Source organism: Lutra lutra, chromosome 14 (genome assembly GCF_902655055.1).
Source record: "Lutra lutra chromosome 14, mLutLut1.2, whole genome shotgun sequence".
NCBI classification, from domain to species: domain Eukaryota; kingdom Metazoa; phylum Chordata; class Mammalia; order Carnivora; family Mustelidae; genus Lutra; species Lutra lutra.
Genome location: NC_062291.1, coordinates 48,174,354 through 48,448,180, shown reverse-complemented (window position 1 = coordinate 48,448,180; position 273,827 = coordinate 48,174,354). Strand labels below are relative to the sequence as shown.

The following is a 273,827-nucleotide window of genomic DNA, read 5'->3' as shown; positions in this document are numbered from 1 at the left end:
CCCTGCATCGGGCTCCCTGCTCGGCGGGGAGACTGCTTCTCCCTCTTCTACTCCCCCTGCTTGTTCTTTCTCTCTCTGTCAAATAAATAAATAAAATCTTAAAAAAACAACCAAACAAAAAAGTCAGTTTTTTTTAAATTTTTTATTTTTTCAATGTAACAGTATTCATTATTTTTGCACCACACCCAGTGCTCCATGCAATCCGTGCACTCTCTAATACCCACCACCTGGATCCCCCAACCTCCCACCCCCCGCCCCTTCAAAACCCTCAGATTGTTTTTCAGAGTCCATAGTCTCTCATGGTTCACCTCCCCTTCCAATTTCCCTCAACTCCCTTCTCCTCTCCATCTCTCCATGTCCTCCATGCTATTTGTTATGCTCCACAAATAAGTGAAACCATATGATAATTGACTCTCTCTGCTTGACTTATTTCACTCAGCATAATCTCTTCCAGTCCTGTCCATGTTGCCACAAAAGTTGGGGAGTCATCCTTTCTGATGGAGGCATCATACTCCATAGTGTATATGGACCACATCTTCCTTATCCATTCGTCCGTTGAAGGGCATCTTGGCTCTTTCCACAGTTTGGCGACCGTGGCCATTGCTTCTATAAACATTGGGGTACAGATGGCCCTTCTTTTCACTACATCTGTATCTTTGGGGTAAATACCCAGTAGTGCAATGTTAGGGTCATAGGAAAGCTCTATTTTTAATTTCTTGAGGAATCTCCACAGTGTTCTCCAAAGTGGCTGCACCAACTTGCATTCCCACCAACAGTGTAAGAGGGTTCCCCTTTCTCCACATCCTCTCCAACACATGTTTTTTCCTGTCTTGCTAATTTTGGCCATTCTAACTGGTGTAAGGTGTTATCTCGATGTGGTTTTAATTTGAATCTCCCTGATGGCTAGTGATGATGAACATTTTTTCATGTGTCTGATAGCCATTTGTATGTCTTCATTGGAGAAGTGTCTGTTCATATCTTCTGCCCATTTTTTGATATGATTGTCTGTTTTGTGTGTGTTGAGTTTCAGGAATTCTTTATAGATCCTGGATATCAACCTTTTGTCTGTACTGTCATTTGCAAATATTTCTCCCATTCTGTGGGTTGCCTCTTTGTTTTTCTTGACTGTTTCCTTTGCTGTGCAGAAGCTTTTGATCTTGATGAAGTCCCAAAATTTCATCTTCGCTTTTGTTTCCTTTGCCTTTGGAAACATATCTTGAAAGAAGTTGCTGTGGCTGATATCGAAGAGGTTACTGCCTATGTTCTCCTCTAGGATTCTGATGGATTCCTGTCTCACGTTGAGATCTTTTATCCATTTTGAGTTTATCTTTGTGTACAGCTCAAGAGAATGGTCGAGTTTCATTCTTCTACATAGAGCTGTCCAGTTTTCCCAGCACCATTTATTGAAGAGACTGTCTTTTTTCCACTGTATATTTTTTCCTGTTTAGTCGGAGATTAATTGACCATAGAGTTGAGGGTCCATATCTGGGCTCTCTACTCTGTTCCACTGGTCTATGTGTCTGTTTTTATGCCAGAACCATGCTGTCTTGGTGATCACGGCTTTGTAGTAAAGCTTGAAATCAGGTAACATGATGCCCCCAGTTTTATTTTTGTTTTTCAACATTTCCTTAGCGATTCGGGGTCTCTTCTGATTCCATACAAATTTCTGGATTGTTTGCTCGAGCTCTTTGAAAAATACTGGTGGAATTTTGATCGGAATGGCATTAAAAGTATAGATTGCTCTAGGCAGTATAGACATTTTAACAATGTTTATTCTTCTGATCCAAGAGCATGGAATGGTCTTCCATCTTTTTGTGTCTTCTTCAATTTCTTTCATGAGTGTTCTGTAGTTCCTCGAGTACAGTTTCTTTACCTCTTTGGTTAGGTTTATTCCCAGGTATCTTATGGTTCTTGGTGCTATAGTAAATGGAATCGATTCTCTAATTTCCCTTTCTGTCTCCACCCCCAAACTACTAGAACTCATACAGCAATTCAGTAACGTGGCAGGATACAAAGTCAACGAACAGAAATCAGTGGCTTTCTTATACACTAACAATGAAAAAAGTCAGTTTTTAAAGGAGCAAACGTCCCTTAATGAGGTTTTATTTGAAACGAGAGTCTTCATGTGGACCATGCCATATGGTTTGTAACCGTGGCATGGGATGGGCATGCTGGGTGACCAAGGGCAAGAGCCTGGGCAGGTGTGAAGCTGCTGGGGTGTCAGCTGTGTTTCCTCTTCCCTTGAGCGCAAGGCCAGCTGCAGACATGATCACCTGCGGGGCTTTCTATGTTGTGATGCTGCGTCTCCTCTAACATGTCTGATTTAATCGGTCTGGAGCCACGTTCAGCCACACATACCCGGGAGGGCAAATCTGATGCACAGCCAGGATGGGAACTATCTCTTCAAGCGGTGCTAAGATTCCGTGGTGTGGGGATCTTTTGGAGCCAGAGATGGGACACAGGTGCCTGTATAAAAGTGACTGAGTGCGTTTCTTCGGGCAGGTGTCTCCTGGTGCTGGGGCTGGGGCTGAGGACCACACTGAAGTCCACTCAGGTCTCCTTCCATCTCTGACACTTGTTCCGAGGCTGAAGTCTGCCTTGCAGGCCTTACGAGGTATTCGCTGAGAGACTGGGGGATGCCTCTTCCTTGTGGAAAAGAGGCTGTCATTTATTACCATGCCCCCACTCAGAGGGGACATAGACTCTTTGCTTTCACAGGAAATCTTTGCCATCTGGAACGAATGGTTGAGCTATAGTATTTCCCCACCATCTTGGTGGTAAGATTGGCCAGGAGGCTCGTTCCAACACAGATTACTAGCCTCCCCCCCTCCCTTGGAGCTTTGGATTTGTTACGGCTGGGTCAGGGCCAAAGAATTGGTTTTGTTTTGGCAGAAGCACCACAGATGCGTGGGGGGTGGTGAGGGGGTGACGGTGAGGCGAGCAGCTTCCCTTTGGTGTGGATCCTGCCGTCTGTCACAATAACGCACCGTCTATGTGTGTCCCTTCACTCTCAGCCAGACGTTCGCCATGCATGGACCCAGGACCAGCAGCATCTGTGTCTTGGGGCTTATTAGAAACGCAGATTCTCAGGCTCCACTGGACAGGACTCTGTGAGTGGCCCCAGACATGTCTGTTTTTCAAACCCTCTGGAAGATTCTCCTGCAACCACTGGTCTTAACAAAGCATTTCACACATTACCTCCTTCATCCTTTATGTTTCATAAACTGAAACTGAAGCCCAGAGAGCAGCATGACTTGTCCCAGACTTGTCCCAAGTCTGACAATGGAGGGGGGCACAGAGCTGGAACTCAAAGCCGTGGTTCCTGACTCTGGATCCAAGATCTCCTGTGAACTCCTTCTCTGGAGAACATGAGGGTCTGTAATTATGGGCATGGAGCCCAGATGTTCGGGGCCCCTTAACCCCGAATTTAACTTCACTGGCAGGGACGTGCAGATCCAGGGATGGAAGAGATGAAATAGATGCTTTTACAAACATTAGAGTGTATTTCATCAGTAAACACATAAACAACCCCCATCTAAGACAACCCTTCCCCTCCACCCCAACCCCAAACAAAGCTCTACACTTAGCGTCTAGGATTCTAGATTACACTAAAGGAGCAGAACTCTTTAAAACAAAGGATTGCATAACTAGGCACATCAGACACAAATATGATGTCACCACCCGTGGCATCAGTGAGAATTGTGTCCACCAGAAAACGGGACTGCCATTGACCATAGTTCTAATTTGGAGCAAGATCAAACCACAAGACCCAGGCCACACCCTTTAGAAACTATTAAAAGAGATTGCTGTCAAAATGCCAGGTCAGCCCAGAGTGGAGAGGAAACCTCCAGGCCGGCTGGGCTTGAAAGAGGAGTAAGACTTAAAGGCAGAGCTGTGACCTCAACTCAGGGAACGTTTTCCACCTCCTCTGAGGAATGTTGGCCACCCTTCCAACACCCCTCCCAACCCTTCTGGATGAAAGGGGATTGTGAGGCAGTCAGACAAGAGAAAGGGACTGGCACCTCACTGTACAGTCCAGCTTGGCCTCTTACTAGCCATACGAGTATGAGCACATTGTTAATCCACCTTCTGCCTCAGTGGTCTTATCCATAAAGTGGGTATAATAATATTGACTTGGCCGTTTTTGTACAGATTAAATAAACAATCTGTATTCAATTTTTGGTTCCATGTTTCACCTGAGGTGGGCACTCCGTGCAAAGCAGCTCCGATTAGAAGAGTGGTGTGTTACTTGTGGTCCTTGAGAGAAGTCTCTTTGGACAGACCCTGCCTGGTTGGGGCCACCAGCTCAGGCAACAGGAAGCAGTGCCAGGATTCCTCTTTGCCCTTAGTAAGTGTTCTGGGCAAAAAGTCAGCACAGTCACCCCCCCTCCCATGCTTCCTTCCCCAGAAAGATGAAAATAGCCCAGTCTTTGATCTATTTTAAAATCCCACAGGGAGCTGGTTGCCTCCATTTCCCAGGTATCGGTCCTCGTCATTCAGACCCATGTTTTATCTTTTTCTTTTTAATTTCCGCTGGGTGGTCTTATTCTTAAACATTTCCCATGTGCACTTACAGTACAGTTATTTGGGAGGGGGTGAAGGTGGTGATGGGAAATGCATATGGGCCCGTGTGTGTGTGTGTGTTTGTGTGTGTGTGTGTGTGTGTGTGCATATATGAAGTTGGGGGGGCACAGGCACAGGCAGGCCTGGGGGTAAGACTTTGCATTATTATCTTATCAAAAAGATGACATGGAGCCAATTTCTACTGTTAGCTCACTCTTTAGCTCTAAGGGCTTTCTAAGGATCTTCTTTTCTTTTCTTTTCTTTTTTTGAAGGTTTTATTTATTTGACAGAGAGAGATCACAAGTAGGCAGAGAGGCAGGCAGAGAGAGAGAGGGGGAAGCAGGCTCCCCACTGAGCAGGGAGCCTGATGTGGGCCTTGATCCCAGGACCCTGAGATCATGACCTGGGCTGAAGGCAGATGCTTAACCCACTGAGACACACGGGCGCCCCTAAGGATCTTATTTTCTAATTAGCAAATTTTCTAGGGATCTTACCTGGAATTCTTTGTACATATTATTATGTTCCATGTAAGAAATAAAATGTCTCATATTTTGGAAGTGCTTCCATGCTGAGAATTCATTATATATTCAGGTGATCCTTAATGGGATTGTAGTATCCTGGAAAGAGGTTGTCCCACCTCCTTATCCAACATCTGGGAAAGCCAGACACTGAGAGAGAAGGAGCCTGCTCCAAGGTTATGTAGTGTGTGGGTGGTAAACTCCAGTCCTGGCTTCTCTCTTCTGTGGCACAGTTGGATGGAACTGGCCCTTAGAATGTCCTACCAGAGACCAAAGCAGGCTAGATATTTGCCATCCTTCCTTGGTCAGGATCTAATGCACAAACTCCATTATCATTGACCAGAAAATCCCAGTTCCCAATCTAACGCTGCAAAGAGGGACAAAAATGGGTCCACTGATGCATCCACTCATTCATTTAATGTTCCTGTGTCCCTGGTTCTGGGGACTGGGGACTCTGAGATAGAGAAGCAGTCCCGGCCCCCAACCCAGCCAGAGGGCTCGGCCCCCTACTGGCGGGCCGTGGACATTGCAGGTCATGATCTCCCAAGGCTATGGAACATAGGCGCGCACGTGCGTGCGTGCGTGTGTGTGTGTGTGTGTGTGTGTGTGTGTGTGTGTAGGTACAAGTCAGAGAATCTCTGTCCAGGCTGTAAAGCTACAGGGTTGCAAGGTTGCAGGTCGGAGTGGGGCCCACGGTGTAGGGAGTGGGAGAGTGAGTTAAGGAGGCTTCCCTTGGAGACCTGATGGAACTTGGAGTTTTTAGGAAGGTTGCAGTGGTCAGAAAGCATTACGAACACGGTCTCCCCTCCCTGGGAGAAAGTATGTGAACAGGGGAAATGAGGTCACCGATCAAAATGGTGAGGAATTCCAACGACTGGTGCAATAAAAAGGTGCATTGGAAAATGAAATGCGATGAACTTATCTGTGTTCTTCATTTGGGATGAGGCATTCCTTTTCTTGTTTTTTTCCCTCCTTCTCTATTTCCTTCTTAACAAAATGTATTTTCTCATGATAGACAATTTGACAATTTTGGGGGATGCAGGAAAAAGTAGGAAGAGAAACCCCACCCAAGATGTAAACAGTAGGGGAGTCTATGCTTGGATGGAGTACAGGCTGTCTGGGAACTCCCTATACTTCGGCTCAATTTTGCTGTGAACCCCAAATAATGTCTGCTAATTAAAAAAACCCTCTACCCATAAGTTCTCTAATTTCTTTTTAAAGATTTATTTATTTATTTTGAGAGAGCGAGAGGGAGAATGGGGGGAGGGGCAGAGGAAAAGAATCTTTCAAGCAGACTCCCTGCTGAGCCCAGAGTCCTACGTGGAGGCTCGATCCCATGACCCATGAGATCATGACCTGAGCCGAAACCAAGAGTCAGATGCTTAACTGACTGAGCCATCCAGGCGCTCCCCTAATTTTTTTTTTTAATTTATTTATTTGAGAGACAGAGAGAGAGCATGAGAGGGGAAGTCAGAGGGAGAAGCAGACTCCCCATGGAGCTGGGAGCCCGATGTGGGACTCGATCCCAGGACTCCGGGATCATGACCTGAGCCGAAGGCAGCGGCTTAACCCACTGAGCCACCCAGGCGCCCAACTCCCCTAATTTTTTAATACAATGGTGAATGAGTTCATCTGGACGATTTTGTAATATTCTTTTGTCATCAGACATTATAATAAAAGGATCTCCATGCTACTTTGATTTCTTCTGAAACATTATATCTCATGGCTTCATATTCTATACTCTGGGATTTCAACGTATTTGGCTCTTTAGAGAATGCCACAATAAAGATGTTCATAGGTAAGACTTCATCTTATTTAGACGTATTGTCTTAAGATGTATTCACACATATGTAATTATCGGACCAAAGATTCACGTTATTAAGACCTGTATGCCCATGTCTTGCCAGATTGTTTTCGATGGCCTCCAGCAATGGGAAAGCCTGCCTGGTTGACCACATCTCTGGCAGCTTTGAGTATTTCCTTTTTACAGGTGTTTGCTACTTTGAGCTGTAGGAAACAGAGCCTACCCTGCACAGAAATATCCCTGGGTATGACTGTCACCATGGCTGCTACAGCCCAGGTGAGGGGACCCTGTCAGAGCTCGAAAGGACACCAGTGACCCCCATGGCAAACCCTGCTTGCTGTCCACCTGAGCTGTGCCTGGCATACCCCCACAGGGGGCGTGGCCAGGGTCATTCAGCATTTTGCAGGGTAAGCATCTGGAGGCCAGCCTTCCATCATTCTTCTTCCTTGTCTTTGGGATGAGATCATGAGATGCAGGCTGGTAATTGCTCAGGAAAAGAAGGCTCCTTTTTAATCAGGTGCTAAAAGTGTTTTCAGCAGCCTCGTGCCGTGCTGCTGACGGGAGCGGTCTCCAGCCAATTTTGTGACACTTCAAAGGGCAGAGGTAAGATTGCTTCTGGGAAATTAGCACCACCACCTCTGCCCTCAACCTCGATATTCTTGGACCATTTAACACAGGTCAAACCCAGAGATGGGCAATATCGACGTGTCTGCAACACAGATATTGCTGAGATCCTGGTTGAGATCTTAGGAAATCGCTGTCTCTGAGTGTTGTGTTTTGTTTTTTCATCTGTACAATGGACCAGTAGGAGAGAGAAGGGGGGAGAGAGTCACAGCGTTGACTGTGCTGCATACTTCTTGTTCTATTTCATTTGATATTTTCAAAAACTGTATGAGGCTGAGAGCATCGCTATCTGGGGTTTGGATCCATCCTGCCTCACAGTGCAAGGCCCCCTCCCGGCACCGATGCCCTGCCCAGAGACTCTCCTCCTGGTGCCCACACCCAGGGCCACAGAAGCAAAACCCGGCTTTGTGACCCATGGCCAACACCCTTCTTAACTCCCTTGTGCTGAATTCCTCCTGTGGAGCCGATCGGTTTCAGCTTCTCCTTCCAGGCCAAAAGCACTTGGGAATCACAAAGCCTCCCTAACATTGGAAACAAATATTGTTCAGAAGTGGAAACTTACCAGAGCAGTTAATCAAGGCTGCCCAGCTGGAGCGGGGCTCTCTCTACCACCTCCCTCCTGCTCCCCCCAACCTTGAGGTTCTGCTCCCGATAACATCTTAGGTCAAGCATGTGGCTAAATATAGCCTCCCTCCCTGCTGGGCTGTCATCAGCACTGTCAGTGATGTCCCAGGTTTCAGACTTAGCGTCAGGCTGTGACTTGACAGCCAAGCTCAGTTATGGGATAGGGATTTTGTTTTCAGGAGGCCCACCCTCTTCCCCACTCCGATTTTAGGCACTGGAGTGGACCCCGGGTGTGGAGTGGGGTGGGGTTGGAGGAAGCCTGGCCCTGAAGACCCAGCGGGCTGAGTCTTCAAGATTGAGGTCTTCAAGTCCTATGCCCCATGACCGTGGGAACACTGCTACCTCACAGGAGTTGTAAGGCTCACCGGTAGGGCCAGAGTAAGTCACTGTCTTACCACCAGCAGTATGGGAATGTGTGCAGCCATTGAACCTCTGAGCCACAACGGCTTCATGTATGAGAAGGGATGATGAACTTTGTGCTTGCTGTTACAGTGAATAAGGGTGTGCTGACTCTCTTGGGAAGCCAAGCTCCTCACGCTGGTGGAATTGCTATGTATGGAGTCTGCCATGAGGCTCGGGCTTTGCCATCTCTCCACCAGCCCTGCCATACAGATACCCAGTTCAGCCCAGCTAACATGTTCTGAGCATTTCCATGCACTGGCAGCCCAGGGCTTGGAAAAACGCCGGGCTCAAGAGCACACAGACAGTGAGCCACAGAGACAGAACAGAAAGCTGGGTTCGATGGTGCCTGTGTCCACAATCCCCCTGTCCAGCGCTCCCTCCTCCCTCCTTTGTCCTCCCTCTTCCATCCTCCCCAGGTGATGATCACTTGCACTTTTCTCTGGTTTATTGCTCTGAGAATTCTTTTTTTTTTTTTAAAGATTTTATTTATTTATTTGACAGAGAGAGATCACAAGTAGACAGAGAGGCAGGCAGAGAGAGAGAGGGAAGCAGGCTTCTTGCTGAGCAGAGAGCCCGATGCGGGACTCGAGCCCAGGACCCTGAGATCATGACCTGAGCCGAAGGCAGCGGCTTAACCCACTGAGCCACCCAGGCGCCCCTGCTCTGAGAATTCTTAAGGAGGAAACCAACTGAGGGGAGAGGTGTACACAAGGGTCTGGACAGGGCTGAGGGAGAGGGCTCAGAGGGGGCTCACCCTCAATGGAGCAGGTTGTGGGGGCCAGGGCTGCTGTATGTCCCATCTGAAAACTCTAGGAGCATCGTTCTATGTCAGCTGTATCTCTGGATTTGTGTAGCCCACAGCCTGTGCAGCTGAACGTGGTGGCCCCTCTAGGGCCACTTCCCCTCCAGGCCGCCTTGGCCCCTTAGAGATCTAGTTGGCTGTGTCCACTCTTGCCTCCTCCCCTTGAGCCCCACAGGCTCCCAGGTTAGAAGGAGGGATTGAACTTAGCTTATTTGAAGTGGTTTGCTTTTATGAGTGTCTATTCCCCTGTTTAGTGGTACAATGTGGTGTAGTGAGTTTGCCTGGATTTGGAAGCTTCCTTTATTCTAGAAGCATTTGTTTTGTAACCACTGTGGGCCAGGCAATGGGGATACAGCAGTGAAGAAGATGGACAGGATCCCTGATTTCCTGAAACCTAAGTTTCGGGCTTGGGATGGGGGATTCGAGATGAGAGTGTCAGGTCAGGGTACAGGGTTTGCATTTTACTGGGTGTTACAGGAAGCCAAAGGTAGGTTTAATCAGAGGGCCAGTGGACTTCAAGGTGCATTTCCAAAAGACTTCTCTGGGTACTAAATGGAATACAGAATGTTGTAGGACGAGATGGGGGCAGGGCTCCAGTCAGAGGGATGGGTAGGGATCCTGCTGAGAGAGATGGTGGCCCAGAGACTCAAGGAGAGCAAGGAGGAGGTCATTTGGGATAGAATTTGGAAGTGGGGTTTTGGGTGTGGGGGATGAGGGCGAAGAGAGCCGAGTACTGAGCACTTCCTCTCTGTCTGCCACTTATGGTTTGTGGGTGTTTGAGGAAGCCACCATGCCACGGGCCATTATCCACAGCTAACAGGTGGTGACCACGTCTCTCTCTGAGCGATCGCCACGTATTGACTCATTTTATTAATCGCAGTGATCCTAGGAGAGATCACAAACTATTGTTATGTGAATAACTAGCTCTGGTCCCCTGGCAGTTGCCCAGGCATCCTGGCTCCTCCAGAAAACTGGCCTCAGCAGTAGCTGTCAGCGGCTCCTTGGGCCACCGGCTCTGGTAATCAGAGGGAGCTTCGTTCATAGCCATGGCAAGGGATCTGCACTTGAGAAGCTGACATTTGCCTTCTCCAAACAGAGGTTTGTAATTTCTCTTACAAGTTTGTTGAGGACTAACTGAACAGTCCCCACTCTCTGTCCCTTAAACAGCAGATGAGCCTTGCCCTGGAGAGGGTGGAGGGGGCAGGGCTGCCTTGGACCTTTCACGGGGCTGGGCCACCCTGCTGAGGGGGCCCACAGAAAGGTCTGAGCTCCCCGACCCCAGGGAGTCTGACCTCTGAGACTGTCTGGAAGTTTCTGCGCCACAGCAGGGCTCTCATTCGGGTGGCTCCAACCAGACGCACCCAGGCTACCCCAGTCGCTAGCCATCCAGGGGAGCTGGTGATGGCAGCTGCAAGTTGGCCATGGCCACGCTGGTTAGCACCACAGGCTGCGGGGGGAGGAGGGAGGTGCAGAAGGCCCAGGCCCCTGTCCTTTCTCTAACACTGAAATGTCTCCCACTCACTCTATCTTTGCATGGATCATTGGGCCAGTTCCCTGGTCATAAACGCCTGCTCTTCAAAGCACAGTGGGATGGGCCAGCTCAGAACTTGGGGTTGAACTTCACCCCATGCGCGGGCATGCTGATGCTGAGCCCCGGTACGCTTGTGGAAGGGCAGCAGCTCTCCTGTAGACCGTGAGCGAGTCAGAATAAAGAGGATGGCATTTGGGGCATTCTTGGCAGAGATGAGATGGTAGTGCAGCCTGGGATCCAGGTAAGGGGGGACAGGGGGATTCCTCAGCATCTCAGGGTCCCATCAGGCAGCTCGTACCCATGAATGAGGTAGCATCATCTTTGTTTTTTCCAGAGGGAGACGCCGAGGCTCAGGCTCGCAGCAGCACCCGGGGCCGGGCCAGCCACGCACCTGGCTTGCAAGGCGTGCCTCTTGCCCTTACCTCTTCGGCTCCCACACGGCCATCCATTGTGTTAATTGAGTGCTTCGTGGCGTTTGAAGGCCAGGTTTTGTGCTTGAATATATTGCCACATTAATAACTTCAGAACATTTCAGGCAGCGTCGAAATAGTAAATTAGGACACGACGGGCCATATATTCAGAGCAGAGAGCTGAAGTGCCATTTTATTACACGTGCCATGGAATTAAAGGCTTAATTTTCTTTTAAAAGATGGCGATGCATCAATTCCTGTAGCCAGGTGAAAACAGTTAGCAGAAATGATTTATCCTTCATCTCATCTAAAAATAAGAAACCGGAATCCTAGGATCTCGCGCTCCGTTATTTATCTCTGCCTGGAGGGTTCTTGAGACTTTGGTCTGTCATGCCGACTTGAAGGACACCGCCAAGCCCTGGGAGTGGTCAGGGGAGGGAGGGGAGGATGGAGCGGGGGCCGTCCTTAGGGGTTGCTGTGCCCCCTGAGGCTCAGAAAGCAGGCAGGAGGTTTTCTTCTCACAGAGCTGGCCACAGGCTGACTCTGGGGTTGGGCTATCACCTCTCGGTGTCTGGTCCTCTCATGTACAAAATGAGCAACAAAACAGCAGGAGCTATGCATAGGGCCGCTGTAAGGATCTCATGAGATTATAGCTGGAAACAAAGAGGGTCTTTAGCGACTCTTGGGAAGTTTCCTAAAAAAATTATTTTTGAGAGAAACAGAGAGTGAGCGAGCAGGCAGGGGGCAGGGAGAGGCAGAAGGAGAGAGAGAATCCCAAGCAGACTCCCCACTGAGCATGGAGCCCAATGCAGGGCTCGACCCCAGGACCCCAAGATCATGACCTGAGCTGAAACCAGGAGTTTCAGGCTCAACTGACTGAACCCCCCAGGGGCCCTGTGACTCTTGTGCAATTATCTGGTGTATTTGCAGGCAGAAACTTTTAGGACCCTTCTTTTGTTTTCTGTTAAGAATGGTAATACTCACTGAGAATAATTTGGAAAATAGAGGAAACAACAAAGAGGAAAACAAAGAACTGGTATCATATTGCCTGAAGATGGTCAGTGTGATTTTTTTCCCTTCTTTTTTGGGCACAGGATTATAAAACAGAATTAGTTTCACATACATTTGTAGTAGTCTGTACTCTGTTTACCTGGCTTGCTATTGTAATGGGAACGTCCGTCCCATCATTGACAGTTGTCCACGATCTTCTTACATGGCTGTGTACTATTCCCTTAGGTGAACGCATGTGACCTAGGCTGATTTCCGCCCCACCCCCAACTGTTGGATCTTTACTTTCTTTCTTTCATGAACACTCTGTTTTCAGTCCTCTATAATTTAAAACTGTGAAGGGCAGATATTAACCTCTTTTGTACACTCCTGCACCAGGGCTGCAGTAACAAATGACCCCTGAGGAGCTTAGAAGTTTATTCTCTCACTGTTCTGGAGTCCAGAACTCCAAGTTCAAGGTGCCTGCAGAGTTGAGCTGGCCCCCAAGGCTCTCCTGAAGCAACTTCCTTTCTCTGCCAGCTTCTGGTGGCTCCTGGGGTTTCTTGGCTTGTGACCGCCATCACCCCAGTCTCTGCCTCTGTCTTTGCACAGCTTTGCCTTTGTGCATGCCTCTCTCCTTTGTCCCTGGATGGAGGGCCTGCAAAGACGCTCTCTCCAAATAAAGTCACATCTGCAAAATCTAGGGGTTAGGGTGTGGACTTGTATTTTTAGGGGACATGATACAGCCCAGGGGAGCCCGGAATCTTGCCCTGGGTCACAAGGCTTTAGTAGTGGAGCTGGGATTCTAACCCAGCACTCGGCCTAAGCATATTTAATTTTTCTGAACATCTTTTTACCTATACGAAAGTCATCTTTTAGATTTCTTATTTTTTTAAAGACCTCTTTGTCAGATGACACTGGCTCTCTCCTGTCTGTCCCTGGCAGGCCCTGTCACCCTTGGGGGTAGGACCAGCAGATGTCATCCTCAGATCCGTCCCTGCTGGTGGGTTTGGCCCGCCAGGCCATCTGCCGCCCAGCTGCAGTCTCCCACTCTAGGTGCCTGGGCTTTAGTGTCAATTCTAACAGGAGCCAGTACTCCCAGTCTGGCAGGCAGGAGCTCCCCCTGAGATTTCTGTTGTCCCAACCCACCGTCCACCCTTCCAGATACCTCTGGTGTCGGTAGCACTCCCTGGATCCAGACCTGCTGTGCCCTGCCTGCTCCGGGCTTTTCTCCTTCTCCAGCGCAACCCCAGATCTGGTCTGCGGTGCCCCCTTCTTGAGGTCTGGGGGACACAACCCCCTCCCCCCAGCACCATCTCCAGACACCTGACCTCCCCACATGGCCGGAGTCGCTGAGAAGCTCAAGCAAGCTTCCTAAGATTGACAATTCCCTGACCACTGCTTTGTAAATCTGATCACTAGATGAGGAGACTTTGTGGGATTTCCTGGGTGCCTAAAAATCTGGGAGAGGCGTCTCTGAGTGGGCCTGGCCAGCTGACTCACCCCCACTTCTTCCTGTGGGCCTGAGTGTTGGCTCTGGTAACCCCCTAGTTATTCTTATCTCCCATCAATTTATGGCTGTCTATGCCTGTAACCAGGTCTAGGTTCAAATCCTGCCTCTACCTTTCCTGGCAAGGCCTGTATCATAGTTATTAAGGTAGAGGCTGGAAGGAAGACTGTTCAACGCCAGGAACTAGGATGCCTGGGTTTTTGCTTCTTGGCAGCAGCACAGTGGGGCCGTGGCACCCACAGAGGAGGAGCAGGTTTGCCCGTGACAGAGATGACACCATGAGGATGGGTGTCCCAAGGCCCCGGGAACTGGTGGGGGGTGTGGACCCCCACTGCCCACCAGGGCTGAGCTGCAGCACTGTGTCCCCATTGGGGCTGCACTCTTACAGTCAGAGTGGGGCCCCCCACAGGCTGTTCACAACTGGTGGGGCCCTGCCCGTGAGAGTCTGGGAAAAGCATTTCCCGTGGGTCCTCTGGAGGGGCTGGAGGTGATGGGTACCATGAATGGTGAATGGCCAGCTGTTCTTGAAGGTGGAGCTTCTCGTCCCCAGCTGGACATACGAGGCGGTGGGGGGGGCACGACTCCGCCCTTCCGCTTTCCTCTTTACCTGCTGTGGAGATGGGTGTATAAGAGTGTGAATGTGTGTGCATGTAAGTGTATGTGTGTGAGCGAGTGCACAAGTGAGCATGCGTGTGTTGGGGAGGGGCTGCTGTTGGCTCAGTGTTGGTTTTGGTGCTCGAGGGGCCAACTTCTGGGGCTTGGAGGGAGCAGGGCGATGACCGGCCCCTCTGTGGTGGTGCAGCTCTTCTCTGGGATGTTTGAACACGCAGGTGTGGGCTCTTTCTCCAGTCTCGAGGTTGTAAGAAAAATGCAGGCTCCACACCTGAACGTTCTTAGGGACCCCCTCCCATCCCACAAGCTGAAGGGCAGTGTGCAGACACAATTGTCCTGCTTTGAGGTGGGAACAGAAGTGCTTAGATCTGCCTGTCAGGGAGACTTCCTGAGGTGGGGTCGCCTGGGAGGGGCAGGAGAAGGCGTGGGACTCTAGGAGGCTCTGATGACAGTGGGACAGGGACAATGAGGGTCTGTCCTGAAGCAGCAGAGGCAGGAAGGTGGCAAACCAATAAGACTCTTAACTGTAGGAAACAAACTGAGAGTTGCTAGACGGGAGGTGGGTGGTGGGATGGGTAATTGAGTGATGGGCATTAAGGAGGGCACTTGATGGAATGAGCACTGGGTATTAAATGCAGCTGATGAATCACTAAACCCTGGAAACTAATAATACACTATATGTTAACTAAGTTGAATTTAAATAAAAAAATTAAAAAAAAAAAAAGAAAATGAGACTCAGAGAGGTTGAGTGACTTGTCCAGGGTCACACAGTAAGAAGGGGATGAAGCAGGGATTCAAGGTGTGCTAGAGCTCATGTCTTCTGGCCCAAAGCAGGTGAATGTGTGCCCCTGTTCTTGCTCCTGCTACAGCTACTCAGAAATTTACTCCTTTAGGAAGAACCGCTTAAAAATACCAGACTCAGAGATGTGATATGGTCACAGACGTAAATGAGGCAGGCCTGCTCGCCATGTCAGAGGCTGCTCCTGACATGGAGGAAAGCTTTCTGCTAGGAACCCTGGTGCAGGAGAGCCAGGCACAGGCCTGTGGGAGGGACTGGGTAAGGCAGCTTGGGGACTGTGACCTCCTCTGGACAGCTGGGTCCTGTAACCGCCGAGATGGGAACAGAGAGACACTGATCCAACTCAGCCACTAATCAGAGACCTTGTCTACCCACGTCCCTGGCACTGTGGTGCAGCTTCCCACCCTCCATGGGGCAGCCTGGGCTGAGACACCCCCCAGGATGTTCCTCTGACCTGCTCCTGCCAGGAGAGTGGTCTTCCCAGTGAGAGACACAGAGGAGCCCAGAGGCCCTGTCACCACGACAATGTGCCCCTTGAGGCCGTAGACATGTGTGTATGGGAGGGACACAACAGCCCACTTGCAGGACACAGGCTGCTTGCAGGGTACCTGCCCTGGGCACTTGTACTTCCTTTCTTGGAGCAGCAGTGAGGCAGTGGGGAAGAATCCCCTCCCACCCAGCCGGGCCTGCCCTTCACCAGAGACACCAGATACGACTTGGAAGCCAGCTGGACATTCCTGCGTTAGGCTGCTCAGAAATGGACCACAGCCCCACTGCTCAGAGAGGCCCCGAGTGTCCCCTGTTCCCACCCCCTTCTTCCTCTCAGAGCACTGCTCTCTGGGCAATGGCCCCCGTCCCAAGGGACGGAGCCTCTGACCTTGGTAAAGCCCTTGGCCAACGCTGCGCCCGCCCTCTGGCTGTATTTGTTTATAAATAGGCCCATTTCTCATCTTGCTGTAGCCCAGAGCTCCACACCCAAGAGGCAGATGCAACCTCGGGATTCCCTTTCCAGCCAAGGGCAGAGCAGGACCCGACGGGCTTGTGGGCCTGAGGGATGAGGTCACAAATTCTCCTGCAAATAGCAGCTCACCCTGGACAGTCCAAAACACAAGCCAGCCTGTGCGTTCCTTTCCTGTGACTGCCCTAACAGATCACCACATAGTCTCTCCGCTCGGGAGGTCAGAAGTCCAACACCAAGGGGTCGGCAGGGCACTGTCCCTCCCAAGCCTCCAGCAGGAGGACTCTTTCTGTGTCTCCTCTGGCTTCTGGTGGCACCACTCAGTCCTGGGCTGTGGACATCCCCCTCCAATCCCTGCCTCAGTGGTTATACCACCTCTTCCTCTTCTGTCTCAAATGTCCCGCTCCCTTTCTCTTCTAGAAGGACACTTGTCTGTGGACTCGGGGCCCAGCAGTAGTTGAGGATGATTTCCTCATCCCGAGACCTTTGATTCCATCGGCAGTGAAGCTTTTTCTAAATAAGGTCACATTCCTAGGTTCTGGAGATTAGGATGTGGACGTAATTTTGGGTGCCACCATTCAGCTCACTGCAGCTTGTCATGAATGAATGTACGGAGGTGGCCATCAGCAGCTGGGTCAAATGAGGGAGCCTGAGAAAAGGGATTTGTAACAGAGATGCAAGCAGGGGGATGCCTCCTGGTCCCCCACCCCCCATCACTGGCGGCAGGTAGGTCATTCTGCTCCTGAAGGAGAGTCTACCGAAGGACTAGCACTGGCTAAGCCCAGGACGCAGGAGAGGTTGTCTGTTGTCCTCAGCCTGGCAGTCTGTGGGTCAGCCGCCCAGCCTCGGCTATCGGCCGGATTAGTAAATCATCAATAGATCCGGTTGAGCTAAGACAGCTGGAGTGAGGAGACCACACATAGGCTCTTGTTATTTTGGCTTTTGTGGGGACGTGGCATGATTTGTAGCTTGGCACTTGGCCACTATGACACTCACAAAGCCCGGTCAGCTGTCACTGTGTCATGCTCTGTGCGGAGTAAAATGACCTGTGTGTAATTTCACGGTGCACGGAAAGAACATGGTTTTGGGAGTCACATAGATCCCCTGACAGTGTCCCCTCTGTCACTTGCTGCTGGTGGCAACTTCTGGAGGCTCTGACAGTTTTCTCAGAGGTCAAATGAGGAGGGATAAACCCACCTGCAGACATGGCTGCAATTACGAAGGGAGATTGTATTTCAAGGATTGGCACGTAGTAGGCACTCATTAAATGGTCGTTTTGATTTCAGGATGGGGAGGGTGCCACTGTCCACTGTCCATAGAAGCCTAAAATTTTCCACTGCCTCCTCCCCTCCCCTCTCCTTCTGTCCAGGTCCTGCCATGTCTTGACTGCTTCCCTGTTCCCCCATCACCCTCTGCCCCCAGAAGCTTCCTGGCTGCGGCCCCTGCCTCAGGCTCCCTGCTTTGGGCCTGCTGCACATCACAGCCAAGGCCAGAGATAGGTCTGGTTTTGTCACATCCCCGCCTAAACGTGTTGATGATTTCGCACCCTTGCTGGATCAAGTCCCTTGGAATCAGCTCCGCCCACGCGACAGCCTCAGGGATCACTGCTTCTCTTTTACACCATGCACCCCAAACTGCAGGAGCCCTGCTCAGAATTTTGTCTCCTCCCCGGGCCCCCTCCACACCCCGTCCTAATCTCACCCTTCCTTTTCCCCACCTCTTTCCTCTCTACCCTCCCATCAGTGCCCCCTCTCTCGCCCTTCTCCTTAGCTCTCTGCTTCCTTCTCCTTCTCCTCACCTCCCCTCTCCATCGTCCAGGCTGCAAGGAGCGTCCCTTCCCGGTGATTGTCTCTACAGGCAAGGAGCTGGCTCTCTGCAGGGAACGCAGCACTCCCAGCATGCTCTCCCGTCAAATGCGGAAGGTCATGGTCCAGGGCCTCAGCTCTGGGGCCAGAACATCCGAACCTGAACTGCCCGCCCGACCTTGGGCAAATCGCTTTACCTCCCTGGGCCTCATTTTTGTCAGCCATGAAGTGTCTGTGTCTTGGGTTGCTGTGAGTTAATATCCACAGAGGACCACAGTGCGTGTTAGTCTGTATGAGTGCTTTCTGTCATTGGGTGGGGGGTGGGGGAGTCGGAGAAGACAACTGATCATGACTCCATTTGATAAGGGAAATGTGGGTGCGATGAAGAGACAAGGGTGCCTCACCAGCAGGGACACTGAATATAGCAACAGCCTTGCTTGAGAGGCCATGAGCTAGTCTGGGACAGGAGTGGGTCGTGGTTGTCCATACCTTCCAGGGCCTGGCAGCCCCTGGTTCCATGGCTTTGGATACCTTTTGAGCGCCTTGTCAATCTGATGGTCTACATCCCTTTTTCTTGGTGGCTGCGGCCTCCATCTGTGACTAACAAGCCTTCTGGGGACTGTTCCTCCCCCTTTCTGGACCCCACACAGCACACCTCTCACTTCCTGTCTCAGGGTTTCCCTCAGGACATGTGGGGACACCTGTGGGGACCCACTGCGCACTCCTACAGGTGAGGTCCCGAAGCACAGGGGTGTGTATACTGGGTTACCTTTGCCCTGTGGGAGGAGGACAGAAAAAAGATGTGCTGCTCCTTGTTTGAACCCCAGGAGGATAATTCTGAGAGCTGTTTCAAAACGCTCTTCTGAAAGGTCTGGCCTGAGGCAGCCCCATCCCCCCAGCAGCGGGTCACCTGTAACACATCCTTGAATTGCCTCTCACCCTGTCTCTGGCTGGTCCCCAGTCCTACGCTCCGTATCCCTGGGATTCTTCCCAAATCCACTACCTGCCTCAACCTTTTGACTTGGTCTCTGCTGGGACCACCCCAGAAGATCACAAAGAAGGATTTACCAAGGGTTGACTGAATACCACAGTCGAAGCCCCTAGTGCCTCTTAGTAGGGGTGTCCCCTTGGTGCCATCGGTACCAGGGTAATGAAGTGAGTATGGAGCTGGTGAGGCAGGGAGAGACAGACTGGGCACTGGGTCCAGCCAAGGTGAGTTCAGCAGAGACCAGAATCCCGGTCAGTGACTGGAGGCATCAAGTCCAGATGGTGATTGTGAGACACCATTTCTAAGGGGCCAGTGCAAGAACAGAGCCAGCAGGAAAGAGACAGGTAAGTCATAGAACCAGGGAGCTCACAAGGAGCATGGCGAGTCTCCTCTCAAAGGCTCCTGACTGACCCAGCTGCACCAGAAAGCCACCACCAGTCTGGTAGGGCTGGTATCAGACAGAACCCTGCACCTGTCATTCAGGGACTCCCATGACCAGGGAAGAAAGGAAGTCTTGAGGATGCAGGTGATATTTTCATCTTGCTGAAGGGCCTGGCTTTGAGAGGAGGGATAGTAGCCTCTGGGAGGTGGCCCACTGGCCTCATAGATGAAGTTGGAAATGGGTCTGGTCGTTCTGAGCTTCCCCTTTGTCAGCCTAGCTGATAGCACTTATGGATTTCAAGGAGGTGTAAGCAGGAAAGGGACATGATCTGATCTGAGTTTGGGAAAAAGATCTTCTGGCCATAGTGTGTGTGTTCAGAAGCATAGGGAATGGGGCCATGCTAGAGGACACTGGTTTGGGGAGTGTTGTCACAGGACTGATCCCAGACCGGATGACTTTGTAGTGGGGGGACGGGCCTCTCCCTAGGTAACCTATGTCTGTGATCCTGACAGAATTTGCTCTCCCAGCCACTGGGCACTGAAGGCCTTCCCTCTCTAGGTGTTGGAAGGACAGGAAGAGATCGTTTCCTACTAGGGAACAGACTCTAATGGTTTGCTTTCTCTCCCCAGTGTGATTAGGATTGCCTCTTTCCCAAGCCCCCATCTATGTGGCCGGTTTGCCTCCCTGGTCCCCTATTCCTTCTCTGGGTGTCTGCTGGGACTGAGCCACACTGGCTGTATATCTGAGCGTGGACTGTCACCACGAGGTGAGCATTGTGACCCCACACAGCGTGGCCTCTCAGTGCTGATGCTGGCAGTGCTGAGACTGAGTTCATCATGTGTCCTTGAACTTTGGGGATGTTGACCTTTCTTCGAAGATGCCTAGTGGGAGACCTCACTCAATTTCTGTCAGTCATCACCCAGCAGTCCCACCCAAATCCAAGTCTCTGCCTCTGGGAACACCGTGCTGACAATTCCGTGGATTCTCATATAAATCCAGATCAATTTCTCTCGAGGCTGGGCTGGAGAATTTCTGGAAATAGGTGGGGCGTGAACCCATCACACATCAGTTTGCTGTTGCTTCTGTCTTCCTTTGGAGAGGCAGAGAAAATAGAGGGGGCACCGGAATCCACCAGCAAATGCCTAATTGTTCTGCCGTGCTGCCATACCTGTTCTCAACACCAGCCGACCCGCACTGGTAGCAATGTTTATCATTTTTCATAGTCACTAATGAAAATAGCTCTGCCCCTGACTGGGTAGTCCAAAGTGCCCAACGAATGAATTCTGAGTCCCAGGTGAGAACTCTAGATCTAGAAGGTCTTGAATCAACTAATGACATACCTTGTGCAAATTTTAAGCCTCCCCATAATGTCCGTGCCTGTGCCTTAATGGTGCCATAGAGATTTTAGGATTGGTACATATATTAGTCACTGTAATTAAAATCCTGGAGTTATATTATATGTTATTTGCATGGCAGTTTGTGATGTGTTTAATGTTCTCAGTTTCAAAATTATTAAAGCTACTGTCCCTGGGCTGGCCAAAGTGATAAGCAAAGTAAGAATGTGATCGTATTCCCTCTCGATGGGGCAGGCAGAGAGGAGGAGGCATGTGGGATTTTCTTATAAAGAGACCAAATGCCAAATAAAAGAATTCCAGCTGTGCAACAGGAAAGTTGAAATGGTTTGTTAGGATCATTAATATTGTAATGAAAACTAATTAAACCTGGAGCTAGAAGGAGTTCATTAGTGGTTTGAGCCGAGGATTCTGCTTCTGCAGAGCCGGTTGCAGCACTGTTGAACTTGGAAAGTTGTCAGCCGGTCCTCTCCTTTTTGTGGCTTCTGGAATTGGACTCTTGCTAGCGAAAGGTACCTAACGGGCATGAGCCAAGAGATCTCTTTGGAATGCCTGAAGTAGCCTCAGCTCCTGTCCCCAGAGGGGACCCAGACAATGCCCCACCTGTCTGGGTGCTTGAGCTCTTTCAGGCTGTTGAGAATGAGAATGAGAATCTTGAAGATAGGGAAGAAGTGTGTGTGTGTGTGTGTGTGTGTGTGTGGTTGGGGGGGGGGAGGGGTTGGCAGATTTTCCTTCCAAGCAATCAGAGAGGTTTTCACATGGCAACTCGACTCACTTCAAACCACTAGAAGTAAAAGTTGCCCAGAGCTTCGGCAATGCTCTCCCACACATCTTGTTTGCTCTTCTCGACAGTCCTCACAGAATTGCTTCAACATTTCTCCCCCGCAAAAGCTGGTTGCTTGGGAAGGGGAAGGTTGTTTCTGCTGCGGGTTGGGTTTCTTGGGGAAGCAGACTTGGAGATGGGGTTTAGCAGGCGGGATGTCTATTAATGAGGGCCCCTGGGACCCGGTCCTGTGGAAGGGAGGGGCTAGAAGCAGGTGTGGCTGGAGAGACAATCAAGCTTCCATCCTGGCCAACATCTTTGGGAGCTTTGGGCTGAAGTAGACCTTCTGAGCGTCCTCAGTTAGGTTGAGGTGGCGGGTTCTTTTTTTTTTTATTTTTTATTTATTTTTTTTATTTATTTGATGGAGAGAGAGAGATCACAAGCAGGCAGAGAGAGAGGGGGAGAAGCAGGCTCCCTGCTGAGCAGAGAGCCCGATGCGGGGCTCAATCCCAGGACCCTGAGATCATGACCTGAGCCGAAGGCAGAGGCTTAACCCACTGAGCCACCCAGGCGCCCCGAGGTGGCGGGTTCTTTATCCTTGGGCTTTGGTCAGTCATTGGATGGGAGCTGTCCTGAGAAAGATGGGACCTGGTGTCAGATTGTTCTGTCCTGACACGATCTGCAAAGGGGCTGACAACTGAGCCACCCCTTCCCCCCACAGCTTCCCTATAATGGGGGCAGCAAGTCCTTCTTTGAGGAGGATTCTGGATGGCACATGGCAACATCCTCTGAGCTTTGTTAATCATAATCTCCCTTGATTCTACCATAGTAAGTTGTACAAAGTAGGTTTTTAATAGATACTTGTTAATGTAGACAGAATATTCCCGTTTCACCCAGAAAATACCAAGCCACAGGAAAGTAAAGCAAATGATGGAATTAGATTTAGAAAGAATGGCCCTAACAGAATCCTCACCCTGGCCACTACCTCCTATCTCTACTCCTGAACAGTGACGTTCATGATAGAGGACATCTCGGTGATGGTCTTCAGGCCCATGGGACAAACAAGATGAAGTTCAACTTTCAATGCCCAGAGAAGGTAACCAGGTTTTCTCTCTTTCAAGGCTTTTCTCTGAATCCCCAACCTAGGCTAGCCTTCGGGTGGGAGATCATCATGGTCTCAAGAGGAAGGACAGAGGCTTGTCCAGCAAGCCGAGCAAACTTGGCCTTGAGTTTGAGAATCCTCCCCACCCCATGAAGGGTGGGCCTAATGTCCATACTCTGACTCAGCAGCTTTGGTCAGTGCAAGGGGCTGCCTGGGCCTGGGGTCCTGGCAAAGAGGACAGAGTCTGTGGACACACAGTCCTGGACTTTCAGGCAAGTCCCCCTCACGTGTCTTTGGGTAGTTTATTACAAGGTCTTAGCCCCTTTAGGGAGAACAAAAGCAAAAAGTAAATCTGATAGCAGGACAAATATGTCAGAAATGTTTACTTTTCTTGATTTTCTGGTCCTTGAATTCAGCGCCCCTCAGAGGACCATGCCTAGGTTACAGAAGTACGAACGTGTTGCTCCCCTCAGCGCTGGGGATGGTGGGAGGTGCGGGGAGGGGCAGCTGGGCATCTCCAACCACAGGCAGCCTCTTCTTTTTATTTCCACGTTATATGTGTGCCATAACCTAGAAAAGATCGGGTTGCACCATGTAAGTCATTTTGCTGCGAGATGTGGCTATTGGAAGCAAATAGTGCCAGGCCTCTCCAAAAAAGAGGCAAAATTACTTCCACATTGTGGTAAATCTCTTTTTCAGTTTTCCAAGTCAAATCCCATGTCCCAAAGGAAATGGCCTTCTTTCTGCCAGGGCCCAGAACAGCCACACGTTACCTGCCAGATTGAGGAGATCCAAAGGCTTCCGAGAACATCTCGCTCAGTCAAGCCCCTCATCTTAAAGATGAGGACACTGAGGTCTGAGAAGGTAAATGACTGGGCAATGGGCATGGAAACAAGGTAGATTTCATTTGACAACATTATTAACCCTGCTCATTATCCTGGAATGATCCCGTAAGAGCTCATGAAAAACGGTAATTATTTAATTGCATACTTTACCTACATAGTGTATTTTATGCATTGTATAATTATCACCATCATAGTTAATGGTGGTTAATTCTTCAGGAGCTGAAAGCAGTCTGCTGAAGGAAATATTTAAATATCTTTTCTTTCTGCCTTCAAAGTTAAGCCTAGGTAGCCTTCTGCTATTTGTTGAACCAAATAGCAGAGAGAGGGCATGAAGAACATGTCAGTGAGACACTATTCACAGACCCCAATTCTTGATGGTCAGCCATCGTTTCCCACTGTGGGGGAAGAGCCTTTTCCGGACACTTGAGGATGCTCTGTGGTCCCTGAAGATTCAATCTGCCTTTATTGTAAGCCATACAAATGGCATCATTTCAGGGGAGTGGAAAATTCAGCAATCAACTCTGACGTTTTCTAGTCTACCTTTCTAAATTATTGAGAGGATTTATAATATTTTGCATTAAGTTCAACTGTAATAGAATAAGGAAATAAAAAATCTGGGTGGTTTAGGGGTGCCTGTTTGGCTCAGTTGGTTAAGTGTCTGACTCTTGGTTTCAGCTGAGGTTGTGATCACTGGGTCGTGAGACTGAGCCCTTCATTGGACTCTGCGCTGAGTGTGGAGTCTGCTTGGGATTCTATCTCTCTACCTCTGCTTCTACCCCCTCTCTCTCTCTTTTTGTCTGTCAAGAAAAAAGAAAAAATCTTAGTGATTTAAGGAAGTCTGGAGCCAGACAGCCCTGAAGTAGAAAGGCAGTCCCACGGTGTCATCGTGGTGCACCTGATACGTTAGTTTTCAGCCTTAAGGGTCCCTCATGGTGCAAACTGGTTGCAAAGTTCTAGCCATCACATCAGTATTTCCGGTTGGCAATGGGAAGGAAGGTGGGGGAAGCGGGGGGAGTGAAGGCTGCTCTGCACAGTTAAATAGGTTTTCTCGCATTCCCATAGAACACTCATTTCTACCCCATGGGCCAGAATCAGTCACAGACTACATTTAACAGCAAGGGAGAGGAGGAAATAAAGATTTTTGTTGGTGTATTTTCTCCCAGCTAAAACACCAGGGCTCTATAACTAAGGAGGAAAAGAGGATGATGGTTGGGGTAAAGAGTCACTCTCTCTGTCACAGGATTCCACCATATCCCAAGCGTTAAGCACAGGGCTGGCGTAGAGCTAGGCTCTTGCTCATTTAGCAACTGTTTCTGGCGCACCTCCTCCTGTGAGGGCGGAGTCTATAGAGACAAGGCTGTCCTTGTTCCCAGGGGTTCTTGATATAGTGCTCAGCCAGCACACAGAGGCATGGACATTCTTCCAGGAGACAAAGTCACTGTGATGGGTCTTCTTCTGACAGATGGCCCCATTGTGGTTTTCTAAGCATGGGTGGCAGGGCCAATCAGTCAGAGATTTGGGGGGCACTTCTGGTCTGCCTGGGTCCTATTACCATAAGAAAGTTTCAGGGGCTGCTGAAAGGGGCCGCTCTTGCTGAGCAGCATGGGTTAGTGGGAGTGGTACAGCTTGGGAGCCAGAAAGTCTGGGGTTCAAATCCAACAATGATATTGATGCTGGCCTTGAAGGCAGCGAACCCGTTCCTAGTCTGCCAAAGGGAGATCATGACCCTTACCTTGCAGGACTGTCTTGAGAACAGTGCCCAGCATGGTTCTTGCCACAATGCTGCCATTGCTATTAATCTGGCAGACCTTCTCTGAGAAGCCGTAGTCTAGGGAAAGTACTTACCTTCAAGGTAAACCCCACCCTCCTTATCTGTAAAATGGCAACACAGTTCATATGCTTTGGGTTGTTGGGCAGGTTGAATGAGATGCTGTGTGATGAACACCCTCATGGAACAGGGGATCCCCTTATCCTAACCTTCTAGGTAATGCAAGGAGGCATTTTTTGACATCCCCAAAGCATGGGCTTAATGACCTCTGCTTGAAAACGTCAGGTCAGGATCTCCATGGGGCAGACCCTGAGATGAGTGTTTGCTAAGGAAGTGCTCCCAAGGAACAGTGCTGAGGGAGTAGGGTGAAGGCAGGGAAAGTAAGGAGGCTGGTGTGGTGTGATTTCAAGAAAAATCCCACAGCACTTAGCCTCAGCATGATTCCAGGGGATTCTGGACTATTAGTTCCATCTTACAGCTGTTCCAGCCTAGAGCCAAGGGGTGGCTTCCGGACTCTCATACTTCTGGCACCTGGCAATGCTGGCCAAGGCTGGAATGGCTCAGAGTAAGGATTCTTGACTAGGGCAGGGGATGGCTTAGGAGATCTTCGCTTGAGTGTCCATGAGGGCCTGGGGTAGGACACATAGAGAACAGTGGAAAGGGGGCAGGCATGAAGAGAGAGGGAGACAGAGACAGAGAGAGGGAGAGCACACGCACTGCACAGCTGACAGGAGGGGAGGGTGTCAAGAGGCGGTGAGGGAACCCCACAGTAGGGGGAAGGCACCCTGTTCTCCTTCTCCTGAGCCCTGGAGGATGCGGACACAGACAGAGGGGTGCAGGAGCCTAGGCAAGAAGGACTGCTCCATGCCTCATTTCCCACTGGGTGGAAGGGAGGAGATTTTCCATGGATGAGAGTTGGAGCTTTTGATTCTGATCTACCTGAAAACCAAATGATCACATCCCAGATGAATGAAGGGCAAAGGGGTATGGTCAGTGTTGTCTGGGTTGAGCAAGGGAAATCAGACCTTCCCTTCCTCAATGCAGTGGTTGAGGGGAGAAGGTCATGTTCTGTTTATACCTTTGGGTTTAGCTCATTAAATACATCTATTATATGTATTTTTAAAAAGATTTTCTTTTATTTTAGAGAAAGAGAGGGAGAGAGAGGGGGCACGCGAGTAGGGGCAGGGGCCGATAGAGAGGGAGTGGGAGAGAATCTCAAGCAGACTTTGTCCTGAACATGGAGCTGGACACAGGGCTCGATCTCGTGACCCTGAGATCATGACCTGAGCCAAAACCAAGAGTCAGATGCTCAATGCACTGAGCCACCCAGAATCCCCAATTATATGTATTTTTAAATGACATTGAAATATTCAGTGAGCCATAATTTATTTAGTTATTTCCATGCTGTTGGACTTTTGAATTCATGTTGTTTTTGTTTATATTATTTATTTATTTTTGCTTTTAAGAATAATACTGCAAAACCTGTACATAAATGTTCATTCAGAGCAGCCCTAACCAGGAGGCAACCCAAATGTCCTCCAGCAGGTGAACCATTAAACAAAACTGTGGCCCATCCATAACATGGAATCCTACTCAGCCAGGAATAAAATCATAACACAGGCCACAGCTTAGATGATCTCAAGGGAATTACTCTGAATGAAAAAAAAAAAAAAGCCAATCCCCAGAGGTTAAACACTGTCTGATTCCATTCTGATTATACATTCTTGCAATGACAAAGTGATAGTGTTGGAGGACAGAGTAGTAATTGGGGCTAGGGGCCATGGTGGGAGGAAGGGGTATGGGCATAAAAATGCAAGGTATCCGCAGACAGAATGGCTGGTGCCTTGGTTCTGTGGTGCTCACTAATCTAACGTGAGATGAAATTGCATAGAATTACACACACGTGCACACGCAACTGAGCCAGTGACGCAGGGGGCAATATGAATAATGATGTTGGGTCTATGCCAGTTTCCTGGTTGTGACATTCTACTACGATTATACAGGGTGTTGCTGTGGGGGGAACTGGGTGAAAGGCACACTGGATCCCTCTATCCTACCTTCTGATGACTGCATGGGGGATCTCAGCTATATCAAAGAGAAAGTTAAAAAAAGTTAAAGAAAGTTAAAAAAAATAAAATTGTCTAACTAAAAAAATGTAAATCAGGGTAAAGGATGTTTTACCTGATTAAAGGTGAAAGTATTTGGGGAAAAGATTATACTGTATTGGTTGTTCCTCTCCTTATATCTTGTGCTTCTTTAATGACTTTTTTCTTAGTATAGATTTGCAGAAATGGAGTTATTGAATCAAGAGACATAATTTTTTCAAGGCTCCTACTACATATTTTGAAGTTGCTTCCAGAAAAGGTGCACCTTTTAGGCACCCCTCAGAGTTTGTTTTGTGCCCATCATGGTATTAACGGTCTCTTTCAATGTTAAAAGCAAGAACAAAAATTAGTCCTGTCCTCATCACCAATTCCACAGGCACTAGACAATATGTCACTGCTTTAATTCTCACTCATTCCATTGATTACTGGTGACACGAACATGTTTCACATAGTGATGGCTTATTGGCCATTTGCCTTCATACTTAACTCATATTTCCATTGGGATCTTGATAAATTTTCCTTTCTGATTTTTTAAAGAGTTCTTTATATTATAATATTAAGCTTTTTGAAAGCATTCCTTTTCAGCTTGTCTTGGCATTTTATTTTTTTAATGCAGCACTTAAAAAATTATATATATATATTTAGATTTTATTTATTTATTTGACAGAGTGAGAGAGAGCGAGCAAGCAAAAGCAGGGAAGTGGCAGGCAGAGGGAGAGGGAGAAGCAGGCTCCCCATGGAGCAGGGAGCCTGAAGTGGGACTCGATCCCAGGACCCTGGGATCATGACCTGAGCTGAAGACAGATGCGTAACCAATTGAGCCACCCAGGTGCCCTTAAATATGGCACTTCTGATATGACCTATATATGAACGTACAAACATAGATTATGCAGTTTAATTTATCAATATTTTCCTTTGTGTTTTTTTAAAGGTTTTATTTATTTATTTGAGAGAGAGAGAGTGAGTGTATGAGTGGGGGAGGGGCACAGGGAGAGAGAGAATCTCAAGCGGACTCCTTGCTGAGCGTGGAGCCTGACACAGGGCTCCACTGCACAACCCTGAGACCACCACCTGAGCTGAAATCAAAATCAGATGCTGAACTAGCTGAGCCACCTGGTGCCCCTCCTTTGTGGTATTTGTTACTGCTGATCTTGGAAGTGCTTCCCCATTCAAATACCAGTAATTGTTGGCATGTATTCCCTTCTTTTTTTCTAAGGTTTCGTTATGAATAAAAATTCCATTTGATGACTAATCCATTTTTTTTCCCTTGGGTGTGATGTTCCCTTTCCTCAACTTCTCGATTCTTATCTAATTTCGAGATTTCTTTCTGTGCTTACTTTGCCTGTTGCATCGATCTGTTTGAAAGTCTTCCGCCAATAAAACACTTAATTGTTGGAACCTTAGAATATGCTTTAAAATTTGGCAGAACGGTTTCCTCTGCTTCTTAAAAATGCTTCCAACCTTTCTCACTTGTTTATTTTTCAGATAATGTTCAGAATTATTTTATAAATATTCATTCCATTCAAAAATTCTACTGATGTATTGATAGTAATTGTATTAACCATTGAATTGGAAAATAATATTAATGAACTAATTGATTAGCTAATTAATGCCTGGTTATGGAACCCTATGGCAACTTTGCAATATACTTGAAATTTTTCTCCATTTATGAATATAATACTTTATGTATTTCAGTAAACCTTCACGTTGACTATACATGTATTGTAACAGTTATTTATGGTTACTTAAAAAATCTATTATGAAGATGTCAGTTTCTTATTACTCCTTTTTAGTAAGTATCACTAGTATTTAGTGATGTTCTTGATTTATGTTTGTTTATTTTGCACCCAATGATCTTATTGATTTAAACAGTTTTTTGGTCAACTCTCTTGAGTCTTCTTAGTTTATAACCGTATTGTCTGTGAATAACATAATGCTGCATAATGCTGCATTTTCCTGGAGACCTTCCACTTTTCAGCCTTCATGCCTATAGTAGCAGCCAGAACTTCCCAGGGCTCCCTCCGTCCTGCTGGTCTCAAGCCTCTTTTAATGTGCTTCATTTCAAAGGCAATGAAGCTGCATATTAATGAATTAAGTATTGTTTTGGCTTAAGGTTAGCTTTTACCATTCAAGAGCATACCATTCGACTTTTAAAATAATAGTGCATTTTCTCAAATGTCAGTTCAGTATCTGTAACACCATTATCTTATGGCACGTCGTGGAGGTAGGCTAGTAGATTTCCTAAGGTTGAATCCTCCTTGGATCCTCAGATAAAAATAGCCCTGATTAAGGTAGGGATTGTTTTGTTGTACTAGCATATACAATTTGCTAACGTTTCTGCCAGGACTTGCTATATAATTTGCATACGGAGTCCCAGTATAAAGTGAAAATGTGGGGTCCATTGTTGAAAAAGTATTAAGAATCTCAAGCGGGTGACAGCATTAAATCAACCATGGGCCCTACTGAGAGCACAGTGCCCTGTGTTATGCACAGTTTGTATGACCATGAAGCTGGCCCTGGTTTTTGCTTTTCTATTTACACACCAGATTGAAATTGGTCCATGGTTGCTTTTCTGTGCTCTCTGGGTCAAGTTTTGATACCAGGTTCCTGTTCATTTTGGAAAATGAGTAGGGTAGCTCCCATATTTTTTTGTGTTCCTGTGGGGTGTATATAGCATGGGGAGCAACTGTTCTTGAAAATGTGAAGGGGACACACAGGCGTGGTCATCTGGCTGTAGAGCATTCCTGAGGAGTTATGTTGAAGTATTAAAAAAATTTCAACATGAATATTGTCTCTCTTCCCCTCCCCTCCAGATTTCCTGGTTTTCTAAAGCCAATTGTAATCATCCATTCCCCCCACCCCCACAGAAAATGGATCAAATTTATCTATATGGTTGTACTCTTTGGAATAAATTTCAGTGTGAGATTCAATAAAAATTTTTGTAATTTCCTTACCTTTGTTATATCTCATCTCATGTAACTAATTATACTTATTCGCCTACCTCTCTTTTCTTGATTAGATTTACTAGACATTTATTATTATTTTTCTGTTATAGTGATTTTTACCACCACCATACCCGCACACAAATAGCCAATTTGAGAAGGATTTATTATTTACTTCCTCTAAGGATGACAGACTTTCTACTTCTCTGTTTTATTTGCAGAATTGATTTCTGCTTTTATCCCTATAGTTTCCATCTACCTATCCTAATTAGGTCTTTCCCCCCCACCCCTGCTCTCATGCTTCTGACTATTATTCATTAAAATATATATATATTTAAAATATATAAAAATATAAAAAATATATAATGAGAACACTTAAGATTGTAAACTTATTTCTGCTTCCATTTTGGGCCACATTATATTCTTTGAAATTCAGTGATCTTGTTTTTATTGTTTTGTTCCCCCCAAGAATCTGTAATTGCAGATGTGACCTCTATGATTCAAGTTAGTGAAGAGCTCCCTTTTTTTTTTTTTCCATGGGGCTACTTTTCATTTGGTCGTTTAAACTTTGTTATCAACTCCTGGTCTTGCTGTATTTTGTTTTAGACTGTTGTCTAATGATTCTGATTAATTATCAAATTATTCTGCTTTTTAAGTGTTTGTGTCTTCTTTCATAAATGTCCCGGGAGAACCTGATTAATAAGGCACAAAGTCTAAATTCTGCCTGCTAATCCAATCTCATTAATTGTAATTCTCATTTCTATGTCCCTCGTTTTCGGCGGCTTGCTTTTTTTTTTTTTTAATTTTAAAACATTTTTAAAATTAAAATTTAACTAATTAACATATAGTTAGCTGCTTGGTTTTTTGAAGATTCAAAGATGCACATTAAAATCTACCGCAATGATTTTTCTTTCCATTATTTCTGTATTCCTTTCGGTGCTTTCTATCTGCTATGGTCTGCTCTTCTGCAGGTGAAGTTTCATGGGTGTTATGTATCTAGTCTGAATGGGGTCTTTTGTCCACTGTAATGCTCCCTTCTAGGACAGCTTTCTTGGAGGTGTGTACCCTCTGTTTTCTGCAGAACACCCCCTGACATTTGTGATGCCCTCATCTGTCCCTGGTCTTGTTTCTCATTGCCTGTCTGCCCTTTACTCCTTATGGGTCCTGAGACGCCGGTGCTGCTGACATGTGACCACCTTCTTCCTGTGCCCAGCGCGGTGTCTGCCCCAGGCGATGTACTAGAAGACACGTCGTGGAGGAATGGAAAACAAATGGCCCTCTTGGACAGGTTCAATAGTTCAATAGGGTTTTTGTTGTTGTTGTTTTTAACCTCAAACTTTATTTCATCTGGAAAGACTCTGATCCCTCCTGCTTCCTTTCCTCTTCCTGCCCTGGTCCCTGGTGGCAGAGTGGGGTTTGGCTCCTGGAACGAGCCCCACCATCCACTCCCGTTTGCTCTCCTTGGCTTGTTGGCTCTGCGCTGCTGTCACTGCATCCTGCAGGTGGGAGGACAGGGCAGAAGGAGCTCTGGGCTCAGAGTAGGTGAGCAGGTCTCGAGCCTCTGAGAGATCTTGGGGACACTTTTGAACTCTTCTAGGCCTTGGGTTCCTCATCTACTGTGAGGATGAAGAAGGTGATATGTGTAGGGCACTGTCCCCACACAAAGGTGACACTCCCTACTGCCTTCCAGTCCACGCTTTAGGGGAAAACAACCATAAACATACCGCTGCCAGAAGGTAGCTAACTGACCTGGGGTGGGCAGGTGGTCTTGGGACTGTTGGCTGATCGACGTGCCAAGTGTCGCCTCTGGGCCTGGGAAGAGGGATGGAAGTGCTGTCCTAGCAGCAGGGATTGACCTGATCCTGCGGTGCCATGACTCATGAGCCTGTTAGCTTGTCAGGGCTTCTGCCCTCACACAGCAGGGCAAAGCGACAGTGATGGTTGTGCACATTCTCTCATTGGGAATGAGGTGAAGGGTTCGTCTTGTGTCCCGCAGTGAGTTCGCGGGCGGGGAGTGAAAGTTATTAATACCTTCAATTAACTCAGAGCCTACTTCGGAAAAGCCAAGCCCCTTATCTCGTCTAGGATTTCTTACCTGGGTCTGCGGCATCACAAATGGTGAAGGGACCTTCAGCCACTTATAACACATTTTGTGGGGAAGATGGTGGACAGGCCTTTTGATCCCCCCTCTCAGGATCAAGAAAGCCAGACCTGATCCTTGGGTTCTCTGAGGTTTTGGAAGAGGAAGACAGTGCCAAAACTGGAATGAAGAGATGGGAGTCACAATTCCTGGGTCTCTCAGTCAGAACCCCGAGGGCAAGGAGTGTCCTAAGGCCCTGCCTCTCCAGGCCTTATCTGTCCAGAACACCCTGCCTCAGGCTCTGGGCCTGAGCTCCATGCAGGAACCTCTCTGAAGGGTGGGTTCCTGCCCTGACACCTGGGAAGTTAGGCCTTTCCTGTTTCCTGCCAAGGCCAGCATCTGAAGCCCGGCTTGAGAGGGCTTCCTCTGAGGCCCAGTGGACTCAACACCGCCCCTGAGGTGGGAAAGTCCTTGGACCTTATGTGGGCATGGTTGAGTTCAGTGACCTCTTCCTCCAGCCACCCTGCACTATGATCTCCCTTCCTTGGCTGCTTCCCCATCTCTGAGGCCTTTGAGGTACCCATCCTCCTCAAACCTAGTGCCTTGACGATGAGAAGACACTCTGTTTGCATTTCAAGCTATGTTTACTCATGTTCCGGTGCCTTTCACTCTCCGAAGCCACAGCCTCCAGCTCCAGAGCCTGACAGACAAATGTCCCACCACAGGCCCAGGGAGCGGAGGCTCTTTCTCAGCCCTGAGCAGCTGGGCCCCACCTGGCCCAACACAGAGGGCCATGGCGATTCAAACTTGGCTTTGCAAGGACTCCTGACTGAGCAGCCCCAGCCATTGCTGGAACTCAATTCCTCTCAAGGAAGAGGAATACTTTCTCGCTTCCCTGGGGTGCCCTGAGAATGAATTATTTACTATTTGTAAAGCACTTTGTAGGGTTCAGTCTCATTACACAGGGACCACAGGGCTCAAAAGCAACCTTGGATGCCTGACAGGATGGTTGTTACTATTAAGCATTTACATAGCACTTTACATTGGCCAAGTGCTTCCCAATCATTTATTAGTTAATTCTCCCAGCACTCGGAGCTGTCAGCGGACTTGGGTCGACATGTTCTCCCACCTGGAAATGAGGTTCACGAGGTCAGGAGAGGCCAGTGGCCTTGCCCAGGGTTACCCAAAGCAGGTGGCTGGTTGCTCTGACCACACCATGCGGGCTGGCTGCTCTGCCTTTGACCCTGAAGCTAGCTGCCGATTTCATTTCTTACACCCCCGTCATCCAGCCCAGCCCACCCCAATTCCCTAGTGAGGTCCCTTGCAAGGGATTGCTGTAATTTATCACCAGCGATGCTCATGGAGTGCTCTCAACGTATGACCTACTGTGGCATGAAGGGAAGAGCACTGGCTTTGGAGTCAAGATCTGGTTGTACGACTTAGAGAAAGTGTGACTGTGAGCAAATTTTTAATGCTCCTGAAGCTTGGGGTCCTTGATCATCAGGTAGGGACAGAAAAGCCAAGGTGGCTGTTGTGAGGATCAGAAGTATTCGATGGAGAGCACGCAGCATAAAACAGAGGCTAAAAACTTGTTAGTGCTACATCTCTGATTATTGTCTAGGTGTGGATGGACTTTAGCCTCAAGGAAGACACAGGCAAATCCATGGGAAATGTTAAAAAGAAAAGTGTTGGATCTAAGAAACCCATTTGGACTCTGTATAGTTTCTGCTTTTAGCTTGGGAGCCTAGGAGTGGACAGGTAAAGAAAAGGGGAAAGCTGGAATTACTACCATTTCCACTTCACAGTAATAAATTATGCTAGTTAGAATACACGCTGTTCTTCAGTCAGTTTTTTCATTAATAGCAAGTAACTAAGCATCTACTATGAGTCAGGCACAGTTTTAGGAGTGAAAGATTTGGCAATGTACAAGAGAGACAAAGTGTGAAGGAACACTGATCTGGCAACGAGCAGGGCAAATTGTGGAATTGAGGGAGGGAATGGAATGTGCAAAGGCCCTGGGGAAGGGACAACTTCGAATGCCTAAGGAACTGAGAAGAGTACTGCGGCTGGAGGAAGGGAGAAAATGGTAAGGAGAAGAGCTGGGTGAGGACAGCAGGAGCAGCTCACAAGGAGCCCTGACCCCCAGTGTGAGAGGTAGGATTTTATTGTCCATGGAACTCCTCCAAGCAGATCCTTCAGGTTGCTCTGTGCATCACCACGCCTGTAACAGACAAGAAGCGGAGAACCCATTTCCATCAGATTGCTTATCACTCAGCTCTAAGAAGTCCCAAGTTTTTTTTTGTTTGTTTGTTGTTTTTTAGTGGTAATCGTGACTGAATGTTTGTGCCCCACCATTCATATGTTGAAACCTCAGTTCCAATGGTATCTGGAGGTGGGGTCTTTGGGAAGTGATTAGTGCTTTTGTGAGAGACAACCAGAGAACTCCCTTGTTTCTTCTGCCATGTGTGGACATAGTGAGAACATGGTCATCTAAGGACCAGGAAGCAGGCCCTCATCAGACATCCAGTCTGCTGCTGTTTTGATCTTGGATTTCCCAACCACAACTCTGGGGATAAGTGTTTGCTGTTTATAAGACACCCAGTCTGAATAGACCAGCCACTTAAAGCATGTCTGGAACCGAAGGCCCAGTGAGGAAAGCCTTTCGGATGGGTGGCTTCTCACCTAAACCCTTGGCCACCAAACCATGATTATCACTTCAGGGATGGCCTTTGCAAAGTCCTCACGTCCATGATCACCTATTAATTCTCAGAAATGTCCAAGTGGCTCAGTGAAATCTAGAAGTCTGTGTACATTCTTCAGTTCCCAAGCGCCAGAGCCAGGGCTGACTCCATATCCCGAGAGGCTCCACCCACTGCACATGATGGTCTTGTCCTGCCTCCCTTTGTGGGACTTGCCCACAGAATGGTGGTGGAGGGTTAGCCATCTTTCTTCTCTTCCTGGTGGTCTGGAGGACCTGGGCTACCTACCAAAATACTCCCTCATCTCCGAGCTGTGGCAGACAACTGTGGGTCCCTGGCCCTGCTTCTGGGATGCTGGCATAGACCATCTGTGTGGGAATCACAGAACATTCTAAGAAGTCTATCATAGTCAGCTAGGAGCCTGCAGTCTGGTCAGAGGAAACAAGACTTCCATCTAGAAATGTATTTATGAGTTGTAAACTGCTGTGGCTGCAAATAATCTTAACGTCTTCTGGTGGCTCAAGACAACAGCTGCAATGACCAGGTCCTGATTAGTTACTGGATGTATGGTCCCTACCATGTGTGGCTAGGAATTCATGCTCAGCCTAATGGTGAGTGTTCTCGAAGCCTCAGCAGCAGGGGGAAACCATTGCTGAGAAGCTTTTGAGAAAAGTAAGGCTGAGGTCTGAGGTCATAAATGAATCCACGAAGCAACATACATACATTTTCTTAAACCTTCAATACAATAAAACAAAGGCAGCATACTAAATAAAGAAAAAAGCATTGGCCTCTTCTGGATCATAAATTTGTAATAGCAGGAAGTTTATAATTAATTACCATTTACCATCCCTTTCTCTCTAGAAACTTTTGATATCTCTTCCTCACAATTTCAGCAAGATGCTTGTAAATTTGCTTGGCTTGCATTCAGAGAACATGTTTAAAGGGGACAATATTTTTGAAGTATTTTCATACCCAGTAACTCTTCATGCCCTGGGCTCCCCACCTGTGTTGGACAGAGTTCTTACCAGCAGACAATAAAACCCATACTAGTTGGTTTAATCAGAAAGGGGATTTTAAAATCACATTAGTTTGCCTATGGGATCTCCCGGGAAACCAGGGAATGAACTTGGCTGCCACACAGCCAGGAAAATTGCCCAGGCTTACGCAGGAATGTTCTAGCAAAATACCACTGCTACCACCACGCATGCTCAACACCTTCGACACTAGGCACTGAAAACCCTTCAGCAGCTGAGAAGAGCCAGTTGCTTCCACAATCAAATATTCTGGAAGATACCATGTCCTATTGTGTGGCCAGAGCCTCTTGTTGCTCACTTCATTTTCCAAATCTTGAGGGGATACATCAGCTTCAAGATGCTAAGTTGTCTGTGGAGCTCTATCAGGAGATGTGGTGTCTCAGTTGTGGACTCTACAGAATGGGAAGTCTGTGAGGACCAAGTTGGCTGAGTGGCTATGTTGTAACAGTGGGTTTCAATACTTCCCACAGAAGGCAGATATTAGGTAGAATATCATGTCACTACTCAGCTATGGCTTTTCAGATGAAATGTTTTTTAAAAGTCTCTAACAGGACAATAGTCTTAAAATCCAGGATTTGTAAAGAAAGAAAGCTTCTTATAAGTCCCTGAAGCTCCCATTAACATGTTAGCAGCCAGGCTGGACCAACGTGAAAATGGAGGTAACAAAAATATGTGGGGTATGGAAACTCATGAAATAATACAATCACAGTTTCTGCTATACAGGAAAAGGAAGCAAAAAGCTCACCCCTTCCTCTCTGGTGGGCTGAAGAAGGCCAAGAGAGAAAGAGGTAGACATTGGTCTGATGCAGTTTTCATCTTCCTCCTACTGAGGATACAACTTGGAGCTGGTAAACAGCAGCCCCAGGTAGAGACCCGACCACCCAGGCTGCAACAGAAGTCAATGAGGACTCAGCCTGGGCCCCAGGTACCCTCTTACGCCTGCAGGCGTAAGCCCACCGCACAGCCAGGTTCCATCTTGGTAGGAGGGGATGGTCTGCTGTCTTTCACCTCTCCTCTCCCACCCTCCTTTGGTTCTGCTTCCTTTGGAATTGGGGAGAAAACAGATAGCTAAGGACAGGGGCCAAGATTTTCTATATAAGTGATGGGCAGTGTGCCCTCCGTCGGCATTGTTTTTGCTTCTCTGGCTAGTGTTGAATCACTTTTGATGCAGTTGGTGTGATCAGTGTCTGCTGCTGGTGTACATGAATTCTTTGGGATCCTCTCTCTTCCTGAGATAGGAAACCCAAGTCTGGTATAGCCTCCTTCATCCCCTCCTTTAGCTCCTGCAACTATGGTTTCCTCCATGTCCCCCAGTAGCCTCTTGCTATGGCCATCCCTCTTCATGGTGGGCCAAGTTCCTGGGTAATGCATCAGCCAGATAGCTTAAGTCTAGTTATCTTCTGAGAATTTGCTTAACCCACAGAAAACTCATACATTCTTACTACTCAGGTGACAAGAGTGTGGGTTGCTTGACTGTCATCCTTCTCTTGTCCATCTTTCCTTCCTCTCATGCCCTTTTCTCTGACTCAGGGAGGTGTAGCATAGATAAGCAATCCCAAACAGATGAGAAGAAATGGGAGGTTAATTTTCCTTCTTTGTAGGCACCTAAATCCCCAGGAGATCCGCTCATTCACTTGGAGGATTCACTTGGCTTCTAGAAGATTCCTCTTAAGGCCAGTGATATATGTGTTCCTCCTCCCTAGTCCTTGTCTTCTACTTAGATAGACTTTAATGGTGTTAAGGTAGGCTGGAGTGAGGGTATATTCTGTAAGATGTCTCTGTGTATGTGTGTGTGTGTGTGTGTGTACATATACATGTGTTTGTTTATTCTAGAGATTGGCTAATATGATCACAAAGGCTGATAAGTCCCAAATCTGTCAGGGTGAGCTGGTAGGCTAGGGACCCACTGAAGAGCTGATGCTGCATTTAAAAGCTGAAGGCTGTTAGGCTAAAGACCCAAGAAGAGCCAATGTTGCAGTTCGAGTCTAAAAGCTATCTGCTGGCAGAATTCCCTTTTGCTCAGGCGAAGTCAGTGTTTTGGTCTGTTTAGGCCTTCAACTAATTTGATGAGGCCCACCAACAGTATGGAGGTCAATCTGTGTTATTCAAAGTCCACTTGTTTAAATATAAATCTCATCCAGAAACGCCCTTACAGAAACATTCAGAATAATGTTTGGCCAAGTAGCTAGGCACCGTGGCCCAGTCAGGTTAACACATAAAATTAACTATCATAGTCAGGATAATTGGGTCTATTTCCTCCTTTTAATTACCTCTGAGGGAGCAGTCTGTTCCCGGTCACTAGCCACTTCTTAACAAGTCCTAATGACTTTTCACAATGTGAGACCCTTCACACTTCTCATCTCCTGCTTTTGTCTACAGTCACAAATTTGGGGGAAATAAAACAAGCTGGAGGAAAAATGAAGCAAACACCCTCACTATATAATTTCCTGGAGGGAACAATTACAGATGGTTTATAGCCTTTCATATTGTTAAAGGACAGATGTTCTCTTCTCTCTCTTCCCTTTCCTGATCACATCTATATCTGAAGTTATCTCTATTTTTTGTTTAAACAGCTTTATTTGGGGCACCTGGGTGGCTCAGTTGGTTAAGCATCTGCCTGGGATCAAGTCCCGCATCAGACTCCTTGCTTAGCGGGGAGCCTGCTTCTCCCTCTGCCTGCCGCTCCCCTTGCTTGTGCTGTCTTGTTCTCTCTCTCAACTAAATAAATGAGTAAAATCTTTAAAGAAGGCTTTATTGGATATAATTCACATACCATGTGATTCACTCATTTAAAGGATGTATTCACAGACGTGTGCAAGCATCACGACACTCCGTTTCAGAACATTTTCCTCACCTCAAAAAAAGGCCCATGGTTTTTAGCTATTATTCCCCTACTTCCCTGTCTCCATTCTCCATCCTAAGCAACCATTAATTTACTTTCTATCTTGCTAGAATTCTCTATTTTGGACATTCATATGAATGGATCACATAATATGTCCTCCTTTGCAACTGGCTTATTTCACTTAGGGTGATGTTTTCAAGGGTCTTCCATGTCGTGGCCCATATCAGTCCTTGTTCATTTTTATGGCTAAATAATATTCCATCATATGGATGTACCAGATTTCATTGACTCATTGATCAGTTCATGGACATTTGGGCTGTTTCCACTTTTTGACTCTTATGAATAATGTTGTTATGACCATTCATGTACAGGTGTTTGTGTGGGCATATGACTTTATTTCTCCTGGGTATACCCCTAGAAGTGGAATTGCTGAGTCCTATGGTAATTCTGTGTTTAATCACTTGAGGAACTGCCTATCTGTTTTCCAGAGGGGCTGCATCACTGGATATTCCCATCAGCAGTGTATGAGGGTTCTAAGTTCTCTACATCCTTGACAACTGTTCTTGTTTCCAGCCATCCTAGTGGGTATGAAGCGAGTATCTCACTGTGGTTTTGATTTGCATTTCTGTAATAGCTAATGATGTCAAACATATTTTCGTGTCTGTTGCTGTTAAAATCTGGGCTGGAGTATTTGGCTGCAGCTAAATTCTGTTTCTCTTTGTTAGAAAAGTCAAGAGTAGGGGCAATGCCTAGAGTTGGAGAGTGGGCTTGGCGGAGAGACACAACTTCTCCCTTCATTGTTTTTTCCATGGAGATCATTTGTCTAGAACCTCTAGTCAGCTGGCTGGGTAAAGTCAGCATCCCCTGTATCTGCAGTGGGCCCACAGCCCAGCTCTCTCCTGCGGTCCTCTCCTTCAGTGGCCATCGTGCCCCTCCACCTGCTTTGGGATTTTTCTACCGCACCCTACCCTGGCTTTCCCAGGGCTCCTTGCAGAGCTCAGGGTGGCTGGAGCCCATTGGCTGATGTCAGAAAATCCAGTTCTATCGTGCTGAGCCATAAAGTCATTCTAGTAAGGGCTTAGCGTATCTATAAACAGATTATATGCAATAATGTATGTTGCAGCAAACTGAAGTGCTCTTTTCTTATATATAGCCCCTTGGTGCCTTCTAAGAAGCATGGGTGTGTTCACTGGAAGCCCTTCTGTTTGCAGAGCGCGAACAGTTATCAGCTCTGGATAATGGCTTCCATGGGCTTGAGTACAGTATTGATTTGGGTGTGTAAGCTTCAAGGCAGAAACCAGAAAACAGTAAATTGCTCTCTTTACTAAGGAAGGAGTGGCAAATTGAGCAGTTCTAAGGACAGTCTAGGAATGGGAGGTAGTGACAGAAGAGATTTAGAGCAGAGTTGGCACACTTTTTCTTAAGGCCCCCTAGTAAGTATTTTAGGCTTTGTAGCTCATTCAGTGCATCTGGGTTCCTCAACTCTGCTATTGTAAGTCAACAGCAGTCTACACCAGGAGGCAAATGGATGGGCGTGGCTCTTTCAATAGACCAGGTAGCTGGGCCTTGGGAGTATTGGAGGGATAGGATGGAGGTGGGGGAGGGAGAGCAAGAAAGATAGAGCTGACTAGCTATTGAAATGTGACTCCGAGGAACAGAGGCATGACTGATAGAAAGCCTTCAACTGTGGCTCTGTTCGCCTAACAAGATGCTTCTGGTGTGGAAAGATTCCTTATGATGAAAGCAAGAAATTGCTGAGTAGTGCTTCAGAGTCAGTGAAGGGTGAACATGGAAGCTGTACTTGGGGCAGCCAACATAAGGCTCCTAGCAGGAAGTGGTGACTATGCAAGCCCTTGGTGCTCAGGATATTCTGAAGATAACGTTCAGCTGACCCTGAGCCAGACCAACACTGGGATCCTAATGGCAGATGTCTACTTCAGTTTCTGGAAGGCCCTGCTGTTGCTGTTTAAGTCACGAAGGCTCTTCTCACTGCCCATCACAGAAGCCCCCTGGAGACACCCTTTCAGAGGAAAGCTCTGCATTCCCCATCGGCACTAATTGTTACACATTAGTCCAGGATTGCCTAGTATGTATTGGAGAAATGAGAAATGTAGAAGAAAAGTGAGCTGGGGACAATGGTCCTTGGAGTGGGAGACCTGGGTGCCAGGGGAGGGAGGGTCACCCCACTTGATGGTGGTGAGGTCTAACCATGCATGACCTACTTGATCAACATGGATGGATTTAAAAAAAAAAAAAATTTTTATTTATTTGAGAGGGGGTTGGGGCAGAGGAAGAGGGAGAGAGAGTTTTAGGCATACTCCATGTTCAGCATGGGGCTGGATGTAGGGTTTGATCTCACAACTCTGAGATCACGACCTGAGCCAAAACCAAGAGTCAAATGCTTTACTGGACTGTACCACCCAGGTGCCTCAGCATGGACAGGTTATTGGGACAATGTGGGTGTCAGACCCTGGTGTTCTTTTCTGTTTCTCTTTGCAATTTATGTAGAAACCCATCCCCGAAGAAATCAGAGAATAGGTCTTTTTTCTTGTGGAAACAGAAGTTGTGTCACCTTTTTTTTAAAAAGTAGGTTAGACTTATGTGGTCACCAGTATGTCTTACTTTTACTAGTCATGGGACTGTTAATTTGGTTGTTAAGAAAACAGGACAACGACTACATCAGCTATTTTTAAAGCTCGTTATTTTGATCATGAAGGCATAGCCAGGATCTTTGGTCTGTTTTGTAGTATTTGGAAAATTATCTCAGGAGACAGTCTTTCGTAATATTTTATGTTCTAGATAGATATAACCATCTTGTTTTCTAAACAGACGGCTGCCTTGCCAGGATGTGGAGCTCTTCTTAGAGAGAATGTGGTAGGTGGTGTGCATCACGGCTGTCTAGTTCCTAGGACATTATCCTCCCATTTGAAGTGAGTTTTTCAGGAAAAACATTTGAGGTAAACATGATATGAAAGGTAATATCTTTATTACTCAAAGAGCTCATGCAGATTTTGAAGAACGTTAAGGCCCCAACAGAGGCTTGGAGACAGAACAACTCACAAAAGAGGAAACAGAAAGATGCAAGTAACAAACACCTAGCACTAGTTAAAAAGTCAATGCCAAGTCCCAATGCCTCGTCTCACAGACTGTAAATTGGTACCACTTTTCGGAAAGCAGTCTGGCAAAATGTTTCAAGATTCAAAAACATTATCATGTCTAAGATCCAGAAATTCCACCTCTGGAAATCTTTCCTGGGAAAGGATCCCATAGGTGGAAAGGCACCACATGTCTGAGTCCCGTGTATAAACAAGGGCAAGGTCAGCAACAGGGGAATGATTGAATAAAGCATCTGGCTGTGAACTAACATGCAGCCACTGGAGAGCCAGTTGGGAAGACAAAATGGGCAGGATTGGAATAATTTGCATGACAAACTATATGCATCACTCTGAAGATTAGATGGAAGTATTCGAAATTCCTTTCCAGTCTTTGGAGTGATGCACAATGGAATTAAAAATGATTTAAAAAATGACTTAAATATTTATATTATGAAAAATTTAAAACACACATGGAGGCAGAGAAGGTAATAAGCTCTCCTACACTCAGCTCCTCGATTTCACAGTTAGTAACATTTTGTAATATTTGCTTCATTTATGTTTAAAAAATCCCTAATAGACAATGTTTTTTTTTTAAAAAGCTTAACCCACACACCGTTGTCACAACCATCAAAGTAAAAAAATTTCTTTTGTGTGTATATCTTTTTTAAAATGTTGATGTAGACCCTTATTCCAGCATCTTTGAATGTCAACTTTATACTCATTTGTTCTAGTAGTCCTTCCCCTCCACACACGCGTGCGCGTGCGCGCACACACACGCACACACACACACACACACACACACACACACACATAGTTTTTTTCCCCCTAAATCATTCACCTAAGTCTGCTCAGGCTGCTATGACAAAAATACCATAGACTGGCAGCTTAAACAAAGTAATTTAGCACAGTTCTGTATGCTGGGAAGTCTAAGGTCAAGGTGCCAGCAGATTCAATGTCTGGTGAGGATCCATTTTCTGGTTCACAGACAGTTCTTCCTAAGTTCTTACATGGTAGAGGGGGTAAGGGGGCAATCCGGGGTCTCTTTGATAAAGGCACGAATCTCATTCACCAGGGCTCTACATTCATGACCTACTCACCTCCCAAAGGACCCACCTCCAAATGCCATCATGTTGGGGATGAGGTTTCAACATATGAATTTGGAGGGACACAAACATTCAGTCTATAGCACCGTTTGAGAATAAGTTGCAGACACGAATTCCCTTTATCCCAAACTACTACAGACAGTACTTGTTAAAAACAGAGACATCATCTTGCATAACTGAGCTCACAGTTTACAACCAGGAAATTTACAGACAATCAGAGGTATGTGATCTCTGCAATGAGTGCCCAGGGTTGACTTGTTTAATTTCAAATTTTCTCCTCCATTTATTAGTTGGCTTTCTGCTGTAAGGAAGATCTTTTTCTATTGATTGATCGATTGATTGACATCAGCATGAATTTGTAGATGCTTAATTTATTCAGTGGGTTATTATCCATTCTGTCGTTATTTTGATGTTCTTTTTTTTTTTTTTTTTTTTGAGAGAGAGAGAGAGAGAGAGAGGAGGATAGAGAGAGGCTTAAGAAGGCGCCATGCCCCGCAGATGTAGTGCTCGATCTCACGACCCCGAGATCATGACCTGAGCCAAAATCAAGAGTCAGACGTGCTTAACCCACCAAACCTCTCATGTGTCCCTTATTTTGATGTTCTAATTGTCCTATATTTGGCCACTGAAAGTCCTTCATGCTAAATCCTGTGTCCTTCTGACATCATTGTAGTCTTGTGAGCACTTTCTAACTTTCTAACATAAGAGTATATTGCACTTTGATCTTGGGCTCTTCATAGTCCAGCCTTGGAAATAGCTATTTTACCAAGGAGAGGTGGTTCCTTTTACGAGAGACGGCATTTAGAAGCTAGGATCTGGGTGCTAGGTGTGCTCATTGCTTTCGGATATCACTTCTTCTAGGCTTTCAATGGGCCAACCTAGGAAATATATGTATGTACACACACCCACATCCACACATACACCCATATACATGCATGTCTTTACATCTACATAGGTATCACACACACACACACACACACCTGTACATAAGTGTACATGGATACCTCTAATTCCAATCCAACAGCACAGTTTTCATTTATCTTTCTCACTTTCCCATATCTGTAACTCTTATCTCGGACTCTAACAGATTTAGTTCCCATTGCCTACAATATTTTGCTTATTGTTCAATCAAGTAATTTGAAGTTTCTGTCTTCCAATTATGTGGACAGTATGGGTTTTGTGTAGTTTTGTGTAGTTTTATTTTTCCCTCCTCCCTCCCTCCCTTCTTTCTTTCCTTTTGCAGGTTATGTCAGGAGATTTAGATTTATTCGTTACTATCATCTTGGCTACCAGTGACAATTTCTTCACATTGTCTAATACTCTGTTTGTATTCAATTTCCCCCAATGTTCTATAACATGTCTTTTTACAGTTGACTTATTCTAATCAGGATCCAGATAAATTTCACGGTTTTTGTTTGGTGGTAAGTCTGTTAAAGCTATTTACATAATCCTTAATAGCACCCCCTTTCCATCCCTTATTTGTGGGATAACTGATGATCTGTCCTGTGGGTCTTCCCCCTTGTGGATGTGGCTGATTTTATCCTATAGAGATCACTTAATGTGTTTGTCTAGCCCCCGGATTTCCTTTAACCAGCAATTACAACTAGATACTCGCTCATGTTCTGGTTCAGTTTTGTTTTGTTTCAGGAGGAACCCTTGCTAGATGATGTTGTGTTCTCCCTTTTGCAACACATCCTATCACTTAGGAAGCGTCATAGCTGGAATCACGGAGTACTGTTGATCAGTCCCCACTGAGGGGTGATGTCAGCTTCTGCTATTAGAAGGGTCCCTGTTGGGCACCTGGGTGGCTCATTGGGTTAAGCCTCTGCCTTCAGCTCAGGTCATGATCCCAGGGTCCTGGGATTGAGCCCCACATCAGGCTCTCTGCTTGGTGGGGAGCCTGCTTTCTCCATTATCTCTGCCTACTGGTGATCCCTCTCTCTCTGTCAAATAAATAAGTAAAATCTTTAAAAAAAAAAAAAAAAAGAAAGGTCCCTGTCCACCTTCCATGTAATGGACTTGCAATCATTGATAAGGATTACCTAGATTCATTGTCTTAAAAGGACAAAACTGCGACTTCTCATTCTACGTGAATGGCACTTTATCTCCTCCCACCCTCGATGTAATGTTATACTGGTAATTAAAAATATAAATATATAAGAATAAAAGTTGACATCAACATCAGCAGTAAGCTGAGGCCAAATGGCATTATCCATGTGGAAGTTTTTTAATCTCGTTTCCCAAATAGTCTCTTTATTGCTCCTCTTGAGAGTGGGCTGAAGTTTCCAAAGGCTGAGAGGTTTATTTTGGGAATGTATGTGGCCAGTTAAATCCCTTCATAGAAAAGAAGGGAATTAAAATGCACATCCCCTATCGCTCGACAATTCCACTTTGGTATTAACCCCAGTGAAATAATGATCTTTCTTGGGATAATGTTTTCCCTAGCCTTGAAGACAGAAGGGATTTGGTGTGTCAGTTTAAAGGTAGAATCTGGGAGAGTTATACAAGGATATCCATGGCAGCAATGTCTGCAGTAATGACAAACCTGAGGGTAGTGAGAGCAGGGGAAAGGGTAAATTAAATGTAACCCATGCAAATATGAGAACATGACACAACACACAGAAGTCATGGGTGTGAGTTATCTGAATTAATGCAGACAAATCTTTTTATTTTTTAAAATTTTTATTTATTTATTTGACAGATAGAGAGAGAGGGGATATAGGCATCGGGAGTGAGAGAGGAAAAAGCAGGCTTCCCACCAAACAGGGAGCCCAATGCAGGGCTCGATCCTGGGACCTGAGCCCAAGGCAGATGCTAAATGACTGAGCCATCCAGGCGCCCCTAATGCAGACAAATCTTAAAGACCTAATGTTGATCAAAAAAAATCCAAGTACAGAATAATCCATGTTCATGTCACTTACCAAATAGAAACATGCCACACAAAATTATTTATCTTTTATGGATATATATATATATATATATATATATGAATCTATCTATATAAAATTCTAAAAAATGAGTTGAAAGCAACATTAAATTCTACACAGAGGTGACCACTGATGAAAAAAGAAAAAGAAGAGAATTAGTATAACACTTGTGCAATCTTTTTTTGGTACTTGTGGAATTTTTAAATCAGTATTTCAGTTCAGAAAAAGATGGAGAGGAAGTATACTTGAAATAGTCGCAATGGTTAATTTTAAGTGCCTGAAACACCCTATTTCATTGCGGGTTTTTTTTTTTTTTTTTTTTTTTTTTTGGTATTTTCCTGTATGTATATTTATTTTCTTATACCAAAAATTTAAAAAAAAAAAAAAAAGGGTAAGACCTTGCTCAGTAGCAGCAAACACTTGTCCTGAAAGACAGGCACAGCAGGTCCCTTGAGGGATAAGGCTCTGCCCTGACTGGCAGCTCTTCTCGGAGGAGGCATCTCCTGGGTTGCTAATGGGCTCCTGCAGTCTGAGACCATCATGAGCCCCTCTCCTGATATAAACCTGTCTGCCCTTTTGCTGGTGGGAAAGCCCTAGTCTCTCCGATGCCTTCTTCTCCTGCCTCCTTCCCCAGAGACAGACATCTCTGTGTGCTGTGATGCTATCTCTCCTCATGGCTGTCCCCTCTTCTCCCCTCCGATCTCCCTCCAATCCACGGTATATAGGATTCCAGACAGCCTTCCTAAATGCCACTGCACATCTGCCAACCCTTGGTAGAAAGATTCTCTGTGGTCACTTATTGAGGGTGGGACAAAATCGAAATATCTTTGGTACTTTCTAGAAACCAAGCCCAACCCTCGTGCCTTCACCCCCTCTCCATCCCTCTCCTTCCCTTTCTCAATCCCCATCCATCTCCCAACAAGATCTTTTTCCTAGGACCAAGCAGTCTACACAGTGTTTCCCAAACATACGGCAGACCTCCCCTCTCTGGGTCTTTGTTGGGGGCGACCCTGGGACCCTGTCCTGGAATGCCCTCGCCCCTCTCCTGACTCCCATCAGCTCTTCTGTGAGCCTCCCCTTGTGCTCAGTGATCTGTCTTCCCTCTGAGTTCCTGTGTCATATATTATCCAGGTCCCACGCATTTCTTGCATACCTACTATAAAATAATAATAAAGTAATAGCTACTGCTTATGGAGTACCTTGATGGCAGGTGCAGACAGAGTTATCAACCAAAGCCATTAGTTTGATGGAGAGCCAGAAAGACGAGAAGCCGGAAAAGGGTTGGCAAATTCCCAGGTATCAAGTGATGGCTAACGATGGGCTTCCTCGGCCTGTGGAATTCCTTGGGCTCCAAAGAGCCACACAGAAGAGGTCTCACTACTTGAGACCACTGGGGAAGCCAAGGTGGGGAATCCGGAAGAGGTCCCTTTTAGATATCTAGAAAGGGGTAGGATTGGGAGATGGCCAGTAGCTGTAAAAAGGCTCTCGTGACACCCCATGCTGACCCACCAAGGGTCCTGGACTCCAATGACAGGGAGAAATAAACAGAGAGATGCCAGCATCATCCCACCTCTCTCTCCCTGGCTCCACTTTCCTGCCTATGGGACAGGTCCTGAAAAGCAAAGCACCCCGGAGTCTGGCTGCCTTGTTCTGACCCTCTCCTGCCTCCAGCTCGGAGTCTGCCTGTCCCTGTAGCCTCCTGGCCCGCCCGCCTGCACACTGCTTCTCAGCCTCTTGTTCCAAGTCCATGTGGGTGAGACTCCCAACCCTGCATGTTCCCACATTCTCTTTCTGTGTCATCTAGAGTCCCCCTTCTGCCTCTAGCCTCACAAAGGGCTCTGCAGTCCTTGTTCTCAAAGTGCTCACGACGTCTCTTGTCTCCGAGCCCCGGGTTCTCAACAGTGTGATAGGACAGGGGCAGGGGACAGGCCTTGGGCTAGCAGCTTGATCGCACTCTTATTTAGGGCTCTATGTTTCCCCGTGGTCCCAGTGTCCTTCCAGGCAGGACTCTGAGTTCTCACCACCAAATGTCCTCTCAGAGAAGAAAAAAAAAAAAAAAAAAGGCAACAGCATCATTCCTACATAAAGCCAGAAGATGTTTTCCCTGCAGAGGTCTGGGGAGTGGGGGCAAAAGCCTGAGACACCCTAGGAGGTGGCAGGAGCCTCTCTTGGGAGGCAGAGGTCACCCCAAGGTCAGGTGCCCGGCCCCAGTGTGCATGTATCTCCTTCCAAATGCCCCACCTCCTGTGGGCAGCCCCGGGGCACCGGACACTTAGTGAGCAGCCCGGGAAAAGCAAGTGCATTTGAGGGAGCGTCGGGAACACTGTCACCTTCCGGAATGGACGACATGGAGTTTGCACATGGGTGGTTTTATTTTTACCCCACATTTCTCGAGAAAGCCTAATGGCTTCGAGTGCTCCTTTCAGATCGTGAAATTTAAAAGGGGGAAAAAGAGAGCACGTAATTATGATCCCACAGCAGGGCAATTGGCTTGCTTCTGACTATTAGGTCCCATTAAAGATGTAATATCTGCGGCGTCTCAGGAGAAATTCCTACTTATTTATGCTTAGTATTAGGGCAAATATTAGTTAGCATCAAAACAGGATGCAGTTAAGTCTAATCTGATGTCACCAGCAGAGCCTGCCTTATCAACAAAATAAGTGGCAATTACTTTCAAGATGAACTAATAATTTTTTCAAGTGATTCCATTTTGTGTTCATCAGAAATGTCCACCAAAGGAAGGTGTGTTTCAGGGAAATGTGCAGGGTATGCTTTTTAATCACACTTTATTTAAATGTACAAATGAAGGCCGTGGGGCTGGCTGCTTCTCTCTCCTGCTTGCTAGGTTTTCCTCTGGGACAGTAATTAGGAAATATGACCCAATACAGGAAATGAGCATTGCTGCTTTTATGGGGATTTTAAACCAAATGGCTCTGCTCCTATGACTAAAGGAGCTGCTCCCTCAGAAGCTCTGCAGGCCACTCCAAGGTATCTGGTACTTCATGCCTTTTGGAAAATGACTCCTTGGCCTCCTGGAAAGGCATTTCCTGAGGGAAAGGCAGGAAGGCGCAGTAGAGGGCCTGGGGCAGGACCTCTGGCTCAGGAGCAGGTCCCAGCACTCAGCCAGGCTGCAGATGACTAGGCTGGCCCTCCAAGGCAGCAGTGTGGGGGCAAATCCTCTTCCTTTTTTTCCACATGGTGCTTTTCCCTGACAGCCAATGGCTGCACACCCTACTTCTTTACCTCAGACTTCAGCAGCTGGGTTTCTAGAACTTTCTCCTGAGAAAGAGGGTCCTTAGCTCAGGCTTGTTTGCCGAGAACTTTCTCAGGTTCCTTATGCTGCCTCCACCCAGGACTGTGGCTTGTTGAATGGGCCCTTGTGGCCTGAGCACATGCACAGGGCACCCAGGAGTGCCCACATGGTGGGCAGGAGGGGTTCCCACGGGACAGCTCCCAGTCCTGGGGTTGGAGCTCTAGTCACTCTTGACAGATGGGGCCACTAAGTCCTGCCATCCTCCCAGGAGGGTTGGGTGCTCCCTGTGATGTTGCCACCCATGGGCGTTTTCTCTGGAGTAGAGAGACGGCCCATAGCCTACGCAGGCAGGCATGGGGGCCCATGCACAGTGCATACGTGGAACTGAGCACTGTCTCCCATGGGACCCTGATTCTGCATCTGCACCTCTGCCTAGCACTGGCCAGAGCTGGCCAGGTCACTTACGAACTTCATTTCTGTTTCTTCTTCTCAGATCCCATCCTCTGTACCCCCATTCTGTTATGCCAACACGGGACATTTTCTGTTGAAGGCCTGGTGAGGCTCAGTGGCAGACTAAGAGAAGGAGTCCAGATTCTGCCTACAGAGAACGTGCAATTCTAGTTAAGAGAGTTGGTAAAAGATAATTTCCTGAGACCCCCCCCCAGACCGAATAAGGAAGTGCCCTATAGTAGGTAGAAGGGGGTCTAGGGAGGCATCATATCCATTTGGGAAGATCAGAAAGACCTTCAGGAAGGGGGCAGAATTTGAGACCTTAAAGGTTAGATACAACTCCCCCACAAGGAGTTGACTTCCAGGGATGAAGTTCCAAGTAGAGGCAGCCGTGGGGCATGGGACGGATGGGGAGGGTGGGCACTTAGACAACGTCACAGTGATGGCTGAATTAGTTAGGTTTCTTTCATTCAAGCAACAGAAACTCAGACTGGTTGTGGAAGCTAGTGATACAGATTAGCACATCCGCCAGCATGGGCAAAGGGTTAGGGACACAAGCATTCCAGACGGGACAGAAGTCCAGGTCATGGGGCTTCCCTCAGAGGTTACACCCTTCAGGGACACGGCTGGGAGTGCCTCTGAGCTGTGGGGGAAACAAACAATTACGAGCACATTAGCTTGTCAAGTCTCTCCTCTGCCCAAACCCACCAGTGGCTCTTCATTGCACCCAGGAAAAGTCCAAATAATTCTGCTTGGTATGCCCCAAATGTCTATCCCTGAGTCACCCTTTTCACCTTCTCCTGCTATTACCCATTAGAAATTATTTCCTTTGACCATAACAGACCCTTCTGGGGGGCTGAGATAGGCACAATCACCAAGCTTACTACAATTTTTTCTTCTCTAGGAACATAGAACTGATACCCCAGGGCAAGCTTGCTTCTGTGGTCCACGGGTAGGCAGCTGACCAAGTGTGCCTAATCATATTCTTTGTAGGAACTCAGAGAAGGGCAGAAGCTGGTGCTGGGCCCACAGCTGGGCTCCAGAGGGAAGGTCAGAGATGTCCTGCTGAGGGCATGGATGCTGCTACTGCCCAGATTCCTGTCTTCTGAGTCCTAGTTGTTAGCATCTTTCTTGGATTCCCCTGATTTACATATATATGTAAATATATGCAAATATATATATATGCAAATATATATATATATATATATATATATAAAATTCCCTGTGTTGAAAATAAGCATTTAAATGCACATCCGCGGGGCGCCTGGGTGGCTCAGTGGGTTAAGACGCTGCCTTCAGCTCAGGTCATGATCTTAGGGTCCTGGGATCGAGTCCCACATCGGGCTCTCTGCTCAGCAGGGAGCCTGCTTCCCTCTCTCTCTCTCTCTGCCTGCCTCTCCGTCTACTTGTGATCTCTCTCTGTCAAATAAATAAATAAAATCTTAAAAAAAAAAAAGAAAAAAAAAAGAAAAAAAAATAAATGCACATCCACAAGGTGTCTTCTAAGAATAAGAGCCTAGAATAATCTCTCATGGTGAAAAAGGACTGGGATCATTGTATAGGCCTAGACTCAGGAACTGACCTAGTGTTTTCCTGGGCCAGTTGCTGAGCCTCTGCTTACTGACCTGTGAAGTGGGCTCCATATGTCTCCCTTAACCCACAAATTGTCATGGAACACTACTAACCCTACCCTAACCTTACTATTAAGATCATACAGAGCTGTGGGCTGCCAAGTCCAAGCCCCACCAACTTTTTTCTGCAGACCAGGGGTAGGAGACAGAATGTCACCAAGAGGGTAGCCTCCTATGCTATCAGAGAAAGAGAGTGACCTTGTTAGGTTAAGGAATATGCCCAGAAAAACAATCTTGTCAGAAGTTCTGCACGCAGTCATGCATGTTTGGAAATGTTTTGCATGCCACATAGGGTTGGTGAAAAGAGAATGTCATGAAACAGCAGAAATCCATGGATTTCCACAAACCCATCACCAAGAGCAGCTCTTGGTCAGCAAGAAAACAGGAGATGCAGTGCTGATAAAGAGGAAGGGACTCTACCAATCTGACCACTCTCCCAGGCTCCACAGAGGGGGCCTGGCCACGAGTTGGCAAGAGCTTGTGTAGGAAACAGATGGGCTCTCTGGGGCCACGTATGGGCATGCCCTAAGGTAGCACCAGGCCTGCTAGCTGGAGACAGCCCCGAGCAGGTGACTGGCTGGACCTCAGCCACTGCACGGGCCCCTATCAGGCTCAGGCATGAGCGCTGCCTTTGCCGCATGGGAGGGTCCCGGTCGGGGCTGGCAGCTTTCATTTCCTAGCAGCTGCTTGGAGCTGCAACCCTTGCGGGCTGCAGGGGTGGCTGCTGCCTCTCCTCCTTGGTGGGCCTTCCCCGACAGAGCAGGACACAGAAGGAAGCCCCTGTTATCCACTTGTGTCACTCTCTTTCCCCTTGGCCTTGACATGCTTGAAGGTCACAGCATCAACTTGAGAACTATTTTAAGAGCCGTGTGGTGTTATCAGAAAGCAACAATAATATAGTGGGCTGCTTGGAATTTGTCCCCATGTTTGTCCGGGCACAGACCTAGGAAGCATTCCAATTGTAGCCAATTTGTCATAGCTCATGGGCAGTAAAGAGGACAAGGAAGCAGACGACAGCTTTTAGGTTTGGTGCTCAAAGCACTTTGGCTAGAGGAATTGGAGCATGATGTTTTCAAAGTAACATTTCATCGGTCACTTCATCTTAAGACGGGAAAGGCTTTCCCTTAGAAATCACCTAATTACCATGGGGATCAGAGAGGGACACTGGTCTGCCTGGAGCCACTCAGCAGGCAGTGAGGATTCTGATCCCACTCCCGCATCCCATGACTCCAGTCCATTGCCCACCTACAAGTTCCTGGGTCTGGTGCTCGCCACGTCTCTCCAGGAGAGAAGCAATAGGGCCTCAGGAGCGAACATTAGGTCAGGTGTGGCTGGAAGGTCTGCAGGAGCGAACTGGTCAGCTCCTGCACTTCACAAATGAGGAGGCAGGTGAAAGCAGGCACATGGCATGTCAGGGAGTCATTGCACTAATGACAAGCAGATGACACTCTTCTCATGAGAAATGAGGAACAGCACGCTGGGCACAGGGAGGCAGGCACCAGCCTGGGAAGAAGATGAAGACTTGCCCATCCACTCCAGACTGTCCTGACTGGCCTCTCTCATCTCCTCCGACCTCTCCAGGTCTGTACTCCCCTAGGGGCCCTGATGGAACCCACGTGCCTGACCGTGGCCGTGAGGGTCTGACCCTCAGGTTCTGCCCTGACTGGCTGTCTGATGCTCACTCTCAGCCCCCTGGGCCAGGACATATGTGAGAGAGCAGACAGACATTCTTATACTGGAGGAATGGCCTGGAGCATTGGATTCTGAAGGGATTTCCTGTCACTATACAGGTATCATGGAGGGAAGTCACCTGCACCAACTGACAGGAGACCACATGCCAGCTCCATCAGGGAGGCCGACTCAAGTTAGAACAGTGACTGTCTGCCTCAGGGGAGGGCTGAGAAATGATGACCTAATGCTTCGCCCAAGATACGGTGCTTTGCAGTAGCTATGGGATGGGAAAGCCTGAACCATCAAGGTTCTGGTCCTGGATTCCCACTGGATCTCCCTGTAGCTAACCTGATGAGAGAGGGTATCTGAGCAGGTGGGAGCTGCAGCCCATCCTTGGGCTAGCCAAATCCTTCCACCCCCCAGTGTTGGCCAGAGTCTGTCCATGGCACCAGTCCTGCTGCCCATCCTACACATTCTCTTCCTCCTAGGGAACCAAGCTTATTGCTTTTGACGTCCCAGAGCTGTATTTGTGTGTGTGTGTGTGTGTGTGTGTGTGCGCGCGCGCGTGCGTGCGCGAGCAGGGGGAGGTTTCTCCAGGATGGACTATGACTCTGAGTGTGGGTCATAGCATCACAATGCCCTGGGTTCAAATGTCGGCCAGACAGTGTACCACTGTTTCACTTGGGCAATCACTGAACCCGGATCTTTGGTTCCCAGTGTGCAAATGGTGTGATTAGAGAACACACCACCTGTAGTGCACTGTTGTGGGACTGAGTGGGGTGGTGGGTGTGAAGCTTGTGGCATGGCCCACTATGGAGTGCAGAGCTCTGGGACTGCACCCACTTCCATTACCGGCTTCAGCATCTCATGGGCAGTCATGTGGCAAGGAGCAAAGCAGCATTAGAGTGTAGAAGCCCTGAGGTTGTGTCCCAGTTCTGCTGACACACATTAGCTATGTGTCCTCAGACAAGTCACCTGCCCTTTCAGCCTCAACTTTCCCACATAAACTGGCATTTAATAGTTGCCTAGTAAGCACCTTACCTATTGCAGGCATTCTGCTTCTTAGGAGAAATTTGGGGGCAAGGGTTGGTGATGTTGATGATGTGAATACGTAGTTGAAAATGCCCCCTTTATCTTTAATTTTGTGAAACTTGATGCCGATGTTAATATTAGATAAGGTTTGGTTGACTAAAATCCAAATGATTTAACATATTTGCTTCTTGTGTTCAGAGATACCTGTTCAAGCTCATCAGTGAAGTTTTTTTAATAATTTTTTAAATAATTTTTTAAAATATTTTATTTATTTATTTGACAGATGGAGATCACAAATAGGCAGTAGTGAAGTTTTTAAAACTCAGATGCATCATGAGTATGTTGAGGCTTATTTATTTGTTTATTTTTGGTTCCTGACATATGATAAAACAAGAATTTAAGCTTTGACCACCATAGAAAAAGAAGTATCACAGAGAAGAGCTGGCATCATGTGTGGTCATCATTTTGCAATATACATGCAATATACACGTGCATCAAATCCCCATGCTCTACACCTTCCCCTCCTGCAATGCTATATGCCAGTTGGCTCTCAATAAAGCTGGAAAAAACATCATGTTTGAATTTTATACTAAGTGGATACTCTTAAAGGATTTAACGTGGGAAATGACATGAGATGTGTTACATTTGTGATGTGCTTATGCATCACGGGGGGTGCTGGATGGAGAAGAGCAGGAACTGGAAGACAAGTTGAGGGTATTGAGATAGTCCCAGCAAGAGGTGGTGGTGACTTGGACCAGGCTGGTCACAATGGAGGCAAATGGTGATGGCTCTGGGATCTGTTAGGATGTTTGGATGCAGTATGTTATGGAGAGGGACTCAACGTGTGTACCTCCCATGTAAGCTGGGTGAAGGGGTAGAGAAGCTGTGGACATGGATGAGTCTCAGAGGTAGTCTACAGGGAAGGGCGTGCCCAGAGTTCTATTTCTCCCTTGTTAAATTTCGGATGTCAGCTGGAAATGCAAGTGGAGAGGTCAGGAAGGCAGCTGGATGGGGGAGTCTGCTGGTTGGGGGGTGGGATTTCTTTGGAGAAAGAATATAAGAACAATCATAGAAAAAAGACCAAAAAGGTCCTCAAGTGAAAATGTCCATGGATTGGGTATGATGGAGAGAGAAGCCAATGAGCCTTAGAAGGGGAGAGCGGAGAAGCAAGGAGAGTGTGCTAAACAGAGGCTGAGAGAGGCACATGTGCCAGGGAAGAGGTGTGACCCACTGCTGTTCAGGGTAAATAAGAAGAGGAGGGAGGAGACATCTTGGAATTTGACTCCAGGCTGGTCTTTGGTAACCATGACAAGAGTAATTTCAACAAGGCGATGAATACGAATGCACACTTGGAGAGAGTTGGAGAGTCCAGGGCCGGTGAAGAGGAGTAAAGAAGCAGTGTAGATGGTCTTTTTGAGAGGTTTTGCTAATAAGGGGAGTGGAGAAACAAGACAGTAGCTGGAGATTAGGAGGAAAGTCAAGGGAATTTGGTTGGTTTTAAACTAAGCATTTGTACGCTGTTGGATGACTGATGCTGTAGGAAAGAAAAGGGATGGTGGAAGAAATAGAACTCATTAGAAGGAGAGAGGGGATGAGACTGAGAACACAAGGAGGTACTGACTCTTCGCATGAGCCAGAACACCTCTCTACTGGTGAGGGGAACTCTCATGAGAAACTCGCCATCTTTTTTCCTGCTCCACAACTATGAGGTAAGGGGTTGTCTTGAACCCCAGTAGGGCTTGTCAAATTGATACTATACATCTTTGGTCTAGCTTGGATTCTAGGTCCAAAGGCTAGCTATGCGTATAAGCTAAAAACATTTGAAAGGAGACAATATGCAGTCTTCTGTTTCTCTAGTTCCTTCCCAAGTCTATTCAAAGACCCTCTAAACTGAGTAAGGAAGAGAGTTTAAAGTGGAGGAAAGCAGGGCATGTGGGGGATGTTCTACCCTCCACATCCCCCTGAGTTTGGGGGATGGGTGGTAGAGAGAACTTGTATTCCACTGTGGTAGCATAGCCTCAGAGTGAGCTAGTGATATTGCTTGTGTTGTCCTGGGGTAATAGAGAAGTGTGGGTATATCACACCTTGATATGACAGGGTCAGGGATAGGTCCTCTTTCCCAGTACATTCGTTAGTTTCATAAAGCTCTTATATAGCATTTCAATTTCTCAGTGGGTCCCTGGTGAGACCAGGAAGTTAAACAGAGACATGGACAGATTATGATGGGTCTGTACAGACTCTTGTGGCTGAGATGAAAGAATACACACAGAATAACCTGGCTGGGACAAATCCCCGCTGTCTGGAGATATGGCGATGGACCAAGAGTCTGCCATGGGCATTGAGTCAGCATCCGCAGACCAGACAAGCTGTCACCGAAGAAAGCATCACTCACTGGCTATGCCACGGACCAAGTGGGGAGTGTCCTATTGAAAGCAAGAGGTCACCTCAGATCTAATAGAGATCGACACCAAGCACATGGTCCTTTCCACCTTTCTTCTCCTCTGCCTTGTAAACCCCAAAGTTCAGTGTCAACTCCTAAAGCAAGAGGAAACCAAAAGAAAGGGGAAAATCCTGAAAAAGGAAAAATCCTGATGTAACTATTTCAAACCATTAAGTGATAAGAAATTACATGTGTTCTGAGTTTATAGGAAAGCAAAAGGATTAAATGTCTGTAAAAGATAGAATGGGGTTAAGGAGTCAAAATTAAACTGAGCTGTAGTATGTACAAGTTTCATTCTTGCATACCTGTGCTGGATGTCTTTCTCTTGTCCCCAGCCCCAGCTATGCTGCTCGCCATTGTCCACCTGCTGTCTGCCCAGGGAGGCGGATCTGTAGGGACTATACCCATGGTCTTCAGTTGTCCTTGGTCAGTGGGGAGCATTGGGAGATCAGAGGGAAGAAGCTGGGCTGTTTACTGCCCCAGGTCCCTCCTTGCACTTGCCTTGGGTTTTGTGTCTTGACTGAGGGTCATGCCCCCTCTCTCAAAGTGATCCTCTCTACAGGACTATCTACTTCTAGATTCTTGTAACTACTCTCTTACCTCCTCCCTTGTAGCTTATGGTGGGTAACAGCCTTGAAATACCAGGGCCATATTCTATTTTAGCCAAATGAGCCATTTTTAAAATCTGTTGTTCAATCTCCTCCTCCTCCTTTTTAAGTGATTTTATTTTCTGCTTATTTTGTCAGTTACTTTGGGAGACGTAAAATCTCCCACTATGATTGTGAATTTGCCTATTTTCGCTTGAGTTCTGTCAATTCTTCTTGTGTATATTTTGAGGCTGTGTGGTTAGATGTAAAATTTTAGGATTATTATATCTTCTTTGTGAGATTTTTCTTATTATGAAATGTTCCTCTTTATTTCTAATATTGTTCCTTCCCTCAAAATCTGATGTTAATGCAGCCACCTCGGCATTCTTTTGTTGGTGCTTACATTACATATCATTTTCTATCCTTCCACTTTCAGCCATTGTGGATCATACAACGTGTGTGTTTTGTAAGCGCTGTAGACTTCTCCAGCCCGATGATCTGTGTCTTTTAGTTGAAGTATTTTTTATATTTACACTTATTGCATTTGCCAATGTATTTAGGTTTATAACTACCCTTTTGCCACTTCTTCTGACTTATTCTGCCTGTTCCACCCTCCTTTGTCCTCTCCTTTCTTGTCTTCTTTTGAGTTAAGTATTTTTAAAAATATTTTGCTCTTTCCCCTTTATTAGGTGGCTTATTACATATCATTTTACTAATTTTGATGGTTACCCTAGAGCTTGCAACATATATCACTGATTTATTAATGTCAACTATAGATTGAGACCTTTACCACTTCTCAGATAATGGAAGGATATTAATCTTTTTTTTTTTTAAGATTTTTTATTTATTTGTCAGAGAGAGAGGAGAGCGAGTGAGCACAGGCAGACAGAATGGCAGGCAGAGGCAGAGGGAGAAGCAGGCTCCCCGCCAAGCAAGGAGCCCGATGTGGGACTCGATCCCAGGATGCAGGGATCATGACCTGAGCCGAAGGCAGCTGCTTAACCAACTGAGCCACCCAGGCGTCCCTGGAAGGATATTAATCTTAATTCCATCTCCCCCTCCTGCCTTATGCATTGTCATGCATTTCAATTTTATACCTATTCAAACCCCCAAGGCATTATTGTTATTGCTTTCCATAGTCAAGAGTTGTTTATGGTTACTTATATTTTTTTTCTTTTTATTCTTTTTTTCTTTTGCATCTCTGCTTCTATCTGGAATCATTTTTCTCTGTCTAAACCTATCAATACTTCCTTTAGTGGTTAGTCTGCTTTGATAAATTCCCTATTTTTGTTTGCCTGAAAATATCCTTATTTTGCTTTTATTTTTGAAGGATATTTTTTCTGGATATAGAATTCTAGTTCCGCAGTTGATTTTCCTTCAGAACTTTGAAGATACAATTCCATCATCCTCTGGTTTCCATCATTTCTGTTGAGAAGTCAATGCTTGGTCTTATTATTGTACCCTTGAAGGTAATGTGTCTTTTCCCTCCTGTAGCTTCTTTAAATATTTTCTCTTTGTCTTTGATTTACTATTGTTTCACTTTGATGTGGGAGGGTGTAGGTTTCTTGGTATTTATCCTGCTCGAGTTAGCCCCCTTTTGAGTCTGTCCTTATTGTTCCACTTTAGACGTCGGGAAATTGAGTCAGAGCAAGGGTAGAGGATAGTTGATGGTAACCCATCATTTGGTATTTACCAACCCCTTGCTGGCAACATCACACCCTTCTCCACCCTGTCCCTCTTCCCCATTATCCCCACACCATGAGCTTCAATCTTACTCCAGGGGTTTTAGTAGAGAATGTAAATAGTTTCTCAGATTGTGAACAGTTTGGGCTGAGAAATAGTTTTGCAGATCATTGTGAGGCTTGGGCTGGTGTGATGATATTGGCTATGGCAATCCCGGCCGTTTGTTCATACCCACTTTTAGAGACAGTCTAGAATACCAATTAAGATCCACCCTCTAGATCAGACTGCCTGATTTTACATCCCCGCTCTGCCACTCTTCCCCCCACTATCTGTGTTAGGAGAGTGACCTCTCCACCCCTCAGTATTTCATCTGTAAAACAGAGGGTGCTAATTGTGCCAGCTCACAATGGTACTATTTCATAGTTGTTTTTTATTTTCCACTGAAGAAGCAAATTAATACCAAAGACATATCAGAATGGTATCTGGGACAAAAGCTCTCTGTAGTTGTTACTTATGGTATTTCTTATGTGCAAGAGCTGGTCCATGCCTTTGGGGTACACACTGCCATGTGAACACAAGGGCTAGTAAACACATATGGTGACAGACGGCACCACAGTACAGGAAGCCTACAGTGGCAAAGGTTCAAACTGAAGCATCCGTAGGGTCTCTATGACCTCAGTTTGGCAAAATAGTCTGCAGCCTCCAGGCCACGTATGTGTGCAGCATATGTGGAAGGCCAGGATCCTAAACTAGCTTGTCAAACATGTTGATGACATACTTCCAAGGAAATGGAGTTCTGCTTTGTCCAAATGAAATCATAGGACTAGAAGTGTGAGGTACTCACTGTCTCAGCACTGACAGTGTTTCAATAGCCATCTGGCTTAATTTCCACATCCAGCAGACAGGACAACTCTCATTTTCCCCTCCAGCAATTAATAGAAGAGACATGTAGAGCTATTTTGGGGAAGGTGAAGAGCCACTCAAAGTGGCCAAATTGTTAACAGCCGTGCTTGGAAACACAACATAAAAATAAGGCTTCATTCCAGGGCATCCGCCCTTCCTGAAACACCAGGAAACAGACATTATCCTCAGGCTAACCCTTTTGCTAACTTTACTGATTGTGTTTTTCCTTTGGAGAATCATGGTGTTGTGAAAAGCACTGGTTTTAGAGGCAGACATGCCTAGATTTAGATTCTGGTTCTCTTTTGGGTTTACAGTGACAAATCCCCCAGTCCTCCCCACTGCACCCCTGAAATCTTCAGTTTGTGCCTCCCAACACCATTGGAAGGACTTTAACTGGGCCATGTGACAAAGAAGAGCTCATTCCCCAATTCCACCTGCCAAGAAAGTTTTGCATGGTTCCGATTCTCTCTCTTTAAACTTGCAATGTTTCAGGAGAGAAAATGAACAAAAAGGAGTGTCTGGACTCTGCACAACAAGGCGAGAAAGAGAGAGGGACACCTTGCAACAAGGACTCTGAAGGACAGGTAAGATAGTGAAGAGCAAACCTGAGAGCAATTTTGCATTGGTCATTTTAGATACCTCAAAGCGTCTGAGTGTGACATCTACAGAGTGAAGTTGTGGGGAATAGGCCGATCATAAGGAGGTCATTAGGAAAGATTCATTTAACCTCATCATCTTTCACCTGTGACTGTTTATCTAGTATTCTAGACTTGACCCTAGGTGAATGTTAACTCTTTTCCCAAATGGAATTCACTTCTGGAATTTGCTTCCTTTGAAAAGAAGTAGAGGAAGTCACCCAGATATGGGATCAATAAGATATGAGGTTAAGAGAAGGGAGATCTGAGCCAGGTCACCTGCCAATACTGTGACGTGGGTGGGTCCTTTCACACATCCGGGCCTCACCTGCTCCAGGTGGGTGAACTTAGGTATTCTGCAAGGTACTTGCTGCCTGATCAGTCTGTGCATCCTCACCTTGGAGGGTTTTCATGAATATCAGTTGCCTGGGGGTTACTCAGCCCATGGGCAATATGGCACAAGGATATTGTGCATGTGACATGATGGAAACCAAATCCTAGCAAGAAATACTTTTGAAGGTGAAGGATGGAACACATATGAATAATCAGGAGCTTTCCCCTAACCCCAGCCAGTCTTGGGACCTTGTCATCTCCACCCTAAAGTAGTGAGATCTTCATTTTATGTTTTCTTGCAGAGCCACACCCAGAATCCCATGTTGTTCTCACCAGCGCTCACAGAAACCAACCCACAGAAGCCTGGCTCCTAACTGCTGACTCTGACAGATGGGTTACTTTGGATGTCACTCTGTGCGGTGGCTCTTCAAAAAATCAGAGCTAAAGAGATGGTAGACAGTCCAGATAAATCAATGTGGTGGACACTATGCTGATTCCTTTTATGAACTGCCTTTGAAAATGTTAAATATCTTTCCAGTTGTGCTCCAAAAATCATTTGCTCCCTGTAACCCTGAGCCACACTTAAGATCATAGCTTATTTGCTCTTTAGTGTGAATCTTATCATGGGCTTTTGGCTAAAAGCAATAAAACTTGCCCCAAGCCATAAGGGAAATGTACAGGTGCATTTCTTTTTTTCTTCTGTATAATTCTGTGTATTATGAAAAAACAATATGATCAAACAAAATCCTTCTAAGCAGATGCTTGTATTAAGTCCATTCTGGAAATGTTGTCAGTTTCCTTCCTAAGGGAGAAATTTGATTCTCAGGAAGGTGTGAGGCTGTGCCTGAGATCTGCCCTTGGTATAGAGGGCTGAGCTCAGGTGTCTAGTTTTCTTGCCCAGACAACATTGTGCTTAGTCTAAGATGACTGACTTTAAACCTACCAGGCTGTCTCCTGCCTTTGAAATGAAAAGCAGTTTCTGCCAACCTGACTTAAAGGCCACTGGGTAAAGTGATAGCTGCAACAATTGTGTGGGAAGTTAGTCACCTTTCTTCCCTCCACTAGCAAATCAGGTTCACAGCCCCTGCCTCTGTATCACACCTTCTCCTGGGAAGAAAGTCATGGCAAAGCCCAGATTGAAAACTCCTAACATAAGACCTATGTTTCAGGTGAATGGCTTCAGGCCCTGATGGGTGCACAGGTGATCAGAGCAATTGCTGTAGGAGTTTTATCCCCCAGCACTGCCCCCTCCAGGATACTTTCCATTGCTGAGGGCCTGGCTCTTGCACTCAGGTTGAGTAGATGAGAGACTTTTCTTCCATGAGAGCTGTGTGGAGGATGATGGATGTGCCCCCAGGAGACTTCCTGTCCCCAAATAGCACCAGTTGGTGGCAGTGGTCGTATCTTCTAGTTTCTGTAGGTATTTGTAATGTCTCACTGTCCCACCAGGGGGCATTTACCTCAAATCTGCCTACAAGGAAAAAAACACCCATGACAGACCAGAGGATGACATTTCCAATCCAGAACATGAAAGAAGTTTATTCCTAGGGTTTCTACAGTGGGAGGAGGAAGGAGGGCCACACTAGCAAAATACAGGGTTTTCCTCTGGGTAGAGGAGAGGCCCCACTCTGGGGTGGTTGCAAAGCATGGAGGGGAATTACTTTGCTCTTCAGTTACTCAGCTTAGGGATGAGGCTGACCAAGAACAGCCAGGCAGAGTCTGAGAGTCACTCGTTGTCCCCAAAACAGCATCCAGATGCCCTGCTTTAGTTCAAGTGACCACTCCAGGCTGAAGGCTCTTAGAGTTCCTGGATCTGACTTCATGTATGAGCTCCAAACTCCCCTCCGGCAACACTGGGGATATTTCTTGTGAGAAGAGCATGGACTTGGGAGTCAGCGGGCAAGTTCCAGTCTTGTGGACCCTGGGCAAACCACTCAGCTCTCTGAGAGTCAGTTTCCTTATTTGGAGAAGGGATAGCCGAGCCCAGGATCTTCACTCAATACACTGCTAATAGCTGCTATTCCAGATGATGTTTCTGAGGAGAAGCAAAGACAGAGAAGACATGGGAGCCCAAAGGAAAGTGTTCTTGCTACCCAGGCCCTGAGGGATGGAGAATCCTCTCTGTTAGTTTCTGTGAAAGCTCTGAGGCCTGAGAGACAAATCTTTCTGGAATGCTCACTTTCACTACAGCGGTTCCTATGGGAAGGGCTGTGGCTTTGTTATGGCTCCTCTGTAAAGGCAGAACCTGTGCCAGGGACCCTGCTTGGAGTCCTGTGCTGACACAAGGAGCTAAGATGGAGGAGAGGTGGGAACCGCCATCCTTTCTTCTCAGGGAGGAGAGGAGGGGCTGGGAGGAGCTCTGCTCCTATGCCTCCTGGGGGTGGGGCAGGGAAGCCACAGAGAGCCAGCAGCAAGCCTCATATGCTGCTCTGAAGACAATTTCTGGCAGGGAGGTGAGGTGAGGGAGGATGTGGGGTAGCAGGGACACAGGGTGACTCTGTCACCAGCCTTTGGCTGTCTGTGTCTGGAGAGGAGGTTGAGCCAGCCCTGGGGCAGGGCATTGGTGAACCCCCTGTTTCTAGTCATTGAGGACTGGAGGTTGGGTGGAGATGAGAGAGAAGCCAGGGGGTTGCTGATGGGCCATTGTGGAGCTAGAGCTTCCCAGCTTGGGAAGGTGGGAGTGCATAAGTGGGCCGAACCAAACCCAGCTGGATTTGGGACCAGAAGTAACCAGGAAGAAAGAAGCACAGGTGTTTCCTGCTTCTGAGGCAGTTGGAAGCCAGTGAGGCCTCAGGTGTTCCTATCACGTGCCAGACACTGTCCTGGCTTAGCGAGTGGGCATCAACATGTGGCAGGTGCAGTCCTCATTGTCACATGTCAGCTCACTGTGACCATCATCCCGAGGTTACAGATGCAGAAACTGAGGCCCAGGGACATTATAGGGCTTGCCTTAGATGTCACAGTATGGAAGTGCGGGTGTGGAGACAGGGCTTCAGGCAGTTTGGCTCCTAACCGTGTGCGTGGCTGCCTCCCCTTTTGGCTGAGCACTGCCTCCTGACAACCCTGTGGGACAACCATGACTCATTCTACTTCACCTAGACACAACTGGCCAGAGCTCAGAGCCAGCACTGAAGGCTCCCAAGCCCAGGACTCCTCTTTGGGCCCCAGGAACAGCCTGGACTCCCAGGGTGAACCCCAGACCCTTAGGTCATGGCTCAGCTTCCTCTCTCTCCCTCCCTCTCTCTCTCTCTCTCTTTTTTTTTTTCCCAGGGAGCTGTTTCTCCAGCCCAACAATGCTAATTTCTTCCTGCCTGTCTAGTTTTGAGTGTGGGCTCTGCATCGTCCCTTAGTGTTCCCCCAACCCCCAACTTTAATTAGCGCTCACAATTGACTCACTATCGTGTTCCTTCCACTGGCTCCCCTGGCACCCACTGTTTCTGTCTCTGGGTTCCTCACGAAGTAAAGGGCCCGAGGAGAGGGTCGGCGGCTTAGAGCTCAGGTAATTGGTGAGGCAAACCTCTGAGCAGAGCGAGGGATAAGGCGGCCCCTGGAAGCACCAGAGTGGAGCTCGAAGCTGATGTCTGACCCTGGAGAAACCTCTTCCCAACTGCTCAGAAGCAGGCGAAGCTCCGAACAGGATGTGATGAAAACACTAAATTCCAGTGGAAATGACAGGAGGATGCAGATAAGTGGTAGATAATTGTCCCGATTGGGACCAAAGCAGAAGTTTGACACAAATGGAGCCTTGGTGACTTGCATAAAATAAAATGGAATAAAATCTTGAAAGTGAGGAAAAAATGCATAGAGCTTCATTCAGTTCCGTGATTTCGAGCTGCTGTACATTTTCAACATAGAGGGATTTAGGTTTTTGTGAGCAGAAGTCACCAGATGGGGATAGGGGTATGGGTTGCTGAACTCGGGATACAATTCTCCTGTGAAAATCTCACCAGAAATTCTCCTGGGAAACTCTCGCCAAGAAGAGCCTGCTTGTTGGCTGGGCCTGCGGGTTGGCAGGCTTGTGGGGGCTACTGATGTGGACGAGGATGGGGGCTCTTCTAGAAGTAGGACCACTGCTGTGGCATTAATGAAAGTTTGGAAAACACAGAAAAAGTTGGGGGGAGGAGACATTGATTCTCCCGTAGGCTTATAGCCCACACAGTTATTCTTATCATTTTGATATGCTTCCTGACAGTCTTTTCCTCTGTGTGTCTTTGTAATCAAGCTGTTTAAACAAATTTTGTACACTGTTTTCTCCTCCAGTGGGCTTTTACATATCATTACTTAGTAAAAATTGTTGTTACTAGTTGCACTATATCCTATATCCCATCAAGTGTGTGTATCCTGGTTTGGTATGTTCCTCTTTGAGCACTTGGGCTATTTCTAATTTTTCATTGTTAGAGGTATACTGGTGCATAGGGCTACTTTCCATCTTTGAGGTTGTTTTCTTAGAAAACAACTCCAACAGTGCAGTTTGCATGTCAAAGAGCAAAACCATGGTGAACACTTTTGTTAAGAATTACCAGCTCAATAACAAATAGCATGGAGGACAAGGGGAGATGGAGAGGAGAAGGGAGTTGAGGGCAATTGGAAGGGGAGGTGAACCATGAGAGACTATGGACTCTGAAAAACGATCTGAGAATTTTGAAGGGGTGGGGGGTGGGAGGTTGGGGGCACCAGGTGGTGGGTATTGTAGAGGGCACGGCTTGCATGGAGCACTGGGTGTGGTGCAAAAATAATGAATACTGCTATGCTGAAAAAATAAAAAATTAATTAAAAAAAAAAAAAAGGAATTACCAGCTCACCTTCTCAAGGAGGGCCACCATATACCCCATATTGGTTTGCTATCCAAGGGCAAATGCTGAGTGTCTGTCAGATTCCACTTACAGCAGAGGTTTTGGCTTCTCTTTGCTACATCCTGATCCTGTTCATTTGTTCACTCATTCATTCATTCAACGGTCATTGAAACTGTTGTACTCCAGGAATTGCTGTGTGTGTGCCATGGAAACAAAAAAGGATCTGATACATCCCAGTTGCTCAGAGAACTCACAATCTAGAAGAGAAGGCAGGAAACGGACCACCATGGCTTGGGTGAGGGCAGAACCTGGAGCCGTGTTTTCCTGGGTCTGCCACTGCCCCGACTATCTCAATTCTGCAGCTCTGCTCCCAACAAGCCTAGGTTTCCATTCTCTCACCCCAGCGTCCTCTGGAGCTGCTCCCATGGCTTTCCTTTCAGCAGAATCCCTCTCCTCTTGCTTTCATCCCACTGCCCCTTGGACCCTCCTATTCACGCCATGGAAATCTCAGCTCCCCGGAGTCCATAATTGTGTCTTCAGCTTCCCAGCCAAACTGTCCCACCTTCTTCAGACTGACAGTACTGGATCGTCTGACTCATTTAATCTCTTGGTGGTTCTGACGTTATCTTTCCTGCAACCCACGGACTCCTACAGAGCTCCAAGAGCCTGCGGGCTGCTTTCTCTATACATTTCAGTCTGTCCCAAGGCTCTCAGCCCCAGCGGAGGATATTTGGGTAGAGACAGCAGCAGGGTGGCAGACACAAGTGGAAGCCCTAGCACATTTCCGCCATCAACGTGCTACTTGGACAGCCTTTGGGATAAGATGTGGGCAACAGTCCTTCAGAGAATTCAACAAATGAGGATATTTCAGGGAACAGAAGATTGCTTCTTTGCAGCTTCGTTAGGTGCAAGCTGTTGGCTTCAAGTTTTCATGTTCTTTTCATTTTTTCTGTGTCATAACCCATTTTGAGGTAAGAACACTTCATTCAGTTTGATTCTTTTTTTTTTTTTGTGCCAACTCTTGCACAGAAGCCAAGTTGATAGGAAGGAAGTAGTTTCTCCCCAGTCCCAGAGAACTGTAACTGTAGCGCTTTAGCTTGCCTCTAATTACAGCCACCATGACAGTTCATATGTTGTAGCAATAAAAATAACCATAAACCTTACATAATCATTAAAGTTAAGCAAACAGCCCCTCACTGCATCATAATGTACAGGTAGTTGCTAATAATCCAGGAACAGCATTGGGGCATTCAAGGAACATCTTTCCTATCTCCACAGTTTCTCAAACAACTTCAGAGACATATTTTTATTAAGTATATGCAAGGCAGATGATCTTAAACCTCAAGAAGAGTGTGCATAATAATTGTGTACTCTTCTAATGCTCTCCAAAGACCTATTCGGAGTCCATTCTGAAAGACAATAATATATCAAGAAGTTCTGCAAACTTCCTCCTAATGAAGACATGCCAATTTGAGACCAAGAATGTGGCCTCAAAGGACAAAATAACCACCGCTCTCAGTCTCTCGGTGTTTTGCTACTTTATTTCAGAGTGATTCAAAATCTAATTAAATTTCTAAACTCTAATGAAATTACAGAAGAAAAATCATTTAGGATTATATTATGTACAATTACTCACAGCTGAAAATTACAGTTACCCTTTTTCACCAGGACGGAGTCTCCCGGGAAAATCTTTGTTATTTATCCAACATATAAATCTGACACTTCTTCTACTATTTACAGGTTGGAGGTAAAGCTGAATTAATTAAATGTATATATCCTGGGCTGCAGCAGATAGGTGGGGAGGGAGTCAAAGGGAGAGAGAGAGAGAGAGAGAGAGAGAGAGAGAGAGAGAACATGTTGGCTGATATTCCCTATGCAAGAAAAAGATTGAATGAATGAGGACTGCACTAGATTCCTTCTGGTAGATGAGATGCTCAGAGTCTGGGATCTCTTGAGTGTGGAAGCACTGCGCATTGAAGAGGAGGTCAAACAAAGCCTTAGATGATAAGCTTAGGGTGTGTGATATTCATCTCAAGTTCTGTTTGGTTTTGAGAATCCTAGCTTATTTTTCTGTGGATAAGAGAAAACCTTGACACCAGAAATTTGCTTAGGAATGGTGGCCCGAATTTCTATTTTAAAAGGATTCAATGACTTAATCAATGATAATATAAACAATAAGACTCTTTTGAGTCTCCAGCAGCTGGTTAACAATTTCATGAAATCCATCTGCTCAAAGTCTTTAGTTTCCGTGAATAGAGCTTTGAGGGGCATGTCTACGTACTCACAAGTTTTGGATTGCATGGCAACAAGTTTGGCTTTGGAGGAGTTGAACTTCTGGGAATATAGACTAAGTGATTTGTATCTTTCCTCTCATTAACAATGAGTGGAAAAGCTAGACAAAACTTGTATTTTTTTAAACATCTGTTGAAATTTATCAGAGAGCTATCAAGGCATAAGAACATAAGAAGAAGCATAAGAACGTAAGAACAAGATATGGGAGAAGAAATTCTGAATGAACCTGGATTTGAAGAGCTTTTTGCGAGAGACATCTTTCCATCCCAGAAGGGGTGGCTGAGAGGCAAGAAGTGGGAAAAGCTCTCAATAGCTTTGAGGAGATAGAACTCAGAACTACTAAGGAAGAGGAAACCTAGTAACCTTCCTAACTTTGAGTCAGGATTTTAAAAGGATAATCCCTGGGAGAAATAGTAAACCAGAAATAAACTGGCCAGTCCAGGCTTCATTAATCTTAATCTCTGGCATTGTATTTAAGTGTTGCATTTTTTTGCTAGTGAATCCCAGAAGATTTTCAAAAGCAATATAAATCCAGTTGCAGGAAGGTAAGAGTATCCCAGACTGAAAAATTATTCTATTTCTCTAATTTTTCATAATATCAAGGACTCAATAAAAAAATGAGCATATGAAAAGATAATAAAACTCAGTGGGGGAAAAAAGCAAGAGAAGCAATAGATAATAGAAACAGACCCATAGTTAATCCAGGAAATTGAGCTATCAGAATATAGACTCTGAAAGAAATTTACTTACTCTATTCAAAGAAATAATAGATAAGATTGTGAATTTTGTCACAGAACTAGAAATTATGAAAAAAGGATTCAAATAAAAATTCTAAAACTGAAAATTACAATAACCACAATTAACTCATCAGATTACACACATCTGAAGAGAGAATTTGTGAACTGGAAGATAGGTTAGAAGAAAATACCTCTACTGAAGCATGGGAAGATGAAAGGATAAAAAGCACAGAACATATAACAAACATAGTAGATAAACTGAGATATTCTAAAATACGCCTAATTAGAGTACCATAAGGAGAGCACAGGGAGAATGAAACAGGAATAATATTTGAAGAGACAGTGGTTGAGGATTTTCTAAAACTAATGAAAACATCAAGCTGCATATTTAAGAAGTCCTAAAAACTCTATGCAGGATAAACTTTAAAAAAACCACACTTAGGCACAGTAGAGTAACACTGGTAGAAAGAAAAAAACAAAGGAAAGACTTCTAAGAAGCAAAAAAAGAAGGAAAGAGTAACAATAAAATAGACTGCCAGGGATGGATTTCTGTGACACCAATGAAGTTGAAATTCCAGGCTCCTCACTCACATGGTGCCTTCTGAGGCATCATGATCATAGGTTTTTAAAAAACATACTAGTAAAATATTTTTTTTAAAGATTTTATTTATTTATTTGATAGAGAGAGAAATCACAAGCAGGCAGAACAGTAGGCAGAGAGAGGGGAAGCAGGCTCCCTGCTGAGCAGAGAGCCCAATGTGGGGCTCGATCCCAGGACCCTGGGATCATGACCTGAGCCGAAAGCAGAGGCTTAATGCACTGAGCCACCCAGGCGCCCCCTAGTAAAATATCTTAATATCAATTGATTGACTGCCTTTTTTTTTAAACTCCATTTTCCTGCTATATATTAGCTACCATGATGGATGGTATTAAAGTTGTTCCAGGATTTTTGGAGATCACATCAAAGGGAAGTTGAGGGGACACCTGCGGGGCTCAGTCAGCTAAATGTCTGCCTTCAGCTCGGACCATCATCTCAGTGTCATGGGATCGAGCCCTGAGTGGGGATCCCTGCTCAATGGGGAGCCTGCTTCTCCCTCTTCCCTGCCCCTGCTCATACTCTCTTTTGCTATCTCTCTCTCTCTCTTGCTCGCTCTCTCAATTTAATAAAATGTTTTAAAAAAGGAAGTTGACCTAGGAATTCATCTCTTTTGGTTTAGTAAAATATAATTATGTGGTTCTTGGTCACTTTCACATATACCATTATAATACATGAACTGTTTTCAGTAGTACTCTTTCCTGCTGGTTATGATGACTTGCCATGACACAAAGATATAAGGTTAAAGGTAGCATCTTAGCATAAGTATGCTTATGGTGGCCAGGCTGCAAGTGTGTGAGTAGTAGAGAAAACAGGCAAGCAGACAAAAGAGTTGAGGCATACAGAAGCCAGAAGCAAGTGTATAGAATATTCTTCCAAATCTTACAGCTCATATATGAAAGAAACTTGATATGGATTTTCCCAACTTTGACAACATTATAAAATTTTTGTTCTTGCATTACTTACACAGGGTGATGCTAAAGCAATTTTTATAAACAATCGGTAACAAAAAATAAAGTTCAAACATGCTAGAGGAAACTTCACTCTTAAAAAGAGTTACCATATGAAGAGACATCAAAGAACTTATTGCAAAAAAAAAATGGGGGGAAAGTGTTACAGGGTTTTGTCAGATAGGTAAGTAATAACATCATTTTGTTTCTCTAGATTTCTGATCTTGCAGTATTTTTAGATTTTATAAATTTGTATTTTTTGTGATTTCGTTTCTTATTGTAAATAAATATTCAATTTTGAACCTAACTTTGTATTAATAATTTATATTCTTTTTTTAAATAAGCACTCTTGAATTTTATAATTTTCAATGACGTAAAACCTGGGTCTTCTATTGCTGATAGTTTACTTTTAAACAAAAATAATGAAAGTCAATAAGATAATATGTTTCAAATGGTAAAGAGAGAATTAATATTTACTTTAAGTTCCAGCAATATCTAGCAAAATTAAAGTATAAAAATGAAAGTGACATAAAGGTCTTTTCAGAAAAAACAGAGCGTTTGTCGTTAGCTGACCCACACTGAAAAGTATACAAAGGATGTTCTTCTTCTTTTTTTTTTTTTAAAGATTTTATTTATTTATTTGAGAGAGAGACAGTGAGAGAGAGCATGAGCGAGGAGAAGGTCACAGAGAGAAGCAGACTCCCCGTGGAGCCGGGAGCCCGATGCGGGACTCGATTCCGGGACTCCAGGATCATGACCTGAGCCGAAGGCAGTCGTCCAACCAACTGAGCCACCCAGGCGTCCCAGGATGTTCTTCTAAAAAGAAAATGATCCCAGGTGGAAGCTAAGAGATGCAGTAAGGAATGAAGAGTAATGGGAAGGATGTTTAACTGCACGAAAAAATCCTCATCATCTTCATCAACTCTTTTCATCATTATCATTGCTACTTAGTAAATTTCAGTATCTGTTGGGGGAAGTTCCCCCTCCAGGAACAACCCTCATCCCTGCTCTGCCCTCATGCTGTTCTTTTTTGAAAACCCTCTAGCTATTTTTGTCTTGTATTTTTCCACATCTGTTTTAAAATCAGTATGCGACGCTCCTAAAAATTTATCTGGCATTTTTGTCATCTTATTAAATCTATAATTAATGTGCAGGCAACTGTCATATAATGTTAACGTTCTCCACATACAACCACGGTGTTCTTTGCGTTTATTTGGCCTTCTTTAATGTCCTTTGCCAGAGATTTGTGTCTCCATAAATGATTTGTGCATTCCTCATTAAGAAGACTCCTAGATCATCTATAATTTATGTTGCCACAGGAATGGTGTTTAAATTTAAATTTAAATTTATTTTTGGTGTTATAAAAGAAAGCTGTTGCTTTGTATTCTAGTACCTACCTTAGCTCCCTTATTAATTTCCAGGACTGTTCCTTCTGTTGAAATTTCTATTCAGGTCATCATTTCATTCGGAAGGAACAATAGCTTTGGTTTTTCTTTTTCAACACCACTTTTTTGATGTTTTAAAAACCATCGCTAGATGTTGGGCTGAATTAAATGCATTTTCTGTAGCTACTCAGATGACCATGTAGTTTTTCCCCCTTGATCCACAAATACAGAGAATGGCATTGATAGAATTTTCTGATTGAAATCATTCTTGAATTCCTTGAATAAAACCCTGTTTGATCAGAGTTCATTAGTTTTTTTTAAAGTAAGCAGTTGAATTTTATTTGTGAATATTTTGTGTACAAACATGTATCTATATTTATATATGAATGCTCTTTTTGTACTACTATTATCTAATTTGAGCATCCAGTTGATATGAGCTTTTATTAAAACGAGTAGGATGGGTGTTATTTATTTTTTTCTGTAAAAATGTATAAAAGAATTATTTATTCTTATAAAATTTAGTGAAGCTCACTTATAAGGCCATGTAGATATGGGCTTTTAAAAGGATGAATGTCATTGATTTCCTTTTCAGTTTTTTGAAATCTATGGGTATCTTTAATTTATGCATTTCTTCTTATGTTAATTTCAGTATTTTGAGTTTTTACCAATTTTTGTCCTTTTTTTGAGATTTTTCAGTTTTGATCATTAGGTCTTTATACAATTCTTTTAAAAAACTATCAATTTTATGTGATAGTACTTTATTTCGATGTTCTGTCTCTTTTCCCTTTTGATAAAACTTGCTAGAGGCCTATTGTATTCGTATTTATAAAAGAACAGTTTTGTTAATCATTTGTATTGTATTGTGTGGGTTTTTTTTTTTCCTTAGTAATAAATCCTTCAATTTTATGTAGGGCCCATGCATGAGTATTTCTCAGCCTCTTTTCTGTTAGTTTTGGTCATTTAATTCAGATCTTGCCAGTGAGATGTGAGCAGAAATGACATGTCACAAAATTTATATTGCCTCTTTGTTGAGTATAAATGTGTTAGTGTGAGCTTATTTATAATGTTACTCAAATTGTTTACTTCTTGCCTATTTTTATCTGCTTGATCTCTTAGTTTCCAAAATAGACATGTGACATTCTCCAGCTCTAACTGTTTATCTTTCCCTGTAATTCTTTCAGTTGTTGCTCTATATATTTCGAGACTATATTTTTAGGGGCCTACATGTGTATTAGCATTGTATTTTCTTACCTTATTTTTTTAACCAAGATATGTAATATTCACCTTTCCTTCTCATGTTATTTGACACCTTACATTCTGTTCTATTCAATTGAAATTGCTATCCTGCTTTTAGTATTTGTCTGCTATTTTTTGGTTCCTTATTTTCAACTTTTATGAATTTCTTTTTAAAATATGTCTTTATTTAGCAACACATGGACAACACATGCAGAATTTGTAAAAAAAAAAATCCAGTGTTAGTGTTTCTGTCTTATAATTAGTGAGTTATCCTTATTTATATATTTAATTATTTTCTGAAGTTCAATATACACACAGAAAACATATATGAAAAAATTAAGAGCTCAAAGAATTTCACAAGAAAGATCGCATCCATGTAAAGCCCCAAGTTCATTATCAGCACTCCAGAAGTTCCCTTGTGCTCTCTCTCAGTCATTATCCCTCAAGGGAAACCATTATCCTGACTTATAAGAGCAGGGATTAATTTGACCTGTTTTTGTACTTTACTCCAAATGGATCTGTCTTTTGTTTGTATTATGTTTGTGGGATCAATCTACATTGTTGTGTAGATATTTGATTGTTCATGTTCATTACTGCATAGACTTTCATTGTGTAAATACACAGTGTATTTATCTCCTTAGTTGTTGGGCATTTGATGATTTCCTGAGTTTTGCTGTTACTATGTGGGCTGCTATGAATGTTCTAGTGCATGTCTTTTGGTGCACACGTTGGACAAGTATTTACATTTCTCTTGGTTTTTACACTTCTCTATCTAGAAACAGATTTGCTAGGTCATAAGTCATGTTCAACCTTAGTAGATACCACTAAGAAATTTTTAGTTGTACAAATTTGTTCTCCCATCAGCAATGTATGAGGGATCTGGTGGCTCTACAGTTTTAACAACTCTTGGCATTTTCTGCTTTTATAATTTTAGCATGGTGGTATGTAGTGGAGTTTTGTATTTCTCTGCTAATTCTCTCTGCTAATAAATTTAATTGAGCATCTCTTCATATAATTCCTGGTCATCAGTGTGTGTGAAGTGCAACCCAAGTCTTTTGTCCACTTTTCTACTGAGCCTTTGTCTAGTTTTATTGATTTATAAAAATATTAAGGCCTAGAAATGAGGTCTGGGTCAATTACATGCATTACCATTATCTTCTCCCTTCTGTAAGTTGCATTTGCACTCTGTTAAATGATGTCTTTTGATTCATGAAGTTCTTAATTTTAATAAATTAACAATATATCAATTTTCTCTACTATGATATGTGTCTCATTTAAGAAATCTTTGTTGGGGCACCAGGGTGGTTCAGGCATGATCCCAGGGTCTTAATGTTGGCTTTTCTGCTCAACGGGGAGTCTTCTTGGCCCTCTCCCTCTGCCTTCTCCCCTCCCTGCAAGCTCCCCTTAGCTCTCCATCTTTCTCAAATAAATAAAATCTTTTAAAAAAGAAGATTGTTTAAAAGAGATAAGAAAACTTTGTTTTACTTCAAAGTCACATGTATTTTTGTACAAACATTTATTTACTAATTTTATAATTATTTTAGGTTACAATTTATTTGTCTGGTTTTTTTGTTTGTTTGTTTGTTTGTTTTTACCATTTCCCTTCACTTAACTTTTTAACCCACTGAGCCATCCAGGCACCCCCCCTTCACTTAACTTTTTTTTATTTGTTCACTTTCTCCTTTCTTATGTTTCATTGGAATAATTTTTCTTCTGTTCATTTAAAATTTACAGTCTATTTTTTATTATTCTGGTGTTTATCATTAACCTCTCATGATTATGCCTATGATTTTCTCCCTATCAGTTTCTTTAGCTTGCCAATACTTATGACTTCCTTGGAATATGTAATTACATTAGCATAAGCTTACTTCCATCTGATATCTTCCCAGTCTTTATCTTCATTCCCCCACTCCCACCCCATCAGTATCATCAGGAATTTTAATTAGGAAAACAATGTGTATTTGTCTGAGTGTGTGTAGCTTATAAATACAAAGATATGGAAAATGAAGAAAGAAGAAAAGACAGATTTAAATATATCTCCATTCTTCTGATTAATTCCACATTTGGGTAATCGACTTAAAGTTTTTCAACCCTAACTTCCTGTATCTTTTATTGACTTCATAACTATTTGTTTTTGATGGAATATTTTTGCAGGTATTTTGAGAGACATTATGAAGTTTTACATTCCTGAGAATATCTTTATTTTATCTTTGCATTTAAAAATTTTTTAAATTTTTATTTATTTATTTGACAGAGAGAGAGATCACAAGTAGACAGAGAGGCAGGCAGAGAAAAGGGAGAAGCAGGCCCCCTGCTGAGCAGAGAGCCTGATGTGGTGCTCAATCCCAGGACCCCGAGATCACGACCCGAGCTGAAGGCAGAGGCTTAACCCACTGAGCCACCCAGGCACCCCTTTATCTTTGCATTTAAATGAGAGTTTAGCTGGATATAAAATTCTTGATTTGAAGTCCCCATTTTATGGGGCATCCACGGTTTCTGTTGAGATATTGGGTATAACCTGATCTGTTTTCCTTTGTCAGTGATGTACATTTTTTCTCTTGAAGCTCTTAGATTTTTTTCTTTTTCTGTGATGTTATTTAATTTCAATAAAACATACCTAAGTCGTTTTTTCCCTCCCTCAAGACATCCTTCTTAACATTCTTTGAGCCACCTCAGTCTGAAATCTTTAATCTCTGTATCTGAGAAATTTAATGTATCATTTCTCCAAATATCCCCACTCAGTTTTTTTCTCTTCTTTTGATAATCCAATTGTGTCCATGCTGACACTCACACTTCTGTCTTATAAGCTTTTTAATATCCACTTTCTTTTTTTTTTTTAATTTAATTTTTTATTTTTTCAGCATAACAGTATTCATTATTTTTGCACCACACCCAGTGCTCCATGCAATCCGTGCCCTCTACAATACCCACCACCTGGTGCCCCCAACCTCCCACCCTAATATCCACTTTCTTATTCTTTTCCCTGTTTCACTGATGTTTTCAGAGAAAGAGTTCCTAAACCTGATCTTTCAAAGCTCATTGATTAATTTTCCTGCTGTATTTTCCTTCTACTCATCTCCTCTCTGGTGTTTTTTAGTTACAAACTTTCATACCCAGTGATTCCATTTTTTTTTCTTTTTAATAACTGCTTATTTCTGCTTAATGTTTCCAATATCCTCTCTTATCTCTTTGGGTATGTTCTTTTTTATCATTATGTTAAATTGTTGTGTCTTTCCTATTCCATTAATGCTAATTCTTACATCATAATGTGTTTAGCTTTTCTGCTTTTCATACTTGTGCTTGTGCCCTTCAGATATCTCATTATTTTTCCCTGTGAACTCATGACTTTGGGACAACTGGCTTCCCCTGTTTGGTGACGAGAGCCAGAGTTGAAGCATGATCCCGGCTATGTGGGAGCCTCTCTCAGAGAGTCAGGGTGTGTTGGGTGGAGGCTTCTTAGCTTTATGACCTGGGTTCAAGCACTTCTTTACATGCCTTCCACTACTCCCCAGCCACGAGGCTTAGCTGCTCTCCTGGGACTGCTCAGTAACTTGGACTTCCTCTCTAGTTCTGAGAAACAAGTGACTTCCACAGTGAAGGCCTTTGTGTGTAGAGGGTGAGGAAGGGGTGGAAGTAGTATTAGAATGTGCTCAGGGGCTGGCCAGTCAGCATTCACTGCTGTCACTGGTCCCCTTCCCTTCAATGCTCTCCTGATGACCACTCATGACTCCAGATGGCCCTGTCATTCTTTCATTTCATACAGGCAATTCAGGTGAAAATTCAGGTAGGTTAAGTAGAATGCTCCTCACCAGTCTAAACCTAAACCTGGTCTGCGGTGCCCAGGCCTTTCAGCTCTAGACTGCCGTTTCCTACACATACACATTGAAACCCAACCACCTTCTATCTCCATGGGATTTTCTCGAAATTTTCACTTTAGATCCTAGGGAGTCCCCAGTCTTCTCACTTTTCTTTTCCACTTTTTTTTTTTAATTTTATTTATTTATTTGACAGAGGTCACAAGTAGGCAGAGAGGCAGGCAGAGAGAGAGAGGAAGGGAAGCAGGCTCCTTGCCAAGCAGAGAGCCCGATGCGGGGCTCGATCCCAGGACCCTGGGATCATGACCTGAGCTGAAAGCAGAGGCTTTAACTCACTGAGCCACCCAGTCGCCCCTCTTTTCAACTTTTTAAAAAAGATTTTATTTGCTTATTTGTCAGAGACAGAGAGAGCACAGGCAGAGGGAGTGGTAGGCAGAGGGAGAAGCAGACTCCCTGCTGAGCAAGGACCCTGATGTGGGGCTTGATCCCAGAACCCTGGGATCATGACCTGAGCCAAAAGCAGATGCTCAGCCGACTGAGCCACCCAGGTGTTCCTTCTTTCTCCCTTTTTTGCAAGAAGTGCTGTGCTGGTCTATGAGGGAACTTATGCTAGTCTATGAGGGAATGTGGTAAGTCTCCATTTTTTCTATGTCACCCATTGTATAGATTTGTAATATTTATTTTATAGGTCACTTGCAATGAGTTTACTTTTGTAAATCAATGTTCTAAAGCGTAACAATAACATCAACTGCTTACATTTACACTTAACAATGTGGTGATCATTTTTTAGGAGGTTCACATGTATTAATTCATTTACTCCTCATAACAAAACTCACTCCTCTAACATCCCTCATAACATTTTTATTTCTCCCTTACAAATGACGAAACTAGATGAAGAGTGGTTAGGTTTAGGGTCAAGGTCATCTGGCCCAGAGTCTGTGCTCTTAATCACTGCATTATAGCTGACTCTAAATTTCTTTTTTAATTTTTAAAAAAGATTTATTTATTTTGGGTGAGGCAGAGAGAGAGGAAGAGAATCTCAAGCAGATTCCCTGCTGAGTGCAGAGCACAACCTGGACTCAATCTCATGACCCTGAGATCATGATCTTAGTCAAAATCAAGGGGCTGACACTTAACTGAGTCACCCAGGCACACCTCTAAATTTCTTTTTAAAAAGCCTGACTCAATCACAGCACTGTTTCTCCAATGTTTTTATCTTCTCCATCCCAAGTCTTACTGCTCTAATTAGCAATATCCTGTTGGGAATATTCCCCAAGTAGTTAGATCTTTGGGTTTGTGTTGGTAAGAACAGATTTTTCAGGTAGGTCCCATCTTTGGAATCTTTATTTACCTGACAACATTTGTTAATACAAAGAAAACGGTGTTTATGCTAAGGTCTTGTGATTCTAGGGCAGAATCCTATTTACAAATTGAGACTCTGTGGCTGACTCAAGGCTTATTTTCAGTCAGAGAAGCCAGGAAAAACTTTAATTCCTTCTGAGAAAATGAGGCAGAGTTGGCTAGTGTTCTCCAAGAAGCTTCCTGCATTGTCATCCGTGATGCCCAGAGAGTAGACAATCCTTTACAAGAGGCTGAAGTCAAGAAATAGGGTATCTGGGTAGTTTGAATTTTTGCTGATTTTCAATTTGATATATGCCAACTTTTGCAATTTTGTAAGAGATGTGGACTGAGAATGAAGTTCTTCCTTTCAAGAGTGTGGGAAATACTGCATAGGCCATAGTGTCCTGAATCTCCACCAGCCTGTGTGGAGCCAGGTGTAGATGAGGTCAGAGGCCCAGCCCGAGAAAGATGCTGGGTCCCTAGAGCTTCCTTTGAGCAGGGCTCCTAGACGTCCAGTCCTAGGTTTCTTTGGCCATGAGACCCTGAGCCAAAGGGCCTTTGTGCTGGTGAATGCGCCTTTATTCCCCATAGTCCCTTTGGTGAATGAACAGCTCCTTGGCTCTGGTGGGGCACTAGTGAAAAATTTAACGTGAAAGATGCTTTTAGTTTTGGTAGTTTCATTATTTCAAGATCGATTACTTTAATAATGAAATTTGCATTAGTACCTTAATAGACATTACGCTTTTCATCATGACCTGGCCATATTTGAGAAAATTTAGAATCACAATATTGTTCTTGGGTCAGCAGCAGAGCTATGTACAGCCACGCAAAAATAGGGAAAGAAATGAAGTCATATGCGTGTGAAGGTGTAAATATAATTTTTATAATCAGGAAATGATATTAAAACAACAACACATATATATGTATGGTAACTAAGATCACATTTATGTATATGATTCCCTGTTGTCAACCTCCAAATGAACACATATCTTACTTTACCTTGTGATTTCTGCTAACCACAGTCAAAGGTCACAGTTTTTTATTTTGCAAAAGGTTTTGGACAAGTGGGCTGCACCACTGACCATGTTTGCCTACATTTACATTTATCCCTTCCCCAGAAACACCAATTTGCTTACTAAAACTGAAGCTAGTTGATGAAGGTAAAGGTACACAGATACTGGTGTGCACTACCCTGTCAGCGATTTCAGTTTATACACAGGCCAACTTAGGTTGGTTCCCATCTTTACTTGTCATTTGATTTTTAATCTTAAAAAAATTTGCACGGTGAGCATCTTTGTACATCGTTCTACATTTGCTCAGTTAATTCCTTAAATATTTTTTTCCAAGTGGGATTAATGTTTCAAATCTTGTGTAAAGTTTTAAATCTACTGATACTTATGACTAGAATGATTCAAATAATTTGAATTTCTATCAACACAATTCTGCTAGTATTAATATTTGCTTTAATTACATTTAAATTATGGAGTCTTTAATAAGGAGCTATGAATAAAGAGACTATATGATTTATGCTCCAAACCTTTTGGCCTTTGACAAACCTTTGGGAATGAAAGGGGATGTTATTATATCTGCACCAAGATAATGGCACAAACACTAGGACTTATCTGGGAAAAACTCGGCATGTAAACTTCCTACTAATGAATCATCATAATAACACAAATACCAAAGCACCCACTCACAATTAAAGAACTAGAACATGACCTCGGTGTCCTGCTGCGTGTTCTTTCCTTATATACCCCTTCTCCTGAATTATATGTTTATCATTTTAATGACTTTAAAATTGTATTTAATGAAAAAAATGCATTTCCTAGACTCTTTATGTTTAGTTTTGCTCGTTTTTGTGCTTTGTGAAAATGGTACCATTCTGATTGTCATCTTTTGCAATTTGAGTTTTTGTTAAAGATTTTATTTATTTATTTGTCAGAGAGAGGGAAAGAGAGAGCACAAGCAAGAGGAGTGGCACGCAGAGGGAGAAGCAGACTCCCTGCTGAGCCGGAAGCCCTATGCAGGGCTAGATCCCAGGTCCCAGGAATCATAATCCTAGCCAAAAGAAGATGCTTAAGCAACTGAGCCACCTGGGCGTCCCTGCAATTTGATTTTTCACACAGTATTATAGTTCTAAAATTTATCCAAGTTGTCTCTGTTGCTGTAGTGTATTAATTTTTATAGCTATATAATAGTAGATATCTGTTCATTCTTCTGTTGATGTGTTTCATGGTTCTTTCAAAGTTTTTTTTTTTTGCTATTACAAACCATGCTTTATAAATGTTTTGTTCTGTATCTCTGAATGTACACCTTTCAGAGTCTCCTTGGTTATATCTCCAGGATTAGAATTGTTGAATCCTATGATAAACAAACTTTCAACTTGCCCAGAGAATAGAAAATTGTCTACAAAGATGTTATGCCCTATTTCCCCCCTGCAACAATCTCAACTTAACTTTAGCATTCTCCAAAATTGCTTCCCCCATCTTTACTGAAGTGTAATTGACAAATAAAGATTTTGTACATTTCAGCTATACAACTTGTTGTTTTGATATATATGAAATCATTGTCACAATCAAGCTAATCAACCCTCCTATCACCTCACATAGTTAACCATTTTCTTTTCTTTTTTCTTTGCTTGTGAGGAGAAAGCCAAAGATTTACCCTCCTAGTGAATTTTAAGCATAGAATACAGTATTGTTAGTTACATTCACATCGCTGGTCTTCAGAATTTATTCATCATGCATAACTAAAATTTTGTACCCCTTGATCCTCATCTCCTCATTTTCCTTCCTCCCCAGCCCCAGGGAAACAACCAGTCTACTCTCTGCTTCTGTGAGTTTGGTTATTTTAGATTTTACGTATAAGTGAGATCCTGCAGTATTTGTCTTTTTCTGATTTATTTCACTTAGCGTAACACCCTCTAGGTTCCTCTATGTTGTTCCAAATGTATTGCTTAAGATTTTTACTTTAACGACCTTAAAAGTGTACAATGATATCACATTGTGGTCCTGATTTTCATTTTTCTGATTATTAATGAGCTTGGGCCCAAGGCTGCATTGAGGCTATATAGATCAGTTTGAGAAGAACTGAGAGTTTTAAGATTTTTGAGTTTTGTTATACATGATGACACATTTTTGCTTGTTTAAGTTTCTTTTAATTCTGTTAACTAAAGTTTTCTCCATGTAAGTCTTGAGTAATTTTGTTTAGATTTATAGTGTATATTATATATGACATACGTATTATATGTCTATATTATATAAGATATATCTATATTATATAAATAGAAATATTTCTATAATATATTATTCATAATATATAAAATATATGTGTAACATATAAATAATATATAAATTTATATATTTAAATATACCTATTATTTTTCACACATGGTTTATTATTTTCCATACATATTTGTGTATATACACATATATTATTGGTGGTGGTGTAATTTTTATTTTTTTAAAATACGTTTTCTGTTCATTACTGGTGTATAGCAATCCAGTGGATTTTAAGAAGAGTGACCTTGGGGCACCTGGGTGGCTCAGTCACTTCAACACACAGCTCTTGATCTTAGCTCAGGTCTTGATCTCAGGGTCATGAGTTGAGGTCCCACACTGGGCTTCACGCTGAGTGTGGGGTCTACTTAAAAAAAAAACTGATCTTATATTCAGCCATACTATTATTTTTGATAAATAGTCTTTGACTCTTGGAGGCTTTCTATATAGGCAAACATATCACCTGAGAATAGGGTTTTTCTTCCTTCTCAATGCTTCTTCCTTGTAGTTCCTCTTTAAAAAAAAAGAAAATCCACACTAACCAGACCTCCAGACACTAGTGAATAGAACTGGTGGTATAGGGCATCCCTTCTTATCCCTAATTTTAAAGAGATTGCATCTCTGTGGCTTACCATAATAATGCTTGTTGGTTCTTTTGTGGTAGATACCTTTTATGAGGTATTCCTGTTCATTCCTAGTTGATTAGGTATTTTTATCATGAGTGGGTGATGAATTTTATTAAATACCTTTCTATATCAATTGAGATAATTGTATGTTTTTTTCTATTTTAACTCATTAAAATGATATTTACCACCCCTTTTTGTTCTTAATATTATTATTTGTATCTTCTCTCTTTTCTTCTTTTCTGGTCTATGAGAAGTTTGTCATATTATTGGTTTTTTATTTTTTTACTTTTTTATATTATTAGCTTTTTAAGGACAAACCTTAGGACTTGCTGACCCTCCCTAATGAATCTTTGCTTTCTGGTTTATCCTTTTCTGCTTTCATATTTATTATTGCCTTTCTTCTATCTTTTCTTAGGCTTATTCTTTCCAAACCTCCCCCGTTGGTTGCTTAACTCTTTCCTTCTCAGCCCTTCTTTTCTAAGTATTTATATCCTTTCCTTCCAATTATTACTTTACTTGCAATCCACACAATCAGATACGAAACATTTTCATTATCATTACATTCTTGCTATTTTTAATTTAGAATCTGTAATTTTTAATTTGACTTCTAAGTTACCTAGAAATGTGTTTGAAAACTTCCAAACATATGGAAACTGAATGTACTTTTTGTTACTGTCACCTGATTTGATTACACTGTGGTAAAAAAAAAATGTGATCTGTATGTCATCCATTCTTTGAAATTTTTGAGAGTTACTTCATGGCCCAGATGTAGTAATTTTTTTTTAAGCTTGCATGCATGCTTGAGAAGAATAGTTATTTTCTGATTGTTGGGTGCAGAGTTCTATTTAAATCTGATAGACCGTGTGTTTCAAATCTCCCGTATCTCTCATTTTTAAAAATCTCCCATCATAGGGCATGTATTGCATGGAGCACTGGGTGTGGTGCATAAACAACGAATCTTGGAGCACCGAAAAATTAAAAACAAAACAAAACAAAAAAAAAACAACTCCCATAATGGTGGTGGATCTGACAGTTTTCTGGACTTGCCCTGCAGGCATGTGGGGTGTGACTCTGTGAGCTCTGTTGCTGGTGCTGAGATGCTGAGGGAAGAGAAGAGCTCCTGAGGCTGGATGCTGACCATGCTGGATGAGGGGCCACACCTTGAGGAATGTCAGGACTATGGGCTCCTTCCCCTTGGATTGACAGAGCTGGCTGCCTCTGGCTCACAGGCTGGAGGCTGGGCTGGCTCTGCCTGAGTGTGAGCTAAGCAAGGAAACTGATTCCTTGATGCAGTTGCCACCACTGAGGTCTTGAGCTGAGTCAGGCACAGGACTAGGCTCTAGCTCCTGCCTTCACAGGCTCTCAGTCCAGGGGGAGTCATCCCGACTGCTGTGGCAGGAGCAGGCTCAGGTTAAAAAGCAGGCATTTGTGACAGGAGCAGGGGCGGGGAGCACCCACTCTGGCTGGGAGGCTTCACCCCAAAACGAGGTTACCCATCCCACCCAGTAACATGGCCTAGGTGTCAGGTCATCTTTTCAGAGTCTAGCTCATGGGACCATTTTGAGAGTCTGTATTTCCCTCTTTTCCACTCAAGTAGGTGGCAGATGCCGCCTTTTCCGGTCTCAGGAGGTTGTGGCAGGGAGAAAAGCAGAAGTTGCTGCAGGAGCTTCCCTTCCTGGGTTTATATCTGAAAGGTTGAGCCCTAGAAGAGGTCTCCAGAGGTATTTTCCTTTTTTAAGATTTTATTTATTTATTTGACAGACAGAGATCACAAGTAGGCAGAGAGGCAGGCAGAGAGACAGAGGGGGAAGAAGGCTCCCTGCCGAGCAGAAAGCCTGATGCGGGCCTCCATCCCAGAACCCTGACCCTGAGATCATGACCTGAGCCGAAGGCAGAGGCCCAGCCCACTAAGCCACCCAGGCGCCCCTACAGAGGTATTTTAGAGCAGAAGTTACAGACCGCTATCTGGTTTGAACTGCCCACGTTAAGAACTTTTCAAAATTAGTTGCCGACATTTAAAAATGTGATTCCACAAAATAGGGGTCCTCTTTGTGCACCTGGCAGCCCTGGGCCCACTTGGGGCTCCCCTGAGACCCTCCACTCAGTCCCCAGCCACTGCAGATGACTTGCTGCGCCTGCTCTGGCATTCTTTCACAGTTTGCTCAGGAAGTGAAACATTTCTCCTCCAAACATCTCCATTAAGTGGGGTAAAAACTCAACATCCAAAAAACCAAAGAATCCGGTCAAGAAATGGACAGAAGACATGAGCAGACACTTCTCCAAGGAAGGCATAGAGATGACCAACAGACACGTGAAAAAAATGCTCCATGTCACTTGTCATCAGGGAAGTACAAATCAAAACCACAATGAGATACCATCACAAGGCAGCAAATGACAGGTGTTGGCAAGGATGTGGAGAAAGGGAATGAAAGCCGGTACAGCCACTCTGGAAAACAATGTGGAGTTTCCTCAAAAAGTTGAAGATAGAGCTACCCTACAACCCAGCGATTGCTCTACTGGGTATTTACTCCAAAGATACAGATGCAGTGAAGTGAAAGGGCACCCACACCCCAGTGTTCATAACAGCAATGTCCACAGTTGCCAAACTGTGAAAGGAGCCAAAATGTCTTTCAACAGATGAATGGATAAAGAAGATGTGGTCCATATATACAATGGAACATTACTCAGCCATCAGAAAGGATGAATTTACATCGACATGGATGGAACTGGATGGGATTATGCTAAGTGAAATAATCAGACAAAGACAATTATCATATGGTTTTACTTGTATGTAGAACATAAGAAATAATGCAGAGGATCATAGGAGAAGGGAGGGAAAACTGAATGGGAAGAAATCAGAGAGGGAGGGTTGCCTGGGTGGCTCAGTGGGTTAAGGCCTCTGCCTTCGGCTCAGGTCATGATCTCAGGGTTCTGGGATCGAGCCCCACATCAGGCTCTCTGCTCAGCAGGGAGCCTGCTTCCCCCTCTCTCTCTGCTTGCCTCTCTGCCTGCTTGTGATCTCTGTCTGTCAAATGAATGGATAAAATCTTTCAAAAAAAAAAGGAAGAAATCAGAGAGGGAGATAAACCATGAGAGACTCTTGATGCTAGGAAATAAACTGAGGGCTGCTGGAAGGGAGGTGAGTGGGAACGGGGTAACTGGGTGACGAGCATTAAGGTGGGCACATGATGTGATGAGCACTGGGTGTTATACGCAACTGATGAATCATTGAACACTACATCTGAAACTAATAATGTACTATATGTTGGTTAATTGAATTTAAATTAAAAAAAAAGAAAAAAAGGGAGGGTAAAAGTTTTAAAAGTTCACAAGTTTCAGGAGAAGTAAGAGGGAGTATGTTTCGTGGTGTAGGTAAAGACCGACCAAAGTGTTTGGCATGAAATAAAGTGTCTGGATAGGAGGATGGAACCTTAAGCCACCAAACGAAGCAAATAGCCTTTCTCACAAACACCCTGGTCCGCTCACATCCATCATTAGTGTGAGGGCCTGAGGGACACGGTGCTCCGTGAGTTAGCAGTGTTAGGAGTTTGGCTGAGGAAGCCCGAGGATGAAGAGGCTGACCGCTGTCCTCTCGTTTGGATGGGGCTCAACACTTGTCATGAGGGGGCTGTACATTTTTAAGAAAAGTGAGATTTCTTACACATTTGAGTTGGCGGTTCAACAGTCTGGCAGGTTTCAAGGAGAAGGATGGAAACTCAGGGCCCCAAATCTGTTGGTTTGAGCCTGTTGAGAACCAAGCGTCTTCCAGCATGAGGGGCTTAATGTGGGGTCTGGGAATGTGGATGAGAAGAAATCACATCCTTGTCCTCTATCCTCTCCTGGAGACTTAACACGTCTTTTCAACGTGAGGGTAACCAAGAAACCACTGTGACGTTACCACATGGGTGACTTTATGGCTAGTAGCAGCTGCGGGTTTTTTCGTCCACCTTCCAGCTGGTACAGACATCTCTAAATATTGTTAACGTTTGTCATGATGTCAAGATTGTGGACTTACTGCCCCTCTGCTACATCTTGCTGTTTGCTGCGTAGAGAGAAAGCACATCTATTTCTTTATCATAAGGGTGCATTCTAACTATTTTTGATAACTGTATTTCAATATAATCGGTTTCTTTCTTTTTTTTTTTTAAGATTTTATTTATTTATTTATTGAGAGAAAGAGAGAGCATGAGCAGGTTGAGGGGCAGAAGGACAAGAAGACTCCCCGCTGAGCAGGGACCCACTCCCCTATCCCCCCACCCCCCCACCCCCCCACCCCCAGCCCCATGCAGGACTCGATCCCAAGACTCTGGGACCATGACCTGAGTTGAAGGCAGGCGCTTAACTGACTGAGCCACCCAAGGTCCCCAATATAACTGGTTTCTTTTAGGATCCTAGCTACTTTATTTTGGACATTTAAAATGTTATTCTGAGAAGAGAATCAGCCTCCCAGACTGAGAGACGTCCATGGCACAAACCATAGTGACTGCGGTGCATTGTGGGCTGGTGGCCATGGGCGTTGCATGACCTGGACATCCATATTTGCTTTGCCCACAACCCCCTCTGAGACTCATCAGCCTGGGTCTTTGGGCAAGAATCTGCACCCAGGGGCACTTCTGTTCCCGTGCTGTGTGTGTGTGGTGGGTGGGGGTAGGTTATAGGAGATAGATGGGGTGATAACCAGTACCCTGGAAAGCCTCAAGGAGCCTTTCTTGTGGGCTAGCTCCCTTTCACAGATGGCAGGGCCAGGGCAACAAGTGCTTCTCTCAGCTCTGCCCTTTGATGGAGCCGAGAGGAACTAAGCAGCCTCCTGGCGTGGAGGCAGCTTCCTCCTTGTCTGTCACGTGGAGCTTGGCTCCTGTCCCTTGCAGCCTTGGGTCATACAGCGCTCGGTGCCTGTTCAGAGAGGAGCCAGGAGCATAGAGCCGGCATGGGCTTGGGGCCCAGCATGCTGAGAGCCCTCCTCCTCCTCCTGGGTAAGTGAGGAATGCGGAAATGGTGTGGGTGGGACTCTTCTGTGGCCGGGGTCCCTCAGTGAGTGGGAAACTGGGGGAGCATTAGCCCACTGGGGCTCAGTCCCTCAAGCACAGATGTATCCCTTGAGATAGACGGCTTTTCTCATTTTGAGACAGGAAACAGTGAGCAACGATTTTTGTCTGTTTCATTCCAGCTGCAACTTACAAATGCTTCTGTGTCAGAGGAGAACAGGAAAGGGTCATGTGGTAGAAAGAGCTTTGGGCTTGGGACCTGGAAAAATCTGGCTTTAAATTGTGGCCTCATTGCTGACAAACTGCTGCAAGCTTCTTAAACCCTCTCTCAGTTTCTGAACCAATAAGAGATAAGGGGGATAATAATGCATGTCTTCTAGGATTGTTTGAAAATAAGTTCAATTTAATTAGGTCAAACCAAAATAATTATATAAAATGAGAAAATGTAGGTGCTTCTCCATAGTTCATGGTGAATGAGTCTTATTATGGAATGAAGGAGGTTCTTAGTCACCCAGAAGTATCCAGACTTTTAAAAAGTCATCTTTAATTCTGTACATCAAAAGAAGGAAGAAGGGGGAAAGGTGGAGACTGATAGAAAAGTAAGGCCGGATATAGAGGGAGAAATAGAAGACCAGAGAATCAGAGAGGAAAAATAGAGAGAGATAAAGATTGAGGCCCAGAATCATGGTTAGAATGATATGTGTAGACAGAGATAAACAGAGATGAATGAGCCACGCACTTTGCAAAATCTGCTTCGACATTAATTGTTATTTCTTAAAAAGGCATCTGCACAAAGAGGCTGTTTCTCAGAACTTGCCCTGGGTCAAGACTCAAAGGCAGGCAGTCTATCTCCAGATCTAACCTTCTATCTGAGAAAGCAGCAGCCTAGATCCGGGACATGGGCAATGTTAATTCCCAGGGGCAGGACTCCTGCCTGAAGCCCACATCCAGCCCGGAGTGAACAAAGACCTTGGCTTTCTGGGAGTTAGCGTGGGAGGCAGAGAGCCTCGGCATCTAGCAGTTTACATGTGGAAATGGCCATGTGTAATGAGTGGCAGTGACCATGGGGGTGGTTAGAACCAGCAAGCAAGAAAGACGTGTGTGCAGGGCAGAAAACGCAAAGTGTGCTTGGTGACGTGGCAGAAGGTGGCAGGCATCTTAACCTGTTTCTGCTTTCGACCAGTGTAGATGTACAGACCAGTCTGTACGTCTTCCTTCCCCACGTCTGTCCTGGGGGGGGAGGGTGGGTGTGGGGAAGGAAGTGAAATTTAAGAAATCCCCTGAAAAAAATGTGCCCATGATACAAGTAGGCAGTTTTCCAAAAAATTACGAACAAGCGATAAGCCTTGAAAATGCTCAAGGTCCCAGATAATAAAAGAAAGAGTAACGTAACATTTTTGAGTGCATTCGACCTGCTGCCTATTCCCTTAAACACATTAGCTCATTGGGCGCCTACAACAACTTCATGAAATAGGTCCCACCATTATCCGCATTTTAAGGATAAAGTTTTAATTAGTTGGCTAAGGTATCACAGCCAGTTAGTGTTTTCAGATACCATTGGCAGAAACAGTGTTTCAGAGACTGTGTCTTCCTCTAAAGAAATGAATGTTAATCCTCTTAGCTCTTTACCAGCCCTGGGAGCGGGGGCACGTTGTCCATCCTGTCTGTGCTGTTTTCTCATCTGTAACTTGGGGATAATGACTGTACGAACCTCACAGGGCTGTTGAGAGAACTCAGTCTGCGGCCACGTTTAAAGCACATGGCCAGGATCTGACAGGAGGCGGGCACTCACTATTTGGATAATTAGAACACTGATTGACGCAATCTTCTCAGGACATAATTGGACAACGTGTAGCAAAGTGTAAGATGTTCACAACCTTTTACCCAGAAATTCCACCTTCAGAAACTTATCCTGATGAAGTAATAGGATAAAAATTCCCCTGAATATTTAATAGGATGTTATTTAGCACTGTTGACTCCAGTAGAAACCAGAAAACAAATGATTTTCGGTCAGAATCTGGCTAAATCAGTTATAATCAAACTTTTCCAATGATATCCAAAATGTTTACATGAAAAACATTCTCAGAACAGATATGGATAGAGGGGAGGTGACAAACTTATGGAGTTATAGGTACAGAATTACATTTTCCATATGTTTGTTTCCCTATCCAAAACTTGACTGGAAGGAAATACAGCGAGTCATGAAAAGTTTCCTTTTACCCTTTCTAGGAAATAGGATTATAAGGCATCTTTTGGTTTCTTTGTATTGACATTTTTCATAAGGATCATATATATTCTTAATACAAAATAAGTTTCTATGCACACCAAAAAATAGCATGATAGCCTGTTTGAAAGTTGTAAGAATTAATTAAGCTTTTCCTTTACAAACTGGTAGAAGCGACCTGGGGGATTATCTAGTGATACCTACTAACACAGGGCAGGGGACCAGGCCAGTCATCCCAGGGCATATGTGAGAGCTGTGCACGAGGGCTTTTGGGGACATGGGAGGAAGAGGGACATCTTTCCCTAGTGACTCCCGTGACATCCCGGCTTGCATGAGCCACTATTTCCCACAACACAGAGTAGTTGGACAGTTTGAGGAAAGTCAGTTTTCCAACATTCTAAAACTATTTTAAGACTGACATCAATATGGGGCCCCTGGGTTGCTCAGTCGTTAAGCTTCTGCCTTCAGCTTGGGTCATGATCCCAGGGTCCTGGGGTCGAGTCCCACATCGGGGTCCCTGCTCCGTGGGAAGCCTGCTTTTCCCTCTCCCTCTCCCACTCCCCCTGCCTGTGTTCCCTCTCTCACTGTCTCTTTCTGTCAAATAAATAAATAAAATCTTAAAAAAAAAAAAAAAAAACCCTGACATCAATGTAACAAACATGGACCCAACACCTTGAATTAATACATTTTAAAATTTGGCTGGTTATTTTAGACAGATTCGTAAGTAGATAGATAAATCAACATATCCATCAAAGAAAGAGAATGTCAGAAATGGAGTTAATGCCCTTGGGGCTCCCCTCCCCTGTTTTGTTTCCTCTCTTCTCCGGAAGAAACAGCACCCCCGCTTTGACTGAGCTTCCTTCCTGTGTTGCTTTCTAGGGGTTCAACATGTGACACGAATGTCACTACAGCACACTCAACATGCTGCCTTAGCTCCCCGCGCTGATCACGTAGATCAATGGTATTCGTTTCAACTGCCCTAAATAGGTCTGTTGAAACACTACATCATAATTTAGTTGTACCTTCTGGTAACTGAGAGAATTTAGGTTGTTTCTTACTTGTTGAGTGTTCATTGATGCTGTAATGAACCTTCTCAGTCCCATCTTCTAGAAGCCATGCGCGGCTGTTTTCTGGGAGACAATCTTGAAGACGTCACAAGTCACGGGTATGGACAATTCTCCCCTCCTTGGATATTGCCAAATTGCTCTCCATTAGCAAGATCCAGATCTTTCTGTCCGCCTACAGGTTTAGCAATACTCAGTAGTGTCAGACTTCTCATTTTTTGCCAATCAGAGTTGTAAAATATTATCTCCAAGTTTTTATGTTGCATGTTCCTGATGACTAGTGAGATTAACTATTTTCCCTTTCTTTATCAGACAGCCAGGTGTCTTTTTCTGTACATTTCCTGTGGTCCTATTGGTCCTTATATTTTTCTGGATATTAATTACTTGGCTCTGTCATGTGTTGTCAATATCCTATCTACATATGTTGCTTATCTTTTATCTTTGTGGCATCCTTTGCTCTGCAGAAGTCTGTAAATGGGATACAATCACATTTATTATTCTTAGACTTTTGCTGTGTCTGGTTTTTCTCCCTTGTCTAAGAAACTTTTTTCTTTTTTTAATTAGAGTGGTTGCATTTTCCATGATTGCACCTTTAATTTATTTGGAATTTATATTTGTGTATGGCCTAAACAAAGGATCTAATTTTAGGGTTTTTTCTATATGAAACATCAATTATCTTAATATCATTTATTTCACAATCTTTCCTTTCTCCCCTGCTTTGCAGTGCTTCTTCTATTTTATACCCATTTAATGCATATTTGAACTATTAATGGGATTCCTATTCTGTGCCAGTGTTTGTGTCTCTCTGTGTTGAGTCATGTCACACTGCTGTATTCACTGTAGCTTATGAATCTTGGTAACTTGTATGTAAGATACTTTCTCCTCCTCTCTGTTCTTTTTCCTCACTTACTTCTCCTCCCCTTCTCCCTTCTCCTCCCCCGCTCCTTCCCCTTCCCTTTCCCTTTTCCTTCCCTCTCCCCTTCCTCCCTCTTCCCCTACCTCCTCCCTCTCCTCCTCCTCCTTCTTCTACTCCTCCTCCCTCTTCTTTTGCTTTGACATTAAACTCATCTTGGCTCTTACTACACCTTCTCTCTCTCTCTCTCTCTCTCTCTCTCGTAGATTATTTTCCTTGAAGCATCATCAAAGCCCATTTCCTGAGAGCTCATTCTGAGCATGGTGTCTCGCCCAGCACTCCTATGTAGATCTCATTTGTTTCTGATTAACCAGCCACAAAGCAGATGTCCTTCTCATGCCCATTTCACAGATGAAGAAACTGAGGCCCAGAATGATCAAGTAGCTTATCAGAGGTCACATAGCTGGTGAGTGGAAATGCTGGATTCAAATGCAAACAGTTTGATGCTGAAAAGCCATACTTGGAGCTCTAATACCAAACTGCCTCCCAGCTGAGAATAGAAAGTCGTGTCATCACGGAAAATGGACATGACTTTTGAAACTGTTCTCTCAATCTTGTATTTCAAGATAGTTTCAAACTTAAAGAAAAATTGCAAGAAAAACAATACAAAGAATACCTGTATGATTTGCTGATTTCTTAATCAGATTCCATTGTTTGCATTATCTTTGTTACCTCTCTGGAGAAATATGTTTATACCAAACAAATGAGGATATAAATATACATAGTTCTATATAGTAAGAGAGAGAGGTCTTTTTTTTTCAGAGCCATTTGAGAGTAAGTTGTATATATCATGTTTTTTTTTTAACCCTAAATACATTAGTGTGTATTTCTTAAGAATGGAGACAATCTCTTGTATAACTACAGCACAGTTAGCAGCATCAGGAAAGTTAACATTGTCAAAATACTTTCAAATAATCTATCGCAGTTCAGTATTTTCACTGGACCCATCAATGCCCTTTGCAGCCTTCACTGTCCTGAGCAAAGGAGACAGTGGAGGGGCCGATGTGGCATTTGGTAACCTTCTTTCTTTAACCTTCTTTACCTGAAACATCTCCTCAGCCTTTGTCTTTTATGACATTGGTGTTTTAGAAGCTTCCATCTCCTTTTCTTTCTTAACTTTTTTTTTTTTTTTAGATTTTATTTATTTGACACAGAGAGAGAGAGATCATAAATAGGCAGAGAGGCAGGCAGAGAGAGGGGGAAGCAGGCTCCCTGCTGAGCAGAGAGCCTGATGCGGAACTTGATCCCAGGACCCTGAGATCATGACCTGAGCTGCAGGTAGAGGCTTTAACCCACTGAGCCACTCAGACACCCCATCTCCTTTTTTTTTCATAGAACACTCCACATTTTGGAGTTTGCCTGATATTCTAGTGATTCCAGTTATCCTTTCTGTACTAGACAATGTATAACCGCTCTTGGGTCCTTCTAAGGGCTTCACGTTTGGAAGCAGAAGATACCTGTCTAAGAAAGGCTCCTGTTTTCTTGACATGATGATAAAAGACTTATAGCTGATTTGTTGTGCTGGAGTTTTGGTGTCTGAGAGACCACCAAGGAGCCAAGCACTGATACAATCACACGAGGATTTACTTGACAAGCTCAAGCTTGGGCCCAAGTATAACCAACACAGCAGAGTAGGGACTTGGACCCTGAGCTTAGTTAAGGCAGGGGTATTTATGTGTTCCTGTTACTAAAGCAGGGTGGGGCTTCCTGGAACCAAAGCAGGGTGGGGGTCTCTGAAACCAAAGCAGGATGGGGTTTCCTGGAACCAAAACAGGGTGGGGGTTACTAAAGCGGGGTGGGGGAAATTCAGCCCTTGGGCACAGGGGTCTGAGATGGCTGCGGGAGCTAAGATGGCTGTACTTATGCTAAGGCTAAACCTGAGGTGTGATGGCCTTGATTTTTCTCAGCCTCCACAGATTGTGGGTTATGGTTGTCACAATTCTAAATAAATTATTTGCCACTTAACTACCAACCGATCAATATTGCTAAATTTTGCTAAAATATTGCTCTAAGAATAGCTATTGAAAATATCTGGTGAGATATCTAGGCATTTTCTTAGAGGTTTGTACCTTCCTTTTTAAAAGGCTGCCAGATAAAATATTCCTATGGACTCTTAATTCCAACCAAAATGTCAGCCATCTGTCTCCGTTTTAATTCTGTTGGAAAGGACTCGCTGAAATCTATGTATTATTATAATCATGATAATAAAAGAAATACAATATCACTTCAATTATGTTCCAGTGCCTAAAACATTCTTCACTGAAAGAGCCAGAGTTATTGAAGAGAACAGAGGCTTCCCGCCGCCCCCCCCTTAATTTATAATGAAAAGATGGCAGAGGCTGGGGTAAAGAGAATTAAATTCGTTTTTATCTTACAAGTCAAAGTCATCACTTTATTCCTTGGCTCTTAGTCCCTGAGATCTTTGTAAAAATCTTTCCTGACAGCTTTTCCCCTGTTTCAGATTCCTGCCAAGACAATGGTTCACAATCAGGCAGTGAGTGGATTCCAGGAAGAAAGAATTCTTGACATGTTAGTTTTCTTTTGCCACGCAACAATTTATCACAAATGTAACAAAAGAAAACAATACAGCAGGGTCACTTGGAAAGTCAGTGGAACATAAAGGAAAAAGGGAGGACCCCGGGAAGGTGAGGAGAAATGTCCTGGTCAAGCCAGCATTCTCTTCATGACTTCTGCCAGTTTTCTAATTGGTTTGCTTGGTTTTTCCTTTACTATTGAATTTTAAGAGTTCTTAATATATTCTGAATATGAGTCCTTTGTCAAATATGTGGTCTGAAAATATTTTTCTCCCAGTCTCTATCTGGTCTCTTCATCCCCCTCACAGGGTTTTTCATAGAACAAAAGTACTTAATTTTAATTAAGTCTAGTTTATTGATATTTTTTTCCCTTATGGATCATGCTTTTGATAGCACATCTGAAACATTTTCACTACTCACGCCCTAGGTCTCCAAGATTTTATCTAATGTTTTCTCCTACTCCTCTGCCATCTTGCTCCTCCCTTAATCTTATGTTTTCTCCTAAAAGTTGTCAACCAAAAAAAAAAGCAGAACTAAAACAAAAACAAAAATCATTGATTGGGGGCCTCCGAAGTGTAATTCAGGAACACAGAAGATTTAACAACACAACACAAATAGTGCACCTCCCCTCCCCTCTAGGGAACAGAAGTCAAGGGTTTCTAAAGACAAAGGGAATGCTTGAATGTTGTTTACAAAGAATTTTGATTGGTGTTAGCAACAGAAAAGTAATCTTGATTGAATATAATTGGTTGCTAAGACTATCATTAAGCCTTTGCTTAACTTCTCTTAACAAGTCATAGGTGTTCTGGCTGAGTCTTTGAAATATTTGCAGTTTGACCCAGTTCAGAAGTTCATGGGTCTATCCAGTGAGGGTGTGAATAAGGCCCATCTCCTTAATGACCTTAATGACCTCCTGGTTTCCCTTTTAAATCACCCCATTTCTATTTTACCTTTCACCAAGTTGTACAGTTTTATCTTTTACATTGGATTCTATAATCCACTTGGAGTTCATTTGTGAATTTAAGTCAGCATACTTTATTGTTGTTGTTGCTACTTATAGATATCCAATCACTCCAGCACCAGTGGTGGAAAAAACTATTCTTCCTCTATTGAATTGTTTTTGCTCCATTGTCCAAAATCAATTGGTCATTCTTGTATGGACTATTTCTCGGTCATCTTTTCTTTTCCATTGATCTGTCCCTCTGCCGATACCAAGCAGTTTTGATTTTTGTAGGTATGTAAATTTCAAGATGTTAGAATGATCCTACTTTATTCTTCATTTTCTAAAAAAAAAAAAAAAAAAGGTTTTTAGAAATTCTATTTCCTTTATCTTTCCATGTAAATTTTAGAATAATCTTATCTACATCAATAAAAAAAATCTTGCAAGGATTTTGATGGGAATTACATTAAATCTAGAAATCAGTTTGCGGTGATTTGACATCTTTATTAGCTGAGTTTTCCATGAACTTGGTTTATATCTCCATTTATTAAGATTCTTTTTTATTTCTCTCATCACCACTGTGGAATTTTTAATATGTGACATCTGTACATGTATTATTAGGTTTATATCTAAGTATTTTTTGTGGGGGTGATAATAAATTGTATTTAAATTTCTCCTTCTATGTGTAACTATTAATATATAGAAGTATAAGTGATTTATGTATGTCAGTCTTCTATTCTGCCACCTTAATGAATTCACTTACTAATTTTAGGGATTATTTTTTAGATTCCTTGGGATTTTCTATGTGGACCATGAACTGCAAATGGTTGTATTTTCCCCTTTCTGAATGGTATGTTGTTTTAATTTCCTTTTCTTGTCTTATTGGACTGGCAGGAGCTTCCAGTACTATGTTCAACAGGTAGGGCAATGGCAAATAGCTTTGCCTTATTTTTGTTCTTAGTGGGAAAACACCTTGTTTCTTACGATTAAGTGTGATGTTAGCTGTAGGATTTTTTTGTAGATTCTTAATAAGTTGATGATGTTTCCCTCTTTTCCTAGTTTTCTGAGAATTTTGGTCATACATGGGTTTAGAATTCTGCATCACTCAATATGATCATGTGATTTTATTCTTCTGTTATTTGTTAATGTGGTGGATTGCGGTGATATATTTTTGAATATCAAACCAGACTTGCATCCTTGACTAGACTCCATTTGGTCATGATGTATAATTCTTTTATTTTTCTGAATTCTACTTGATAGCATTTGTTAAGAGTTTTTGAGTTTGTATTCATGATGAACACTAGTTTGTAGTTGTCCTTTTTTGCACCTTTTTTTCTCTGGTCCTAATGTCATGGTAATGTTGGCTTCATAAAATGAATTAGGAAGCTTTCCCTTCTCTTCTATTTTCTGGATGGGGTTTTGCATAATTGGTGTTAATTATTCTTTAAACATTTGCTAGAATTCTCCCCTGAAACTGTCTCGGCCTGTGGATTTCTTTTTTGGGGTTTGTAGATTATGAGTTCAGTTTCCTTAATAGTTATAGGGCTTCAAAGTATTTCATATTAGATGAGTTGTGACAGTTAGTATTTTTGAGGAATTGGCCCATTTTATCTAAGTCACCAGGTTTTTTTTTTTTTTTCCAAAGATTCATTTATTTATGAAAGAGAGATTGAAAGTGCACACATGGGGAGGAGGGGCAGATGGGGATGGAGAGGGAATCTCAAGCAGGCTCCCTACTGAGTGTGGAGCCCATGATGGGGTTCAATCTCAAGTCCCTGAGATCATAACCTGAGCTGAAACCAAGAGTTGGTTGCTTGACCAACTGTGTCACCCAGTTGTCCGTAAGTCACCAGGTTTTTATGTGTGGGGTTGTTCATAGTATTCCCTTATTACCCTTTTGATGTCTATAGCATCTGTAGTGATGTTCCTGTTTCACTTCTGATATTGGTGTCATCTCTCTTTTTTCCCTTGTCAGTCTCAATAGAGGTTTATCTGATTGATCTTTTCAAAGTATTGGATTTTTTGTTTCTTTTTATTAACCATTTATTAAATGTTAATAAATAAACCATTTTATTATTTTTTTCTGTTTTCAACTTCATTGATTTCTGCTATTGTCTTTATTATTTACTTCTTTCTATGTGTTCTGGCTTTTTTTCGATGTTCTTCTGATTTCTTCAAGTGAGATATTAGATTATTGGTTCGAAGACTTTACCTCTTTCCTAATGTAAGCATTTAGTACTAAAAATTGCCCTCTCAGCACCATCTTAGCTATGTCCCACAAATATTAATATGTGTGTTTGCATTTTTATTTAGTTAATAAATATTTTGATTTCCCTTGAGAATTCCTCTTTGACCCATGAATTTTGTGGAAGTATCGTTAGTTTCCAAGTGTTTGGAAAGTTTCTGGTTATCTTTCTATTGTTGATTTCTAGTTGAGCCCATTGTGATCTCACTTTGTATGAGTGAAATTATTTTAGTTTTGTTGGTGTTTGATGCAGAATGTAGTCTAGATACCTAGATATATCTTATAGAAGTGCTTGAAGAGAATGCATATTCTGCTGGCCTTTGGTCCTTTTGCTTGATAATATGGTTGAATTTTTTTCTATCATGGCTGATTTTCTGTCTAGTTGTTTTATCAGTTGTTGAGAGAGGGCTATTGAAGCCTTTAACTATAGTTGGGCATCTGTCTGTTTTTCCTTTCAGTGTTATTGGTTTCTGCTTCACAGATTTTATAGCTGTGTTGTTTGATTATAGAGATTTAGGATTAGTGTGTCTGTTTGGTGGATTGGCTCTTTTATCATTATGTAATGTAATACAATGTCATGTAATATCTTTGGCCCTAATAATTTTTTGTGCTCTAAAATGTCTCTGATATAAATATAGCCACTCCTCTTTCTTTTCGTTAATGTCTGCATGGATTTCTTTTTTCATTCTTTTACTTTCTACGTACCTATATCATATTTAGGGTGAGTTTCTTGTGGACAGCATATGGTTCAATCATTTTTTAAATAAGCTTTGCAAACCTGTTTTTTAATTAGCAGATATAGGCAATTTACACTTAATGTAGCTCTTGATATGTTGGAGCTTTCAGTCCACCCCTTTATATTATGATTTCTCCTTGTTCTCTGTTTTTCATTTCTCTTTTTCCTACTTTCCTGTGTGTTACTGGAACATTCTTTTTTAGAATTCCATTTGATTCGTCTGTAGTGTTTTTGAACATATTTCTTTTCATTGCCTTTTCAGTGGTTGCTGAACCACTGGAATGGTAGGTATTCCTACCATTGGACTGGTATGGTAGGTATTCCATTATATATGCATAATGTATCATCATCTACTGCTATCAACATTTTAACAGTTCAAGTGAAAAGTGGAAATTGTGTCTCTATGTCCCTTTCCTCTCTTAAATATTTCCTCTACATATATTGGAAATACTTTAGACATGTTATTTCTTAGCCTAAACAGTCAAAGAGAATTTAGAAATCTTAGAGGAGAAAGAAAGTCTGTTTTGTTGATTTATATTTTTATGAGCTGTGACAGCCACACTTTAACCATAGGCCACATGCTGCCTCCAGTGGGGCCCCCAAGGTCCTCAGCCAGTCTGCCTTCTTCTCTCCATCTTTCAGGATCTTCTTATGTTTGTTTGTTTGTTTTTGTCTAATATCTAGGTTTTAAACTATATTTAGTGAGAAGAATAGGGAAAGGTAAGCCTGTTCTATCTTTCCTGAAATGGAGGTCTGAGACAAGTTTTTAAGAACCTGATGGGTGGGTGATTTGGAGGAAGCTCTCTGGGGAGGGGATTCTGGGCTCCTTAACATCTCTCAGACACACAGCACTGATCCTGGGGGATCCTGAGGGAAGAAAATGCCCTCAGGTAAGGACAGTGTGGTGACCTCCGCAAAACACCTGCTGGGAATTCCCGGTGGTCCTTGAACACTGGACAGGAGCCAGCGTGGCTGTCACACAGATTAGCAGAGTTTTTCACTCACTTCCATGTTAACCACTTGTGCTTCCTCTTTAAAGTAACTGTAAGCATCTCTGTCACATCCAGACCCTCATTTATCCTCCAGAATTGCCTGAACTGCTCCTTTTATTAAATTTGATTCCATTAAATAACGGGCTAATGGTTCTCAGTGAGATGAACGGGCTTGCTCTCTCCTGCTCATCTGAACAAAACAGATGAGCAGCTGGGGAATTTCTGCCTGGAACCAGCTTGCATCCCCTCAGAAACCTATGCAAACCTTTGGGTCGTGTTGTCAAGGAGTTGCTGTCCAGGGGAAGAGGTGAAGGGCCTAGAGCTGGGCTCTTGGGCCACCCTACGATACTGGGACACATAGACATGGGAGCTTTTGTTTTTGGTAAGCAAATATTGATTTTTATCAGACTCTGTTGTGACACAGATTCAAGCCCTGATCTGAAGGAATGGACAGCCTATAGGAAGGACAGTTGCAATGTGGTGTCTTAGGTACTAAGATAAAGGAAAATGGAGGGAGACAGAGAAAAATCTCCTGATCCAAGCTTGGGTGTCCAGGAGGTCTTCCTGGAGGAGGAGTCTTATTGAGTGAGAGTTAATTGCGCCCCCGTGTGGCTAAAATCCTTTAACAGTTTTCCATGGCTACCAGGATAGATCAAAGTGTTTAGGGTGACCACAGACCAGCCCCATCACATGCACCACCCCGTGTTTCTGCTGTCCAGGCCCATGGAATAGCTGTCAAGTTCCTGTCCAGCTGTGAAGGCTTCTCCTCACATATCATCTGCTCTGTATGGGGTTTATGCTTTTCCTCCCCAGGATCCTGGGAGATACTCTCTCACAGAGCTCCTCACAATCCTAACAGTATACCTGTCTTCATGGGTGCCTTTTGGGATCTTGTTCCCCCTCTGGGCTATCACTTCTGTTGGTGCAAGGATCTGGTCTTGCCAGGTCACTGCCCAGCAAATGGCCAGCAACAGCACTTGTCTGTGGGTTGATTAGTGCCTAGAGTACAACCCCAGCTTCCAGGAGCCAGTCTGCAGGAACTCTGTGCAGAAACGAATCTGGTTGGGATGGGAAAGAAGGAGTTCTAAGAAGAGAGGACAGCCCCTGCCAGGGCCCAGGCGGGAGGTAGGCTGGCTCAGAGGGGAGTACGGAGTGAGGCTGACAGGCGAGTACGGGCCAGGGGAGGAGGAGGGATTGGTGAGCCATGGGGAGGAAGGGGGGCCTTCTCCTGGAGGGCATTTGCCACAGCCTTGCAGGAAGAGCTTGCCAGCTGTAGTGTAGCAGTTGGGTTGGCTGGAGGCAAACCTTCTGGGAGAGAGCAGATAGGCAGGGTCTGTCCAGGGCCACACCAGCAGGGTCTGCTGGTTTGCAGGGTCTGCTGGTTTGCAGGCCCCATTGCACATCTCATACTCACTTCCACATTGGAAGTAGCTTGTGGCCTGAGGTCGGAGGCTGTGGCTGAGGTGTTGGTGTCTGTCATAGCTTGTGGCTGGCCCATGCTCAACCCCACAGAAGACAACATTGGATGGGGCTGACCCAGGGAAGGAGATATTCAGAGAGGGTCCCTGAGCTGACCTCGGAGCACTAAGAACAGAGACCCTCCCAAGCTGCTGGGGAGTCCTTACTAAGCCACACGTGACACAGGGAGAAACTGTGGTCCACTTGGAGCCACTGTCCAGCCCAGGTTCCTGTGTGAGACCCTTTCCTGGAGCCAGGCTAACCCAGGTTCCAACCCCAGGACTCCCCTATTCAGGGGTGTGACCCCGAGATGACCCTTCACCTGCTGGGGCTTCTTGGAGAGATGAGGGTCAAGGCCCCAGGAGAAAGGGCCCTGTCCCTACTCTGGGGGACACACATTCACACATATATATGCAATGTGAAGATTTTTTTTCTTTCCAGTCTTGTCATAAAGGATTTTCCAAGTTCAGGAACTGGGTCAGCACGCACTCGTAAAGGAGAGGGGCTTGCGTGTGTCCACCAGGCTGCTGAAAGTGAGGGGGGTGTGCCCAGGGAGGAAACCAGCCTTGTGGAGGCCTGGGATCTAGACAGCAAGAGAGGGACTGCTTTTATTTCCATGACCAACAGGCATTCCTTGGCAGAGGACCAGAAAAACTCACTTCTTTCCTCCACTTGGCAAACTAGTTTGGGAGGCATACCTCAGTGCTGGCCAGAAGTCCAGGGGGGAAATTGAGGCATTGGGGAGAAGGCGGGGTGGGAAGACTGACCGGGCCAGGCCCTGTCCTGAATCCCGCAGCATCCTGGCATTCCAAGAGGCCCAGGCCAGGACCCACTTCCTGCCCAACAGACCAGCCAGCCTTTGGGCCCTTCGGAGGGCTAAGCTTCCCCCTCAGAAAGATGACTCCTGGGGGATGGGCTGCAGGGCCCTGAGCGGCAAGTGGGCTGGGCCACGTGTGGACGGATCTCTAACTTTTAAATATTTAGACTATGATATGCCCTGGACTCTGCAGATGTCAGGAGCTGCCTTGACCAAGAAACACCCAGCACAGACTCTGGCGCACAGTAGGGCTCGGAGAACTTCGGTCCTGGTAGATGGAGGCAGGTGGAATGGTGTCGCCAAGGCCCCAGGGGCTCTCGTGTTGGCTGGGTGTTGCTGTTTCCGCTGCAGTGTCATGAGCCTTTCCCTGTGGGCCAGGCCAGCTGTCATCCCACAGCCCCACCCCCTGGGCACATGCTTGCCTCAGCTGGTCCCTGAGGACTGCGGAACTGAGCTTCTCCGAGGCTGAAGAGCACAGTATGAATATTGCATGAATAATAATAACCCCACCACTTAGCGGTTATGCAGCGCTTTCCCCTTCCACAATACTTTACCATCATTAATTAGTTATTCTGCGCTGCTTCCAGCCGCCCTTGCTCTCTCTGCAAAGGCACTCTTGCAAACGGGCCTTCCCTGGGCTGAAGCCCTGGGATGGAGTGGGTGGGCTGTCCCCACACCTGGCCTCACACAGCCTTCTGGAGGTTTCTGTCCAGCTCTGTGACTTCTGCTGACAGGGAGGATAATCTATCCCACCTGAGTTCCTGCCCAGGGCTGCTTCCTGGCATGCTGTGCTCCCCACATCTCCCATGGCCTCCAGGAAAGCTGAGGACACCATCTCAAGGCGGTGGTTGAGGGCCTGTGGAGACTTCCCTCCTGCACCTCGGTCTGTGCCGCACACCTTCAGGGGATCGTCACAGCATTCTGTGTGCGATAAGGAGGCTTCCTGTGGTCAGCCCCGTTGCGAGTCAGCTGTTGCTCAGGCCACTGAGCTGCCAGTCCAGTCCTGTCTGGCCCCAGGCCACTGGCAGAGCAGTGGCAGACTGGAGATTCGGAAGCTCCGATTCTGAGTGTCATTCCTTTCTACCCACCATGGAGTCAGTCATATGAAGCACTCATGCCCCACTGAAGACATTCAAAGAGGGACCAGCGCCCTCAACAAGGTGTGTGTAGGGTTAGCCGGGCGTCTCCATGGTGGGTTCTCCAGTCCTGCCCTCCCCAGACACCACCACGCATGCCACCAAAGCAGCCTCATGCTCCCCCTGGCTTCCAGCATCTCTCGCTTCCTCAAGGTTTCAGCAGCTCCCCTGCTAGTTGTGACAGGGTTTGATGTCACTTCCTGCTGTCCAGCATAGGTCTGGGATGCCTTGGGAGGGTCCTGCCCCTCTGGGACAGCTCCCCATTTCTGGAGTGCCCTTGGGTCTACCTTGGGCCAAAGCCGGCTCCCTGCCTCCAGCCCCTCCATTAGTCTGGAAGGGTATCGATCAGTTTAGCTTCTGTAGCTGAGTGTTTTAATCCCAGTGTGTGAATCTTTAAGAATTAATTAGCAAAGATTGCTCAGGCAAAACAAAGTGGGCATAAGTTTTGGTACTGTCTGTTGACCCACCAGTATTATTTTCCTCTTAATTATGAGGTTATTTCTGGAAACTGGAGGCATTTTCCTGTGTGTTTGGGAGCCTTGGGTCAGCCTCTCTTTCTTCTTGGTGGCCTCTAGACTCTAGATCTTGCTCAGGGCAGCTGGGTCCTGGCTAGCTGTCCCGTCATCATCCTCTGGAAAACCCTGAAAGCCTCAGTTTACCAGTGCCCCCTTTGCGGCTCTGACTCACCGGGTTGCCTTTTTTATTCCTAAGCCCTTGCTCTCCCTCCGCCTCTTGGCCTTTGCTGGTGCCTCTTCCTCTGCTTGGACACCGGCCCTGCCTGGCCCCATTGCTCAGCCTTCTACCTTCACTAGGTCCTACTTGTCCTTTTGTTTTTAATTTAAATAATGCTTACTCCAGGGGCCCTTCTCTGACTCCCCCAGGCTGGGGGAGGCACCCTTCGGTCCTCCCTGATGGCTGGTGGATGCACACTCCCATGTACGACTGGGACCCTGTGCAAGGAATTCCCTGCTCAGTGGGCAGGGTCGGACGTCAGGGCGCATGACTGGCCAGGGCGGGGGTGCTGAGCTGGGTTTGCTGAGCAGGTGGTCTGACCTAGTGTGCCCTCTGGCTGTGGACAGAGGCCCCTCTGAGCCATCTTTGCGCTGCTGTCCTTGCTCCTCAGTTTTCCTTTTACTTTCTATGTCTAGAACGTGCACGGCTCTAGCCTGGGGCGGGCTCTGCCCTGGATTCTAGGAGCTTTCCTTGGAAAGGGGAACACCACCGCCCTGGGAGAGGAGCAGTGAGGCCTGTTTCCCTGGAGCCGGCCACTGTAGTCTGGCCAACAAGACCAGAAGGTGGGATGGAGCAAAAGCAGTTTCGGGAGTTTCCTGGGCTTGTGGACAGGGAGCCTGAGGTTTCTTCAAGTCACAGCTGTGTCAGGGGAAGGCTTGAGACCCCAGCGCATACCCAGCAGCCCCTGGGAGCCAGAGTGCTCCGTCACCCAGGCCAGCCCAGGAGAGGACTGAAGAGGGATGCTTGCTGCACTGTGCTTGACCTGGGGAGACAGGGGACCAGGGGAGACAGAGGCATCCACAGCAGTGGCAGGCACGCGTGTGCCATGGGTGTGCCACATGTGCTCTGAGGGTGTGCCACAAGAGTTTCCTGTCTCAAAGTTACAAGAGCAAGGAAGGGTCCCTTGTTTCTCCTTGGCTTCACTTTACCTCCCTCCGGAGCCTGCATTATCACTTAGTACTGGGTACTCACATCACTTGAAGCCATTTCTGGATTCATGCTCAGTAGTTTTGGGGTCACTTCCCAGTTAGTTCCATGTTCCTCCCTTCCTGCTTCTCTCTGCATCTCACAGGAAGAGAAACTGAGTTCTAAGGAGTCTCACCTCTCATCCTGGCCCTGGAGACAAGCTGCTTATTCTGAAACATGTCCTTTGTGCTAGAGAATGACCTGCGGGACAGCGTACATGGAGCGGGGGCAGAGGTGTGACAAGATGGCAAGGGTGAGCCTGAACAGACACAGAGAAAGGGGACTTTCAGAAGAGGCAGCTTTGTGCTAAGACTTGAAGGATAAGTAAGAACTTTCCACAGGAACAAGGCAGGCATTGCATCGGCTGGCGGCATGCGCCAGGCAGAGGAGCAACGGCTGCTTAGCGGGCAGGTCCTACTTGGGTTTATCAGTGACTGTGCTGTGAGCAGCTTGTTCCCAGCCAGCATTCTCTGCCCACCTCCCTGCCTCGCGAGCCTGATTTCTGGAGATGCTTTGTGAAGGACCTGCCACCCAAGTCCTCAGGACTCTGCTGACTGCAATGACAGTGACTCCGCTCAGATCAGATTAAACTAAAGAAAGTGTTTCCTTACTAAGGTGACCGGTAAGTCAAGAAGAGGTGTTTCAGGCATAGCTGGATTCAGGCGCTTAACATCTATCTTTAAGACTTGGTCTCAACTTGACCCTCTTCTGTGGGGGCTTCAGTCCCAGCAGATTCTCTCCATCCTGAGGACCTTCCTCTGCCCACTGTTACCAATTCCAGAAGATATTCCTGAATTGGATCACCTGCCCCACCCCTCAACCAATCACTGCTGACAGTAAGCTGGAATATGCTAATTAATCAGGTGTTTATGTATTCGCCCTGGAGCCAGCCCTGGGGGAATCACATGGAGGTAGTTCACTGAAGGAAAGCAGAAGGATTTCCGGGTCAAGGGAAGGGTGTGGACCACACAGCAAGTCTCCATCCTACAGGTTCCCCTTCAGACTTCTACCTAGTGAAGATGGAGGTTTGCAGGAAGGTGCGGGACATCACCCATGACGCTCTGATTTTTCCTTCTGTCTCCCTTGTCACTCCATGAGCTCCTCTATGGGGGACAGGGGACTTGGGTTGCTCTCAGATTCCCTGTCCAGAGCGCATGGCAGGCACTTCCTGACAGCATTAAGAGAGGACGGATGCCTGTCTAGACACTCGAAGCCCCTTCCTCTGGGTGGGAACATTAGAATCCATGAGATCTAAAGTTAGGAGCCACTCTGCAATATTTAAGTTCCAAGATGAAGATGACAGGGTATCAGTTGACAAACACTTAGGGCAGCTTCTCCTTATTTATAGTTCATATACTTATAGAACGACATCTGAGGGCTCGCACGCCCACGACCCCACAACTGGAACCACATAGTCTAATTCTGCCCAAATAAGGGTGATGAAGACTTCCAGCCCCCATCGGGGATGGGCCCAACAGGTGTTACGGGCAGCTCAGTCGGTCTGGACATCAGGGATGGCCTCTCTGTGGGTCAGGTTCCAACTGAGATGGGGCAAGGCCATGCTGTACCCTCAGCTCAGTCTCAGAGAGCAACCCCATTGCTGCCTTCCCTTGCAGGTTGTCCTCTCATGTCCCAGGCGAGGGGACCCAGACAGCCTCAAGGCCTCAGGACCATTTACTCTTGCAGGAGGCTCCTTTCTGATTGGAAATCACTGGCAGAAGCAGGCGAGGCTCTAGGTGACTGGGGCGGGAGGGTCTGCAGAGAGGAGAGCTGGAGACTGGCTATTTCGGCAGGGAGGGGTGGAAGAGTATCCTTGGGCAGCAGAATGTTCAGAGGGGGCGCGAAGAGGAAGCAAGGACTCTAGACTCAGAGCCATAGTGCCTCTGTGCACCCAAGGAAAGGGCACCATCCCTTGACAGGTATAGCCTCAGGTGTGTGACTTTGTGGGAGCTCCCGGGGGCACAGGAAGACTAGGAGGGCAGAGACTCAGCTAAGAACAGGCCTCTGCTCTCTGTGCCAGACAGCAACCAGGGCTGGGCTCTGGGGCCTCTCCTCCTGTCCCCAGTGCCTGGTTCAGGGTGGGTGGCCTGAGGAGTGCTGATGGTAAAGTCAAATTTGGCCAGCGCTGTGCCTGCTATACTGCTTGGTGAACCAATCCACACAGTCCCTCCATGCCCCCCAGGGAGACCAGCCTTGGTACAGTCAGCCCCCGCCAAGGCCCCCTGGACTCTCTCCTGGGTTGGAGAGTCTGTCCTCTGGATGCTCAGCTTCCTCCTCCTGTTTGCAAGATAACCTAGAGAAATCCAGCAAAGATCATGCCCTGAGATTTCCTCCTGGGGCTCCCACAGGTCTAGATGCTGGAGGTCTCTGGCTGTGCCGCTAGGGCCATCCATCCTCCAGCTAGTTTGCAGAAGCAGGGGAAACGAGCACTGGGGCCTCGTAGGGGGTCTATGGCCCAGGAGGGACTACTCCAGTTCAAGACCCTGGCAGGAGGCGGGGCTGGGGTCAGCTGGGCTAGAGTCTTTATGATGGATCCTCACCCAGGGCCTTGTTAGAGCTCAGGGCAGAGATGCGGAGAGCAGGGGGAATGCTGCAAGGAGGGATTTCCCTCCCCAAGGAGGGAAAGGCTGCCGCCGAGTGGCCATCTGGCTGGCTCGCAGGAATTACTGGGACCAATGTGTCCACCGCCCGTTTGGTCTGCCTGCAGCTAATTCAGTCCCTGACCTCGAACCCGGTAGGGGATCCCTAAGCCCCAGGAGCCTGTTTGGGGACAGGGATTAGGGGCAGCCTCAGGGCTTGGGGCCAATACAAAATGGAACGTGGAGAGTGGTGTGTCAGTGCACGGTAGAGCTGAACCCCAGCCCTGGAGTCCCTGTCAGGGAAGGGCAGAAAGAGCCAAGCGTGGAGGACAGTGTCACTGGTGGGCCAGGCTGATGACGGAGGGAGGCTGGGCTGCCTGCTGAGTGCTGGGGCCCAGTGCTGTCAGGCAGGGCAGGACCTGGCTGGTTTTTGAGACTTCAAATTCTTTCTCCTCTTTCCTTATGAGCCTTGCTATCAGAGGTCTGAGCTCCTGTGGCCCACCTCTGTGTGTCCCTGTGTGACCGAGTCTCTTTGTGTTTCTGTCTCTCTGGCTCTCTGACTTTTTCCATCTGCTTTTCCTGATCTGTGATCTTTCTCCTTTCCCCATTGAAGTTTCATCTTGTGCTCATATAAAGTTTTTACGCTGCATGCGTTACGTGGAGAGTGATGGTCACCAGTGGGAGACCCAGGAAAGAGATCTGTGTGTGAAGGGGACAGGGGACAGACTGTCCCTCTGTGTGCCTGGCCCTGCTTGCTGATTCTCTACCCTGCCCTGTCCCCTGCCTGCTGCCCAGGGATGGCAGACTGGGGCCAGACTGGTGTCAGGAAAGGAGCCAGGGTGAGCAGGGGGCATATGAAACTCTCAATTTTGGGCATCCATCTGGAAGTCAGCTCCTAACCAAGCTACTCATAACAGCCCAGGCCAACCACGTACAAAATAGAAGATTTTGTCCCATCCCTGGAGTGGTTTTCAAGCTAGCTGGTGCAACAGATTTAATGTAAAGAAACAGTGGAGCTTAGCAGGAGCTTGGGAGAACTGACAAGACTAAGGTCATATTGTATGTGGGGGTGTCTGTGATGTTTAGGTGAGTGGACAGAAAGACAGAAGTCATTGACTTTCCAAGGGACTTGTGATTAGAGCAAGTCTTTGCACTTTTGCTTCATAACTCCCCGACTTTATCCATTGACTAAGTGAGGCCACCAGAAAAATCCCAAACTCCGTGATGATTATCCCTTCCCCACCGGACCCATGCAGAGCAAGATACCCTCTGTAGAGTGTCAACCCAACACGTCACCCCAGGCAGCATTGTCCGTAGTCAGCAGACAGGGCCCTCAGTCATCATTCAAACTCTGATAGGTGGGGAATTGGGAGGCGAACTTCCCTTGGAGCTAAGCTGGGAAAGATCTGGCCCCTCCCCATGAAGTCACCTGCTTCCTTTGAGAAGCAGGAGTCGTGGCACTTCCTGCTTCTGCCTTTGCCTGGAAGCTTGTACCTAGAACCAGGCTTGGATCTCATCGTCCACCCACCACAGCCCAAGCCCCTTCCGCCCTTGACCTTGTGGCTTGTGGCATCATTCTCTTAGCTCCCTGGGATTCAAGTTTGCAGGGTGACACAGGCTCCAAGTGCAAGTGGCATGGCTCTGGCCCTGGCCCTGCCACATTCTGCCTCCCTTGGCTTTTAGATCCATTATCAAGTCTTCAGTGTCTCTGGTTCCTCATTCATCACATGGAGATGATAGTAGCACCTGGTTCCTGGAGCTGTTGCTGCAGCGCATTCATGCCACAGCCAGTGTCACCTCCAAGTCAGTGGCCAGTTACTGGGCGCCTTCCCCTATAGCTCTGCCCCATAGGCCCCTTCCCCTATAGGCTTGCCGCTTTGTTGTTGGTCTTTGAGGGCCAGTCTGCAGGACTGTGGCCCCAGTGTGAGCCCCGTCTCTTGATGGAAGCTTTCAAGCTCTGGCCAGAAGTGTGAGGCACCCCTGCGGTATGACCTATCACCACCATTCATTTGGCAACTTGTGTTGATGCCTCCTTCGTGCCAGATGCTGTGTCAAGTGCTAGGGGCAGAACACTCTTCATGGGGCACAGACAGCACAGAGCGGGGACTGGCGAGAAGGTATGGGCCAGAGGATTCATAGTTGAGAAGCTCTTAGGACAGAGGGTGCTTGGCACCCAACAGTGCACCATTAACATCATTAAATAAATGGTGTGGTCATCTTTGGCAGCTGAGAACAGCCCCCATGGAGCACACAGCTAAGCCAGGCATAGGGGGCTGAGGAGGACGTAACATGGGAAGCAAGAGGAGAAGATGGGACCAGGTAGAGGAATGGCCCAGAGGCAGCAGATCCCTGGCCCAGGTGGGGAACTAGGAGCTGGGTAGTCTGCCTGGGATGAGAGGCTTCATGGGAATGACAGAAGGGGCTAAGGAAGCAGACTGCGGTTGGTGTGGGTCTGGGAGGCCATGTGTAAGAGCCAGCTGAATGGAACTGGATGGAACTCCTGGCCTGGGTTGGAAGGAGGGTGCTGAAATCCCGGCGAGGCTCCAGGATGCTGGTGGCAACCAGCAGCCTGCCTCTGTGTTCCTGAGGCTGGAGGCCAAGCATGCCAGGACTTCCTGGACCTGTGGGAGATACGTTGGGGACAGGGCTTTGGCCCTCCACCCCTGGTCTGATCACAGCCACCAGTTTGGTTCTAACCAGACTCTGGGTTTTCTTTCTTTGCAGATGTTGGAGGAGCTTCAGTGTTAGCAACGGGCAAGTCTGCTGGGGCAGAAATTGGTAGGTGCCCAGCTTCCTCTTTGTGCAGGGCTGAGGGGGGCAGGCGGGGCGGGGGTGAGGGGGGTGTGCTCAGAGCCTGGCGGGTTTCCTGTGGGTCATCACAGAACAGGGCAGCACTCACTTCCACATCCGCCCAAGGACTAACGCAGCTTTACCCTAGGGGCACGGACCTGCTGGAGAGCCCTTCTCCAAAGGGCCCCCGAGTCACCAGGCCTGCCCTCCTCTGATATGAAGCTCCAGCCCCAACAGTGCCCTGCACTCTGCCGGGCTTCCCACTCCTCCCTCCACCTGCCCTCAAGATGGAGTCAGATCTCTTCCTTTGCCTTCCAAGCTTACCACAGAGCAGGCAGGCAGTTAACACGTGCTCCATAAATGAATTAATGCAAAGGCAAGTGAGGTAGGGCTACAGGAGGCCGGAAAAGGGAGCCATCAGTCTCTGGGAAATGACTCCCAGGGTTGAAGACAGCAGGATGGGGTTCCAGGAGGAGAGGATGGGGGGGTAGGTGAGGGGTAGGGGGCAAATGTGGCCCTGGGCTTCAGCGGATTAGATGTGGACTTTTCTGGTGACTTTGGACTTGAGCCTGAATGTGAAGGGGGCTGTAGAAGAGCTTTGCAGAGTGGTAACTGACGGATGGATACCTACTGTTGCATTCCTCCCTGCCCTGCAGACATCAAGTATGCCCTCATTGGGACGGCTGTGGGCATCGCCATATTGGCTGTCTTCCTGGTCCTGAAGATCTGCATGATCAAGAAGCATTTGTTTGATATCGACTCCTCAGACTTGAGAAGCACAAACCCAGGCTTCAATGGTAAGGGAGCAGCGACCTCTGGCCCTGTTCCACCCCGCCCAGACCAGGACAGTCCCGGCAGCCTGAGGCCCCAAGGGCCCCACCACCCCCGAAACTTGGCCAGAGAAATACTGACAGACTGGGTTGGAAAGAAATGCAGAGGCCTCTCTGTGTCTCTGTCCATCTCTCCCCCTCCCCTCTTCTCTCTGTACTTTTCCATTCCTAAGAATCAGATTTCTTGGAGAAAGCTGGGGAAAGGGAGGTGAGTTGGCTTTGGACCGAAGCATTTATTCCCATATCCAAAGATGTGACCAGATAAAATGAATCCCAGGAGGTGATGAGGCTGGGTGGGTTGTGGAGGTGCTGCTGAGTGGCTTTTTTTTTTTTTTTTTTTGGTCATAACCTGGGCTGGTCCTACTCAGAGCAGTGCTGTGTCCCCTTGGTCCGAACAGAGCTGGGCCAGTGTGAACCCTGGCGTGGCTCTTGGTGTCCTTGTGGCACCTTCAGGGAGGCTTACCCCGCAGGCCCAGCAGTCAGTTTGTGAGTTTTGATTGCAAAATGCAGCACTGATTGGCATCCCCTTTCTCTCAAGATGGGACTTGCAAAAATCATCCCCAGTCCTGTCAGCCTACTTAGTAATGGGATCATGATGCAGTTTTCTATAACATTTTCCCAAGGGTGAGGAGGAATGAGCCTCACTGTGGCTCTGGAATATAGGATCGTTATCCGAGAAGATATGCAGAAGGCGGAGTCGGGGCCAGGGAGAGGAGCCACGCCCCTCCAGGGCATCCTGAGATAGTCCCCCGCCCCCCCGCCCCACTGCACGAGGGGCTTAATAAGTCACAGGACTTTGCTGACCATTATTTTCGTATTTCTATGATCACAAGGGGAGAGAAAGCAGCCTCTTCATCACATAGTGGGAGAGGTGTTGGATCCCCTTAGACCAAGAGGGTCTGGGAGTGGCAAGTGGAGGGGTTTGATGAGGAGTGATGGGGGTAGGAAGGCTCTAGGGAAGGCTCAGTTAGGTGCCCCGCTAAGGGGTAGCTCAGTGACGGGACTTAGAGAAGCTCCAGCAGAGCCAAAGGAGCACTCTTAGCTCTGCCTGGCTCCTGCTTGCCTGGCACCGAGCAAGCCGCTCCACTGATCACAGTGTCCCCTTCCTAATGCTCTGCTTTCTCCCTTTAGACACCGCCACACTAAAGAAGAGAGTCCCAAGGTAAGGTCACTATTGTGGTAAGTGTGGGGTATCATTCTCCCTCCTGTTTTATTCTTTGTGCTTCCTTGCCTGTCATCTTAGCCCTTCCTGCCACCCAAAATGCTTCCTGGGAGACTAGAATGCACTCCATGCCCCCTCTTCCCTTCTCTGGTTCAGTGGGCAGGAGTCATGAAAGTGAGGGGCCACAAGGCACAGTAGCCAAAGGGGGTTTGAGCTTGCCTCTGCATACCCTCAGTTACATTCTGCCCCACCTCCCCCACAGAACCCCCCAGTGCGTTCCCCCAGCACTCAGAATGAGGTCCCTAACCCTTTCCATGACATACTTGGGAAACCTATATGGCCTGCCCTGGGTTACCTGGCTTCCCTGCTGCCATGAGCCACATTGTCCTCTGAGGGCAATCCTGCCTCAGGACCTTTGCACTTGCTGTTTTCTGTTACACGGAATGCTCTTCTTCTAGATAGCTGCAACCTTTGCCCTTCATTTGCTTCATATTTCTACTTCAAGGCCACCATTTCATTTTAGATGGCCTGTTTATTTTATTTTTTTTTTATTTATTTTTTTAGAACTGAGGGTTTTCTTTCTTTCTTTTTTTTTTTTTTTAAAGATTTTATTTATTTGACAGAGAGAGATCACAAGTGGGCAGAGAGGCAAGCAGAGAGAGAGAGAGGAGGAAGCAGGCTCCCCACAGAGCAGAGAGCCCGATGTGGGACTCGATCCCAGGACCCTGAGATCATGACCTGAGCCGAAGGCAGAGGCTTAACCGCTGAGCCACCCAGGTGCCCCTAGATGGCCTGTTTAAAATAGAAACTCTTTCCCTTACCTAGCTTTATTTTTCTTCATATTACTTTCCCTTCACTGACATTATGTGATATATTTCTTCTTCTGTTTCTTTTGATGGTTTTCCCCCTGAAGTGTAAAGTTCTTGAGGGTGGGATCTTTGTTTTCATCTTTGTAGCCCTGACATTTAGCACCATGCATGGAACAGAATGGGTACTTTTTTTTTTTTTTAAGATTTTATTTATTTATTTATTTGACAGAAAGAGATAACAAGTAGGCAGAGGAGCAGGCAGAGAGAGGAGGAGGAAGCAGCCTCCCTGCTAAGCAGGGAGCCTGATGCGGGGCTCAATGTCAGGACCCTGGTATCATGACCTGAGCTGAAGGCAGAGGCTTTAACCCACTGAGCCACCCAGGCACCCCAGAATGGGTACTTTTTTATGTGTTTAAAGAATGAATGAATGGGCTTTTGGGCATGGGCTAGGTACTGAGCATTGGGAGAAGACAGGCTCCCTTTCAGTCTGCAGGGGACACAGGCACATCCTACAGGCTTGTTGCAGGGTTTTGGGATCGGGGAGAGGGAGCTGTGACATAGCTAAGCATGTGTTGCCTTGTGCCTGGGGCATACAGAGGGGTCTGGGTGGGAAGCAGGATGTTAAGGAGCTCAGGCAGCGCTGGGATTGCATACAGAGGGGTGAGAAGAAGTCCTGGGGAGTGGGGGAAGAAAAAGAAGTGTACACAGAAGGTACACCGACGTGTATCATTGTGCATATCTGGGGAACAAGCATTCCGTGTGATAGGAGCAAATGCTTCACAGGAAGGTCTGTAGAGCAGAGGCTGGAGAGGGGGTAGTCTTACTCAGGGTCTTGAATGCTAAGTGAAGGAGTCTGTACCCTGTCCTGAAACTTCTGGTCAATCAGACGGATTCTAGGCAGAAGAGGGATGGGACATGGTTTCCACTGTAGTAGCATGGCAGGGGGCGGGGACATCTGCTAGAGACAGGGAGACCTGCGGGGAAGCACTTTGAGGACCTCAGACCTGCTGCAAAGCCCTGCTGGGCAAGAATCAGAGCGATACTGAGGTAGGGGGCCCAGGACCTGGTTGCTGAGTGAAGGTGCAGCCACCAAGAGGGAAGAATCCAGAACAGGAAGGTCCCCACGCAGCAGTGCCCTTGGGAAGTAGATGGTGGAGCAGGTTTGGGCAGTGGGCTGGGGGGCTGAGATGGGGAGTCCTTTTTTAAACACTGAATCTGAGACTTCTGGAGACGTCCAAGTAGAAGGGGTGCTCCAGAAGGGCTGGCATGCAGACAGGGATCTGGGCTAGGTGGGGTGGTGGGTTTTAGAGGGGACCTGGAACCTGGGCTCTCCTCCAGTTCTGCCCCAAAGCCTAGGACTCAGTAAGTGCTATAGCGTGTGTATGGGAGGAAGGGTGGACATGTGGGTGAAGAGAGAGATGGATGCTTGATGCCTCAGGGCTGAGCTGGAAGTGGATTTTCTCTAGAAGTTTACTTTCTTGAGGATCTTCCCTCCTTCAGATATTCTGGTTTCTGGAAGGGGCTTCTGGAAGAGTGTTTCATCGACTCTGCCTCTAAGCATTGCCCCTTCTTCTCCAACTCTCACTATCTCTCTGTCTCTCTCTCTGTCCCATCCTCTCCCACCTCCCTCCTCACTTCCCCCACTCCTGTGTTGTATGGCCACCCCACAGGGGCCTGGACTGGGGGAGAGGAGTGTGATTACAGTGACCATCGACTTTGTCATCTAAACCAGGACTTTGGGAGAGTGAAGAGGAATTGCTAATAACAGTGGTAGGACGATGGGGTAAACTTGGATAGTTCTCAGAGAACTGGAGCATGTGGTCAGCCTCGGTTTAGTGGGGCTGTGAGGCAGTGCTCGCCAGGCCCCACGATGGGCACCATGGTCTCCTCTTGCTCACAATGTCACCTCCTCTGCACCTGGGGTTCTCACACTGGGGAGGGATGGGTGACCAGTCCCAGGGAGCTTTTGGAAACATGTGGAGGAATGGGGGGCATTACAGGCTGGGGGACCATGATGCCATGTGTCCCATGTCACACACACACACGCATTCATACACACCCAGACCCGCACTGGCTAAGGTGTTGCATTCCTCTTTATAGAAGAAACATGCTGAACAGCTCTCATGCCAACAAGTCCGTGAGACCGCTTATGGGGGAAGGTTGAATTTCAGGTTGGCTGGCTCCTACGGCCCCTGTCTTTCCCTACCCTGAGGGACCTTCTCACTGGGGCAGCTCTGTCTCCAGGCAGCCCTTGGGGGATTGGTGTGGCGCGAGGTTCTGCTGAGGGTGCCGCTGGGACCCTGTGCCGGGAGAACATCCTCGTCCTGGCTCACCCAGGTGCAGCGTTCCTGCTGCTCTGAGCTAGGTGCTGACTCAGGCTCTCCCACTAGATAATGAAGGCAACCTGATCTTCATCAGGGCTCTGGGCCAACGGGGGTATGGAAGGCCATGGACTGAGTCTGGTAGGGTGAGAAGGATTAGCTCCTGACGTAGGGGAAGAGGGGAACTGGGAATGAATAGATGAGCCCCAGGTCTAGAGCCTGTATTGCTTTTTGGGGGTCCAGCTGGTCTCTGGGGTGGGGAGTACATTATGGGAGTCAGTTTTGCGTAGATGGGAGATGTCTGTGATAGTGAAGACTCTGCCCACAGCGTGGCCTCCGGGGCCCCCTGCTGGGCCACCTGCATGCTCCACCATGCAGGGTGGGGGTACCCTGGGCCCGTGGCTGCAGACTGTTGTGGCCAGCTGTGATTCTCTGTCACGACTTAGGGGTCGTACTGATCTTCTCAACACCCACGGGGTTGGGCGGGCTACCTTGGCCTTTCAAACCACCCACACGCATGGAGGGGCACTTTGAGTTAGGGTACTTGGCCTTGGAGACTCCAGTGGCCCTCAGAAGTCTCTGCAGACCCTGTTTCAGGGATATCTTCGTCATAGAATAAAAAAAATGGAAGAGCTCCCAAATCCTAATTTTCAATCCTGAGCATGTGTACACAGGGAGGGAAGGGGAGAGATGCAGGGCAGGGGGCGGCGGGCGGCGGCGGGCGGCAGGCGGCTGGGTGGGAGCCCTCCCCTGCTCTGGGATGTAGCCTCCCCCACCCCCACCCCACGTGCAGGGAGCTGTTCTTGGCACGGGTCACACCAGAGCTCCTCTGCGAACAGGGCTTGTTGGAGAGGAGGGAAGCACTCTTCAAGTTTCCAAAAGTAACACTAGATGGAGTCAGGCGGAGTCAGGAAGAAGTTAGACCAGAAAGAAAAAGCTACGGACAGGCAAGCCATTCTCCTGGAGCAAAACTTCGCATGTGCTTTGTCATGCAGGAATGATTTAATGAACACCTGATTCTCCTGTTTTGCAGGTCAAACCTCAATTTCTCTGAAAGGTGAGTGGTAAGCAGGATGGATCGCTGGTTCTGAAAGGGAGAAAGGCATTGGCTCTCCAGAGGCGGCCCCCACACAGGACAGGAGGGGATTGCTAGCCAGGAACCATGCATTCCTCGTGCCTCTCCTGGGACACCAGGAATCCCCCCCCTCCTCCTCCTCCTTCTTCTTTCCCTTCCAAAAAGTCTTAATTTAGTGGTACTTCAGGAAGATTTAAAATGAAGCTGTGGGACTTTTGCCTGATTAAAGCTGAGAAAATGAGATTTTAGAAATAGGGTAGTTAACTTTCTTTTATTTCCTGGACTTCTGACTCAACACAGTATCCTGGGCTCACCTTGAACTGACTGCTCAGACCTGGTCACCCATGTACCTACCTGGCTTGCTTGCTTGCTTGCTTTCTCCCTTTTTCCTTCCTTCCTTCCTTCCCTTCTCTCTCCCTCCCTCCCTTCCTTCCTTCCTTCCCTCCACTCTTTCTTTCTTCCTATCTATCTTTCTTTCTCTCTTTCTCTTTCTTTCTCCCCTTTTCCTTCCTTCCTTCCTTCCTTCCTTCCTTCCTTCCTTCCTCTCTCTCTCTCTCTATCGTTCTTTCTTTCTTTGATATGGAATAGCTTTTACAAGCCAAGATGTGGGCACAATGTGTTCATGGCTGCTGACACATGACCCTCTCAACGGACAGAGTCAGGATATGTATGTTTAAACCACAAACTCATAAGGATCTACTTAAGTTTTCCTCACTCTGTATTTCTGTTTTTTCACCTCCAAAGTGAAAACCCTGTTCCATATAAATATTTTTGCTCTTTTGCTCTATCCTCTAATAGTAAACAAAATAATTCCACAATCACAACACTCTACAACCACAAACTTGCTTAGTAACTTGAAGATTTCTTCACAGTTTTTTTTCTTCTTAGAATTTAGCCTTCTCTCTGTACCGAGTATTATACTGAACTAATTATTTTCTCTGTGTGGTTATGCTATCAATTGGATATGGGGTTTGTTTCCTTTTATATGCTATTTTAATGTTTCTGTTCTTAATTCTTTCAATTTAATTCTACTTTTTTGAGTTTGTAAAACATACATGTAGTTCAAAGATAAAAAAATATGTAAACAGGTGAACTCAGAGAAGTCTCCCTCCCAAACATGTCCGCTCTGTCCTGTCCCCACCCACTGCGTGGAGGTAACTATTTTCAAGTCTTGGCTTTATCTTCCCACATTCTTTTTAAAAAAATATATTTAATTAAAATTATATATATAAAATGTCCTTAAAATTAAAAAAAATGTTTACATACATACATACATTTTTTTTTCTAGCTCTTGTAAGGGTTTATTTTTTCTTTGGATCTCTGATCCATTTAATATATATTGTGGTGTGTAGGATGACACACGGATCCAATTTTATCTTTTTCCCAAATGGCAATCTATTTCAGTACCATTATTGAAAATATTATTTTCCCCAGTTTTATCTGCAATCTTTATTGTGTTCTAGATTTCCGTATGTACTTGGGGTAATCTTAGACTTTATATTATTGTTCATGGTATTTGTGAGTATTCATGTGCTGGGACCACGCTCTTACTCATACGGGTTCCATGGTTCGCTCCGCCATCTGGCGCGCTCCCATCGTGTGTCCTATTCAGGGCACATTCTTGCTGTTCTCTTCTAGCTATTCTTGAGTATTTGTTTTTCCATATGACCTTCAGAACCAACTCAATCTATCCATGAAGCAAACACCTCCGTATTTTTGTTGGGGTTGCATTACGTTCATGTATGAGACTGAAGATGATTGACTTCTTTACAATGTCCTTCATGGAAAGGTGAATCTTTCTGCAAGTCTGTGTTTATGTATCTGAAGAGAGTTTTCAGCTTTTACTTTATGGGTTTTTCACATTCTTGTTAAGTTTATTCCTAAATATTTTTCTGTTTCTGGTGCTTTTGTGAATGGAGTCTCCCGTTATATCTCCTACTGGGTCATTGCTTGCTTATGGATTGTATTTGTATGTTAATGTTATAGTGACAGCCTTACTGAATACTTTCATTATATGTGTGTTCTTCTTGATTTCCCTGAGTTTTCATAATATTATGTCATCTGTCAAATTGTAGATTTTCTTTCCCAGTTCTTATGCCTCTAATTGTTTCCTCCTCTCTGACTGCATTGACTAAAACCACCAATATTAAATAATAGTGGAAACAGTGCAGATACAGTCTCCCAAAGTCTCTTTCTCTTTCTCTTGATACCCAGCCCAGGTCTGCAGCCTGATTCACCTGCTGGTCCTGTTGGTAGCTACTATTCCAGCCTCTGTCCAACTTACCTTTCTTGTAATTTGTGCCTATCTCTCTAGGGGCTGGTGACACAGCTGTACATAGAGGAATGACTGCCCTGTCAGAGAACAAATTCCTCTCACAGGTGCCCCTTCCCCAGCTCAGGGCCATTAGGAGAAGGAGGCTGCCTTCTTGGTTTTCCCATCCTCTATAGACATCAGCATTCAAGAGCAAATCCTGCATAGATCCAGCCACTTTGGATCTTCTTCTTAACAATATCCAAAAGGGCCCTTTGAGCTCAGAACTTGTTAAAGATGTTAGAAGGGATGAACTTTCTGTTGAGCCCCTGGACCTCTAGACCATCCAACTTAAACTCTGATTTTTGGACTCAACACATTTTAAAGGAGAAGCACAAAAAACTCTCTTGGAACCCCTTTAGACTTCTCTGTCACCATCCTTGCTTGTTTCCAACTTGCTTATTTTCCATGTTGCCTCTGCTGCCATCAAGCTCTGTAACCCTGACCTCAATGTGTGTCCTTGGTCCTCTACACATAGGGTAGGTAGGTACTGTCTCTTTATGGCCTTTGGCTTGGCTTATCTCATTGCTGCTTCTCTCTGCCCCATCTTTCTAATGTTGTTGTCCTTTCTTCCATGTTAGATATCAAGACATTGAGACAACATGCACAATCGAATGGCATAAACAAGTATACAACATTCAGTGTAAACACAAATATGCCATTCTGTTAAAATTACGACTGTTACAGGAAATAGCAGTGAATGTTGGTGTGAATTCAGTCTCTGTGCATGAGGGTGTGGGTGAGGTCTTTAGTTGAAAGTGGCCATAGCAGTGGGTCTGTGCCCTACTTTCAGTCTGAGCTCTACTATATTGGGGTCTGGTTTGGTGACCTCATAGTTTCCTATGTGTTCCTAATTTTATGTAGATATAGAGATAGAGATAGATCTGCTATGTGTGGACAAGTCTCATGCTCTATAACAGCACAAGTTCAGACTTGAATGTATAAGTTTCTAATTATATTTTCACAGGTCTATCTAGCTGGTTCCTTGTAGCATCTTCCCAGATTGGTGCAATCTCTTCAAGTACATAAAGTGGCATTTTCCAGCAGATATGCCTTTTAACCTTGGGGAATGACTTCTTCCCTTTTGCCACCAAAGTGGGTGAAGTTTTGTGGCTCGAGGTTTGGCAGGCAGAAAACAACCTCTCAGTTGAGCTCTATCTGAAAATCTCCTCCTTTTACCTAGAAGCCACTGGTCTTCACGTACTTTCTATGTTGCACAAGGAAATGTCTCACCTTGCTAAGATATGCTGATGAATTCTTTCATAGCTACTTAATTGTGTGTGTTGCATAAGCATATGCCATAATTAGTGAGAGCATAATCACTCCATCAATAGGTCTTCCTGATGGTTCTCTTCCTTTCCAGAGATGAACGAGTGATTGAGCTCTAAATGAGTGGCCTCTTCAGGAAAGGTTGGGCAGTCTGGACAGTTTCAATCTCAGGGATGTCATGAACTTGAGCTTCCAAAGCTGGTGATGGACCTTCATGTGGACCTCAATGCCCAGGCCAAGTAACAGATGGAATAGAGTCTACAGTATTTCTGTCCTAAAGGAAAATATCAATTCTCTTCCATGAGAAGTGGACTCAACAGAGGGAGGCATGAGCACTTTACCCAGCAGTAAGGAAGGATGGAAGCCAATAATCCACACTGTCTATCCTGGTCCTCCTTGGTGGAGTTGTTCATGATTCTGTGATAGCATTGTGTCCATATCAATGGAACCTACGCAGAGCAAATGGCTCATGGAAATGGGACCAAAGTCAAGACATAGCCTGCTTAACACCACCACTTATCAACAGGTAAGCATCATTTTTCTAGAACTGATGGCCTCACCTTTTCAGTTGCCATAAGAATCCCCCATGTGAATATTCAGGATCCTTGAGACATGAAGACTATGGGGTAGTCTCTGGTCTGAGGAATGAAAGACTGACCTTCCACAGGAAAGAATGGAGGACTGGGCCAGAGTGAGAGGAAGGGGTCTGAATGGCCACGGAATGGCCTACAGCTTTGCAGCTCCGCACAAGATGAAGCCAACAAAGGATTAAATGAAAAAGCCAATGGTGTGCCTTGTAGGGACCCACACAGATGTAAGGGATTATTGTTACATTTAGAACATTATTTTGTGGTTGTTAGTACAAATGTGAATGGCTTTTGCCTAGAGGACATGACCAACAGAGGCTTAGGAAATGCCCATCTTTTTATTATTGCCATCAACTAAAGGCTGTGTGGCACCCTCATTAACATTTCTCTCCCCCATACTCTTAACCCTGTATTTCTGGGGCTGCATTCTTGAATACTCTTTGCCTTTCCAGTTCAGCAGAAATCCAGGTGGTTGCATGGGCTGGTTCTCCTCGGATTGGGTTCTTCTCCTTGTGTGTGATGAAAGATGAGCAATATTTCAAAACACAGTGCTGTGTTATAATAATTTGCCTGGATTCCCCGGGCATCTTTTATCTGACTTGATAACAACGTAGTTCATTTGCAGCCTTTGTTAGCTGATAACCTAAAGTGGTAACCCGATACTCATAAGCAATTTTCTGTGTGTAAGATAGAATAAACCATCTTGTAAGATATCTGTTAATTGATTTGCTTCTTTTAGCAGCATTTTAATTAAGACTTCTTGTTCATGAATGGCAGAGACACTTACAACCTGAAGGTGAATGCTTCAGGATTCTCAGTAATCATTTTTTATAAGCACAACAAAACCATGGGGTCCTCTCCTCCATCCCACACCATGACGTAATTTCCTAGCATCATTCCTGGGCTCCCCTTTTGTTTTCGCCCCACACAGGGTTTCCTGGGTGAAGAACAGAGAAGTATGCTGAAGGCCAGTGCTCTCTCCTTGGGTTATAAAGGCTGACATGCCATGGGAGTCAGCATGGGACTCTTTGTAACGGGTCCTCTTGGCTTCCACCCCAAATTCAAGCTCAGTGGCTTCCGTCTGTGGCAGTTCTACTGGGAGTTCTCTGACTCCCCTTCTTGACAGCCTTTCTCCCTGGTAGCAGTTCGTGGGGATGGACGTTCCAATGGGCAAGAGCTCTAGGAAGTGTTTGAAAGCAGCCACAAGAAATCATTGTGTGTGCAAGTGCAATGTCAAGAGTGAGGCCATTCTGATGGCCTCAACCAGTGGTTTGGGAGTGTGGTAGCAGAGGCCAAGGGTTAGGGGAAATTCCTGCCTTCCCAGCCCAATAGGCCCTGGGACCCCCAGAACACATGCCAGTCCTGCACAGTCCACCTTGCCTCTAGCAGAGAGGTGAGGGGAGGACCAATGACACTCAAACACTAGAGGGTGAACCTTCTCTACATGGGGAGAGCAGGCTGAAGATAGCAGCAACCAGCCAGGATCTCTGGGCACAGCTGTGCTTTGTTGCCTCCAAAACTCAGCACTCAGAGGAGGAGAAGGTGAGATGGGAGAGGGTTATCTGGCCAGATCAACAAATTAAAAAAAACATGCATCAATCTCTATGTCTATAAATTAAAAATATACTTACATTGAACCTATAAATTAAAATCAGTACATAAAAAGCAAATGCATATGTGTATATATATTCTCTTATGTGTGTTTTAAAAGTATACATATCATAGAATTTTAAGATATAAGGGGATTTGAATAAATTAATAAATGGTACTCCTTTTCATCATCCAAGTTTGGAAATAGCTGAGAATAGACAAACAAGCCGATGGAGAATAAAATATGAGGGTTATTGTGACTTTCAAATGAGTCATGACATGTCAATATCACTCTGCTGTCCCAAGCATGCTGCTCGGCAGCCTTGTCCCAGTCCGAGAGGTGAGTGTGGCTTGGGCTGTGGTGCTGGGCAGCAAGGCTGCAGAGGGTGGATGTGTTGGGATGGGGCTTAGAGGCAAAGATGTCAAGAGTTACTGATGGGTAGATGTGATTGAGTCAGCTCCTGCTGACTGGTTCTTTTCCCTCCAAGTCATTTGTCAATATCTCAGACTTGTCAGATAAACTAATCAACCTTCAAAGGATATGATATTTCACATGTACGTTATCATTGGATGACAGATGGTTGGCCCATCTCTACATCGAATGTGGGAAGTTGTTCAGGCCTCATTCATCCCAGCCTCACTTATCAGCATATTTTGGGTCTGAGTGTTCATGGTTCTGGAGTTTCCACTGACATGATTTTTCTCATCATTTGTGATCCTCTCTCTATGCAGTTTAGGGACGTAAGAGATTACATAGGCTCTGTAGCCAAATGCTGCTTTGTGAGATGGACACATCATTTAACCTTTCTATGCCTCAGTTTCCCTATCTGTAAAAATTGGCTAATAGTTGTACTTACCTAATAGGATCTTTGTTAGCGTTAAATGAGGTAACGCAGATAACAAGCTTTTAGAAGACTGACATGTAGTTGGCACTCAGCAAACATGCTTGGTCACCTTTTTTTTTTTTTTTTAAATTTTTTTATTTTTTTCAGCATAACAGTATTCATTATTTTTGCACCACACCCAGTGCTCCATGCAATCCGTGCCCTCTACAATACCCACCACCTGGTGCCCCCAACCTCCCACCCCCCACCCCTTCAAAATTCTCAGATCGTTTTTCAGAGTCCATAGTCTCTCATGGTTCACCTCCCCTTCCAATTTCCCTCAACTCCCTTCTCCTCTCCATCTCCCCTTGTCCTCCATGCTATTTGTTATGCTCCACAAATAAGTGTCACCATATGATAATTGACTCTCTCTGCTTGACTTATTTCACTCAGCATAATCTCTTCCAGTCCCGTCCATGTTGCTACAAAACTTGGGGATTCATCCTTTCTTTCTTTCTTTCTTTCTTTCTTTTTTTTTTTTTTTTTTACAGCTTTATAAACATATATTTTTATCCCCAGGGGTACAGGTCTGCGAATCGCCAGGTTTACACACTTCACAACACTCACCATAGCACATACCCTCCCCGATATCCATAACCCCACCCCCTCTCCCAACCCCCTCCCCCCATCAACCCTCAGTTTGTTTTGTGAGATTAAGAGTCACTTATGGTTTGTCTCCCTCCCAATCCCATCTTGTTTCATTTACTCTTCTCCAACCCCCTCGACCCCCCATGTTGCATCTCCTCTCCCTCATATCAGGGAGATCATATGATAGTTGTCTTTCTCCGATTGACTTATTTCGCTAAGCATGATACCCTCTAGTTCCATCCACGTCGTCGCAAATGGCAAGATTTCATTTCTTTTGATGGCTGCATAGTATTCCATTGTGTATATATACCACATCTTCTTTATCCATTCGTCTGTAGATGGACATCTAGGTTCTTTCCATAGTTTGGCTATTGTAGACATTGCTGCTATAAACATTCGGGTGCACGTGCCCCTTCGGATCACTATGTTTGTATCTTTAGGGTAAATACCCAGCAGTGCAATTGCAGGGTCATAGGGTAGTTCTATTTTCAACATTTTGAGGAACCTCCATGCTGTTTTCCAGAGTGGTTGCACCAGCTTGCATTCCCACCAACAGTGTAGGAGGGTTCCCCTTTCTCCGCATCCTCGCCAGCGTCTGTCATTTCCTGACTTGTTAATTTTAGCCATTCTGACTGGTGTGAGGTGATATCTCATGGTGGTTTTGATTTGTATTTCCCTGATGCCGAGTGATATGGAGCACTTTTTCATGTGTCTGTTGGCCATCTGGATGTCTTCTTTGCAGAAATGTCTGTTCATGTCCTCTGCCCATTTCTTGATTGGATTATTTGTTCTTTGGGTGTTGAGTTTGCTAAGTTCTTTATAGATTTTGGACACTAGCCCTTTATCTGATATGTCATTTGCAAATATCTTCTCCCATTCTGTCAGTTGTCTTTTGGTTTTGTTCACTGTTTCCTTTGCTGTGCAAAAGCTTTTGATCTTAATAAAATCCCAAAAGTTCATTTTTGCCCTTGCTTCCCTTGCCTTTGGTGATGTTCCTAGGAAGATGTTGCTGCGGCTGAGGTCGAAGAGGTTGCTGCCTGTGTTCTCCTCGAGGATTTTGATGGATTCCTTTCTCACATTGAGATCCTTCATCCATTTTGAGTCTATTTTCGTGTGTGGTGTAAGGAAATGATCCAATTTCATTTTTCTGCATGTGGCTGTCCAATTTTCCCAACACCATTTATTGAAGAGGCTGTCTTTGTTCCATTGGACATTCTTTCCTGCTTTGTCGAAGATGAGTTGACCATAGAGTTGAGGGTCCATTTCTGGGCTCTCTATTCTGTTCCATTGATCTATGTGTCTGTTTTTGTGCCAATACCATGCTGTCTTGATGATGACAGCTTTGTAATAGAGCTTGAAGTCCGGAATTGTGATGCCACCAACTTTGGCTTTCTTTTTCAATATTCCTTTGGCTATTCGAGGTCTTTTCTGGTTCCATATAAATTTTAGGATGATTTGTTCCATTTCTTTGAAAAAAATGGATGGTACTTTGATAGGAATTGCATTAAATGTGTAGATTGCTTTAGGTAGCATAGACATTTTCACAATATTTATTCTTCCAATCCAGGAGCATGGAACATTTTTCCATTTCTTTGTGTCTTCCTCAATTTCTTTCATGAGTACTTTATAGTTTTCTGAGTATAGATTCTTAGTCTCTTTGGTTAGGTTTATTCCTAGGTATCTTATAGTTTTGGGTGCAATTGTAAATGGGATGGACTCCTTAATTTCTCTTTCTTTTGTCTTGTTGTTGGTGTAGAGAAATGCAACTGATTTCTGTGCATTGATTTTATATCCTGACACTTTACTGAATTCCTGTACAAGTTCTAGCAGTTTTGGAGTGGAGTCTTTTGGGTTTTCCACATAGAGTATCATATCATCTGCGAAGAGTGATAGTTTGACTTCTTCTTTGCCGATTTGGATGCCTTTAATTTCCTTTTGTTGTCTGATTGCTGAGGCTAGGACTTCTAGTACTATGTTGAATAGCAGTGGTGATAACGGACATCCCTGCCGTGTTCCTGACCTTAGCGGAAAAGCTTTCAGTTTTTCTCCATTGAGAATGATATTTGCGGTGGGTTTTTCATAGATGGCTTTGATAATATTGAGGTATGTGAGGTATGTGCCCTCTATCCCTACACTTTGAAGAGTTTTGATCAGGAAGGGATGCTGTACTTTGTCAAATGCTTTTTCAGCATCTATGGAGAGTATCATATGGTTCTTGTTCTTTCTTTTATTAATGTGTTGTATCACATTGATTGATTTGCGGATGTTGAACCAGCCTTGCAGCCCTGGAATAAATCCCACTTGGTCGTGGTGAATAATCCTTTTAACGTACTGTTGAATCCTATTGGCTAGTATTTTGGCGAGAATTTTGCATCTGTGTTCATCAAGGATATTGGTCTGTAGTTCTCTTTTTTGTTGGGATCCTTGTCTGGTTTTGGGATCAAGGTGATGCTGGCCTCATAAAATGAGTTTGGAAGTTTTCCTTCTATTGCTATTTTTTGGAACAGTTTCAGGAGAATAGGAATTAGTTCTTCTTTAAATGTTTGGTAGAATTCCCCCGGGAAGCCGTCTGGCCCTGGGCTTTTGTTTGTTTGGAGATTTTTGATGACTGTTTCAATCTCCTTACTGGTTATGGGTCTGTTCAGGCTTTCTATTTCTTCCTGGTTCAGTTGTGGTAGTTTATATGTCTCTAGGAATGCATCCATTTCTTCCAGATTGTCCAATTTGTTGGCGTAGAGTTGCTCATAGTATGTTCTTATAATTGTCTGTATTTCTTTGGTGTTCGTTGTGATCTCTCCTCTTTCATTCATGATTTTATTTATTTGGGTCCTCTCTCTTTTCTTTTTGATAAGTCTGGCCAGGGGTTTATCAATCTTATTAATTCTTTCAAAGAACCAGCTCCTAGTTTCGTTGATTTGTTCTATTGTTTTTTTTTGGTTTCTATTTCATTGATTTCTGCTCTGATCTTTATGATTTCTCTTCTCCTGCTGGGTTTAGGGTTTCTTTCTTGTTCTTTCTCCAGCTCCTTTAGGTGTAGGGTTAGGTTGTGTACCTGAGACCTTTCTTGTTTCTTGAGAAAGGCTTGTACCGCTATATATTTTCCTCTCAGGACTGCCTTTGTTGTGTCCCACAGATTCTGAACTGTTGTGTTTTCATTATCATTTGTTTCCATAAATTTTTAAAATTCTTCTTTGATTTCCTGGTTGACCCATTCATTCTTTAGAAGGATGCTGTTTAGTCTCCATGTATTTGGGTTCTTTCCAAATTTCCTCTTGTGATTGAGTTCTAGCTTTAGAGCATTGTGGTCTGAAAATATGCAGGGAATGATCCCAATCTTTTGATACCGGTTGAGACTTGATTTAGGACCAAGAATGTGATCTATTCTGGAGAACGTTCCATGTGCACTAGAGAAGAATGTGTATTCTGTTGCTTTGGGATGAATGTTCTGAATATATCTGTGATGTCCATCTGGTCCAGTGTGTCATTTAAGGCCTTGATTTCCTTGTTGATCTTTTGCTTGGATGATCTGTCCATTTCAGTGAGGGGAGTGTTAAAATCCCCTACTATTATTGTATTCTTGTCGATGTGTTTCTTTGATTTTGTTATTAATTGGTTTATATAGTTGGCTGCTCCCACGTTAGGGGCATAGATATTTAAAATTGTTAGATCTTCTTGTTGGACAGTTCCTTTGAGTATGATATAGTGTCCTTCCTCATCTCTTATTATAATCTTTGGCTTAAAATCTAATTGATCTGATATAAGGATTGCCACTCCTGCTTTCTTCTGATGTCCATTAGCATGGTAAATTCTTTTCCACCCCCTCACTTTAAACCTGGAGGTGTCTTCGGGTGTAAGATGAGTTTCTTGTAGGCAACATATAGATGGTTTTTGTTTTTTTATCCATTCTGATACCCTGTGTCTTTTGATTGGGGCATTTAGCCCATTAACATTCAGGGTAAGTATTGAGAGATATGAATTTAGTGCCATTGTATTGCCTGTAAGGTGACTGTTATTGTATATTGTCTCTGTTTCTTTCTGATCTACTACGCTTGGTCACCTTTTACTCCATTCTAAAATTCAGAAGTGAGATTAAGGAAGTCTTCATTTTTAGACATTCATTTCTTTATAGATATGTTTGAATCAAGTTTTATTTTAGAACAGTTTTAGGTTTTCCTTAAAGTTGTGAGCGTACTTCAGAGAGCTCCTTTATGCCCTGCTCCCAGCTTCTTTATTATCAATATCTTACATTAGTATGGCTTAAGTGTCAGAGCTAGCAAGCCAATTTGATTACCTAAAGTCCTTATTTTATTTGTATCTTCTTAGTTTTTACCCACTGTCCCTTTTCTCACCCATCCGGGGTGCGACATGACATTCAGTCATCGTGCTTCCTTACGCTCGTCCTGGTTGTGATGGTCTCTCAGACCTGCCTGGACAGTTTTGAGGAGCCCTGGTCAGTATCACTGTGTATCACTGGTTGGTATCACTGTGTATCAGTATTGTGTAGACTGTTCCTCAGCTCATAGTTTGATGTTTTTCTCATGAAGGTAAACTTCTTGTAGGCTAATTTGAACATAAAATTGATTATAATCATACAAATAAACCAAGTGTACACTAATGTTTACCATTGTTTATATAAATTAAGTTAGGCAGATCGCTGACAAATCTCACTTAAGTCTAATCTGGTAGGCTCGGTAAAAAGGAAAACTTTCTTTATAAAATAAAGCAAAGCAGGTGTTTCTAGTTAGTGTGGGGCTGCTCAGGTTAGCCTCCCACAACCACTGTGCCCCTTGGCTCTGCATTAGAGACCACGAGAGTACTTCAGCTTCTGTTTGGGGCAACTGCGGATCTGACTCCACTGTCCTCTCTTACCCAAGAAAAGATAAGCCCACCTTTGCTCCTTCTGTGGACATGCAGGAACCCTCGGGAGTGTGGCCTGAGCTCTCCAGGGAAATGGCTCAGAGCTGCCCGTTAAGTCTTCCTAGCAAAAATAAAGACCCACCAAGAAGCCTTATAATGTGGTTCTGATTTTTCATCCTTTCCTGCGTTTAAATCAGAAGGTGGTTCTTTTTACTGGCGACAAATTGTGAGTCCAGCACAACTGCTGACCAAGAAGGGATTAAAACAATGTCTAAGATTTACCCCCAATGTGCTCTGATGGGACTTTTACAGCAGGCAGCAAGGGCTCTGCTCTCTGCCCTCAGTAGACTCACTCCAAGAAGAGATGTCATGTGGCCTCAGTCACGTCATCCAGAAGGTGCTACCTGTTGCTACTGTAGATGACCCTCATTTCCCTCCGTCAGCCTTCTAGACAGAGTCAGGTTGGGTTGATGACTCCTACCCCATCCCCCCATCAGGACTTGACCTGGGATCAAATTACCAAGGATTGAAATTATGCATTTTATGCTTACTGACCCCAATGAAATATTTAAAAAAATTTTTAAATGCTAGTCCAAAAATATTTTTTAGCTTGGAAATTTTAAATACTTTGAAAAATAACTCTTGAGAGATTCTGAAGCTGAATATGACTGAGTAGTGTATCATTCTAGCCCTCCTACCAATAACAATGATAAATTTAGTACAAAATACAATAGGACAATGATTTGAAGTACTGATGAGCCTCTCAAAGCAGGTATAAGCCGGAGGGAAATTGACTCCTAAAGAAGACACTTTGGTGAGCTCACATTTATTTGGCCCTACCCCTGAGGACATGTACAGTTTACGTTGTACACAGGGCAAGGAGTGTGAAGAAAATGGCTCTCTTACTGTGCCTGGAAGACAGAGTGGGGCTCAAGCAGTCATAGGGGCTAGACGTTTTGGGGAACAATTCTAGAAAAAAAGCAGTCTTAGAGGGGGAAACCCAAAATCTGCTTTAGAATTCCCCTAAATCCTTGACTAACTTCTGAACTGGGCATGCACACAATGAAATTTAAAGGGGCTAAATGGGAAATGACAGTGCAAAGGCTAAAAATTGCTGAGCAGAGGTTTCAGCAGTTGCTGTGCCATTGAGAGACATTTCAAAGTCCAGATCCTGCCAGATCAGAGGGGCGTGGTGTGATGGTTTGTTTCACATGCCAACTTGGCTGGGCCACAGTGTCTGGGTATAGAGGTAAACATTATTCTGGCTGTTTCTGCCAGGGTGTTTTGGATGAGATTAACATTTAAATGGGTGGACTTGGTAAAAAGTAGATTGCTCTCCATGGTGTGGGTGGGCCTCACCCAATCAGTTGAAAGTCTAAATGGAGCAAGAGACTGTTCTCCCCTCAGCAAGAGGGGACTTTGCCAGCAGACAGTCTTCAGACCTGAACTGCAACATTGGATGTTCCCTGGTGTCTAGCTTGCTAGCCCACCCTGAAGATTTGGACTCACCAGCCTCCATAATTGCATGAGCCAATTACAAAAAAATAAAACTCTTTATATACATATTCTTTTGGCACAGACGTGAGAATTTTTCTAAGGCAGATAGAAATTTGACTCCTAAAACCATATTGTGCCTGTGGCATGTCCAGCATGAAAACAGAATGAGTAATAGTATTATGCATAATGGTTTTATCCCTGGGTAATTGACCTTGATGTTGGAATGGAAGCCTCTTCTTCTCTGGCCATTTTGTCCAAGTTTTGGCTCCAAAGCCAGGCTGTCCTTGGAGAGAATGAGAGAGAAGAAGGGCTTCTGCCAGCCTGAAGGGGTGGCCTCGGGTGATCTTGGCCAAGAAAGTTCTTAGGTAGGAAAGGGGACAGAGTGACATGTGAGATTGCTGTAGCAGGAAGGAGTGTAGAATGGTAGAAGGAAGTTCAGGGGGCCAGGACTGATCCGGGCCCGGGTGAGATGGAGGGTGGGGGTGCTGTGAGGGCAGCTGCAGACAAAGCATGAGTCAGACTGAGGAGGACCTGTGGGTATCAGGAAAGGTGGAGTAAGTAGGAGGTCAAGGTGATGCTAATTCTCTTCTCTGACTTGGGAGTAGCTGGCTCAGAGAGGGCTGTTCCTCTCATTAGTTGGTGGAGCTGATAGGGGACAGGTCTTAAATCCATATGGGCACCTCTAGGAGTGAGAGCAACCACAGAATCCACACACTCTCAGCTCTTCATGTGGCCATGGATCTGGCCTCACCCTGGAAGGAGGATCAAAGTCATAGAGGACCGCATGGACGTTTTTGTGCACTGAATTGTGTGGATGCCTTCCCTTGCCTCCCCTTGTAAGTCCTGGTTGAGGGGGCTGACTCTACTTCCCCAGAGAGGGGGTGGGCAGAAGAGCAGGACAGCAGGAAGGGGATTTGCTCTGGAAGACAGAGAAGATTTTCCATGGGTGAAACTTTTTAGAGAGGACACAATGTCTAAAAACAAATTTTCTGAAGTTTTGCCACGAAAAACCTCTGATGTCCTATAAAGAAAGATGGGATGGAACAGACAAAGGGGATTAAGAGCACACTTATCTCGACGAGCCCTGAGAAATGTATGGAAGTGTCGCATCATTATACTGTACACCAGAACCAATATAACATTGTATGTCGAATACACTTGAATTAAAAAAAAGAAGAAAAGGGAAGAAGGATGCTAGCCAGGATGGGCAGGACCTGGCTTAGGGTGGGGTCGTCACCCCCTTTCAGTGGCTTCCTACATGAAGGTGGTAATGACTCACCTGGGTGAGGGAAGGGACAGTGAGGAAGGGGAGGAGGGACAGACAGAGGTGGCTCACACCTGGAGCCTGCAAGCTGGGCTGGTTGCTCTCTCAGACCCCATCTGGGCCTCGAAGGGGACCCCTCCACTGTCTTCCCAGTTCTGAGTGGGACGCCTGAGTCTGTGTTCTAAGAGGAATGAGGGCAAACAACCAAAGGTCACATTTCAGGCCAAGGCCAAGAGAGAAAACTTCAGTGTGGTGTCACTTCTAAGCCTCAGCTGTTGTTCATGAGATCAGCGAGGCACTTTGTCTCCCAAAGGGAAATGTCTCTTTAAATTAATGATAATTTATAATATGTGCTTAGCGCTTGCCTGGCACAATTTTAACGCAGCATTGTAAGGCTGCCTTAGCCTTTACAGGGTGGAAATGATGCCAAGTCCAAGACTCACACCAGCGTCGTTAAGGGCTCATGTGCCCAGGAGTGGAGGGCTGTGGAGGCCTTGAGCTGGGGCTGGGGCCGGGGTTGGGGAGGGGGCCGGGCCCGTGTCCAGAGGGGCAGGGTGGACCAATGGGAGGACCTGGGGAGGACGCCAGGGCACTGATGACAGACAGCCCGGCTTGCTGTCATGAGGAAAGCCTGCGCTCTGCAGATGGATGTGGGCCCTGGTTCAGACGTCTGCTTGGCAGCTCTGTGGCTATTTGACCTTGGGCAAGTCAGACTGGAAAACGGGAGCGGGGTGGGGGCTGGGTGGTTGTGGCAGCAGCGGCAGTGGTGTCTCCTTCAGGCCCACCATAAAGAGTAAATGACAGAATGAAATGCCCTGCTCTGTGCCTGGCACACACTTGGCAATAGATGGCCGACGCTTTTCTGGTTGATGACCTTCGACCGGAGAAGACAGAAATCTGGGTGGAACTTCCCTTCCTCCTCTGGGCAACTGGAACTGGCTAATTCGGGTCTCAACGTGTCTGAAGCCCATCACACCCAACTTTCCCTGCCTGTGTCTGTGTTCCAGGCCCTGCTCCCTTGGGCAGCCCCCTGGGGCTAGAGGGGCCCCTGCCCTCCCCCAGGCTGGTCTGGGGAGCCTCCCACCCTGCAGGCTTTCTTCGTTGTAGCTGCTTGCCCAGCTGGCTTTGATCAGGCTCGCACTGAACCACATTTCTGTCTTCATTTGTCCCTGTTTATGTTTCCTTGCAAACAAATGTCATGTCTTTCCCACGGGGCTTCTCTCTAGCCAGTTTGTTTTAACCCTGTGCAGACAGGGACAGCGTCTGGCTCTTCATCCCAGTCCTGTTGGCTGCACCCACTGAGCCAAATCCTGCCTGGGACCCAGAGGCTGGTGCTGTCCCTGGACCCCAGGATGGGCCCACTGGCCCTGCTGTGGAGAATCTGAGGGATGGATGGGTAGCAGGCGTGGCATTTTGCAAAATCTTGCTTGTGGGTCTGTATTTTATTTTATTTTTATTTCGTGAGTACGTAAATAAAAGTAAAAGTAAACAATTGCTTGTTTTATGACATGTTTATTGCACAGAAATTAGAAAATAAACAAAAGGATAGGGGAACCCTCTTTCCAAATATAAATGTTACTCACATTTTGGCATGTGTGATTCCCAACCTTACACGTGTGTGAGCAAGGAGATAATATGTAGACTGTGTTTTACCTAACGCGTATTCTATGGTATATTTTTTTACTTCCTACACTGTGAACATATTCTGCTTTCTTCATGAATGGCATTGTATTTCTTCATTTAGTTGTCCCATAATTTATTTAACCTAGGGAATCTCTAACTTTGTTAGGCATCCAAAGCAATCACAGCGAGGTCTTATTTACACACAGGTTGCTGGCCCGCACTGGAGCCAAGCCCAAGAATTTGTAGTTCTAACAAATTCCCAGGTGGAAGCTGATACCACCCAATCAGGTTAGCCCAAACTCCTGGCTTGGGACACAGGTCCCTTTGGAGCTTATGCGTGTAAATGACACTGCGGTAAAAAAGGACTAGCAACCTCTCGGGCCTATCCCTCCTTCAGGATACATCTCTAAAGGCAGGGTTACCGAGACAGATGGTATCACAGGCTTCAAAGTTGTTGCTACGTATTGCCAGAAAGCTGGTTTCATTTATTTTTCTACCAGAGTCTATCAGTTCTGGACTTTGTATTTATTTCACTCCTGCTCCTCCTCCTCCTCCTCCCCCTTTTCTAAATAAAACGTTCCCGTCACATGTAGCTAATCCAGCCGAGAAAGCCAGGTTCCTGTGCCACAGGCTGTGTGAACCCAGAACACCTCCGGACTCATCTGAGGCTTGGCTTCTTCATCTATTAGAAGGGAAAGAATACTCTTCTGCCCCGTTCCTGAGCTGCTCGGAGAATCATAACATGATGCCTGGGACAGCCCTTTCTAAATTGTGACCCACATGCAGGTGGGGGGAATCTTGAGCTCTTCCCTGAAGGATTAAGATACAACCTAAATCTATATGAGTGTATTTCCGGTTTTCATTTGTTTATTTGTTTTTAGATTCCACATAAAGTGAAATCATATGGTATTTATCTTTTTCTGTCTTTTTTCACTTACCATAATACCTTCCAGGTCTATCCATGTTGTCCATCTTGAATGGCAAGATCTCTTTTTTATGGCTGAATAGTATTCATATATATATATATATATATATATATATATATATATATATATATATAAAATCACATCTTCTTTACCCATCAATAGACCCTTAGGTTGCTTTCATATCTTGGCTATTGTAAATAATGCTATAACAGACCGGAGGACAAACTGGTGGTTTCCAGACAAGAGGCAGTCAGGGGATGGGCAAAATAGGTGAAGGGGCTTCAGAGGTACAGAGTTCCAGTTCTAAAATAAATAAAGTGGATGAAAAATACAGTATAGGGAATATAGTCAGTAATTGTAGTAGCTTTGTATGGTTGCAGGTAGTAACTACACCAGTTATGGTGAATATTGTGTAATGCTTATAATTATTGAATCATTATGTCACACAGCTTAAAAGAATATATTGCATGTCAACTGTATTTCAATAAACAATTTTTAAATAGAAAATTTAAAATTTTTTAAAATTAAAAAAAAAAGATATAGCCTATAGTGTAGAAAGTTCTGGAAAGTTACAGTGTAGAAAGTTAGATGACTGGGGGAAAGTTACCTAGCAGGGTCTTGTCTTCACAGCCAGGGCTGTGGGTTCCACCAGCTGCTTTCAGGAGCCCCCCCACCCCCCCTTGAAAGTAAATGATCAACAACCCACTCACAGCTGAGGAAGGGTGAGGGTGACGGGGGAGGAGAGGCCTTGATTTTAGCCTTCTTCAATTACCACCTAGTAACTACTTCCTCCATGCCTTCCTACAAGCTGCCACTGTGTCCTAAAATTTAGTAAAATAATTAGGAATTGATGAATTTTAAGTATTTATTACTTTTGTGCTTAATATAATTTATTTAATTGTCAGTTTGTATGAATTTAATTTTGATAAGGACTGTGTTTAACAACTGGCTTGCAAAAAGCTCTTGGAAAAGTTAACAATTGGCACCCAGAACTGGGTGACCCTGGCACACCACTGGATTTCCATTTTGTCCATGAACTCGTGAAAAATGCAAGTCACTTTTTCAACTTTATGCAGGAACAATGCGTGGTTATGCCGACTTCATCTTGTCCATTTGACGGAGGGCGACACTCACTGGTAATCTGAATTATTTTGGTTTTGGCATTTATATATAAAATAGTCCAGTGTTAGTTCGGTGTTGCAAGGACTGAGATTTGGGATTCTGCTAAGACATCTCCCCGGCTCTCATGAGTGCAGCCAAGCTCCCCCTGCACATGCCTCGTGCAGAGAGAAAGCTGGCAATTTGGGGGAAGCATGCTTTGTTTCCAGAATCTCATCAGTGAGGTCTTGAGAGATCAATTTTCAATTGCTGCTGTTCTTGCCTTTTAATTATCTTAGTTGGGCTTTATTGTGATCAGTTTAATTTGTTGTGTGTTGGGCGTTGAGTCCTACAGGGCGCCTGCTCCTTATCACATGACTAATGTTCGCGACCTGGAATTTTCTAATACGCCCACTTGCATTTGCGTATACTTTGTGGCTCAAGTATGAGCCTTCATACCTCTTTCCCTAAAGCAGGTAAACAACATAAAAAATTTTTTGGCCTGTACAGAGATATTTCAGCATCTATAATGTACCACTGCCTGTGAGTCCGTGCTATATGTAAACAGTCTATTAGGTATTGTAGCCAATGAAATCATAATAAATTTGCTGGGTTGTCTTCAAGTTTTGGGGAATAGTTTTAAAACTATAAATCAAAATTTAAATAATAATGCAGATGCTTGGAGGCTTCTCCTGTAAGTAGTAAATAAGTCCTACCTGCTGGTCTCTGATCTTGATCAGAGTTGCTGAATTTCTGGTAGCCCAGACGCACATGGGATGGCTTCTGAGGAGAGTTGTCTTTTCCTTGAGAAGTGAGCCTAGTGAAGCTGATCCTCTTCTCACTGACCCTGAAAGGCTTCTCTTCCCCCCTCCTCCAGGAGAGGGTGCCCACAGTGCCCAGGGGGCTGCTGGTTCAGATGACCAGGGGGTCAGATGCAAGAAGCACGTCTCCAGCCACCTTCTGTCCATGGGAGTGCTGGAGCCTGGTTCTGGGCCCCTGCAGCCAATTCTCCTGACCGTGAGCTCCTCCCATTTTCCCAACCTCAGCACGATGGTCACATGGAGCTGGGGGCCTTAAGAACCAGACCTCCCCATGGGAACAGCGCCAGATGGAATCACGGGAATGCAAAGTGTCGTTCGATATTTTGAAAGTCCAAGAAGGTAACACAGCACATTGGTAGAATGAAGGGAAAACACCCCATGGAATCACGACATTTGGTACAGAAAAAGCACTGGACCAAAGTCAGCATCCTTTCATGATAAAAGCATTCATCAAACTAGGATTTAAAGGGAACTTCTTCAACGTAAAAAAGACCATTTATAAAAGCCCACAGCTAACAGCATTGTCAATGGGAAAAGGCTGACCGCTTTTTGTGAAGATCAGGAACAAGAGAAGAATGCTGGCTTTCAGCACTTGGTTCAGTGTATGGTTTCTTGCCAGGGCTATTTGGAAAAAGAAAGAAAGAAAAGGCATCCAGATTGAAAGGGAAAAAGCAAAACTGTATTTGCAGGTGACATGATCTTATGGGTAGAAAATCCTAAAGAGTTCACAAAAAACTTTAGAATTAATAAAAATCAGCAAAGTTGAATTTAAAAAAAAGTTGTATTTCAGTACAACAGTAAGGAACAATCTGAAAAGTTATTAAGAAACTTTTACATAACATCAAAAGGAGTAAAATATTTAGGAATAAATCTAACCAAGGAAGGGCAAGAAAAGTGAAACTAAAAGCTCCCCATCCCAATGTGGAGGGAGCTGGAGCCAGACTCACTGCCCTATGGGGTCCAGCTGGCAGCCAACTGGGATGGTTCAACACACAACCTCATATTCAAGCCCCTAAGTTTTAGCCTCAGGTTTCCTTCTGGGGAAATTTCCTGTAGGACTTACATGTAGCCTAACCTGGTCTTCCCAGAAATCATTCCTGAAGGGCCTGGGATCAGCTGCGGGGGGGGGGGGGGGGGGGGGTTGGGGGGCAATGTTGGGAAAGGGACAGTGGCTGGCCTCTCCTGGGATATCTTTCCCATCCATTAAGCAACTGTATCATCTCACAAAAGAGACCCTTTCTCTAAAGGACAGGAGGGGAAGAAGCCAGTCTGAAGATGAGGGTCTGCAATATACCTTTTCTAATTGTGGGCTTGGAAATAAAGCATCCCAGTTATCTGTGATCATATAGGCTGCTTGCCAGTGGGGTTTGCAAATGCCTTGGACATGAGCTGCAGGCTGCATGAGGGTAAGCCCAGCACACTTAGAAGTCATGGTGACGCACTGTTGGCCTTTGGGGTCCTCGGATCTCACCTTCCAAGGTGGAGCCATGCTTCCAGAAGGTTCATTCAGTAAGAGTTAGCAACTAGTGCCTGAGAGCTGTGTCCAGGGAGGCCTATGGCCAGCATATTTTGGACAAAGAGAGAGAGAGGATCCAACCTTTTCCCCAGAACTCCCAGCGTAGCTGTCTAAGAACATGCATGGGGAGTGGCCAGCTGCCAGGATCCTAGAGCTCCTGGGTCATCATGTACATGGCCTCCAGCTGCGCTGTCCTTCCTACTAGCTGAAATCACCCTTCCAAGGAGGCATACGTTGGAAGAAGACACTTCTGCATCCAGAAACTTGTTGAATATTCGAGATCCCATGAAGCCAGAGCTAGACAGGGAGGGAGGGAGGGTTCTGGGGCTTGGAGCACCGCCATGGACATGCCTGAGGACCCAGCCTGAAGCGTGTCCCCCTCCCTGCTCTCTGATGACAGAGAAGGCCTAGGCTATTTGTGTGGGTGGCCTGAGGTTAAGGTCAAAACCCTGAGACAGCTCCAAACAAACCATGGGGAAGGAGAGGCCTGTCATTAAGGCTGACAGGGGAAAAAAAAATTCAAAACTCCCTTCCCCACTTGCCTGAGGAGCCTGAGGAAGAGTTCTTCGTATTACATTTCTCTGTGGCTGAGTTTTTCCTTATGTGGTCCACTGACTCACTTCTTTTTAAATAGTTACAAGAAGCAAGAGAAAATGAACTCAAAAGAGAGTACTTCCTTACTCGAATCCTCAAAGGGTCAGCTATCTTCTGGCACTTTCTCTGTAACGTTGGCACAGGGCGGAGGTCGTCAATAATTCCTGGGGATTGGCCTTCCCCAGGAGAAACTCCCCACTTGGGAGCCCACCCTGCACCTGGCCAGCAGCAGCATCTGGGACGGGGTTGGGGGGAGGTCTCCCTGTTTTTCTCCCTCCCTCTGGTTGTTAAGTCTGATGAGAGAAGTGTTTTCGGGGCTGATCAGAGGAGTGCTTTGCAGGGCAGCGGCAAGGGGGTGGGTCCTGCCTCGAGGGGCCCTATTTTCTAGCGTGAGGAGAAGAGCATTGTCTACTGAAAAGTGAAAACATTTGCTCTATCCGCTGGGCCACAGAAATGTCAGGTCTGATGCCGTGCCCGCCTGCCACGGCTCCCTGGCACCCTGGCCCGGCAGACAGGCAGTTTCTGGAGGCTCAAGGGGCTCTGGGGTGAACCAGTGGACTCTCCCTGTCGTGGAGATTGTGGCATGAGCCAACCCCAGGAGTTAGAAGGGAAGGGAGAGGAGAAGGGGCGTCTCCGCTTCCTGCCGTGCCTGCGGCTGGGCTGCTTCCGGTCAGCCGCTTCCCAGCTGAGAAAACCAGAGGCTGGGAAGAGGAGGTCTTGGAAGAAAAGTTAAGACTGGAGAACACTCCGGGCCTTCTTGATGAGGTTTAGGGCTGACATGCAATGTGTGAAATGAGTTGGCCGGGACTCAGAGCTCCACGAAAATGCTGTGTTGGTCCTTTTGGGGTTTTGTGCACCAACCCTGCTGGCTCTAACCGTGGAGCACGGAAGTTCTTGGCGAGGCTGGAGAACCAGCTGGAAAACTTCAGGGCCTGGGACACAGTGGGTTGGGCGGGCCTGGGCCTTAACCATTCTTCCCTTCTTTTCCCTGGGGTAGGGCAGGACCCCTGTATGGGCCGCCTTACTGAGCTAACTATCTGCGTGGAGCAAGGGGAGGGGCTCGGAAAGAGGGCCTTCCCGTGGGCAGAAGCAACCCAGAGGTTGCTTCATGTGGGGTGAAGGCTCTCTGCACACCTTTGGTGGGGCTTTGCTCTAAGCCACCTGCTGGGAAGTGGCCTGGTAGGAAACGGGCATTAGGGCAAGGCAAAGCAGTTGGGCCTCCAGCTCATCCCTCCTGCCCTGCCTGTGCCTCGCCTAACCCCTCTGAGCTTCAACCTCCCTCTAGAAAGTAGGGTTAATAATGCCCGCTGGAGGGGTCATTGGGAAGACTAATAAGGGCATATGGAGATTCTGGGGGAATAAAGGAGCTGACTCATGTGACCTTGGATATTACTGTTTTGAGTAGAAAAAGTGAGAGCTAAAGAGAAAAGCAACCCTCCACAAACACTATGATGTAGTTAGTGAAGCAACTACATACAACTCCGAAACTGTTGTGTGTGAATCCTGGGAGTAAACAAACCCATGAATGGATGGTGGGTGGCAGGAGACAGACTCCTAAGTTGTCTTTGGGGGAACCATCAGGCTCCCCCAGGGCAGTGCACTACATGATAGATGCTGGTCAATGAGCTGCTGAACTAGAACATATTTAAACATTATGGGTAAGATCAAAAGTCTGTTGAATTATGAGAGCCCCATAACAAATTGCCCCAAACCTCATAAAAGATGGAGCTCTTACTATGCTCACTGTTTCTGAGGGCAAGGAATTCAGGCAGGGCTGATGGATGGATTTGGAGGGGATGGCTATTCTCTGCTCTGAGATGTGTGGGGACCCAGCTGGAAGATTCTAAAAGCTGGATGGCAGAGTCATCTGAAGGCTCATTCACTTGTGCTTTGGCTGGTTGGCTGGGACCTTTGACAGGGCTGCTGGTTGGAGCAACTCTGTGGGGCCTGGGGTTCTTCACAACATGGTGGCTGAGTCCAAAGGGATGTAGAAAGAGAAACAGGGACATTGAGAGAGAGAACCAGGAGGAATCCCTATGGTCTTTTATGGTGCAGCCTTGAAAGTCTGGAAGCATTGCTCCCTGCCTTTTATTGGTGGAGACAGCTACAAAGTCCACCTGGCTTCTGGAAGACAAAGACCTTCTCTCCATGCAGCAGTGTCGACTTCACGTTGTAAGAAGAGCATGTGGGATGGGAGATACACCAGTGTGGCCATCTCTGGAAAATATAATCTCTTATAGCCTCATCTAATCTCTCTCCCTCTTCCAAGTTCACCACTGTTCCCAAGGGCAGGTGATGATCTTCAGATGTCCTCTATTCCTTTGCATGCATGGATAACTAAGACTTGGTTTAGGGCTGTTGTGGGAGGGGGTGCGTGTTTAATTTTCACTTACTTAAGTGGAATTCCCTTGCATTTTTCCTTTTTGCAATTCACGTGAATTCACTTATTAGTAGATACAGATCTGTATTTTTTACTATAGCATAGTATTCCACAGTTTGGTTATGGTGTAATTTATGTAACTGCTTTTTCTTTTGATGGATCTTTGAAATGTTTCCTTTTTCTTTTTCTCTTATAAATTAGACAGCAATAAATATTTCTCCAGGTGTGATTTCATGCCCATAGCACAAAATGTGAACGTTTCCCGGGAAAGAGATGGCAGAGTAAAAGAACATACCCACTTTTAATTGCACGGGTGCTCTCCAGTTGCCTTGAAGAAAGGCAGGTACACTGTTAGCAGGAGAGTATAAGTGTTCACTTCCTTATCCCCTCACGCTCCTGGAGAACTGTCAGTCTTTTTCATTCTTGCTTGTCTTAGGGGCAAACGCAATACACTACACATCATGTGTTTTTAATTTGTAGTTTCCTCATTATAGTTAGGTCGAGTTGGGCTGAACTTCTCATCTGTTTCTCAGCCATCTGCATTCCTTCTCCTGGGAATTGCTTGTTCATTTCCTTCACTGAGCGGCTCATGGCAGTTTCACTAAAAAGCAGAGAAATGCAAATTGAAACAATGAGGTTTTTTTAAGCGATGAAGTTAAGAAAAGATGACAAGGATTCCCAATGCTTGTGATGATTGATATCGTTTAGGTTCAAAAAAACCGGCCTATAATTAGCGTGTTAACTTATAGTTTCTTTCTATACACTTTTAATTAAAACACAACTCTAGCATCTTATGAAAATCTTCTTAGTAGTTTTATATGAGGTAAGGCCAGTGGTGCCTTTAAAAAAATAGTGAATAAAAATTTTCAGCATCAGTTACTCACTGAGTCTTCTTTTTCTCTTATTTTATCTCTTAAAAGTGCAAATATATAGGGGCACTTGGGTGGCCCAGTTGATTAAGTGTCTGACTCTTGATTTCGGCTCAGGTCACAATCTCAGGGTCATGGGATCAAGTACCCGGTTGGGGCTCCAAGCTCAGTGGGAGTCTGCAGGAGATTCTCTCCCTCCCCTTCTGCTCCTCCCCTGGGTCATGCATGCGCTCTCTCTCTCTTTAATAAATAAATAAAATCTTACGAAAATTCAAATATACAATGTCATCTTTTTCTGGACTACTTTTTTCTTCCATTGATGTACTTATTTTTCGCGTGGTACCCCCTTACTTTTGTAAGCCAGCTTCTGGATTTATTTGGTAAGAGAGAACACGATCACTGTATTTCTTCTTTCCACCAGGGAACATTGTCTCTTTGTAGATGCAAGTGTGACTTCTCATCACTCCGTAAAGCTCTGTGCTATTCTCCTTCATGCAATGGCCTTTTGTTCTAGAGAGGAGAATATTTTCCTAGGTGCTGGCTGTGTGGGTGGTGTGGGGGTTACTTTGGAATTATAGGGATTATTTCCAATCATTACCTTTTCGAGCTATTTAGATTTGCGGATGCAGAGGAATAGAGGTGGTGACACTCAGCAGAGGTGGGAGGGAATTGGAGAGAAGTATTTTGGAGAAAGTACATTCCAACATGAGGACCTCCAGGAGCAGAGAGAGAGAGGGCAGGCGGGAAGATGTGCCAGAGTGACTTTGTCTGGGCTGAGGTTTGTGCAGGTGGAGAATGGAGGGGACCCAAAGTCGTGGGGTGATAACCATCTTGCCTCAGGGCAGCAGAGAACCAAAATGCGGAGAGAAGGCAGATCTGCTAGGTAGGTGCGCCCTTGACAAATACCATCAGGAGCGCCAATGTATTGTTTAGTCATTCACTGATTTGATGATTATTTCTAGAATGCTTGTTCAAGCAATGTATCAAGCATTATTCTAGATGCTAGGGATGTGACAGAGGAAAACTGAATGGACTCTCTTCCTCAGGGAGCTTACCTTTAAGAATAGAGATGAATACAGATAAGCCCATTATGCATGTGTGCACATACATAAAATTGCCTGAGGGCAAAAACTAAAGCAGGGTAAGGGGGAAAGATGGGTGGACAGATGCTGTTTCAGCAGACTGTACTGAGAGATTGAACCACCAGAACTTAGAGCAAGGTGTGCCTGGTAGAAAGGCAAGTGCAAAGGCCCTGAGGTAGGCTGTCCCTGGCACCTGGGGACTTAGGCCATGGAGGGCCAAGAGGTCTAAATGAGGCAGGGGTGCGACACTGGGGAGGAGGTAAGATGTTCAGTCATCTGCTGTTTCCTCAGTATTAGGTCAGCCCATTTTGATACTGGGTGATGACAGTGTGTGAACATGTGTGTAGTTAAGTGAATGTGGTGTGAGTTAGAGTGTATGCATGTATGAACATATGTGTGTTGTTAGGCAAATGTGTGTATTAATTTGTGTGTGTGTTAGTTTGTATGTGTATGAATGTGTATGTGTGTGTCTCTGTGTTTAAATGTGTGTGTTTATATATGTTTGAGTGTATGTGTGTCTGAGTGATTATGTGTCAGTGTGAGGGTATGTGTATTTATATATGTATAAATGTCTTTGTGGGGTATGTTTAGATGTTTTGTGTCTATGTGTGTACAAGTGTTTATATGTGTGTGTGTGTGTGTGTGTGTGTTCTGTGTTTGTGTCCCTGACCATAAACAAGACAGGAAAGTTCCCCGTGGGGAAATGAGATCCTGATAGGAAGCCTCTCCTGGGCTCCAGGTGGGGTCTCACTCTTTGCCATAGGTCACAGAACAGGCCAGTGTCATTGATGAGGTCACAGAATAAAACCAGCATCCTAGTGACAGCAGGGAGCCCAGCAGCCACTCGGGCTGGGTCCGGTGGAGGGCTTCAGCACAGCCCAAGCCATCTTTCACCAAAGAGCTGGAGCACTGAGTCCCCTGGGTGCTGGTGTCCAATCATGAAACGCTATTTCACGGAGCACAGGGTAGAACAGTCACCCACAGATGGCACCAGCCTCAGCTTGGCCAGCCCGGAGTCCATGGAAGAGGGCATGGAAGTGTGCTGGTCAGGTAAGTCCCGAGAAAGGGTTGAAGGGTGCTGCCAGCTGTGTCCCCTGGGAAGGAGATCCCGGAGGATGAGGAGTGGACATGGGGTCACCCCTCAGTGCTGTTGCCAAAGTGTTGTATTGGCCATAAAAATGGGTGGTGGGTATGCTTGGGGCCATTGTGAGTACCTGAGGTGATTTCAGAAGGTAAGAGGATGAAACTGTAAAATGTTCATCATTATATATATTCATGTACGTTGGACAAACAGAACTGGCATGTGAATCCCATGATTTCGGAATAATATAAAGAAGTCCTTTATAATAAATTGAGTAAAGTTAATCTAGAGCATCAATTTGAAGACCACTATGAAGTGACCGTGGGCAGCACCTAAGGGTAATACCAGCTCATCAGTCATCTAAGCTCTTTCTGCCTCAGTTTCCTAATCTGTTGAATGGGAATTACAACAATGTAATTTCTTGTTTGCTTGTTTTTTTCAATATTAATGGAGTTAAAACATGGCAAAGCACTTAGATGGTGATGGGGTTCAGTGAATGTTCATGGAGAGGGTGAGATGCTCCCTCCATAAGATGGAGACATGTCACAAATGCCTGGAAGTCCTGGCCAAATCATGTCCCATGCATGGTTTTTTAGATTGGTTTGCTTGAGTTAATTTAAACAGAAATATTATCAGTTTTCAGTACACAATTTGCAGAACTTTGGAAAGTATACATTTGGGTAAACACCAGCATGATCACGATATGGAATATTTTCACCATCCCCAAAGGCTCCCTTGTGACTATCTGAAATCAGTTTCCCTGCAGCTGCATCCCATCCACCCACCCACCCCCAGCTCCTGGTAACCCCTGATCTCGCCTTTCTCCCTGTAGTTTTACCTTTTTTGGAATGTCATCTAGGTAGAATCCTATACTGTAAGGGCTTTCTGCCCTGGGGCTTTCATTTAGCATATGCATTAGAAATTCTTCCACGTTTTGCCGGTATCAGGGGATCCTGCTTTTTACCAGTGGATAGGTTTCTCTGGTATGGATGTACCATCATTTGTCCATTCACCAGTAGGTGGTCTTTGGGGTTTTAGTTGTTTTTGGCGATCTCATTCATACATTGTTTGATCCTCATCATTACCCCACGAGGTAAGCATAGCCATCCCCATCTTAGAAGGAAACAGCCACAGGAGCAGAAGGCACCTGCACAGAGCCTTGGAGTCCGTGCCCTTTCAGAGTCCTGAAGGTGGGTTTCAGTACTGATCCTTGCAGGGGGCACTGATGAAAATGTCCTTCCACTTCCAGGGGCCATAAAAAGAGAGCAGACATCTCCACGGCCCGGACCGGCCATTCCCCATGAGGATGACGTCTACTTGGCCAGCAAGGCTCAGGCAATGCTAAGCTGGAGCAGCTCTCTGTCCTCCCAGTCCTCCTCCGAGTACCAGTCCTACTCCCAGTACCAGTCTTGTTACTCCTGCGCATACGACGACGCGGATGCCGCCCAGCAGAGCGTGTGCGCCTTCTACACCCATGTGCAGACCGTGCAGGGCGTGGCCGTGGCCTGGGAGACGGAGACGGGCTTCGAGCCGGTCAGCAGGAAGCCCCGCATCCATGAAGCTGAGTTCATCAAGAGGCAGAGGAGGAAAGGCTCCTCCTTCGAGATGGCTTCCAACACCGACCTGCGCTGGGAACTGGAAGCCAGCAAGAACGACTGCTGCCCAGAGGAGGATGACCCGGAGCTGCTGGGGTCCCTCGAGTGCTGCTTGCAGGAGCTGCGGGACACCCCGGACTGGCTGGTCACCACGAACTATGGGCTGCGCTGCGTGGCCTGCTGTCGGGTCTTCCCCACGTTGGAGGCTCTGCTCAAGCATGCCCAGTATGGCATCCAGGAGGGCTTCAGCTGCCAGATCTTTTTCGAGGAGATGCTGGAGAGAAGGCGGGCCCGGGGCCAAGTTCAGGAGCAACAGCTGGAGGAGGAGGAACAGAGCCCTTTGGAAGGCAGTGAATGTTCCAGGCCGCATGCCAGGGTGCTTCCCTCGCGGCAGCAGAAGCAGTGAGCTGGAGGTGATGGGCCCAGCCCTGCCCTCACCTCCGCCATCTCGGTTGCTCCTTCCCCTGTCAGCAGGACCAGAACGACAGGAGCCGGGGGATGAAAGCCAGCAGGAGCTAGAACTGGGCGGCCGTGACAAGGGAAGGGGAAGATCCCCTCCAAAGGGCACAGCATTTCAACCAAAGTCCATTTCAAACCTGAATCCAAAGAGGTGGGCTTCAAATGTTTCTGACCATGGGCATGAGATCTGAAACCTGCAAGCCTGTGGCCACAGGGATTTCTATTTTTGTTGGTAAATCAAGCAGGTCATGACTCAAAGGAGAGCCAACTGCAGATGAAGCGTCAGCCCTATATTTTTCATTGTTAGGAACCCACCATATGCCCTAGTTCTATGTCTTATTTTAGTGGGATTAAACTTGAGTAACTCAGAATTTAAGGCCATGTCTAAAGGAGTGAACCATGCTATTAGGTTGGAGCCACAGGAAGTTGCCATTTCTGTAGGTTACACACCAGCACAGACACCTGGAGACAGGCAGGTTACCAGAGGTAGAGATGGGGTCTGGGTAAGTCCTGCTACCTGTGAGTTCACATAGGTCAACCTTATGTTTTAAAATGTTGTTGCAAAATTAGTTTGCACCCTGCTATGTGCACCCTGCTATGAATGCAGCTCAGGCAGCTGCATTCGTTCAAGAAAATACATGGAAGGCTCACTGTGGATTAGGCTAATGAAACATACAGCCCAGCCTTCTAGTGAGAGGCAGATAGAATAGGCAATTACAAGGCAAGGGACTGAATCACACAAAAGAGGTTTGGGGAGCTCAGTGGAGGCCCCCCGCAAAACTCACATTGGTTAATGAGGAAGGAAGACTTTCCAAAAGAGGCTTGGAGGACAGGTAGAATTAGTAAGACCAGGCCTCCTCAGTCTTGGTGCTGTTGACATTTTGGGCTGAATAATTGTCTTTGTGTCAGGGAGGGTTGCCCTCTCCACTGTAGGATGTTGGACAGCATCCCTGGCCTCCACCCACCAGATGCCAGTGGCACCCTCTTCTCTACAACTGCGACAATCAAAAATGTCCTGGATATTAACAAACATTCCCTGGAGGGCAAAATCACTGCTTGGTGGACAATCACTGAGCTGGATGAGAATGTGGATCTTAGAACAGGGAATGGCACAAGATGTTTGGGCAATTGCCAGTGACTCAGTCTGGTTGGAATGCTGGAGACATTTCTCCCCTCATGTGCTCCATAAAGATTTAGTACCTGCTATGTGCCAGACACTGTACTGGGCATGCAAAAAAACTGGTGAATAGGCATGCATGGTTTCCTATGGAGCTTATGGCTGGTGGGCAAAAACAGACTCCATATATACATATTTAGAAATAACTATGGAAGTACTCGTTTTATGACCTCCAAGGGCCTCTATGGCCCAACTTTGCTAATTTCTCCATCACCATTTTATAGCATTCACTGTTTCACTCACTGTGCTCCACGCTCTCATACCTCAGGGCCTTTGCACTTACTCTCTCCTCAAAGTGGAGTGCAAATCCTTCTCTGTCACTCTTTTGGCTGACCCCTTGCTCATCCTGTAGGTTTCAGTTTTGTTACTTTTTCAAAAGGGATTTTCCCAATTGTGCTATCTTAGTGTAGGCCTCATTCTATTTGCAGATGGTTTTAAAAAGAAAAGTAGCATAATCTAATTCATGTTTCAAATTCATTCTGGTTGTATGTGAAATATGGACTGGTACAGTTAAAAGAATAAGTAGGAGATAAGAGGCTCTTGGAGAAGTTTGGACAAGGGACAATGTAATGTGGCTTGCATAAGGCTTGTCACAAGCCATGAGGGAGTGCATGGATGTATTCAAGGCCTATTTGGGGACTTGGGGATGGGTGGATGTGGGGTGGGGGAAATGGGTTTGTCAAGGTAGACTTGCAGGTTCCTAGCAGGAGTAAATGGTAGGTGGTGGTACAGTACCGGATATGGGAAACTTTAGAGGAAGGTTGGCTGTGTGTGTGTGTGCGGGTGAAAGTGCATGTATGAGTGTGTGAGTGTGTGTGTGTATGTGTGTACATGAGTACAAGTGTTTGCATGTGGATGTACATATCTAAGTGCCGAGGATGGTGGGGGTTGAAGTCGATTAGGACAAGGTCAATTCTAAATGCAAATGACACATCCAAGTACAAATGTTGAGTGGTAAGTGGTGTATGATTTAGAACTCAGAAGATCAGTCTGGATTAGAAACAAATTAGAAAGCTAACAGCACATGATGGTACCATATTTAAAACCACAACAGTGGGTGGCAGAGGTTAAGTAGGGAGCTGGGTGGAGTTACACTGAAAGAGTGTGGCCTGAGAAGGAAAGAGAAATGGCGTGGGGGCTGCTTTTCTTAGGAGTTATTTTCAAGGTCAACAAAACTTAAGATTATTTTGAGGAGGGATGAGCAGTGTCAAATGCGGGAGTATATGGGAGTGAGCTGAGGATGAGACATTTTCCATTTCATCTGGCACGTGGAGGTTGCTGATGGCTTTGATGGGAGCAGTCTCAGGCTGAGTGGGGCAGAGGCCAGATGAGCACAGGCCAATAGTGGACATGAGGCCAACCACAGGGAACAAGCGTAAGACAACTCTGTTGGCAAGCTTTGTTTAAAAGGGGAGGCAACCATGGCTGTAGCTGTACAAAAGGAAATAAAAAAGATGAAGATAGGGGAGGGAGCAAGTTTACATGCTAATGAGAATGAATCAGTAGAAAGGAGGAGACAGAATGCAAGAAAAATGGGGAAATCCTAGAACAGTGAAACAGGTGAGAGAGGACTGCATCCTGAACAGATATCAAGAAATGTGCCCTTGACAAGGACATTTTTGTGTTCTCTGTTGCACTCAGATGGACAGTAAGGTCAAGTAGGACTTAGGAGACAAGATTATAAAACTTGAATTCCCACCCCTCCCCCAAACCTACAAAGAACACTTGAGGAATTGTAAACAAGTCAGGTTTGCATTTGCAAAAGATTACTCCGGTGAGCAGGGTTGAATGTGAATGAGAGGGAGCATTGCTGGCAAAAAGGAGTGCAGTTAAAGTATTGAAGGCAGGATGAGTTTGAGATATTCGAGAGATGGAAATGGTAGATTTGGCTAGTGTTTGATGAGGGTGGTGAGAAGAAGTTATCTAGAGTGACTTCCAAATTTTTCAACTGAGTGGCTGGAGAATGTTGGAGCCATGTCCAGATAATGGAATAGCAAAGGAGAAGATTTGCTGGAATACTGCTGAGTCCACTTTTGAATAAGCTCCAGCTTGTGATAGAAACATCCAGAGGGGAGTTAGAAGGAGCTGGAGCTTGGAAGATTATTACTTGGGTTGGCGATTGCAGTCTTCTACGTATATGTAATTAGCTAAGAACATGATGCCTTATGTGGGCCTCGTGGGATGCATTTTCTCTGCTAGCCTCAGTGGAACAGGAAGCCATGAGATCATCTTAGAATGGACATCAGCCCCATTGAGGATGGTATCACCAATTTTAAGATGCCACAGATTCACAGACTTTCTAAATTCATTATGAAAGGAGCTGGAGGAGCTTTGAAAGGATGCAGGGATAGGACAATGGCCCAACTTTGTCACGTTCTTCTTAGAAGGGCTATTTGGTGTTTGAGGGAGGCTCAGTAGGCAGGTAGAAGCCAGAAATAGTAGAGCATTAGTGAGAACATTTCAATTTAGAAATCAGTGTGTGAAGAAAAATGAGGCATGGCATCTATGTTCTGGAATTTCAGCCTTTAAGACAAGTGTAGCCTTGATATTTTAAGGGTCAAGCATCATTCTAAATATTAATATTAAATATTAAGTCATGTAATGCTCTCCACAATCTAATGAGGTGAGTTCTATGATTAGTTTGATAGGTGTGTAGACAAAGATCTTGCCAAGGCTGTACAGCTGGTATACAGCAGAGTCAGGTTTCACCCCTAGGCAGTGTGGTTTCAGAGCCTGTGCTGTAACCATCACATGGAGAAGAAAATTTTAATGTAAAGACAGATGCAAGGTATTTAGAAAAGCAAACATGTCAACTCCACAGGTTGTATTTTCTTTAGATTAAGTAGCAGCAGCTGGAGATCAGGGGAAAATGATGGGCGTTCAGAATAAATGAAAGATGACAGAAACCTTGGGTAAGCAAACTTTTAATGTAGAGAATAACTTAAGCTGACACATATGGGGGAGGAAAGGATAAAATTGCTCTTAAATGGTCACATGTTCTTAAAGTATAGCTTAAACTCAGCTGAGTTCAGTATTCATTTGTGGTTTAAACTCATCACTTTGTAAAAACATGGGACTGCCACCAAATAAGGTAAGTATCAGGGTGGGTAAGGAGAACTCCAGCAGATTCAAGGGACCTCAAACATTTTAAATGTTTAACCACTTTAGACCTTTTGTTTTCCCAAACCATAAAAAAAGATGCAACTCATTTTATAACACTTATGGAAACCTGATAACAATGCCTGACAAAGACGGCACTAAAAAAGTGAATACATCAGTATCATTTGTAAACAACAAAATAATAGCTAATAGAATTTTTTCAACTAGGATGCCAAGATAATTCAATGAGGGAAAGAATCTTTTCAGCAAATAGTGCTGGTACAATTGGATATCTATATGCAAAAAAGTGAAGTTGGATCCCTACCTCACACCATATGTAAACATTAAAATGAAAAAGACCTAAATGTAGAAGTTAAAACTATAAAGCTCTTATAGGAAGACAAAGGTATAAATCTCTACAATGTTGGGTCAGGCAATGGTCTCTTAGATATGACACCAAAGCACAAGGAAACAGAAAAATATAAGTTTTTATTTAATATCCTGGAAATTACAACAAATTCAATAAGAACATGAAACATAAGGGACAGAAAAATCTCTCCATTTTTGGAAGAAGACAATATAGTTCCCTTGTAAGTGCAAATGAATTAACTTGAGATCATTAAAGAAGAAAGGGCTGAGACACAAGGTGGATATTGAAAGCTTTCTTGTGAATTAGGTGTGGCTAATTAGGAAATAACATAGACAATGCTCCATTCACTAGATAGGCAGATATTAATGTTAAGTGTTATGAAATGTCGATGTGATTACCTCTAGTTGATTATTGATAAATTTTGTTTTCTCTGTAATGCACATTATTTTTAAAGTTTTCTAGATGAGGAAGTGTGGCTTTTGTAGTAAAAGGAAACATTTAATCATATTTAAATTAAATGTGACTGAATTTAAATGTAATTAAAAAACAATTACTTCAGGTGAGAAGTGACCTTGGGGGCCTCCCCTGTCCACATTTGTGGTCTACAAGCTTGAAGAACCCCAACTTCTAACATCACACTCCTTGGTCCTTGCAAATGACATTAGCTTTCATTCTAAGACTAATTTGTAATGGAGAAGGACCCAGCCAACTCAAGAGAGTTATGTTATAAAGCTCTTTTTGTGGTATGTCCTTGTGACTTATGGCGGTTGATGAAAGCTCTGAGTGAGAGGGAGATCTTGAAAGAGAACCAAGGTGGGAGCTCAGTTGAAGGAAGGAGTAAACACAGTGAAGCTGGGAAAGGAATCAAGGGCCCTACAAACAGGGCCCTGAAGGGAGACCCAAAGGCTATGCAAGAGGACAAAGGGAAAAGGAAGTTGGGGAAGGGAGACAAAAGGGTAGAGAGAGAGAGGAATGGCAGATATTAAGGAATACATTGCGGAATGTGACATCACAAAGGGGGTCCAGGTCCGAGGCTGGTGGAAAAGGATGAAGGTCCCATCAAAGATGGCGCTGAGGTGCTCAGTGATGGATGCTATTATGGGCTGAATTGTGTACCTCCCATTTTCATGTGTTGAAGTCCTAACCCTAGAACCTCATGATGTGACCTTATTTGGAGATAAGGTCTTTAAGGAGGTAATTACGGTAAAATAAAGTTACAAGTGTGGGTTCTAATCCAATCTGACTGCTGTCTTTTAAAAAGAGTAGATTAAAACACAGATGTAAGAGCATGTCAGGAAGACACAGGGAGAAGATGGTCATCTAGAAGCCAAGCAGAGAGTTTCAGAAAAACTGGTCCTACAGGCACTTGGATCTCAGACTTCTGGCCTCCATAATTTTGAGAAAAGTAGTATCTTGTTAGGCAGACCTAGGAAATAATTCAGATGCTGACGAGAAACCAGAGACAGGAAGGCTGCAGCCAGAAAAGTCCATGTTTCCAGTGGGGAGCCTTCTGGGTCCCAGGTCCTTAGAAGAGCAAGCACAGAATGAGTGGTCAATCAAGGTTTATTGATTTAAATGCCCAGAAAGGCATAAATACATTTGGGAACAAACCAGCTGACTTTGGACAAACACAGTGTGTCCTACCAGCCCCTAGGACTCTGAGGGCTTTGGGCATCTGTCAGAGGGTTTGGCAGAATGAATTGGGTGCATGAGTGCACAGTGGTGTGGGAATTAAGAGAGGCCAGTGTGTTTTCTCTGATTTTCTTCTATGCCTCTAATGCTTCCCACCCAGTGTAATGGAGCTGAGGCCCCACCAGCAGATGGGCTGGGCACAGGGAAAATGGGGGCCTGGGTGTGCTGAGCTGTAGGGAAGATGGAATAAGCAGTTTATTAAAATACTACATCTAGAGCTCAAAGCCTGGCATCAGGAGCCAAACCCTGTGTGTCCATGCACACATGCGTGTGGGTATGAGCTTGTGAGTGTGTGAGCCTGTGGTGCATGCCACTCAGCTAAGGGCCCTGCTGTACTGGGCTTGGAGCAGAGCACAAGGACCTGGAGAGAAGGTCGGGGGGCAGGGTGGGCTGGAAACCATGAACGTTAGGCTCTGTCAGCCTTCCTGATGCCTCTCCCAGTGCTCACCCAGCACCGCAGACTGAGCTGCCTTCAGTCTTAGGAGAAGGGAGTGAGAATGCTCCATAGCAGTGTTTTCTCAAACTTGAGTAGTTTCCTTGCAAAGCACAGAACCTTCTTACACACCCGTGTTGGCTTAAATTATGGCTGCTGAAAAAATTCACTCAAATGTAAACATTCAGATTGATAGTTGTTTACAAGTATAAAATAAACATGCATTTATAAATTAAATACAGTGACAACAGCCATAAAAACTCAAACTAACAGCACTGATTTTATGTGACTGTTGAGCTGTTTGTAAAATCCACTTGCCTATGGGACTCAATGGGAGGCCGACTCCTCTGTGGGAGATGGGTCCTCACTGTCATGGGCAGAGACGACACGGTCTCCCAGTGTGGACACTATGGATACATAAACTCATCCACTTGAGGTGGTCCTGATTGCCAGCCTAATGCAAACTAGGGCGTAAGACTCGTGTGCCACCCGGGGTTTAAAAGGTACCCAGATTATCCACGTGCTTTAAAATTTTTTATAGATCTGGGGCGCCTGGGTGGCTCAGTGGGTTAAGCCACTGCCTTTGGCTCAGGTCATGATCTCAGAGTCCTGGGATCGAGCCCCGCATCGGGCTCTCTGCTCGGCAGGGAGCCTGCTTCCTCCTCTCTCTCTGCCTGCCTCTCTGCCTGCTTGTGATCTCTCTGTCAAATAAATAAATAAAATCTTTAAAAAAAAATTTTTTTTATAGATCTTCCTAAAGTTTCAAGAATTCAATGAGGGAGAGTAAAAGCCCTGGGGTTGCTTATGTTTTTCCCAGGAGAAAAGCCAGAGAGCACTCATGTAGAATGTCCTTCATTCCATAGACATTCACCGGTTACTTCCACTCAGGCACCAGAGCTGGGCTCAAGCAACAGGGAGGTAGAGATGACTGAGAGCCAGTGTCTGGCCTTGGGGATCAAACAGGGACATTCACTTAAGTATTAATGATGTTGCACATAGAGGTTTGTATAGGAAACCATAGGGGCTTGGAAGAGAAGACCCAACAGACTTTGGGGGCTTGGAGAGCTTCCTGGAGGAGGTGACGGATGCCCAGCAAAGAAGCTGAGCACAGGGACAATGAGGACTTGGATATGCTGAGAATCTTGAAAGTCCAGGTGGGTCTGGAGGGGCAATTGAGGGGCAATTATTCCAGACATCCCAAGCTAAGCTAAGACTGGGGCTCTGCATTTCTAGAACAAAGGCTATCCTAATGAACAGAGAAAGAGGGTCCCCCCACCCCGAGATCTCACCACTTGTCCCTACAAGCTCTTCTGAGTGGCTGGTTAACAAGTCAGCAATTTCATCACGAGAGTCATTCATTGACTTAAAATTTTTCCTTCTGTACTACAATAAAAATATCCTTGCAAAGCTCACATAGTAAGATAACAGCATGAAGTAATTCGTCAGTTTGCTACAGGGTCAGAGAAAGTTCCCGAGGGCATGGAAATGTGGTTGGGTGGGACTGTGGAAGAGGAGTGGGGCCAGATGTTGGCGCTCACCTGCTGTGGGCTGGGAGCCAGGAAGAGGGGCATGTACTCTGGAGAGTTCTCAGCCCTCGTCCATCCATGTGTGGGATGGGGTACATGCATATGTGCAGGTAGGGGAGTCAAAAGGCGGGAAAGATGGGCTGTCTTCTCGCTCACTGGGTAGCCTCAGCTTTCTCTGCCTCGGCAAGTTACTACAGTTGCTGCACAAAGGACTAGCTCCTTGTATCCTACCCTCTTCCAGCCAGGAAACCTGAGCCGAGCAACCTGGCCCACCTGAGATGGAGACCAGAGCTTTCTGTCCAGCAGTTGCCTGGGCTCCTCCTGTAGCTACCCACCTGGTTTCCCCCTTGTTCAACCCTGGTGCTCTGAGTGAGCCAGTGTTTGGGAGGAACATGAGCAGTCTGAATCTGATTTTCCTGGTTTGTTCTCCGTCAAGGTCGAGGGTAGCTAAGAGCAGCACTTAGCTGGCCCCGCTGACTCCTGAGGGACGTAGCCTCCCTCTGCAGAGGCGGAGTAGGTGTGAGGGCAAAGCTAGCGGTGGGAGTCTGGGCTGACAGATGCCTAACCTGAGAGCTGCATGCAAGATGGGTGCTGAGGATCGTGCTGTCCTGGAGTTGGCATAAGACAATCAATGGCCATTTTGTATTTGGACATGATTCTGGATCTTGTCAACCTTCCTCTCACAAAATCCCGGAAGGCATCGATTGCCCCAGAGTACTGCATCAGCGACTTCCGTTCCCCTTGTCTCTCAATCTCTTGGTGAGGATACCACTAGTATTTTGTGCAGAATGGTACCCGGGTGCAGGATGGCCCATTACCCTTTAAGGCATCGTATCAGAGTCCAGCTCCCTGATGTTAGTTGTGACCGCACCCCAAGATTGTTGTAACAGTCAAAAATGCCCCACACATGCCCAAAGCACTCCTGGGGGTTCACGCTGCCCAGTGACTGGAGCCACAGGTCGTGTCCCTTAGGACAGGCTCTACTAAGCTCCACTGAGACTTCCTTCATTGGCCAGTCCGAAGCACGAGGGGGCATAGTGCCAACGTAGCAGGAAGAGCGGGACCAGTGTGAACACTGTGGGGTGTGACAGAAGGCTCAGGGGCTGGGTGGAGACCTCTTGGCAGGGTTCTGGCATGAGAGCTGCTCCCCACTCCAGATGCCCCTGGCCCAGTAAAGCCTGTTATTTACAAACACCGGGATGTGCCAAAGAGACATCTCTTCCGGAACTACTCTTTGTTAATTCCAGGTCAGCATGAGAAGATTAAGGATTTTTCTTGATTCTCTTGTTGCCTTTTGTTTTGGGATTAGTTGCCTCTCTCTGATAGTTGACCTCAGAACCTAGGCCTGGTGGTGGGAGTGGGAGACCACAGCACAGTCTGCTGGCTTCCCCCCATCTCTCTTTGCCAGCCCCCCATCAGCTCCCTGTTTGGCTGCTCTCTCAAAAAATCACCTGCCCTTCCTGTCTCCCCTCTCCCTCTCTCCTTCCTTTGTGTTAGGGGCCATACTGTGGTCCTCAAAATTTGTATGTCGAAGTCTGAAACCCCAATACCTTGGAAATTGTATTTGGAGATAGGGTCTTTATGAGGTAATTAAGTTAAAATGAGGTCATTAGAGTGGGTCCTAATCCAATATGACTGTGTAAGAAGAGGAGGTTAGGACACAAACACACACACACACACAGAGGACACCATGGGAAGACACAGGGAGAAGATGGCCATCCATAAGCCAGAAAGAGAGGCCTGGTACACCCCTGAAATACTGATCAATGACTTACCATGTGTTGTGCACTGCATAGGATGGGTTTCTAAGAGCTCAGTACTCATAGCTCCCCTTATCTCAGAGAACTAACCCTTTGGCAGTGGCATTTATTCCCAAGGTATCCCATGTAGGCTCGAGGATGAAACGGTTGTCTTTCCCTGCTTCTACTCTCATTGTGAGTTACAGATCCTAGAATTCAATATTTCTCATGGATCTCCTGTCAACGGTATTGGACATATTAGGCTCCATATAGTCCCTTCCTCCAAACCTGCTCTTCCCCTAGTGGTCCCTTGCTCTGTGATTACAAGGGGACCCTCGTGACATCTCCTTTCCTTCAGTGGGACCCACCATTATTGATTTGAAGTTCAAATTCCTGGGTCTACATCTCACTTCCCAGACACAACTGGTTTTCTAGGTCCCCAGAAACCACCTATGAACTTTGAAAGTCCTGTGTCCTTTAGCCTCTGTGCTTTGACACACATTGCTCCCTCGCCTGGAACAAGCCCCTCACCCTCTTCTTGGAGGACTCTCCCAGTGTCCTTCCAAGTTCAGTTCAAGGGCTACCTTCATGTAAATGTTTCCTGTTTCCAGCAGATAGGAAGAGGAAGTGAGCAAGGTCTCTACTATGGTCAGGGATATAGACAACACATCTAGTTCTTTATCCCTCCCTCATTCCAGTCCTTTCCTTCTGGAGCCTTCTAGAATCTGGGTCCACTTCTCTCTGCATCCAGCCAGCTTGCAGAGTCCCTAGTACAAAGCTCACAGTCAATGCTAAAGTCATGGAATGATCCCAGTTTATAAGGGTCACCAGTGAGATTGGTTTGCAGAAGCTCTTTCTATATAGATCTACTGTCAGGCTTACAACCTCACATTCCTTCCCTTTAGGGAATACCCAGTGAGCCTCACAGCCCTTCCCAAGTCTCACAGGGGACAAAATGCTGCAGGGCTCATGATAGTTCCACCATTGCCAGTTCATGGCTTTTCCTTCTGCTTGGATGGATGCACCCCCTGTAACCACGATCTCTTCTTTCATACCCTTCCCCCAACCCCATCAGATAGAGCTAAAATCCTTTTAATCCAAAAATCCACTCCTTGTTCATTCCCTCCCTGTGATAGTTCAAGTGTGCAACTGACTGCTTTTGGGGGTGAAATGCTGGCAAGTCGTATGGAGGAAATCTCAAAAATTACTGGTATAATTCCAGACTGAAAAAGTAACCCAGAAATCTGCCCAACACGGTAGAAGGGGGTGTTTACTTTTCCTTGGTGCTTTAATTTAGGGATATAATTGCTGTACACGAAATCAAGCTGATTCTTGACCCATGCCATACTCTCATCTCAGACCTAGGTTTTAGCAGACGACTGTGTAAGGAAAGAGGAGAGACCAGATATTTTGAGGGAATTCAGATTTCTAAGATTCTTTTGGTGGTGACTGATAGAATCCAGATTAGCTGAGGAGGGTTTCCACATCGCTCAGTGTCCACAGGGATCCGTATCAACTTTAGAATAGTCTGGATCCTCATTCAGAAACTCCAGGTAGGGATTTTCAAAAGAGGTAATTAAAAAAATAACTGGCTTGCAGTATTATTCTTTTAATTCAAAACAGTATTATTCTAATTCTAAGTCAGACCTGATAGAGTCAGGGGATGGGCAACTACGTCAGTGGAGGATTTTCAAGTCTTAAGCTGGTGAGGGAGTGGGCAGGTGGCAAGGTGAGGGCCTTTGCTACTGTGGTCCAGAGCCAACTGAAATATCTAGTCTCCTCTGGGTCGCTGATTGCTTCTCCCATGGGGAATGCGTATATTTTCCCATTCCTGTGCCATGCAGCACAGGTCTTACCAAGATGGTCCAGTAGATTATTTGGGAAACTGAAAAGTACTAAGAGAGCACACGGTTGAAAACAGAACAATGTCACGTATCACAGTAGCACACAAAAAGCACTTTCCAGACCCAAATCTCCAGCATAGCACCAGAGAAAGCAAAGCCAAGAGTGGGCACTTAAGTCTAATGCTGGATTGAATATCCACTCAATCCTTTGGGGAGAGACTGATGTTTAGAAAAGATCCAATGATCAAAGCAGGAATTGGCTCCTTCAAGTGTGACCAACATGTATAAGGGGCTCCTTCTACTTTCTGCTGACTAGAAGAGTAAATTGCAAGCACGAAGTGTGAAGGGAGGTCACGGCAGACACTGAGCAGTCCTGCCACCCCCTTAGCTCACTGTCCATGTCAGACACTTGGGGGCCCACAGAGCCCTGGGCAGGTCTGCAGTCCTCTTTGAGCCTGAGTTCACTAATCTGAAAAATGGAGCCTGGGACCTCACAGGGAGATCACAAAGGCTTGTACCCACTGGTCTTGTACCCACTGGGGCTGTGGATGGTCCCTCTGGGACAGGCCTTGTGGCTCAGCACCAGGGGGCACCACCACCTCTCTCTCCACACTTTCCCCATCCCTCTTCTGCCCTTAGAGCGAAGGAGTGGGGGACCCTGTTCTTCTGTAGGGGTCCACTGCCAAGCAGGACCTACCTTTTCCCCACAAAGACCGTCCTTGACAGACACACAGAGAACATAGCTAATATGTACTGTTCTTGCTCTAGAGATGCTGGACTAAACATATCAGTCGGGCTCAGACACCAAGTTTAGAACCACGGCGAGGAGACTGGTATTGGCTCAGAGTGACCTGGGTTGAGGGGCCTTGTCCCCACTCCCTCTCTGTGTGACTGAGTCAGCTCCTTCGTCTTTCTGCATGGGCTTTGTTATCTATAATGGTAATTGCAATGATAGCTGACATTCATGGGCCAGGGGCCATGGGCTGTGCCTTAACTGGAGCTGTCTCACTTGATGTCGAACACCCCATAATGGATGTGCCTATTTCCCCATTGCACAGATGGAACAAATAGAGGCATGGAGATTAAGGAACTGTCCCAGGGTCTTACAGTGCCAGGATTCAGTAACATGGCACAAAGTACTTAGCCCAGGCTGTGGCTGAGTGGACTCTGAGTGGTCATTGGTTTTAACAGTGTCCACACACACTCTGAACTTACCTGTTGTGGACCCTCTTAGTTCTCCAGGATTTTCCAGCTCTTTCCTGACATCCCCCACACCCAGCTCAGGGCAGCGGAAGAGGGCTTTTTCCTCCCTCAGCTGCTCCTTGACTCCCTGTGGAGAGACGCTGGGAATCCGATTAGCCTCAGGTCCCAGCAGCCACCTCATTTGGGGGCAGCACCCCCCCAACGCCCTGTCCCAACAGCCCCAAACTCCAAGCGCCCTTCCCCGTAGCAATAACGGTGGGTGATGCAAAGGGACCGCGAAGCCCACTCCATCTGTGCCTTCCCGGCGTCCAGCGATCCCCCTCAGAACCTCAGTTTCCTCATCTGTGAAGTGGGGGTGGCGACAAGGAGCCGGCCACAGGTCGCTGGGCAAGCCGATGGCACGGGGCCCTCCTGGCCCCCTGCGTCACGCGGCACCCAACAGCCCGGGGCCAGCGGGAGGGGCGGGACGGGGCAGGGGCCGGGGCCGGGGGCGGGTGCGGCACGGGGCGGGCTAGCGGCGGGGCGGGCTAGCGGCGGGGCCGGGCCGGGCGGGCGGCGGCGCTGCTGGGGCGTCACAGCGCCGGGCGGCGGCGGGAGATGCGGCTCCTGGCGCTGGCGGCGGCCGTGCTGCTGGCGCGGGCTCCGGCCCCGGGTAAGCGCGGCGGGGCCGGGGCGCGCGGGTGGGGCGAGGGCAGCCCGCGCCGGGGAGGCCGGAGCTCTGGGCCGGGGGCTTGGCGGGGAGGCCCTGCCGCCTCCCGGGCCGCCCCCTCCCCGTCCGCGCCCGGCGGGGCCAGGGTTCCGCGGGACTCTGTGGCCGCGCCAGCCCCGCGGAGCGCGGCGGCGCCTTCCCGGCTCCCCGCGGCCGCCGTGCGGGGGCCCCTTCCTGCCTCCGCCCGGGCCCCGGGGCTACGCGGGCACTCGCCACAGCCCCCGCGCCCTCCGGGGGCCGGGCCTTAGGGGGCTAGACTGAAACAGGGGCGCGCCGGCTCTAGCTGTTAGTTTGCTTGCTTGCTTTCTCCGGGACAGCCAGGACCAACAACAGTTGGCAGGTTGGACTGGCAGCAACTTTCCTCTACTTCTGCGGAGAGTTTTCGGAGGGGCTGGATGTGCCCGGGCAACGCGGGCTTGTCCGCGGGCTGCTTGCGAGAGCAGGCCGAGGGAGACACCGTGTCCGCGCCTGGAAGAAGTGGGACCCTTTCCCGGAGCACCCTGCTTTAGGAAAGCCCCTACCTGCACTGCCGGCTCTCTCTTGGGGTTGCTGCTCTCATTTCTAAGTTGATTCCCCGAGTCCTGCCCGCCTGCCTCGGAGCTGGAAAGTCCACGTTGGCTAGAATAATAGTTAATAATGAGTGTTTCGATGGCTCTTACATTTCCTGGGTGCCTGTTGGGTGCCAGGTGTCCCGCTACACATGATCTCATTTAATCACAGCAGCACTTTAAATTAATCACGACAGAAAGCAAATATATATATTCAGCTGCTTTGAAAACATTAACTCAATTTGCCAGTAACCTCTGGAGGAGGTGCTGTTAGTATGCTCATTTTATAAATGAGGAAACTGAGGCCCAGGCCCAGAAATCGGCTTGGCTTAAGTCACAGGTCTTTTGAGTTGTGGAGCAGGGATTTGAATCCCGGGAGCCTGGTGCTAGCCTTTGCTCATTCCGACGAAGGTGTGTTTTGTTAATAAGGAAGCTGATGCTCAGAATTAAGTGATTTTTCCAAGGGTGACCCACCTACCAAGTGGAGGAGCTGGCATCTGAGCCAGCATAGGTCAGAGTCTGAGCAGGAAGAACTTGGATCACAGTGGGCAGAAATTCACCCGTTGTCCCCTGGCGACCAGAGCAGCCCGGTTTTCTGGGAATCTGAAATTGGTGCTGTGGGAAATGCTTTTGTCATCCTTGTGGTTGTCTTGACCAACTGTGACTGGAGGTTTGATTGGGGCGTTGATTGGGGTGGTTGGACCAGGACAGCTATGGTGGAGTAGCCAGCAGCAAACAGGATATAACCTCACCCCTCCAGGCTCCCCAACCACCTTCCTGATTACAGGTGTTATCAAGGAGGGCATCCCCAGAGAGTGACTTTAGGGGGGGAGTCAAGGACATTTTTATGTTTTCGGGAGACGTCAGGAGGCTTGAGAGCTGCAGTTTGGGGTCCTTTAGAGTCTGCCCTGGCTGTGCCCAAGGCCATGTGGTGGCTTATCACGACAGTCCTGCTTGTGTGGCACAGGCTGAATGCCTCCCCCTGCTGAGCATTTGCCCACGACCCCTGGCCACGATCCCCCACGGCGGACCTGGCAGAGAGCCGCCTTACACATAGGTCCTGACTCTTAGCTGCTGCACTTTCCTACTTCTTGATTTGGGGGGAGAGGGGGACCTTAGCCGTCACTGGTCCAACCCCTCATTTTACAGGAAAGGAAACCGAGGGGCAAAATATTTCCTAAAGGCCAAGCTGTGGTCCGGAGTGGTGGTTGATTATTGCTTTGAAGCCAGATGGCCTGTGTTCAAATTCCAGCTCTGCCGAGTTCTGTGTGCTTGACCAGTGGGCTTAGTGTCTCCAGAAAATGAGGATAAACATGATATAAGGATCAATCGGGCAGATAAACCTAAAGTGCTTGGAACAACGCCTGGCCTGGAGTTCACACGCAGCTCGTGGTAGCCTTTGTCATTGGTCAGGGTCCTGTGTTTGTCCCGGATGACAGCTATTTTCGGGGGATGGGTTAATGTGAATGCCACAGCCTATAGGCTAGGTCTGGTAGCTCCTCTGCTTGGAGCAGATACATACAGGCTCCCAGTGCCATGCGCTTTTAAATAATACAATTGCATTTCTTTCAGAGATCTATTTGCCAGGAGTTCAGGCTATCTTTTTGATAAGAATGAGATTTTTGCTGCTGATGGGTACCTAACCTACCGTTTGCATTATTTTTGTTTGTTTGTTTTAAATATTTTTTCAGTGTTCCAAAATTCATTGTTTATGCACCACACCCAGTGCTCCAAATGCAGAAACTTCTGGCCGAGTGGGGTCAGGGAAGAAGGAGACCCTGGGGCCCTGAAGGCTGAGTTGGAGTTAAAGGCATAAAATTCAGGGCAGCAGCGAGAGGAATGATCTGAGTGAGTGGGAGCCGTTTCTCCAGGACAGAGAAGGAGCGCGGGGCACAGAGTCACCAACACATCACTGGTGGCCCTACCCCTGTCTGGGTCCCAGGCCATGTGGGCGCCTTGTTTCTGTCAGAAGTCCTACAATTCCCTGCAGCTGGAAATTGCCCTCCTCCACTTCGTGGCCAGGGCTGGAGGGAGAGGCCCGGGCTTTATACTAGATGAGTAGGTTGTATACTGTTTGGTACAGGGATGTACTTTTAAGCTGTTTTCAGAGCTCCATTAGTCCTTCTCATGACGGTATACAAAAGGGAGCAAGAGGGTTAGACCCCAGAAATCCTCTCTGCAGAAATTTAATTCATAGATTGTGGGATTCAGTGCAACATGAAAATGTGCAGTCCCTGATTCAAAATTTCTAGAGAGTGACAACAGAGATGGAACCAAGCAGTGGGCCCCTGACAGTGCAGGGCCCCGGATGACTGTGGATCTCACACACCCCGGAAGCCCGCCCTGTTCACAGGTCGGCACGTGTCACTCTCTGTTGCCTTCTCCTGTCTGGCTTTCAGAGCTTAAGACGAATATTAGTATTTGAAGGTATTTCCTCATTGGAGCTGACACTCACCTTGCCAGGCATCATTTTCTATTTTTTCAGAGGAGGAAACTGAGGCTCTCAGGGCCTCACATCTAATAGCACCAAGTTTCCAGCCCTGCTCTATTGAACACCAACCCCCAGCTCTCTGCCCGGCCCCATGAAGCCACTGTGAAAGGCTGGGCTGTGAGAATCCCAGTGCCCAGCCCACTTGGGGGAGGGATCCTTGTGGCCAGAATCCCGTTTGCTCTGTTTCATTCACCCTCTACCCTGACCATGTTGTCGTATTCCTCCTTTAAGAACTGGCCTCAGAGGGGTCCTTATTGGGGTAGAAATTTCCCTCCTGAGATCTACCGGCAGGCCTGGTGGCTTTCTGGGCCATTGTGTGGTGCCCTTCACCAGACGACGCTGTGCTTTCTCCCTCTGGCCTGCACTACCTTCCTTGTGCCTCAGGGTCTTTGCACAGGTGGCACCCCCTCTCTCCCAGGAAGGTCACTCTTTTCTATTCTCCTGAATTTTTTAAAAAAATTATTTATTTACTTATTTTTTTGACAGAGAGAGAGAGAGAGAGCATGCACAAGTAGGGGGAGTGGCAGGCAGAGGAAGAGGGAGAAGCAGGGAGCTGGATGTGGGCTTGATCCCAGGAACTTGGGATCATGATCTGAGCCGAATGCACATGCTTAACTCACTGAACCACACAGGTTCCCCTGCTCTCCTGAATTTTATGTCATTAACCCCAACTCAGCCTTTAGCTCACAGTCACTTCCCCAGAGTCTTCCCTGACCCCACAGACTAGATCGGGACCTTGCCCTGATTTTTAAAAGCCTTGCAACTTTTCTCTGTACCATGTGACACTGTTTGTCATTCCTCCTGTGTTGTTTTCCCCTGGCACCGGCTGTCTTTCTGGACCCTCAGGTCCATGAGGTTAGGAATGCTGTCTTCTTTGTGCAATGACTGGCTCAAGGCTGTTGCTCAGGAAGTATTTGTTGAGTGATTAAGTGAACAAAGCATAGGCTGGGACAGAAGCTGGAGGAAGTGGGAACCCTGGGCACAGAGCTGCCTGGGGCGGGGTGGGGTGTGGGGTGGAAGGGGGGAGGTTGGGGAATCTACCTCCCATCTCAGTTCCCTGCAATGCAGGGTCACAAAGCAAGAAATTCAGTTCTTCTCTGGGTGAGAGTTTTTGACAATTCTCCATCCTAGGCCAGGAGAGGGGAGACCACCCTGCTTGGAGGGTGACACTCATCCTCCCGTCTTGAGCTGGCTTGGTCCTTGTTTGCTTGGCTTGCCCTTCTGCCCTGCAGGGTGGGTGTATGCTCTGTCATTCAGACAGATCCAGAAGAGAAAGGCCTGGACTCCCACGGACACTCCCTTCTGGCCAGCCTGACTCCATACGTTGGTTGGTGTTGATCTTGCTTCCTACCCTCCTGACTCCCACCTGCTATGTTCTCTGCTGAGCATGGGCGGGGCGGTTGGGGGGGGCTGGCTGCAGTGAGGCAGATGCCGAGTGATGCTGTCTTTTCTAGTATTTAACTAAATATCTAGTTCAGCTGGCATCTGCTAGGCACTGGGGCCTCTAGCTGCAGTGTCCCCTCCCCACTCAGGCCAGCACAGGAGCTGTGTTTGTTGGGTTTCAACCAGCCGTCTCCAGTGCCAAAGAAAGGGTGCTACCGGGAACACCTGGTTTTCAAGGAAGGCTCATCGCAGGCCTGGAGACAACTGAGAGCCTGTGTTCTCTAGCAAAACTTTACGCCCCTGAGGGGCCCTTGGCCCTGAATTTCAGTAGCTCATGCTTTTGGGCTGACGGTGGGTGTAAATATCTGGGTTGGTGACGGGAGTGTGGCCGAAACGAGCCTTCCTATCAACAAGGTTGTATGGCTTGCTAGGGCTGTCGGAACAAAGTGCCATGAACCTCACACATTTGTTCCCCGCAGTCCTGGAGGACTGAAGTGTGAGTTCAAGGTGTTGGGAGGGTTGGTTTCTCTCGAAGCTCCCTGTTTGGCTTCCAGATGGCCATGTGCTCCCTCTGTCCTCACATGGGCAACCTTCTGTGCGTGCACGTATCCGTGTCCAGAGTTGTTCTTATAAGGACATCGTGCATGTTGGATTAAGGCTCTCTCTAATAGTTTCATTTTAACTTAATCACCCCTAGAAAGGTCCTATCTCCGAAGACAGTCACATTCTGAAGAGTGAGGATTCGGGCTTCCAACATATATATGAATTAGGATCTTTGCACTTTGCTGGGAGAAGCCTGCATGAACCATTTGTAAGAGGATATAGGGCTAAATGAAGGCGGAGAGGTGCCCTGGTAAAGAGAAAAGGAGGGGTCCTTTTAGGCAGATGGTTCCATCCACTGGCTTTCCAGAGAGCTGCTGACTCCTGGTCTGAGCTGCAGAAGTGGAAGGGTTACTCGTTTGCCTCCAGGATGGAATCTGGCCTCCCATGGGAACCGAGCACTTGGCACATTCTCCTGGTTTCAGTCACTATAAATAATCCCTCCTTCACCCAGCGTTAATGGGAGGAGACTGGGGTGTAGGGTCTGGGCTCGCTCATCCCACCCATCTTGTTTCAATTTCCTGCCTTCCCCAGTTCTCCCCTTGACTCCAGGGGTGGGGGCCCTTGAGGGCGGGTAAAGCTGGGCTTCAGTTCTGGAAGCCAGCTGCCACTCGCTCTCTGTCTGCCGATCCCTGATCCCCGGGTCAGCTGCTGGAGTGGGTCAGCCTCGTGTCCCTGCTGTGGCCCGTGGGGACTTCAGACAGGGCCTTAGCAGTCTGGAGGGACTTGGACTAATTTAATAGAGCATCTGGGCTAGGTGTAGGGCAGATGCATGAGATGCAGGGGAGACAGTGGGAGCATTTCCTCTTCTTTTTTCCTACATGAGCGCTTTCTGTCACAGGGAGGTCGTTACTAGAGAACCTGCACTTTCCTTAGTTGCTGATGCTCTTTGTTCACCAAGTATGTTCCAGGGCTGGCTTTGTCCTTTGTGGCCGTAGACAGAGACAGTCTCATTCTTTTCCACAAGGACAGTCCAGCCCAGCACCAACCTTTTTCTTGTGAGTTTAGAACCATCTATTTTTCAAGGTAACGAGAGATTATCAGGATGTGGGAAAACTGAATGATGGCCCCCGACGAGGTCTGTGTCCTAACTCCTGGAACCTGTGAATGTTACCTTACATGGCAAGAGGTACTTAATGGAGGTGATTAAGGATGGACCTTGGAGTGTGCTGGAGTGTCCTGGTGGGCCTGGCTTCTGAGAGCTGGGAAAGAAAATGAGAGGAAGTGGACCCTTCCGTCCTATCTCTGAACATATGCAGTTTATGAACACAACAGCGGAAGCCATTTAGGAGGATGAGGTTATTGCCTGGACTTCTTCCGTGAAGAATATTTTTCTCAGGAGCCTTTCCAACCCCGACAGACACAGGGCCTCACCTTGTTGACTCACGGCCTCTTCCCAGTGGAAGGTTCTGGTCTTTCCTGATCACTTTTTCATCCTTCCTCCTTGCTCACCTGCAGCATTGGCCAGAGTTCAAAGCTTTTGCTGACCCTCACATCAGGACCCAAGCCCCTTCATGTGATCAGAGGTGACATTTGGGGCTGAGAGCCGTGGCTCGAGGTGACCCCAGGGCCCCCTGCTGGTGTGGTGGGGCAGGCAGGGGTTGGGCAGCTGGCAGTGCAGAGGGAGGATGGGGGACCCGGGGTAAAGACGCACTGGCCGTCAGGTTCTGTTCGGAAACAGCCTCTGGGTTCCACCTGCCAGCTGACGACTCCAGCGGTGAGCTCCAAGGCAGGACGGCCACACGGCTCAGTCCCTGTTGTCACCATGTAGTGAGTCTTCCAGGGGGGAGGCCTCTGTGTGAGGTCTGCTGGTCTGGCTGCTTTGGATGGGTGTTGGGGTGGCTCCCTCCAAGATCAGCTTGGGGGGCAGAAGGGCAATTCAGGAGGGGCAGACCTTAGAGTGGATCTAAAGCAAAAAACAAAGGACAGGAAGGAGTAGACCAGGTCTGGAATTTTGGAGCATCTTCTCAGTTGCTGGGGGGTTCTCTCCCTCCTCCCTGTTCCTGGGTTCCTTCATTCTTTATTCCTGCACTGTAGCTCTGAGACCGTGGACCCTAAGTCTACAAAAGACTTAGAGTAAGACACTGAGAAACCTCTGCTGTTCCAGCTCTTTGGTTCTAGTTCGATGTCTGCCTGACCAGCACTGATGCTCTGCCTTGGTTACAGTGGAAATCACTGAGACAGGGCAAGGGACTTTGAAGGGCAGCTCCTGGACCCACAACATTGCTGTCTCAGGCAGGCGATGAAACTGATCAAAAGTGGACCCTGGAAGGCAGGCTGGTGGATGGGATGTGCGCTGGAAATGTTTAAGGGATTCCAAAAACCCAAATCTTTATGTGAAATTTCCCAAGTGTTGAATGTCACCAACTAATTGAAGAACATTTTCAACTATGTCTGGGCCAAGTGGTCAGGGGCTTTTCATGTGGATGGGACTGTCCCATGGATGAGGATGTGGGAGCCCACAGAAACCCCCTGTCCCTGCCATGCTCCAGAAGGGCTTCTCCTGTCCACCACAAAGGCACAGAGTGAGCGTGGAGGGGATCAGGGTGGCTTGCCCCTCTGGCCATGCAGATGGCTCCTGGAGAAAAGACGGACAGTGTGTCCTTCCGGAGAAAGGCGGTGGCCATGCTCATCATCTTCCTTTTTTCTCTGCAGAGGTGTGTGGGGCCCTCAATGTCACCGTGTCCCCGGGGCCTGTGGTTGACTACCTGGAGGGGGAAAATGCCACTCTTCTCTGCCATGTCTCCCAGAAGAGACGGAAGGACAGCTTGCTGGCCGTGCGCTGGTTCTTCGCACGCCCCAATGCCCAGGAAGCCTTGATGGTTAAGATGACCAAACTCCGGGTGGTGCAGTACTACGGGAATTACAGCCGCAGCGCCTTCCGGCAGAGGCTGTGCCTCCTGGAGGAGAGGCGCGGGGCACTCTACACACTCTCTGTTTTGACCCTCCGGCCAGCAGATCAAGGGCATTACGTCTGCAAAGTCCAGGAAATCAGCAAGCACAGGAATAAGTGGACCGCCTGGTCCAACGGTTCCTCAGCGACGGAAATGAGAGGTAAGGGCCTCTCTGCTCTTTGGGGAGACAAGGGGGGCACAGATCAGTGGTCCTTCCTCTAATTGGCGAGATAGGGGCCCCCAGATGGCTCTGCTGGGCTAGAATGCATCTTCATGGTTTCTGTGGGCCACAGCCACGTGAACTAGGCTTGGGGATAAGGACAAATCTTTCCTTGGACACTGGGGCTAGCAAGTGCCTGGCCCCATCCTGCCCAACATGGCCCTGGGCAAAACCTTTATGTCTAAAAGATTGGACTGGCTTTGTGTGTGCTTTGCCTCCAGCTCAGATCCGTGCGGCCTTGGTTGCTTAGGCTGGAGTGGGGGAGGCCTGCGTCGGGAAATCCTGATGTCAGTTTCCAGGCCTCGGAGCAGGGTATGCTGGTGGCTCTGATCTGTTGCCCAGAGGAACTGGTCTAAGCCCCTGGCAACATCTCACTGAGAAATTCATCTAAAAGTGGGCAAAGGACCAGAAGTAGCCCACTCTTCCTGAAGAAAGATAGGAGGTATCGGCTGTGTTCTGGAACATCTTTGCTACCAAGCCCCACATTCGAAGGTTATCATTTTTTTATCACAAATGTTCTACTGTTTCAGTAAGACTAGTTATGGTGTGCTAAATATTACATTTTTGATTGCTTTGAACTTGAATTTGGTCTGGTACAAGATTAAGAGGATCACAAAGTAAAGCTGATGGTCTCAAATGTGAGAAAGAATCTAATTTTATTATATACATGTAATATAATAGTAAAGGCATTAGTGATGTGGCTTTGATAAGCTTTTCTTTTTTTTGAAAGGATAAAACTCAGGTGTGAAGGGTTTTTTTTTTTTAATGGAAGAAGAAGGAGTATTTTTAATATCCTGTATGAATAAGGGACGTGTTAAAGCAGATAATTTATGTAGAGAGTGGTTAGTACAACTTTATTTGCCTTTGGAGTTTCCTCATTATCATGTTCTTAAGCAGGGAATGATGTATTAGCTGAAATGTGTATTTTTTTCTCCCTAAGCAAATTCATTCAAGAAAACAAATGACTATTAGTATAAATATATCTTTTGGCACAGAAAACAGAAAAATGCATCAGATGACCAAGGGCCAAGGAGGGAATTCACTCTGAATATCACTTGGCTCTGAAACACAAGATCTTATACGTGTCCTTTTTATGTTTATGTCACAGTATATTCTGGAATTGTACACTACATCTCTTGGTAGTAAGGACTCTGTGCCAATTAGAATAGATGAAAAGTTCCTTGCCTTCAAGTGCCGTCATCTTCACTTTTCACATTTAATGTGAATCTACTTTCATGGAGTGAAGGTGGGTTCCTTCTAGAACATTTACTTAGGTACTTGCTCCCCAAACCTGAGGTGGTTCATAAGGTTTCACTCGAAATACAGACCCTTGTCCTCCTTCTCCCCCTTCCCCCTAATCCCCTTCCTCCCTCCCTCCTTCCTGTTCCCACTCTCTGAACCTCTTTTTTCTTCTTCCTCTCCTTTTCTTTCCATCTCCTGGACCTCCCATTTCTGATTCTTCCTTCCCCTCCTCCTTCCCCTTCCCTTCACTTCCTCTTTCCCTTGTCTCTCTGTCGGTCTCACGCTCATCCCCCACAGGCCCTGGAAGTGGTTCTAATCTCACAGCAGAGCTGGGCCTCCCCAGCTGCCTCTGCCCTAACTCAGAGCCTCCTGCTCCTCGCACTGTCTCAGCATCTGGGAAGGGCTGTGGTTTTTCAATGGGACGATCAGAAACCTTAGAAAGTGATGACCATACCTTCTAGAGCATTCCACGTAGGCTTCAAGGGGACTACACCAGGAAGGTTAAGAAAAGGTGACTCTACATAAATGACCTGAAAGCAGACTGGCTTGTTTAGGTTGGAACATGTCTGTCCCATGCTGGGGGCAGAGTGCGGAAGCTTGGCTCACTGTCCTTCTCCGTAAGGCCCAAGGCGGGGAAGAGGCCCCTGGCTCCAACCTCCTGGGGCACCATTTCCCCAGGCCCTTTTCCTTGCTCATTTCCATGAGCCTTATTTTCCTAAATCTTCACCTCATATTAATAATTGTTATACGGAAAACCAGAACAAAAACAAACACAATGAAAAGTCCTGTGGGCAAATACTTTTGGGCTATAACACTGAATAGCAATTCTCACAAGTGTTTTTGGAGTGAGCGCCTTTCCTCCTCTGGGCTCCGGAGTCCCTCTGTTCTAAGGAACTCACTTTGCTCTCCTTCCTGAAGGTTTCTCAAGCCATTCACAGGAGCAGAGCAATTTTCTCGGGAATACTTTTATTTATTTTTTTAAAGGATTTTATTTATTTATTTGACGGAGAGAGAGATCACAAGTAGGCAGAGGCAGGCAGAGAGGGCGGGGGGAAGCAGGTTCCCCGCTGAGCAGAGAACCCGATACGGGGCTCAATCCCCGGACCTTGAGATCATGACCTGAGCTGAAAGCAGAGGCTTAATCCACTGAGCCACCCAAGCACCCCTCAGGAATGCTTTTAACACTACCCCTGTCCCCTGCCCTTGACCATGGACTGTCACACTCCCTTTCTTGCATTGTTTTTAATGTGAGATAAAATTGCTGGTCTTCCACTGTAAAGTCCCAGGAAGAATGGTTGACACGCTGTGTCTTCTCATCTCACCGTTGCCAAAGGAGGTTGGCTGGTGAATGAATGAACACCTTTTTTTTTTTTTTTTTTAAATTTTTATTTTTTCGGCATAACAACATTCATTATTTTTGCACCACACCCAGTGCTCTATGCAATCCGTGCCCTCTACAATACCCACCACCTGGTGCCCCCGAATGAACACCTTTTGATGGCACTTCTTGCTACCAATACATGAGGGAAGCAAGACTTGGTCGATAACGTAACCTTCTCTGGGAGAAGTCATCTCTTTTTCCTTGGCCTATTCCAATTGTACATCTCGTTCGAGGCGCTTGTCTATCCTTCCTCTTTCCTCAGGACTTCTTTGTGCATGCTAGCCCACCGAGATTACATCCTAACATCCTCAGGGGCACTGCTGTCCCCAGAGGTAATCATTGTCCATGGTGTGGTCTGCCTCCATCAAGTCCCTCTTCTGTGGGCATTAGTGCCTGCCCCCACACATATATTCCAATAACACCACACTTCATGCCTTATAAGTATTGACAATGATGTTATTTATGCTCTTTTTTGTAAGTGATATTACATAGTCAGATGACACCAAACTGTATGCCATCATCCCTCTAGTGATGAAGTCTCAGAAACGTCCAATTTTTCATTAACATAACAAGTGCTTCAGTGAACATCCTTCTACACATTTTCAAGTGTGTCTTTTGAATTCCTGGAAAGAGAATTGCTAGGCCTAAGTCCATGCATATTTAAATTTTTGACAATGTCCATATGCTCTCCAAAAAGATTTTACAATTTATACTCTGACCATCATTGCATGATAGGGTCTATTTCCTTGAAGCCTCATTATCGATGGATATTATTAATCTTTTTCATTATTTATCCTGGTGATGGGAAAAAGAATATTTCATTGTTGTTTTAATTTCGATTATTATATTCAATACAATTTAATTTTAATTATTGTATTCAATTATTAGTGAGGTTGAACATCTCATCATATGTTTATTGACTGTTTAAAAAAATTTCTTCTGTTGGGGCTCCTGGTGCCACAGCCAGTCAAGTGCCTGACCCTTGGTTTTGTCTCAGGTTGTGGGGTTGAGCCCTTTGTTTCTCTCAGGTTGTGGGCTCTGCGCTCAGCATGGAGTCTGCTTGGGATTCTCTTTCTCCCTCTCTCTGTGTCCCTTCCACTCGTGCTCTCTCTCACTCTCTCTGTTTCTCTCTTTAAAAATAAATACATAAACCTTTAAAAGAAAGTTTTCTGTCAATTGCCTGTCCCTAACCTTTGCCTATTTTTCAGTTGCTTGCTGTCTTTTTCATACATATATATATTTTTTTGATCATTAATTCTTTAGCTGTTATGTATAGTACAAAATTTTCTTCCTATTTGTTACTTATCTTTACACTTTGTTTATTTTTTTTAACCACATGGATATTTTACATTTTCAAGCTATTTATTTTGTCAAATTTGCCAGGTTTCTTTTTCCCTTTATGATATTCCTGTTTTCAGTTGTATTTTTTTACTGAGATATAATTTATTCAATAAATTGCACATGGTACCTTGATTTCATATATTATCTGGGAGGGTATTTCCCACCCATGCTTACAAAAGTATTTTCTGTATTTTTCTTTAATATTTTTAAAGGATTAAAAGAAACTTTTACTCCTTTATCTCTTTAGAATCCATTTTTTTGCAAGATTTTATTTATTTGACAGAGAGACAGCGAGAGAGGGATCACAAGCAGGGAGAATGTGAGAGGGAGAAGCAGGCTTCCCACTGAGCAGGGAGCCCAATGCAGAGCTCGATCCTGGGACCCTGAGATCATGAGCTGAGTGGAAGGCACATGCTCAATGAATGAGCCACCCAGGCACCCCTGAAATCCATTTTCGTATAAGGTGTGGAATAATTAACTAACTTTTTGTTTCCAAATGGCTGTCTTTTTGTCCCTACATTATCTATTGAACAGATAAAGTTTCCCTGTTTTGAAATGCTATGATGTCATGAGCAAAATTCCTACATTTAAATGCAAACTCCATACTCACAGATAAAGCACTATTTTAATTATTAGAGGATAGGGCAAGTCTCATTATTTTTTAAATAAATGTTTTGCCTAGTCTCATTTAGTTTTTCCTTCAGCTGATCTTACATAGTTTTGTAGAAATTATGTTGGGGTTTGATTTTATTGGAATTTAATTGACTTTATAAATTACTTTGGCATGGTCTTTATGATTTTTTCTTTTTCCTTTTTTTTTTTTTTTAAGAAAGGGAGAGAGAGAAAGAGAATGGCCAAAGGGAGGGGGAAAGAGAATCTTAATCAGGTTCCACTCCCAGTGTAGAGCCCAGTGTGGGGCTTAAGACCCGAGATCATGACCTAAGCCAAAATCAGAAGTCGGATGGTGAACCTACTTAGCTACTCAGATGCCCAATGTCTTTATGATTTTAAATATTCCTATCCACAGAACTAGTAGATTCCTTCATGCATGCCGTGTGGTTTTTTTTTTTAAGTCTTTCAGTAAAAGATATCTTAACATGAGTCTGGAATATTTTTAGTATGTTTATTTCTAGGTATTGCACACTTGTAAATGGGATCTATCCCTTCTCCTTACATGCATACACACACACACACACACACACACACACACCTCTTTTAAATTGGTTATTACTGATGTATAGAAAAGTTGGCTTGCATTTGGCAACATAGTGACTTATTTTTTTTTAATATAGACTTTTTCAGTTGCTTCTCAAGAATGTCTGCAAATTGATATGTCACTGTTTTAGCTAACCTTATTGCATTGACCAGGACTTTGGGGGAAGTGAGTCATCTACCTGTACTCTTTTTGTTAACAGCGCTAGGAATTTTAATTTAACCATTTGGGCTTTATCTTGACCATATTTTCCCACATGGCCACTGCTAGGGACGGTCAGTTCTCTACTGAAAAACCAGCTTTGAGGTATCTGTGACTTTTTCATGATCCCCGCTAGTAAACCTATCAGAAAAGCAATTGGGATTGACCTGCCAATGGCTCTTAGTAATCTACCGTTTCCTTTTTAAATTTCTTAAAACACTTTAAAAAATCCATTCTAAAGAAATGAGCTATCGAGCCATGAAGACATGGAGGGACCTGAAATGCTTTCTGTGCAGTGAATGAAGCCAGTCTGAAAAGCTGAGTACTGTGTGATTCCAACCATATGTCGTTCTGGAAAAGGCAAAACTATGGAGACAGTACAAAGATCCGTGGTTGCCAGAGGTTTGGGGGAGGGAGGGATGAACAGATGGAACACAGAGAACTTTGCAGCAATGAAAACATTCTGTATGATACGATAATGGTGGACACGTGTCATTATTAATTTGTCTAAACCTGTAGAACGTACCACACCAAGAGTGAACCCTAAAGTAAATGATGTACTCTGGTCATTATGATGTGTCATTGTAGTTTCATCTGTTGTACCGAATGCATCCCTCTGGTGGGGTGTTCACAGTGGGGGAGGCTGTGCGTATGTAGGGGCTGGAGGTATGGGAGATCTCTGTATCCTCCCCTCAATTTTGCTCTGAACCTAAAACTGCTCTAAAAATTAGTCTTTTTTTTTTCTTAAGATTTTATTTATTTATTTGACAGAGAGAGATCGCAAGTAGGCAGAGTGGCAGGCAGAGGCAGAGAGAGGGGGAAGCAGGCCCCCCACCGAGCAGAGAGCCTGACGCGGGGCTTAATCCCAGGACTCCGGGATCACGAGCGGAAGGCAGGGGCCCAACCCACTGAGCCACCCAGGCGCCCCTAAAAAAATTAGTCTTAATAATAATAAAAAAAAAAATCCATCCTAGAAACTTGTCAGAGATAGCCTAAAGTTTTGAAAACCAACTTTCCTACTCTTTTTTTTTTTTTTTTTTTTTTTAGCCAAGGTGTTACTGACTTTAGGGTTCTCTGACCCTCCCAGGTAGAAACAGACACAGGCCAAAGTTGATGTGGATAGCCTTTACTGCAAGCTCAGGCCTGGGCATGGGAGAGACAGCCTTAGTGAAAGGGATACCAGACTCCTCCCCGAGCAAGGGCTGGGCAAGTGTTTGGAGGAGTTGAGGCAGGAAAGGAGTGACGTCATGTATATATGTCGCACGTAAAGGTAGGGAAATACAGGGACTTGGGTGCGCAGGTGCAGTTGACAACATTTTATTTGCATGTCAAGTCTCTATCCCTGGCCATGATTTTTAGCATTATAACAAGAGGACAAAGTCGAAAGTCAGGGCTGGGGTCCACTGTGGCTCTGATTGGTCTGGTCTGGTGTTTGTAGGAGCAAACTTGTTGTAAGTTGCAACCTGGACGTTGTTTCAAGTTTGTGGCTTCTGGCTTCCCGATTCAATGCAGCACCTTCGAGGTAGGTCAGAGAAAGAGATTATCGGAGGGGGCTGAGGTTTTCTGCAAGTTCCTGGTCTGTAAAAGTCGTGCCTCAGAGAAGAGATGAACAAACCGGCAGGTGGATATTCAAAGAGCTTTTCGTTTTGAAACACTGCAGTTGTAAGGAGATTAGGGCCTAGGGCAACTTCATCCCATCATATGCTTTTCTAGGCAGGTGCCTCAGAATTCCTGTCTCAAAGCCTCTAGCGTTCTCCAGGACATCAGACTTTTCCTTAGTTGGAGTTCTTTCTGACCTGGGAGTGATCACCACATACAAAAGGTCACATGTTGCTGTCCTCTGAGGAGGAAAGGGATGGAAATATGGCTAGTGGGCCTACCGGTTGGAAAGGTCATTACTGGGAAAGCTCACTTGCCAGCTTGTTGAATACGTGAAACTCCTGGATATCATGGTGGCACCACAACTAAATTTTCATGAATGCTGATTGAAGTCTAGCGTCTTTAAATTGTTTATATGTGTTACAGTGGAGTCAAGGGTGTGATCGTACATCAGTCCTTATCACTTATGCTTTGATCTAATTTGCTGAAGGGGAGGAGAGATGCACTTAACAAGGGGTGTTCAGGGAATTGTACATAAACCACAACCTGTCACATCCCTGCTGTGTCCCTGACATGGTGGCTCCTTACAAAGTCCGGCTCGCTATCCATGTGCTTATAAAATGCTTTATAAATGTCATGCCAAGTAATAAAAGGAACAGAAAGCCCAAGACCAAACCAAACCAGCGCATCCCAATACCTGTGGTATTATTTGTTTACTTTGCTCTCTATTTTTTTGAGTTTCCCCCAATTTGGGGTGAGTCCTTGAGCATGTGTATGAAAAAAAAAAATAAATAACAAGTTATTGGGAAAAAATTTGCACTAACATAAGGATTTGTCTTGGCAATTTCCCCCGGAGACATCGCTGAAAATGTGTGGCTAAGAAATATAAGTTGTATGAATTTGAGGCAAAGCACGACTTGCCATTTTATGTTTTAACTGTGCATGTCAGTAAAACGTGATGGAGAAGTGTGGATTTTGAAGAATAGGGAATTGACAAATCGGGGCTTATCTGCAAATCATGTCTGTGTGAGATCGTGGGAGGGAGGGCTTCTGACTGTAGGGATGGGTGCTGAGTGGCACAAAATGAAATGATAAATAATGAAAACTGAAATGTGTGACCCTCTAGAGGACCAAGGAGCCATGCTCAGTTTATTTTGGAGAAGTCCTATCAGATGAACCTGACGGTGTTATTTTTATTACATGGAGGTAGAAGGAAAGGTAAGGAATGTTATGCACGAAGACCTGTGGGCAGAGAAAATGGATCAAAAAGTCCTAAGTGGGGACGCCTGGGTGGCTCAGTTGGTTAAGCAGCTGCCTTCAGCTCAGGTCATGATCCCAGCGTCCTGGGATCGAGTCCCACATCGGGCTCCTTGCTCATCAGGGAGCCTGCTTCTCCCTCTGCCTCTGCCTGCCATTCTGTCTGCCTGTGCTTGCTCTCTCTCCCTCTCTCTCTCTGGCAAATAAAAAAAAAAAAAAAAAAAAAAAAAGTCCTAAGTGACACAGGGAACTGGAACCCTTTGGAGAAGCCAATATCTGGAAATGAGGAGGGCCAATGTTAGGTCTGATTTCATTTAATTGTTTAATCAACGACATTGAAAAAGGCGCACATGGCACCCTAATGAACTTCACAGAAAATGCAAAATTGGGAAATGTTTTTCATGTCAGCAAGGAGTAAAAACATAATAAAAACGAATCCGGAGAGGTCAGAAATACAGGCGGGAAACAACAGCACGCAGGGAAAGCACAGCCCAGGCACAGTGGGATGGTCCACGAGAGGCCGAGAGGCTGTCTCTGCGATAGGACCTTGGTGACAGGGGCCGCGAATGAGCCCCATGTCTGCAGGGCCACGCTGCAGGGCTGACACCGCCATGATTTCCGTCCATGTGCAGACTGGCCCGGTGTCCCTGCGAAGGAAGGCGGCTGTGTCGTGTGCGCTGCACTGGTGCGACTAATGGGGACTCCAATAGTCCTTTTAGGGAACCTCATTTCCAGAAAGATTGACTCAAACTAGAGGAGAGGGGCGAGTGTGATGAGGACATGAGCGGCGGCCTCCAGAGATGCGATCCGTTCGGCGGACGAAGCTTTGCTGGGCTCAGTGAACACAGTGCCTCGGGGAATCACGCGTGGGCTGCGGTGCTCAGCGGCGCTGGGTGGGCTCCTTTATCCCTTCACTTGGTTGGCATTTTATTGAGTCCCTGCCCTGCTGGAAACTTGGGACATATGGGTATATCTGGGTAGATCTGTCTGTAGGGGTGGCTGATACACAAATAGGATGTTAGAGGGTAACGTATGTGCAATGAACACGGTGTGCACGGGGCATTCATTCAACACACGGGAGCGCCCCCAAGGATGGGGGAGAAGGCAGGGCCATTTCTGCAGCGGTAAATGGGAGGAGGCAGCATCTCAGCGAGTGGGCCTGCTATCACTGTGGGTCTGGAGTCTGAGCTGGGGCGAGGCAGCCGTGGATAACTGGGGGAGTCAGGCAGGGGTGAAGGTGGAGGGGCTTGTCCTGAATATTAAGGAATTTACACTTGATTTTGTAGGCTGTTCTTCTCAATCTCCTCTAAATGATAAGAATCACTGGGGCTACTGGTAACAATCCCAAGATTCCCAAACATCTGCCCCCGGGGATCCCAGTCTACTAGGCCTGGGATGGGATTTGAATATTTAACATGAAGTTTAGATGATTTGATCATCAGGCAGTTTGGGGGAATCTCTGTTTTAGCCCTTGGAAAACCCCAGAAAGTATTAGAACCTTCTGACAGATCCCTGCGTTGGCTGGTCAGGGCATGGATTTGGGGAACCAGACTAGAGGATGAGGCAGCCTTTTGTAGCTGCCCAGGCTTGGAATGAAAGAGGACGACATTTGACAGGAGGAATGGAGGGACGTGGAGAGGTCAGATGGGAAGTCTTTAGTAATCAACTGGGTGTGGGCAAGAAAGAGAGCTTGGGGATGGCACACAGAGGTCTATCTCAGTAGTATGAGCAGGGTGGTGCCCACAGCTGGTCCATAGGAGGCATTTAGGTTTGAGAGTAAGATGGCTGGAGGCCACCCTGTCAGGTAAGTACACAGGCGTGAGGAGCTGAAGTCCCTATCTGATCCGGCTAGTGAGAACTGATTTCTGAGTCAGACAGCTGAAACCATGGCGGGTGGGGAGGAGGGAGAATGTCTAAAGGCAGGGGTAGGGATGGAGCCAATATTTGGGGCAACAGAAGGAGCTAGTTTGGGTTGGTGTTGATTCAAACACCTCCAGACCAGCCCATCTGGCTGTCTAGACAAAGCAGAATATTCTTAGTGGAAGGCAGCACTGGAGGGAGAAGCTTTCTGCCCGGAGCCCCAGAAGGTCAGTCTGTGGGACATTCAGAGAAGCACAGTGTCTAGGTGAGGACCAGCTGCAGTCACCTCGATCCCCAGGGGCCCTGTGAGCCTTGTGTCTTCTGCTCCAATGACAGTCATGTGTAGGTAACATCTTCTTGCTCATTCATCATGAGCAGGTGAGATGCAGATGTGGGCCTCAGTGCGGGTGAGACACAATGAAGTGAAGAACAAGGTAAGGTCCTGCCCAACTCCAGGGATAGTAGGGAGGTGGAGTCCTGAATGCCTTGTACCCAGCACTGTGATTTAAAAACGTTGTAGTTGGCCAAACAACTGATCAGATGGAAACAACAGATCAGAATGGAAATGAAAGAGTATGAGTAGAAGTTTGGGGTACTACCCGATGGGGAGATGAAGCTGCCCAGTGAGGTCTTAAGGGACAGCAAATTTAATTCCCCAGACCTCATAAAAAGTTACCCTTGATGGCTTTTCAGCCCAGTCCTGCCACCCACAGACTCAGAGGCAGACTAATACTCTGAGCCAAAATGAATCTGCCTACTTTCAGATGGAGATGTCTTCATTAACAGTGAAAACGCTAATAATAGAGGCAATTTGCAAAGGCTGTCTCCTGCAATTTAATCAGTATCTCAGTCTGACCCCAAATAACATATTTTAATAAGCCAAATGGCTATTTGACTCAAGATTATATAAATAAGCTTTAAATGTACGGAGTGAACAAAGCAAATGGAAAACTCTGTTACCCTAAAAGTATTAGGGGGCAAAGATGAAATTACAATTTCTTATTTGACTAGTTAACCCCAAAATGTTAGAGGGAATTTAATAATTGGATCTGAAAGTACTACCATAGGGAACCCATATTTCAAGTTTCAGGGGAAGAAATTAAATAATTCCTTTTTCACTGGAGACACGAAGCAGATAATTAGGAGTGAGATTTACTAAACATTTAGTGCTACTGCTTAATTAAGCAAGCACATATCAAGATGTTGAAAGTGTCAACAGGTCCAGATCCTCAAAGGGGACAAATTGACAACAGGAGTGTAATTTAAACTACGCTTGAAACAATTCTTCAGTGTGCCTACCCTCACTCCAACTGCCATGGTCTTGGAAGAATTTAAGAGACTGAAATCAAACTGAACACACACGTAGTAAGCCCCGGGTTATGAGCCCGTTATTGCTGCGTCTACCTTAAAGAGAGGGATGGGTGGGGGGTCTGATCCCCTTCTCTGGGCCCCAGCCTCGCCATCTGGAGGAGGAACATGTAGATAAGAGCATGGATCTGAGAGATGTTATGGAGATAGCTAAGAAAAAGTGTGAACAGGCCATAGACGAGGGTGACACTGGGATGGGAGTAAAGGAGAGACAAGGATATATTCTCAGGGGAAATGAGGAGGTCACCTGGAGGTTGTAGGATTCTACTGCGCCACAGGGTGAGGGGGGCCAGGACAGCTGTTGTCCATGCCATGTCAAGAGACAAAACAGGCTGAGCAAAGGTAGACAGAGGGAAGAGGAGTATGCAGACGACTTGCTAGAGCTGGCTGCATGTCTGTGGTTGGTGAGGGCCAGACCGGGGGGGGCGGGTCATGGTAAGAGCCGAGGTTGGCATGGTCGACCTAGCTAGGGATAGCCTCGATTCCAGGGACCCTACCAGATTCTTCTGAAATGCATCCTCATACCTGACACAGGGCATGGTACATAGAAGGGCTCAGTGATTGTATTTTGGCGGGGGGTGGGGGTGGGGGGAGGGTGGGGAAGAAAGAAAGAATGAGTGACCCAGGCTCTTTGGTAAAATGCCATTTTAATGAACGGCAACAAGGAGTGGAAGGTGGAAGCTAGGAAGTATGTAGACCTGGCCTTGTATCTGGAGCGCCAATTCCCAAGACCTACATTTCAGCGTTTCCTAATGGCTTTTGGGGTCATACACTGGGCCTTTGTATTCCGTAGCAGATTCCATCTCCCAAGGCGACCTTCTTTTCCAACTGCCTTGTCATAATGGGAAGTCTGTTTAATCCGGGTCTTCATTTGTTGGCTTGTTTGCTCTTTTGCTTTCCGTTGTGTTTTAGAATTTGTCTTACAGTGGACACGAAAAAAAAGCGTGGCTTGAAATAGACGTAACTGGAACTTTTCCGTTTCTCATCAGCTGCTCCCTGTAGGTCACTCGGAGGTCTTACTCGCATGCATGGCTTTGTCAGAGCCCCAAGAGAGACTGCCTTTGGCCTGAATCTTGGAGACACAAGGGGGAAATGAAGCACTAGGCGAACTTCCAAAGGTCAGAGACAGAGAAAGTCTCTGTGTGTCCCTGGGGCTGCCCCTGCCTTCCCTGAGAACGCTGATCCAGTTATAAATCGTGGCGACACAGCTACATTTTTAACAGTTTTTTTTCCTTGGGAAACCGTCCCTTGTTGAATAAGAAGGGACCATGAACTGAGTGTATGCATTTTTGAATTTGCAGCAAAAGTGTTGCTGCCTCTTTATTTTCTTTAAGGATCTTTCTTTCTTTTCTTTCTTTCTTTCTTTTTTTTTTTTTTTTTTTTTAGATTTTATTTATTTATTTGACAGAGATCACAAGTAGGCAGAAAGGCAGGCAGAGAGAGAGGGGAGGGGTAAGCTGGCTCCCTGCTGAGCAGAGAGCCCAATGCGGGGGCTCTATCCCAGGACCCTGGGATCATGACCTGAGCCGAAGGCAGAGGCTTTAACCCACTGAGCCACCCAGGTGCTCCTAAGGATCTTTCTTTGTGTGTATTTCATATCACCAACCTCTTCTGGTCTCCTCTGATTTTCCCTCTTATTGATCTGTGCAAGATGCTGCTTAAGGAGACTGAGGCAAGGCAGTGTCTGCTGTGTGGATTCCTGCAGCCCTTGGGTGCCAGTCAGCGAGATCTACATGCCAGGGACCAGGGTTTTCAGTGGCTGTCCCTCTCCTTTCAGTTTCAGTGAGCTTAAGAATTGCCTTCTGCTTAAGATCTTGGGTCTTTCTGCCTCCATTCTGTAATGAACTAAGAACTCAGAGGCCATAGGATTAATCACAGCAGACACACAGTACGTAACTCCTGGGCCCAAACTTTGCAGAGAAGTCAGGCTTAATGGCCCGGTGTACTGGTGCATTCCCATTGCTTTGGGGGCCGGGCTTCCAGACGAAGGGAGGTGACTAGGTAGGATGGGTCCCTCCCTGGCCTCTCTTCCTAGCCTTCCAGAATGTAACAGTGTCATCATCCCAGGACCAAGTTCCTTTCGGGAGGTCTTGACCCACTGATACCAGTGCTCATGCTCATTCCATTCATTTGTTCGTTCAAAGTAACCGTGACTTACAGTGGGCCCAGAAGGATTCTGAGAAGTGAGGAAGACAGGTACAGTCCAGCAGTCACCTTCCCGTCATCTGGGGGTGGTGGATAACAAGATGAAGGCGTGGGGCACAGTGATGCTTTCTAAGGCAACACGGTGTGCAGGGAGGGAGAGCATGAACTACCAGGTCACCGTTGGAGCACGGTGTCCCTCGCTCACATTCTCTCCAGTTTCCAAGTTTGAGTCAGCCATTTGGGGAGACACATCAGTCGTTACAGATGGTCTGTTCTTTAGAAAGTAACTTCCTTGAAAACTGTGTTCTTTTGTCCTAAGACATGCCATTTAAAGGGGCCTGTTTGGAGTTTTTTGTAAACAACACTCATGTGATAGGCTTACTCCTTAGGCTTTGCTGTTACTTTTCTTTTTCCTAGATGAAAGGGAGAGAGGCATTATTTGAGTTTCGAGCTCCAGACCTTGCCCTGGACTGGACGAGCGATGGAGGCCCCGGGTCTGGCTCCTGGTGACTTGAATCCCCTCTCCCACGTCTCCTTGGACTCTGTGCTCACCTCTCTACTCAGAGCGTGCGAGGCAGGGCTTCTCTAAGCGGAATCCTGAGACCTCGAGCCTCGGACTTTCCTGAATGACGTGCTCCCCAGTTGTGCACATTCCTAAGCCTGCCCCAAATTTCTCATCAGAAGATCAGGGGTGATGCCTTGGAATGTTCATTTTAGCAAGAGTCCCAGTGAATTCCCCTACACACCAAAGTTTTAGAAATCTTGGTCTTTGGGCACTAAATAAAGGTAACATTCTCTATGATTAAAATCTGTGTATGTAATCTGAGAGGATACTTAAGCCCAGCCTGAAGAACAGTGGGACTAGAAAGGCGAAGGTATGTCTCTCGAACTCAGGCTGGCCTGTGCCGTGTCCCTGCAGCCTTCTCAGACCTCTGGCTGAGCCGGGGACCCTTCTACACTCCTCTCCATCAATATCTGCATTCCAGAAGGCCTTCCTTATCAGAAACGTGCTGTGCACCTTCCTTTGGATATAACCCATGGTTCCAATTTAAGCTGCTTTAATTGTAGGATCTTTTGTTAAAGGAACTGGGGACACAGGGAGAGCAGATGAGAAAGAGTTTTGGAAGAAAAGGAGCCTTTCCAAGGCCCCTAAAAATTGTCAGCCACCTGTTCTATGGATGATGGGGTCAGCGCAGGTCCAGAGAAGGGTGTCAGTATGATCTGTGAAAAGAAGACCAGGAGGGGAATGGGAGCCCCTCAGTCGGGAGGGCATTGTCTCAGGGGCTCGGGGACACAGTCTGCCACAGCCTGTGAAACCGTCCTCCCCAGGGGAGTTGGCAGGACATTCTGTCTAAGTTAGCAATCAAGGCTCTCAGTTTTCACACCTCTTTGAGTGATGGTTTCCCCACGGGTCTCATCGCAGGGGGCTTGACTAAGATTCTTTCTTTCCAACCTGCTTTTTCCAGACAGGAGGCTGATAGGATCAGTTTGTCGGGGTGCCTCTGGGCTGCATTCTTCCAGACTGTTTGATCCGGCGGCCACTTCCAGCCAGTTCTTCCTGGAGTGGCCAGGATAGGGTGGATCTCACAACTTGCTCCTTTTGAGATTCATCTGATTTCTGCTGTCTTGGCTAGAGGCCCCCAGACAGTCTGCAGCTCCGTCATCCTGGCCGGCACTTCACAGGGAGGTCACACAGGCTCTGCCCACTGGGCACTGGGGTCCCTAGAAATTATAAAGCAGTCAGTAGGTCAGTGGATGACCTAGCTTTGAGTGCTCTTGTTTTCTCTACTGTGAGCCCAAACCGATCGAAAAATGAGCCCAAGTCAGACAGAGATAAAAATGCCCACTTTATTCTGGATAAAGCTATCCTAAGAAAAGTCGTCTGGTGCTAAGGTCTAATTGGACTTCCTTTTGCTTTCCTGATCAGTTGCACTGCTCCTCGGGAGCCTCTCCCAGGCCCAGCAGGGTGGCCTGGGGCTCCCCACTTCATGGCTGGAGGTGGTCCTTGCAGGTAGGATGAAAGAGGAGCATGCAGCTGAGTGGCCACAGACAGAGCTCCCAGGGAAGCAGGGTTGGCATCACTCCCAGCAGCCGGGGTAATGAGACCTTCCTGAGGGGGCGCACACTGCCCATCCCCTCGTCAGCTGTTCGCTGAGAGCACAGTCTCAGAACGTGTACAAGACGGAGACTCCTTCAGCAGGGGCTTGACCGCATTCCTCCACCCAGAGAGGGGCTGTGTATCAGAAGCTCGCCTGGATCAGGGACTCCTCCCCAGCCCCCTTGCCTGGGGGAGTAGGAGGGTGAGTGGATGTAGGAGGAGAGAGAGGGCCAGGCAGGGATACTCAAGTAACATGCTCCGTTCTGGGAAGGGACGGAAGTGCTATTCCTCCTCCGGACCTCAGAATCCCAGCACAGAGGATGAGCCCCCCATTCCCTTTCATGACCCTATAAGACAACCCATCGGTTAAAAGGCTGATTGAATGCATGTGAATTCCTAATCTTGGAGGGATTGCGCTGGGAACTCCCCCAATCTTAGGTAGCTATCAGGATGTATGAGGACGTTCAGCTCCCCTGAGCTGATTGATACTTAGAAAAAGCCAGCACTTTGGGTATGAAACCATGCTTGGTGCCTTCTTCCCAGTTGTCTGGGAGTCCAGCCGGGATCACCAGGTGAGGCAAATGCAGTTGAAAGTGATAGATTTATGGAATCTTGCTTAAAAGGCTGCAGCCTTCTGATGGCTTAATTCATCCGAAGCCATTACACATGTTGGATGATCAAGAAACTGCCATTTTATTTCTAAAAGTCTTTGATCAGGGTGAATAACCTGTGGTTAGAAAATTTGCCACTCCTTCCTTGGTGAAGCAGAATGATTCCTTGAAGCATTTTATCCTCCTCCGTATCTACCCTGCTGTGGCCTCTTCCACTCAGTGTCTCCAGGCTCGCTTCTCTAAATCTGTGCCTGCTCTGTGCAGCCGTGCCTTGAAGGAGGTGCACTGCTCAAGTCGCAGACCCAATTCTTGTCCACTGCAAAGCCCTTCACCCACCCATCCTGCACTGTGTTTCCTTACGGTGTCTGGGCTCAGACACAAGGTTTGACAATGTATCAGATTCACTTTGAGATAGCAGGGGATTAGCAGCTGAAACAAGATCATTTATGGCAAAACCTTGGACAAATTTCTGAAGCTCTGAAGGAGTCTATGGAACAGATAAAGTTATGACCCGTGTTGTTAATCATATGCAAACAGATTTGCTGCATTTTCCCATAAAACAGTTGCGCTGCAGGGAAATGAGGAACATGCATTAATTCATTGCTTAGAGCCCTGTTAGTTTAGAATCCCAGTTTGTTGGCTTTTTCAGTGCAGGTCTCTGTAAATTGGTTAGGCAGACCTTGTTATCTTGTATCCTAAGTAAGGCGAAGCCTTTGTTATTGACTACAGCAAGGACCCATAATTTCTGTGGAAAAAAAAGAAAAAGAAAAAGAAAAATGAAGAAAAAGTTGTCCGAAGATGCCTGCCTTTGCTAGGACAGTAGCACCCCTTTTGAGCTGTAGGCATTTAGCGACAAGGACAAGGAACCTTTTCTTGGGGGCCATTTGGACGACTGAAGATTCACACAGTGAAACAAAGGACTAACAACAAAGGATGGTGCTGGAAGCAGGTGCAGGAATTAGAGCCGGGAAAAAAACAGACAAAAATCCCTTTTCTAATGGAGCTAACACTGTTGGGATAAAAATGGCTCACTCTGTCTTGGGCCCTGTTGTAAGCACTTCACATATATTAACACGTTTGACTCACATGTCTTTTAAGAGCAGGCATTTGTCATCCCTGTTTGTGAAACTAAGGCGCTGGGAAATCAAGCAACTTGCCCAAGGTTACACAACCGGTAAATGGCAACTTGTTTTGTTTTGTTTTTGTTTGTTTTTTAACCCGAGGTTTATTAGTGCATCTCAAACTTTAAAGTTGACATGATTGATCCAGGGTATCTGGTTTAAAAGCAGATTCTGGTCCAGTAGGTCTGGCTTGGGGACCCTAGAATTCGGCACTTCTAACAAGCCCCCAGGTGACACCGCACTGCTTGGCTGTGGGCCACATTTGGAGTGGCGAGGCTCGGGATGATTATGGGCATGCTGGATCTCCCGAAAACTCAGGTCCTTGGAGATAATCCCTCTTTCCTTTCTGCTTTCTTTGTGTCTCTTTACGGTTCTCCTAGCCTCTGCTCAATTTGTTGAAGTTATGAAAGCCCTTTCAAGCTAATTCAGAAGAAAGGCAGGGATAGATTTAAGGATATGGAGCTCATAAAATGCAAGGATAGCAGCCACATTATATCAGCCTTCTTGGGGCCTAGAGCTCCAGCAAGATCAAGCCCTCAGCCCCACTGAGTCCTCTCACTTCGTGTCCCCTTGCGGGTTCTGCCCCTGCTCCGTTCCACTTGCCTGTGTTTCCAACATGGCTGCTGCCCAGAATTCCACAGGCTCCTTCAACCCCAGGGCCCACAACAACCATTATATACTATGTTTCTTAGTTTAAATTCTTGAAGGAAGAATCTGATTGATTGCACTGGCAGTCAGCTGTGGGTGGGGAAATTAAGCAGGATGATGATGGGCAAATTATGTGACTTATTGAATATTATATACAAGACCAAGAATTCATTCCTGGAGGGCTTACTTTGTGGACTCAGAAAGAAATGGATTATCCATTTATTTACTAGGCGCTAACTAGCTGCCAGGCAGTCTACCAAGATGGGATATAGAGATAGAAGATACATTTTAAGGAATTTAGGTTCTAATGGGAGAGTTCTTCAGTAGTGGCAGACTAATTTATAGCAGATCAAAGTCTGCCTTCTGAGAGCAATTAGAAAGTAGAAAAAAAGAAATGTAGATTTCAGTTGTACCAATTACACACTTATTTATCATAAATACATTTGTATTGCACAATTATATGTATTTCAGCTACCTTAATTTGTCTCTGAAGGACTATCTAAATAGAGCATAGGGAAGAGTAGTTGGTGACCCCAATTGTTGGAGACACTTAACTCTTTGAGAAATTCCGTCATACTTAAGCAGTTAAGAGAAGCTATGCAGAAAGTGTCAATCAGGATGCTTGAGAGGCAAGCAGAACTTTTGGCAATTTTAACAGTTGGAAGGGCCCTGGTTGATACTGTAGGCTTCTCACTGAGGATCCCTTAAGTAAGGCCAAGCCAGAGATAGTCTAGACTATATAAAACTGAAACCCAGACTCTAGGCTAAACCCAGACTCTAGTTAAAATCCTGAATGGATTAGATGTTCTCTCTAGTTTTACCAATTACCAGGAAAATTTTTAAAAAGTGTTTAAGATTTTATTTTTAAGTAAAAAATGTCTAAGATCTTATTTTCAAGTAAGCTTTACACCCAATGTGGGGCTTGAACTCACAACCCTGAGATCAAGAGTTGCACACTCTACCCGCTGAGCCTGCCAGAGACCCCGGAAGATAAAATCTTGCTTAGTTTTCTAAAGTTTTCTATATAAAATGTCTGGCATTCAACTAAAAGAGAGTGCTAAGATACAGCAAGGGACATGATCAAAAGCAAAGATAGATAACAGAAACAGGTCTACAGGTGATGCAGATATGAAAGTTATCAGGCACATGCATTAAAGTAATGTGATTAATATGGTTGCAAAATTAGGTGACAAGCTGGAGAAATTTGTTGGGAGCTGGGATTTATAAACATGAATAAATTAATTAAATATAAAAATGAATTAATAGACGATTTTATCACATGGGAAGACTGGCGATCTGCAAGATGGGTCAATAAGAAATACCCAGTATAAGGCCTAGAGAAGTAAAAAGATGAAAATTCAGATTGAAATTCATGACAATATAATACAAAAGTTTTTGGGAGGGACAGTAAATAGAGTTTCAGACGATCTCTGCCATAGGCCTTACCTCTCTGATTCAATCTCCATTCCAACCTCCTTTGTTTTTCTATTCAGGTGTCAGATTTTCTTCTCTAGAACTCTCCAGTGTGGTAGCCACAGGCCTTTTTATTTTAATTAAAATAAAATTAAAAATTCAATTCCTCAGGCCCATGTGGACCAGCCACACTTCACATTCTCAATTAGCCGCGGGCGGCCATTTCCTTCATCCTGGAAAGTTCTATCAGACAGTGATCTCATTCTTTCACATTTTGCTTTTTTTGGTCAGCTTAATTTTTTTACCCATGATTAAATTACCCTTATGCATGGAACCTTTCCGTGCTTCCGGCCTCTTTTGTGGAATATTCAAAGTTTTACACTGTATAGCTCAGTTCTGTTTCCTGACTGTTAGGAGCAGGCTCAGTAAGTTCAGTGATCAACTATGACTAAAAGTGAACAAAATAATCTCAAAATCAGATGCCTTCTGCTGTGCGTGACTGTCTGGCACAGAGTGGTGCTCAGAGCCCAGACCCTAGGCCATCAGATGACTTCAGGCTCCTCTGTCTAGGGGTACTTGGCAAGTGCACCATACTTAGAAAGATGTCCACTAATATGGTCAAATAAATGTTTTGGTTCTTAGAATTCCCACTGGGGAACTCTGTAGTTGACAAGTATGTGGGGCAAGTGGGACTTCTACTGTGTTCAGTCCCAGCTTTGTCATTTATTGGCTTTTAAACAAAGACAACCTACTTTCCCCCTGCTGGAGCCTCCAGTGTGGTGTGTCAGGCATTGTACCTCTCCCTCATGTGTGAGTTGTGATAATTAAATGTGGTTCTGCAAATGGGAAAATTGCTTTGTAAATGTCAGGGCCGCTCACACCATATGGTATTATTTTGGATCACAGTGTGGGCCGGGTCCATAAACTACTACACTTCACGCTGTGCCATTTCTCTCTCTCTTTTTTTTTTTTTTTTTTTTACAGCATTATAAACATATATTTTTATCCCCAGGGGTACAGGTATGCGAATCGCCAGGTTTACACACTTCACAACCATAGCACATACCCTCCCCAATATCCATAACCCCACCCCCTCTCCCAACCCCCTCCCCCCATCAACCCTCAGTTTGTTTTGTGAGATTAAGAGTCACTTATGGTTTGTCTCCCTCCCAATCCCATCTTGTTTCATTTACTCTTCTCCTACCCCCTCAACCCCCCATGTTGCATCTCCTCTCCCTCATATCAGGGAGATCATATGATAGTTGTCTTTCTCCGATTGACTTATTTCGCTAAGCATGATACCCTCTAGTTCCATCCACGTCGTCGCAAATGGCAAGATTTCATTTCTTTTGATGGCTGCATAGTATTCCATTGTGTATATATACCACATCTTCTTTATCCATTCGTCTGTAGATGGACATCTAGGTTCTTTCCATAGTTTGGCTATTGTAGACATTGCTGCTATAAACATTCGGGTGCACGTGCCCCTTCGGATCACTATGTTTGTATCTTTAGGGTAAATACCCAGCAGTGCAATTGCAGGGTCATAGGGTAGTTCTATTTTCAACATTTTGAGGAACCTCCATGCTGTTTTCCAGAGTGGTTGCACCAGCTTGCATTCCCACCAACAGTGTAGGAGGGTTCCCCTTTCTCCGCATCCTCGCCAGCATCTGTCATTTCCTGACTTGTTAATTTTAGCCATTCTGACTGGTGTGAGGTGATATCTCATGGTGGTTTTGATTTGTATTTCCCTGATGCCGAGTGATATGGAGCACTTTTTCATGTGTCTGTTGGCCATCTGGATGTCTTCTTTGCAGAAGTGTCTGTTCATGTCCTCTGCCCATTTGTTCTTTGGGTATTGAGTTTGCTAAGTTCTTTATAGATTTTGGACACTAGCCCTTTATCTGATATGTCATTTGCAAATATCTTCTCCCATTCTGTCAGTTGTCTTTTGGTTTTGTTCACTGTTTCCTTTGCTGTGCAAAAGCTTTTGATCTTGATAAAATCCCAAAAGTTCATTTTTGCCCTTGCTTCCCTTGCCTTTGGTGATGTTCCTAGGAAGATGTTGCTGCGGCTGAGGTCGAAGAGGTTGCTGCCTGTGTTCTCCTCGAGGATTTTGATGGATTCCTTTCTCACATTGAGATCCTTCATCCATTTTGAGTCTATTTTTGTGTGTGGTGTAAGGAAATGATCCAATTTCATTTTTCTGCATGTGGCTGTCCAATTTTCCCAACACCATTTATTGAAGAGGCTGTCTTTTTTCCATTGGACATTCTTTCCTGCTTTGTCGAAGATGAGTTGACCATAGAGTTGAGGGTCCATTTCTGGGCTCTCTATTCTGTTCCATTGATCTATGTGTCTGTTTTTGTGCCAGTACCATGCTGTCTTGATGATGACAGCTTTGTAATAGAGCTTGAAGTCCGGAATTGTGATGCCACCAACTTTGGCTTTCTTTTTCAATATTCCTTTGGCTATTCGAGGTCTTTTCTGGTTCCATATAAATTTTAGGATGATTTGTTCCATTTCTTTGAAAAAAATGGATGGTACTTTGATAGGAATTGCATTAAATGTGTAGATTGCTTTAGGTAGCATAGACATTTTCACAATATTTATTCTTCCAATCCAGGAGCATGGAACATTTTTCCATTTCTTTGTGTCTTCCTCAATTTCTTTCATGAGTACTTTATAGTTTTCTGAGTATAGATTCTTAGTCTCTTTGGTTAGGTTTATTCCTAGGTATCTTATAGTTTTGGGTGCAATTGTAAATGGGATGGACTCCTTAATTTCTCTTTCTTCTGTCTTGTTGTTGGTGTAGAGAAATGCAACTGATTTCTGTGCATTGATTTTATATCCTGACACTTTACTGAATTCCTGTACAAGTTCTAGCAGTTTTGGAGTGGAGTCTTTTGGGTTTTCCACATAGAGTATCATATCATCTGCGAAGAGTGAGAGTTTGACTTCTTCTTTGCCGATTTGGATGCCTTTAATTTCCTTTTGTTGTCTGATTGCTGAGGCTAGGACTTCTAGTACTATGTTGAATAGCAGTGGTGATAACGGACATCCCTGCCGTGTTCCTGACCTTAGCGGAAAAGCTTTCAGTTTTTCTCCATTGAGAATGATATTTGCGGTGGGTTTTTCATAGATGGCTTTGATAATATTGAGGTATGTGAGGTATGTGCCCTCTATCCCTACACTTTGAAGAGTTTTGATCAGGAAGGGATGCTGTACTTTGTCAAATGCTTTTTCAGCATCTATGGAGAGTATCATATGGTTCTTGTTCTTTCTTTTATTAATGTGTTGTATCACATTGATTGATTTGCGGATGTTGAACCAGCCTTGCAGCCCTGGAATAAATCCCACTTGGTCGTGGTGAATAATCCTTTTAATGTACTGTTGAATCCTATTGGCTAGTATTTTGGCGAGAATTTTTGCATCTGTGTTCATCAAGGATATTGGTCTGTAGTTCTCTTTTTTGTTGGGATCCTTGTCTGGTTTTGGGATCAAGGTGATGCTGGCCTCATAAAATGAGTTTGGAAGTTTTCCTTCTATTTCTATTTTTTGGAACAGTTTCAGGAGAATAGGAATTAGTTCTTCTTTAAATGTTTGGTAGAATTCCCCCGGGAAGCCGTCTGGCCCTGGGCTTTTGTTTGTTTGGAGATTTTTGATGACTGTTTCAATCTCCTTACTGCTTATGGGTCTGTTCAGGCTTTCTATTTCTTCCTGGTTCAGTTGTGGTATTTTATATGTCTCTAGGAATGCATCCATTTCTTCCAGATTGTCAAATTTGTTGGCGTAGAGTTGCTCATAGTATGTTCTTATTATTGTCTGTATTTCTTTGGTGTTCATTGTGATCTCTCCTCTTTCATTCATGATTTTATTTATTTGGGTCCTTTCTCTTTTCTTTTTGATAAGTCTGGCCAGGGGTTTATCAATCTTATTAATTCTTTCAAAGAACCAGCTCCTCGTTTCGTTGATTTGTTCTATTGTTTTTTTGGTTTCTATTTCATTGATTTCTGCTCTGATCTTTATGATTTCTCTTCTCCTGCTGGGTTTAAGGTTTCTTTCTTGTTCTTTCTCCAGCTCCTTTAGGTGTAGGGTTAGGTTGTGTACCTGAGATCTTTCTTGTTTCTTGAGAAAGGCTTGTACCGCTATATATTTTCCTCTCAGGACTGCCTTTGTTGTGTCCCACAGATTCTGAACCGTTGTGTTTTCATTATCATTTGTTTCCATAAATTTTTTCAATTCTTCTTTAACATTTCTCTTTTTGTCTTACAGTGATTTCCCTCAAAGCTTCTGAAGATGCATCCTTTGAGAAAAAGAAAGAGACCTGGGCATTTTTTGAAGGTAGACCTTGAATGTTTCTTTATTATAAGATGCCCCTCACTTTTAGAGAATAAGAAAGGAATAAAATCGGAAGAAAGTGTAACCAAACTCAAGGGGGTCACCACTTGGGGTACACCAAATTGAACACAACCAATACTGGAAGCGAAGGACTTTTTATTTCTTGTTACAAGTTAGGGGACAAGGAGATAGTTCTCAAAGCACCGTCTCCCCACAGGATTAGTACAAGAACCTTTATTCAGTGTGTTAGGAGCTGGGGTGGGAGCTGCCATTGGTACGGTTTGGATGAGTCGCGCATGTCTAGCACATCAGGACAATAGTACATACCTCGTACGTTCTAAAAAATGGCAGAACAGAAGAAGAATTGAAAAAATTCATGGAAACAAATGATAATGAAAACACAATGGTTCAAAATCTGTGGGACACAACAAAGGCAGTCCTGAGAGGAAAATATATAACGGTACAAGCCTTTCTCAAGAAACAAGAAAGGTCTCAGGTACACAACCTAACCCTACACCTAAAAGAGCTGTAGAAAGAACAAGAAAGAAAGCCTAAACCCAGCAGGAGAAGAGAAATCATAAAGATCAGAGCAGAAATCAATGAAATAGAAACCAAAAAAACAATAGAACAAATCAATGAAACTGGGAGCTGGTTCTTTGAAAGAATTAATAAGATCGATAAACCCCTGGCCAGACTTATCAAAAAGAAAAGAGAAAGGACCCAAATAAAATCATGAATGAAAGAGGAGAGATCACAACGAACACCAAAGAAATACAGACAATTATAAGAACATACTATGAGCAACTCTACGCCAACAAATTTGACAATCTGGAAGAAATGGATGCATTCCTAGAGACATATAAACTACCACAACTGAACCAGGAAGAAATAGAAAACCTGAACAGACCCATAAGCAGTAAGGAGATTGAAACAGTCATCAAAAATCTCCAAACAAACAAAAGCCCAGGGCCAGACGGCTTCCCGGGGGAATTCTACCAAACATTTAAAGAAGAACTAATTCCTATTCTCCTGAAACTGTTCCAAAAAACAGAAATGGAAGGGAAACTTCCAAACTCATTTTATGAGGCCAGCATCACCTTGATCCCAAAACCAGACAAGGATCCCATCAAAAAAGAGAACTACAGACCAATATCCTTGATGAACACAGATGCAAAAATTCTCGCCAAAATACTAGCCAATAGGATTCAACAGTACATTAAAAGGATTATTCACCACGACCAAGTGGGATTTATTCCAGGGCTGCAAGGTTGGTTCAACATCCGCAAATCAATTAATGTGATACAACACATTAATAAAAGAAAGAACAAGAACCATATGATACTCTCCATAGAGGCTAAAAAAGCATTTGACAAAGTACAGCATCCCTTCCTGATCAAAACTCTTCAAAGTGTAGGGATAGAGGGCACATACCTCAATATTATCAAAGCCATCTATGAAAAACCCACCGCAAATATCATTCTCAATGGAGAAAAACTGAAAGCTTTTCCGCTAAGGTCAGGAACACGGCAGGGATGTCCGTTATCACCACTGCTATTCAACATAGTACTAGAAGTCCTAGCCTCAGCAATCAGACAACAAAAGGAAATTAAAGGCATCCAAATCGGCAAAGAAGAAGTCAAACTCTCACTCTTCGCAGATGATATGATACTCTATGTGGAAAACCCAAAAGACTCCACTCCAAAACTGCTAGAACTTGTACAGGAATTCAGTAAAGTGTCAGGATATAAAATCAATGCACAGAAATCAGTTGCATTTCTCTACACCAACAACAAGACAGAAGAAAGAGAAATTAAGGAGTCCATCCCATTTACAATTGCACCCAAAACTATAAGATACCTAGGAATAAACCTAACCAAAGAGACTAAGAATCTATACTCAGAAAACTATAAAGTACTCATGAAAGAAATTGAGGAAGACACAAAGAAATGGAAAAATGTTCCATGCTCCTGGATTGGAAGAATAAATATTGTGAAAATGTCTATGCTACCTAAAGCAATCTACACATTTAATGCAATTCCTATCAAAGTACCATCCATTTTTTTCAAAGAAATGGAACAAATCATCCTAAAATTTATATGGAACCAGAAAAGACCTCGAATAGCCAAAGGAATATTGAAAAAGAAAGCCAAAGTTGGTGGCATCACAATTCCGGACTTCAAGCTCTATTACAAAGCTGTCATCATCAAGACAGCATGGTACTGGCACAAAAACAGACACATAGATCAATGGAACAGAATAGAGAGCCCAGAAATAGACCCTCAACTCTATGGTTAACTCATCTTCGACAAAGCAGGAAAGAATGTCCAATGGAAAAAAGACAGCCTCTTCAATAAATGGTGTTGGGAAAATTGGACAGCCACATGCAGAAAAATGAAATTGGATCATTTCCTTACACCACACACAAAAATAGACTCAAAATGGATGAAGGATCTCAATGTGAGAAAGGAATCCATCAAAACCCTTGAGGAGAACACAGGCAGCAACCTCTTCGACCTCAGCCGCAGCAACATCTTCCTAGGAACATCACCAAAGGCAAGGGAAGCAAGGGCAAAAATGAACTATTGGGATTTTATCAAGATCAAAAGCTTTTGCACAGCAAAGGAAACAGTGAACAAAACCAAAAGACAACTGACAGAATGGGAGAAGATATTTGCAAATGACATATCAGATAAAGGGCTAGTGTCCAAAATCTATAAAGAACTTAGCAAACTCAATACCCAAAGAACAAATGGGCAGAGGACATGAACAGACACTTCTGCAAAGAAGACATCCAGATGGCCAACAGACACATGAAAAAGTGCTCCATATCACTCGGCATCAGGGAAATACAAATCAAAACCACCATGAGATATCACCTCACACCAGTCAGAATGGCTAAAATTAACAAGTCAGGAAATGACAGATGCTGGCGAGGATGCGGAGAAAGGGGAACCCTCCTACACTGTTGGTGGGAATGCAAGCTGGTGCAACCACTCTGGAAAACAGCATGGAGGTTCCTCAAAATGTTGAAAATAGAACTACCCTATGACCCAGCAATTGCACTGCTGGGTATTTACCCTAAAGATACAAACATAGTGATCCGAAGGGGCACGTGCACCCAAATGTTTATAGCAGCAATGTCTACAATAGCCAAACTATGGAAAGAACCTAGATGTCCATCAACAGACGAATGGATAAAGAAGATGTGGTATATATACACAATGGAATACTATGCAGCCATCAAAAGAAATGAAATCTTGCCATTTGCGACGACGTGGATGGAACTAGAGGGTATCATGCATAGCGAAATAAGTCACTCGGAGAAAGACAACTATCACGTGATCTCCCTGATATGAGGGAGAGGAGATGCAACATGGGGGGTTAAGGGGGTAGGAGAAGAGTAAATGAAACAAGATGGGATTGGGAGGGAGACAAACCATAAGTGACTCTTAATCTCACAAAACAAACTGAGGGTTGATGGGGGGAGGGGGTTGGGAGGGGGGGTGGGATTATGGACATTGGGGAGGGTATGTGCTATGGTGAGTGCTGTGAAGTGTGTAAACCTGGCGATTCACAGACCTGTAACCGTGGGGATAAAAATATCTTATATGTTTATAAAAATAAAATTAAAAAAAAATGGGAAAAGCAAAAAAAAAAAACCCTATTAAAAGCTAACCTTCCCTTTGTCTCTTTAAAAAAAAAAAATGGCAGAACCCTCCGCCCATAGGATGTAATGTTAGCATAATGAGCTAAAGGTAACTTGAGGTCCTCAGTTTCAGCCTGGCTCACCTGGCTCCCATGCGGGCTGTTAGTGGAGATACACCGAGCAGGTGGGTCTCAGGTGAAACACCTCGTTGGGCGTATCCTAGGCTGGAACTGTTGGTTCTGTGAAACAAAGCACATTCCTTCCCTGCTTTTGTCCCTTCCCTTCCCACCTTCTGCTGATAGCTTCCATCCCTCTTATTTGAGTAACTTCCTATTGCATTTAACCAACAAAAAGGATCCTGACTTCTTAGTTGTGCTATGACATCAAGTTGTTTTCTTTATTTTTTTAATTAATTTATTTGAGAGAGAGAGAGAGAGAGAGAGAACATGAGCAGAGGGAGAGGGAGAAGCAGACTTCCCACCAAGCAGGGAGCCTGATGCAGCACTTGAACCCAGGACTCTAGGATCATGATAACCGAGTGAGCCACTCAGGTGTCCCTTAAGTTGTTTTCTTATCTTTAATTTACTCAAGAGAAGGGTGGGAGGGGCCCTTGGGTGGCTCAGTTGGTTAAGCGTCGACTCTTGACTCTTTATTTCTGCTCAGGTCATGATCTCAGGGTCGTGAGATCGACTCAGCTCAGAGTCTGCTTGTCTCTCTCCCTTTCCCTCAGCCCCTCACCCACTCATGCTCTCTCTCTAAAAAAAGTTAGTAGAATCTTTTGAAAAACCCCAAAACTATATATATATATAGAGAGAGAGAGAGAGAGAGAGAGAGAGAGAATGAGAGAGAGAGAGAGAGAAAGAGAGTAAGGTGGGAATCCCTGTTGGTATCAGCCCATGGGTTTTGAGAGAGTAGAGACAAAGCCCCAAGCTCCAGAATTCCTACTCCTAAGTGATTTTAGGGAGGGATCTTCAAGTACTGTACAAATGAAATGTACCCCTACTGTGGCAAACTTTATCTCCAGTTTCTTACAGAGTTTGGGATTCTAGAAATAGGTTGAGAACCTTCAGCAAGTGGTTTTCAACCCATGTTAGAGTCTCCTGGGGAGCTTTAAAAACACTGATGCCTGGACCGCATCTCTGGACATTCTGATTGAACTGGAACTGGTTCAAAGCTCTTCAGGTTAAAAAAAAAAAAGGGGGTGTGTGTGCCTGGGTGGCTCAGTGAGTTAAGCCTCTGCCTTCAGCTCAGGTCATAATCCCAGGGTCCTGGTATTGAACCCCACATTGGGCTCTCTGCTCAGCAGGGAGCCTGCTTCCCCCACTCTGTCTCTGCCTGTCTCTTTGCCCACTTGTGATCTCTGTCAAATAAATAAATAAAATCTTAAAAAAAAAAAACAAAAACTCTCCAGGTGCTCCCAGCAGGAGCTCTGGCTGGTCCTGGGCCAGCAGCAGCAGCATTACCTGGGAGCCTGATACAAAGGCACAGTGTCAGGCCCTCCCTTCACGCGCAAGATCAGAAACACTAGGGGTGGTGCCCAGAAGTCTGGGTTTTCACAAGACCTCCAGGGGGGATTCTGCTGCACTCAGACTGGGGTTCAAGGGGGTTGGGCCTCTCCAGGGTACATTTGCCAGTTATGGATATATTTTTGGTTGCCACAAGTAGGCTTTCGATGCTCTTGGCTTCTACGGGGTAGAGGCCAGGCGTGCTGCTAAACGTCCTAGCCATGCCCGTGTAGGTCAGCTTCCCACAACAAGGAAGTCTCTGGCCCCAAATGTCAAGAGTGCCGAGGCTAAGAAACCTTGCCTTACTGAGAGTGAGGAGAGTTCACAGGAATTATTATCACAAAGTGGGGGAGGATTATGACCAGAAGCAATGAAAGAATGTCCTTTGTGAGTTCTGGGCAGAGCCTTTGGTCAGTGAAAAACTGATGAATGTCAAAAGGTGATCAGGAAATCCTGAAGGATTACATTTAGGGAAGGCATGGCATTTATGGGTGATGAATCCCCTTGCTGAACAGATCTCGGGAGATGTGTGTGCCTTGGGGGTTCCCCTCACCTTTAGTTAGCTCACAGATGTGCTGCAAGGAGATCGTGCCCCATGGGAGGGGGGCACTTGGATCCAAACCCACCTCTTCCTCTTCCGATAGCCAGTTAAAAGCAGTGGGTGGAGGCACTTTCTCTCTTAGAAAAATGTAATCACAGTTGGGAACATTATTTGCAACCAGGAAGTGTCACCCAGATAGGAGACTGGGATTCATTGTTTTGCCATAAAATACTTTCTTTGTGAGACTGCTCTTTCATTTGGTAGCGATTCCATGTATTCCCTGCCTTTTCTTTTCTTTCTTTTTTCTTTTTTTTAAGATTATTTACTTATTTATTTGACAGACAGAGATCACAAGTAGGCAGAGAGGCAGGCAGAGAAAGAGGGCGAAGCAGGCTCTCTGACAAACAGAGAGCCCGATGTGGGGCTCGATCCCAGGACCCTGAGACCATGATCTGAGCCAAAGGCAGAGGCTTTAACCCACTGAGCCACCCAGGTGCCCCCTCCCCCAGCTTTTCATTCAGGGAATGCCTGTTTGTTATCAAGGAGATGAAAGGAAATTTACTCCATGGAGTGAAGCAGTAGAAAAAACAATTGATTTACTCCATGTTTCGGGGAGCTGCTCCATGACCGAGGCCCAATGGTGAGGGAGAAGTATGGAGACATCCAGGGCATCCCTAAGGTAGGTCGCTGGCAGCTGTGACATCGGGACCCTTGTTTATCAACAGATGCATAAGGATCTCCTGGGGGGTTGTTAGTGACCCGGATTCTGGGCTCCCCACCGAGAATCTGATTATTGCATTTAGGAAGGGAGCAAAACATTTGTACTGGGGCCCAGGGTGTTTCCCCAGTGCAAATGGTCTGAGGACTGTATTTAGAAATAACCAATGGTATGGGGGGGGCTAGCTTAGTCAGTTAAGCTTTTGGCTCAGGTCATGATTTCGGGGTCCTGGGATAGAGCCCGTATTGGGCTCAGCAGGGAATCTGCTTCTCCCTCTGCCTCTGCCCCTGATCACACACACACACTAACACACATACACACACAAACACACACATACATACACACTCTCTTTCTCTCCCTCAAACAAATGAATAAAATCTTAAAAAAAAAAAAATACCCGTGGTATAAAAAACAAGACTCCATATATCTGGGAAGATTGCAGCACGTGGTCCCAATCCGCCTGGCAGTATCATCAGCATGTCTAAAACGAGCGTGTAATTGATGGTACTTGGTAATTCACATGTAGCTCTTGACTCTCAGGGTCACTCTTAACCTAGCTCTCGGCACAAAATCCGTAGCCCAATGTGGGCTTCCTTCTCCACAGAGAATTAGGTCCCTTCAGGAAAGAGCTAGAGTCCTTGCTCTGTCTAATGCCGCAGAGCAGCTGTTTCCAGAGCCTTCTTTCCCTGTGATTCCAGCAGCAGTGGCCTTGTGTTTTGCTTTCTTAACCCAGCCATGGTGTCAGTGAGGCCGGGGGTACAGATGAAACTCCCTGGCGCCTGATGCTGGGCCTTTGCCCTTTTGTTCCTGGATGGGAGAGCTGATGAGGGATGGCCGTCTCCTGGGGCTCCGCTCAGTGGTCCACAGCACAAATCCCAGCATTGTCAGAGCGCTTGGTGAAATGCGGCAGTGAGTTAAAATCCCTCAGGGCTGTGGCTCAGGTTGGCTGCACAGATCCGAGATCCTGGCGTTTGCATTTTCCCTGGAAGAGTAGAGGACGGACATGGACTTTCTGGAGTCAGCGGTCTGGGAGAGTGGCTTCCTTCACTGTACGGAGACATGCTGGGGCCGCCGGGTTTCAGAGAGGCCGAATATCCCAGCTGGCCTCCGGGTTGCCCAGCAACAGGTGCTGCTTGCCTGTGGCCGGGGCCTCTCTGCTGGGCCTGCCCTGCGGTTGCTTGGTGTTCTGGGACGGGGGATCTGGCACTAGCTCTCTGTGCCCCCACCCCGCCCTCCACCTCCCTGCCGCGTGAATGTCCCTCCAGCCTGCCAGCCCCGCCATCTGCTTCGGGGAGGCCTGGGCTGGGGCAGGAGGGACATTTTCTGCATGGCAGCTTGCAACGGAGCCTAAAAATGACATCCGTGCCTTTGAAAGTCTGGTGGCAGAAGACAAAGCTGCACATGAGTTTGAGGGACGTAAAAGATTTTTAGAATGGTTTTGAGGGCGCAGGTACACGTGGTGTTTGGAAAGCTAACCCCAGGTTCGGTTCAGTGCAGATGTTTTGTTCGATTTGGATCTGAAGGCTGGGGATTCAGGCTCCAGACAAGGATTGTTTGGCCCGGTCTGGTCTGGGTTTTAAAACCTTTGAGGCCACATTTATAATTAGAGAGGTGTGTATGAGGAAGTTAAGGGAAAGTGGGAGATAAGGTAGCACAGGCTGGGCTTCCGGGCCGAGGACAGCTGTCCTGAGCAGAGTGGCCGCCGCCTGTGCAGGGCACAGCCCAGCTTTGCTGTTGCTCGCCCAGTGGCAAGGCGGTGCTCCATCTACATGTTTGTGACCCTGACTGAAACGGCTCAGCGTTTTATCTGTTTGCAGAGAAAACTGGGGGCGGTGGTTTCAGTGTTTTGAGTAGATAAAACGGGGCATTGTCTTTATACAGCAAAAGGAACTCTCGGAAGAGAGGGAAAAATCGGAACTCTGGTGTCTTGGGTGCTACCCCATCCAGAGAAACTCAGATGTTCTGTTTGAGCTTTTCTCCTCCTGCAAGGTGACACTTGCTCACGTTCCTGGAGCTTCAGGAATGCAACAGAGAGAAGGTGTGATTGCTCCTGAGGCTGTGGGTACGCACACACAGGCAGCCGGTGCCTGCCGGACAGTGTCCCCAACCCATGGGTCTGCGTGTTTGGCGGTGTAGCTGAGCCTTCCGGACTGGCCAGATGTTTTATGTCTGCAGCCAGGGCTGCCTGGGGAGAGAGTGCCTCCTCCGTGCCACGTGGTAGAGGCTGTGATCTGAAACCAGAACTCGGGCCTCTCAGAGCCCCTCGCCTCCTGCTGGGGCAGAGCGGGCCACAGATGTCTACAGCGTGCTTCTGGGGACGCTTGTGGGAGATTCTCACCACGACCTTGTCCCTGCTTGATCGCTACAGTTTCCAAACCAAGGAGGGGGCTCCAATGAAGAGGGGGCTCCTGGTGGATGCTGCCCTGCTCCAGTGATCTGGAAACTTCATTCAGTGAGACGGTTTGTCTCTCCAACGAAGGATGAGACTGAAGCTGGATCGCCCTTGCCTTTTTGGTCCTGAGGCCCGCATCTTTGGAGTCTGTCGAGGTGGATGCTGTGTCCTCTTGCCCCACGTCTGTGTGCCTGGCAATGGGGCTGAATTATTTGCCATCCTCTCATGCCAGAAATGACTACACAGTCCTGGTCCCTGAGCAGTTTGCTTAACCCCTGTAAATCCGGGACTGGCCGTGTGGTCTCCGTGTTCTGGCCCACCCTGCATCCTGTCATGAATCCTGGTCTGTGACCCCTGCTCTAGCTCTCAGAATTTCATTGTTTGAATGGAGACCTGAGCCCCTAACTCTGACCACTCAGAGCTCTCACCAAGTGAATCTGCAAAGCCCACGCGTCTGAGACAAGGTGTCTATACAGAAAGGCAGTTTTGATTTTTGTTGTAGGAGAGGGTTTCCACTATCTCTGTCTCAAACTCCTCACATGCCACTGAACTCCTCGACCCCTGTCATCAGGCTCAGCCCGTACCCTCCCACTGAACTGGCTTTCCCCCAGGACTTTTCCAGTAACTTCCAAGGAGGAAAACCCAGTAGATGTTTTCTAGCAGCACCTGCTGCTATTAAAGAACCTTTAACATCTACTCTCTTGGCTTCTAGAACTCTCAACTTCAGTTTTCCTCTGCTTCCGTGACTGGCTCCCAGCTCCCTCTGCAGCAGACTCTTCCTACCCAACTTCCTGCTCCCTTAAATATTAGGGCAGGTGTTCCCTTCCCCTGAAGCCTTATCCTACTATGCTTTCTACTTCTTTTACTTTTAGTTCTTTTACTCTAGTTGAACTTTTAGTTACTTTTACTTTTAGTTTACTTTTACTTTTACTTTAAGTTCCATGAAGAGAAACCTTCTTAGACTAGCTTAGGCCAGAATGTTGACTGAGCCTAAGACCACGGGAGGACCTCATGGACTCTGGCTCAGAGACTACACTGAGCCTCCTGGGCTTTAGGCCAGGGAAGAGAGAGTCAAAAGGAGGCTGAGATGTCTGATTCCATCCCATCCTCCCCCTTCCTTTCTCACTGACCATGGCCTTACTTGCGTCTCCAGCTCTCTGTGGAAGCTAGCCGTTCCCCCTCCGCTGCTCCCAGCATGCTTGCTTTTTCCATTTGGACACGTAACTACCTGCTTCTCCAGGTCCCAAGGGCTTTACAAAGGTGCATTCCTTTTGACTCAGCAATTCCACTTCTAGGAACTTCATCTTAAAAACCTAATTTGAAAGGTGTGTTAAGGTTTGAGTCTATAAATGTTCATCCTCCTCATTTATTACAGGGAGCAGTTAGAAACACTTTGTGTGATCAGTAATAAGTTCCCATGAAGCCACTTCTATTAATCTAATACTTTTTTTTCACTCTGTTTCTCTCTGTATTTTTATTCTTTCTATACATTTTTGCATTTTCTGTGTGTGTGGGTTTTTTTAAAGATTTTATTTATTTACTTGACAGAGAGAAAAACACTGAGAGAGGAAACACAAGCAGGAGGAGTGGGAGAGGGAGAAGCAGACATCCTGCTGAGCAGGGAGCCTGATGCAAGGCTCGATCCCAGGACCCCAGGACCATGACCCAAAGCAAAGGCATACGCTTAACGACTGAGCCACTCAGGCACCCCTTCTGTGTTTTCTTAAATATGACTCAGCACAGAGCTCCAGTCCTCTTTGAAGTTCCTTGTGACCTCCTCAGACTGGTTGAGTTCCTTCTCTGTGTGTTTCTGGCACTGGGCACACCTTTCTGTTGTTACAAATGCCATGGCACTCTCTGATTTCTTGATGAGACTTTAAAATGTCCATTGTTCTATTTCTTGTTCGTAGGAGAGTGCTGAACATGGCTATAATGAATGTCTGTTGGCTCAAGACATTTAAGTGGGTAGGGAAACATTTTGCCAAGTTCAAACGTCTGTAGCTTTTTGCTACAGAGAAGGGTTAAATGATGCTTTTGGCTTCCCTTTGCCTTTCTGAGCAGTCGGCATTTGATCAATCAGATTGGTGATGAAGTTGATCATAGGAGTTTAGGAAATGGATGTATGTTATTAAGGGCTCAAGGTTGGTGTTCACCCTAAATTCACATGTTGAAATCCTAGCCCCTAATAAGACTGTATTAGGAGGTGGGGCCTTTGGGAAGTGATGATGTCATGAGAGTGGAGCCTTCTGAATGGGATTATTTGCCCTTCTAAGACGAGACCCCATAAGAGCTTGTTTGGTGTCTCTCTGTTCTCTGCCATGTGAGGACACCAAGAAGAAATGTCTACAAACCAGGAAGGGAACTCTTACCAGTTACCAGTTCTGCCAGCATCTTGCTCCTGTGGGAAGTGTATGTTTATTGTTTAAACTGCTCAGTCAGGGTTACCTGGGTGGCTCAGTGGGTTAAAGCCTCTGCCTTCGGCTGAGGTCATGATCCCAGGGTCCTGGGACTGAGTCCCGCATCGGGCTCTCTGCTCAGTGGGGAGCCTGCTTCCTCCTCTCTCTCTGCCTGCTTCTGATCTCTGTCTGTCAAATAAATAAATAAAATCTTAAAAAACAAAAACAAAAAACTGCTCAGTCGATGGTATTTTGTTATAGTGGCCTAAATTGACTGAGACAAAGATGATCATGAAAAAAAATGGACATAATTGTAGATTAGCATATATTTCTAAAAAGTGATACAGGGATCCCCTGTACCCATTTGTGCCCTTAACCCAGTTTCTCCCAATGGTAACATCATGCAAAACTCTAGTAAAACACGGCAACCAGGATGTTGACATTGATACAGCCAAGATACAGAACATTCCCCTCCCCACAAATGTTTTTTAGAGCCAAACCCAGGTTCCTCCCATCAGCTACTCGCTGCTTAACCTCTGGCAAACATTAATCTGTTCTCCATTTCTGTAATTCTGCCATTATATAAATAAAATCATACAGTATGTAGCCTTCTGGGATTTCTGCCCCCCCCAACCCCACCTCCGCATTTAGCATCATTCTCCGGAAGTTCCAGAGTGCTGCATCTGTTAGTAGTCCGTGGTGTGTATGAGCACAGTTTGTTGAGTCGTCCACCTCCTGAAGGACCTCTGGGCAGGTGCCAGTTTCGGGCTACTGCAAATAAAGCTGCGATTTTGTGTGAACTGAAGTTTTCATTTCTCTGGGGGCGTTTGTCCAGAGCAGTTGCTGAGTTGAAGGGAATTTGTAGGTGTATCTTTTATGAAACTGTTTTCTGGAGTGGCTGTACCATTTTATATTCTCACCAGCAAACTGGTCTCCAGTGACCCAGTTTATTCATAGCCTTCCTGGCATTTGGTATTGTCGCTATTTTTTATTTTATTGGTTTTGATGGGTGTGTGAGATATCTCGGCGTGGTTTAAATTTGCACTTCTCGAATGGCTGAGGAAGTTGAACATCTTCTCATGAACTTATTTGCCTCCTGTATGTTCTCTTTAGTGAAATGTCTCTGGTTCTGCTCATTTCCTAGTAGGATTGGTTGCTCATTTTTTTACTGTTGTGTTTTGAGAGTTCTTTATATTTTACATACTAGTCCTTTGTTGGATATACAGTTACAAATATTTCCTCCCAGTCCGTAGCTTGTCTTTTCATCCTCTTCATACGGGTGTTTCCAAAAGAGAAGTATTTAATTTTGATGAAATCAAGTTGATCAAATTTTCTCTATATAGATGATGTTAGTGTGAAGTGTAAAAATTCTCTGCTTATGGATGCCTGGGGGACTCAGTCAGTTAAGTGTCTGCCTTTGGCTCAGGTCATGATCCCAGGGTCCTGGGATCAAGTCCCGTATTGGGTTCCTTGCTCAGCAGGGAGTCTGTTTCTCCCTCGGCCTCCCACTTCCCCTGCTTGTGCTCTCTCTCTCTCTCTCTCTGACAAACGAATAAAGTCCTTAAAAAATACATTTATAAAAAAATGTCTCTGCTTAGTCCTAGATCCCAAAGATTTTCCTCCTATTTTCTCCCCTAAATTTTCTAGTTTGTATTTTCTGTGTAGGCTTGTGGTTTATTTTGGACTGATTTTTGGTAACGTATGAAGTTGATCTTATTTGATACCACTATGTCTTTGCCTTCAGATCTCTACATCTACGCTGTTCTCGTGTGCTGCGTGGGGATCCTCAGTGTCCTCCTCTTCACCCTGACCATCATCTGGCAGTCTGTGTTTAGCAAGAGGAAAGCCAGAGGTAAGAGGACCGATAAGGTCATGTCTGGAACGGGAGCACAACCAAACCACAGGCGGGGGAAGATGCTGGGCAAAGTATAACCTTGTTTGAAAAATGCATCGTGAGTCAGGGATTATGTCCCTGTGACAGGTGAGTACAGCGAGTGAGGAGATGTGTCCCCCTTACTCTGCTAAAATCAGTTGTGCCCACGTTGAACTTTCTCTTTTTCTCAAATCCCTTCCTTCCGCGGTCTTCGAGGGGGTGGCCCTTCCCTCTCTCATTCGCCCAGACGGGGCTGTGGAGTCAGATGAACCTGGATTTGACTGATTTTAGACGTGTTCCTTAACCACCCTGACTTCACTGTCCTCATCTATGAAACGAACTGGGGTGGACACTGCCTTCCTCAGACAGTGTGCGGTTGTGAGTGTTCATTATTTAATTACAGTACTGGCCCGGGGCCTGGTGCCCGGCAGGCAGGTGGGGTCAGGAAGGCTCTGCCCAGCCTGGGGGGGGGGGTCACTTCCATCTCCTTCCCTGTCAGCATCCCTACTGGCCTGGATCTGTCCTCAGCCCTGTCCTGCTCTGCTCTTTCTCTCTTAATGATTACAGTTCTGGGGACTCCGACTCTTACCTCCCTATGCAGGCTGCCTGGGCTGCTTTTCCACTCCAGTCCCCACCTCTCAGAAAGCCTTAATGTCTTGTTTCCACTGGAGCCTGTATGCTTCCTCAGAAATACCCTCCCTGGTTCAGATGGCTGCTCTTCACTTACCAGCTGATGACCTACCCGCTGAGCCTCACCTTTCCCATCTGAGTAATGGGAAAGCAGGAGCGTGCCCAGTCCCATGGGATTATTGAGAGGCTAAAGTTCAGCAACAACAGCAACAAAACCTTTAACACATTCCGACTCTTGTAAGTGTCAATGACACGTGGTTAGCATTATGCATCAGCCTGAGGTCACAAAGCTGGGAAGTGTTAGACTGGGTGGTCGCAGTGTATGGGAACGCTTGAACAGGGAGACGGAGCCATGCTCCAGAGGGCCTCTCCGCCAAGGTGCAGGCAAGGCTCAGGGAGGGTGGGGGTGCCCTCGGGGACCAGCCTGCAGGAAGCTGTTGCCATTGCAGAGTTAGGGGACGAGGGCAGGAGAGGCTCCTGGGACTTGCAAGAAGTGCCGCTGTGGGACAAGTGTCACCAGCAGCAGCCTTAGAAGAGGGACCCAGGCCACGCCATACCAGGAGGCAGCAGGGAGGGAGCGGAGAGCACTCATTCCTCAGCCCTCCTTTCTCCCCTCTCCTCTGGATGTCCTGCTGCTGCTTTGCTGTGCTCTCACCAATCAGGAGCCAGAGAGCAGGGCGTGGAGGTCAGCCTCCAGGCCAGTCACGGTGGAGAGGGACACAGAGACACCCAGCACACCCAGGCCTATGGCGGATCTTTCATGGGCCCTACCCTTCCCACAGTGCTCTCTGTGGTCTCTCAGCTGATCCGGACAGCCTTCCTCTGTAGCCTCCACCTACCGCGTCAAGAGTGCCCAAGCTTTCCTCCTGTTGCAAACCCTTGCCTACGCCTGTGAGCTTGTGGGACACATTGTACAGATGCCTTCGCTGCCCTTCAAGAGAATAGCGAGGAAGGCACAGGCCCATCATCTGATCCATTCTCCTTGGAATTTGGCTTATGACAGCTGCTCAGCAAGTAGTGGACAAATGTGTTTGTTTCCCAGCTGCTTTGCTCCCAGCTGTTGGAGTTTGGAAACCCCATAAGCAGTCTCTAAGCCTGTTTTGCTCCAAAGGCACCTCTGCCTGGGTTTGGGAGCAGGACAGAGCAGCGTGCCTTGAGCTGCAGGCTCTGGTAGTTGGTAGGCAGGATCGGGGAAACAAAGCAAAGTAGTTAGTTCAGGAGACATCCATCTCCTCCAGAGCCGATGAGGCAGACTGCCGGAGTACGTGCCATGCCTCACACAGAGCCCCTGAGAACCCAGATCCCAGTCACCCTTGACCCCCCCCCCCCCGGAGCGAGCCCAGACAGCCTCGTGTGCACCTGTGCACAGTATCCCAAAGCCCCGCTGAGCTTCCAGGAGCTTCGCAGGGGCACCTGCTTCGGGCTGCACTGCTCAGTGGCTCCTCCACAATCCTGTGTAATCCTTACCACCAGTCCATACTGCTTCCATTTGAGAGAGAGGACTCAGCTGAGAAGCTTGAGAAAGTCCTGAAAGGGGTATGGCAGAGCCCAAGCTCAGCCTGATTCTGAGGAAATTTCTGTCCGAAGAGAGCTTCGCCATCTGGGAGCCAGGCTTGCCAAGGAATTTTCTTTCAGCCTTCACGGCGGTTCCTGCCAAGGTCCTTTCCAAACAGCAGGTATCGCTCCCTAGTCCCTAGGGAGCTCGGCTTTATTCTAGCAGGCTGGCCTTCTGTGGTCCTGGCTGAGCGGGTCCTGCCCTCTGGGACGCTAGCAGCCAGGTGCCTCCCAGCCACCACAGGGCTGGGGACAGGGGACTGTGCAGGGTAGGGCCAGGGTTACCCCTCACCTGGACCTCGGAGCCTTAGCACAGCACTGCTCGAACCTTAAGGAGCAGACTGTTCACCGGGAAGCCTGCTCAAATGAACATTCTGACTGAGTACTTCTCATGAGATCATGGCGGGTCCACAGTTACCTGTGAGACGCCACGCTTCGAGTGGCAAGGCCTTAGAACTGGTTCTTCTGAACCCTGTCCTCCTTTGCACCCATCTTTTATACGAAATATTTTGAAAGGATCCCATTACCATCTTGAAATGAAACTCAGAGATGAGATGAGCTGCCTGTGCCCACAAAAATACAATCCGGCCCAGACCCCCTTATTACGTGGACAGTTTCTGGGTTTTCTGTGTCACTGTGTGTGGGTTGGGCCTTCTGCGTCCTGGCCACATGGAGGAAAGCCAAGCCCTCTTGCCAGGCTGAGAACCTCAGAGCATCCTGGCTGCTCACAGACACAGGGAAAGCGGAGGGGAGCCCAGCACCGGCTCTCCCCCTCCTTCCCCTGGATCTTCCTCAAAGGGGATATCAGAGTAGCTGTCCCCACTCCCGGTGCCATCCCCTGGAGAGTGCCTGAGGTAAACAAAGCCCAGCCTGGAAGCTGGGGGGCCAGCAGCCAGCGTCCTTCTCTCTCTCCATTCCCGCTGCTTGGCCCTCACCCCGGCCTTATGCTGCCTTGTTTTCCTGAGGTGCTCATTATTCTCGTGAGCTGCCGTTGATTGCACCCATGTGTTCCTTGCTTTGCACTTTCCTCCTGAGCTGTGACTCTTTGTCCTGGCTCTTAGTGCCTGGGTGCTTGCAGCTTTGTCCCAGGGGCTCTGCGGCTTTGAGTCACCCTGTAAAACACGAGTCCTGGTGGCCCAGGACCAGACCCTGAGTTACTCCACAAGCACAGTGCTTTCCCGTAGCCTTTACTTGTTTGGGAATGAGCCCAGACTTGCTGCTTTGAGAGGGCTCTAGCAATCCCCCAGCCTTCCCTGTCTGAGCTCTTACAAGGGCAGTTTGAAGGCATGGTAGGACCAGACGGAAGGAGACGGCCTTAACACCTTTGTCCCTACTCTCTGTGATGTCTCGGTCTAGCTGGCACTTGCTGTGCTAGAACCCTAGCCCTGGAGCCAGGGCTTCCTAGAGCTTGCTAGACCCCACGTTCCCCTGCTGCAGGCTTGTTCTCCCTGCTTCCCCAGGGGATGGGGCCAGAGAGCTTTTGAGCTGTACCCCTAGGAGGAAGGTGTGGGGGGTGGTGCGTCCCTGTCACAGCCACGCTCAGTGCAGGGAGGAGGCTCAAAGCATGGAGTGGGGGGGTGGGTGTGGGTGAGGAGCAGAGAGGTGACCCTGGGTCCTTGGAGAAGTTGATTGGCTCACCTGCCTGCTGTTGCAGACACTTGGACAATTCCTAGCATGAGCTCTCCTCACTGCACACTTCTGAGATGCAGAGTTGGTCTTCAGAGCATGTGGGAAGGTTGGCTGGTTCTCGTGGGCCCACTGCCACCTTGGGAAGGGGACCCACCCTCCCTGTGTGGGTGCTTGTCAGCCTCCTCAGGAGCCTAATGCCAAGAGCATGGGCCCCAGAGCCTGGATTCAAACTCCTTTACTTACAGAGTGGGTCTTCTTAGGCCCCGATGTCTATCCTGCATTCCCAAGTGTCCTCACTATAAAATGGGGACAGGAGTTTCTCTTACTTGTATGGCTCCTGGGGATGCTTTCCCCAGTATGGTGTGGCCGTCAGTCCTGGCGTGGGCAGTTCTGGAGAGCACCTTCCAAAGCCTGCAGCTCAGTTTCCAAACCTCATCCTTCCATCACGGTCACGGTGACTGTGGGATCAGCCATCCTGGCAGTGAGGGCAAGCAGAGCTCCCAAATATTGTCTCCAGCAATCCCCCAGGCTTCCCTGTCTGAGCTCTTACAAGGGCAGTTTGAAGGCACGGTAGGACAGACGGAAGGAGACGGCCTTAACACCTTTGTCGCTACTCTCTGTGACGTCTCGGTCTAGTTGGCACTTGCTGTGCTAGAACCCTAGCACACACATGTCATTGGACATTTTCTTAGTAGTCGCATTAATAGGGTGAAAAGGTTAAAAAAAAAAACAACCAACTCTTTTATTTAAAATATATCTAAAATAGCATTTCAACAAGTATCAATATAAAGATTCAGAATGAGATATTTTACGTTCCTTTGTTCATGCTAAGTCTGAAATCCAGCGTGATCTCATACTTCCAGCACATCTCACTCGGGACTAGGTGTATTCGAGTGCTAGGTAGCCACCTGGGGCCCACAACTTCCATATAAGACCAGTTTCTAGACCCACAATTTTATGTGCTGGTGTTTTCCATCAGTGCTTTTCACGTGGTCATGAAATAGCTCTCTGTAGCAAGAGGACAGGCAATAGGAAACCCCATTCTCCTTCTCAGCTTACCACTTGGTGCCCGAGGGAAATGGCTTCACCTGGCCTTGTGACTGCGCCAGCCCCGAAACACTGTTAGAGCAGGTCTGCTTCCTGGAAGGGGCTGGGGTTTTGGATGTGACGTGATGGGAGCACAGTCCCGTGTAAAGGGAAGGGCTGGCAGGAAGCGGGGCACAACCCTGGGCTTATCTCTCCCCACAGGGAAGTGCAGATGTCCTTTTCCAGGCTGCTGGGCTGTCTGTCCCTGCTGGAGCTGGGCCGGGGATTGGGGGGGCGGGCGGCTGGGAGAGCACTGTGCTCAGTCATTCTTGCTCCTTCGGCAGATGCATGGGACCTTTTGCAGGGGCTGTTACAGTCCTTGCACAGTGCAGGAGATGCTTGGGGGCGCAGAGCAGAATTATCTATGGGTCCTACCTCAGCATCTCTGCAAGGCCTGGGATTGGGAGAGGGTGCAGGCAAATTAGGGGAAAGTTAGGGGAGGGTCAGGCCTTGACCTTGAGGCCCCAACACTGGTACAGAGCCCGATAGGATGGGGGAGCATGGCTACCTCCACTCCAAATCACCCATCTGGAGGTGGTAGTGGTGGCAGAGATGGGCCTAGATGGGGATGACAGTCTTCAGCCTGAACAGGTCATCTGGGAGATTTGGCCATGAGGTGGGGGCTGGGAGCAGTATGGCTCAGGCTGAGGTGGCAGAGAAAGGGTAGCCCCATCTCACAGACACATTTCTGCCAGGAGGTGAGAAAAACAGTCTTTCCTTTTAGTCTTCCAAGTCCTAAAGAAAAGAACAGTGTCCTGAGTTTTCATTTCTGTGCAGTCTGTTGCTTTTGTGTGGGGCTGGGTCAAGTACGCTGTGTGCGAGGTCATGGCCCATGATGGAGACGGGCTCCAGGACCCCCCCTTATTGTCTTCCTTCTCTTGCTGGTCTCACTTCCCCACTCTCCAGCGGATTTGCCGGGATCCCATCCCACAGAAACTCTGTACTGAAATGCTTGTCTTACAGACTCTGCTTCCTGGGAGTCAGTCCTGATGAAGTTACGTATATTTAAAGGTGACTCTGTGCCAGGGCTATGTCTCCAAAGTGCCTAGGTCTTATGTTCGGTATGGATTACTTTTGGTTCCCTGGCAGTCCCTCAGCCTTAAAGGAACATCAGCCATGTGTTTACTGGTCTGAGACATCATAAGCATCGGTCAGCAAGTGCTGGCCGAGGGGCGTATTTTCTGCCGGGCACTAACCATCTTCTCTGGGCTCCTGGTCTTTCTGAGTCAGCCTGTTCTCCTACAGCCAATGATTACAAGTTGCCCTGGCCTGCCCTCTGGCTCCCTGGCTTCCTGATCTCCAGGCTGCTCACCTCACTGCCCCTGGACTGGATTTCCCAAAATAGAGGCCAAAGCATGGATTCCCTAAGACTCCAGCCCCAGCTCTGCCCTGCCCAGCTGTGGCACAGTGGGCCAGCCATCTCTCCTGAGACTGACTCTCTTCGTCTATAAGGAGCTCTGATACCAGCCACCCAGTATCTCTGAGAATGGTGAGGAGTAGTTACAAGAGGGCTCTAGAGTCAGGCTGCCCAGTTTTGCCCCTTCCTAGGTGTGTTAGTTTGCTTGGCTGCCATAGTAAAGCTTATAGGTGGCTGTCTTCTCCCGGTGTCTTCACACGGTCTTTCCTCTGCACCTGTCTGTTTCCTAATCTCGTTTTAGAAGGACATCAGTCATTTTGGATTAGGGCTCACCCCCAGTGACCTCATCTTAACTGAATCACCCATTTAAAGGCCTCACCTCCAATTCTAGTCACATTCTGACGTGTTGGGTTTTAGGGCTTCAGCATAGGAAGGACGCAGCTCAGCCCCTAACATTAGCTGTGTGACCTTAGGCAAGGTCATTAACCTTTCTGTGCCTCAGTGTCCTCCACCATAGAATTAGGTGCAATAACAAAGTTTTTGTGAAGATTAAATTCAAGTGCAAATTCGTGGTCTTCAAACATTTTTGCTTGCATAGCACCTAAAAGCATTTCAAAAACTATGCACCCTTGAACATTTTTTGTTGATGTCTAAACTTTTTGATCATAAGTGTAAATTGTTGCAAAGGAGGTAATTTCTAGGGCATCACAAATATGGACATCTTAAAACAAAGTGTTTCAATCTCTTTCACAACTAAATGTTATGAATTTCGTAAGTACCTCTCTTTATTTAAAAAGACTGTGAACATGCTTCAGCTATTAGAAATTGTATATTGTTCCTTTTTCTCCTTGAACTTTTATCTTCACTCTACTTTCCCCACAAAATTTTATCCCACTTTAATGCAGTTTTTTTTGTTTACACTGCTCTGTAAAAATAATGTGTATAAAAATTTAAATTAAGAATTTTAAAATTTCCTTATTCCACAAGTTTCTCGGTATTAAATTTTTTGTGTTGTTATTAATATTGCACAATTAATAAGATTTGGAAAATGAATATAAAATTAATCAAGACCCCATAGATATTATCAATTTAGATAATCAGTCATAGAAGACCATTTTATTGGAAATGTATTTTTACTAAAATAAATTTTTATTTTAGTTCATAGACCCTTGTGTGAATCTGCTTAATAATGGAATTCAGCATCACTTCTATTCCTACTTTTTAAAGTAGAGAATTGAGGCTGAATTCCATTACTAAGAATAGAAATGATGTTGAATTCTGTTATTAGGCAGATTCACACAAGGGTATATAATCTGTCATTGAAAATTATTTTTAATACTTGACCAGCTGACAACTGGATTAGGTCATTATTTAATCCTTGTCAAAAGCAAAATATTGGAAACCTCTCTGCTGGTGAAAGCTTTAGTTGCCCAGTCCTTAGTCATTTGCTTTCTCAACACTGGCACAAACTTTTCAAATAATTTCTCCTTTGGTGCCTCCTGTTTTTTACCTCCACAGCACAAGTCAGGATGGGTGAGAGGTATGCCTTGATTTTGTGAAGAGAAACAGTGATGTGATGGGGAGGGAGGAAAGGAATGCAGCCAGAGCTCAGGCATGTTCTGGGAGAATGAATTCTGGAAGAAAGAACACTGTGCTAGGTGAGGATCTAGAAAGTGATTTCCTTAATACTACACTTCCTAGGAGTGCCCACCAGTTTGCAAACCCCAGACACATGATCACTGATTTATTTAATAAGCCTAGAGTCAGGCCAGGAACATGAAGTGTTCCATAAAACTAATTATGGTTTTATTATTGCTACATCTGTAAATTATCCAGCACAGAGTAGGTGCTCGGTAAACAGGATATAGAAAGAGTTTATGCACTAAAAGGGGGTAGTAACAGGTAAACCTAAAAAGCCCTTTCTTTTTTTTTTTCTTTTTCAATTAGTGTTTTTTATTTATTTATTTATTTATTTATTTTCAGTGTAACAAAATTCATTGTTTATGCACCACACCCAGTGCTCCATGCAATACGTGCCCTCCATAATACCCACCACCAGGCTCACCCAACCTCCCACCCCCCGCCCCTTCAAAACCCTCAGATTGTTTTTCAGAGTCCATAGTCTCTCATGGTTCAGCTCCCCTTCCAGTTTCCCCCAACTCCCTTGTCCTCTCCATCTCCCCATGTCCTCCATGTTATTTCTTATGCTCCACAAGTAAGTGAAACCATGTGATAACTGACTCTCTCTGCTTGACTTATTTCACTCAGCATAATCTCTTCCAGTCCCATCCAAGTTGATACAAAAGTTGGGTTTTCATTTCTGATGGAGGCATAATACTCCATAGTGTATACAGACCACATCTTCCTTATCCATTTGTCCGTTGAAGGGCATCTTGGTTCTTTCCACAGTTTGGCGACCGTGGCCATTGTAAAAAGCCTTTTCTAAAGCAGAGACCCTGTCATGCTGGTCTGGAACCTGCCCTGGTCACCTGCAGGACAGATCATGCCAAGTGTAGCAGCTTAAAATAACAAGGATTTTATTTGCTCACAATTCCATCGGTCAGCAGTTTCGACTGGGCTTAGCTGAGCATTTTTTCTGGTCTTCGCTGGAGTCCCTCCTTTGCTGCAGCCTGCTGGTGGATGAGCTGTGGCGTGGCTGCTCTGGGGCCTCCGCTGGGGTGACTTGTGCCTGTTCAATGTGGTCTCATCTCTCAGTAGGCTAGCCGGGCTTCTTTACGTGGTAGCAGAAGAGTTCCCTGCAATGAAACAACAAATGAGCAAATCTCAGAGCGCAGGGTCTGGTTAGGTCTTTGCTTGCGACATATTGGTTATTGTTTCATTGACCAAAGCACGTCTGGCGGTCAAGCAGTTTCACAGCGGTGTGGACAGACACAGGGAGGTGCGATTCATTGGGACCATCGATGTAATGATCCACCACCCACCTCCGGAGCCCATGGCTTTGCTTCTATTTGAAGTGAACTCAATTGTGAGATTAGATTGGCCACTTATTAGGATATCTGCTTAGTTCTTGTTTTTCCTCTGCTGCTAGAATCTTTTTTCTTTTCTCTATGAGACCTACTGTGGAGGATGTCTTGCTCTAAGACTGTTTTTCCAACACACCCCCCGGCCCCGAGAAGAGTGTTGATCAGAGAACAAAATGCCAGTTTGCAGAGAGGAGCATCTAAGTGGAAACAGGTTGTCCCCAAAGGCTTTCTCATGACTAAGGCAGAGCTTTCAAGTTGGGTGACTGTTAGTCTAAGACCTTCCAGATCAGAACCCACCTCAACCTGGCTTGGAAAAAAAAAAAAAAAAAAAAAAAGACTGTTTTAGGTCATCAAACTAGGAGGTCTGGGGTATATGGTTCATGCCTGGCTCAGTCTAGGTGTGGAACAGTATTGAGTCAATGTGGTGTCCGTGCTATGGTTATGCTTACTCATCCAAAAAGAAGTATGAAAGCCCCAAGAAGTGGCTTGTACCAACATCTGGTCAACGCCTGGGTACTTACGTTCCCCTGTGATTCCTGGAGCACATGCTTCTAAAGTAACATTGATTTACCATCTTCTATTTCTTTTCATTTTACAGCGAGACATTATTTGGTGAAATGTCCCCAGAACAGGTAGGAATACTTTCTTTCTTTTTTCAAATGAAACTCTTTGATATTTTCCTTTCTATTGATATTACCAAGAAATTGGTTTAATTTGTATCTTTACCTAAGGGTCTGCATGGTAGTTTGCAGGTTGGCCTAAAAATGTGTTTTCTTCATGCACTTGGGTGTTTCTAGATTCCATTCTGGTTTTTGCCCCCAGATTCCAGAGAAAATATAACTCGTGCTGGTTCAACATGCCAGCTGGAGGAGGCTTGGCACCTGCTCCTGGACAACTGTTTCCCCTGTGTAGGAGGAAGCTAGCAGCTAGACTGAAGCACTTTGATGCTTTCTGGCCACAAATTCTCCTAATTCCCTTCTACCAGTTCCTGCTTGCCCTATGCCCTGCTCTACAGAATGTGGCCATTAGAAATACATGTGCCGAGATGCTAGCCTTCTAACTGGTGGAACACGCCTCACAGGTAACATAACAGTTAGAGCAGACATTGAAAACTCATAGTGTTTAGAAATTTGAGACTTCTGGTTCAGGCACATTGGCATAGGACAGTTTCTCCCTGCTCTTCCCTGCTAAACACAGCCATAAACCCTGAAAATAATGCCAGAGACAACCAAAGGAGAACTCTGAAAGGGGGTAAGAAGAAAATGATGAAAGACAAAGAAAAAAAAAAATCTTAAAAGCAATGAGAGTGAAACAATGCATTATTTATGGGGAACACAAATTGGAACGACAGTGCAGTTTTCATTGGAATTGATAGAAAGCAGAAAGAAGTGGTACATTTTCTCTTTAAAAGATTTTATTTATTTATTTTAGGGAGAGAGCAAAGGAGAGAGAGAGCAGGAGCAGGATGAGGGGTGGAGGGGGAGAGGGAGAGGAGAGAATTGGAAGTGGACTCCTGTTTAAGCACAGAGCCTGATGTGGGGCTTGATCTCATGACCCTGAGATCCTGAGCTGAGCCAAAATTAAGAGCTGGGCATTAAACTGACTGAGCCACCCAGGCAGCCCAAGAAGTGGCACATTTTCAAATATCGAAAGAGAAGAACTGTCAACTACAAATTCTATATCCAGCCCCAACTGTCCTTTAGGAATAAAGGGGAAATAAGGATATTCTCAGATGAAGGAAAACTGAAAGAATTTGTCACTATGGGTCCTACATTAAAAGAAAGGCCAAAATAAATTCTTGAAATAGAAGAAAAAGACTTGATACATTAGGGAAGAAGATCAACAGTAGAGCAGAAATATGAGTACATAAGTAAGCTATTCTTTTCCTCATGCGTTTTAAAAATAATATCTTATAATCAAAACAAAAATTATAAAACCATCTGATACTCAGGAAAAGCATTAAGATATTTAGAAGTGGGGCGGGGAAAGTTACCTAAATAGAAGTGAGGTTTTTACACTTTCCTCAAAGTGATAGAAATTTGGTAAGTCACACATTTATTTATCACACTCAAAGCAACCATTAAAGTGACTATGAAAAAAATACACTCAAAAACAGTATAGAAAAATAAAGACAGAATCCTAAAATATGTTCCAGTAACATAAAGGAACAGAGGAATAAAAACCACAGGAAATAAACAGAAAACAGATCATAAAACGGCAGACTTAATTGCTAACATACTGTTTCTCTTACCTGGCTTAAAACTTAAACAGTTTAAATACATCAGTCAAATGACAGAGATTGACAGAGTGGATTAAACACACACACACACACACACAACCTGCGTATATGCCCTTTACAAGAAACTCACTACAAACTCGGTGACTTAGGTAGGTTGAAATAAAAGGATGGAAACCGTTCTACCACATAAACAAAACCAAAACAAATCTGGAGTGGGTAGACTAATAATATGGTAAAATAGACTTTAGAGCAGAGACACTTACTAGAAACAAAGAGGGACATTCGATAATGACGACAGGATCAATCCCCCAGGACAAAGACCCTAAATGTATGTATACACACCAAACGGGAGAACTACCAAGTACATAAAGCAAAGAAAAAAGAGCTGAAAGAAGAAAAAGATAAATCCACAGTTACAGTGGGCAGCTCCAGTGCACCTTCTCAGCAACCAGGAGACCTTCTGAACAGAAATTCGCAAGGGTATGGAAGATCTAAACACCGCAATCAAGGACAGGCCCAAATTGATACAGATCGAACACTCGGACCACCACCGGCAGAACACGTGTATTTCCAGCCCCTGCAGAACATTCGCCATAAGATCTAGCCTATCTTAGACCAAATATTGGGCTTTAAAACAAACCTCAGCAACCTTAAAGCACTGGAACTCATACAAACACACAGCACACTTTAAAAATAATGCATGGATCAAAGAGGACGTCTCAGAGGAAATTAAAAAAAATACAGAGAATTGACCAAAAATGAGAATAAGTGCAACAAAACATGTGTGATGCCTTTAAAGCAGTGCTGATGGGGAGATGTATGGCCTTAAATGCTTGCATTAGGAATTAGGAAAGCCCTCAAATCAACAATCTGAAGTCTCACCTCAGAAAATTAGGAAAAGAGCAAAATAAACCCAAAGCAGGCAGAAAAGAATGAAATGATAAAGGTCAAAGCAGAAACTGATGAAATTGAAAAGAGCAAAACAATAGAGAAAAATCAGTGAATCAAAAATCTGGTTCTTAGGAGACTGACTGCTGGCAGAAAATGGGTAAAGTGTACCCAAGATCTCTCTGCTTTATTTCTTATGACTGTATGTGAATCTGCAGTTATATTCATAAATACTTCAGTTGGATGTGAATTTGGATGTCTCTGGGAGGTCCTCTTTACAGCCCCAGCAGTCCCTATACCTGACTGCTTTGCATTCCTGCTGCTGAGTTTGGGATCCAGAGAAACCCTATTACTAAAATCAAAATATAAACTTCTTTTATTGAGAGTTCACCACCTACCAGGTAGTTGTCTGGAGTAGTCCAGAAGTTCCTGCTTCGTGGAACTTAGTAGGCATTGAATGCAAATGCTCGTGTCCCTGGGAGAGATATCTGACTATGGCCACGTGAATACATCAGCAAGTCCTCTCCCCACAAAGGCAGCTTTTAATTGAACCAAATCAACAAAAATAACTGTTCTAACACTCTGGGAAGACCACAGGTGTATACTAAACGGAGAGCCTTTTATACTGGAAAAACTGCTGAGCCGCTGCTGACAGTAGTGGGGTCTGGTGGGGTTTTGGCCTCCGTTCACTCCGAAACTCTTCCCTCCTGCTTTGTCAGTGAGCTTTTTTCAGAGCAGGGAGTGCTGCGAGGACCACCAGATGCTCTGTTGTTAGAAGGGGGCTCGTGCGGCTTGGAGCAGTATGTAGTGCTCACGTTCAGCAGCAGTGTCACAGGAGGTGACCTTCTTAGGTGGATTGAGCCAGGAGGGCCGACAGTGCTGCTAGTCTGAGCTTTTGGTCACAGTTGGGGCAAGTGTATTTCTCGCTGAGACAACACACATGGGGAGTGCAGTATGGAGAGCACCCAAAGGAAGAGAATAACACTGTGCAAATAGTAACAAGAGACATGGTAACTGAATTAATATCAGATAAGATATAATTTAAGACAAGAAATAGGATGAAAGACCAAGAAGGAAATTACAAATTGTGAAGGATTAATACCACCAGGAAGGTACAACAATTATAAATGTACATGGGTCTAACAACAGAGCCTCAGCATCCATGAAGAAAAACAGAAAAGGGAAAGATGAAATTGGTGATTCTAGAATGATAGTTGGAGATTGCAATGGTCCACTCTCAGAAATTGATAGAATACCAAGACAGAAAATCAACAAGGGCACAGAACATCAAGCAATTTGTCTACCTAGTGACCACATACCATACTTGTCAAGTGCACTGGGAATATCCACCAGGACAGACCATATATCTAGGCCATAAAACAAATCCGCATAAATTTACAAATTTTATGTATGTAAGAAATCATACAAAGGTGGTTCTCTGAGCAACAGAATTGAATAGAAATTAATGACAGAAAGAAATCTGGGAGATTCCCAAACATTTCAAAATTTACAACAACACACTTCTAAATAATACAAAGAAGAAATTACAAGAGAAATTAGAAAACATTTTGAATTAAATACAAATGAAAACAAAACGCATCAAAACTTACAAGATGCTGCTAAAGCAGTGCTTCAAGAAAAAATTATGGCTTTAAATGCCTATATTAGACAAGAAGAAAGACTTCAAATCAATAACCTAAGCTTTCACCATAGTTAACCAGAAAAAGAAGACCAAGTGAAATCCACAATAAGCAGAAGAAAGGATATAATAAAGATCATAACAGAAATCTATGACATGGAAAAAAACACATACGTGCACAGAGAAAAATCAATAAAGCCAAACTTTGTTCTTTGAAAAGATCAATAGAATTGACAGATCTTAAGTAGACTATACAGGAAAATAAAAAAGAGGAAAAACCAATTACCAAATCAGGAAGCAAAAAAGAAATCGCTGGAGCACTGGGGTGGCTCAGTCGATTAAACATTTGGCTCTTAATCTAAGCTCAATTCTTGATCTCAGGGTTGTGAGTTCAAGCCCTGCATTGGCCTCCATGCTGGGTTTGGAGCCTACTTAAAATTTAAAAAAAAAAAAAGAAAAAGAAAAAGAAAAAAAAAGAGAATCATTACAGACTCAACTAAAGTTAAAAGGATTATAAGAAAATATTATGAACACATTGGTTCTAACAAATTAAACAACATAGATAAAATGGAAAAACTCCTAGAAAGAGACAAACCACCAAAATTGATTTAAAAAGGAATCTATAAAGTGAATAAACCTGCAGTAAGTCAAGAAATTGAATTGTTAGCTAAAATCTTTCCAACCAGGAAAAGCCCAGGCCCACATTGCTTTACTGGTGAGATATATCAAGAATTAAAGGAAAATATAATACCAACCCCTCACAAAGTAATTCAAAAAATTTGAGAAAGCATGATCTTTTCAACAAATAATGCTGGGATAAAATACAGAAAGATCTCTTACAACTCAATAATAAGATGCCAAATAACACAATTTGAAATGGACAAAACAGATTTGAGTAAATACATCCCTGAAGAAGATACACACATGGCTGACAAGTTCATGAAAATATGTTCATTATTCATACCCGCTCTGAGAGCGGTAAAAAGACAACGTCCAGTGTTGGTGAGGATGTAGAGAAACTGGAACCCTGTTTGTTGCAGGTGGAAATGTGAAAGGGTGTAGCCGCTTTGGAAATCAATTTTGTAGTTTCTTAAAGCATTAAACACATACTCACCATAGGACCCAGAAAATCGGCCCCAGAGAAACGAAAGCATCTGTCCACGCACACACCAACATACTGTTGTTCACAGCTGTTTTGTTCATAATAACCAGAAGCTAGAAACCGTCTGAATACAGCCAAGAACTGGTGAATGGATAAACACCATTGAGGAATCCACTCACTAAACTACAGTTTGCTAATAAAAAGGAACAGAGTGCTGATACATGCGGCACACGGATGAACCTCAGAAACGTTATACCAAGTGAACGAGACCAGATGCAAAAAATTATGTATGGCATGATGTCATCTATTTGGAATGTCCAGAAAAAGTAAATTTATAGGAACAGAAAGCAGTTGCTTAAGGCTGAGGGTGGGAGTAGGAATTAACTATAAATGGGCAAGAGGGAACTTTGTCGGGGAATAGAAATGTTCCAAAAGTGTACTGTAGTGATGTTTGCATCCCTTGATAAATCTACCCTAAATTATTGAATTGTATACTTAAGATCAATGAATTTTATGATGACTAAATTATTTCTCCGTAAAGGTACTTGTTTCTTTCCAAAAGCATGTGCTCCGCAGGGCCTGGCATTTCAGATGTGGGGGGCTGGGGAGGTTATGGCTGGGGAGATCAGAGACTGTGCAGGGCCAGCCTGCCAGTGCTTCTCAGGGTTTGCTTGCTATGGCCTCCTGTTTGGCTTTTCATGGTTAGCAAGCAGTGCTGGGCGTTTGGGCTCCACCCTGTTCCTCCTAAGTCTGACCCGTGGGAGGCCCCTATCCTGAGCTGGTGCTAAGGCTGGAGTACAGTGAGGCGCTACCACAGCCTGGTGGGCAGGAGAGTCTGGTCTTCCCCAGGTCTGGGATACCTACCCTGCTGCCCCCTCTGCCAGCTGGTGCTCTCAGTGAGTCTCTTTCAGTGCCTGAGTCAAGCTCTCTCCATGGGCATGTCTCTTGGGGGACCAGCCAACAGATCAACCTCTACAAAGCTGCCTTTACTGCACTGTACCCCAGGACCATGCAGAAGAACACTGTCGACTTGTGTTCATCTTCCTCATCAGAGTCTCAGGCCTAATTGATTTCATGCAGCCCAGATTTCCTGCCTCAATGCCTCGCTACTGAACCGGTCAGTCCTTGCCTTCCAGCAGGTTCTGGCCGGCCCTGTGCTCTGCCTCTGCTGCCCAGGCAGTTCCTCCTGTCCCTATCGTGCCGGGAGCTCCCAGATCCCAGCCCCATCTGTGCTGTGGCAGTGGGCGGCTGAGCCCGCCGGAGATTCTCAAGCTGTTATCCAGCATCAGTGTTCTTCTCTGTCCTCTGACCAATTCCTCCTTAGGGAGAGTGGGCAGAGAGCGCAGGACCGGGGCGAGATGCCAGGAACGGAAACCCTCAGGCAGGGGAGGGACCCTCAGGATGGGGCCATGCTGGTGTTGAGGCTGCGGTCACCAAGAGAAGGCCTGCTGAGTGACTGGGCCAGAATCTGGAGACCCTAGGGCTTTCATTGACTTTTTGCGAGAAGTTCATACAGAAGGAAAACAAGTTTCATCTTGAATGTGTGTCGTTCCTGAAGTCGGAAGTTGCCATCTCCTGGGAGGAGGGGGCACTGACTTTGGGGCTGGGAGACTGTTCTTTTCCCATGGCTAAGTGCTCTTCCGGAGCAGAAGGCTGGGCCAGAGGAAGCCTGTCAAGATCTCGCAGGATTGTAACTGGGCCTTCCCCAGGGATGGCAGCTCCCTGACAGCAGCTCATTGGGTAAGCACGGAACTGCCCCTAAAGGTCCCAGAAAGTCACATTTGAAATGAAATGCCACCACTCTCATAGAGATATGGTGTGTCCCCACACCATGACACCTCTTCCATGGATCCAGATGCCTTCCTTCCTGTAGGTCAAGTTCAAGAAAGTTGCCGAGAAGATAGACATGGACACCAAAAAGCAATTCCCAGTAGATTTCCTCACCTGTTGCTTGACCTCTCCTTATGGGTTTGAGGTAATAAAGTATTTGCAAACAGGAGAAATTGAAGCGGACAGCATGTTCCCTGTGCCAACGGTAGTTACAAGACCGAAGTAATCCAAGCCTTCTTCATGTGTTCTGGTTCCTACACCTTCTCGTGGATAAGCAGGGGGGGCAGACCATTTATATTTTGGATAAATTACAGGCACAGGCTTACTGTGGTTTGTGAGCTTAGTTTAAAGCATTTTCTGGTTTTTTTCTGAACCATCAGAGGTTTTTGTTTTTATTTATTTTTTTTAAAACACACCCCTATAGCTGAAGTATGGGATTTAATTAATCATTGATTTGTTCGGGATCTTAGCGTGAAGGCAGAAATGATTTCAGAACGAATGTGAACACGTCAATTCTAAACTTAGATAGGTACCTACTTGCTTTATTTTCACAATATTGCAGAGCGGTGGTATTACAGAATTTGCTTCTTTTGTGAAAGGTAATCCACTGGGGTGTTTAAAGATTCTGAGGCCAGGCTGCCTCAGTTCAAATCTGGACTCGGGTACTGATTGCTGTGTGACTTTGGCTAGTTCTTCGACCTCCCTGATGAAATGGGGGCAGAGATAGTCCTAGCGCATAGTGGTGTTGGGAGGACTGAATGAGTCAGTCTGTAAAAAGTGCTTCCAGTGGTCCTGGTATATGGTGAGCTTTATGCAAGTGGTTCTGTTATTATTCAGTCAGACTTATGGGTGATTCTCCTATAGAGGACTTTTTATAAGGCCCGGAGGGTAGGGATGAAATAACACACAGCTTATACCCTTGAGGTCCGCACTGAATGGGAGAACTAGAGAAGCAAAACCATGTGCTACCTACAAAGCTGATGTGGCCACAGCAAGGAGGCCCTGCTAACCCCATCTTCCCAGTCGGTGGGTGGTAGGGAAAGCTTCCTAGAGATGAGATTTGGGCCAACTATTGAAAGAGGGGTAAGAATATTCCAGAAGAGAGTTGGGAAAGCACAGTGCACAGAAGAGGGGAGAGAGGCATACAGCGGGTAGGAGGCTGGGGGGCTGGCGGCACTTGGTCCACAGCAGTGAGGTTCTCTGGAGATTCTGGGCAGAGCACCAGGGAGTAGAGGCTGGAGCGGGAGGCCAGGGATGGGCATAGGGCTAAGCCACACATCACCACACATCACCTTCATTCCTCATGGCATCGTGTGAGCGGGTGCTGTGATTGTCCCATTCTACAGATGGAAAGTGATGCACAAGGAGTATGGATGGTGGTGAGGTCTTTGCTGGGCAGGGATGGGGCAGCGAGGGATGCCAGCCCAGGAAGCTCAGACTTGCTTGTGAGGGCTTCCGTGCTGGCATTCACTCAGATGAACCAGGAGGAGAAGCTCCAGGAAGTCAGGGCCATGGAAGGAGAAGTGGGAAGGGTATAGCCACAGATGCTGGCCACGGCTACAGCTGCTCTCCATGCCCCTGACTTTGAAAGGTCAACGTGCTCTGGTTATAGGCACCAATTTACGAAAGTTCCAACCATTGTTGTTGTCGTTGGTTGGCTTTAGCCCACACACATGCTAAACGCCTTCCCTTCCATTCACCAGAGCATGGAAGGTGGTGAGCACAAGGATGGCAGATGTGGGTGATGTGTCTCCTGGCCCCCGTCCTGCATCCCTGACATCCTTGCTGCCCCTCTCATCCTCACCCCCTTTCCTGCCTCGGCTCTCTGGCTCACTGCCCTTCCATAGCCCCCAGGCCGAGGCAGGCATGAGGAGGGCTGGCCTGTGATGTGGACCCTGGTGGTTGTTCCTCACGTAATGTGAAGGACATTCCACCTGGATTTGGTGTCTGCTGGAGCCATGCCACCCGGCAGCTTGGTGACCTTGGGCCACTTGGCTTCTTTGGGAATTTTCACTCTTCACAGAATGGGTACAAATTTGCTTCTGTCCCTATCGCTCAGGGTCGCTCTGAGGATACAAGGAGCTCTCGGTGGCTGTTGGGCTAATTCCTCATAATGACTCACCCTGTGCCCCTGCACCTCCTCTTCTGAACACTTTATGGGATTTATTTCTAATCCTCATAAAGCCCTGCAAGGCACAAATTAGTCTCCCCAGACTAAGAACAGGAATAAAACTGCCAACTATTAGATAAATAGCTAGTCTTCTGTACTATTTACGAACCTCTTGATTCCAGGTGACAGGAAAGCTAGCACAGATGCTATTACCCCTGAAGGGACTTGGCTGACTCATCTAACTAGGGATGCCGCGGTGGGTGGGCCTCGGGGAATCTCTGTCTAGGAGACACGCTGTCATCACGGTGGTGGCTTCCACTCCCAGCCTGTCTCTGGGCAGTGCTGCCTCAAGGCTTGGCCTGTCCTCAGGCCAGGCTGGCTCCCCTTGGGAAGAGAAAGGTGGTAGCAGGTGCATTCCCTTCTGGCCTAATGAAGGAGCTGTCTCCCTTCCTGACAGAAAACACAGTCACCCCTTAGGGGTAGGGGACCAGCCCGAACCAAGCCGGTGGCCAGAGGGAGTTGGGGTAGATCCCACCCAAACACATACCCTCAACCCTAGGGGTACAGGTGCTAGATCCTGGCCATATGCCCCCAGTGACCTCTCTCTGCTGTTATTCTTACGACCCAAGATGAGAGAACCCTGCATGGAACTGCTAAATATTAATGAAGCCCCTCCCGATCTCTCCAGTCTGTGTTCAGAGATTTTACATTCACAGACAAAAGCCGTGGCCTGTGGAGTGTATACTCATGTTCACAAAGCTGGCAGGGACTGCAGAGGAACAGCCTTAACAAAGAGGCCCCAGTAGAGCCTCTCGGGCTGTGTAAAGCATTTACGATGAAAGGCCACGGAGGCTGTGGACTGGGAGACGCCTTGGCAACTCCGTCACAAAGGAACAGCTTTCCTCTGCTGCTGCTTGGAATGTGCACGCAAAGACGTCACAGAGGGGAAGCAGCAGAAGTAACGCACCGTGACCGCCCAGGGTCTGCCAGGCTCTGTGAAGGGCACCGGTTCTGGCTGGAGGCACAGAGAGCTCTGTCATGTCTGGCTCCCCAGTCAAGGACTCCGAGAGGAGATTCCACAGTAATGATGACAACAATCCCGGTAAGTGAGACCCATTACACGCTCATGGCATACCAGACACGGTTCTAGGTTCTTGGCATGTATGAAATGCCATTTATGAAAAAGAGTCATTTCAAGGAAGTCATGGGAGTGGGTGGCACCCTTCGTCCATCTTGAGAGGGGAGTCCTACAAGCTGCTCCTGGCATGAGTAGTCCAGTGGCACAGGAGGCCTGCAGAGCACGTCCTAAAGCCTCAAGCGAGATGTCGGGAAATTTGCCCCATTGCAGGAATCATTGGCCTTTCTCAGTGGCAGCCACCCTGGGGGTGGAGGACTGTAATCGCACTTCTCCCTATAGCTTATTGAGATATAATTGACCATAACTGGTAATGACATTGAGTTGCCACTGCAGTGTTCCTCCTTCAAGATGGCGCACTTGACGTTGTAGGGTGCAGGGCTAACAGGTGATGAGTGTGCTGCAGGGAATCTTGGCAAGGAGAGCTCAGAGCTGTTTGGCAAGGAGTTCATGGTCCTCTGGGCCCCCTTCTCGGGCATTGTCACTGTCAAAACTGAGCTCCGTGGACAGGAGGAAAGGAAGCGCGTGGACATTTCTGCAGATGCAGTGATTTTCCAAAGACGGCGTGGAGCAGGAAGGGCTGGGGGGGAGATGGCTCCAAGAAGCAGGCCTGGGGGAATGTTGGCAGGATGTGAACCAGCGCGTCTTCCTCAGTCTCATTCCCAAAGGGCTTTCTGGGCTGGGTTTGTTTGACTGGCAGACAACACTTGGCATTTCTGGCCATCCCAGTTCAAACCACAGCAAATCCCTTTGCAGCATGTGACAGACTGCTGTGTGCCCAGCAGCGAGGGCGCCTGCTCATTCTACGGGAAACAAGATTAGACAGACCTCAAGGAAGCATTCTGATTCACAGTGGCTGTGCTGAGATGCAAAGATTGCCCTGCACCAAAGGAAACGCTTGGCATCTGGGGGGGCTCTGGTCGGATGTATTAAAGCCCCTCGGCATGAATGGTTGGTTAGCCGCACCTCCGGTATGATCCCAGGGAGAGGCGGGCATTAGGACGGGCACAGATGGTTGGGTGAGGATGCCTATGCCACAGGCACCATGCTTCAGTATGAGGGTGCTTTGATCTCACATTTAGTTGTGAGGCAAGATGTGGCTGCATCTGTGAATCTTCGTTACGGTTATGTTCTTTGTTTGGGGGGGTTCAGTTCCGTTTGTGCTGTTTTACTGTTTTTTCCCCTATTCCTGAACACTTCAGAGGCACTAAATTTCCACATGGCCAGCCTGCCCCCTCCCACCTCCATTTTGACAGCTGACATCACTTATTCCAGATCATTCCAGGTATAAGAACATGCTCCCCTCCTCCTCTGCCCAATCTCGGGCCAGGATAATCCTTGGTCTTGGGCACCAGCCCCAGCTCCTGCCTCCGAGTGTCTAGCACTCGGGTTGGCCCCCATTTCCCCCCACCCAGGCAAGGCTTTAACAGCTGTAACAGGCCCAGATTTAGTACAGACTTGGATGCAGTGGAATGCTGATCTCGCCTTTCAGTGCCTTCTCTTTAGGGAGCTGGTTTAAGCCCAGAGCAGCCATTGTGGATCTGGCTGGATCTACCCTCTTCCTGTCCTAGTTTTCTTATTCTCTGCTGTCTGGGGCTGGACCCAGCATCCTTGCTTCAGGGCCAGGGAGACAGGCCAACCTGGATCAGATCCCATGTCTCCTGCCTGGACTTCTCTGAGGCTTCATTTTCCCCATCGGGGAGTGTCCAGGACTGTGGATATCACGCATTTCTCATGGTGCTTTGCACAGGCTAGAGGCAAATATCGCTCTTAATCATTTAAGTTTGGCAAAATATAGTTGCTCCCAGTGTGCTCAGGACCTAAAAAATCCAGGTGGCCTGCTGCCTCTGGCATGTTGGGGCAGCTCCCACTGCTCAGGCTGCAGCCTTTTCCTCTTCCTCCTTACCCGCCGGCTGTGTGCTGTGCTGGTTCTTAGCCGACACTGCTCTCTCTGTGGCAATAGGAGGCGTGCTGGACCATCTTGGAAGGAAAGATTTTTTAATCGAAATTTAATTTCTAACTCGTAGCCCTCCCCTCAGGGCCAAGACATGATGCCAGGAGATACCCAGGGGGCAACCTTGTTCTCCTGCAGCACACCGTGAAGCATTTCCCCCTGCACCACACACCAGGGTTGTAGGTCAGCGTACTAGCCCTTCTGACCTTCATGATAACCCTGTGTGATAGATGGCAAGTGTAGGTCTCCCCATTTTACAGATGGGTGGATGAGGCCCAGGAAGCGAGCAACTCGTCCAAGGTCACCCCTCTAATCAGAGTGGAACCTGCTTTGGTGCCGACCCAACCCTCTTGTCCACTGCCCATTCACTAGACCTAGACCCAACCACCGTGTGTCACAGAGCAGACATGCCCCACGCACGTGGGAGGGAGATGCCCACGAACGGTGGCCAGGCTGGAACCTTATACCTGTCACATGCGTGCCAGCCACGAGGCCCTGGGTGGAGCCAGAAAGGCAGCCCTGTTTTCCACAAATAGCCCTGCTTTCCAATCACACAGCTCTCTCATTTAGACTGAGTTTCCGGCCTCTTCTCTATCTTTTTGGGTTTGACTGGCTCCAGCAATGCTCACTCCCCTTGTGTCAGAGACAAAACACAGTCTTGTTCCAATTTAAGATATAGAGTAACTTTCTGGTCAGTGAATCATAATGTGGAGTTTCTTTGTCAAAAATGTCTGCCAGTCTTGCTGGCTCAATGGGAAACATAATATTCTGTGAGCAAAATAATCTGTCATGTCATGGGGGTGACTCATTGTATATGAATTCTCATTGTTGAAGTATGAATTAGAGCTAAATTTAGTTTAGTGCAGTTTTTCTGTTTTGAAGGAAAACAGTGATGACAAAGCAGATCTTTTTTAGCTTGCTGAATGCCCTGGGCCTGAGACCACGCATCTATACAAATGATCGTCCCAAAACTTTCATTTTGTGTTGAAGAGCTAAAGAACGAAGTCCATGAAAAGGGGAGAAGAAGGAGAAATCCTTGATTCTGCAGCGTGTGAGATGCAGCTGGGGAGGACGATCCAAGCTCAGTGGCAACAGACAAAAGGAAAACACTTCATGATTTTAGCAAAAGAAACAAGTCACTGTGCATTTAACAAGAAGCCACAATTCAAAGGGAATTGGGGGAAATGGTTGCAATAAATACGTCAGACCGATGTGAAAGGTGCATGCAAACCTGTAAGAAAAACTCAGAACCCTTACAAATGACAGCGGATGTCCATACGGCATTTGTAAAAGCAGAAACACGATTAGATACTTGCTGGAAATGCTCCTTCTCACTGGCAGTCAGAGAAATGCAAGGAAAAGGGAGATCACAGTTTTATTCATTAAGCGAGTGGTTTTTTAAAGCTGATAGACCTGGTGTTAAAAAGGCTGAAAACAGAAATACCCTCGTCCATTGACTGAGTGACTGCAAGGTAGGACTAACTTGTTGGAGAACCTTTTGACAGCAGGGAGTTAGATACCCTTTCGAATGGTCCTCCTTCATGAATTTGTAATCCCAGCTCTAAGACTTTAACCCAAAACAAAAGTCTAAGAGTGGAAAACCATGATGCACAAATACATGTATGGCAATATCACTCATGCATCAAATATTACTTAGATGTGAGGGAATGGCTGAGGAAGCCATGGCATAGCTTCTCATCAGAACAGTATGAGGACGTAACAATATGGAAAATAGAGATTAAGTAAAAAGAAGGGCACAAAATTATAAGTAGATTATGACAAAAAATACAATGTATAAAAAACAAGGAAGAGTTGAAACTTAATGTCCACTTAATGTCCAAAAGCTTGGACATAGTTATGGCAGTGTTACTCATAATGGCCCAAGCTTGGAAGCAACCAACATCTTCTACAGTAGGGGAATGCATAATGAAGCTGTGGTACATCCAGACAGTGGAATATCATTCAGGGATAAAAAGAAATGAGCTCTTAAGCCATGAGAAGACTTGGAGGAAACTTAAATGCCTGTTAGTAAGTGAAAGAAGCCATTCTGAAAAGGTTACTTATTGCATGATTGCACCTGTGTAAGATTCCGGAGAAGGCAGAACTATGGAGACAGCAAATAGATCAGTGGTTGCCAAGGGGTGGGGGGCGGGAGGGATGAATGGGTGGAGCCCAGAGGGTTTTGGGGCAGTTCACCTCTTTGGTCTGATACATTATGTGTTTGTCTAAACCAATGGAACTCACCCAAAGGGAGCCCTAATGCAAATTATGGACTTTGGGTGCTAATGACATCTTGAAGTAGGTGCATCAGTTATAACAAATGTCCCACCATGGTGGGGGACAGTGATGATGGGTGAAGTTGCACACGTTGGGGGGAGAGTGGGCGGGCATGTGAAAAATCTCTACCTTTTGCTCTATTTTGCTGTGAACCTAAAGTTTTCTTGAAAAAAAAAATGAGGTCCATTAAAAAAAATAAACAAGAAAGAGGAAAAAGACTGGAAATATTTTAAAAGGCTGTGTTTTGGTTAGGATAGATTTATTTTCCTTTTTCTCCCTGCCTGTAATTACCATTTGAAGACATGAATGTGCATTAATTTATAATGAAAAAAAAATAAACACTTGAATTATAGAGTTTAAAGCTATGAGATGAAGCTGTGCTTGCAGTTGTGTGTTGAAGCAATTCTGAGAATTTTGGATCCCTTGTTTCTTCTTAGTGGTCAGCGTTTTGTAAACGCACATTCCTTTGGCCTGTTTGTGAGTTTACACAATTGACCCTGTACTCTAAACCTATGGCCAGTTGGAGTTTCAGTTCCCAGTAAAAATAAGCCGTCTTTGGGGAGTCTCAGCATGATCTGTATCCTTGGAATTTTTCCCATGATGCGCGAGTCATTCTTTGTTCATTTTAAAAACCCTAGGAGTCTGTTAGAATAGCCTACATTCTCTTACATGTATGCAGATATTTATTTGTGTTTAAATTACTGTTTTGCAATGGTTATGTTTTTCAATGATTATACAAACACACGGTTTAATAGTTAAAATTAAAAAGTTAAATAATTGGGGCGCCTGGGTGGCCCAGTGGATTAAGTGTCTGAGTTTGGCTCAGGTCATGATCCTGGGGTTCTGGGATTGAGTCCCTCGTTGGGCTCTCTGTTCAGCAGAAAGCCTGCTTCACCCTCTCCTACTCACGCTGCTTGTGCTCTCCCTCTGTCGAATAAATAAAATCTTTAAAAAAAAAAGTTAAATAATTGACTAAAAATATATATGGTGATAATTCTTCCTACCTGGTCTCCCATTGGCTTAGTTTCTCAGCATCCCCATTCTAAGGAACCACTATTTTATTTTGTTTTTAAAATTGTATTTATTTATTTATTATTTGAGAAAGAGAGAGTGTGTACACAGGTAAATGGGGAGAGGGATGGAAGGAGTGGGAGAGGGGGAGGCAGAGAATCCCTAGCAGACACTGTGCTGAGCATAGAGCTGGATGTGGGACTCTATCTCACGACCCTGAGATCATGACCTGAGCTGAAACCAACACTTGGACGCTTAACCCACTGAGCCACCCAGGCGCCCCGGGAACCACTATTTTAAAATTTCTTGTGACTGCTTCCAGAATTTCTCTATGCATATATATGCAAGCAGTAATATGTATTTCTATTTTTCCCTATTTTCATACAAAAAGGGGAACATTTTGTACATTGTCCAACACCCAGCTTTTCCCCTTAGCAATGTATCTTTCCTCATCAGCACATAAATAGCTTCTTCCTCCTCTTTGCAGCTACAGAGAACCCCACATGTGTATTTGTGGACTCACCATCATTTCCTTAGCCAGTCCCCTGCTGATGGACAGTTGGACTCTTTCTGATCCATTGCTATCAACAATAGCACCGTAAGGACGAATCTCACATGCACATTTCATACACGTGCAGGGATATCCACAGAGTAAATTCCCGGAAGTGAAATTGCTGGGTCAGAGTATAAGCGTTTGTAGTTCTGATTGCCAAGCTCTTCTGATTGCCAAGTTCTTCTCCTTTGGGAAGGGTTTTCACTCCTATCGGCCGTACTTCTACGCGCCTGATTCTCTATGTCCTTGGCAAAAGAGTGCTTTGTTTCCAATGTGACTCTTGTCATTCTGATATGTGGAGAATGGAAGTGCAGTATGTTTTAATTTGGCTTCCTTTCATGAGAGAGCCCTGGTGTGTTTTCAGTGGTAAGAGCCTTTCCTCTTGTGTAATAACTGTTACTGCTTTCCTTCATTTTGATTATTAAGCAGTTGATCATAGTCTTACGGATTTCTAGAAATGCTTTATGTATTAGGGAGAGAGCCTCTCTTGGTAACCGCACACACCTGGCTGGAGCGTGTGTCTCAGGACAAGAGGTTCTAGAAGGGGCCTTTGCTGAGTCACTGTGACGCATTTGAGATAAGAGTGTTAGCCATTCAAGGAAGCACGTGGACTCCATCCCACATGTGGCATCAAGGTTTGCCATCAAGATGGTCTGTGTAACTTTTGTCACTTTAGCACCTACATGTCCTTGTTTTCTTACCCCCAGTATAAGGCTTATCAGTACCATCATTCTGGGTAACACATAGAAAGAACCTGATAGCACAGTGATTACACAGAGTCAGATAACTGAAAACACCCACAGCCCTCTTCAGGGTGAAGCCACTTGCCCTCTCTTAAAGGTAAAGGTACAGTGGGAGAAGAAAGTGTGGCCAATTTCGGGGGACCCTGGAGATTTCTGGGTGCAGGTCCCAAGGTCCTTTCTCCCTTGCACAGGAGGGGCTCTGTGGATTATGCACCAAAAAATACGTGCAACGAATCTTGGTTTTAGGGTAGCTCAGGTAGAAGTTTCTGATAGTATCATAATACCCTACTGGTGATGTGGCCAAACCAGACTGTGTAACTGATGCACCTAGTAAGAACCGTCCATCTCTCCATCTGTAAGGGCAGACAAGCTGGCCCCTGATCTCCCCAGGGATCTTTGAACGTTAAACAGCACATCATAAATCACTAACTAGCTCATCTCGCCATCCTTATCTTAGCCACAGGTCAGAACTAGACCTCCCGACATCCCTGGGGATCTACCTAGAGTCCCAGTCCAGCTGTAAGAGAACTTCACCTTACGAAGGTACTCAGGAAGCACACAGAAACTATTGCTTCCTTTCCCTTTCCCTGGAACAAACCTGCTTTTGCCTTGACCAGGACTCTTTTCTTGTATAGCTCCGGGGAGACTGTGACCAGTGTGACCAGCTTGGCCCCCCTGCAACCTAAGAAGGGCAAGAGGCGGAAGGAGAAGGCTGATGTTCCTCCTGCAGTCCCTGCCAAAGGTAGGAGGCTAGCCTACGGTTACCCACGTAGGAACCAGCACGACTGATCTAGAAGTAGGTCTGGGGTTTGTGGTGGGATCAGGACAGGGTGAGTAGACAGACGGAGGACATCTGGTGATGATAGGCCTGCAGAACCCCATCTTCATTTTGATAATCACTGAGGCCCATCACTGGAGTGGGGCCGGGGCTGGTGCACTGGCCCAGCATGGTGTTAGTGGGGAGTTGGGAGAGGGGATGTCAACATGCACAGATTGATTCCATAACGCATTTCACCTTCAACTATTAACATGCTCACACATAGTGGGGTGGCACAAAGGGGTATCAACATCTTCTTGGTTCATTCAAGGGAATGGAGCCTCTGATTTTTCTAAGGATGTAAGTCCTTAGATGTAAGTCGGGTATGTAGTTTATTTTGGATTTGTTCTGGGGATAAAATCAAGGTTGGTCTTTGATTCCAACTGTAATGTAGAGCAACATAGGTGAGGTTCCAATGTAGTTGGAAGTACTAGGTCTGTCCCCTACAGATCCTTGGGGTCCTGTGCTGAAAGCCACTGGTGCTCAGGCTGAGTGCATGTTGGGTGGACAGAGGGACTGGAAGGCCTGGGCATTCTGGGAGGCATGATAAATGTAGATCTGGGGAGGGAAGGGGGCAGAGAACCCTGCAGTAACGTATCATTCATTCAGAGTGGTTAGTACCCTTCCTTATAAAAGATGAAAGTGAGCCTCAGAGAGCTAAGTGGTAGAGCCTGGCTTGGAGATGAGGTCTGCCTGAACTTCAAGGTCAAGTTCAAATTCCAAAACATTGAAGTACTCATTACATGATATTGGGGAGGGGGGAAGAGCCTTAGTTTCCTCCTCTGTTACATGGGGACAATAAAGACCCACCTCCCTGATGACCTCTGAGGGTTGTTGTCAAGGTCACAGCTTTAATTGTAAGTGTGTAGTTTGGATGAAGCCCCAGGGAAGTTTCTGGCCTCAGACTTAACCAAACATACCTGGTTCTCACCTGCATGCCTCACCTCTTGGTAGCTGGCAGTGTTTTATGCAGTCTTGTTTCGTTGACCTTGCTGGTGGGAGAGGATGACATGTCCAAAGATTTGGGGAGGATTGCTCTCCATGGAGGGGCACCCAGTGGTACCTAGATCAGAAACCAAACTTCTTCCATGGGGGCAGGAAAGGGACCGTGAGTCTCTACAGAGTATGTCTGTGATGCTCGTGTTATGTGGGCGTTGGAAATCCTGGAGGAAATCCAAGCTAAACCCTTGACATGCTTCCACAGCTCCCATAGCTGCCACATTCCATAAACCGAAGCTGCTGAAACCACAGAGGAAAGTTGCCCTGGTGAGTAACCATAGTCGGTGTTGTTATTGTCCCCTTAAGCCTTAAACACACTTGAGGTCCAAGTAGTATCTTGACTGACTCAAAATATGCTGAAACTTCTCGGTGCTTTGGTCCCCAAGCAAAGACGTTCTGTCTTCTTGGGTCAGCTTTTGAGCTGTCTTTTCTCCACATCTTGTTCCCAGAGTGGCTTTTTAAAAATCCAAGGAGAACCATGTTCCATTATAAATGCTATTTTTCAAAAAGAAGGGGGGAAAAAAAGCCACACTCTGGAAGATATAAATAGGATATGAACCTGTTTATACAAATTTCCCTGATAACTACGCTAAAGAGACTGCTGAAGAACCTTCCAGAAAATATGCCGTAGCAATTTATTTTGAAATAACTGTAGATTTACGGAAGAGTTGTAAAGACATGGCAAGTTCCTGTCTGCCTTTCACCCAGCGTCTCCTAGGGTCAGCCTCTCACATAGCCCTGGTGTCTTTGTCAAAAGTGAGGTTATCATTAGCACATTGCTGCTAACCACGCTCCAAACTCTGGCCAGATTTCAGCAGTTTTTCCACCCATGTTCTTCTCTTGTTCCAGGATCCAGTCCAAGATGTCACATAGCTCTTAGTTGTCATGTGTCCTCCAGTCTGTGACATTCCCTTGCCTTTCTTTGTCTTTTGTGGCCTTGACACTTCTGAGGAGAAGCAGCCAGTTATTATTTTTTTTATAATGTCCCTTAATTTGGCTTTCTCTGAGGTTTTCTGATGAGTAGAGATGAGGTCCCAGATTTGAGAAGAATACAGAGGTGACACTTCCTCCTCATGGCCTGTTTTAGGGGATGCATGATGTCAATATGTCTTATTAATGGTGACATTAATCGCAGTCGCTTGGTTAGGCTGGTGTTGGCCAGACTTCCTCCGTACAGAATTTCTGTTTTTCCCTTTCTATACCTGTTAGGTGGAAGCCAGTCACTAGGAGCACCTGGGTGGCTCTGTTGGTTAAGTGTCTGCCTTCATTCAGCTCAGGGCCTGATCCCAGGGTCCTTGGATCAAGTCCTGCATCTGGCTCCTTGTTCAGTGGCGAGCCTCCTTCTCCTTCTGCCTGTTGCTCCCTCTTCTCCTGCTCAATCTGTCTCCCTCTCTCTGACAAACAAAGTCTAAAAAAAAAAAAAAAAGGCCATCACTAAGTCCAGTTCACACCCTGAGGGAGGGGAGAAGCTCCCTATCCTGAAGGAGTATTAAACAATTAGTGGACATCTATTAACCACCGCAGTAATAAATAAATGTTTTGGGGGAGATATGTCAAGTCTAAGCAAATATCTTATTTTTCCATGAACTTTTTAGCATTCACCAATGGATTTTGCCTGTAGCAGTTATTACTATGGTGCATTAATGGGTATTTTCCTTAATCCTTCTGTATTTACTACTTGAAATTCTTCTGTAAGGAAGAGCAGGACACCTTCCCTCATTTATTTACACTAACTTGTATTGGTATGGGTGCATAGATATGAAAAATTTTAAGTTTCTAATGTTATTTATTTTGTCGCTAACATTGCTTAGCGGCTGTATATTTGTGTGTGAGAGAAAGAGAGGCAGGGAGAGACAGACAGGCAGAGAGGAAGGGACAGAGAGAGAGACTGAGAGGGAGAGATATTGGAAGCCCTATTCTAAAATGTGGATGTACTGGGAAGGGCCAAGATAACCTTGAAGGAAAAGAACAAAGTGGAGAATTTATATGCCAGTTCTCAAGATTCACCTTAAAGCCACAATAATTGATAAACTGTGGTATTAGCACAGAGATAGATAAACAGAGCAAAGGAATAGAATAAAGAGCTCCAAACAGATCTACATATGTATTGTCACTTGATTTATGACAGAAGTGATATTACAAGGGAGAGGAGGGATTACTTTTCAGTATAGGGTGGCGGGTCTGTTGGATATCCATATGAAAAACAAGGATCCATTACTCCTGCTTTACGCCGTACACAAAAATTAGAGAGGGATCATAGACTTAAACAGGAAAGGTAAATAAATATAAAGCTTCCTAAAGATTGTATATCTCCTCAACCTCAGCACAGGCGAAGACTTTTTAAAAACAAGACTCACTAAGTACCAAGCAGGAAGGAAAAGATTTAAAAATTTGGGTTACCTTAAAATTTAGAATGTTGGTTGTTGGAGTGCCTGGGTGGCTGGGTGGGGTGAGCATCTAACTCTTGATTTCTGCTCTGGCTGTGATCTCGGGGTCGTGGGATAGAACCTCCTTCGGACTCCGTACTCAGTGCGGAGTTGCCTTGAGATTTGCTCTCTTCCTCTGCCTCTGCCCCTTGCCCTGTTCTCTCTCTCCTTCTCTAAAAATAAAAATCAATCAATAAATCAATGTTAAAATTTAGAATGTCCATTGTGATTGAAAGGCACCAAGAAAAAATGCAAACGCAAACCACAGGTTGGAGGAACATGATGGCGTGCATGCATCTAACAAAGGATTCTTACCTAGAATGTCTGAGCACCCACATATCAATAGGAAATAAAAGGACAACTCTACAAAAACTAAATAAATAAGCAGAAGTCTTCAACATGCACTTCACAGAATGAGATACATCAAGAGTAAGCACATGAAAAATATTTAACCTCATTGGCATCATGGCAATGCAAGTTAAAGAGCATAAAGTTTACATGTAGGAGAATGGCTAAAATGAAATGCTTGTTTATTTTCTTTCCTTTTTCTTTTTTTGCCTGTCTTTCTCGACCCATTGGGAATTTGGACATGTATCCAGTTTTATCTGTTTATCAGATTCTCTTTATGTTACTTTATGTTTCATATTTCAATAATTATTCCTTGCCAATTTTGTTAAACTTCATCCCTACATCCTAAAAAGTTTGAACTAAACATTTACTAGTTTTATTATTATTCTTTCTTGATCTAATGTCTTCCCCCCAAATATCTTTATTGGCCTTTATATTTGAGCAATTTGCTTGGGAATGGAATTCTGGTTTTATAAACTTTTTCCAGTCTGTTCTGGGAAATATGCTGAGCCCCTCATGTGCATTTCCATTTACTTCCCATATTGCTCAGTGTAAATGCCAAATTCCATACTGTGGCCTATAATGCCCTATATCCATACAGGCCACATATGTCATTAATTTTTTAGTAGCCCCATTAAAGAAGTAAAAAGAAACAGGTGAAACCAATTTTAATAATATGGTTTATTTAACCCAAATAGCAAACAGATTATCATTTAAACATATAATCTATGCAAAAATTATTAATGAAATATTTTACATGTTTTTTGTTCTCCAAAGCCTTCAAAATCCAGTGTATATTTTACCCCTACTGCACATCTTGTTTCAGAGTCACGTTTTCAGGGCTTAAAAGCTACATTTGACTAGTGGCTACCACATTGGAAAGCTCAGCTCTATATGGTCAGGCTCTCATTACCTCTTTGACATCATTTTTGCCACTCTCTCCCTTCTTAGTTCCCCTCTGGCCACTCTGGCTTCCTTGCTGGTCCTTAAACATACCAAGCATGTTCTGGAAGGGCCTTTGCACCAGGTGTTCACTCTGCCTGGACCATTCTCCCTAGGTTGTGCTTGAGGCTTGTCGCTCACCCCGTGAGGTCTCTACGCAGATGTCACCTTGATGGAGAAACTTTCCTGAAATCCTACATAAAACACTGCTCACCCTCTGACGGCAGTCCCCATGACAGGCACCCGACGTATTCTATATTTATCTGTTAACTGACTCTCCCTTCTACCAGAATGCATGGCCCATCAAGGCAGGGAGCTTGTCTGCTCTGGTTGCCGTGATGTCCTCCGTGCCCAGAGCAGGGAGGGAGACATATTAATGACAGCACACCTGCTCCAAGGAGTATGTTCCGTCATTCTGCTTTTACAGATGGGCAGAGTGAGATGCAAAGTCAGTGAGGTGCAAGATAGAACCCAAGGTCATGCAGACTAGCACATGTTCCTAAGGTTTTAACCAGCTCATTTGGATTCTTGCCTCAGAGTGGAGCCTGGCTCTGGTGGTTCTCTGGGTGTGGTTCGGACCTACTGTCCTGTTTCAGGCTCGACCCTGCCCTTGCTGCTTTGCACCCTTGTTTCCTGCTGTTTTACCAGAGAGGCTGGTTCACCTGTTTTCCAAAGAGAGGCTTCTTTTGCCTGCAGTGGATTGTGGGTTTCAATGGACTTTTCATTCCCTTTGATTCCACTGGTTCAGATCATCAAAAATTCCTCAGCAGTTCTGCTCTACTGACTACCCCTGTCCTGTCCTCTAAAGCAGCTGGAGAATCTTTGCTGATTTTAATAGATCTCTGGTCATTCAGTGGGCTTTCCGAAGCTCAGTGGGGCACAAAGGTGAAACCTAGCAACTTTTCTCACTTCCCCAACTGTGTATCCTCCCTACACACCTGTGTGAGTAAGTGTCTGTCTTTTTCAGATCTTTTCTTCTTGTCCTGATATTTATCAACAAACTCAAGAAAGGATCTGCATTGTAAATTTTCCCACCGTACTTTGTCTCTAAGTTGCTCAGGAGCTGTTGCTTCTAATCCAAAATTTTAGCCCTGGTAACAGCAGAAACAGTTATTTACTGACACTCTGTGGATCTGAGAGAGAGAGAGCCAAAAAGTGCTTTTTGCATGTTGTTGTGGTTAATCCTCACAGTAAGGTCCCCTCTCCCAATCTCCTGTTTTGCATGTGAGGACACACACTCTGTTTAAGAAAAGTGAGTTCCTACAACTCACAGGAGTAGCAATCCACTTCCTGTGACGACGGTGCTGCTGCCCTGGCGGACAGCCCCTTGGCAGTGTCGCCGATCCTAAATGGACAGTTTCTCTAGTCCACAGCCTGGGCAGGGGGCATCTCTCATTTATCCATTAAGCAAAAATCAGTTGTGCACTTTTCGGGGACAGAATGCTTCATTAAGCACTTTGGGACCATCAGTAAACAGATTGGAGTCAACAGCGTTTTCAAACACGACTCTGGTCTTAGTCACAAGTCTTAGTTGCTGAGTTTTGTTTGCGTGTGCGTTCGAGCTGGGGTGCTCCTCTCGGGGCTCATGCAACCCAGGTCATTCTTCGTCTTCATGGAAAGTAAGTTGGGGCAGTTACATGCGTATCAGAGGGGATCTTTGTTTTATGGAAGTATCTCCAATAAGAACTGCTAAGTGCCAAATTATATGTGGATCGTTTATGAGGTGAAAAGACCTAAAATTTTCCATATCAGAATTTTCCAAAAATGAGACCATTTGGAAACCAGTTTCTACCCATAATAATAGACAATAAAGAAAAGAGATGACTTTGCATGGGATTCTGTCTGACCAGCAGTTTAGAGTCAAAAATACCAGGCCTAGCATCTGCAGGTTTTAGTTACTATTAAGATTTATTTTCCCAGGGAGGGGGACAACATTGGCCTTCATCTCAATTGGGTCAATATTAAGCTCTCAGATCAATAAGTCTTGATGGGAGCTGAAACTAAAGTTGATATGATACTTGTTGACTCACAGAGGCCTTGGTGGGTGTTTTAGGAAATAACTTGGAGACATTTCTTTTTCGGGGCCTCGTACTAGTTGGGGAGGTTTTTTGTTTTGTTTTGTTTTGTTTTGTTTCCGCTGTTCCCTTTTGCCACCATGTGTGTAAAACAGTGCTTCCTGGAGTGGTCATGGGCTGCAGGGCCCCCCAGCTCTCTTTCCAGAGGGACATTAGCACACACTCACCCTGAAAAGCCACACTGCCCACTGCCTCCAGTGATTCCTGGACAAGAAGGGAGAATCTGTATTTACTGAGTACCTACTATGTGCCGGCTACTCTGTGAGGAGCTCACAGTCTCCCTCTCACTCATGTTAAGTGCCCACGCGAGCTCCTGGTGGGAACCTTTGGACACTGGCGGGCAAAAATGACTGATGCCTTTCCTTGGGTTTTCACCCTCAAAGCATGAAAGTGGGAATCTTTTTGTATGTTTTCAAAACAACGTGACATTTTGTAGAAAATATGGATGCCAAACAAAACAAAGAGATGAGGAAGGTATTTTAGGCATTTTATAATTAGGATACCAAAACTAATCCTCCTTTTTTTATAATAAAGCAAACCCAGCAGCCAGCTTTTGAGGTGACCTCATCTGAGATGGAGGCTGTGAGCGATCACGCAGGGTCTCTCTGACTGACCATGCGATCGGTTGTTTTCTAACACTAAACACTGACCGTGAGGCATTGTTTCTACATCAGAGGTTCTTCGTCCTTTTGGGGACAAGGGAGTACTTTCACAACCCTCCAAATGTATAGTTCTCCTTTCAGCTAGGGGAGAGGGATTGGCACTAGCTCAAGACCCCCTGAAGCCTTCTGGGGACCCCTGCCTCCAGAGCCCGCCGGTACTCACTGAGCGAATGCAGATGCTTCCAGGAAAAGCTGTCCTGGCTCCCTGGTTTCTGAAGAGACAGAGAAAGCCAGAAGTGCTCTTGACTGATTTTTTTTGCGCCGGGTCAGTTACTGACTTGGAGGCCGAGAAGAGGAGGAGGAAACCATTTCAGCGATGTGGAGGCAAGAGCTCAGTGCTTCACGGATAGCCACGGAAAGACGGATCTGGGGGGAGGGCAGTCAGCACCCCAGAACGAACCACAAGAGAAGAGAACGAGGTCCTTTGGGCTCAGCGGACTTCACACGCTCCTACCTCCCAGCCTGCGCCCTCCTTGCTGAGGTCGGCTCCGTGCCTCACCCCTGCGCCTCTGTAATGAAGGCACTGGGATAGCACTCAGGAGCTGGAAGGCTCGGGCCACCTCTCTTCTCTGAGGAAGAAATGATCCGTTGTGAGCAGAAGACTGAAGCCACAGAGAAATCAGGCAAATCACGGCTTCCTTCTCACACGTTCCCCTGCGGGTCTCCTCTATCCTGCCTGTCCCACTCAGATCCATCTCCCACACTGCTCCTAGAGATCTGTCTCAACCACAGCTCCAACCATGTCATTGCCCTGTTGAAAATGCTCTCGGGGCTCCCCTTTGCTTCAGGGATGAAGCATGGCTTCCTGTGCTGGCTCTCTCCTGCTGGCCCCACCGGCTCTGTCCCACACCACTCACCTCCGGGCTCGCTCACCACCTTCTTGTGGAGCTCTTCTGCCCCCAGAGTCCCACTTACCCCCCGTCCGGAGAACATCAGTGACGTCCCTGCATGTCAGGGAGCTCCCCATCACTGACCTTTGTGGCACTTTTCAGTGAAACTGTCATTTCTGACCCTTCGAGGCATCAGCATCCTTGTCCCTGGAGGCTAAATGTGGGTTCTCTGTCACTGGCCCAGCTGACTGCTTTGCTTCCTGGCGGTGGCCCTGCCCCAGGTGGTTAGGCTGCTTCTCCTCCTCCACCTCTCTGGGATGTTGGCTGTCTCTGGGCTGTTCTTCTTCTTGAACAGATGGCCCGGGAGAGTCAACACCCGCACGGGTGCAGCCGCAACGTGGCAGCCCACCCCTTCCCTCACTTGGGTCTTCAAGGCAATGCCTGACCGGTCCTTCCGACTGTTTATGGTATAATCCCTTGGAGGCTCCACCTGCTCCCCCAAATTCACCACAGCGCACATGGTACTCATGACTCGCCCCCAGCCCTGCTCCACCTGGATATGCCTTCCACCAGGAATGGCTGTCCCGTCCAGAATCTAGGTGCCTTTGCCCCCCTCCCCACCCCCACCACGTGTGGTGGTGAGAACTACTTCACATGCTCAGGCTTCTCCCTGTCCCCCTACTCACTGCTGTAACTGGCTCACATGCCCACCATCTCCCCATCCATCTGACCTCAGGGCTTCTCCGTGGGGCCCCCACAGCACCTGACCTGTATTTTAGCACTTCCCACACCACTCTGAAGCTGCCCGATTTCACTTTCTCCTCCACTAGCATCATGTGGCTCCTTTTATAAAGTGACTTCTGCATTTCTTACACTACAGTTCTCCACACTGTGGACACCTTAGATGGTAGAGACAGGATGGGCAGCTTTTTAAAAAATTGTGCTCAAGTGTACATGACATAAAATTCACCTTAACCATTTTTTAGTGTATAGTTCAGTAGTGTTAAGTGTCTCCACATTGCTGTGCAGACCATCTCCAGAACTCTTTTCATCTTGCAAAGCTCTGTACTCATTAAATAACACTTGCCCTCCCCTTGTCCCTGGAACCTATCCTCCTTCTCTCTGTCCTTATAAATTTGGCGACTCTAGGTACCTCGTGCAAGTGGAATCACATAGTCTTTTTTTTTTCTCTTTTTGAGATCACATTTCTCTTTTTGTGACTGGCTGATCTCACTTAGCACAATACTGTCAAGGACCATCCATGTTGCAACATGTGTCAGAATTTCTTTCTTTTTTTGTTTTTAGTAAGGCTGAATAATATTTCCTTGAATGTATATACCACAGTTTGCCTATCCATTCCTCTGTCCATAGACATTTGAGTGGCTTGTACCTGTTAGCTATTGTGAATAACACTGCTGTGAATGTGAATGTACCAATACATTTCTGAGTTCTTGATTTCAGTTCTTTTGGATACGTACCTAGAAGTAGAGTTGCCGAGTCATATGGTAATTATATTTTTAATTTTTTGAGGAACTGTCCTACTGGTTTCCACAGCAGCTGTGCCATTTTATATTCCCACTAACAGTGCGCAAGGATTCAATTTCTCTATATCTTTGCCAACACTGCTATCTTCTGTTTATTGGGGGTTGTTGTTGTTGTTGTTTTGCTAGTAGCCATTTTGGTGGGTGTGGGACGGTATCTCATGGTGGTTTTCTTTAACACTTCCCTGACAATTAGTGATGTTGAACATCTTTTTGCCTTCTTTTTGGCCATTTGTATATCTTCTTTGGAGAAATGTCTGAGTCATTCCCCTGTTTTATTTTTTTTTTTAAACCAAATTGTTTGTTTTGTTGTTGTTGTTGAGTTATAGAAGCTCTTTATATATTCTAGATATTAATCTCTTAACAGATATATAATTTGCAAATATTTTCGTCCATTCTGTAGATTGCCTTTTCCCTCTCTTGATTATGTTCTTTGATGCACAGGAGTTTTAAATTAGCACTAGTTTCAAAATCATCAAGGACTTGTCCTCCTCATCACTGTGTCCCAGTAGAGGAGCTGGAGCTTGTAGAATGTGTGTGGAATGAATGAACGATTGAGGACAGAGATCTGTGATTGGAGCTCTGAGTCCTCACTGCTGAAAATGTTGTCTATGGTCTAGCAGCCCGGGCATCACCTGGAAAATAGTTGAAAAGTTGAAACTCACACTCTACTATAGACCTACTGAATGAGAATCTGCAGTTCTACAAGATCCCAGATGAATCTGATGAACATGAAGGTTTGAAAGTGTTGCTCTGAATAACTATCAAACTCAGTAGCCAGCTCTGATTGGGTCATGGCCAATAAGACAGAGTCTGTCACATCTGGACTGATTTTTTATTTTAGTAAAGAGTTCAACCCACTGGGTGGGTTTTCTTATTTACCAACAGAGAGAAAATTAAATGCGAGAATCTGCTTCTAAAGGGTACGGTGAGTTTCCTTCATTCCTGAGGACCTTTCCTGGACAGCTTATCCCTGTGTCAGCCAGGGGTAGCTCTGCCCTGTGATCTCCTAGGGCCTCTCACAGGCAGAGCGTTCTGACATGTAGAGAGAGTGTGACCAAGACCTGCCCGCCTGGGGTTCTCTTGAGCTTACCATCTGCAGTACACCTGCCTCCTCTCATGGATTCTTAAAGATCAGAGCACTCCCAGTGGACACAGAGGTTGTGGTTCATTCCATCAGAGCTGAGAGGGAACCTGTCTGAAGAATGGCCTTCCACTAAGTGGTCAGCCCAGGACCCAGATGCCTCACCTTGTCCCACATTTTCCTGGTCTCAGGAAAGAAGCCCCTTTTCCCGGCCCCGTTTCACTATCGAGAATATCCTGCCAAGACCAGAAAGAGTTTCTCTCTGATCCGTAGCAGAACAGGGCTTGGAGGCACATTAGGCACCAGTGATAGAATTCTGAGAGGATTTTAATAATAATCCAAATCCCAGCAAAATTATTTCCAGAGGACACGCATTTCAGGTTTCTTGAAGGATGTTTATAATAAGCCGGAGAATTTCTCTTGTTGTCGTTAATGGGCTAGAACTGGTTTCAGTTAAATTTTACATGAAAAGGATATATTAACCTGCATAAAATATGTTCATAATCTCGATTTAAAATTAAAAAGAAGAAAAAACCCCACAACCACATGTACAATATATTGCCCCAAGTAAAAGCCTTGGGAAAAAAACAAAAACTTTGCTGGTACCACGCTAGTACCATTTTTACAGAGATAAAAATTCTATGCTCCCCTCGGTACACATGCATATCCCATTATTGTCACAGGGAGTTATGTATGTTGACTGAAGGGAAGAATAGATGCTGAGCTTCGGAAGGGATGAGAGGAAGGAAGCAGAAGTCATTTGGTTTCATGGGTTTGCTCCAGTCCGGAGAGAGCAGGCTGCGGGGTCCCTGGTAAGCACAAGGCAGTCCTCAGGGAGGTGAAGCAGGCACTGCACCGGCCCCAAGTGGAGGTGGAATCTGATTAGTCTCCTGTTAGGGACTGTCAACTCTGTCACAGGGATGTCACCTCCCGGGCCCTCTGCTGCTTGGCGCTGACCAGAGACAGCCACCTGGCTGGATGCTTCCCAGCTGAGTCAGAGGCCAGTGGAGATCGCTGGAGGCTCTGATTTTATTCACGATGGGCCAACCGACACTCTTCCTCTCCAGGAAGACGGGTAGCACCTTAAGCACTCGTGAGGAACCCCTTTTTGGGAGACGGTGGGGATCCTACACCATGAGTGAGCGCTGTAGGAGGAGCCCGCCTCACCCCGTCTGAGGAGAATAATGTGACCTTGTGCTCTGAGGAAGAAGGTAACTCTGGACTGACCGCCTCAGGACTGTGGTCCCTGTTTACTGTGTCACTAGGCCGTCCTGTCACGTTGCAGTCTTCCACATACCTGTTCATTCCTCATACATTTATTGAGTGCCGGCAGGCAGTGTGCAAGGAGCTGTGGGGACAGGTGCAATGAGCGTTAGAACCTCCTGACCGAGGGGAACAGGTGGCAGAGAGGGAAGCTGGGCTAGAGGTTGACCGAGGCTGGGGGGAGGCCTGAAGGTCCTGCAGGTCCAGCCCTGTGAGTGGCCCCACCATGTGGCACAGGCCCATCCTGCTCCTGGGGGTCCTGCAGAGGCCCACTCTGGGTAGGCCCAGCCCTGTGTGTCTGCAGGGACCGTCCCTTCAGAGCGGTGGCTTGTTTTCCGGCTCAGCTCAGCTGATTTGCTGCTTTTATTGGGCACTTCATTGTTGGGATCATTGCACTGCTGGGAAATTTTTTAAAAACTTTTTTACTCTATTTTATTTTTGTAAGCTCGTGAAATAATATCATTTGTACTCATATCTGATTTTTTTTTATTGAAAAAGCTGATTTCATTTAAAACCTCAGTTTTGAGTGCAAAACATTTCAGAATTGTTATTGAAAGGCTTTTTCTATCTCAAATAGAGAATACTAGAAAAAAAGTGCCATTTTGGAGAAAAAATAAAGAAAAGAAAAAAAATCACTGTATTTGTGACATCAAGCTAAGTATTCAGAATATCCGGAAGGAAATCTGGATGTGAAATTCTGAGTTCCTGAAGAACTAATGGAGCTACTGACGGGATTTTATGCCCCTGTAGCCAGATTTAATTCTAATTTATTATTATAACTTCCAAAAGCTGAATTCATACATTCCAACAAGCCTGTGTGATGTCCAGAAGCCTCGCGCATGTGTGATTAGGGCACACACAGAAAGTTGAAGATTGCAAACTGCGAATTCAGTCGTGTGTGCCCATTGCTCACATTACATATGAATTCAACAAATGGGCCAGCATACCTTCTCTTATTTTATGTCTGGTCTTACCGCTCGGTTTGTGCCCTGTGCCCTGTGCCCTTGACATAATGCTAGTGGTGGCGATGGTGATGGTGACAGTGGTGATGTGATGAAGATGATGATGGTGCTGACGGTGATGACTCGGACCCTTCCCTTCCATGGCACTCTCCGCTATCCCCGTGCTTGTCCCTAGGAACACTGGCACAACCTGACCTAAAATTGCTGTTGGCTCCATCTCCCCGATGAGGCAGGGAGCTCAGGGAGGTAAGGACTGGTACAAGCTCACCCACTGGGAAGTGACAGTACAGGGTCTGGTCGGGCACTTGGCCTCGCGTCCCTGTTCGTCCCCGCCCCGGGCTCCGGGCTCCGTGGCCTCTCATCGAGAGCACTCAAGAGAGTTCTAGTCCACGTTTTGGAGTGGTTTCTGTTTTGACCTCACTGGCTGGGTTTTTCTATGATGAAAGTTGCGATGGTGATCCTACGTGGGGGCACTGGACTGGGGCTGGTAGTTCAGAATATCCATTTGTTAAGGTTAGAAAGTGAAGTTCCTCCCGTAGGCTCTCATTTCTCTGCAGTTGCCAGATTCCTATTTGGCTTGTATTCTTGAAGCCATTTTCTGTGTATGTACACACTTATTATATCCATCTTTCTCTATATATATTCCCAAAGTGTACACACAGTCAGCCCACAAGCAGTGTAGGTCATGGTTACAGATTATGACGAAGGATTAATGTGTGCCAACTTCCCTAAAAATGAGAATGATCTGAAACAAAATGATTACACATTGAAATGTTTTCTCACTAATAATATATGTCAGGTTCGTATTTCCATGTCAGTACATATGTAGATCCATACCATTCTTTTAATAACTGCAAAGTGTCATGGTATCATTTCTTTCATGTATCTACCTGATATCATCGTATGTCAATATTTTAACTTATGAAGTTGAAAGCCATATGCAGATTTATATGATTCTAAGAAGTAGAGCCTAGGTATCCTTCTTCTTGGTAGAATGTGCTCACGGAAACCTTAAATAGGCTGAAAGAGAAAAAAAAAAAATCCCATCGGTCTGCTCATGATTTCCAAAAGCATCCCCTCGCTGTACTCCTAAGGCCCAGGATATTCAGAGAAGGGTTTTTCCGGCAGCGTCAGACTGATTTTCTTTCATTTCGTCTTAAACTCATTCAGTCAATCCTGTAAAAATGTGCACTGACTATCCCCTACGTGCCAAGGAGCACCTGAGTCAGGCACCTTCCGGGAAGCTAAGTTTCAGCCAGTGGCGTGCTCCAGCCCACGTCTGTCCACAAGAGAAAACAAATCCCTTTGGCATCATGAAATTTACACGTGTAAGTCAGCCAGTGCCATAAAGCAGAACATTTTTCTTGAAGAACGAGTTGCTCACAGTTTCCCAGCACACTCTTGGATGTAGCAGTGAAGGGGTGGACAGAGTCCGTGCTTTTGCAGAGCTGGGCGGCATGCTTGGAGACTAGCTCTAGCACCAGCACCCCCGCTTCCTAGCTGGTGACCTCAAGCCTGCCATTTCTGTGCCTTTGTTTCTACCTGGGTAAAACGATGACAATGATAAGAGTGCTTCCTGTGTAGAGTTAGGTGCTGTGATTACATTCTGGTGGGAGAAGGCAATGAACAGGACTTTATATAATTCCAGAGTGATATGTGGCCTGCAGACCTGTACTGCAGAGCAAATGAGCCAGGAAGGACAGCGTTTGATGGGGAGAGTGCCTCCTTGGAACAAAGGCCCAGTAAAGTAAGGGAGCAAGCCACACTGCTATTTGGGGGAAGAAATTCCAGGCAGAGAGTGTAGCCCGGGCAAGGGCCCTGAGGTGGGCTCTGGACAAGGAGTACTGTGCGGGTGTGTCTGACACACACCAGGAGGCCAGTCTGGCTGGAGCATTGGTCAGCAAGGGGGATGTGTGGTGTGAACTGAGGTCAGAGGATTCCTGGGACAAAATCATGAAGGATCAGTATCCTGATAGGGACTCTAGATTTTATTCTATGTATAATAAGAAACCACTGGAGAATTTTGTGCAGAGAAGTGAGTGGTTTGACTTATTGTTTTAGAAGGATCAACTTTACCACTATGCATTATAGATATAAATAAAAATTATATATATAAATATTTATATAAGATATATAAATATAAATATAAATTATATTTATATATACAAATATATATTTATATATAAAAAAATAATATTACATATATAATATTATATGTGTGTGTGTGTGTATATATATCTTACTGGATGTATTTGGCACTGACCTGAGGTCCAGTGGCATCCATCAGAATCTGGCAGGTGGTGTTTTCCAAATGATTTTTGAGTGTCTTCTTCTTTCTGCTTCTAAGTATTTCAAAGGGACGAACTGTCAAAACAACACTTGTCTGTACTCTATAATAAAAATTATCGTAATAATAATAAATGAGCCCTTGTGTAGTATTTACTATTTACAGACAAGGTCATTTTCTAAGTACATTACACATATTAATGCATTTAATCTTCAAAACAACCCTGTGGGATAGGTACTATCATGAGTCTCACTTTATAGATAAGGAAATGGAGGCATAGGGAAGCCACGAAACTCACCTAGGGTCACAGAGCAGGAAAACAGCAGTCTTTCTGTCCCTGAGAATCTATGCTGTTATGTACCACCACATAGACCCTGGAAGCCCAGACACTCTGTGAGTCAGAGTGTTAAGGATTCCAGTTGACTGGAAGACGGAGGGTTCAAAATCAAAGATTCTCATAGCGGGCTCTGTAGAAGGAGATAATCAAACACTCTCTTTTTCTAAACATAAATATTCTTTTGAACAATACTGCCAGTAAAAGTACTTTTGGAAGGAATCTGGGAAAACATACATCTATGGTCCATGGGGAAGAGAAAATGAGTGTCTGTATTAGATCACGGAGCTAATCACCGCTATCACTGTGCCACTATGAAAAGTTTCATGTGTCAGGACCCTCCCCAAGAGCTTTATCTATAATCACATTTTAGCTTCCAAACATATATTGGTGAAATCTAGAGACCTCCATCTGTCTGATGACTTGTAAAGCCTTGGGCCTTTTCTGTGCGTGGCTTTAGCGTTCTATAGCTGGTCACCTCTGAGCGTCCTCAGAGCAATTAGCCAGGGGCACGTGACTTTCCATCATGTCATAGTCATTCTGGGAATGTGCTTTGCTAAACATCCTTTGAATTCTCCAGAGTCAAGAGCATGATGCGAATTTGCTCTGCTCAAGAGTTCCAAGTGACTTCATCCAACCCTCGGTGCCAAAAACCTGGATACAACTTTGAAATCTTAATCTCCTTCCAAAACTTCTCTCCTAAGTTCCAGAGCCTTTCAAATCCTTCCAAAGCCATAGAGAACACTAGTTCATTGGCTATCAATTCTGAATAATCATGTGAAAGCCAGGCATGGGGAAGGAATTTGGGCAGATACAATCCCGAGGTTTATGGAAGTCTGAAGCAACAGACAAAGGAGACATTATGTGCCTGTATGCCGCTGTGTGATGACCAAGGGTCCTGGTCTCTAGACCCTGGCTCAGAATGTCAAGAGGCACCCATCCATGTCAGCAGTCACAGCTGCATGCTGAATTTGGGGAGTGTGGCTGAATTCCAGCCCTCCCCTCAGAGTGAGGATTCTGGTATCAGTTATGTTGCTGAAGCCAGAGGTCCTAGTGGACCAGTGATCTCACCTCCAAGGAGATGGTGAGTAGACCTGGCATGTGACTCCAGCAGTTCCCTCATAAAATTCCCCTGGCCTTCTCCAGTGCTACCCTTTCACTGCTTAGCTTCCTAGTCCCACCTGTCCGGTGGACTTCTCTACTCAAGGGTCTGTTGCCAGGGGCGCCTGGGTGGCTCAGTTGGTTAAGCCTCTGACTCTTGATTTTGACTCAGGTCATGATCTCAGGGTCTTGAGATCAAGCCCCACTTCAGGCTCTGCCCTCGATGCAGAGTCTCTCTCCCTCCCTCTCTCTCTCTCTCTCTCTCTCCCTTTGCTCCTTCCTGTCCTCACTCTCTATCCCTAAAATAAATAGATAAATAAAATCTTTAAAAAAAAAAAAAAAAAGTCTGCTGCCACCTGACACAGTGTGGCCAAAGCAGAGTATGCCAGTTGGCTGACCTGTGGAACTCAAAATTAAGTCAAGTTCATATCCAAGGCATGTCAGTTCTAACAGAACCAGTGAGAACGATGGCATAGTTTTCTTTCCAGAGGTTGGACCTACGGCTACCTGTCCAGGGCCCACCATCAAATAGAGCCTCGACCACAGGACTGCCTCCACGTCTTCGGTGGCTGGAGTCCTGTGTGTGGGCGTCGTGAGGGGAGCATTTGTTTTACTAGGTATTCCTCTGTTGAATAAAAAATGAGCACTTATCTTGAAGGGGGAAGAGGAAGTCTGCCCTTGATAATATGTAATTCTCTCTTGGGCAAATAGATTCCTGATAGTGCAAGTCGGTAGAACTGCAATCACATTTTTTAACTCTAAGGTGACGTTAGCATAAACATCCCCATGTCCTAGTTATTGATCTTTTGCTCAGATAATGCTATTACCCAATTGAACTTCTGACATTGGAGAACTTGCAGTGGCTGCAATTCCATTTTTCTTTTATTCCTGCAGCTGAATTCAATGTGCACATCCAGCTGTGATCTCTAGGAAAAAAATGTTGCTTTGCAGGAGTCTGCATGGAATGTTCAATCAGCCTTTCTCTCCCTCTCTCTCTCTCTCTTTTTTTTTCTCTCTGTCTCAATCCTAGTAGGAATGTTAAGTTTTGGTTTGAATCCTGGAATGAAATACTCAGAAACTACCAATTGGGAGTTTGAAGTGTGCTGTGTCCCCAAGAGGTGCAGGACTTCTGAATTCTTGGGGGTTGACTTCTCTAGTGTGAGCCATGTCCAGTAAATCCTTCCCCATAGACCCACTTTCCATAATCAATACTCTAAAGCCAGGGGAAAAAATAGCTTAACTTAGAAGTGGGAAATCCTGGGGACTGTCATCTGCTGTTGAGTGTCTCACCACTGGCAGCACAGAAGGATGGGCCATGGAAGACTTGGCATTTCACTGCACACTGACCTCATTACACCTAGAGTCCAGAAAGTTCTATCCCTGCACGAGAAAACTGGTTTGTGTGATGGTGCTTTCCGAAGCCTTCCGAGGGGAAGTTGTGCTATGTGGGACTATAATCTGGCTCAGTGGTGGTCAGTGTGCTGTTGAGTACAAGTCTAGGATCTGTGAGGTCCTTAAGGACAGTGGAAGGGTCACACAGCTGACATCGGAGCCCAGGTCCAAAGTGGTCCTATAGCCATTCTCTGCTGGCAGCCCCAAGATGCTGGCCTCAGGGCTGGTTTCCTTGCCTCCTCTCCATGAACATTTCCACCAACCAAGAGAATTTTTCAGAATTCCATTCAGGCCTTTCTTTGATGCATCAACACATGTCTGTGTGTGAACCTCCATCCCCTATTACTTATTGAGTCCCCTTCCAGAAAAAGGAATGGATTCTCCCTTGGCTGGGAGAAAATGTATCCAAAGTGAGAGTACAGGTACATAAAGCAAAGAAGAGGTTTAGAACAGGCAAGATCCCAAGCAGTGGAACAGAAATCCCAGGCCCTTATTGGAGGAATAGAGAAACTGGCCAGGGGTCTCTGTAGGCTGAGAGGGAAAAGAAAATAAAACCAAACAATCCTGACAAAAAGAAAATGGAGCAGATGCTTCTCTCATGTTTGGAAAGTTCTAGGGCCTTTTCTAAAGGATCCCATCAGACCTTCTCAGCAGTTGGTCCACATTCCCTCCTTCCTGTTTCTTCCCTCTCCTGCTCTCCGGTGAATAGAGCAACATCAGACCCAAGTGTCCGGGGCCTGGAAATCCTGCTTCTAGGAGTTTCTTTTGTGTCTGAGAGAAGTCTAAAGCAGCTGGGTGGGTGTGGACAGCCCACTGGAGATCACGGAAGGTTGTTCTCTGGAGTGCCCATACATTTCTGTGTGAGTAGGAATGGGGTCTAGAAGACGGGCTGCAGGGTCCTCGCCCCAGCTGGGCCCTCTTGCATCACTCCCCTTAACCTTGACTTGCTGCTCCTGGCTCCTGGCTTTCCTACCAGTTCTACAGTTTCACCAGTAATTAATGACTCCCATCATTTGCTCCAATTTGCTTCTCCCCTGAACCTTCCACTGAAGCATCCGGGCAAAAACAAGGTGGTTTGGTGAGAACTGGTGAGGAGTTTGCATTTACAGCCTTCCGTTGGCCATCAGGAATTTGTTTCCAGTTAAACAAGCTGGGAAGTGTAATTAAGCACATGGTTGATGGTGACAGCCAAGTGTGCATGCCAGAAAAACAAAAGGTTCTTTAAAGGTGCCAAGGACCGACATTACACATCTTCTGTTGGAAACTGTATACACTTCACGTCGTGGAGCCTCCTGTGTGCTGCCTCATAGCTTCAATCAAATTATTATATCCCAGAAATATGCATAAGGGAAATGATTCTACACATTTTATGGTGAGTTGTTGCTTGTAGCAGTAATTGAAGTACCTTTCCACTTATGAAAGTACTAATTTTATTTGTTTTTATTGCTTTTCTAGATGCAATTATTTATTTAGTGTGCTTTGGCTTTATTGAATTATGTTTACTATAGAAACATCATAAAAATGTATGAAAACAACACATCAGCCCAGCCAGCCTGGTGACCTGTATTGAGAAATCTAGTGTTATTTTTCATATCCAAACGTAATGGAATAACTTAAGAATAAACAGATAATCCACACTAGAAAACAATGCAATTTCAAAGTAATGTGATAAAACACCTGGACAATATGATTTCCTAAATCCGGGTTCTAAAATTTACATGAGTTAGGTTTTGCGTGCTTCTTTGAGGACACATGGCATTTCTAAATGGAATCATTATAATGTGAAATGTAATTAAAAGAAAAGCAAGATGTAAACGGGATTTTTGTTGGCTTGGAATCTATGGACAACTAGGAAGCCATGTAAAGACTGTTGATGTCCAAAGACCAGCAGGAGGCTCTCATCCCTATAAATGTCCTTGGAAATTTAAAAATGGCCAATTTGTGAAGGTTGCTTGGCATTCGTACTGGCTGTAGGAGTTTAGGAACTCTCCTTGTCTCTTGCTTCCTGTCTCTGTTAGGATGTTCCACTTCAGAAGAAAAGAGGCTTTTTGTTTTCGGCATTCTTTTTAAAAAACTTAAATCGGATGCGAATGATTTACTTGTCCTGAATCTTGGCTCGATAACCAAGGTGGAAGCATGAAAAATCAAAAATCCAAACAAAACAACACAACCAAAGCCAAGAAACCAAAATGACAAACAGGTTGCTTAAAAGCAAGTCATGTGTCTTTTATGACTGTAAATTAGTGACTCTTATTTTTCTGATTATGACTTAAAAACTAATTAATGTGTTGCTTATATACATGTGCCTACTAGAAAATGTGAGAGGTTTCAACAAATTACACACTAACTTGTGGGTCTCCCTTCGGCCATCCAGATATCATCAGCGGAGGGCATCATGGATTCGTACCAGGTGCTTGATTTCCAAGCAGGTTCCAAGGGCTTTCTAAGCATGTAGAATAGAAGCACACGTGTTTACCCAAATGATAGTAAAACATATAGTACATGTATGGTTCCAGCATTCTTTTTTTTTTAAGATTTTATTTATTTGTTTGACAGACAGAGATCACTAGTAAGCAGAGAGGAAGGCAGAGAGAGAGGAGGAAGCAGGCTTCCCGCTGAGCAGAGAGCCCGATGGGCTCGATCCCAGGACCCCAAAATCACAACCCAAGCCGAAGGCAGGGCTTTAACCCCTGAGCCACCCAGACACCCCTCCAGCATTCTTTTTAAAGACTGCACCGTATACGCACTGTATGAACACAGCCGTCTCCTGCTGACATCCATTGAAGTGTTTCCAGATTCTTGTTTGTACCAACAAACACCTACACTAACAATATACAGGACCCATTTCTTCTGTTTCTTGGGCAATCTTTCTTCTTTAATGTTTGTTAACACGCAAGACAAAAAGTGATGTCTGATTTTAAATCGTGATTCTCTTACTACCTCTTAACAAGAGGTTGAGTCTCATTTGTATGTGTAAGAGCCTTGTAATTTCCTTTCCTGTGAACTATCTGGTCCTGTCTGTTGTACTTTTGTTTAATTTTCTAATGGATTATTGGCTATAATCTTTGTTGAATTGTAAGGCCTTTTGATATGAGTTGCAAATATTTTCTTCTTCATTTTTTAATGGTCCTTTTGCTTTATTTAGGAAATATCTTGCCATCTATGGCACGAAGATGTACATATCTATTTTGTACTAATCCTGGATTAATCTGTAAAATGCCTCCTATACACTGAAGTTATTTTTTGAAAATGTCCCCACACATTCTTCGAGCACTTCTTATGAATTTATTTTCCACATTAAAATTTTAAATTTATCTGGAATTTGTCTGGTGTAAAGAATGATGTAGGGATTTTTTTTTCAAATGGCTACCCAAGTGTCTTAACACTATTTATTGAAAAATAATAATTTTTTTTATTATTCTGGGTTCATTTCTAGACTTTTTCATCAGTTTCATTGACGTATAGGTGTATTCCTTTGCCACTACCACAGTATTTTACTTATTACGGCCTTAGATTTTAATATCACTAGAATTGGATTCCTGGTATTCTTTATATATTTATTTAATAAATATATTTATAATTTACAATTATTTAATGAATATATTTATATAATATAACATATTTATTACATATATAGAAATATATTTATCTTTAATAAAAATGCTTATTTATTATTAAGTTTGATATGTAACATGGTATAAGTTTAAGGTATACCTGTGCTATTTTGATACATTTATATATTGTAATATGATTGCCAATGTAGCGATGTTTATCACATTACATAATTATACATGTACATACACGTGTACATAATTAAAGCACAGTATTATTGTCTACATGGATTGTCCTGTGCATTAGATCTCTGTGCCTTATTACTGCTCATTACAAGTTTGTACCCTTATGCACCATCACTCTGATTTGACTCCTCTCATTCCCCAGATTACCACCATTTTACTCTCAGCTTTTTATAAGTTTAACTTTGGGAGATTCCACGTATAAGTAATATCATACAGAACTTGTCTTTCTCTGTCTCACTTATCTTACTTCAGCATAATGTGCTCAAGGCCCACCCATGTTGTCACAAAGGGGAGAATGTCTTCCTTTCTCATGGCTGAATAATATTCCATTGTATATATATAGTGTATCTTTTTTATCCATTCATCCATTGATGGACATTTGGGCTGGGTCCATATCTTGGCTTTGTGAATAATGCTGCGATAAAATGGGGTAGCATACATCTCACTAAAATTCTGTTTTTTGTTTTCTTTGGGGATATACCCAGAAGTGGAATTGCTGGATTATATGATACATCGATTTTTAATTTTTTGAGGGACCTCCATATTGTTTCCATAGTGGTTGGACCAATTTACATTCTTCCCAACAATGTTTAAGGGTTGCCTTTTTATCACATCCTTACCAACTCCTGCGGTCTCGTGTTCTTGATGATAGCCATTCTGACTAGTGTGAGGTGATATCTTACTGTGGTTTTGATTTGCATTTCCCTTATGATGAGTGATGTTGAGCATCTTTTTGTGTCTGTTGGCCATTTTGATGTCCTCTTTGGAGAAATGTCTAATTCTTTTGCCCATTTTTAAATTGGATTTTTTTGTTTTGTTATTGAGTTGATGGAACTCTGTATACATTTTGAATATTATTTGAATATTTCAACCCCTTATCCATTAATATAGTTTGAAAAAAGTTCTCCCTTTCTATAGGTTGCCTTTTCATTTTGTTAATTGTTTGTTTTCCTCTATAGGGGCTTTCAGTTTTATGTAGAACTATTTGTTAATTTTTTCTTTTGTTGTTTGTATCTTTAGTGTTATTTCCAAAAAAGTTATTTCCAAGACCAATATCAATGAGCTTCTTCCACGTGTTTTCTTCTAGGACTTCTATGGTATCAGATCTTTTGTTTAGGTCTTTGATCCTTTTCAAGTTAATTTTTGTGAGTGATGTGAGATAGTGGTCCAATTTCATTATTCTGCATGTGTTTCTCCAATTTTCCAGCACCCTTCATTGAAGAGACTATCCTTTCACTATCGGGTGTTTTGGGCTCCCTTGTCAAATATTAGTTGACCATATATGCTAGGGTTTTTGAGTTGTCTGATATGTCTATATTTGTGCCAGTACCACTGGCTTTGTTCTTTTATCTCAGGATTGCTTTGGCTATTTGGGGTCTTTTGTGGTTCTTCATAAATTTGGGGATTGTTTCTTTTATTTCTTTTATTTCAAAGAATGCCTTTGGTATTTTGATGGGAATTATGTTGAATCTGTAGGTGGCCTTGGATAGTATGGCCATTTTAGCAATACAAATTCTTCCAATCCATGAATATGGAATATCTTTCTATTCGTTTGTGTCTTCTTCAATTTCTTTCAGCAAAGTTTTTTAGTTTTCATTGTACAGATCTTTCACTTCTTTGGTTAAATTTATTTCTAAGTATATATATATTTTTTGATGTCCCATTATGAACAAGTTCATTTTCTTTACTTGTTTTTCAGGTGCTTCATCTTTAGTGTAAGGGACTGCAGATAATTTCTATATGTTGGTTTTTACTAATTCTTTGGGATTTTCTATATGTAGGGATCATATCAGCAGCAAATAATAACAATTGTACTTCTTCCTTTCTGATTTGAATGACTTTTATTTCTTTGTTTTGCTTAACTGTCCTAACTAGGACTTCCAGTATTATATTGAATAGGAATAGTGAGCATGGGCATCCTTGCCTTGTTCCTGATCTTGGGGAAAACGCTTTCAGTTTCTCTCCATTAAGTAAAATGTTAGCTGTGGATTTGTCATATATGGCCCTTTGTATGTTATTTCTATATCTAGTCTGTTAAAGGTTTTTATCATGAGAGGATGCTGTGTTTTGCCAGATGCTTTTTTCTGTATCTATTAAAATGATCATGTGATTTTTATCTTTCATTTTATTGATGTGGTGAATTACATTTATTGATTTGTGTACATTGAATCATTTTTGCATCTCAGGGATAAATCCCACCTGGTCATGCTGTATAATCCTTTTAATATGTTCATGAATTTGATTTGCTAACACTGTTTTGAGAATTTTTGCATTGATATTCATCAGGAATATTGGTCTATAGTTTTCTCTTCTTGTGGTACCCCTGTCTGGTTTTTGAATCAAAGTGATGATGGCCTCATAGAATGACTTTGGAAGCATTCCCTTCTTCTTAATACTTTAGAGGAGTTTGAAGAGAGTTGGTATTAATTGTTCTTTACATGTGTGGTAGAATTTTCCAATGAAGCTGTCTGCTCTTGAAATTTTTTGTGTTCGGAGTTTTTTTTTTATTTTGTTTTGTTTTTTACTGATTCAATCTCTTTACAGTTAGTTAAGCTTCTCTTTAGCTTTTCTATTTCTTCCTGATTCAGTCTCCTTATGTTGTGAGTTTCTAGAAATGTAGTCATTTTTCTTCAGTTACGTTATTTGTTGGCATAGTTCATAGTAGTCTCATGATTTTGTGCATTTCTATAGTATCTGTTCTAAGTTCTTCTCTTTCATTTCTAAATTTTTTATTTGAGTCTTCTCTATTTTTTTAATTAATCTAACTTAAGGTTTTCCAATTTTGTTTATCTTTTTGAAAAGCCAGCTCTTAGTCTCACTGATCCTTTCTGTTATTTTTCTGGTTTCTATTTCATTTATTTCCATTCTTATGCTTACTTTTTCCTTCTTTCTGTTAACTTTGGGCTCAGTTTGTTTTCTTTTATATAAAATTTGTTGTTCGAGATCTTCCTAATTTCTTATTATATGCACTTAATGTTATAAATATTCCTCTCAGAACTGCTTTTGATATATCCCACAGCATTCGATGTTATGTTTTCATCCTCATTTGTTTTGAGATAATTTTTTATTTCCCTTTTGATTTCTTCTTTGATCCAGTGGTTGTTTAGAAATGCGTTGTTTAGTTTCCACGTATTTTTAGATTTTTCCTCTTGTTGATTTCTGGTTTTATACCATGTGGTCAGAGAAGATAGTTGTTATGATTCAGTCTTCTTAAATTTCCTAAGATAAGTTTTGTGGACTAAGATAATCTATCCTGGAGAATGTTCCAGGTGCACTTGAGAAAGTGTGTATTCTGTCACTATTGGGTGGAATGTTTTGTATATGTCTGTTAAGTTCATTTGTTCTAAAATATGTTCCAAGTTGTAGTAGCTATAGTTCTCTTTAATGCTCTTCTCCTTTAACCTTTACTCTGTAGTTAAGAGGTTAATAACTCTTCTAAAGAAGAGTTATTGTATTCTAATTCTATGTATAGCCTTAATAAGAGTTTTGTGTACTTTCCTCTTTTTCTTTCAGCCTGAGGAGCTCCTTTCAACATTCCTTGCAGGGCAGGTCTAGTAGTCGTGAACTCTCTCAGCTTTTGTTTGTCTGGGAAAACCTTTATTTCTCCTTCATTTCTGAAGGATGACTTTGCCAGATATTCTTGGCTGATGGTTTTTATCTTCCAGTACTTTGAATATGTCATTCTTCTCTCTCCTGGCCTGTGGAGTTTCTGCTGAGAAATCTGCAGATAGCCTAACAAGGGTACTTTTGTAGGTTACTGTCCCCCCGCCCTTCACTGTCTTTAAAATTCTTTCTTTCTTGTTGGCTTTTGACAATTTTAATATAATGTGTTTTGGAGAGGGTCTTTTTGCATTGAGATAATAAGGTGTTCTGCTAGTCTTGTGAACTTGGATGTTCACAGTTCCTCCACCAGGAGTGGGAAGTTCTCAGCTCATTTCTCTAAACAGTCTCTCTTCCCTTCCCCTCCCTCCTCCTTCTGGGATACCCATTTTTCTTATGTTGGCTTTTCTAATAGAGTCAGATGATTCACATGATTTCTTCACTATTTAAACATTTCAGTTCTCTTGTCTCTTATGCCAGAATATTTTCTATATTTCTGTCTTAGAACTCTCTTCCATATGATCTGCTGTATTTCCAGTACATTCTAATGCATTCTTCATCTCATTTATTGAGTTCTTCAGCTTCAGAATTTCTGTTCTGTTCTGTTCTGTTCTGGAATTTCAGTCTCTTTGGTAAAGCATTGCTTCTGTGTATTAGTTTTATTGCTGAGATCACTGTATCATCTAACTGAGTTTTCTTGTGGCTTGTTGAACTTCTTTACAACAAGTATTTTAAATTATCAGTTAGGTTACAATATTCCATATCTTTGGGTTTGGTTGCTGGAAAATTGTCATTTTATTTTTGTATTACCATGTTACTGTGATTGTTTTCATATTACTGTGATTTTTCACAGTGTTTGAAGAGAAGTGGTTCTGCCACTGCATTTGAAGTAGTGAACACCTTTTTTATGTAGGCAAGGTTTTGTTTACTTGGATTCTAACAGTTCAATTCAACAGGTCTATAGTTAGGAACCTTCCTTTTGTTTTCCAGAAGGTGGCGCTATAGCACAAGTTTTTGGCTTCTGGTAAGGGATCTGCAGGTCTACTCAGGTTGGGAGCACTATTCCTTTTTAGAAAAGCAAAAGGTTGGGGCAGAGCAAGTGTGAGTAGGGAAGGTGTGTACTCAGTGCTTGGGGCACTGCTCCATAGGGGTGTGCCAACTGCTCCATAGGGGGATCCTGAAGTGGGGATGGTCCTCTTTCAGTCTCTCTTCCTCTCCCCCATCCCTATGGTCTCCTCAGAGAGAGCAACAGGTCCCTCCAGCTGGGAGGCACATAGCCAGGCGGACCACCACTCACTGCCTTCACCCTCCACCCCTCTGGCAGAAAGGTGGTGCTGACTGCTTTTTGGGGCAGCCCACCCTTTCTCTGCCACCACCCCTCCCTCTGCAGTCGGGTCCACTCACCTTTAGGTGCACAGATGGACAGATCTCTTGGCTGTCCTGGTATGCTGTGTTGTGGATGTCCAATTAATTGTACATGGTAGGGGAGAGAAAAAAGGAATGACACATGCTGCTGTGATGCTGATGTCACTCCATAACAACCCACCAATTTTTCTTTATTTTGGTTATGTTCCTTAAGCATGGTAGGAAAAATAAACACCTCTACGTCCTTCATTCAAAAGTTGTTTTTAATAAAAACGTTTCTTTTTAATTTCTAAATGCTTTTCCAGCATCTATAGTGATAACTATATTATTGTTTGCCTCTATGGCTATCGTGGATTGTATTGGTAGATTTTTTTCTAATATTGAACCGTCTTTGCATTCCGGGAATACAGTTATCTGCCTTTTAATGTGCTTCCTCATTCTGAGTAAATCTGATTTAAACTGTACATTAATAAGTGAGTTTGTTTTTAAATAAATGAAGTTTTTCTTCTTTTAATGTTCTGGATCAGTTTAATTACATTGGAATTATCTTTTCCTTAAAGGAATTTCTTGTAGAAAGTTTCCTATAAAGCTGCCTGGGCCTGGTGTTTTTAAGAAAGAGCTCTTTGACACTATTTCCTCCCATCCTCCCTCCCACCCCTCCTTCCCTTCTTTTCTTTTCCTTTTTTTTTTTTTAATGATAATTAGTACATTCATATTTTCTGGAGTTAATGTTTGTAATTTACATATTTTTGAAACATTACCCATTTTATCCTGTATTTTGAAATGTGGGACAATAAATTGAGCAAAGCAACTTTTCTTTAAATTAAAAAAATTTTTTATTTACATTATATCCCCTTCCTCATTTCTTATTTTATTCATTTGGGCTTTTCCAAAATCCCTTTTTATCTTGATTAATTTATTTTTCAGTTTATTTGTTTTATTGGTGTTTTCCAAACACAGGCTTTTGGGTATTTTTATAATACTCTTGTTCTGCTTTCTGATTCATATTATCTGGTTTTAATTTTATTAGTCTTTCTTTCTTACTTTTTTTCATTTATTTTGTTCTTTCCTAACTTCTTTAATTGGTTGCTTGATACATTTAATTCATATTATTAATATAAATATTTAAGACTATGATTTTTCAGTGAGTACTGCATTCTTTGGGTTCTAGCAAGTAATACTTTCTTTTTCATCATTATCAAGATATTCCAGAACTTTAGTTTTATACAGGTTAAGTGATTCAAAAAAATGTGTAGATGGTACCATTCTAATTTTGTTATTAATTTCTAGAATTTTTTGTTTCTGTTTCTATCATTTTTTTTTTCTTTTGATCAGACACTGTTAGTGGTACGCCTGGGTGGCCCAGTTGGTTAAGCATCTGACTCTTGATTTCCATTTAGATCATGATCTTAGGGTCATGGGATCGAGTCCCAAGTTGGGCTCCACACTTAGTGGGGAGTCTGCTTAAGATTCTCTCCCTCTGCCCCTCCCCCTTCTCATGCTCTCTCTTTATCAAATAAATGAATAAACAAAACATTTCTTAAAAAAAGAGAGAGAGAAACTGTTAACATTTTTAGAATTAAAGTTTACTTTGTGACCTAATGTTTATTTTTTTATTTTTAATTTTTTTAAAAGATTTTATTTATTTGTTTATTTAACAGAGTGATACACAGGGAGAGAAGGAACACAAGCAGGGGGAATGGGAGAGGGAGAAGTAGGCTTCCCGCCGAGCAGGGAGCTTGACTCAGGGCCGGATCCCAGGACCCTGGGATTATGATCTGAGCCAAAGGCAGACGCCCAATGACTGAGTCACCCAGGCGCCCTTGTAGCCTAATGTTTAATCATTTTTTGTTAGTGTTCTTTGTCGAGTTAAGAATAATTCATGCTGTCTCTTTGCAGGGCATAATGTTCTTTAGAAGACAGATCTGTATTACTATGTTATTGAGGTTTTATCTATCCTGGAAAACTTATGTCCATCTCTTCCCCCCTTGGATCCCAGAATGCAGTGAAAGCGCACACCCAGTGAAAGAAGGTATGATGTGGAACTCCCTGTGGTCAGCTAGAGTTGTGTTGTGTTCTGTCTTCTAGCCGAAGATCGCGGAGGAGAGCCTGACCTACGCTGAGCTGGAGCTGGTCAAACCCCACCGGGCTGCCAAAGGCCTCCCTACCAGCACCGTCTATGCCCAGATCCTCTTTGAGGAGAACAAGCTGTAACGTGGCGTCTTCTTCCGTGGTCCTCTTCCGTGGTCCTATTTAATACATGCCACCCCAGTTATTTATGATACCTTGGAAACAAAACCCTTATTTTTGTATTTTCCTTCGTGCCTCCTGTGTGGTGGGGTACAAGGCTCCTCTCCATAAAAAAGCAGGGGCCGCAGCCCTTGGATGAATCTCCCAGGACAAATCTCCCAGGATGGGACATGTCTGGGTCTGAGTCCCGAGCAGAATGGACTCTGATTCGGAGAGGACCCAAGGAGATTTTCTGCTGAGCCAAACCCCTTCATGTTTTCTTCTCCTTTCTTTGGGTTTTAATCTTTTTTAAAATCTTATTTTAATCTTCTACTCTTCCTGTATTTGTGATATCAAGCTCATAGTATACAGCTAGAGGAAATGCCATTATAGGCCCAAGTGTGAGATGGTAGACACATACTAATTGTTTTTTCAGAAGGTCAGAGAGCATTTCTAGGGCACCTTGAAGTGGACCGAGCTGCTTACTGCAAACGGTCACTCAAGAAAGCATCTCTTGTTCTAAACAGATGCATTGACCCTGGAGATTTAAGGGCAGCAGCAGATTGTGGGGAACCTTGCTGTCTAAGCTAACAGCCCACTACCTCCAAATATGCCAGTGCCCATTTCCCTACCCGGAATCCCCGAAGGCTGCAGGGCGAGTAGCGCACCATTCAAAAGGACTTCAGCACGGTGGACCCGCATTGCTATAGAAACTCTTATTCTCCAGAAAGTTCTTACTGTTTTCCAAAGGAGCAAGGGAGGGAGCCAGCCATCCATGGACACACTGGTGGAAGTGGGCCTCTTAGAAGTGTGCAGAGTTACTGCTCTGATTGCATGCCTGCTCCTGTGTGAGCAGAGCTTTCGGCCTGGTTCCCCTGGGCTAGGAGAGTAGGAGGTGCAAGCCGAGCTGGAAAAATGTGTTTTAAAGACCCTACTGTTGTAGAGCACCTCTCCCAAGCCAACTTCACATGGGGTTTCTCACGTGTCTGGCTTGGGCTCAGGCAGGGATGCGGGTCAAGGAGATCTGTGCGGAAGTTGCCCTGTGTGACTGCTACAACACCCAGGATCTCCCTGAAGACTGAGACCTTCTAGAAGAGAGACATGCTGTTGACTGTATTGTTAAGGACACTTTTTGTGGGGTGTGCTCTGGGTGCTCACTGATAGCACACTGTAGAAATTGTTCGGCTTTGTAATGGACCATGTATATATGGTAAATTATATATTTTAAACACAACCTTGAATGTGAGTTGTGCCCCTCTGTATAGCCAAGTGAACTCAGTCAAGTGTCTTATTCCCTAATTACCTCAGACTCATGTTTGTAGTAAGGTGACCTAACCTGCCGTAGAGTTCATGTAATGGGATAAGGACTACTCCCAGATTCTGGGTAGAATACATTGCTTCCCACTACACTGGGTTAACCGCTCATGCGACAGCCAGTACGTATCTTCAGAATGAAATTTCTTTTCAGTGTAAGGCTCTCCTTACCATAGCTTCAAAAAATAAATGTTTGTCCCTTAACTTAGCTCTACCGTAACACTCCTGAAGACCCATGATAGCTTATGAGTATCTCCTGTGGCTTATTGGAAAGGGTCCAGATTGGGAGCGGGTAGACGTTCTAGAAGCAGAAATAGCCTGACTTTACAAAGAGGAAGTCATTCTCTTTGGCCTCTACCTGCATCTCCTTCCCTTCCCCTCTGCCAAATTCCAAAGATAGTGAATAAACCACACAGCTTTTGAAGAAGAAATACCACTTGGAAGAATTCACTAGAACTTCCCAGATCATCCTTTATGGGAGCAGAATATATGGTTGGCGTATAATTCCTATCATAATTATCATGGACAGCATATCTTATTTTATCATGGCAGTGTTCCTGCAGAATATGCTTCTGTGGTGTTTTGAGGAAGGAGGGTGACTTCTTCATTTGCATGAGGAGCCATACAGGCTAGTGGGACCCTGGGGTGCCCGGTGGGGGTGGAGAGTGGGGCACATGAAGAGAAGATTGTGGGGACAGGCAAGAGGGTAGGGAGCCCCCAGGCTTCCACAGAACTGAATTGAACTTCAGTCACCCTCAAGCCTTCTCCTTAAATTCAGAGGGAGCATAGGGCCATCATAGATGGAAATAAATGCATGCCATGAAGAAGGGCACATGTTAGAGCTGGTAGCTGCAAGTTAGTCAAACAGGTCATCAGTAGAGAGTCAAACTCAGACGTTTCCTCCAACATTCTGGTAACAGTGGCACAAATCCACCCTGGGCTATGGGACTGGGGGGTCAGCTAGACAGAGAGGATGACAGGAGCCTGCGCAGACCATCTCCCCTACTGAAAATGCTTCCCGAGGGAATCTTGGAAGGTACCATCCACATCTAAGCAGAGCTCATCCCACCATTATCTCCAGAAGCAAACCATCCCAGTTTAGCTCACAACTAGAAGCAATGGATGATCTGTCCCTGGGGCTTCTTTGGGGAGATAAATCTCGACTTCATTATCATAGTAAACTTAGAAAATGGGTCTACTCATTGTTCTCTATCAAATATGGTTGGCATACTTACCATATTTAGACATGACGATAACCATGCCTTAACATTTCTAACGTTAAGAAAGGGGAAGCATATCAAATAGAAATTAGGAAAAGCTCTTCATCTTGCTTTTACTCTCAAGCGTCTTTTGAAACAACTATATTAAAGCAGTCTACAAAGGGGACAATCACTTGTACATTTAAGTGAACTCAAAACAGGAACCCATCGTTCATAGGTTCTCTAAAATTTGGTGGTGAACTTTGACCTAGGCCAGGCATTGCATGGAAACATGGAAACATGGCAGGAGGCAAGGTCTCCCGAATGGAAAAACAGCATCCCCCATGCTCTGAATTAAAGCAGGTGTGGTGGGAAGGATTGGGATTTCTTTGGGATCATGTCTTCAATAAAACATCATGATTTTGTTAGCTCACAGGGTGAGTCAGAAAAAGCCAGCAGCCCCACTCCCACCCTTCCTGATACTTGCTGGAGTGAAAATGACATGGGACCCTTGGTATTTCTCAGTCCATAGTCATCTGGGTCATCCCACACATCGATAAGCCCAAACACTCACTTGGGATAAGAACACTAAACTGGTTGATGCTTTTAGGGACGATTCACACCCCTGTTCATCACTCAGCCTTTGATATGCATGACAACAACCTAGGCTGGGCCAACCATGAGCTGGAGCTCATGCTCCAGGCCACAAAAAAAGAAAAAAAAAAAAAAAAAAAGGTCCAAAGCTTGCAAGAAGCCTGGTCTGGACTAACCAGAATCCTTGGGAGAAACAAACCATCTTTCCCTTGGGAAGCGAAGCCAGGATGCCGCGTACCAGATCTGCCTCCAGCCATGTCTCTGATGAGTAGAGAAGCCTTCAAGAATGAAGGAGACTTTGAGAGAGAAGCAGGGAGGAAAGCACAGAATCCTACCCCCAGACCCTAGAATCCCCCGGACTTCTCTTTCCTTTAGATCTTCTTTTGATTCAGTCAACTACCCCATTTTCCTACCTTCTAAGTCCTAGTTTTATTCAAGCTCATCCAGTTGCAATGGCGAAAATTCTGACTGCCATAGTATGCGTCCAAGTTACTTCCCAGGTCGGGAAGCAAAAGAGTTGCCCTGAGCCTCACTAGCCAAGGGGTCCACTTACATTATATCCTATGAGGGACTTGGAGCCATGAGCTCTGCTGTGCTCTGTACCTTTCCACTGAGCCTGCCTTCTCAGGACCCTGAAGACACTCTTCTCGATGGAGAGGGACTGTCAGGTTTTGGGACTGATCTGATGGAGGTACCCTCTGGCTTGGAGTATGGACACCTCCAGGCCTGGCATAGTACTAAGCAGCACTGGGGACAATAGGAGGAGGACAAGGGGTGGAGATTCAATTGAGCCACATCACAGGGATACTGGAGGGAGTCTTTTGTGTGGCTGTGAAGTTTAGGGTGGCTTCCGTATAGAACATGATGACTTTCAGTATCCCTGTATTTCCTGGGGGAGAAGGTGGGACCCAGCTCTGTGTCATTCTTAGCCCATTACAAGGTGAAGCTGTTGGGGGATGGTGGGATATTGAATCACCATCCCACCCCCTACCCCCACCCCATACACTGAACAGAAGCTAATCATTGGTGGGAAAACAAAGACATTCGCGGTTTGGAGGAAGAGCCTGCCTTCTGCCTTTTGCTTTCAGCCTGCCTTCTGCAAAGTTGAATGTGAGCTATGATGGAGTGTCCAGATAGGTAGGATAGACGAGGACTCCCTAAACTTTAACACATCGCCGGATCTCGTTAAGCTGTGGATCGTGGTTCAGGAAGTCTCTGTGGGGCTCAAGAGTCTGTGTTTTTGACAAGCCCCCAAGGAATGTCCATGCTTCTGAATCCAGACCATGTTTTGAGTGGCATCAATGCAAACTGTTGGGAAATGTGGATCTGGAACCCCTGGAGGTTTGGGGGCTGTCCTCAGAATACAGGTCACAGCCAAAGCCTGAGAGTGAGCAAAATCCCCAGGGAGAGGCAGCCCAGTGTGGAGAGATGGTGCCTCGGCCTGAGTGATGGGGAGCTCCCTGCTGGCAGCTCCAGGAGCCGGTGAGGAGCCTGAAGCAGGCCAGGGGAAACCAAGCAATCAGAGGAGTGGGAGAGGGCTGGTGAAAACCATGTCTGGGAGTTTCTCGAAGAAGGAAGCCCTCAGCAGTGGGCACTCTGCAGAGGTCAAATAGAATAGAAGTTGAGCCTTTGCTCTTTCTGAATTAATTGTACATTTTGCATTTTTAAAAAATGATTTGTTTTGCTGGGGAAAGTGATTTCCCCAAGTACACAGGACTGACAGACATTGGCACTGAGCCCCGTGTTATCTGCTCAGCGGATTTTCCCAGAAACAATCAGTGTCTTTCCATGGGGTGGCAATTTGGGGAAGACTCTTAATTAATGCCTGGGTGGGGTGGGGGGGACAGGGGCCACTGCAGTTTTCTGCTCCTTCTGTTGTCATTGATAAAAGATGACTTGGCCTCCACTTTCTAATAAACACAGCTCGATTAGCTTCACACCAATTTCGTGTCTGATTGTTAAACATTAATGTACTGGACCCTATAGTTTTAAATAGAATTAGAGATGTTTACAGCTTTGGTTAAATGCACCTTGTTCTTCCACATTAAACTTTATTACAAGTGTCCTCCATCACAAACAGGAGAAAAACTCATTAGCAGCTGGTGGGGGGGGGGGTGGGCGTGGCCATGGCTGGTAGAACCGGCATTTTGTTTTCCGTTATTACAGCTCGCTATCAGGTCGCTGGGGATGCTCCCTTCCTACGCATGAGGATGATTAGGACCCCAGACTCCCGGGTCTATGGGGGGTGGGATCTGAGAGAATCCACCGACACCCAGGAATTTTTATGCAGAATTCTGTGTTGCCTGATGCCCTCGTCAGTTTTCTAAAGGAATCGTGCTCCACGTAAGACGGGACCTTTAGAGACTTTTTGCCAGGGTCCTAATGGCAATGTCCCCTAGGAGCATCATGATGAAATCTGTTGTTTTACAGCTGGGGAAGGTAAGGATGGGAAGGAGCTGCTAGTTGGCAGCAGAGCCCAGTGGGAATCAAACCTGGTGACTGTCCCCCCTCAATATCCTCACACAAACCCCCCAATTCCACCCCCAAGCTCTGGCCCCAGGCAGCCTACCAGTTGGAGTGCTGGACCTGGGGTCCCTGGCCCTTCTCCTGAGCTCCAAGTCTACCCACTAGCCCTTTCCCCCAGCACCACCCGCATCTCTCAGAAGCCGGTGTCCATGGCTGACCACATCACGAACACCCCAGACCCCTCCCCAGCTAGCCGTGCTGCTTAAGATCACCACTGTTCATCTCCTCAGGCTGGAAACTAAACCAGGAAACTGTCAGTGGAGATGTGGGTCAGGAGCAGCAGCTGCAGACTTGTTGCTGACTTTTAGAGACAAATACCAGGGGCCAGGCACCCTACTGAGCACATTTTCTGTATTATCTCATTAAATCAAGACTGTCCCGCCTGCTTCTGCAGACAAAGAAGCTGAGCGCAGAGAGCTCAGCTAGCCTGCTCAAGAGGGCAGAGCTGGAGTCACGTTATCTCCTGTGGGCACTCCTCATGTTGCCGGCACCTGTCCCTCCATTCGAGCCACATGGCTCCCGCCTTCCATCAGCTCTGAGTGCAGACTGGGAGGAATGCGGTTCAGAGCATCTACCTAGCTTGCCCAACGCTGCACCATGCATTGCAGAGCTGGCTTAACTGTCCCGGTTGTACTGTGTCAATCCTGTGCTCTTCTTATTGTCATCTGGCACAGAAAAAAGGAAATAATCCCCAAGTACCCTGGCAACCAGAAGGAGGAAAGGGTCAGGACTGGCTTTTTGCAAAAAGTGTCCACTTGAGCAGAGCTCTGTAGAGGGGTGAGAATCTGCCCGGATGCAGAGGACAGGGGGTACCCTGGGCTGTGAATATCCTGCTGCACGCAGAGCTCCTGGTGGGAAGGTGCATGGCGGGAGAGCAGGGGGTGTGGGGGGCTCCTCGTCTGCCTCACCTGGGCGACCACAGTGCACAGGAGCCGGGGCTGCCTGGGAAAGGGGATGGGCCACAGGCCTTTCAAATGGGGTTGCAAACAGTGCACAGGCTGAGGGACACTGGGCATTGTGCTTCCCCTCACAACCAGCAGTGGGGATCACCTTATCATCACGCAGAAACTGAGGCCAGGGGCGCCTGGGTGGCTCAGTTGTTAGGTGTCTGCCTCAGGGTCCTGGGTTTAAGCCCTGCACTGGGGCTGAGCTTGAAGCCTGCTTCTCCCTCTCCCACTCCCCTTGCTTGTGTTCCATCTCTCACTGTGTCTCTCTGTCAAATAAATTAAATCTAAGAAAGAAAGAAAGAAAGAAAGGAACTGAGGCCATTCAGGTTAGGAGAAAAGCTGCATTAAAAAGATAATTTGGTACACCTGACAGACGGCAGAAAGAACAAAAAGATGACACTGCAGAGAAAAGGTCTTCACTGAAAGTCCCTAAAATTCTAGAATCCTGCCCGCTCCCATCCCCAATGAAGGGAGCTTGGTGGCCTTGTTCCTTTTAGCTTTAGTGTGTTCTCTTATTTTGATAGATTTGGAATTTATGCCCATAACTGGCCACACATATTGTTCCAGATAGGTGAGTAAAAAGGAGACCTTTGCTAATTGGCAAGCTCCTTCTTTTTACGGCCCGCGTAATCATGAGTGGTAGGAAGGGGATCATGAAGCATCCATCCCGGGCTTGGGACTTCCTGAGTTAAGAGACTGGGAGGTGGTGAGGACACGCCGTTTCCTCGCCCCTCCCCCAGCTTTTCCGGCCAGGTGCTTCTCCCACCTCTTTCCCTCTTTGGCCAAGTCTGGACCGCAGCCCCACCATTCGGGGTTGGCAGCGCCCCCTGGTGGCCAGAGCTGAGAACTTGCGGACCTCCCTTCCTCCCCACTGTCCTTGGCCAGAGACCAGATCAGAGCCTATAAATGGAGTTCTGGTCTGGGGTTTTCGTTTGCTGGTGTCCTGGCTTTTCTCACTCAATAACATGAGCACAGGATTCAGTCAGAAGCTCTGGTCCAAATTCTGAGTCTGCCTTTTAACTGCTGTGTGTCTTTGGGAAGCTATTCAAGCTCTCTGGCCTTCAGTGCCCTCATGTGAAAAATGACCAGGGCTGATAACATTTAAAGAGTTACCTTCCCGTATGGAAGGAGTTGGCCTCTGGAGGGGAGGGGAGGCTGGGTTCATCATCACTACCCCCTCGCTGTGAGCCTCAGAAGACAGCAGGGAGGGACAGGCGTGTGGAGGGTTCCCTGAGGGGCTGCACCCCAGGGAGGAGCTGCCCTAAGGCCTAGGATGGGAGTGCTGGTGCAGGGAGGCTGGCTCTCCCATCGGCTTGTTGTCACTTAGACTGAGGATGAAAACATCTACTTGTAGTTATTTGACCCACATGAACACATGGAGCGCTAGGCCTGGGCACAGAGTCACCTCCTTTCCCTGCTTCCAGAACCTTCCACGAGATGCCAGCAACTGGCCTCCAGCTCCTGACTGTTTCCTTAACACGTCCTCCTCCTCAGAGTGCTCATGGTTGGGGAACAGGACAAGGAAATGATGGCTTTCTTCTCCCCAGGGCACAGTGAGTCCCACTAAGGGCAGCCCCTATCTGCTTTGTCACTACACTGTCCCTGAGGCCTGTCACAGAGCCCAGCATCCACTAGCTTCATGATATCTAGAAAGGGGACACAAGATGGAAAAGGACAGTGAAGGCATTTTGAACACTAAAAAACACAACCCATACCAGGGGAACTTTTTCCTATAGATTGAATTCCTCCCGAAGGCATCCAAACCTTGTGCCCCCAACCACATTATCCAGAGCTTCCACAACTCAGCAAAAAGACAGTTATATTTGTCCTGTTGGCAGCCCCTTCCACCAGTTTCCATCAAAGACCAGCCTGCAATCACATGCTTGTCGGGGGCGGGGAGGGTGGTGATGAGGAAGCCATGGCTGGCTGCGCTCGGGCTGTGGTCAGTCCCGGCAGGGTTGGGGGCTTGGCGGGAACCTGGGGGGTGTCGACAGCCTCAGAGGCCCATGGAGGCCCCTTTTCTGTGGGTAAGAAGGAGGTGGTGCTTCTTCCCTGGAAAACACTGGATCATGAGGATCATGATGGCCAGGAGGCTGGCTCAGGGCTGGCCCCACAATTCAGAAACATCTGGAGTCAGAAGACCAGAGCTGAGGACTTGGGTGTGGGGGAAGAGCCCTCGCCTGCCTAGGAAGATACCTTGTTTCAGTATCTAGACGGGGTCGGGCTAATGTTTAGAGGCTTAGGCAATATTTTATTTCTCCAGATGAAATCCCAACTCTGGGACCACGAAGTTAGAGAAGGTTATGTTGTAAACTGCTTACACTTTCCAAAGGGTCTTCGGGTGTGTTGTTTTTCTCCCCCATATTTGACACTCCATTTTCTAGTACTCTCTCTAGCACTCTCTCTAGTACTCTGGTACTCTCTCTAGTACTCTCTCTGGGGAAAGGCCAGGGTTGGTCTAGTTTCCAACCACTCTAGCTCTTCCCTGATCCTTGGCAAAAGCAGGGGTGTCAGCTGGTGCCTCCCTGCACCCCGGCCCAGCCCATCATCTCAGGTTCCTCATCCGTGTGGGGCAGCCGTCCCACCCCCACCAGGGACGCCACGGCCCCATGCGCCCCGCTGCTCGCGCTGCTCAGCCAGGCTCCCTTCTCCTCCGTGGAACCCGGTGTGACCTTATAGCTTTCCAGCAGCCATCAAGCAGCAGAGAGGACTAGAACTCGTAACCACTGATGAGCCCAAGTAAGACCAATGTAAAACGGACTGCTCGGTCTCCTGTCACTTGAGCCTTCCCCCATGCTGCCACACCTGCCACACGTCACTGGCCGTGTCAATGGCCCCACTAGGATGCTTGTTTCTTTACTTTCTACTTTTATCTGTTTTATGTATATAATATATACCTAACATTAAATGGACCGTCTTAGCAGTTTGTCGTGAATGAGGGCACTCACAAGGCAGTCAGTCCTCTCTGCCACACGTCTCCAGTGCTTTCTTCGTCTTCCCAAACTGAAACTCTGTTCCCCATAAACAATAATTCCCAATACGGCCCTACCCTGAGTCCCCGGCCCCACCATTCTGCTTTCTGTCTCTATTCGACCCTTCCAGGGGCGTGACATCAGTGACATCATTCAGTATTTGTCTTTTTGTGACCGGCTTGCTCGACTGACCATAATGTCTTCAAGGTTTAGCCATAGAGCGGCACGCGTCGGAATTTCCCGTCTTTTGAAGGCAGAATACTACTGCGTCACACCTGTCTCCCATGTTTTGCTCATTTGTTCATCCATCCATGGGCATGTGAGTTGTTCCTACTCTCTGGCTTCTGTGAATAGTGCTGCCATGAAGATGGGTGTACAGATACCAGTTAGAGTCCCTGCTTTCAGAGAGCGAGTGCTTTTTCTGAAGCTTTCCCCCATTGTGCAGCGCAGGGCCACAGGCTGGTGGAGTGCTGACTTGTTGCCACTTGTCTCTTTCCCAGAGCAGTGGACCCCACACTGTTGAGTTGAAGATGCCTTTGGAAGTCAAGATTCCCTTTGAGGGGGGCGCCTGGGTGGCTCAGTGGTTAAAGCCTCTGCCTTTGGCTCAGGTCATGATCCCAGGGAGCTGGGATTGAGCCCCGCATCGGGCTCTCTGCTCAGCAGGGAGCCTGCCTCTTCCTCTTTCTCTCTCTCTCTGCCTGCCTCTCTGCCTACTTGTGATCTGTCAAATATACAAATAAAAATCTTTAAAAAAAAAAAAAAGATTCCCTTTGAGGGACATTTGGAGACTGTGATATATTATATCAGTGATAACCAAGAATATAATTTAGTACTTAGTTAGGTGTCTCATTTCTAGTTAAGAGCATTCTATTTATTGAACTTAACCACCGGGGGTGGGGGTGGTGAGGGGCTCGAATGAGAATGGGAGAAGAGCTGTGATGTTTGTTTTTTTTGTTTTTTTTTTTTAAGATTTTTTATTTATTTATTTGACAGAGAGAGATCACAAGTAGACGGAGAGGCAGGCAGAGAGAGAGAGAGAGGGAAGCAGGCTTCCTGCTGAGCAGAGAGCCCGAAATGGGACTCGATCCCAGGACCCTGAGATCATGACCTGAGCCGAAGGCAGCAGCTTAACCCACTGAGCCACCCAGGCGCCCCTGATGTTTGATTTTTATGGAGGAACGTTCCAGGAGCCGTGCTTGCAGAGGGTGGTTTGAGATGTGCGCCTGATCTGGATGCTCTCAGGAACACCATGCGACTGATGAGGCCTGGCAAGGGCGCCCTGTACCCGTACCAGTATGTGTACCCTGGTGCCCAGCTCTCCTGCAAGCCAGCGCCCTGGGTCAGCAGAGTCTCCCTCCCAGGAACTGCTGGTCCAAGTTTGTGGGGCCGAGTAGTCCAGCTGAGGCCACTCTTGTTTCTGTTCTTTGCAAGGAGCCCTCCAGGCACAGGGACACAGGCTGGGGAAGGGGAAGGTCATGGTGGAGAGAGGCCGGAGCTGTCTGAGCTACAGGGAATGGGCTTGGGCCCTGAACAATACTCTTCCCATTCTTGAGTCTTCCGACATTTCCAGCCACTTTCTTGCTGTTTCCAGCTTCTCAACTGCCCTGAGGATCAGTTTTCTCATCTTTGAAATGGGCACATTTCCTCTAGGGATGATGACAAACTTCGAAGAAGCCAGAACAGTAAAGGGCTGGCAGACTTCCAGAGGGTGCCAAGTGCTTGGTGCATGGTGGCCAGCGCTCGCCACCCTCCCGGCTCCCAGGGTCACCCCCCCTTGTTCCGTCACTGCTGGTGGCCTCAGCTCCCTTCTACAGCCTTCCCACAGTGCAGGCGTCCTTGTAGTCCCCATGAGGGTGGGACCAACTGCGTGGGAAGTGCCTGTGGAAGCCCCGTGCACGGAGGGTGGGGTCCACGGCCACTGACGGAGACTCTCTCCGCTCCCTCCTGCCCCGTGTGTCCTAGCGGCTGCCTGGGCTCTGGCGGGGGCTGCGGCTGGGGGTCCCCCAGCAGGCCGCTGCTCAAGCGACACTAATTGCGCCAGGGAGAACGGCTCACTAGAGTGGAAAATAGTCCTCATATATCTAGCTGAAGACGATAATGACCTTTTAAATAACAGAAGCAATTTTATTTCAATACCTCAATTACTCTGAACTCTGAAATGTCAAAGTGCTCGGCACTTTCAAAATAGCTTAATATAGACATTTATAGCACTTAGACACAGCTAGTTTCTTATCTAACCTAATTATGTGTTGTACAGGAAATGGCGAGGCTTGCCATCTGTGTTATTTTTCACAGCGATCCCCACACACGGCCCTGGGCTCCGCCTGCAGTCCGGCGGCTGGATTCCCGCCCAGCCCGGACACGCTGTTCCGGGAGCTGACGTGAGTGGGCGACCGGGGCCCAGCCTCAGCCAAGTGGGGAGAGGCAGTTGACGTGGGCCTCCCAGTGTGGGTAATGCCCACAGCATTGTGGCCAGACTCCAGAGATGGAGCCCGGGATGTGAGATGCTGTGGCCACAGGAACGGGAAGGAGTGGCCCACGAGAGCTGGTGGCGGTGGCGGTGGGTGAGCCCTCTGCGTGTTCAGGTGGAGCCAGGAGGCACTGTCCCGGTATGTGGGATGGTCAGGGTCTGGAACCCTGGAACCCTTTGCCCTCCCTTCTTCATGCAGCGCAGTGACCTCTGGCCATTCTGGGTGACGTGCTCCCTGGGACCCTCCCCTCATTTCTACTCTGCCCCTGTCCCTGCTTCTCTTCCTCACTCTGCCCCAATTCAAAGTCACCCCCTCCCCGACCCCTGTTGTTCCTGGGCACTTCCTGCTTCAGGGACTCGCACTGGGTCATCTCTGTGCTGGAATGTTCTCCCACAACACCCACCTGGCTCACTGTCTTGCTTGCTTCAATTCTTACTCTCCTGGGCCAGATGCCGCCTTCCTGGGGCAGCGATCCCTGGGAGCCCCTTCACATGCCATCCCCCCCCCGCTCCGCTTGCCCCTTTCCCACCTGTTTCTACATGGAGTGGCACCTTACTTACCGGGTATTTTCCTTATGTTTCTACTGCTCATCTCCTGGAGTAGAATGCAAGCTCCTTGGAGGCTGGGACTCACTTATCAGGCCCTGCTCCATCTCCAGGGCCTTGACCAGCACCAGACACACCATGAGAGTTCACCGTTCAACGAACGAATAAATAGGAGGCCATGAGAATAGGCTGGAATGTCCTTGGAGGAAAAGGGCAGCCCACGGCTCTAGGCTGGTTGACAAGAGGATACCGAAGGGCCAGCTTCGCCACAGAGCAGCTGTGCGGGGCACCTGGCTGAGGGAATGCGTGCACAGCACCTTAGACATTTTCACAAGGGTTGGGTATGATTGTGGATATTTCATAGATTTGGGAAACGAGACTCAGAAGTTACATCAGGTTCCTCGAGTTCCTCAGCAGAGCATGGGCAGAGCTGGGACATTAGCCACGGTCTGTCTTACTTCAAAGCCACGTCTTAGCCAGGGTCCGGTGTTCCCACCTCTTGGCTGCCGCAGTGAGACTGCCAATCTCGGGAAGGTCCAGTTGCATTTAGCTGGTCACCAGGTGTCCTGCCTGTTGCCCAGGTCTTGTCCCAAGAAGCCACCTGCTTCCGTTATGTTGCCCACGTTCTCTTTGTCTCTTACTCCCCTTTGTGTCTCTGTCTTCCACCTCCAGTACTCACTGCTTTAGTGCCAAGCCCAGTGTCTGCTCGTCCCCAGGCCACAGGGTCCATGGCCCAAACAGCCGGGGCGTACCCCTGCTGGAGCTCCTCTCCAGCCTCCCAGCCACGGTGCTGCTCTCCGCAGTGACTGCTTATGAGGGCCTGGCCAGATGCTGGGAAAACAGACTTGTAGAATTTTGAGGGTTCCTTCCAGTTCATCATTCAACACACCTTCCCGGAGTGCCCGCATGGGACCAGCCCCCCAGGCAGTACAGACAGACATAAATACACAGGACAATATTTCTGATCTTCAGGACCTCACAGATGCTCAGGGGGTTGGGCAGGAAAGCAGGAATTTTGCTCCTGAGCCATGGGCTAGGGTGGAGGCAGCAGGGGGAAGGGGGGGGCAGGGAAGAGTCTGGCTGGGGGCTGGTTGGTGCTTCGGTTCAGGCACTCCTCTCCCCACACACCTCTTCTCCAGCAACCGAGGTGGGATGAAGAGCCGTCCTTGGAGTCATTATGAGAAGGCTTCCCCAGCCACCCAGAGGGTGCTGCCTCACCCAGACCTGAGGTGCCCCTCTGGGTCCTGTTCACGGCCTTGTGTCCCTGTCCCCCGCAGCAGGCCCTTGACTTGGTGCTAGTGCTCAGAGAGGAAGCAGCCATTGTCTCCTGTATTGGTGACAGGACAGTCCAGGGGAGGCAGATGGCACAGAAGAGCCCACCCCTCCCACCAGCGCCACCTGCTGGCTGTCCAGATGGTCTGTGGAGCACAAGGGAGAGAGAGCCATGATGCTTCCGAAAGGACAGGGCAGGGACAGGGTGAGGCACGTCTTAAAGCCAAGGAAAGGACACGGAGAGAGACCCAGCAGGGCTCAGTGTTGTCCCGACAAGGACCGCCCGCAGCTCTTTGTTGTGATGCTGTTAGGCGGGGACACAGACCCCCCTGAATCCAGGCCCCTTAGCTGGGACTGGGCCCCCAGCCTCTCCCAGGCTCAGTTTCCTTAACTGTAAGACACAAGATAACACGAGACAACATGTATCTGGGTTTGCCCTTCAGCAACCAATTCTCTGAAGGGTGTCCCTCCCTGCTGTAGCCTGAGTGTCCCCTGATGGCCCGCTTTACGAGCTTATCTTTTCAGTGTGTCCT

General features: G+C 45.7%; 3 protein-coding genes across 7 annotated transcripts; all 3 read left to right on the top strand.

Annotated features, from left to right (window-relative positions):
- The first annotated feature begins 86,495 nt into the window (after positions 1-86,495).
- TMEM273 (transmembrane protein 273) lies at positions 86,496-119,830 on the top strand. Of its 3 annotated transcripts, none has more exons than XM_047702938.1 (6): positions 86,496-86,615; positions 108,688-108,741; positions 109,410-109,550; positions 110,715-110,745; positions 114,909-114,932; positions 118,625-119,830. In XM_047702938.1, the coding sequence occupies exons 1-6, from the start codon at positions 86,570-86,572 to the stop codon at positions 118,647-118,649; spliced, it is 321 nt and encodes a 106-aa protein (XP_047558894.1). In that variant the 5' UTR covers positions 86,496-86,569; the 3' UTR covers positions 118,650-119,830. The 3 variants fall into 3 exon arrangements, with proteins under 3 accessions (XP_047558894.1, XP_047558895.1, XP_047558892.1); XM_047702939.1 differs by lacking the exon at positions 86,496-86,615 and adding an exon at positions 106,279-108,321 and having other exon boundaries at positions 114,871-114,932; XM_047702936.1 differs by lacking the exon at positions 86,496-86,615 and adding an exon at positions 106,296-108,321.
- A 21,702-nt stretch (positions 119,831-141,532) lies between these two features.
- FAM170B (family with sequence similarity 170 member B) lies at positions 141,533-151,209 on the top strand. The gene is made up of 2 exons (XM_047702935.1): positions 141,533-141,756; positions 143,037-151,209. Exons 1-2 carry the CDS (start codon positions 141,645-141,647, stop codon positions 143,786-143,788), a joined length of 864 nt encoding a protein of 287 aa, XP_047558891.1. The 5' UTR covers positions 141,533-141,644; the 3' UTR covers positions 143,789-151,209.
- Positions 151,210-157,486: 6,277 nt separating this feature from the next.
- On the top strand, positions 157,487-263,562 carry VSTM4 (V-set and transmembrane domain containing 4). 3 transcript variants are annotated; one of them, XM_047702853.1, is made up of 8 exons: positions 157,487-157,576; positions 165,311-165,709; positions 189,543-189,611; positions 202,551-202,658; positions 212,518-212,551; positions 230,036-230,142; positions 231,422-231,483; positions 259,314-263,562. In XM_047702853.1, exons 1-8 carry the CDS (start codon positions 157,522-157,524, stop codon positions 259,437-259,439), a joined length of 960 nt encoding a protein of 319 aa, XP_047558809.1. In that variant the 5' UTR covers positions 157,487-157,521; the 3' UTR covers positions 259,440-263,562. The 3 variants fall into 3 exon arrangements, with proteins under 3 accessions (XP_047558809.1, XP_047558811.1, XP_047558810.1); XM_047702855.1 differs by lacking the exon at positions 259,314-263,562 and adding an exon at positions 240,929-242,830; XM_047702854.1 differs by lacking the exon at positions 259,314-263,562 and adding an exon at positions 232,066-232,226.
- Positions 263,563-273,827: the final 10,265 nt, after the last annotated feature.

Excerpts from the sequence above, each read along its gene's own strand:
- TMEM273 (XM_047702936.1), top strand. The coding sequence starts at position 108,273 with ATGGGACCAGGTAGAGGAATGGCCCAGAGGCAGCAGATCCCTGGCCCA. Across the intron at positions 109,551-110,714 it reads CACAAACCCAGGCTTCAATG|ACACCGCCACACTAAAGAAG; the intron begins GTAAGGGAGCAG and ends TTCTCCCTTTAG. Across the intron at positions 110,746-114,908 it reads CTAAAGAAGAGAGTCCCAAG|GTCAAACCTCAATTTCTCTG; the intron begins GTAAGGTCACTA and ends CCTGTTTTGCAG.
- FAM170B (XM_047702935.1), top strand. The coding sequence starts at position 141,645 with ATGAAACGCTATTTCACGGAGCACAGGGTAGAACAGTCACCCACAGAT. Across the intron at positions 141,757-143,036 it reads CATGGAAGTGTGCTGGTCAG|GGGCCATAAAAAGAGAGCAG; the intron begins GTAAGTCCCGAG and ends TTCCACTTCCAG.
- VSTM4 (XM_047702853.1), top strand. The coding sequence starts at position 157,522 with ATGCGGCTCCTGGCGCTGGCGGCGGCCGTGCTGCTGGCGCGGGCTCCG. Across the intron at positions 157,577-165,310 it reads GGCGCGGGCTCCGGCCCCGG|AGGTGTGTGGGGCCCTCAAT; the intron begins GTAAGCGCGGCG and ends TTTTCTCTGCAG. Across the intron at positions 231,484-259,313 it reads CACAGAGGAAAGTTGCCCTG|CCGAAGATCGCGGAGGAGAG; the intron begins GTGAGTAACCAT and ends TCTGTCTTCTAG.